The sequence below is a fragment of the Sarcophilus harrisii genome, chromosome 1, assembly GCF_902635505.1.
Source record: "Sarcophilus harrisii chromosome 1, mSarHar1.11, whole genome shotgun sequence".
Taxonomy (NCBI): domain Eukaryota; kingdom Metazoa; phylum Chordata; class Mammalia; order Dasyuromorphia; family Dasyuridae; genus Sarcophilus; species Sarcophilus harrisii.
Window position 1 is genome coordinate 660580049 of NC_045426.1, and position 233331 is coordinate 660813379.

At 36.4% G+C, this 233331-nt stretch overlaps 5 protein-coding genes and 1 long non-coding RNA gene across 18 annotated transcripts; 1 reads left to right on the forward strand and 5 right to left on the reverse strand.

The window, feature by feature from the left end:
- Positions 1-10044: 10044 nt before the first annotated feature.
- On the reverse strand, positions 10045-120332 carry EPS15L1 (epidermal growth factor receptor pathway substrate 15 like 1). 7 transcript variants are annotated; one of them, XM_031947957.1, is made up of 25 exons: positions 120215-120332; positions 104464-104505; positions 104205-104294; positions 103800-103847; positions 102212-102307; positions 101756-101818; positions 97185-97310; positions 94896-94955; positions 92882-93115; positions 90660-90817; positions 87865-88021; positions 87582-87667; positions 83080-83152; positions 75741-75902; positions 73478-73675; positions 69610-69780; positions 65076-65202; positions 64146-64196; positions 63169-63299; positions 56825-56885; positions 55548-55630; positions 41803-41935; positions 17401-17606; positions 15298-15358; positions 10994-11074 (listed from the first exon to the last, which is right to left on the reverse strand). In XM_031947957.1, exons 1-24 carry the CDS (start codon positions 120245-120247, stop codon positions 15305-15307), a joined length of 2643 nt encoding a protein of 880 aa, XP_031803817.1. In that variant the 5' UTR covers positions 120248-120332; the 3' UTR covers positions 10994-11074; positions 15298-15304. The 7 variants fall into 7 exon arrangements, with proteins under 7 accessions (XP_031803815.1, XP_031803816.1, XP_031803819.1 ...); XM_031947955.1 differs by lacking the exon at positions 15298-15358 and having other exon boundaries at positions 10045-11074; XM_031947956.1 differs by lacking the exon at positions 15298-15358 and having other exon boundaries at positions 10045-11074; positions 69616-69780; positions 120215-120331.
- A 17778-nt stretch (positions 120333-138110) lies between these two features.
- Positions 138111-156211, reverse strand: CALR3 (calreticulin 3). Of its 2 annotated transcripts, none has more exons than XM_031947970.1 (9): positions 156040-156199; positions 154113-154214; positions 152951-153154; positions 151125-151219; positions 149399-149602; positions 146079-146186; positions 145815-145958; positions 143211-143303; positions 138111-138719 (listed from the first exon to the last, which is right to left on the reverse strand). In XM_031947970.1, the coding sequence occupies exons 1-9, from the start codon at positions 156134-156136 to the stop codon at positions 138585-138587; spliced, it is 1182 nt and encodes a 393-aa protein (XP_031803830.1). In that variant the 5' UTR covers positions 156137-156199; the 3' UTR covers positions 138111-138584. The 2 variants fall into 2 exon arrangements, with proteins under 2 accessions (XP_031803830.1, XP_031803829.1); XM_031947969.1 differs by lacking the exon at positions 138111-138719 and adding an exon at positions 140584-140883 and having other exon boundaries at positions 156040-156211.
- Positions 156212-156343: 132 nt separating this feature from the next.
- Positions 156344-183404, forward strand: C1H19orf44 (chromosome 1 C19orf44 homolog). 4 transcript variants are annotated; one of them, XM_031947968.1, is made up of 9 exons: positions 156344-156486; positions 156708-156867; positions 160495-161224; positions 162288-162609; positions 164674-164750; positions 165683-166175; positions 167128-167220; positions 170875-171041; positions 182689-183404. In XM_031947968.1, coding segments are annotated over exons 2-9 (1905 nt in total). In that variant the 5' UTR covers positions 156344-156486; positions 156708-156865; the 3' UTR covers positions 182710-183404. The 4 variants fall into 4 exon arrangements, with proteins under 4 accessions (XP_031803828.1, XP_031803825.1, XP_031803826.1 ...); XM_031947965.1 differs by lacking the exon at positions 182689-183404 and adding an exon at positions 177256-177364; XM_031947966.1 differs by lacking the exons at positions 156708-156867; positions 182689-183404 and adding an exon at positions 177256-177364 and having other exon boundaries at positions 156345-156486.
- LOC116420781 lies at positions 162755-170879 on the reverse strand. The gene is made up of 3 exons (XR_004231231.1): positions 170440-170879; positions 167384-167442; positions 162755-162980 (listed from the first exon to the last, which is right to left on the reverse strand). It is a non-coding gene; the product is annotated as an uncharacterized LOC116420781 (long non-coding RNA).
- CHERP (calcium homeostasis endoplasmic reticulum protein) lies at positions 180040-210649 on the reverse strand. 3 transcript variants are annotated; one of them, XM_031947963.1, is made up of 17 exons: positions 210512-210649; positions 210038-210211; positions 205491-205687; positions 205156-205293; positions 204209-204360; positions 200441-200552; positions 199751-199840; positions 198693-198987; positions 195395-195576; positions 192606-193002; positions 190458-190696; positions 184840-184973; positions 183776-183862; positions 183005-183148; positions 182766-182882; positions 182324-182418; positions 180040-181757 (listed from the first exon to the last, which is right to left on the reverse strand). In XM_031947963.1, exons 1-17 carry the CDS (start codon positions 210534-210536, stop codon positions 181564-181566), a joined length of 2772 nt encoding a protein of 923 aa, XP_031803823.1. In that variant the 5' UTR covers positions 210537-210649; the 3' UTR covers positions 180040-181563. The 3 variants fall into 3 exon arrangements, with proteins under 3 accessions (XP_031803823.1, XP_031803822.1, XP_031803824.1); XM_031947962.1 differs by having other exon boundaries at positions 192606-193035; XM_031947964.1 differs by lacking the exons at positions 210038-210211; positions 210512-210649 and adding an exon at positions 209909-209936 and having other exon boundaries at positions 192606-193035.
- Positions 210650-214365: 3716 nt separating this feature from the next.
- SLC35E1 (solute carrier family 35 member E1) lies at positions 214366-228869 on the reverse strand. The gene is made up of 6 exons (XM_023496998.2): positions 228299-228869; positions 227212-227282; positions 224671-224808; positions 222516-222641; positions 219204-219449; positions 214366-218127 (listed from the first exon to the last, which is right to left on the reverse strand). The coding sequence occupies exons 1-6, from the start codon at positions 228732-228734 to the stop codon at positions 217897-217899; spliced, it is 1248 nt and encodes a 415-aa protein (XP_023352766.1). The 5' UTR covers positions 228735-228869; the 3' UTR covers positions 214366-217896.
- Positions 228870-233331: the final 4462 nt, after the last annotated feature.

The following is a 233331-nucleotide window of genomic DNA, read 5'->3' on the forward strand; positions in this document are numbered from 1 at the left end:
TTAAGAGACTGTCTAAAATTTTACATTCTCCATCCAAAATTCTGCATATTTCAGAGTTCTACCTTGTAAACAACAGTCAAGAATAAATGAAGAGAAAAAAATTAACTATGCTACTGTTTGTTGAACAAGATGGATTGGCCACATAAAATAAGTCTTCCCCCTTGGCCTTTCTCAGCCTCAGAGAAGCACAGAACCAGGAGGCTAAAATTTTTTTATTTTAAATAATTCACAGTTGCAAGCCAAAGGAAGGGCTAAGCACCCTTAAGTGGAGAGAGAGAGAAGGAGAGAGAGGTGTCCAAAGAAGCTTCTCTCTGCTCCAGGGATTGGCTGGTTTCATGGTATCTTTGAGAAACAACTCCCAAACATGGATGAAACATTTATAAAAATAAGAAAATTAATGAGAATGGGAGGAATATTATAGTCTTATCAATAAGTACTGATTTGTTTTGAGAAAGAAAGCTAAAAACAGACTAAGTTACTTCCTGTTAAGGAATATTGTAATTGCAGTAGATAAGTCAGCTACCTTTACTGACTCTGATCAACTACCTAATCAAGGTTAAGTAAAGGTTGTCCAGACCAGAAGGTACCATTAAGGGAAACCAAGCTTACTTGTCAGCCTTGATTGGGACCTCCCTCCACCTTCATTCTCCTCATCCTTCAGGGCCCAACTCCAATTCAAGCATCTCTACAATACTTTCTCTCCTTCACCTTCTTCTCCTCCACTGAACATACCTCAAAGAGATTCCTTATTCTCTGCTTATTAATCTATTCTGGTTTGCATTATATTTACACATGCACATCCCTAAACACCTCTATTTGGCCTGGTTGAGACCAGTAATGCTGTCTTATTCTGTTGGTGAATTCTCAGGACCCAGCACAAAGTAGATGCTTAAGAATTTGTTGAGTTGAACTTTTCTTTTTAATCACCCAAAGCACTGAGTCTTGCATATAGGACATGCTAAACAAATGACTATTTAATAAATAAAAAGAATATATCAGAAAAGGAATGGACAAATGGGGGATTCTTGAATGAGTAAATTGGCAAGTTCACCAAGACAGACCAGCACCTTTTCTGCAATTTAAAATCTTACAAGAGTGACATTGAGAGGTGTGGTGACTTGTCCAGGGTCATACAACAAATCTATGTCAGATTTAGGATTTGAACTAAGGTTTTCCTGTCTCCACGGTTGCCTTTTATCCATACTATTCTAAGCTGTCTCACTAGGAGAGGAAACCTACCTTAAAAAAAAAATTAAAATTTCCCTCAATAACTAAACTAACCATGCTCATCTGATTCGACAATTAATTAGACAGCAGTATAATCTAGGGGATGACCCATGATCCAGAAAACAAAACAGAGAAAAGAAATGATCCTCTTCTATTGGAGTTCTAGGAAGATTTAGAGTTTACAAAGTGCCTTCCTGACAGGAGCCAGACGAGGTAGATAGTTTATTATTATCCTCATTTTACAGATGAGGAAACTGGGGCTCACAGAAGGAAGTGACTTGCTTAGTTTCAAACAACAAGCCAGATCCAGGATTCAAACACCGGTCTTTTTAAATGTTGGGTTTTTTAAAACTCCAAATCCAATGTTTTTCTCACTCTATACCCTATTCTTCTCCAGTAATTTTTCTGGGAAAAGAGAAAATTCTCTCCCAACTTGGGCCAAACTGTATAATTCTAGAAATATATAAACAGTACCAGTGACGAGCAAGATATGAAAAATATCACAAAAGAAATAAGTAAATATAACTCTTTGGAGCCAAAAAAGATTTGGTGAACTTGTATTTTTTCCTAAGAGAATTAATAGGAGTTTTCTCTCTGGAGTTTAGAGCCCAAAGCCTCATGTATGAACAGAACATCGGTGGCTCAGGATAGATTTCAATAGTCAGGGCAGATGGCCCTTGAAGGGATAGACCTTCATTTACCTTCATTTATTCAACAATATGAAACAGTGGATCCATTCCTAAGGCTCTGAATGGTGAAGACAGAATGCAACCATTGTACTTTAAAAGAAATCATGAAAGTTAGATGAAAGGTGTGCTGAAGAGGAAAGCTGAGTGACCCTGGACAAAGAATCAATAACTATCAGTTCCCCGCCCCTCTCCCCCCGCCCCCATTTGATCAGTGTTTGACTTCAGTAAGGTACATGGCAAGGAAGACAGAGACAGACGTCAAGGCATCCACAACTTCACACCTAAAGACTTCCAGAGCCTTCATAATAGGGCAGGAGGAGCTGCCAAGGCAGATCCAATCCAAATTAACCCAGTTCCTGTAGTGAAATGCCAAGAGTCCAGCCTGAAAGTTGGGAGGTTTGGGTTCCCAGACGAGGTCTATACTAAATATCTGTGGCAAGGCTCTTTGAAAAATCCTTTTCCCTCTTGAGGCCTCAGTTTATTTGTCTGCAAAATGAGGGCTGAAGGATTTAAGGTCCCTTTTCAGCTCTAGATGTCACAATCTACAAAAATATTAATCTTTTGTATTGTATTATTGCTTTTAATGAGTCACATCATGGCTTTACTTCAATAAGAATTTATTTGACCATATGACAATTTGTGAAATGATTTGACTAGTCTTTTGCATGAAAGGCTAGAAGGTGTCTCAGATACTACCACAGGATGATGATTGACAATTTTAACTAGTAGGCTGTATTTACCACCATATGACATAAGTATATGCATAATAACAATAAGTAATTTACTTTCAGTTTACAAAGTACTCATTACATCAACAATCTGAGGTAGTGCCTAGAGTTATCACTGGACCTATTTTCCAGGTAAAAAAACTGAAGGACAAGGAAGTTAGCTGATGATCACATCTTGCTAATCAATATCTCGTCTAACTCCAAATCTACAATTCTACTTGTCTCTATATTTACATGCCAAAATATAGGCTAAACTTTGTCCCCCAAATCTGATCTGCATCAAACCTGAATGTTGTTTATAAAGTAATGTTATTTGTCAATATATAACTTTAGATCTATATGTATTTTTTTTCCTTTCAAAGACATTACATTCTAGGATTGCCCTTTCTCCACATTTTCTTGGATGTGTATATGTCTATTTACATTCTTACATATAGACAATATACATAAAGGTTATGTCTACAGTTGTATATACCTATAGTTGTATGGTTGTCTACCTATGACTGTACATATAATGTGTAGTACATAAAAGTAAAAAGATCAGGGTAAAAGTTGATGCGAGGGGCCTGATTCATCTATGTTCCCTACATACTCCCTCAGTGTGTGTGCCTGTAGGATGAGGGGGTACAGGGAAGAGACCCAACAGCAAGCAAGCCATCATTATTCTCAAAGATTAGAAATTAAAATCCATGGTACCAGGGTACCCTCCTCACTGAACTGCATCCAGTGGGCCTGCATCCAGTCATTTTGAACAGAAAAACAGGGCTATACCCACCAATTCATGTTCAGCTGCTTCTTCGTGAATTTGGGAAGCAGTTTAGTGAGGGAGAAATGCAAAAGGCTTGAGGTCAGAGAGCCTGGGTTTGAATCTAAGTCCTGACATAAAATACTCTGAATCTCAATTTTCTCATTTACAAAATGGGAATGAAAATACTTACATTATTTATTTCACAGAGGTATTGTGAAAATCATATAATAATAATAATATGATAATAACAGTAACCACAACAATACTACTTGCTACTTTTGTATTTTATCTCATGTTATTATCTCATTTTTTAAAATTAGCAGGCAGTGTGGTATAACAACTAGTGCGCCCAACTGTTCACATCTGACACATTCTGGCTCGATGCCTCTGGGCAAATGCCTTGACTTCTCAGTGGGAGTATCTGGGAATGCTCAGAGGATTTCTGTTGCCCAGGAGTTCCTGGTCAGTGCTGGTAGAAGCCTGCCTCACTGGAAGTGCTCCATACCAATGCAATCACAAGTTCAGTCCCACCCTGACCCCATTTTTATTTCAATTATACAGAACTTTGTGGTTTGCCAAATGTTTTACATGCATAATCTCCTTTGATTTTCACAACAATCTGGTGAGACAGGTGCTACTACCATTTCAGAGATGAAGAATCTGAAGCCAGAAACTCAGGCTTAAGTCTATGGAACTACAAGCCCACATCTATCAATCATACCATGCTAGCACTCTACAGATATCAGCTATTATTTGAGAATTTGGATGCAATGTTGTTTAGAACATGAAAATTACTAGAGTCCTTCAGGGGGAGTTGGAAGGAAGAGTGTCTGTGCCCTTTTTTTTAATAGAGTTAGCTAACGTCACAGAAAGCCCCGCTGCAAATGGCCTTGGGATTATGAGCACCTCACAACACATCGTTATGAGCCTGGAAGTCAGCCAGCCTGGACCCCAGATCCTCACCCTGCTACCACCTCAATGGACAGTGTTAATCAATTAACAAGCATTTATTTAGTGCTTCTTGGGAAGCCTTGAGGATACCCAGAAAGGCAAAAATAGTCCATGGCCTCAGATCAATCACTAATTCTAATAGGAGAAACTACATGTATATGATTAGGTGCATAGATGCACATGAGAAATATACAGAAGAAAGGAAAGATAATCTTAGAGGGGGAAGCCTTAGCAGCTGGGGGATTGGGAAAGACCTCTTAGATAAAGTGGCATTTAAATATTGAAGAAAGCTATGGAAACTAAGAAACCCAGACAAGATGAGAGAGCTTGAAGAACAGTGTAAAAAACACAGAAACAGGAGAGAAACAGCAAACAGGCCAGTGTAGATATATCATGGAGTCCATGGAGAGGAACAAAGTGTAAGAGTATTGAAAAAGCAGGAAGGGGTCAGTCTGTGAGAGCTTAAAAGCCAAATATGGCTTTATATTTGAAAGTAGAGATAACAGGAAATCAGTGGAGTTCACTCAATGAAGCAGTAGGATGACATGGTCAGCAAAATCTCTTTGGCAGCTGAATGGATGGAGGAAGTCAGGAGGGACTTAAGGAAGGGCTATTGCTGAGGTCCAGGGAGAAGCGAGAAGGACCCCAACCCGGGAAAGTGGCCACATGGGTGGAGTGAAAGGGACATTGCACGCCTACATACCCACACACCCACATATAAATACACAGAGACATCTGAAATTGGGTGACTAGGAAAATGGTGTTACCCTCGACACCACAGGGAAGTTCAAAAGGCAGTTTGGGGGGAAAGATAATGAGTTCTGTAGTAGACATGTTGATCTTAAAATATCTCTTGGCCATCCAATCCAAAATATCCAATAGGCAGTTATGAAGTGGGACGAGAGCTTAGGAGAGAGAGTGGGAGCATATTTAGAGGATCATCTGAAAGACATGATAATTGAACTTTTGGTAGCTAATGAGATCACTGAGATTGTGGAGAACAAAAGAAAAAAGAGCCTAGGACAGAACTTTGGATGGATGGATAAAAAGCAAAGGAGACTGAGGATAGATTAAACAAATGGGAAGAAAACTGGAAGGAAATAATCTCTTGAAAATACAGAAGAAAATATCAAAAGCTACATGGAGAGGACAAAAAAGATAAGGATTAAGAAAAGGCCATTAAATATGTCAATTAAGAGATCATTATTAACTTTGCAGAGAGCAATGTCAGTTTAAATGATCAGATTTCCTAGGGTACAAAAGACTGCCATAGAAGTACAGTTTTATGTATAGGGAAATTAAGTGTGGAAAGCATGGAATGTCAAAACTCACTCAAACAAGGACATGATTTTAAAAATCCATTAAATCAATAAACAGGACTAATAGAAACCATATTCCTTAATTTCTTTTGGAAAAATGTGATAATGATCAAATTTCCATATTTACACAAATGTTTCCCTTTATGATATTTCCAACAGTACATCTTACAGTTTGTGCAACTTTGAGCCTTTTTTTTGTGGCAAAAATCCTGAAAGAGGTCATGGGGCTTAAAGGGATATGATCTGATAAGGTGACAGAAATATTTACTCTATTATCTGAGAGTCAGAGTCTTTGTTTCCCCAACATTTCCTGTACTGTTTTAAAAATAGTTTTCCATGGCTGTTCCAAGACTACAATGTTCTTTTAAAATTGGCTCTGATGGTGCTATTTGACCATCCAAATAGGGAGTTAAACATCATTGGTCAGAGCCTGAACAACACAGGGAGAAAAAAAGTCAGAGGACTGGACTTGAGTTCAAGTTCAGACCTGAACAGTGTTAAGATTGGCTGTGTGACCCTAGCCAAGTCACCTAACCTATCTATGTAGGGCAATCAGGATAACAAAGTTTCCACAGCTGTACAATGGCAACAATGATTGCTCCAACCTTCACAGGAAAGAGCTTTATAAGCCATAATGTTGTCTGGCAACAGAACTGCTTTTCTAAAATGAATAAGGAACAAGGGCATTTTGTCACACGTTTCCTAGGCCAGAGGCATTTCAGAAGAGTTGTCTTGTCTGGACTGATACTGATATCCCAAGTGATTATCACCAGAGAGGCTTTTGCTGATAGATTACACAGAGCTCTTTGATCCTGAAGCCAAAAAGATTACTGGGTGCCAATGACAGCTCATCTCTTAGGAACCAAGGAACACTGATTGATGACTTAAGGGCTGGAAGGAACCTTGGAAGTTTTTCTAATCCAAAACCCTTCATTTTTAGCAGATAAGGAAACTGAGGCCCAGAGGGTTTAAGTGACTGGTCCAAGATCAAACATGTTATAAGATAACTTCATACCTTCAACCTGGACTCAAGAACCCCATCCTACTTCATCCCCACCATCCCAGCCTTCACTTGAAAATTTTTTGGGATAACTAAATGTTAGGAAATTTTCCCTCCTCTTAAGCTATCTGCCTCCCTGCCACTTTGCTCCTATTTCTGTCCTCTGTAGTCAAGCACATTTACCCAAGACTAGGGGGGGTGATAGTCCCACTACCCTACTCAGATCTACATCATGTAGGGATGTTATATTTTAGGAAGGTCACTGCTGAACTGAAAGGCAGCCAGAGGAAGGCATTCAGGATAAGGAAAGACCTTGAGGTCATGTTGCATGAGGGTCAGTCATAAAAGCTGGAGAAGATTTGGAATGGGGGCAGAGAGGTTTCTGAAGGAAAGGGGAATGATAGCTACTCTCACATACTTGTGGAAATGCTATTAGACTATTTACTCTAGATCCTAGGGGGCATAAGTGGCAGCAGAGTCAGATTCAGGCTTCACATTAGGAATGATCTTCCTAATAATGACAGCCTTCTGAGAGTGGGATGGACAGTCTTCAAAGCCAATGGGTTCTCTTACTTAAAAATTCTTTCTTTTAATCAGTGGCCAGATGACCACTTATCTTGTATGCTTTAGAGAGGGATTTTTGTTGGGGTCTGGGTTGCATTGGATGGCTTTCCCCATACCTCCCAGCTCTAAGGTAATGAAATCTATGAAACCTAATCCTTCTTCCCATCAAAACTCCATTCAAACACTTGAAAACTCCATTAAAATGTAAACTTATTGCAAGGTGGGATTGCTTGATTTTTCGTGCCCATATTTCCAGCACTAAGCACAATGCTTAGCATATCATAGGTAATTTGTATTGGCTAATTGCCTGATTCAAAATAAGAAATCATAGAAAGAAAGTTCTCGTGATACTGTGAAGTCAAATGCAATGTGAGTGAGAGAACTTGGGGTCTTGGAGCATCTAGAGCTTAAAAGCCCTTCCCTCTGGAGCACTCCCAACAAACAATTGTTTTCTTAGTTTACTTTTTTAGTAATTTAGCCAGGCAATCTGAAAACAATCTTACCTCTCACATGTTATTTTATATATGGCACTCCCAAAACCACAATAACATTTTCCGCTACTTAACAAGTAAAGGATTCTACTATTACCAGAGGGTTGTGAATGAGATGGGAGTTGGTGAAGAACCCATCACTTTCCATTCTTTTGGCTTAGAAAGCTGCCCCTTCATTCCTCACACAGCAGTCCCTCTCAGTTTGGGGAAGAGCTGGACACCATTAGGGCCAGAGAGCCCTGCTGTGGACCAGACTGCCCTGGTGATTAGCAGCCACCTCATGAGGCTCCAACAAGTGTCATAGAAGAAAAGGGGACCCTGTCAAGGACAAACACAGTGACAAATTGGAGGTAAAGGACGTGCTTCACCTAATTACCACCTGGGTGATCCTAAGCCAGCCCCTTATCTCTTTTTGGGCCTCAAACTTCTCATCTACAAATAGAGGGGCTGACTGACCCCTAAGATTCCTATAGCTCTGGATCTGGAAATTTCAATCTTGGGCAATAAGTTTCAAGAACAGATCTTTATATGGCAAGAAAAAATAAGAAATATTAAGAGGATATTGCAATCAGCCTAAGACTATAAGATCAGAGGGCCTGAATTAGAGAATAGAAGAATGGAAGAGGAATGAAAATTCACTTAATTTTCTGATACCTGATTTTGATTTTACTCTATTGATACACAATGACTTCAATGGGACATACAACAAAAGTACATGTCTTAGACAAAACATTTAACCTGAATTCCTGACTGAAGGAAGACTCATAGACTGTCATGAAATTTGGAAACCATCTGGTGGGACAAATAGATGGCACAGTGCATAGAACTCTGGCCCTGGAGTCAGGAGGACCTGAGTTCACATCTAGCCCCAGATACTTAATATTTACTAGTTGTGTGACCCTGAGCAAGTCCTTAAACCCCAATTGCCTTGGGAAAAAAAAAAAAAAAAAAAAAAAGGAAAGGAAACCATCTGGTGACTTTCTCCAGAATGCATTTCACTGAGATGATGCAAGTGCTCAGGTCCAAAAGCCTTCCCTGAGCATGGGCCATGCTCTGTAATGGCTTTTTATTGCTCAAATAAGTCAAACATAAGAAATGAGGCCACTAGACTTAAAATGACAGGCTTTCTGCTCCCATTGGGGACCATATTTTATTCCACTGATCTGATGGGAAATCAATGTATTTTCAGCTCAGGGAGAAAGAATTGCCAGAATATAACTGATCCTAGTTATCAATGACAGCCTCCTGGAGTCTGTTATGTAAATCTACACTTATGGCACATTTCCAGTTGTGCACATTGTTGTACTAACACAAGACTGGGAAACAAAACTGCCTATCCTGAAAAAAGTGGTTCTTACATAAAACATTACAACTATCTGAATTCTTTCCTACCTGTGATAATGCATTCAATATAACACAGTTGAAATAGGACTATCTCATGAAAGGATACACCAGCACTACACTCACTATGAAAGAAAGACAAAGAACACGACACAGTGAGACCCCGGCCCAAACACACTCTAAGTGCTAATGAGCTTTCAGGCAACTTACTGGAAAATTAATTTTTTATAACTTTTATCAACTGATATTAAACATTATCCTCAAAGAATTCCAACGGGCAACTGAAGTTGTAAGAGTTCTTTAGCTTTCCAGGAAACAGTTTCTGTTTCCACAAGAAACAGGAGTGATACCTGGTTATAATATTATTGGTTCCAGTTGTGGGGTCCACAAAACTTCCTGTCTGCCTCTTCCACACATTTAAATGTTTAACCAGTGCCTTATTATGCTACTCCAAGTAAAATGCTCAATAATCTGAGGTAGTCTCAGATTATTCAAAACACGGGAAATTTTTGAAATGGTCTTGTAGCAGAATCATAGAAACACTGATTATCTTTTGCTAATAACTAACCTGAAATGTTCAGCCTATGTAATAATAGGAAAATACAGAGACATAGTACTCAGAAATACACATGAGGTCACAGTCTACCCTGCTAGAATTAAAACAAAAAACAGACAAACAAACAAAAAAAAAACATTATTCAGCAGCCTAAATGACTATGTGGGAGATTTTTGTATGTGTCTGGGGTACGACTTAAGAAGGTTGTTTCTTCTGGAGTATTTTACCCATCCTATCCAACATGGCAGTACAGATAAGTCCCTGAAATTGGCTTCATTTAGAAATACAAGGCATATCTAAAATTTCTTGCTTTAGAAAGGCAGGTTATAATGAGAAAAGTTTCTAATCTACTGCATCCGAATCAAACTAAAATACCACATAGAAATATTAATTTTTATGAAATGTTTAAATAATAAAAACAATTCTCATGTTTTTGTATTCAAAATATTTTATATTAATCATTCAAACTTAATTTTTTATACAACTAATGCATACATAATCAGTTTTCTATCTCCTAAGTCACATCTCACTGATATAAAAGGAATACAGGCATACCCCACATCACATTATTTCAATCAATGATGTTTTGCAATAATGTCCTTGCTAGATGGTGGTTGAACCCCACTATCACATCATAAAACCCTGCCCTAACATCATTTGAATGCCCACTAATGACATCGTTTCAAATTAATTATCCCTCATAATGCCTTGTTTAAATATTGTCTTGTATTTTAGTGGAACCACTGAATGAGGCTAGGTAGGAAAAGGGGCAGAATGCCTGTGGCCAGGAAAGGCTCTGCCCTCCAAATGCTATTTTGCTCTGGAATATTTTATATTGATTGTATCCTATGAGTACAGAGGCGTTAAGGAAAAGACAACAATTCCCTTTCAGATTAACCTCTTCCGCTGAGGACTAGGATGGCCTTGTTCATAGCACTGGCCTCAGCAACAGCAATGGATTTCCCAGGATGGAGGTCAGATTCACGAGTGCAGCAGCGAATGTTACATCATCCGGGTCACAGAGAAGCTTTCGGGAGGGACCTTGCAGTCATGGGTGACATTTCTCACACGCAGGAACCTTAATGGAGAAGGGATGGTACGGTATTTGCAGTGCATTTGACACTCAACAAAGCCACACTGAGTCCAGATTTCTAGTACCAGCCATTCCACAGAGGCTCTGACTTAAAAGTGGCTGAGATTAGATGACCACAGAAAACAGGGATTTGTGGACTCTGGCTAAAAAGCCCCTGTTTTTGTTTTGGTGGATTGTGTACAGTTTTTGCCTTGGTTGTATGGTTGCTGAAGACCTGCCTCTAAGAGTCTGTCATGTCAGCCTTACTGAGTGCAATTGCCAATTCAAGGTCTTCCTGTTCTTGTCTTCTCAACCGAGCTAGCCTCTCCTGCTCTGCTCTCTCACTCTCGCGCTTGGCCCACGCCAGCTGCTGCTCCTCATTTCCAAACTAAAAAATAAAAATGGAACTTTGGTTAATAACTCTAGAGACATTTCTTGATGCTCCCACAAAACATATACGCAAGATGGTGAAAGTCAAATGCTAGGAGGCAAAGAAGGAAGGTGGGGAAGAAGCATTTGCAGGGCAGAGAAAACAGCATATATTAGCAAATGCTAGCAGGAAGCATGGGTGACACAAAGTATAATCATTTTCAATAAGGAGTATTCCAGGACAGGCTGACCGAAGTTTTATGTGAGGATTGAAACCAGAAACCCACAGGCCTTTCATTTCTCTTCTACATGATATGGCACTGAATTTTCCCTCCAAACCAGCAACTCTTCAAGCTGATATTCTTTGGGGCCTCAACTCATGCCAACAAATAGCTTTAGAAAAGGAATCCCCCTAAATACGATCACTGCTGCCAATAGTTTCCCCACTGAGCTGCTCCTCCCCCAAGTTAGAAGCTCCATTTGATGTGGAGTACTGAAATAGAGAAGGATGTGTGCACATGGATATATTGCAAGGAGGCCTCTTGGCTACACTTAGGAATGCTGGTCCATATTACTTATTGTTCTGGAGGCTCTTTTCACAGAAATAGTAGGCCATTTGGCTGGAGTGTGGCTCCATTCATAAAATGCACATATGAGCTTCCATATTAAAGATTTCTATATGAATGCTTTCAGGTATGATGCTATCACCATTTCTTCCTAATTTACTGTTAAGTTTCATGGATTATTATCATTAGAAAGCCAATAAGCTGGAGAACAGTCCCACTGAAATATAACATGCATTTTTTTAAAGGCTTGAATTCTTTCCTCCCTCCCCTCCAAGCACTTGGGGTTAAGTGACTTGCCCAGGGTCTCACAGCTAGGAAGTATTAAGTGTCTGAGACCAGATTTGAACTCAGGTCCTTCTGATTTCAGGGCTGGTGCTCTATCTACTGCCCCTGGAATTCTTTAAAATAAAAGTTAAAAACAATCTCTGAGGTTTTATCTGAAACAAATTTAAAATCTGGCTTTTCTTGTGTTATGGTATTGACTGATTGATCAGTTTCTTTCCAAAGTAAAAATGTTATAGGGTCAAGTAATAACACATAATCCAGGGCAACTCCACTATTAAAAAAAAAAAAATACCCCATGTAACAATGCAAATACTGTCAGACCTGTGATGTGATGTTTAGTTTTGTGGAAGTGTTTTTCCCCCCATTCTTTTTTATTTTTTTAAACTCTTTGTTACAGGGGAAAATTCATTGGATAAGGGTGGGACAGGTATCAATTCAGAAATTAAAGTGATATAAAAATGAATTATATTAATATATTTTTAAATAAAGTAAAATACACACACTCACCATGAATACAAATATCATGGTTATATTTGTAGAATGCCAGAACCAGAAAAGCCTTAAGAGATCATCTAGTTCAATCCTCTTACAGAAAGACATACTGAGGTAAATTGCTCAAGGAAACATAGCAATTTTGCAACAAAGTGAGGACAGAAAGCTTATGCTTCCATTTGTTCTAATAGTCCCTATTATCATTTAACTGGAAGTGATAGTAATATCTCTAATTTGACTATGTCATTTTATAAAATAGCATGTAGCTAAGGAAATGGGGTTTACATTAATTCCCTGAATATTTTCATCACTGAAAGGAGGGGCTTGGAGAATGAGTCCACTTCACAGAAATAGAGTCTAATCCAAGAGGGTAAAAGAGAAGGGGGAATAGAAATTTTCAAATCCTATCTTTCTTAGGCCAAATCAATAGAAGATGTCCCCAAAGTCTTAGTGTCATTTTAAATTTTAACAATTTTTGAGGGATAGATAATCTGCATGAACATTTTCAAATTAACAGTAGTAGTTAGCCTCAATCCTCCACACCACACAATCCATTTAAAGCAGCAAATTATTAAAGAAAAGGCTCATTACCTCAAATTCCCTGCATAAGGAACCAACAGTAATTTTCTTGTAGCTTTCTGCATATTTCTGTGCTCACATAGCACCTACCACAATGCTTTCAAATTTAGGTACTTGATTATCTGTATGATGAATTTAATCTACTTACTCTTTGGAGGTCTTGCTAATTCCTCCCAACTTAGCAAATGTTGTATGGTCAACAAGAAAAGATAAGTATCACAGAAATGATTGGACTATGCTGTCAGTCATCTTTGCTAAGAGGTAGAGCTAATTTTGACAGGGACCCATTGAGGTTCAGATTTGGAAGGGATACAGTAGGCATTTGTTAAGTTTAATGATTTCATTCAACCTAGCTGATAAACAGTAATTTTACAGATGAGCAAAGTGAGGGGCAGAGAAGATTTGTTTAAGGGTACACCACAGGTTAGGGGCAAGGCCAGGACAAAAACTCTTGGTATTCTCATTTCCAGCCCCATGCCCTTACCACCAGACCATACTATCTATATTCCTGGCTTTGCTTTCATAGTTGATAATATGACATCACATTTTAGGAGCAATCATTTTTAATTCAAACACATCTATCACCATCATCACAACTGCAAATTGTTTAAGTGAATGATCAGCCTAAGATCAAAGGTGATTCTTATCCCCTGTCTCCAAATGAAGATTTCCAGTTTGTGATGTACACCTATTCAAGAGAGATTTACTATATTTTGGAAGACTAAAGAAAGGTTTCTCATTTCTTTCAATGGCTTAGAACAGGTAACCATTAACCCTGTGATCCACACACTACACAGCATCTCATGCGTTTACCAGATTTGAACCTTACATTTATGAAGACTTTGATATATCTAGTTAAAAGACTGAGTCAGAAACAAGAAAATAGATATCTAGCTCCTTGCATGCAGAATTCAAGCTGCTATGGAGTTATTTAAAATATATTATTAGGCTTTCTTTTATTACAAGGCACCAATTCTGGGAACCCATCTACCAAAAAATAATATACTTAGTTAAAACTAAAATTTCCTTACTACCAGAGTTAAGCAACATCTTTAAAAAAAAAATGCAACCACAAACCATTAGAACTATAAAGGAGCTGAGAGATCATCTTGATGAACTCCTTCATTTTACAAATAAGGAAACTGAGGCCCAGAAAAGGACCTGGATTTGCCCACAGTCCTATGGCTAGGTGGCAGGAAGAACTAAGAACTCTTAGTCTCCTAACTCTCAATCCTGGGTTTACTCATTTCCACAGTATCATATTGTCTCTTTCATCAGAATCACCACTGTATTAAAATAATTAATAGCTTACTAGCTTCCTTACTATGAGAGAGTATGTGAAAATATTTTTTCCCAACGATACCAGTCATTCAGAGAAAAAAATGCTATCCAATTGTCAATAATGAAAGATACAACATAGCCAATCTGACATTTCCTCTCCTCCAAAAGCAGACTTCTGGGAAAAGGCCAGTGTTACCAAACCACAGATCTTCCTTTCTAACATCTATTTTTTTTAATCTTTTTTTTTTTTTTTTAAGAAATACCAAAGATAGATGATATTTTACTTACTAAAAATCAAAGTAAATAACACCAGCAACTATTCCTAGAATAAACACTTTACTGGAATTGATCAGATCACTTATACATTCAGAGTATTTAAAAGCAGCTGAACTAAGGCAAATGTTTTCATTGGGGGCAGGGGTGGGGAGGTGAAGCCAAATGGGGCATCATGAATGGAAAAACAAAAGTCTAGATTCATCAAACGTAAGTATTTACCATCCTTCTTTCAGGCAAAAGTGAAATTCTTAACATTTTATCCTAAGAACATCAATTCCAAGCAAAGCCACATTTTCAATGTGCAGGATATGGCTACTGTTATCTTAGCCATCATTTCTTGTGCTTGAAATAACAAAAGAATTTAATGTTTAAAAAACATTCAATAAATCCATTAGAAGGTAATAGAAAAAAAATAAAAAGAGAATAAGCCATAAAGGGCTGAAAATATGAGTTACTACAGCTATTTAGTTTCCACCATTTTATAAAGGGACACAGGTTTGAAGAGTAAGGCTTTGAAGAATCATTCTTCACACAGGCTACAGTCTACTCAGGAGATTAAATGTTCCAACCTGAACTACTGAAAAGAAAGGAGTCCTCAGATCCTCTTGAATTGTAAGTCTCTTCAAAGTATGAAGAAATTTGCTATCATTTAGAAAAAAATACTCCATTTTGAAAAGCAAACATTCTGGAATCTTTTAAGATTACAGTGCAACTGAATGAGAAAAAAAAAAAAAAAAAAAAACAAATCAAAACCAAACCACACCAGTAGATCAAATCATCTCTCCCAATGTCCGTGGGCCGAGTCTGCTAGTTGATGATTTCCTCTGGAAAAAAAATGAGTGTTTAAAGATGGAAAGGCAACCATTAGCAGTAAACAATGTGGTATGTAAATCCCACTGAGCAGAAATTAGGCTCCCTTTCTTAAAATAAAGGTAATTAGTTATTGAGATTGCTTCATCTATTCTGGATAAGCCAAAAAAGTCACTAGTCAAAATGGACAAATATTGAACCAATGAGAACTGGGACATTTTGGGGATTCTCAGGCTTCCCAAAAATGAACAACCATCAAATGAAGGATCTATAGCTAAGCCTTTTATAGAAATCAGTCATTTTTCTAAAATTGCCATAGAACTCAACTTACCCTCTCTACTATACAAGAATGTTCTTGGGTACTGAATATAAAGTAATCTACAGATTACTTTAATTTCTACAAGAAATTAAGTGCTAGTCAAGAAACTATAGATAAAGCAAGTTTTGTTTCTTTCTGACTTTTATTAACAATGTCACCATTTTGCATACATTCACAAGAGTTGAAGTGAGCACCAACCAGACAGAATTTAACTAACTCAAGTTATAAAATATTTACAGAATGCCAAATGTTCTGATAATTTCATTAGCTTAAGTACCTCAAATACACTAAGAAAAAGATATGTATGTATGTAAGGTGCACTTCACCTAAACATATCTGGTTTTTAAAAAGTGAACTGTTTATTATATACTAATATGCCAATAAAACATGTCTAAAAAATTGATAGTCCATGAGTCAAACATCTCTACATCACAAATGTCACAACTAATGTTTTACAATTCATAAATATAGATTGTTGAAGGATGCCTCTGATACCTCATCATGACATAGAAATAATCCTGGGCTCTGGACCATGAACTCCAGCTGGCTGTAGGAGGCTGGATAGACTAAGCACAACCCTGTACATGTCTCTTGAGGACCAGCCTACTTATGTTGAGAGAGTTACAATCCTGAAGTTGCCTAAAAAAAAATTACCATTTTTGGCCCCAAGAAGTAGTTAGACACTTTGATTTACATTGGAGAAGGTAGCACCTGCAAGGATGAAATGATGGGTCCTTGAAATACTAAAAGATAAGGGTTTTTTTGTTTGTTTTTGATGGACTAAATGATGGCAACATATGATCAAATCTATTTTAATATGTGGACAAAAAAAGGCCTGAAGCTACATAAAGAAGAAATTTTGATGTACAAGAACTGGCAGTGAAAAGTCAGTTGACTAAATATACAAAGTCTTAAAATCCTAAATATTTTCTCTGTCCATGCTTAAAACCAAGTCAGATTTTTAAAACTCTGACATTTATTTCTGAAAAGGCACTTATTTATGCTAAAAGACCCTTAGAGATTCCTTGATGAAATAAAATATGGATGTTCTGATAATAATTTCCTAAGAGGATCTTAGAATGTTTTTCTTAAATAACTTCTGTTTTTGACGTACACATAACTGGGATACTTTATGAACACTGTACATTTTTTGCTAATCAGACTTCACAGTTCAGGTCTTTATAATTTATACTGGTTGTGCACAACATACTGTGAAAGGACTGTCAGATTTTTTTTTTTTAACAAACAATTGAAATTTCTCTTTACTATAGAAATTTCCAGGGGACCACAAAACCCCAATATATATTTATTCAATTGCACTTAGCACAGTGCCTGGCACATGGCAGCCCCTTAATAAATGTTTATTGATTTGAATTGAAAATATGAAAACTTCTGAAGGGTTTTACATCTTGGCTCTCAAAACTCAAATACAAAATGGCCTTTCATGCAACAAAACAATACAAAGATGCTCTAACAAAGAACATTAAAAGACCTGTTTTCCCACCCTACTGGATAGTAGACATGTTCCTTTAAAGTAGTGTCAAATTCACAGCGATTTTTTATTAGCAATTTTTTTTACAGAAATAGAAATACAGGATAATGATGAGAACAGCATGAAGTACCAAGAGACACAAGCCAGTGACAGCAGGTTTGCAGTTTAAAAAACTAAAAACCCAAAAGATTGCTGCAAGCGAGGAGCAGAAAGTGGTTGGCTCAGAGACAATGAACGTAACTTACAGAGCTGAAGTCTGCAAAACCCAAGGAAGAGTCTTTAGGAGTTTGAGTTGAAGAGGAGGGAGCAAATGGATCGTTTCCACTAAATGGGTCCCCAAAACCCTTTTTATTTTGAAACGGGTCACTGCTGTCAGCCCCAAATGGCTGGAATGGATCAGGGGGTTTGGAAAAATCTGCAGACCCGAGCTGGCTTACAGGTGTACTTTTACCTGGAAAGTTTAGGAGAAAAAAAGGAGAAAAAATATATAGGTTACTTACCATGGAAAAAGCAAAGCCCTGAGTTGGAGAGCCCTGGATTCCTTTCCCCTGTGAAGCCATTTCCCCCTTTTTGAAATAATTGTAGAAGTCATCTGATATGATTTAACTTATATAATCACCAAAGGAATTCAGTATCATTGTCTTCCCTCAGGAACTTTTGAAATAAAAAGTCATACAACCCCATTTTCATTGTGAATAATAAAAGCAAAATAAATTTAGGATGACTTCTGTTAATGCTTTTGATGAGAAAATTAAAAATTAGAGGGAATCACTTAAAAAATTATATAACCAGAAAAATTTATTCATTTTTAGTGCTGCAAGATTAGTAAAGACATTGTAATTTGAGCAGCAAGAATTCTGATCAAGGAGAAAAAGATTCTAAGAGCAATGAATTTATTCAAAACAAAGTTTAGGTTCTATATTATATAGGTAGACTGGGTTAATTACATGCAAATGTTAATTTTATAATATCTGTGGTAACTCTTCAGAAAAGTCCAATGAGCCCCACTCAATTTGAAATGTTCTTGTTTTCCTTTTACCAGTCTGCCTTCTTGATTGCCTAATTCAATGAGTAAGAGAATTTGTCCTTGGAGGTGGAGCAATCCAAGGGCTTTTAATAAGCAGGGCACAACAGGGGTTCTTTTTTGTTTTTCTTTAAGTTATCTCTTCATTGTACTGAAGAATGTAAGCTCCCTGATGGAGCTCTTTTTCATTTTTTTTTTATTTTTTGTATTTTTAGTGACAAATATAAGTACCCTGCATAATAAGTTCTTAATAAATACTTGTTCAATTGGAGGGAAAAAACCTAAAACATTTTTCTTCTTGATGTCTAAGTGAACAGTGTAGGAGGCAGTTATGTCAGATGGACTGGATGTCAAAAAAGATTGCTTGGTTCTCCCATTAATTAATGTGGTTTAAGGAAAACACTTTTTTTCCTCCCCTAGGTCTGTTTTCTTATACATAAAAAAAGACTAGGCATTCTCCAGGGTCTCCATACGTTCCATTCCCAAGTTTATTCTGTTTCTGATGTACTCTGGTCTAAGGTCCCTCCTAAGTCTGACCCTCAGTTATATGTGTGTTTAAGGCTCCTTTTTCAGCATTAACATTTTTAGGATCCAATGGCCTTAGAGATCATGTGGTCCCATTTGATTTTATAAATAAAGCTAAGCCTAGAGACATTGAATAACCTGCCTAATGTTAGAGGAATAAAAAAGAGCCAAGAATAAAATTGTCATCTTGGGACTCCAAAGGCAATGCTATTTCCCCCTGAGCCAAGATACTTGACAACATGGTCATTCAACTTCCTTGTCTATCCCAGGACAAGTGAGACAAAGGAGTCAAGTTATAAAGTGCTAGACTTAGAAGTCATGAGATAGATTTGGCATCACAGATGCTGGAGATTCCCCCTTGGCTCAATCCCATTTGACCTAGGTGATCTAGGACAAGACATTTAACTTCTCTAAGGCCTTTGTCCATCTTTAAAATGAAAGGCTGGAAGAGACCTGTTGAAGTCTACTAGCAGAACTAAACCTGAAACTCTTATCCACTCTGTGGCTAAGGGCAAGTCACAACCTTAGCTTCCTCATCTTTTAAATGGGACAGTATACAGTATAAGCAGCCCAGTGTAATGGGTTATTAACATCTATTAACATCTTTCAATGACTATTGGATCAGGAAAATCTGGATTAAAGTCCTGTTTCTGGCACCTACTAGCAGTGTAATTATTGGAAGTTACTTAATTCTCTAAGGCTATTTTATAAATGAGCTGCTGGTGTGCACTGGTAGAAACAGTTTTCATACTGGGAGTTGGCCACAGTAATGAAATCACAAGTATAGACCAAACTCCACTATCTTCCAAAACTCGACTACCTTTGTCATAGGATTGTGATCAAATGAAATAACATAGGTGCATTTGAAAAAACCTTGAAGTTGTATATAAATATCAGTTATTATTAAATGGCTCAATACAATAACAATAACATCAGCCTACTAGTAATGGAAGTAAAGAAGCAGGCCAGAGCTAAGGATGGGTAAGCACAAACTCATCTCCATCACTGGCAAATGTATAGTGGCTTTCTAGTGAAAGAGGGTCAGTATCATCATCTTCATACCCAAAAGCATTGCAGCTGGTATCCAAGAATGGTCAGCAAATTACCAGATTTGTAAAATGTAAAGTTTTATGTAAATTTTCTGCTTATGTAAATTTTACGTAAAATTTCAGCTTCATCTTATTTAAGTGAACAGAATCACCAGCTCAAAACTTAAGGAACCCCAGAAGCTACATAATCCAAACCAAATGTTTTTACCAAAACATGAATCCTCATTTGCACATAATTTAATATCTAATAACAAAAGTGTTGTACAGCATTGGACAAGGCAAAATATGCTTGTGATTTATTCTCTTGTTCCCAAGGCTAATTGTTGTTTTGAAGATATTATTAGTCAGTTGTTTCTGAGTTCATCATTATGACTGGTGGTTTTTAGTCACATGTTATATATGACCCCAAACTTCCAAAGAGTTTATTATACTTGTTTATTTTTCTCAATGCTCTGGTTAAAGAAGAGTGACTTCCCTTCAGATCTCCAACCATCAGAATTCTTCTTTAAGAAGTCAACTCAGGGGCCACATCTTCCATGAAGGCTTTCCAGATACTCCCATTAAAAGTGATTCCTCCCTCTCCAAATCTTTCATCCCTCTCTATTAACATATTCCATGAAATTATCCATTTCTACCTTGTATCACAATTTTTTGTATATATGTCTTGGTCCTTACTGGACTGCAAGCCCTCAGAAGTTAAGAATGATTATTTTTCATCTTTGTAATTCCCAATGAGAATCAGTGACTTCTCCAAGGAAGTGATACATCCCACACAATTGCTAAAGCAATCTTAACTATGTTTTGTTATGATAGAAACTATAAGGTTGAGGAAGAAATGGATCCATGTGAAATCTATGGGAAACACACTCAAGAATAGGCCATCTGTTCCTCAAAGTTTGGGTTTCTCTCCCAATAATTGTCTTCTCTGGTACCCACACTTTGTTTGGGAGAGAAAGGGGAGAGGGATTCCAATTCCTTTATGCTTTTCATTTCATTATGGTACATTTTATTAAAAGACTTCTCATCTCAATAATAGGTGAGGAACAAGAAGACTGATGGGCCTGACTCCAAAATCTTAAGAAAGTGCATTTTTCTTCACTGTTTATAATCACATTTATAGAAACACAATCAAGAAATGAGTGTGTGCACAGCAATGGTTCATAATGGGGTGTACATTTTCTGTATTAAATATATAGCTACTAGGATCCAGAGACAAAGTTTTTTCTAATTTTGATTCCTCTTTGTTTCCCTTGTCTTTTTTCTCTCTCCGGGCTCTCCAGTGCTTCTCCAACTTTTTCTGAAAATGTATTTTTTCTTATCTCCTGCACTGCATCATTCTTTTTTTCCTTCTCCCCATTTCCAATTTAATGTCTTCTCTGAGCAGAGCAGAATGATCTTGGTTGGGGTTGGGACTTCCTAACTGACCTCGAGGATTTGCCTGTCCTTTCCAATAAACACTCCCCCCCAAATTCCTATTCTAAGAGAAGGAGCCAAAATGCAACAGGGTTCAAGGCTTCCCAGGCTGTGAATTACAGTTCCTACCTGCCTATTCAACTTTACACTTGTCATCACCATAGACCTGAGTAGAACAGAGGAGCTCTTGACGAACATAGCAAAGAGAGGTCTTGCAAAGAAGCTAGGGAGCAACAAAGTTATGGTGTAAACTAGTGAGTAGAAAGTGGTAGCAGGTATCTAATTTTACAAGCATTAAAATAAAAGCTGAAATATTTTTATACCCAATAAAATTCTAATTTCCTCAGAATGTCCCTGAACCAATGATATGACACCCTTATTTTAGATAAATATGTCACAAATTTGTCAAGCTAGAGAAGAAACTTTTGACAACAGTTCTGCTTTAGCACATTGATGCTGTTGCCGCTGTTGATCCCAACATCTACAATAGGTTAAACAGCTTAACTGCTATGTTCTAGAAGAAAGAGCACTGGATGGAGAATTAGAAAACTCAGTTTGAACCCAAAACTCTTGAACCCAAGCTACTGAATTCCTAAACATTCTCTTATGTGAGGGGGAAATAACACTTATACAGGACTATTGTGACAAAAATACTTAATAAATGTGAACCACATTATTAATTCATTTTTCAGAATGCAAAAAATTTAATAGCATAGCAGAGAGACAAGATTAGCTGTGTAACTGGCTATCCCTTCAGGCTTATAAAATTTCAGGCTGTGGGCACCAAGAAGCATTCTTGTTCTCTGCTGGCCCACTGGACAGTTAGTTAGCTGTTAGGACCCAGAACATGCTGGGATACAGAACTGAGGAGTGCGGCATGCAGTTTTCAATGCTGTATAAAAGGCTATAGTAAAGTATAGTTTGGGCTACTTCTAAGACAAATCTTCTCAAGTTGGCCTTTGCCCTATATAATAAATGCTGCTTTTAAAAAAAATTGCTATGCCCATGAGTCAAAACTGACTCGTGTCTTTCCTAATACTTAAACTTTTTAGGCTAAAATGATGTACAAAGAGAATATTTTAAAAGAAGGAAGAAACATACTGGCATTAAAGGCTATTTAGCTGTAGAACTGCACAAGTAAATCTAATGTGAACTAATGTGTAGTCCAATTTCAGGGCTGATAGTATTTTTATTATAATAAACACTGGCTCTGTCAAGAAGTCGCATAAACTAGACATCAATATATCTAAAATTTAGATGTTTTCATATGTAGACTGAATCGTTCTTGATGTGAAAAAAACAAAACTGCTGTCATAATTCTCAAATATCTGTAGCACTGGGCTTACTGTCCTCCTGGAAAGAAGAGGTATCTATTGCATTCCGAGACACATTCCAAGGTTTAAGGACAGGCTAATCAACTTCCCCTATGGATCAAGAGGACTACTTGGGTCTGTAATAGCTTTTAGAAGAGTTTCTGAAGAGGAGATAATGGGAGAAAATGAGAAGGAAATCCTCTCTAGTTTAGCCATCGACTATGGCCACCCCCTCTTCCCCACTCTGATACTTCCTGTTACCCAAAATGAAATTTTAAAATTCAACCTCAGACAAAAAAAATTAAATTAAATTAAAAAGGCCTGATAGCTAAACTAAAAAAACTAAAAAACTCAGAAATGTTTGCTGAAGTTTTATTGTTGAGAAGTAGAACTTCATGGAGGGTTTGGTTGTAGTTCAGTACTCCAAGCTGAGAGCCATGGGCAGAGAGCCCTTAAATTCATGCTTTGTACACACAAACAGGTCTCTTTAAATACCTGGACAAGGAGGGAATAAATGATGATAAAAACCAGCAAATGACATTTATATAGCGCTGTACAATTTACAAAGTGTTTTCTATCCCTTATGTTTCTCCTCTTCACAACAGCCCTAGAAGAAGCTGTATGGTGGGCCTTTGGGTAAGTAGTTATACCCTCTTCTGAATGCCCAGAACCCTGAGGCTCTCAGATGTGACAAGTCTTTCCCAAAGTAACATAACTACTGTCAAAATCAGAATCAAAAATTAGGATTGCAAGCCCAATATCAAAGCCTCTATATACTGCCTCCTGTGAGCTGGCAAAGGCTTCTTTAGGATTCAGAAAAGAGCTAACAGAGGTCCTGGCCATAGGACCCCGACATCCCTATAAAAGCCACTTTTTAAAGTGCTAAAAGCACTTTCCAAAATTATGTTCTTGATCAAATTTCAGCTGAGATTTTTGAATATCTGTCATTACAAAGATGATGGATGCTGAAATGTACCCCACTCAGAAGCATTTCAAACTGAGGTTTCTAACAACCAGGCAGATTATCAGAGAGATGAAACGAGCTGCTCACTTCAAAAACTGCCTTCTCTTAGTTTTTCTCTATTGTTGAAACCGCTGTTGTTTGGAAATCATGACTTTGTTAATGTGAAACCAGGGCACACCAACTGTTTACCTCTTGTTTTCAAAGTAAAAACTGTTTTTCTCGTTTGTCTGTTTTTAATGTTTTGCATGAAGACTATGATGGACTTAACCAGTGTAAAAAGTGTTAGAGATGTTTCTGGTTCTGTATTAGAGTGCGCTTATTATAAAACAACAAATTTTCTGCAAAAGGAAGTACATATCTATTAATGCCATGGACCTTCTCATCCAAGTCTCCTACTTCACTCTGCACACATGCTGATTATTTTTAGCTACTACATTTTTAAAAATTCTCAATCTAGTTCCTATTTTTATGTAAACACTCCTGCTAACTTGTTAGTAATTTTCATATTTCTAGAAACTCATATTTCAATAGCAATATGTATATAATAAGACAATTTTGCGATCTTCACTTTACTTAGCGAATTTTCTAATTTTATGACTAGTTTTAACTTTAACATCCAACTTTAGATAGAATCACAGAATTGTAGAACTGGGAAGATATTATAATATTATAATACTTAGAGGGTATTCTAGTCCAAAACCTAAGTGATGCAAAAAATCTCTACAGTATCTCTATGTATTTATCTAGTCTCTGCCTGAACACCCCCAGAGATAGGAAACTTAAGTGTTTTTCCAGGTATTCCATTCCATTATTAAACAGCTCTAATTATTTATCAGTTCTTCATATTGAACCCAAATCTCTGTACCCTCAAATCAATGATCTCAGTTTAGGTCAAACACAATTAAGTCCCACTTTCATGGGAACTGGGACATGGGAAAGATAGCTTTCATGTCCCCCATTTAGATCTAAATCTACTCTAGGCTAAAGAGACCTATTTCTACAAGTGATACTCATGTGTGACTGTTTTGTGAACTTGTCTTGAATGAGCTCTAAAATGTAGTACCAGATGAAGTTTTATTAGGATAAATGGAAATATCTATCCCCTTCTGCATTTGAAACCAGCAACAACAACAACAACAACAACAAAAAAAAGAGCCTTCTAAATTGCTGGAGAATTAAGGAATACTTTTCTGATTCTGATGGTAACACCCATGATTATATGATTATTTTCTGAATGTCCATGCTACAGTTTTCATTAACAGTATAAAAAGTATAGAAGATTTAAGAGAAGACAAGTTAGTTTGAAACCACAGCAGTTTCAGCAGTTACCCAAGCGGTGCACCGAAACCACACACAGGACTTACTTTAGCAAAAACAATGTGAACAAAATGGTTTACCGCAGGTTAAATGCTGTTAAAAGCTCAGACTCCACCCCAGGTAAAAATCTTAATTTTTTACTTCTTGATTTTCTTAAGTAGTGATCACTTTCTGGCACTCAAAAGGTTAATATCATTAAGAGTGTAAATGCACTTTCCAAATGAACACTTTGGGACTCGTGTTTTAACACAAATTAAATATGGCTTTCCCAGAATGCTTTTCAGGAAATCCTATACCTATCATGATACAATTTCTGCTTATTCTGTGAGAAATTGGCAAGGCCAATAGCCTGAGCCATAGATTCTGTTCTATTGTAACCACTACTTGACATGGAAAGAAATAACTTTTGGTGAATTCCAAGTTTTACAAATGGGGTTAATAAATACCATTGAAGCAAAGATCAAAAAGATAGGAACTAAAAAGATTTACATGCATCTCTAAGTAATTACATTAATGTTGAATAAATGCATGTGTATGTATAGAAACACACATGTATACATACACACACAAATGTGTTTACACACACATGCATATTCCAATGAGAAACTCCTGTGACCAACACTACTTACTAAATTTACCTCGTAGCAATTTTTTTTAAAATGAAAGATCAAAGCAAAAGAATGAAAAACAAGTGGAATTTCTGGTTTGTGGCTGGGCCAGCTGCTTCCCCCAAGTCATTTATCCTATACAACACAGGATGCCCAAACTCTCATTCAACTGTCAGGACTTCTGAAAATCAAGCCAATGAGAGGTGATATTGGGTGGTACTTAAACGATACTGGGAGGAAGTTGTTAGAAACGGGCAAAGGATTCCTTCACAGGGAGGATTAGTTTACATTGCTTACATACAGACGTACAGTGTCAAGAATAGCAAACTTGAAGTCAAAGATCTAGACTCAAATTCCAGGTCTACCATTCACTAGCTATATGTCCTTGACTATTTTTCCTCTCTTGGCCTTAGATTTCCAATCAGTAAAATTGTAATAATAGTACTTCTACTATGTACCTCAAACAGAATTAAGTTAGGATCAAATAAGATCATAAATGGAAATCATTAAATAGAAATATAAATTATAATATAAAAACATTATTTTATATTATATAATAGAAAGTATTATATTAAATTATATATAAATATAAAATATATAAATTATTATATTAAATTAAATTACAATTATTGTTATATTACATAATATTAAAATAATATTATATAATATAAATATAAATATTGTTACTCTTCTTCCTTTAAAAAATTCAGTGTAGAAAAAAAGGAGTAAATAAGTGTGTGCCAATCACCAGACGTTCAGCACAACAGCTTTATAATTTAAATGATCACTCTTGGTAACATATTTTTAGATTCCCAAATGTTTATATATGAGTGCATAAACCAAGAATCAATCATTTTTAATGTGAGCAAAGCAAATAACTGATAAGAAAAATTAAATCATTTGCAACAGATTGAACACATGGCAGGCACCTTGCATAAAAATATGGCCAACAGAGATCAAAGCTGCACCTAAAACATGACTTGATCAGATAAAATTTGAGGTTCAAAGTGATCAGAGTGTTGAGATTTTTCCACTAAAAATATTTACTAAATGTCAAGAAAAAAATCAATTTAATGTATTTAAAAGGAACAAGAAGAAGTTGATTCAGAATCCTTGAGAAAAGATGACCAAGCCTTTTGTCCCTTCATTCCACCAAAATTTCTGGACGATATCACTGGCACTTAATATAAAAAAATTTTAAATTCCCATACAAACAGGTTACATACAGTAATCAAAAACGATGACAGAAGTCATATGGTACAGAAAGGGAGAAGGAAGGAGGGTGATCACACTACCAGTAAACAACTTAATGCATTCACACAACAAAATCACAGTATGATGTACTCAAGTCTTAGACCCAAGTTGTTTTGTCTTTCTTTTGTTTTTCAAAATCTCAAAGTTTGTCAATATCTCACGTTCAATACTTTGGGATTTGCCCAATTTCTGCAGACATCTCATACTGTTCACTCTTCTCCCTCATAAGCCAATGAATCCAAAGAATGAATTCTACAGTAGTTACCATGTGGTCATAAAAGCACTGAGTTGAGAATCTTGCCATTTTCTATAGTAAAAGCTAACTGTACAGAAATGCTATGTGTACAAAATGCCAAAGTTTCACAAATTCATTTAAAAGATAATATAAACTCTGTCTGAGGAGGGGGGAAAATTCAGTTTGACTCTTTTGGTAGATGTCCCACCAGGAAGTTCTAAAGGCTCTCACTAAGAAGCAGCTGAGAGGACTTAATGGGTTCTCTTTCCCTTGCTGAGAAACTTCATCTGAACATTTATTCTGTGCTGACACTGGCTTAAGAATCAAGGCACTGGGGGAACACAAAGCCTCAAACAAAAACCAGTCTCTATTCTCAAGTTCTAAAAGTAGCAAAGTGCTTTGAAAACCACTGTAAATAGGTATAAGATGCTTTCCCCAGCCTTAAATAGGATGTGATAAATAGGAGTTACAGATGTGAATGATACCTTAAAAAATTGTTTTACATTATACTATATGCTATGTTTTTAATAAGAGTGAACATTCAGGATGAAAAAAGAGATAGTGTAAATAGGAAAGGACCACCTTGTTGGCAGTTCAGTGACTTGCTCAAGCTCAAACAAGGAGTTAAGTAAGATGGGACTGGAACTCATGTCTTCTGATACCAAGGCGAATGACCTTTTGACCATAACATGTTGCTTGCCAATACCTTGCCTTGATGGAAGGAAAAAGGAATCCAAGAAACAGAATTTTAGGAGTAGAACTGAGAAGTCTAATTTAGTCCAACCAATTCCTCATCAAGAATACTCTCCCCAGACTAACAAGGGATATACCAGTTCTTCCTGCAGAATTCCAATGACAGAGAACTTCTATCTTATAGGAGGACATGGTGCATTTCACTCATTCTTTAGAATTAGATTACTTAATTTCCAATTGGTCTTTAGTCTGTCTTTCTCTAGCCCTTAATGAATGTAATTTTTATTTAATTTTTATTGCATCATCTGAAAAGGAAGCATTTACTATTTCTGCCATTCTTCATTTGTTTGTGAGGTTTTTAAGTCCTAATACATGGTCAAATTTTGCCTAAGTGCCACATACTGTTGAGAAAAAAGCATATTATTTTCTATTCCTACTCAATTTTCTCCAGAGGTCTATTATATCTAAGTTTTCTAAGATTCTATTAACTACCCTAGTTTCTTTCTTGTTTATTTTGTGGTTAGATTTATCTAATTCTGAGAGGGGATGTATAGTTTTGCTGTCTATTTCTTCTTTTAAGTGACTTGACTTCTCTAAGAATTTGGATGCTGTACCACTTGATGCATATACATTAAGTAACAATATCACTTCATTGTCTACGGTATCCTTTAACAAGATATAGTTTCCTTCCTTATCTCTCCTAATTAGATCTGTTTTTGCTTTTGCTTTATCTTAGATCAAAATTGCTACCCCTTCTTTTTTTGCTTCGCCTGAAGCATAATAAAATCTGCTCCAGCCTTTTACCATTACACTGTATGTATCTCTCTGTTTCAAATGTATTTTTTGTAAACAACATATTGTAGGATTCTGGTTTTTAATCCACTCAGCTATCCACTTCCACTTTATGGGACAGTTCATTCCATTCACATTCACAGCTGTAATTACTATCTATATTTCCCTCCATCTTATTTTCTCTCCTGTATATACTTTTGTTCTCTCTCTCTGAGGTGGTATATTTCACTGCTGGAAAGTTCATTTACAGTGTGGGAAAGGTCTTCCTCATATTCAGCTTAAATCTGCCTTCTTGTCACTCCTTGATTCTATTCTCTAATTGCTTTTCCACAGGAAAATTCAAGGAAATCAAAAAGGAGTTTCTTCTCACAATCACACTATCTTTTGATGGCCAGAATGTAGGAAGGATCCTCTTCCATCATCCCACCCAAGGCAAAGAGAATTCTTGCTGACTCACAGACCACAGGAATAGCAACTTACATTTATTGAAAAACTCTCTTCTCTCTGGACTCAGTTTCCTTATCTGTAAACATGAGAACTGGAAAAGATGATTGCTAACTATAACTGTATAATGCTTTAAAGTTCAAATGTTCTCCTTACAAGAGCCCTGTAAAGTTAAAAAGAACAAGTAGTGTTATTTCTATTTTAAATTATAAGGAAACTGAATCTCAGAGAAGTAAATAGACTTGCTCACGATCAATCATTTATTATTAAATTCTACACACAGAATCATACTGACATGGATATAGGGCTCAGAGTAGCTCAGAGAGCATCTATCTAAATCAGTCTTTTCATTTTACAGATGAGAAAAGTGAGACCAAGGCAGATTCAATGACTTATCCAATCAAGTAAGTCAGACAGTGGGGGAGGAGTAGAAAAATATGAATCCCTGTGCTCTGACACCCCAGCAAAAGATCTTTCCACCATACCATGCTACTTACTCAATAGAAAAGCCTATCAGTCTCTATTGCTGTAGAGGAACTCTACAATACTGAGGAACTCACATTCTACTGGTTAGGGTGAAAATAGGAATAGCATCTTCACAGATAAATAAATAGAGGGTATTTAAAAAATTTCTTTGTCACTGGTGTGGAGCAAGTCAGTAATTGACAGAATGGGGCCTCTGGCCCAAGAACCTACTAATCACGGAGACTAACAGGACTCCCTTGACTCTCAGAGCCTAAGCTCTTCATGTTTGGGCAGAAGCTAGAGCTCACTAGTGATGACTATGTTATCAAACTCCTACTCAATCAGTTCTTTCTGGTGGGTGTACACCAAAGTAGGCAAATGTTTCTATTTTTAATTCACAATTATCTATGCAGAGAAGGATCCTCTATCAATGTTTTTTGGTTGTTGGGTGTTTTTTTTTTTTCCCCAGAGGAAACCCAAGAAGGAATTATACTCCTTCCACAATTCAAAACAAGGACTAATGTAGGACCCCAGACAGTTGTCAGTCATGTATAATTAACTGGAGACACTAAAATGATGAAAGAGCACTTTGTCCTACTTCTAGAAAACACTTTTCTTGAAGACAGCTGAAAATTTCAGGTCTTGGATTCTAAGGATTTTCTGAGAATAATAATTTCTAAATAAACATCTATTTAGGTCAGGGGTTGTTAATCTTTTTTTATAATTGGCCCCTTTTGGCAATCCAGTGAATTTCATGGACCCCATCTCAGAATAATCTTTTTAAATGCATAAAATATGTAGGTATGAAAAGGAAATCAATTGTGTTGAAATAGTTGTCAAAATATTTTTCAAGATCAGTACCTAAGGCTAATTAAGAACCTCTCATTTAAATGTATTTTTTATGAGCTTCCCTCAAACATGCATTTCTATTATAAAGATTAAATTTCTAATACTCATTCATGACTCAACAAAAAAAAATTTCCTAACTATTCTACTAAGTGTCATGGGAAATAGAGGTTAACTATTTCTACTTCTATTTCCACAACTTAGAATCTTTTTTTTTTTTTAAATCATTGTGGGAACGAATTAAAATGCCTAACCTGAGGGTGTAAAGGCATTAACCACATAGTAAAACTTGAGAAGCCAATTTCTAAGCAGTTGTGCAATAAACAAGAGGGCCAAAAAAGAACAATTTTTAAAAAAAGAATTAAATCTTTGCTGACTATTCTGGTTTCAAGTTGATTTTAACTAACATTGATAACTATTATCATTAATCAATTATGTGATCTGTAACAAGTTTGCAATTACTGACATTACTGTTGGCTTTGGAAATATGATTTACTTAAGTAAGGATACAAAACCATACCCTAAAGAAAGCATCTAAATTCAACAAAATGCCCTGAATTTAATTAAGCACTACAAAGACATAAGTCAGGACGTATTTCCTATTAGAAAAACTGTATTTTGTAGGTCACCATTTATACTAAATAAGGATGCCAAGTCATTGGTAGTATATTTTATGTGAATAATGCAAACAGATATTTCACAGTAGAATTCTTGTATAAGAATTTATAAAAATATCATTCTAGGGAGTTGTTAGGGTTAAAAGGTCATTAGAAGAAATATATTGATAATAAAATTGCAGTGGAGGTTAAAGGTTATTTAATGGTTAGTGGTCGAGGCTCTTCCACTAATGTCACTGGCTTGCTGTAGTACCCAAACCACAGGAGAGAGAGAGATGCACCAGGCTTTGTGTGAAGGAAGTGGGGAAGGGTGGGGCCAATGCAGCCAGATACCCATATCACAGCACTAAAGGACTGAATTCTGCCTGTAACCCAATCACTGACACCCACACAGCCATTTCCTGAACTTAAAAAAAAATCTGTTTCTCTCTTTGCAAATCAACAACTTTTACCTAGAAACTATTCAGCGGTGAACTCTGACTGATTTCAATCTGTAGTTCGTTGCAGAAAATATATCATTGTTTACCTGAGAGAATTGTACGTGTACTAAGTTTAACTGCCAGGTTTCAGGAGGCTTGCTAGGTATTCATTTTCAATGAGTCTGGCAGAAACAAATAATGAAAAATGAATGCCTGCTTGCTTAAAATTTACTGAGAACAATCTTGAAAAGAATGCAAATCACAACGACAAAATGTCCACCTGGGCACCAAAAGAAAACCAGCCACTGAAGCCATGAAGTAAAACAGTTAATTTGTTGCAAGAAATTCTGTAAAGTTTGGTACTGAGATCAGGCTTCAAGATCTAGAAATGTTTAAGGGTAGCATCTTCAGCTGCAGAAAAAGACATATAACCTCTAATACTGTAGTTCTTAGGAATTAAGTCAAAGGAACCTGCTAAATCACTCCCACAAAATTTGAAAACCACAATAATCTGCAGCAACGTGTAGTTAACTGGATCCTGAGCTGGGCAATAAGATGTCCTTAAGTTAAGTATCCTGGCTACCACCTAAGTAGCTGACTAACCATGGTCAAAGAATTTAACATTGTGGATCTCAGGTACCCCATCTGTCAAAGAAAAAGGTTCAATCAGCTGATGTCCAATATCCCTTTCCTTTTGAATAATGTGATTCTATAAAGGAAGTACAAAATGTAAACTGTATGAAGGCCAGGGACATAAGCTTGATTTTGGTCCATGCAAACTGGTATAACCCATGCATTTTTTTTTTTCAGAGATAATACTGAAGAGAGGACATTGGACTTGACATCAGTTCTGCTACTTCGAGACTGTGGGACACCCACCTTGTTACAGGAAGTCACTCAACCTCTCTACCAGAGCTCCATCATCCTCATCTGTGAGATGGGAATAATAAATCCTATTCCCTGCCTCAGAGTTGTTGTGAAGATCAAATAAGATAAGATATATACATCATAAATCACACAGCTCCCTATTTTTGTAAGGTACTGTCATTTAGCATCTAGCACCAGTCTTTTATACAAAGTACACATTTACTGTATATTGTGAAGCCTATTCTGCAAAGAAAAAAAAAATTTACCAATCCCAAGTGCCTTCCTGAATGTTTTCAAATCAAAGATTTTACACTAAATCATATTTGATATGCTCAGAAGCAGTATGGACTCTGCGAAGAAGAATGGTCTGGAGCCAAAAGGCCTGCACTTAGGTCCTGCTCCTGAAGACCCTTCAATGTATGGTTGTCAGCATGTCACCTATCTGAGCCTCAATAAAATGGGGATGCCGTTACCACTGCAGGTGCTCTCCCCAGTAGTAAATGATTCGTTTATATGACAGAGAAGAGAAAAATCAGACTCACCAAAGGCAAAGGAGCAGAACTTGGTTCTCCCTGCCCACAGAACTGCTAAGGAAAGTATAGTGAAGAAGACTATGTGTGACCATATTCTTCATATGGTCATATTCTTCATATGACTGCACAAAAGTAGTCTCAGCTTCCCCCAAATGCTTTCTCTAGCAATCTTTTTAAAGCTAAGTTAGTATTAAAGAAGCAAAATGTAAAAATCTAACTGAATCAAACAAACAGAAACACTAATTAAAAGGATGTGTGTGGTCTAGATGTTGTGTACAGGTGGGCTATTTTATGCCTCCTCCCAACATAAGCGCCCGATGGCGCTTCCTACCGATGAGTAGGAACTGTGTCAACACGCTCTTAGCACACAGCTACCGCTGCTATCTGCCAACCACAGTGTAATCAATAATACCTACTCATATCTGTACAGCATTTTACAGCTCACAATGGGTTGCATGTGATCATCTCACTTGAACCTCACAGCAGTCTAGTAAGGAGTACAAATGTTATCTTTGTCATTTTACAACAAAACTGAGACTCAGATAGGTCAAATGAATAATCCCAGGTCACAAAGATGGCAGAATAAGAACATGAGCCCAAGTCTCTGAATCCAAGACTATTACTATTTTCACTAACCCCTCAAAAATTTCTCTCAGAAATCAAGCTAAAGTCAGAGAAAAAGAGGCTGTAGAGCATTTTCATCAGATTTTTCTTAAACAAACTATTTCATTAGATCCTTTAAAAACTCAGTATCACTCTGTTTCCTCTACACAAAGGCTGATCCCTCTTTCATCAAATCAAGCTAAGATAACAAAGAAAATACCTTGAATTTTCTCCCCAGAACCTAGTAGGTAGTTTATGAATAAATAAGGTTATTAAGAAATATGGGACATATATATGAGTGTATTTGATATAAACTTCTCCACCCTAGCTCCTCTGGTTATGAATAATAACAGTGAAAGGACCCTCTCCCCTGCCCCTTCTCAGTTCTTGGCATTATGTCATTCATACTTGTCAGTGATGCCAGAGAATGGTCACACATGGCACTACTCAAATTGTATGAATTTTTAAAAATTTGAAATATGCTTTGTCAGCTTTTCTTTGATAGAAGTAAAATGAAAACAATGTTTCAACATTATCCATTGGTGGGTTTTTACATGGTCCATTTCCTTGCTTAACTGCTTAACACATTTTGACTGTAGACCATAAGCAAAGACCATGACATCAAAGGAAATTACCACCATCTCAAAGTTTGCTATTTGGAGTTCTCCAACATTCATTTCTCTCTCTTGTAAGATACTAAGTATCCACATATTTCAAGTAACTATCCATTTACTGTCCACTGCACAGGGAGAAGGAAGGATAAGTATACCCATGAAAACTTATAACTGTTACAAATACTGAAATTTCTTAAATTAAAAGATACATGTTTAATGGAATCTGATACATAAGCCTACAAGATTCCTCAGCAGCAATTTGTCAAATCTGAAATTGTTGTTAAATATATATATTTACAGATAGCTGAATTTGATTACCCTGCTTATTTAAGCAAAATGTCTGCATTTCAATCGCCTTAACAAAGTAGAGCCTGGGCAAGGCACCTGAGTATTGTAGACCAAGTTTTAAAACTGTATATATGGATTACAGTCCACAGGAGGCACTGAACTTTCATAAGAATATATTAGATCTGACATCACAACCAATTACTATGCACTAAGGAGAATAGGATGTTCTAGTATTAAGAATATTTGCATTTATAAAAACCCATAAGCAAAGTGTCCCTCATGAAATCCCACCCTGGAATCTGCCTACTTCTAGTCTGAGTTCTTGACTACTGAGAAACATATAAGACAAAAGACGTTGTGGATTCCACATCTACCTTTTATGAACAGAACATTTCAGCCACTACATCTATTATAAAAGGAAAATCAAAGGGAAATAAATCTACACGTTTTCCTACTGTGTCAATAATAAAACACTATTATGCTAGATTTACAAAGCCTGTTGTCTAAGTAGCTCACAGCACTCTACAGGATCACAGTAAGAAATACCTTTAGAAGTAATATAGTCTGGCCAAAGAAAAACTAGAGATCAGATTTATTGATCACAAAATAGAAAATTTTGATTATATCAAATTGAAAAGTTTTTGTACAAACAAAACTAATGCAGACAACATTAGAAGGGAAGCAATAAGGTGGGAAAACATTTTTATAGTCAAAGGTTCTGATAAAGACCTCATTTCCAAAATATATAGAGAACTGACTTTAATCTATAAGAAATCAAGTCATTCTCCAATTGATAAATGGTCAAAGGATATGAACAGACAATTCTCAGATGAAGAAATTGAAACTATTTCTAGCCATATGAAAAGATGCTCCAAGTCATTATTAATCAGAGAAATGCAAATTAAGACAACTCTGAGATACCACTACACACTTGTCAGATTGGCTAGAATGACAGGGAAAGATAATGTGGAATGTTGGAGGGGATATGGGAAAACTGGGACACTGATACATTGTTGATGGAATTGTGAATATATCCAGTCATTCTGGAGAGCGATTTGGAACTATGCTCAAAAAGTTATCAAACTGTGCATACCCTTTGACCCAGCAGCGTTACTACTGGGTTTATATCCCAAAGAGATCTTAAAGGAGGGAAAGGGACCTGTAAAGTGCAAGAATGTTTGTGGCAGCCTTCTTTATAGTAGCCAGAAACTGGAAACTGAGTGGATGTCCATCAATTGGAGAATGGCTGAATAAATTGTGGTATATGAATATTATGGAATATTATTGTTCTGTAAGAAATGACCAGCAGGATGATTTCAGAAAGGCCTGGAGAGACTTACATGAACTGATGCTGAGTGAAATGAGCAGGACCAGAAGATCATTATATGCTTCAACAACAATACTATATGAGCATCAATTCTGATGGACGTGGCCCTCTTCAACAATGAGATGAACCAAATCAGTTCCAATAGAGCAGTAATGAACTGAACCAGTTACACCCAGAGAAAGAACTCTGGGAGATGACTATGGACCATTACATAGAATTCCCAATCCCTCTGTTTTTGTCCGCCTTCATTTTTGATTTCCTTCACAGGCTAATTGTACACTATTTCAAAATCCGACTCTTGTTATGCAGCAAAATAACTGTTTGGACATGCATACATATATTGATTTTAGCTTATACTTTTAACATATTTAACATGTATTGGTCAACCTGCCATCTGGGGGAAGGGGTAGGGAGAAGGAGGGTAAAAGTTAGAACAAAAGGATTTGCAACTGTCAGTGCTGAAAAATTACCAATGCATATATCTTGTAAATAAAAAGCTATAATAAAAAAGAAAAAAAAGAATTTAAAAGATTGATAAAATACCATCAGAAAAAAAAAAAAAAGAAGTAATATAGTCTGGGAGACCAATACGTTATTGGTAGAATTGTGATACATTGTTGGTGGAATTGTGAACTGATCTAACCATTCTGGAGAGCAATTTGGAGCTATATCCAAAGGGCTATCAAACTGTATATACCCTTTGATCCAGCAGTGTCTCTACTGGATCTCTATCTCAAAGAGATCATATGTTTCTAGCAGCCCTTTTTGCAAACTTTTGGAAACTGAAAAAAAAAAAAATGATGGATGCCCATCAGCTGGAGAATGGCTGAATAAGTTATGGTACATGAAGGTAATAAAATGTTATTGTTCTATAAGAAATGATCAGCAGGATGATTTTAGAAAGGTCTGGAGAGACTTACATGAATTGATGCTAAGAGAAGTGAGCAGAAGTAAGAGAACATTGTACACAGCAATAAGATTATGGGATGATCAACTGTAATGGATTTAACTCTTTGCAAAATGAGGTGATTTAAGGCAATTCCAATAGACTTTCTCTTTTTTTTTTCCCTCTCTTGATTTAATTTTTCTTGCACAGTATGATAAATATGGAAATATATTTAGAAGAATTGCACATGTTTAACCTACACTGGATTAGTTGCCATTCTAGGGAAGGGGAGGAAGAAGGAAAAATTTGGAACACAAAGTTTTACAAGGGTGAATATTTTAAACTACCTTTGCATGCATTTTGAAAATTAAAAGGCTATTATTATTTTTTTTAAAGTAATGTAGTTCAACTGAGCATAGAGGAAAAAAAACAATTTACATTTACAGAAAAGGAAATTGAGGACTAAAAAGGTTAAAGTCTTTTTTATTTATGTTAGATAACATCCTTGTGAAGTAAGCAGGAATGGGGATATTCCTTATATGGTGATATCATACAGAAAAAATTAGTGAGAAGAAAGAAGAGAATCGAAGCTTCCTGAATCCCGGGCTTAAATTAATTTCAATTAACTTAAACTGCCTCTCTTCATGAAATGAGTAAAAAGTTATAAAATGAGATCAATGTGGAAAGGCCAAAATAATTTATCTGGTATAAGAAAGAGAATTTAATAATAAAGGTGCAGGCCACTTCTAAGTATTATCACAATCAATTCAATTCAAACATTTATTAACACTCTAGTATATATAATTAACTGTGCTAGGTACTAAAGATACATAGATAAAAGTCAATAGAATTTCTGTTCTCAAGAAATTTGCAATCTCGAAAAAGAGCGAGAAAAACATACTAATGATTAAGATACAAGTTGTAATAATATAAATGAATAGAAGATGTCCAAACACAATGAGAGATTCAAGAAAGGTTCAATGACACAAAATTGAGGAACTGGAACCTGTGGGGAAGAACAGAAAAGTTTTAATGGAACAGACCAGATAACTCTGGAACTGTATTGAAAGAAGGGAAGAGGTAGAAATCTGAGGGGAAGATTGTTTCAGATTGAGCGACAGTATTTGTAAAGGCCTGAGAGGCTGAAAAAACCCATACAAGCCTGGAGAATGCCTCCTACATTAGCTAGAATATAATGAGTGAGAAAGGGAATAGTGTGTAATAAGGCAGGCAGGAGTCACCTTGTGAAGCATACTGAAGACCAGGCCAAGGAGTTTTTTGGTATGATATATAATAGGGAACTACTGGATGTTTTGAATTGGGAAATATCATGGACCAAGGGATTGGAAAGGGAGAAAACAGGTAAAAAAAAAAAAAAAAAAGATTAGTTAGAAGGCTATTATAATCATCTAAAAGACATAAAGTTGGAATTAAAGCTGAATGCAATAAGATAAAGTGGAAAAGAGGAAAAAGGCTTACAGGATAGTAAGGATACAGAATTAGCTTGACATTAAGGAAAAGTCAGTGATAAATGAGCTATTGAGGTTGGGTGACTAACTAGAATGGTAGTGCAATTAACAGAAATAGGGAATTATAATGGTTATCTCTATTCAGTCATTCCCCACTCATTTCATTATAACTGATTTTGAGCAACATTAAGGCTACTAATACAAAACAATGTATGCAGATCCATGGAACAGTGTTAGAAATAAATAAATGCCAAATGATATTACAGTGGGCCTTACTTGAAATAACAATGGTTGGGGCAATGTTATACTTATTTATATATTTCTTATCAGATCTACTTTACTCTAAACTCCTTGCTTTTGATGGCAAATTATCCACTGGGAAGCATTGATACATGATACAGACAAGACTGGAACTGGGGTATGGGAGAATGGAGCATGACCCTCTAGGGAAGCACTTTCTAACTGTGTGACCCTGGGCAAGTCACAACTCCAATTACCTCAGGAAAAAAAAAAAGAAAGAAAAAAAGAAATAGCAGCAGCAGCACGACGCCCTAGAAACAGAATTGAGAAGGGAGCCAAGTATGTAGAGGAGCAGGTGATGAGAATGTAGCTAAAAAACCCACCCAGCAGAGATGATGTTGAAATCATGGGGAGTTCTGTGAAAACTCTAGAGATAAAAATTTCAAGGACCTGAAGTATGCTCAGTTCACTGTCTAGACTACTCCACTTCCCCACTAGCTGCCCTGTCTACTTGCGATGACACTGTTCTGAAGCCTTTTCTCCTGAGTTCCTGGCCAGGACTGCCATTTCTTGAGGAAGATCAGTCAATGCTACAAACTTCACTCCCTTGAGAAAAAGGATCATTTTGTTTTCTTGTATTTGTATCCCAACCCCTAGCGCAGGACCTGGAATGAGATAAGCACTTACAAAATGTGCTTGTGCACTCTCACTCTCTCTGTCTCTCCTCTTTCTCTTTCATTTTTAGATTCTTTGCATCTAATACAGTCTAATACATCTAAGCCAAATGCTTAGTAGGTATTTAAAATGTTCAATAAGTATTAATGCCAGGTGGCATACTGAATAGAATGCCAGGCCTGGAGTCAAGAAGAACTATTCTTCTGAGTTCAAATCCAACCTCAGCTGCTTACTAGCTATGTGACCCTGGGAAAGTCTCTTACCCATGTTTGCCTCAGTTTCCTCACCTGTAAAATGAGCTGGAGAAAGAAGTGGCAAACCAACTCCAGTATCTTTGCCAAGAAAACCCTAAATGGGTTTTCTGAACCCATTTCCGAACTGAAAACTGAACAATATTAATTGCATTGAATATACATCTATAACATCCCTCACAAATTCAAACTATCTGAACATAGTGCTAAACCCAGAATTAAGGAAATAGCTGTCAAAAAACCTAAACAAAGTCAGAGCTGTAGATTTTCAATGATTTCTTCAATCACATGTAACTCTTACCAAACTTATTATACTGATAAGTTCCATAAGGATCTGGAATATATCATACCTTTTCTTTATTATTTCACAATATGAAAGCCCAGTGTCTCACACAAAAGCAGCATTTAATATTTATTGAGCAAATGGTAGCACGATAAGGTGGCAAGAGTTGTTATTGAGACATGATCCATAAACTTGAGTCCTAATACTGACAACTAACTGAACAAATTATTTAACCATTTTTATGTTTTTTTTTTTTAATCTAAAAAGCGGGGATAATGAAATTTACATTACCTACCTCAAAGTATTGTTGCAAGGACAGTGTTTTGTAAGCTGAAATTTAGCTGAATTGAACTATCTTCCAATAGCAAATTAAGGGCAGCAAAGCAGAAAAATGAGGGGGGGACTACCAGAAATGTGGACAATCACAGCATTGAACAGAAACAGCTGAAAAGCTTTATGATGTTATGAATCTGACTCCTAACAATTACCAAGAACCATCAATAAAAAATGAAATTATACTTATTATCTTGCCTTTAAGAAGGAAAAATATTTATGTAGTTCAGAAAAATTTCTACCCCAAATGGTTAAAAATAGAAGTAGAATTATGAGAGAAGCAAGTATGGCAAGCTAGCCTAGGCATTTCCTTAAATGGAGGTTCTAAGTAAAAACTCATTAAAGGGATAGAAGAAGGTGCAGCACAGGGACAGAGGCATTTTCATGGTGAGAAGGCATGTGGGAGGGGAGAGGGAAAGAGAAGCCCAGAGTTTCAGGAACAGAGCTGGGAGAGAGAGAATAAGTATGGATGACTTGAGTGTAAGAGAGATGTGGAAAACCAAGAGATAAGTGATGTGAAGAGGTCAAAGAAACTTCCGGATACTAATAGCCAATTATCGCCTATATTCTTGGGGAAGTTTGGGTATCATCTTGCATGGAAAAAAGCTGGAGATAGAGAGCTCCCATTCGTACCTGAACAAGACTTCCCTCCCTCTTCAACAAACCAAACTTTTACTCAAAGACCACAAAGAAGAGGGACCCACAATCTCCCAAGGAGGCCCATTACACTTTTGAATAGCTCAAATCATTATAAAGTTTTTCTTTACACCAGAAGCATACAAGGGTGTGCTTCTTTAACTCGCACCTGTTTCTCCTAGTTTGGCCCTTTGGAGATAAGCAGAACATGGTGCTATCCCCCTCATTAAATACGGAATCAGAGGAAACCTGAAGGTGTGCTCCTCTCAATACTTGCGTGGCACTGGAGGAGACTCATGTTGCAGTTAATTGCCTCATACTCCACATGATCTTGGAAACCTTGAAGTGCTATATGAATAACAGCTTTTATTATTTCATACTACAGGCCTACAGATATTCTAAGACACTGATCATATTCCTTTTCCAAGGATCTCCTTTAAAGGCAAAATTTTTAACTAATCTTTAGATGGCAGAGTCTTAAAATTCTTCACTATTTATTTTAGTCACCCTCCAACTTCCAAAAAAGAGGCCAGAACAGAACAACACATTACTTGTAGGGTATCTGCTTAGAGCAAAACACAGCAGGACATAAGATCCCTTAAAATACAGACTAAGATCCCCTTAGTGGATCTGGTAACATTAACCTAAAAACAAATTCAAATACCCAGGCCAATTCCAGACAAACAGCTGTTTTTCCCAGCTCACACCCAAGTTTAGAAAACAAGCCATGTGACCAAACTCTCTCTGTTAACATACTTTCACAGCTACTGGGGCAAAGGAAGAACAAACTACTGGAGGTTTCTACTCTTTCTTCCCTATGCTACCTCAGCTAGCATGACAACAGTATTCCCCACTGTAGCAAACAAGATGTCTTGCTATAAATGAAAAGAGTGATTATCCTGTCACGTGGCCAATGGATGACAGAGAAAAGCACTGTTGATGAAGAGGGGGAAGGAATTAGGGATCACCTACATGGTATTGTTATACCAATGATAATTAAAAGAGACTACAGCAGAAGAAAATGACTTGCTGTTGTTGGAGAGCGGGGTGAGAGAGGAAAAATAGGGAATTGGATTCTACTCTATTGAGTGTGATTTTAAGAAGCAAATTGTGAGACCTATGCCATCATAAAGTAGATCATGTTTTTAAACTGCTTTGTCTAGTGTGAGGCAGGTAAAAGACAGTCTCTAAACAATCAACTAGCTGACAATTCTACTAGGAAAAGTTTCCCCTTTCTGCTTCTGAGACAAATTTCACAGAGAATTCCGGGCATTCTGGGTTAGGAGGGACATTCAAGGCTAGCTGGGAAAACCTCTATCTCAATATGAATCTTTTCTATAGAACCCAAACAAGTAGCCATCCAGGCTTCTTTTGAAAACTGCCAGGAAAAGTGAACTTTTAGTAACAGAATTAATATGCTATATTTCAAAGGCATTATAAATTCAGAATTCTAGAGGAAACCCAATCCCATATGGCTGAAATAAAATTAAAACAACTGCAAATCCAAATAAAATAACCTCAGTTTGAACTTGCTCTTGGACTTCTCTGAGGTTGGAATTAGAGAAGTTGAGTGAATAAGAAGAGACTTAGTTTACTTTCCCTTTATTCCTGAAGTATGGAGAAGAATGGGGAAAACTGATGACAGAAAAAGGCATCATACTTACCACTGGGTGGCTTGGGTCGGGGAGGAACATTTTTCTTCGGTGGCAGAGCAGGAGTGTCCTGTTTACTTTTAAAAGGGTCCTCTGAGAATCCCACCCCTCCAAAAGAGGAGGTGAAAGGGTCAGAAGGGGTGGACTGCAGAAATGGAAATGAAAGGGAGATAGAGAAAAGCAATTCAAATAAAGATTATGAAGATCAATCATACACGTAATCAGTTCTTTACTGATCCCCTCTTAAGGGAGACCCAGGCCATTGGACTGAGTCTGTTTGTTGTTTCCACATGGCTGTCATTCAAGGTTCCTGAAGGGGAGTAAGTCCTAGAAGCCTTTCCATATCTGTAAACTATGCTGAGCACATGGTAAGGTCATAATAAATGTTGAATATTTGCTGTTGAATAATGAAAGGCTGAAGAGGCCTGTCCAAACGCTATTGAAACTGCTTGCTCTACTAGCAATATCTATATTGCCAACTTCAATGGTCATTTCTTGATTATTCTTTTCCCAGGCCATCCAGTTCCTGACCGTAGTCACCAAGTACTACTCTGGCCTTCCTCTTATCTGGTTAACCATTTTTCTCAATCAGCAGCAGGACTGGGGAGCTCTTTTCTCTCACAAACAAGTGGGCACCACAGGGATTGTGTTGGATTCAACAAAACAAGGAAGTATTTTCCCTGTCTTCAAGGAGATTATACTTTGAGAATTCCTGAATGAATTAGAATCACAACTTTGTTGTGTGACAGGTCGCGTTCAACACAGCTGTTAAGGAAACCTTTACTAATGCAGACGTCAGACCCCCAGATCTCTGCTCAAAAATTTTCAATGGCTCCTAACAGCCTTGGGGATAAAATACAAACCCCTTGGCCTGTCATTCAAGGTTCTTCGGTACTTGACTAATTCTGGTCTGCTTTTCTAGCCCCACTTTACACAACTATCATGCTTGCTTGTTGGAATCTTCCAAGTCTGCCCTCAGTGAATGGGTTAGAGCAGTGGCAGTGAAAGAAAGACAAAGGAGCACTATAGAATTACAATCGAAAAGAACTAGGTTTGCTGCAGGGATTGTTCAGTTAATATTCCACAGTGTTAAAATCATTAAGTATATATTTTTATCAGGTTTCTTGATATTTAAATGTCAACTTTTTTCCTGCAGTATATTGCTAAGCTTTTCAAATGATATTTTAATATAACAAAATTTAGAATAAAACAGTTTAAAGTCACTTCCAGGTTGACATGAGAATATTCTATTCTGTCCCTTTCCAGAACTTTTCTATGATGTGGATAAGGGCACTAAAATTCTAGTTCTTTTGCTGTTTGATGTAAATGTTCTTTTTAAAAATAAATGATAAGGGCAGCTAGTGAATAGAATAATGAGCCTGAAGTCAGGAGGACCTAAGTTCAAATCTATTTGACACTAGCTACCTGAGCAATTCACTTAACCCCAACTGTCTCTCACCCACCTCTCCCCAGCAAAAGAAGAAGGTCCTTTATACAGACTATGAACCAAAATCTTCCCAACCTCTAGAATCTCTTGCTATCACAAGTTGCCTATCTCCTTATTGCAAGTTTTTCTTCTTTCAAAGTTGTCTTTATTTTTCATTTAATTATTCAACAGACATTCATAAGTATTTCTGCTAAATATGCTAAGGAAATATATTAGGAATTACTTGCCAAGAAATAATTCTTAATCTAAAAGAATTTATAATCTATTAAAAGAATGTACTATAGCTATTTATCTGTGTGTTTACAAGACAGAACATATTAATTGACAAAAGAGATTTAAGAGTAAATTGTTCTCAAAGTTGAAAGGGAAGTTTTAATGTGAGGAAGTAGATGAGAAATCATGGAAGACTTCATGGAAGAGGTAGCATATGAGGATTTCATATCTAAACTGGGCCTCAGAGGAAAAACAGGGTTTGATACCATTTAAACTTGATATCACCTAAATAAAAATGCTGTGTACTAGAGTGGGAGTAGGGAGAAGTTGGTTGAAATGGGATACATAATATCCACAGTCTAGCAGATATCCTAGGAATGTCTTTAGATAAAATATGGTCCCGATTACAAAGACAACAAGGAATCCAAGACCATATCCAGCAAAAGGAGATGCATGTGCCCTAGGTATAGGTAATGGGGGAACACACCATACACCTATAAGGGGAGTATACACAGAAATGAGGAGATATTTTCTTTTTATTTAGCTTTTCACAATCTCCCTAATTTGAAGTGATCTTTTCCTCTCAAATTTTCCTAAAGCAATTTATTTGGCTTTCTTTCATTTTCCTACAATATTTTTACTCATATTACACTGACTTCTGCTCATGTCATAGTCTCACAATGGCACCTATTCTCAAGGAGCTTTCCTTTTATAACCTATTTTTATCATACCCAGTATAGAGCATAATGATGTGAACAGAGACAGTTCTGATAAAGTTCAATAGAAAAAGCTATTTTCATCATAGTTATTGTTTTAATTATTTTATATAGATGTAGATATCCTATCAGTATCTAATACAGTATTCTATTCAAAGTAGGTGCTCAACAGAGATCAATCAAGCTATTTGATTGACTCTTCAATCTCAAAGAACTCAAACTACAGACTTCTGGACCTGCCATAAGGTTAAGTGATCTCTTATTCAGGGCCAAAAGGATCACTGCATTACAATTTCTAATTTAATTTAAGCCTAAAGTAAAGCTTCTAATTTTTAGAAGTTCAGGAAAACCACTTTGGCTTTTAAAAATGCTCTTTAAAAATAAAGAATAGACAACTATTTTATTCATTTAAATTTTTCAAAAATGATACTTAATCAGAATAAATAGTTTTGGCTTATCTTAAAGTGCTCCACGAGTCAAGAATTAAAATTGAAAAGTACAACCAGGCCAAGTAATTCAATTGATTCTTTCTTACATCATTCAACAAAGTTAATAAGCATTTAATGTGCAAGGCATGTTTCCACTTTGTTTTAACAAGTTCATGTGACAAAAAATAGTGGGGAAATTGGAAAGCAGTTTGACAAAAACTGGGTTTAGATTAGCATCTTACACCACATGCCTCGAGAACTTCCAAATGAATTCTTGATTTAAATCTAAAAGATCACATTATCAAAAAAATTTAGGAAAACTGGAGACAGCTTTCACAACTATGGATAACAAAAAATTCTTTTTTATAAATATCTTTTGTTTTCATATCATTTTAAATTCTGAATAAACTTTCTTATATCCTGCCCATTGAGCTATCCTATGTAACAACAACAAATTTGAGAAGGAAAAAATGTAATTCAGCAAAACTAAGCAAAAGTGAAAGAATCTCACCAAACAAGGGTTATGGGAGATCCAAAAAGATATAACACAATTTCAATTACATGAACTGAATAAGTTTTACAATTATAAAATCAACATAAATAATATAAGAAAGGTAACTCAATTAGGAAAACACCTTTGTATCAAATATCTTTCGCAAGGGCATCGTATATAGAGAATTAATACAAATATAAAATATCAAGAGCAAGTGATCAAATTAATATGGACTAGTTTTCAAAAGAAGAAATGCAAATTTCACAACTCTAAGAAACTGCTCTAAAACACCAATAAGGGAAATAAGTAGAAACTAAAATTACTCTGAGGTTCCAAGTCACAACTAGCATACTGGCAAAGATGACAAAAACAGAAATAGCATAGGGATATATCAATACGTTATTGAGGAAATTCTGAAATTCTGTAATTTAGAATTATATTGGGGCAGTTAGGTGGCACAGTGGATAGAGCACCAGCCCTGAAATCAGGAGGACCCGAGTTCAAATTTGATCTCAGACACTTAACACTTCCTAACTGTGTGACCCTGGGCAAGTCATTTAACCCCAACTGCTTCAGGAAAAAACAAACAAAATTAGAATTATATTAAAAATTTTCTAGTAACCACACTCTTTAACACAGAGCTATCTCTACTACACATATATATTAAAGTGGTGAAAGACAAAAATATTCCATACATTTCAAAATGTTCATAGCAACTCCTGTTATAGTATTAGCAAATCAATCAATTAACATGTTTTCATCAAGCAATAGGTTCACTCTGACACTACTGATCACCATCTACTCCCTAATACTCACCTCTTGGAATAGCCAGATCTGCTTTCAGCCTAGACCCATAATCAATATTAAGAGAAAGAAGGCTTACCTCTACCAGCAACAATTGCTAGCCCACTACTACCAACAATTAGATAGGCAGCAAATCCTAAATGAGTGGTATCAAATTCAGAGAATCCCTGTAGTTGCAAGGGACATTATCTATATAATAATGTGTGTGTGTGTGTGTGTGTATGTATGTGTATATATATATATATATATATATATATACACACACACACACAACATATATGATATATATATATATATATATATATGTTGTTGTTGTTGTTGTTAAATTTATCCCAATTACATTTTAATCTGGTTCAGAGCCACATTGGGGTTTTTTGAATTTGACACTTTAGTCCTAAACCATTTGTCTTATTTTCCTACCCAATTCTCACAGCCATTATCTGGGGAAACAAGTCCACTGAATAAAAAGCCAGCCAACTTTCTTAAATGCCACACACACACACACACACACACACGGAAGGCAAGCCAGCCTACTGAAGCAACAAGGTAATCTGAGGGAAAGAGCATTTGTCTCAAGAAAGTCAGACCACCAGCACCACCACCTTAACCACTATCTTCCCCACTCAGATCCTGATGGAGACAGCCCAGGATCCTGAAATCAACAGTCTTGGGAGGAACAGTGCTTCCAGCCCAGTGCTGGTAAAGAAAAGCTATCCCTTAAAAGAATCGGTCTGGGAACTGCTTCTTCAAGTGCATTCTTAGTTAAGAGTTCCTAAAGATCCAAAAAAAGAAAACTGTCACCAAAGTCCCTGGCATTTTCTAATGGTTCATCAGAAATTAATATCATTTTATCAGCAAAGTGAAATTAAAGAGGCATTAACATATGCTTTGCCACCACATCCTAAGGACTATAGGATTTTTCCATCTGACTTGTAGCTAAACCTTCCATATGCAGTCTCTTCCCTTAGAATGTAAGCTGAAAAGGCAGGCTCTTATTTTTCTATTTATACTACCAAGACTTAACAGAGTTCTTTGCATAAAGTGCTTAATAAATGCTGCATTCATTCATTCATTCTCTATATTTTCTTGATATTGCTCTCTCCTGGTTCTTCTCTTGTGTGTTTGACCACTTCTTTGACTTCTTTTTTAGATATTCATCCATGTCATTCCCACTAACCATGGATGTCCTTCAATAATTCTTCTCCCTCCCATTACTGTGATTTCAATTATCTTCTCTATCCAGATGATTCTCAGATCTAATTATCAAGCCCTAAACTCTCTCCAGATTTTCAAACTTCAATTGCTATTAAACATCTCTCACTGGATATTCCATAGATATCTTAAACTCAGTATGTTTTAAACTTCATTCATTATCTTTCCCTCAAAATCCTTACCTCTTCCTAACTTCCATATTACCACTGAGTGCATTATCATCTTTCCAGTAACTCAGACTCATAAGCTAAGGGTCAACCTCAACTCCAAACTGTCATTCCCCATATCCGATCTGCCAACAAGTCTTATTATTTCTCCCTTTGCTGTACTTCCTGTATTTACTCCCTTCTCTCTTCTAACACTGCCATCAGTCTGATACAGGCCCTCTCATACTTGGACTACAATAGCCAGCTAATTAGTCCTGCTTCAAATGGCTACCACTCAGTTGTCCGCCTGATCTTCCTAAAGCACAGGTCTGATCCTGTCATCCCTCCATTAAATAAACTCCAGTGGCTCCTTAAAAGGTTCAAATATAAAATCTTCCTTGTGACTTTTAAAGTTCTTCATAACCTAGCTCTTACCTACCTTTCCACTCTTCTACCTTTAGCAGGCACTGTCTTTTGCTTTTCTTTGTGATAGTCCCTGGCACATAGTAGACACAATCTTTACTGATTTACTTTACTCCCCTCCAGTATTCCACAGTCCAATGACACTGGCCTCTTTGCATACAATATTCTATCTCTCAAATCCAAGTGGCTGTCCTTTAAATCTAATATGTTTCCCCTCCACATCTGCACCCAGATTCCTCTAAATTCCTTCACATCTCAGCCAAAAAGCCTTCTTCTGCAAGGCTAAGTCCTCATAAACTCAGTACCTTCTCTCTTGTTGATTATCTCCAGTTGATCCTGTATATATCTTACTTTTACATAGTTGTTTATATGTTGTCTCCTTCATTAGACTAGAATTAGACTGGAACTATGTTTTTGCCTTTCTCTGTATCCTGGACACTTAACACAGTGTCTAGTACAGAATAGTTGGTTAATAAGTGTTTGTTGTCTTGACTTGGACTTGGTAGAGAATCAGTAGAGAAAGAATGTGACATCTGAACAGAGCAGAATATTTCAAACTCAGAAACAAGGGACTAATAAACCATAAAAACTAACTTAGAAAATCATATAACATTGTCTACATTCTACTATATTGTTATTTATTATGTTAAATATTTAGCAATGACATTTTTATTTGGTTTGCAGCCACTTGAGAATGCTGAGGCAGCACACCACAGAGGTTTGACACCTATGTTCTAAATGGAGCTTTTCCTGATCTCCCTGCACTCCACAAACAAGCCATTGATGCATTCCCTTTCCAAGCAGCTGTATATATTTTGTGAATATTTTACATAAATTTAAATGCGTCCATTTTGTCTTCCCCAATAGATTGCAGGCCCACAGATTAATTTTTTTCTGGGCCTTCCCAGGGCTGACCTTAATAATTAGCATAAAATTGGTGCTTAATATATCTTGACTGTTAGCTCCCTATTGGCCATTTTTATTATGTCCTATCCAATTTACCATCATTCTTATTGGCAGAGAAAACAAGAAAAAAAGTAGTGTACCTCAACTTTCTTTTTATCCTCAGTTGACTTCAATCCATCTGTAATGAGCAAAGATCCTATCCCTTCTGATCCATTTTTTTCCTAACATAAATTTTATTTATTTTTGTAAATGTCAATGTTACATATTTTATTTTTAATCAAGTACTTCTTTGAAACCTCATTAATCCATGAGTGACAGAAATAAGATATTAGGCATGAAATGAGAATATAAAATACATGATAAGTAGAAAGGCAATCAGTGCTTCACTCTAGCAAGATGACCATCAACTGACGAGCCTTCAAAACAAAAATGCTCCAAGTCATTATTAATCAGAAAAATGCAAATTAAGACAACTCTGAGATACCACTTCACACCTGTCAGACTGGCTAGAATAACAGCGAAAAATAATGAGGAATGTTGGAGGGGATATGGGAAAACTGGACACTAATACATTGCTGGTGGAATTGTGACTATATCCAGCCATTCTGGAGAGCAATTTGGAACTATGCTCAAAAAGTTATCAAACTGTGCATACCCTTTGATCCAGCAGTGTTACTACTGGGCTTAGATCTTAAAGAAGGGAAAGGGACCTATATGAACAAGGATGTTTGTGGCAGCCCTCTTGGTAGTGGCCAGAAACTGGAAACTGAGTGGATGCCCCTCAATTGGAGAATGGCTGAATAAATTGTGGTATATGAATATTATGGAATATTATTGTTCTGTAAGAAATGACCAGCAGGATGATTTCAGAAAGGCCTGGAGAGACTTACATGTACTGATGCTGAGTGAAATGAGCAGGACCAGATCATTATATACTTTAACAACAATACTATATGATGATCAATTCTGATGGACGTGGCCCTCTTCAACAATGAGATGAAACAAATCAGCTCCAATAGAACAGTAATGAATTGAACCAGTTATACCCAGCAAAAGAACTCAGGGAAATGAGTGTGAACCACTATATAGAATTCCCAATCCTTCTATTTTTGTCCACTTGCATTTTTTATTTCCTTCACAGTTTAATTGTACATTATTTCAAAGTCTGATTCTTCTTGTGCAGCAAAATAAGTGTATGGACATGTATACATATATTGTATTTAACATATACTTTAACATATTTAACATGTATTGGTCTACCTGTCATCTGGGGGAAGGGGTGGGGGGAAGGAGAGAAAAATTGGAACAAAAGGTTTTGCAACTGTCAATGCTGGAAAATTACCCATGCATATATCTTGTAAATAAAAAGCTATTAAAAATATAAAAAAAAAAATACTCTTCAAAACATCTCTTTTCCTCCTTTTAAAAACATATGATTCAAGTGACTTTTATTTCAGCTTGTAAACAATGAGTCAAAATGGACAATGAGGTAACCTATATATAGATTACATAGGATTAATTAAAAAACAACAGATAAAAACACAGTATTAAAGACAAATGGGGGTCAGCTAAGTGGTGCAGTGGGATAGAGCACCAGCCCTGAAGTCAGGAGGACCTGAGTTCAAATCTGATCTCAGACATTTAACACTTCCTAGCTGTGCGACTCTGGGCAAGTCACTTAACTCCAATTGCCTCAAGGGTAGGGGGGAAGACAAATAGAAATCAGTGTCCATTTTGGTCTCTAATATGGTTATAGCTGTCACCATAAAGCATCACAAACTAGGTAAAGCCAGGTTGGTGGTGGCTGTCAATAATTGCTTAAAAAAAAAAAAAGGAGTTCAAGAGATAGCCCAAAACAATTATTTTACAGCTGCTAAGTCTGAAATATGCTAAGCAACAGATATAGGACATATCTCAGCTCTTTTTTTCTGGTACAATATTAAATTCTGCAGCCCCATTTAAAGCCCAAACATTCATAGATCAATATCTTCCTACAATTCAACAATTATGACACAGCTAATACAACCACCACATCTTCAAAGAGATTGTTGATAGATGTATAAGAGAGAACTGGATGATCTCCACAAGGTGCTGTCTAAAACAAATAAATCTCATTAAGATATCTAGAAAATTAAAGTCAGTGCATTTGCACATGTACATACTTTCCCAGTTTTTATAAACAAAGGGGAAATACATACATATTTTTTATTTTAATTAATATTTTCCCCAGTTTCATTTGAAACAATTTTTACTTGTTTTTAAAACTTCTGAGTTCCAGATATTTTCCCTTAATCCTACTCCAACCCCCATCAAGAAACCACATTACACACATATATTTTTATGATTACTTTAAGACTTAATGAGATTTCCCATGTCCTTTATAATTCATCTTACAGTGAATGTTACAAAGTCTACTAACACGTAGGGGTCTTTATTCACAAAACTAAATACAACTAGCAGTAAGTAACTTAGGGATAACATTGGTACAAAATAAACTTGAGCCACAATAAGAAAAAGGAAAAAGACTGGCAATTAAAATATCACCTGTTTAAAGAAGAACTGAAGCTACTAACATGTCAGGCAAATCAAGCACCAAGATCATTCCTTGATCTCTTTCCCTACATTGCACTCAAAAATAGAACACAACTTGATTATTCTGGGATATGCAGGTGTCCATTGTTCTTTTGGTCTCAGCTGTCAATTATAAAAAGAATCAATCAAATTCTTCTGGTAAAGACATAAATTCAGTTATGAAAATGCTATCTTGATATTTAGCCATTTATATCTTTGTAGGATTTGGGAAGATAGGAATGCACCTTTCTCATGTTTTACTGTCATTCAAATAGTGCTTGAAGGATCCCATCTGAAGTACAAGGGAGGACAAGAAACAATCTCTCCTCAGGCCCACAGCCCTGCCCTTGACTCTAGTCCATGTAAATGGCCATTTCTTCTGTAGGACATTCCAGCACCGTTTTTCTTTCATAGACACTTCTGGTAATTGAGTATGGATTGCCTAACATATATTTTAAAATCCTTTCCATGGTTCTTTGTTTTCTCTATCAATCCCAATTCCCTCTGGGCTTCAGCACTATTGCCATTCCCCATAGGCCCTACTTTTTAAATTTTCCTTGTCTTTGTTTCCACCTTTTATTCATCTTAAAATCTAAAGTGGATTGGTAAATTGCAAGGAGAACTTCCATCAATCTCTCTGGGAAACTCTTTTTTTCTTCACATTAGAATAATTTTTCTTTGTACCTTTATAACTTCCCATCTCTCTTGGACTAATTTCCCCTGTAGCAGTCTTTAAGATCTTCTAAACTTTTTTGAAATAGGCTCTCTCAAGATCTAGAGTACATGTCATATGACTCCCAGCTTCCCTTTTCAAGAAGTAACAATTACAATAACATTAATGATATCAGTAACAACATTTATACTTTAATAGATAGCATCTAATAAATTCTTGTTGACTGCTGATTCACTGACAGAATACAAATCAAGTGAATGACATGGAAGGCAAAAATGTTAATGTTTGAGAAGGCTATACTTTGAGAAAAATAACATTCTGAACAGGGGACGCCATAGGGCCATTATATTCTGCCCTCATCAGAGCACATCTGGAGTAATGTTCCAGACACAACATTTTAAAGAGAGACACTAGAGGATATACATAAGAGGAAACCATGAGAGTATATTCTGAAAATGTACCTGAGACATTTAGTCTGACAAAGAAGACTTAGAGAAAGCATGATGTCTGTCTTCAAGCATCTTAAAAGCTATTAAGACTTGTTCTGCTTGGCTCAAGAAAGCTGTATTAATAGTGACAGAAGACTGGGGAGGGCAATACCATTTTACTCAGCTCTGATATGATCCTGTTTGGAGGACCATCTTCAGTTTGAGACACATTTTCAGAAGGACAATGATAAACTGAATAACACCCAGAAGAGACTCTGTAATCATGCAATAGAAGGACTGAGGAAATATTTGAAGGTGTATTCCATAGTAGAGTGATTAGACTTACTCTGTTTGGCCCCACTGAGCTGATCTGGAAGCAATGGGTAATAGTTGCAAAAAAAGCAAATTTAGGCTTACAGTGAAGAAAAGCTATGGGTTACCTTGGGAGGATTCTATTAGGATTCCACCTCACTGGAGATATTCAAGGTAAATACCCACTTGCTAGGGATATCAGAAAAGAAATTATTCAGTGAAGGATTTTAACTAGATGGTTTGTGAGGTCTCTTTTCAGCATCTAGATTCTGTTTTTCTATGTTTTCATCTTTGAATTGCCCAGGATTAAGCCTTTAACATAACAAGTGTTTAAAAACAGGTAAATGAACTGAATAAAGAAAATAAAGAGCAAAAGCACATAGCTGCAACATGAAAGTTGAAGCTTTGACTATCATGCAATTAGGAGTTAATGGAATAGTGGAAACAAAACATCAACATGTTGGAAATTAAATTTTCCATTAAACTGTCCAACTTTTCCCAGTTGAACACAATCCCACATTTGAACAGGAAGTGTGACTTTTTAAAAAAAAATTACAAATGCACATTTGTTCTCTAATCACTATTGTGGAAAACAGACAGAGAGAGAAAAGAAAAGTTTGAAATGGGACTGAACAGAACTTCAAAAAATGAAAATAACTCACTTTTAAAAATTCATTTCTTATACCTAGAATAGTTAACTTGTTACAATAAAAAAGGATACTAGGGGGCAGCTAGATGGCATAAGGGATAAAGTACCAGTCCTTTATCCATAAGGGATAAAGTCAGGAAGACCTGAGTTCAAATTTGGCCTCAGACACTTAACACTTTCTAACTCTGTGACCCTGGGCAAGTCACTTAACCCCAATTGCCTCAGCAAAAAAAAAAAAAAAAAAAAAAAAAAAAAAAAGGATACTGGAATGGAAATCAAGAGAATCAGAAGAAGGAATCTTAGTAGTTACCAAAGTCTGACTTTCAATCCCTTAAAAGAACTCTTTCTGTAAAATCTTATACTTTAACTTTTGAAATAAAGGATTTTTCCCTCAAAGAGATGCTAACTTCAGTTGTGCCACTTAGATAAGTCACTCAAATGCTTTGGGTCCTAATTTCCTCATTTCATTGAAAAATGAAGAGGTCAAACTACATGCTTACTAAGGTTTCTTTAAGCTCTAAATCCCTATGATTCTACTTCTATAGTCATAGTGGAGAATCTCCATACAGAGCAAGTGCACTTTGAAAATAACATTTTTTAAAAGGCTGCTTCTTTTGAAATTGCTGCCACCAAGTGGCAGAAATTCTTAAAATCAAATCCTGCAAAGGAAAAGGTATAATTTATGCAGAAAGAACTTCCTAATTTAAATTCCTACTCAATGTTTCTCTGTATTAGTGACCAGTTTAGTAAGTTAGAATCTGACTACATACCAGGCATAATCAATGCACTCATTTGTTATATTTAATTGCATATATATTAGAAAGGAAATCTTTTGAAGTAGAATTCATCACAGGGGAAGAGATAAAGAGGTTTTAAAAACAACAGCAGTAAAAACTTTTAAAATGCCAAGAATAAATTTCTAGTTTGCTCTTCTCTCCTCAGAGCATATAGATTCTAGAATCAAATGCAGAGTTAGAAAGGTGCTCAGTACCCTCTAACTCCTTGCTTAAATCAGGAAATCTGGGCTACCAATGTTCTCAACTGCAACCTGCTTTTTATCAGTGGAGATCTCCCTCTAGGAAAAGGCACATCAAAGTTTAAAGGGGGAAAAATGTTATTTCCTTGTTCTGTTTATTGGATTTTGCTAAACTTGGAGTCATAGAATAATTTCAATTTCAGAATAAAAGATTTTTCTTTTTTCACATATGGAAAAGACCTAAAGCATATCCTTTTGTTTCTCTTCCAATCTGTTTAAAAGGCTTTACTTTTCTTCTTTAGTGATGACTTTCTACCAGACAATCTATTGCAGGTGTTTGCTTATCTAAAAAACTGTAGGCTTTCCTGGAAATAATCAGCCACAATCACACCTCTGCTTATAGCCACAAGAGACAGAATACACATACCAGCTTTTGTTCCAATAGCTATCATAACTTAGTATAGGCACAAACGAGTTCAAAGTTTTTCATGTAGGCTTCTGCACAATGGAGAGGGGCTAAGAACAGAATAGTTACCATGACAATCGTCAGTAATGTTGACTGTCTCCAAACATCAGCACCAGCATTATCCAAGTTTATTAGTAAATCTGGGATTTTTATAGAACTAATGAATAATTTATTCAAATAGGTTCCAATAGAAACTGAATATGTGAAGCCCAATTCTTAGTTTTCTCCATAAAAAGGAGATCATGATCTAAATAATAGCCCTGTGAACACCAGGAATGGTACTTAAGGCCCCTTCCATACCAAAGCACATGGCTCTGCATACTGCCTATACCAAAAGCTTGTCTGTTGTAGTGTAGAATTTGCAGAGGCTAGGCTGTGTTAATAAGAGTGGCTGTGGAATTTCCACATACAAGTTCATTAGTAGGAACAATAACAACTCAACTTACAACTTGTAAGTAACAAAGGTATTTCCTCACAAGTATTAATATTTCTACTTTAGAAAAGGAAAAACAAACTTTTAAAGGAAGAAACTGACCAGTCTGTGATGACATGGCTTTGTGACTAGCAGAACCAGCATTTCCATGCCCTTTGCAAACTTGTCTTTCTAAAACCAACAACTACTTCATCTATTAATAAAAGGCTAGAGAACCTTTCCATCCAAGGTGGTTCAAGTATACTATGATTTTGCTTAGAGGAAAAAATACAGATTAAATGATTTCCAGTGGTCCTGTCTAGTCTAGTTTCTCTCAACATTTATTAAACTTCAATGACAAGATTTTTACTTTTAGAAAAATATAAAATTAAAAATTACGTAATTGTATCCCACATATTAAAATCAATGAAAGAACACTACCATTTTAGAGAAGAAAAGATGCTTCATTGAGCTGAGCTTACCTTTGACATCTGGCTGAAGTCCGCAAAACCCTCACTACTACTGAAGGCACCACTTCCAAAGGGGTCTAAGGTTCCAAAGGGATCTGTAAGTTGTACCAAGAAAACAATTTTGTTTATCTGTAAAATTTCTTCTGAGAAAAACTGAAAACCACAAGCTTTCTACCCTAAATATTCCACAAAGATAATTATAATCTAGTTATATTTATGTGCTCCTTAATGACAAATTAAAAAAGCATTTCCTGAAGAACAGTCTGAAAATTTCTACTTCAGTTAATCCATGACAGGTACCCCTTAAATATGGCTTTCAGCTATATCACAAGATTCTAGATGACTCTGAAAAAATATCTACATTTCAAACAAACCATAACTGTATTTAATTTTTTTTAATTGTATATTTTCTGCAAAAACTTAACTGATCACACTGAAAAATATAAACCATATTGGGAAAAAGGCAAAAGAGAAGAGAAACAGTTAAAGGGTAAACTTTTATCCATAAGATATGGCCTGAAAATTATTTAATGCCTTTTAGGCCTTTTTACTTGGTAGTAACTGGTCATGAATAATATGTCATAGTGATGTTCATACACATTATCTCTCTTTATGAACAAACTGAGCCTACCTCCCGGGCAGCTAAGCTGCCAAAAGTAAAGAGGAGTATTTAAAGAATCCTATTGGGGGCAGCTAGTTGGTGCAGTGGATAAATGCCCCAGCCCTGAAGTCAGGAAGACCCGAGTTCAAATATGGCCTCAGTCATTTAATACTTCCTAGCTATGTGACCCTGGGCAAGTCACTTAGCCCCAATTGCCTCAGGGGGGAAAAAATACTAGTCCAAGCCCTTGACCATTAACAATACAAATATCTCATTCAATCAAACACTGGACTTTCTGAAGAAAGGGAACTGAGGTAGCTAGGAGAAAAAGTCTTGGCAGGTCCAACAATATGCCTGAAGCAACAAGAAGGAAAAAAAAAATCTTATTACTATATTCTCAATAGCATATTTTCTTTTTGAAACCTGCTGCTTCTAACTGATAGGTATAATCAGATAGATGATGCTAACTATAAACTAATTCTCTAGCAAGGATCTTAAAAAAAATTGGTTAGAGGTTGCCGTCAACTTTCATAATCTTTATAAATATAAAAGACTGATAAAAAGATGCTACTGACAAAATAAAAGAAATACTTTTTAAAAAAATCTCTCCAATTGATGCATTGGTTAGCATTATAGCCCACTTACATAATTTTTTTAAAGGAATAAGAAAAGAAATTTTCCCTCTTACCTGTTCCTTTTGAAGAGATACTGGAGGATGAAAAAGGATCACTGACTTCAAAGGGATCAGGCTAAATGATACAAAAGGAAAAATGAAATGCAATTAGTGACTTTACATGCATGGAATAAAAACTTCCACTTGATAATTATGCAAAAATCACAAAACACACTTATCTGCTGGACATTTATTAAGTGCCTACTATATACAAAACACGTTCAAGATAAAAAGCTTAGATAAGACATTATCAATGTCTTCATGTCCTCTTGGAACAAAGTCTAGTATAAATGGGCAAACAACAAGAACTACATCTCCCAATTCTGGGCATTTTCACTGATTCTCCCCTGTTCCCGGAATATTCTTCTTCTTTTCCATCTCTTAGCTTCCTCCCTAGCAAATTCTAGCTAAAATTCTTCTTCTGCACAAATCCTTAGATCCCTAGTATTGCTAGTGTTTTCCTTCCATCTAGACCGTGATTGCATATGTTGTTTGCATGTGAACCCCTTAAAGCAAAAACTCTTTTTGGGGGGCTTTCTTCATATCTCCAGAGCTCAGCACAGAGCCTAGAATATATAGTAGATGCTTACCAAATGCCTGTTAATTGAATGAAACACAGAAAACTAGGATAAAATATACAAGATGCCCCAAAATATTTTGAGACAACCTTTATGAAAAATATATTAGATGATAAATGGTCAAAGGATATGAACACACAATTTTCAGATGATGAAATTAAAACTATTACTACTCACATGAAAGAGTGTTCCAAATCACTATTGATCAGAGAAATGCAAATTAAGACGACTCTGAGATACCACTATACACCTGTCAGATTGGCCAGAATGACAGGGAAAGATAATGCAGAATGTTGGAGGGTATGTGGGAAAACAGAGACACTGATACATTGTTGGTGGAATTGTGAATACATCCAGCCATTCTGGAGAGCAATTTGGAACTATGCCCAAAAAGTTATCAAACTGTGCATACCCTTCCTTTGATCCAGCAGTGTCTCTACTGGGCTTATACCCCAAAGAGATACTTAAAAAGGGAAAGGGACCTGTATGTGCCAAAATGTTTGTGGCAGCCCTGTTTGTAGTGGCCAGAAGCTGGAAAATGAATGGATGCCCATCAATTGGAGAATGGTTGAGTAAATTGTGGTATATGAATGTTATGGAATATTATTGTTCTGTAAGAAATGACCAACAGGACGAATACAGAGAGGATTGGCGAGACTTACATGAACTGATGCTGAGCGAAATGAGCAGAACCAGAAAATCATTATATACCTCAACAACGATACTGTATGAGGATGTATTCTGATGGAAGTGGATTTCTTCAACAAAGACAAGATCCAACTGAGTTTCAATTGATCAAGGATGGACAGAAGCAGCTACATCCAAAGAAAGAACACTAGGAAATGAATGTAAACTGCTTGCATTTTTGTTCTTCTTCCCGGGTTATTTATACCTTCTAAATCCAATTCTCCTTGAACAACAAGAAAACAGTTCGGTTCTGCACACATATATTATACCCAAGATCCACTGCAATCTATTTAACATGTATAGGACTGCTTGCCATCTTTGGGGAGAGGGCGGAGGGAGGGAGGGGAAAAATCAGAACAGAAGTGAGTGCAAGGGATAATGTTGTAAAAAACTACCCTGGCATAGGTTCTGTCAATAAAAAGTTATTTAAAAAAAAAAGAAAAGAAAAATATATTAGAAATCTGCAGAATCACATTATATGAGCACCATTACCTACAAGGGCTCAGAGAAGGCTTAATGTAGGTGGTGGCATTTAAGCTGTCTGATAAAAGATATATAGGAATTCAGCAGGCAAAGAAATAGATAGAAGACATTCTCAGATAATAGGAGAATGGCAAAAGTAAAGTCATAGGGACAAGAAAAGACAGCAAATACAAAATAGTTCAGTTTGTCTACACACACACACACACACACAAAAAAAAAAAAGACAACAGCACTTCCAAAACTCAAATTATACTACAAAGTAATAATGAAATCTATCTGGTACCAATTTTAAAAAGAAATTTTAAGATTAGTGGAACAGCTTAAATAAAAAAAGACTTGGAAACAAATGTATCTAAGAATACAAGTATCTTGAAGAAGAAAGCCTTAAGAACAGTTAGGAAAATGAGAAAGCAGTTTGGCAGAAATTAGGTTTAGACCACTAGCTTACATATAATCACAATAAGCTCAAAGTGTAAGCCATGGCTTAAATGTTCAGTTTTGTTACCCAAAATCAAGAGAGAACCAGATCAGGGACATAGCTATGAATGGGGGGAAGAGTTTCTTAACCAAATAATGAATGGAAAGAAATAATTCCCAAAGATGATCAACTATTCAAATGCATTTGTGATTTCATCAATTCAAACTTCCCAACAATACAAATCACAATCTATTCATGCCCATCATTCCTATCCAACTGTTGTACATGTTTTCCAAAAAACTAGCATCAAGGGATCTACCCCCTGGGTCCAAGAGGCCTTCCTTCTTTTCTTCTCACACTTACGCACACCAGTAGATCATTCAACCTTTCTCTTCTGTTATTCCTTATTCTTTCCATATGGACCAGCCCCACTTTTCTTCTAATGATATAACTAACTGCTGCCTCCTACTTCTTCAGAACTCCTCATTTATTGTATGCTACAATTTACTCACATCCACCTTCACCTCTTTACTGCCCTGAATATGAAACTTCATTTGTCAAAGGTAGCTATATTTTATATCTTGTTGTCATTAGCAGCACCTATAAAATATTAGTATTGCAAAGGTTGTTCCTTTTATGAAAAAAGCTTGAGGTTAGTAAAGGAGTCCTGCAATTTCCCTAAAGCAATCCAACCTGCTCTCCTTTTTCTACTCAACTCAGCTCAACTCATTGTTCATCATAGACATACACACAGAGCTCAATATGGTATCTATTCAAATGCGTGCTGAAATCCAAGCAACAGACATTCATTCGTTTGCTTTTTCCTCAATGGAAAAAAAGATGGAATAAAACTGTAAATCCTTTGATCCAGCAGTGTCATTACTGAGTCTATATCCCAAAGAGATCATAAGAGGAAAAAGGACTCACATGTGTAAAAATGTTTGTAGCAGCCCTTCTTGTGGTGTCAAGGAAGTAGAAATTGAGTGGATGCCCATCAGATGGGGAGTAGCTGAATAAGTTATGGTATATAAATGTAATGGAATATATTGTTTTATAAGAAATGATGAGCAGACTGATTTCAGAAAAACCTGGAAAGATGTACTAATGCTGACTGAACTGAGCAGAACCAGGAGAACATTATACATGGTAACAGCAAGATTATGTGATGATCAAGTAAGAGAGACTTAGTTTTTCTCAGCAATGCAGTGATTTAAGGCAATTTTACAGATTTGGGATGGAAAATACCATCTGCATCCAAAGAGAGAACTGTGGAGATGAATGTGGATCAAAACATAGATTTTCACTTTTTTGTTTGTTATTGTTTGCTTTCTCATGAGGTTTTTCCTCTTTTGGTCTGATTTTTCTTGCATAAAATGTCAAATATGGAAACAGGCTTTAAAAAGTGTGTACATGTAGAATCTCTATCAGACTGCTTGCTGTCTTGGGGAATGAAGAAGTTAGGGAGGAAGGGAGGAAAATTTGGAACTCAAAATCTTACAAAAATGAATGTTGAAAACTATCTTTACAAGTATTTGGAAAAATAAAATACTATTGAGGAAAAAAAAAAAAGAGAGATGGAGATATGAAACTCCTTTGAGTGATTACAGTTCTCTTCCAGGGGGCACTTCAATGTTTTGGGGCTTTATGCAATCAACATAATAACATCTGCACATAGGAGTTAAAATAATTCACTATTGATGAAGCAGAAAAATAATCCAACTATCTTAGAAGACATTTCAAAAGACACTAAAGAAACTAAGAGGTCCACTCCCTTTGACTTCAGTCACCTCCCATATTTATTAGTGGATATATATATGTGTGTGTGTATATATTTTCTGAGTCTGTTTCCTTATCTGTGAAATAGGGCTAATATTATCCATAGGATTACTGTGAGATTCAAATATAAAAATGTAAAGTACTTTCAAATCTTAAAAGTCCTATATAAATGAAAATTATTAATATCAAGACAAGTTTAACTTAATACATAAAGATTAACCTAGCTTCAAAATAAGAAAAGACTGGAAGCAAGAGACATGAGAAGCAGAAAGACTTGTTAGGAAGCCACTTCAATAAACACGGTCAATGGTAACAAGGTCCTACATTAGGGTTGTGGTACTAGGAACAGAAAATATTACAGAATTAGAAACAAGAGGAATTAGTTATAACTTGGACATGAAAAGTGAGTTGGAAGCGATAGAGATACAGAAAATAAAACAATAAATGAAAGAAATTAAGGCAATAAAGTTTTTTGGGTTTTGGGTTTTTTTAACCAACTGAGGTTAAATGACTTGCCCAGGGTCACAAAGCTAGTACATGGTTAAGTGTCTGAGGCCAAATTTGAATTTGTGTCCTCCCAACTTCAAGACCAGTATTCTATCCACTGTGTCATCTAGCTAACCCTGACAATAAAATATTTTAAAAGTACCCAAGAGAAAACAAACAAACAAAAAAGTTCAAACGGGACCAAAAAAAAAAAAAAAATACAATGGCAATTTTGTGATTACCTTGTTAAATTTAGCATGTACTTTAAAAAAAAATACTTTAAACAAGTCAAACTGCACATAATAGAAGTTCATGGCTTTATATGCAAATCTCTTTTTGTTTTTGTTCTCTATATTAAAATGTTCATGTTTGTGATTATGTTTGAAATGAAAATTTTGTTCTTTAAAGTGAGGGGAGGAACACTGGAAAGGTCATGGTACTTACTGCTAGAAAGCAGTCAAAAGAAGGAACAGATTTAGAAGTTATAGAAAACTGAGTGATAGGTTCAACATAGGACATGTTGAGTTTGAGGTTATGGTGGGAGATCCAAATGGAGAGGTCTTGTAAACAGGAGGAGATATGAGTCTAGACCTAAAAAAAATAAATTTTTGAGTCACCTGTATTACAGTAGTAACTAAAAGTGAGGAATGAATTGAGAAGTGAGCAGTACAAAGATGAAAAGAGGTCAAAAACAGAATCATAGGGCACATTCTCTATAGGGTGTCAATAGGTCAAGAAACTATTGGAAACAGAGGAGTGGTAAAAGATAAAAGGATAACTTAGGAAAATGTGCTTTCTCTCAGATCAAGAGGTGAGAGAGAACCCAGATGCAGAAGCATCAAAAAGAATGAGGACTGAATTTTTTTGGTCAGGAGATAATTTGGGGACTGAGGAAAGGATTGCAAAAAGACTCCAAAACATGACAATTCTTTACAAAAGTTAAGCAGTACTGGTCCTTTAGAAGAAAAGTAAGAAAATATACCTTTTTCCCTTAATAAGAGAGGTAGGGGACCATAGATATGGAATACCACATATACTGTAGAAAATAACTGTGGCCATTGCTCTCATCCATTCATTCTGCCCGGGAAGAAGATGCTTGGGATAGGTATCGCTCTACTCACCCATGGGCTTGGGGCCTATCAGTTACCCTCCATTTCAATTAGCCTGCCTGTTTATCAGGGGGTGGAACCACTTCATAGGCTACAGCTTTCTGGAGCTACAGGTAGAATTGAGTGACTGGCTAGATACCAAAGATGTCTAGCTTTGAAAAGACCTCAACATCAGAGGTGCTAGTCCTCTCCACAGACCATATTTATAAAAATGATAACAGGAGCTAATGAGATCTTCAAGGGAAAAAAAAAAATCACTTTTCTGAAAAATTATATCAGGTTGGGACAGCTAGTTGGTGTAGTGGATAGAGGGCATTAACATGTTCCTCATATTAACCATATTAAAGCATTTCCTAAAAAATACTCTCACTTGAAAAAAAAATTAAATCAATGACTCTCATTCCACAATGATTAAGAAACTAACAATAAAGGATTTCTGTAAGATGGCAAAAAGCAATCAAGGTATATATCCAATATAACCTTATTCTAAGCACACTATTTCAGTGTCATAATATGCTACAGCCCAACAAATACCCTCCTCACATTACTGAAGACTTTGTTATCTGGCCCATTATCATCTATCCAGCAGACAATCAGATCTAGGGACTTTACACTCCTATTTCTAAAAGAGTTCATGTTTAATACTCTTCCTAAGATATTAACCATTCTCTATTCTTTAGTCATGTCTCCATGGCAAAGCAATTCAAGATATTAGATTATTCTTGTGTATTTATACATACACACACACACATACACACACACACACACACACACACACACACACACACACACATACATAATCTATCTTTAAAAATCACTTACTTTTGAAGATGAAGAGGGGTTTTTTGTGAATGGATCTGAGGTAAATGGATCACTCTTGACTTGTTTCTTGAAGTAGTCATCGGAGCTACGAAATGGATCACTTTCTTTGAAAGGATCCCCTCCAAATGGATCTAAAATTTAATAACAGAAAATTAATAAACACCATTTCACAAATGCTAGATACAACAGCAACTCATAGGCAAACTACTCTACCTGAATGTTCAAAAACATATATTTAAAGTTCCAACCAAAAGGAAACTTGCAAATTTAGGTATGATCAATAAGGATACTAAAGGATAGACATACTAATTAGCAATGCTATGGAGAAAAGAAGAGAGCAGAGAGCTGTGCTGCAAACATTCTGAGGCATAGTGGAAAAAGCCCTGGCACTGGCATCAGAAGACCTGGGTCATCACATACTAATTCTAAGACTGTGAGCAAATCCTTTGCTTCAATTTGTCCACCTATAAAATGGAAGTAACAATATCCGCCCTGACCACCTCACAGGATTAGTGTGAAGATTCAATGAAGGTTGTTATAGAAAGGGCTTTACAAACCAGAAAGCACCATAAAAATATCGGCTTTGATGATCAACATTTACAGAGGCACCTATGAACAAGTGTGACATAGATCCCTTGCTAAGAGTTCAAGGGTGACATTCTGTGGCATTGAACCAGGCTGTCATGGACAAGTATTTAATATCACCTGGCTATCAGGAGCTTCCTTTGCAGTTTTGCTCCTCACCTTTTTGTGAAATGGACAAGAAGGGGTATAAAACTGCAAAAAGGAGATAAGATGACAATTTCAGCTTCCTTTAGAAACTAAATAAGACTTATGTTGGACATCCTGCTAGGGGAACTAGGAAGGAGGTATTTATTTTTTCAGTTTTCAATTTAAGCAAAGGAAAGATGTACTCTGTAAACTATATTACTCTAGGATAATTTCATGAAAATGTTCCTTATAAAAAAGTCTTTTACCTGCTGAAGTCATTTGTTGTTCTGCAAAAGGATCATTCTGGAAGGGGTCACCTAAATTTAAAAAGGGGGATTTAAAAAGATTTTAAAATTTTAAAAGACTAAAAAAAATCTTAGTTAAAATTTTTAAAATAAGATTTTAAAACCCTCAAATTTAAGGCTTCTGACAACATTATTTACTTGCATATTTCCCTTGGCTACTTCCCCCATTTGTGGAAGAAAAATGCTTTTCCTTTTGTCCCAAATGTTTTTCTCTCTACAAACACACTTTATTCTTTTGTCTTGAAATAGTAATTCTCACTAAAAGCACAATTTTTTTTTTCAAATATAAATACTATGTCTTAAAAAGGTACATGCAAGCTGTTTGCCATAAGCTGGAGTAGGACAAACCAGAGAGCCATCAGGACTCATTCCTGAGGTCAGCTCCTGGTGTAGTTCTGTCTTCCTGTGGCTTAAAAGGCTAGGCTGTCAGATCCATTCCTAAATAGGAACAGTTAGCTAAAGCTCAATTTAGCAGATGCCTCATCCTTCCCCTAAATGAGGTGCTCATCTACAACCTGAAACTTTAAAGGAAAAGAAATTTAAACACCATCTTGAATGTACTTGTAAATCACCTTCCTTTTTCTACCCTTCACTGTTTTTCTCACATAAAGCAATCTTTGGCTCTATACTAAAGAAAGGAAAAAATGTCAGAAAAGCAATAATCCAATAGCAAAAACTTTGCTAGATTGCTGTGTAACTAACTCTGAGTGAATTACTGTTTTTTTAACAAGGATATGAATCCAAAGACTAATGAGGTTTGTGAAGCATGTCTCTATACCAAGAATGTTCATTAATTTCCACTTTAATTTGACCATTTTAGAGTAAAATTATTATGTAAATATGGCATTATAGGTACATAATCTTTTGATCAATATATTAGCCCCTACTTACTGCCTTTGAAGGGATCAGCTCCTTTAAACGGATCAGATTTGAAAGGATCCTCTGCCTGGAAAGGGTCTGTATGCAATTCTTGTGTACTGTTGCTAAATAATAAGGCTTTATTCTTGAATGGATCATCCTACAATTATATGGAGAAACAGTATAAGGCTTTTATCATTTAAAATTATAAACCAGTCAAAATGTAATTTCCAAAAAGTATTTTCATGTTCCCTTCTAAATACTAAAATCCTAAAATAAACTGCTACTGAAATAAGGGTCAAAGAAATGCCTTCCTTGGTGTAAATTTAAGAGATAAACTGTAAGGTTTTATTCAAGTAACTGATAGTTTTTTCTCTTTTTTCACATATAAAGAATTTAGGTTTTTCCACTATGATTTTTAGAAAGGAATGCTATCTTCATTTTAAATTATTCAATTTACAGAGCATTTTTCCAAAATTTCCAGTACCATTCCATTAAAGTACAATGACTAAACTACATTACAATACTAAGGGGAGAAAAACCTATATTTTTATATTATAGCTATCAGAATTTATCATAATATATATATTAGGTACCAGCACAAACTAAGAGGGATATCTAAATTCTTAAATGTACACTTTTTTATTTTCTAAGTCCTATGAAAGGCTAATTTCTAACGTAAATGGTAATAAAGTATGCACATCATTTAGAAATAATGATCACATTTTAGTTATTGAAGACATACTGTTTCTGCCAACAAGAAGAATTATTTAGCTTCCACTGGGTTGGAACACCAATTCCAAAATACTACCCAAATTGGCCAGACCTTAGGATTATTAACAATTACAAAGCTAGGCCATAAAAACATAAAAAGCAGATAAGAGAAAACTTTGTCAGTCAAGAATATCTATGACAAAGTTAATAATACAATGAAATCAATTCCATCTAGCAATATGGTTTTCAGTGGTGCTTGGTTAAAATGCAGCTTTTCAGATCTCCTAATAACAAAAGACCCTACCCAAATTAATAGTCTCCATTGTCCTCAATCTGGGGTTTAACCAAAAGCTATACCCTCTGCCGAATACAGAACATTTTTTTCTTACCTGAGAAAGGTTATCAGGAGTCTTCAACAATATGGCCTACCAAGGTAGGCCTCAGAGTCAGATTCTTGGGCTATTTGCCCAATATACCCAGTCAAGAACCCAAGATGCTTAAATAGTACAAGGATTCTGAATGAGTATAACACTGCTAAGGACCAAATAATAAAAACATTCAGCTAACATCCAGTGAAATTCTTGGATACAGGGGGAGAAAAAACAAAACAGCCTTAATTTTATGGGAGTGGAGTAGGCAGGTTAGGGAAATAAATCTTTTGCACCATACCATGTTTGAAAGGGTTTTACTTGTTTTCAAAGAATGATGAAGAAGAATGAGAAAGCTCAGTAACACTAAGAATGAAAACTTTTTTTATGGCAGTCATTTTCATTTTCATTTTACATTTACATTGGGTTATTTTAGGTACTCCGCATTCCATCAACTACAGATATGGGCTTATGATTCCCTGATTACCAAGCCCTAGTTTGATGCACAGATCACAAAGTGATAGAATTCTGAAATGGATTTCTAATGTCTCTCAAAGAACTGTAATTCATGTAAATCAGCATTCTTGGGTTCCTTTGATAGAAAAATTCTAAGGAAAATATTGGCACAAGTAATGTGGCTTAGTGTTTAGGTAGTTAGCAAGCTATTAAAATAACATTTTTTTAAATGTATAGATGCCTCAAGGTGATCTATCCAATGTCTACTTATCAACGAAAAATATGAGTTGCCATATGAGGCCACCTATGTGCAAGGGAAAAGGACTGATGATGACTTGACTCACCATTATGGGAAAAGTAAACTCTCCTGAACTAAAAAATTCACTGATCATAGATATAAGTTATGCATTTCTAAAGTAACCTGACAACTCTGAAATGTCATCAAAAGCATTATCAACTAAATTTCTTTTTCTCTAGAAGAGTGCTAAATCTATGCCTAAGATGTGATAGAGAAGCAGGTCCTTGAAAGGAGGGTAAGATTTTCAGTGAAGCTCAAGTCTGCAATGATGTTTCTTCTTTCAGTTAGAAGTGGGCAAAATGAATGGTGCAAAGAAGATGAGAATAGTATGTTTGGGATCAGATCACGTGAAAGCTTCAGGATGTCCTCAGCAGGGGCATCCGACATCTCTGCATATTGTAATCTCTCCACATTCCATGAGTCACTATGGGACCAGCCCTTCCAGTGATGAGACTCTCTGCACTTGTTTAGGTCATTGCTCAGACAAGAAGCTTTGTCAAGTGCCAGGCTCATGGATGAAAATTCCCCAGCTTGGCAGAGTTTGTGTACTGCTGGCACAGCCAACAAAGACCCAAGGTCTCCAGTGGGACCCAATGTCACAATAAGACATGGGAGCAGAATTTCAGTGGAGGGTGTAATCAGATAAGAGAAAAGAAATGATGTTTTAAGAAACCTCTGTCACTTGGAGTTGGTAGCATTACTTGAATTTAAGAAATAACAGGATAAATAGCAACTTTCAGGTAGTGTAAATTAAATTCTGCTTAGACAATGCTAGATGTGATTCTTCAGTTATTCATGCCCTTAAAACCAAAATCTGAAGGAAAATTAAAAAATGCCTCTCCTCTAATTGATTATAATCATCATTTTGTAGAAAACAAAAATCCCTTTTCAAACTATGTTTATTAAAAAACAGAAACAAACAAATAAAGTTTTTAAAGTTGTATTTGTACAATAATTATTGATTTTTTTGTTGTTTTTTTCAAAAACTGGCAGTCAGATTTTACTTAACATTTATGACATAAACATTCCCAAGATTAATTAAATTTCATGTAAACTTAGCTATACTTTAAAGATGAACAAAAATAATGAGAAAAGTAAAATCTCTGGGGAGGAAGGCTGACCATATTACAAAATACACTAATTGCCATGTCATCTCCAATTTTTTTCCCCAAGGAACCCAATCTCATAAAATACTGCAGAAGTGATACTTTAAAATGAACTGTATTAGGGACTAAAACCTAATTACCACAGTTCAAAGACCTAACATAAAGAATACTAGGCAAAATAATAGATGCCATTTTTAAAATAAAATTGGGGGGAAATACACAGGACAAGTAATGAACAGTAGAAAATTTGAACTTCTGGCTCATGTAATTTATAAAGATGACTATTAATATTTTATTTTTTAAAGTAATGTTTATAGATTCTAACATAAAGATTTCTTTGAGGAAATACTGACCTTTAAAAACGTGTGGAGCAACTAAAAGATACTTTGGATCACATGTTGAAAGTTCCATAAGAAGAAAGCTAACTGGTAAATAAAATGAAGAGGAAGTACAGAAGGAATGTCAGAGCATCAAGCAGTAGCTGGAGAGAAGAGGTAAATTAGGAAAACTAAAAAGCACTGTGCAAGAGAACCAGAGAAAAATAATTCTCCCTAGCTGCTAAGTACAGCCAAACTGCATGGCTATACAGCAAAGAAAAATGTCAAGAATTAAATGGATTTAAAGATGTCAGGCATGTTTAGGAAAGAGTGCCTGCATTATTAGAAGGAAAAAAGGAATCACTTAATAAATGAGGCCAGAAATGGATAGAAGTTAGACCCCAAAAGAATGTCAGTAGTAACATTAAGTAAAAGCATGTGGCATAAAAAGTACAAGTAAGATAGAGATGAGAGCCACCAAAACTTTCAGACCAATTGCTTTCATTCTGTTCACCTCAATAGCATAAAAGTCACTAGATTAAAAAGAAAATTGTTTCCTCCCAGGAATGATATTTGGAAGCTTTGGAATAAATGGGCAAAGTTGTTAACTAAGGATGCTGTCTGTATATAAATAAGCATCCTTGGAACCAAATAGCAAACACAAGGAACTAAACACCAACATAGTTAATATTGGGATATCTGCTCTGCAGTCATGAGTTTTAAAATAAAGTGCTAAGTTCTTAAACATTACAAACATTTCAGGTGAATGGAATAATAATATCCACCCAATCCTCTACGTATGTTCTTTCAGATGAGTGAGTAGACAGGAGAATAGTATCACTTCACTCTCTCTTCTTATAATTAAAAGCTGATTGCCATATTCCTCAAATCTTATCTTAAACTTTCATTTTAAAGATGCTACTTCTGAAGAAAATATCTGTCACAGAAAACATGGCAGCAGTAAGAAGGAAGGCTCAGCAGAGAAAATATCCACGCTTTGGCTAAGTTAAACAGACAAATTACTGAAGGATCCCAGACATTTAGTGAGAGTCACTATACAAATACTTTCATTGCAAGTGACATTCCTTCAAAACAATTTTTAACATATCATTCTCACTCATAAGTACAGAGTTAAGTACTTAAACTGAATATAATGATGAAAACTAGGTTACAGGAGCTGTGAAAGTTAAGACCACAGCCAAAAACCTTCACTTTACAAAAACAAAATGAGACATGATTTACAAATTGATAAACTTGCTTGCTGTTAACATTGGAAAAAGTAAATCTTAATTATTACTTTTATTCAACCTTTACCATAGCTCCAAAACCGCCTTTTTCTTTCTGTGTGGCTCCTTCGTTGAGATCAGCTAAGTTTGTCATGCCATCACCAGGAATTCCATTCAGGGCTTCATTATACTGTTCAATACTTGTACTGGCTTCTTGGTGACACTCTTGCAGTTGAGAAAGTTTACTTCTTGCCTATGTGAGAAAAAAATGGTCATTATTATACAGGCCCTAGCAAAGTAGGTAAACTGAGAGAGAGAGAGAGAGAGAGAGGCTGCAGCATTTCTTACTCAGATCCAAGTCCCACAACAATATGGAAAATTGAGACAAGAAGCACGGGATCTTAGTAGGATCTCAAAAGTCATTCAGTTGAACCCCAACCTGAAGTATGAATCTCGTCTACATCCTTTACAAGGATCATGAAGTCTCTGTTTGAAAAGTCAAAGTACCAAAGGACACTGTCCAAATTTTTAGACAGCTCTGGCTATTAGTTTTTCTTAAGAAAATGATAAGATACAGAGTTGGAATGGACCTACAAGAATACTATTCCAATGCCTCATTTTGTAAGTGATGACACTTTAGTACTAAAACTAAGGTCACACTCTAGCCAAGTCATATTAGAATTCAGGTCTTTGATTCCAAATCCAGCATTCTTTTCATGACACCATTTTGCTATCAAGACTACTGACGTGTTCCGTCCCTATGGCTCCCCTCTGATATCATTCTCCTCTACAACTCCTAGTCAATTAAGCTGGTTCCCTTTTCCATGTAACAACCTTTCAAAAATTTGAAAATGATCATGCCCATCCTTCATTCTTTTTCCACTAAGCTAAAAATCCCTAGATCCTTTAAATGAGCTTTGAAAAGAGAAAAAAAAACTATATATATATTCTAAAATGATTCACAAGTAATCAACTTTCTCTTCATAAAATACATCTGTCTGAATATCATGAGCAAATGCATGCTGGCAAAATATGTATTCTGAAATTGATATGTTATTACATAATATGTGATTATATATCTAGCCCCCAATTTAGATTTAATTCATAGAAAAGCTAGTTACAGAAACATAAATAATTTTTAAAACTTGTGACTAGTAAGTAATACTTTCAGAATCTATGATTTCATCTGTCTGGGTATTCATTCAATTGATATAGATCATAACTTCTCTTTAGTAAGCAGCTGCATGAGTAGGTATGGTCAAATGTAAAAATCACCTGGTGGCCAGCCCTTTGGCTGTGCTTGGTGTGGCTGTTTCTTAGACAAAAGATATACAAATCTACACTAGGCTAGTTCTCAAAGTTTTTCCAGGACCAACAGGTCCCAGTAGGACCAGTCAGAGTCACTGCCATGCCATGATGATAACCAGGTTTTGTCACTTAAAATCACTTGGGGAAAATGGAATTGGGACTACTTGAGTTCAACTGTACTCTAAAAAAATTAATTTTAATTAAGTAAAAACTGAGCCAAGTAAGTAATCATCTCACCATTGTTGAGTTTGATTACACCTTTTATTTGGAATGAAAAGGCCAGTAATGCTTTTACAAGTCTTTTCATAGAGAACAAAATGTTAACAGCTTCTTCCATATGAAGTAGGAGTCTTATTGAGGAAAGAATTGTTGGGTTCATCCAATTTAGGCCAACATACTTATGAAAAATCCTTAAAATGTAGACTTTGAGGACAGAAAGGAACCCTAAACCAGGATGTGTTGTCCAGCTTTTTACCTGATTCAAAAATCATTCCCTCTACAATGTATATGACAAGTGGCTAAATCTTTGCCTAAATACTTCTCTAAATTCTCCCTCTACTTCTACCAGCCCATTCAAATGTAGGACAATTCTAATTATTAGAAAGTTCTTCCTTACATTGAGGAAAAAATAGGTTTCCTTGTAACTACTACTACTGATTCTAGCTCAGGCCACTGAGAAAAAGAAATTGTGACAGGCTAAATCTATGAAAAGAGGCAAAAAGACTTAAATAAATTTAAGCATCACACATCACTAAGTGTCAGGTCTGTCCTTAACTATCTAAGGGAAACTAACAATCTTCTAAAAGTTCACATTACAGTCAGAAATTTAAAAATGAGACCAAAATGAACTAAAAGTACCATCTTTCTTATGTTATATCTCCTTTTATGAATAGCTAAGAGTAGCTCTTCTAAATTTGAAAGTTCATTCAAAATAATTCATTTCTTAAAGACTCCTTCAAGTTGATGTGCCTATTCTCTCATTTTAAAGGTGAAGACATGGGAATAGACTTTTTCTATAAATATCTAGAAAGTAGAATCAGGATTAAGGGGTTGAAATTATAGAGAGGAAAATAAAACATAAAGATCAATGTGAGTAGACATTTCCTAATGATTAGAGATAGCTAAAAATAGAATAGGCTGCCTAAGTACTGAGCTCCCCAAAAAAGGATAGTGTGGCGGATGTTTGGAAAACAACAATATGGCAGAGATATCTAGAAGGAATTTCATAACATATCAAGATAAGACAGGACTAGATAATTTCTCAGATCTCTTGAGAATCAATACATATTTATTCACCACTTAGAATATACTAGGCACTAGGAATACAAAGAAAAAATAAATAAATAAAGGTCTCAGCCCTCAAAGAGCTTACATTCCATATAACACACATACAAAAAATAAATACAAATAAATGGAGTAGGAGCAGGAGCCTAACACTTCCATCACGTCTGTTGGAATTGGCCTGAATCCCAAACCCATGTACAAAACTTATCAGCCCTTTTTGTAGTGGCAAGGAACTGAAAACTGAGTGAATGCCCATCAGTTGGGGAATAGCTGGATAAGTTATGGTATATGAATGTTATGGAATATTATTGTTTTATAACAAATGATCAGCAAACTGACTTCAGAAAGGCCTAAAGAGACTTACATGAACTGATGCTAAGTAAAGTGAGTAGAATCAAAAGAACATTGTGCACAGAAACAAGATTATGGGATGATCAACTGTGATGGACTTGGTTCTTTTCAACACTGAAATGATTCAGGCCAATTCCTTGTGATGGAGAGAGCCATCTGTATCCAGAGAGAGGACTATGAGGACTGAATCTAGATCACAACATAGTATATTCATCTTTTTATTGTTGTTGTTGTTATTGTTTCTTGTTTTTTTCTTTCTCATTTTTTTCCCCTTTTGATCTGATTTTTCTTGTGTAGGATGATAAATGTAGAAATATATATATAGAATTGCACGTATTTAACCTATAATGGATTACTTGCTACTTGGGGGAAAAGGGAGAGAGAAGTAGAAAAATTTAAAACATAAGATTTTGCTAGGGTAAATGTTTAAAACTATCTTTGCATGTGTTTTGAAAAATAAAAAGATATTAGTTTTAAAAAGAAAAATATAAAAATCACTTTGGCAGCTAAATGGAAAATGGCCAGAAAGAAGATAAGAGTCAAGGTAAGGAAATCAATTAAGAGACTGCTGCAACTGTCCACCTAAGTAGAAACTGATGGAATTACCAACTGAGAAAACAGAAGGAAAAATGAAAAGAAGGCTCAAGACAGAGCCAAAAATGTCAATTATTAACACCTAAGGTCACATAGATTATAAGTGATAGCTGACATTTATAAAATATTTTAAATGTTTCACATACTTTACCTCACTTAACCCCAACATCCTATAAAGTGGACACTAAGTAAGGGAACTAAAACTCCAAGAGATTAACAAAAGTTCTCTAGTTAATAAGGAAGGCTTACAACTCAAATTTAACCCTAAGTCTCTTAAATATAAATCCAGGGCCATTTCAACCACATTTCAATGACACAAATTCAAAAATCAGATGTCAGCAGTAACTACTTTTTTCTAACATAAAATACCACCTTGCAATTATATAGAGTGAAGTATAATTATGTGAATGTACCTGATTAATTTCTTCTTGTGTTGACTTCAAAGATTTAATTATTGTTTCAAGTTGAACTTTCCCTGCTTGGATGCTCTGCTCTAGTTGGGTTTCTTCTTGTTGCAATCGGTTCAATTCAGTTTTGGCCCTATTCAGGTCATCCTCCTGTGACTTTAAATCTGATTCCTGAGACTGAATCTGAGTTTTCAATGATGAAATCTGAAAAAATTATAATATGCTTCTAAGAGCTGAATGAAATCATTTTAAAGCATAATTTTTATATTATTTAAACAAGAGTTGAAACCTAGAAGGAAAATTTGCAGATTTTAAACAATAAAATAAACACACATTTCTAAGTCTTTGACTTTAAAATGAATTTTAATATAAAATATATTCATCATAGTTTATTATTGTCCTCTTCTGTCCTCTGTTCATTTATCTCTGCATCTGTGTATATTTTTTTCTCTTTACCTAGTTGTGTTCCTTGTGCACACTATTCTTTTTTTGTTTTCTTTTTTAGTTAAATTTTTTTTTAAGGCTAAATCTTCTTATTGTATTAAGACTGAAAACAGAGTGCTACTCATAGGCTCTATCCCACTACTGATCAGCATAGATCTTTGACTTGTTTTTGTTGCTGACCTGAGCTGATTCCCTTAGGAAATATGTTAGCCCCCAACTCTTGAGGTGTCACGATATTGATGCTGAACTTTGTGTGGACAGTTAATCAATTTAACTCTATTGCAGCTAAGAACTCCTGAGCTCAAAAGATCCACCAGTCTCAAATTCATCTAACAGGAATGACTTCAATTCGGTTTGACAGGCATTTATTAAACTCCTGCATGCAGAGTTTACTGGCATGCATCACCACACCTAGGGTTTTGCTTCCTTCAAGATATTAGGCTTTCCAAATTACTTTATATTCTTAAAGGTACCATTTGTAATTGTAACATAACCATCCCTGAAATAATAATAAATTCACCATTTACATTTATATGATAGTTGTAAGGCTTAGAAAGTTCACCACATTCATTTATTTATATGTATACCTACATATAGACAGACATCTCATTTTATCTTCATTCTACCCTTGGTCGGGTAGATAATACTGATGGTATCATTCCTATATTACAAATCAGGAAGCAAAAGTTCAATGAAGTTAAGTGAATTGTCCCCAGTCACATAACTGGTAAAAAGCACAAAGAATCTAAACAATACAAAGAGAGATCCTTATACTTTTTTCTGTTATCATGGACCTCTTTTCAGGATAATGTTTTTAAATGCATGAAACAAAATACATAGGATTATAAAAGGAAATCAATTACATTGAAAGTTATCAAAATACATTTTAAGTCTAGGGATTCCCATGTTAAGATTCACTGATTTACATGATATATTCCCAATATTAGGACAGAATTATAGATAGTGGTTCAAAAAGTATGGTTATTTTTTGTAATATATTCCTCATTTCTTACTTAAATTTTCTCTCTCTAGTATCCAGCACACAGTTCTGAATGCAGGAGTTTAATAAATGCCTATCAAATTGAATTGAATGCCAGAGTTAAAGCTTGAGTAGCAGGTTAGACTATACTTTAGAACAAACAACAAAAGGTTACCATTTAAAGAAAGTTTTTTTTTTTTGGGGGGGGGGGAATGTTGGTAGATAATTTTTTTTAATTTGCTAATTCTGTATGATCCTCAAATCTGATTCAGGTAAAACCTGAATTGAGATTTTGTTCTTTTAGGAAGAAAATTACAGTAAAAGCAATAAAGATGTACAGTGATGATAAATACGAATAAAATATCTTTATATGAATGAAAATAACTAACAAAAATTTAATGTTTTTATAAAGTTTTTGTATATTGCAATAAAAGATACTATCAAAAACATATGTATCAGAAAAAAAGATATAGGCTGATCATGTTGCAAGTATGAGAAACAAAAAATTAAAACTGCAAGTTCTGAACTGGTATTCCTAAGATTAAAACAAAGTTCTCCAGTATTCTGGAAAGATTTTCTATGAAGGATTTTTGGGAAAATATGGAAAAAGATAAGATAATGCTGACTGGTCTGTGATCTGTACTGTGTAGATAATACCTACACTAACAGAATGAAAGAAGGACCTGAAGACTCAAATACTTTGACATCAATAATTTTTGATGTTTAACTTTTTCCTTCTCCTTGTTTTGAGGATACAGTCTGTAACTGAGAGTAGAATGGCTTAACTAGTGCAATACAAGCTTATAATAGGGAGACATAAAATTTCAAAAACAAGCCAACACTCACCATCTGTGTTTCTTCCTGGCATTTTTGCCTTACATCATTTAGCATATCTTTAAGTTTAGCTTTTTGCTGGTCCATTTCATCAAGGCGATCTTGAGCATCTTGTTTCTGAGCTTCTAATTCTTGTAAATTACTTGTTTCTCTGTCTAAGTCATTCTGCAATTCCTAAAGAAAATATCATAATCTGTTACAGAGTGAACAAGTTTGAAATGGCTTCTTTATTCATCTACACAGAAATATCTTGCTAATGTTTCCATGACCAGGGCACAATTTCCAACATGAAAACTTGTAGAGTAAAGTCTGATATTCAAAGCAAAAGCAGAAATCCTATAGCAAAGGATCTAACAGAAGTAGAAATGGATGGGGCTAGCCTCCAAAAATTAACCTAATAATCTAAAGGAAAATAATAGATGCAGTAGTATATTTGTAAAATTTATAAATTCCTTAAATTGTCAACTGAATGATTTACATATATTTAACCCACAAGGTCCATTATACAGACATTTTTACTTTTTGTTATTTTTCTTTATCCCTGAGCCACAGAGAAAATAAAAAATCTAGAATATCATTTCTCATTCACTGACCTACTTCCAAAGCTCTAAATATTTCAAAACAAAGATCAGTTGAAAGGCTGTTCAATAGTTTATCAGCTAGTATTTGAAGAAAGTTTCTTCCTGAAATCTTTTTCACATTCTTATTCCATCAGCTAGCAATATGTTAAACAATTTACAAAAATTAAAGCTATACAAACGTTAAATGTTATTATGTTGATGACATCATCTTTCATTCTTCTCTCATTTGAACATTCAATAACCACCTATTAAGCACTTACTACAGCTAAACACCGGGGATACAAAAAAAAAAAAAAAAAAAAAAAAAAAAAAAAAACCCAACAACAAAAAGCATGTGCTCACATCATAACAGAGATAAGAGAACATATAAATAATCAGGTACACACAAAATGAGAGCAAGCAGACAGAAGTTCATCTCAGAGGACAGCACTAGCATTAAGAGGATTTAGGAGGCAGAGCCAAAATGGTAGAATAGCAGGAGATAGTACAATGAGTTTCTCCACAAAAGCTCCTCTAAATAGAGCTTTAAAATGCACAATATCAAATCCTGATGGAGAAATTCAGAAAAACTCACAGTAAGTCTGGTTCAGTCAAGATTGGCATAAAGAGACAGGAGAGATCTGCTGACACAAGAGAGTCAGGCCTAGAACAGGGAATAAACTACATTTATTTAGAGTAAGGTGCAGTCTATATAGGAAAAAAAGTGATTTAAGCCAGATTGTGGAGGATCTAAATATCTGTCAAGTAATTTATTAAGGGCCAGACCCCATCTTAAGTATATAAAAAGAAAAGTAAGACAGTCTCTTACTGTCCTCCCACTCTCCATCCCAGGAGCTTAGACATATGAAGAGGATGCAATACAATAAATGAATAAATAAGATCTACACAAAATGATTTTACTGATTATGATGGGAGTAATATGCAGCATACTAGGGAGAAGTCATGTCTAAAGATTTGGGAACTCAGAACAGGTTTCTCTCAGAAGGCAGCATATGAAGCAAGCCTGAAAGAGGTGAAGAGATTAGTAAGATTTTTTGATAAAGAAGAGTGACATGGTCAGGTAGGAAAGTGGGGTTTTTAGACTGTTTACTAGCCTGAAAATTCATTCAACATACCTTAAGTAGAAAATGAAAAGTATGATTATTTCAGTAGATATTTAAAAAGCCTCTGACAAAGTACAAAACTTCTTTGTACTTAAAAACTTGAAAAATCCTAAAACTAAAAGCACAATTTCTTAAGCTGATTAAAAAAAAATTACCCATTTAAAAACCAAACACATTATATATGATGGAGAAATATAAAGAGCTTTTCCTACAAATAAAAATAATTAACAAAGCTGCCCCCTTTCCCTCCCATCATTTGACATGGTTCTAGAAATGCTACCAATAAAATACAAGCATGAAGATAACTAAAGAGGAGACAAAATTACCCCCTTTTGGTTGATGACATGATAGTTTATGTAGAAAATTCAAGGGAATCAGTAAAATGATTATAATTTAGAAAGTAGCAGAATTAAGCCCACAAAAATCTACAACATTTGTATATAATAATAAAATAATCCAGGGAATAATAAGAAAAGTCCCATTTAAAATAACTACATCAAGAAAATGATTGGCATTCTGAAATCAAAGCTGAATTGGAAGAATGTATTTAAAACAATCAAAATCAACAATCAACAATATCAAGTTAAAGTATACCTTCAAAACTTATAAAAATGAATCATAACAGATTTGAAAAATACTTTTACAGAGTCCTGTTATCAAAATGTTGTACCTGTTATGTTATGTTAAAGTCTGTTGTTGTTGTTATTTGTTAAATGTTATCACATTAGAGATGTGATGCTGTAATATACAAATGAATTGGATTTCAATGAGGCAGGACTGTGCAGATCACCAGCTTCACTTTCCCTCACTTGGATCCAGTGGCCAGACATAGGTGAAGATAACTGGAGATGGCCCTGGACCTTTTTAAGCAAAGGTCTTCAATGGCTCTCAGTTTGATTGAGACAGCACCCATTCAGTGATTAAGGATAGGTAGCAGTCAAAGCAAAGAATCTCCTCTTTCATCTAGTGTACCCCCCTCAAAAAAAAAAAAAGAAAAAATGAATGAATGAATTGGGAGGGGAAGACACTCAGGGTTTCTGGTCAAAGCAGAAATGACAGCTATTTACATTCAATCTGAGTTAGTCAGGACCCAAATAATATACCTAGGAGCTATAGAAGTATGAACCCTTCCTAATCAAAAAGGAAGAGAATTGATTACTGAATGATAAACAGGTAAAAAAAACCTTTGGAAATACTTGTGGGAAATGGGTACATGATTTGGTCATAAAGAGTAAGCACATTATGAGAGCAAAGAATAGTTGACTATAATATCAGATCGTTGGAAATGGGAGAAATTTATGGCCAAAGAACTAAACATTGTGAAATGCAAAATGGATAACTTTATTACATTAAATTAAAAAGGCTTTGCAGAAAGAAAACCAATGCAGCCAAGATTAGAAGGGAAGCAGAAAGTTGGGGAACAATTTTTACAGCCAGTATTTCTGATAAAGGCCTCATTTCTAAAATATGTAGAGAACTGACTTAAATTTATAAGGATACAAGCTATTCCGCAATTGATAAATGGTCAAAGAATATGAACAATTTTCAGATGAAGAAATTAAAGTCATCTTTAGTCGCATTAAAGAAAGTTCTAAATTACTACTGATTAGAGAAATGTAAATTAAAACAAGTTTGAATTATTCATGATTAGGCCAAGCTAATATAATAAAAATAATAACTCTGCCTAAATTGGTCTACTTGTTCAGTGTCATACCAATCAAACTGCCAAAATATTATTTTATTGAATTAGAAAAAATAATAACAAAATTCACCTGGAAGAACAAAAGGTCAAGAATGAAAAAAATTAATAAAATGCAAAGGATGGTAGCTTAGCAGTACCAAACCTAAAACTACATTATAAAGTAAGAGTCATCAAAACAATTTGGTACTGGCTAAGAAACAGAGTGGTGGATCAGTGGAATAGATTAGCCACATATGACATAATAATCAAGGCCTTTAGCAATCCAGTATTTGAAAACCCCCAAACTCCAGCTTCTGGAATAAGAACTCACTATTTGATAAAAATTTCTGGGGAAACTGGAAAATAATGTCAGAAACTCAGCATAAAAACTCACACTCCAAACCAAAATAACATAAAAACATTAATCAAAATGGATGCATGATTTGGGCATAAAGGATATACCATAAACAAATTAGGAGAACAAGGGATAACTGACTTATCAGATCTTTGGAAAAGGGAAGAATTTATGACCAAAGAAGAACTAGAGAACATTATGAAAGGCAAAATAGGCAACTGTGATTACATTAAATTAAAATTTTTTTGCATAAACAAAATCAATAAAAACAAGATTAAAAGGGAAATACAAAGTTGGGAAAAAATCTGATAAAGGTCTCATTTTTAAAATATATAAAAAACTGTGCCATATTTATAAGAGTACAAGTCATTCCCCAAATGATAAATGGTCAAAATGAACAGAAAATTCTCAGATGATGAAATTAAAGCCATCTATAAATTATATGAAAAAAATGCTCTATATCACTGATGATTAGAGAAATGCAAATTAAAACAATTCTGAGGTACCACCTCACCCCCCTCAGATTAACTAAAATGACAGGAAAAGATAATGATAAATGTTGGAGGGAAAATAGGAAAACTGAGACTAATGCATTGTTGGTGGAGTTATGAAATGATCCAACCATTCTGGAGCGCAATCTGGCACTGTGCCCAAAAGTCTATAAAACTGTGCATATCCTTTGATCCAGCAGCATCACTAACTGGGTCTGTATTCCAAGGAAATTATAAAGAAGGGAAAAGTATTTGGAATTAAAAATCTTATTAAAAAAAAGGTGAAAATATCTTTACTAAAAATGTTATTAACAGCTGATGTTGAGTGAAATAAGCAGGACCATGAAAACATTGTACACAACAGTAAAATTGTGCAATGATCAACTATGACAGAACTGGGTCTTCAGCAGTTCAGTGATCCAAGGCAATCCCAATAAACTTTGGATGGAAAATACCATCCACATCCAGAGAAAGAACTATGGAGACGGAATGTTTAAAACAACACATGCAATGTTCACTTTTTTCTTTCTTCTTTTTTTTTCCCTCATGGTTTTTTTCTTTTGTTCTGATTTTTTTCTCTTCCAATATAATTCATTTGGAAATGTGTAAAAAATTTACTCTGCATGTATAGTGCCCCCCCGAAAAAAAATTTGCTGTTTCACATGTAACTAGGGAAAATAAAAACATTTTTTAAAAAATTAAAAATAAACATAAGGAACATTAAAAAATAAAAAAGAAATACTTGTGGAACCAGATAATATTAGATGCTGAGAACTAGGTTAGGGAGGAATATGAAAAACAACAATGAGAAAAATGACTAGAAAGGAACTTCACAATAAGAAATACTGGAAGACTAAATAAACATTAGATAATTATTGTAGGGACTTTAAAAAAATACCTAACTTAAGAAATAACATAATGAATGTTTTAAAAATATAAATTTAGAAGCCATGATGATTAAATTAAGGTTGGAAGAAGGAAGGTAATTCAAAGATTTGAAGGTCTGTTATATAAAAGAGGAATTCAACTTCTTAAAAAGAAAGAACTTAAAGGTTAAGGTCTTACATTGGGAATAAACCAAAATGGATCTGTGAATTGATGATAGAACATTAACTATGCAAGAGAGTTTAATGGAAAACGCTAGCAAACAGCATCATTCTCCCCAACATTCCTGCTGATTCTCAAAGCTGCTCCTTGACTATACAGTGATACTTTTCCCCATTTCCATCCCTTTGGGAAGAAACCCAGAGTTCCCACTCTGAATCAACAAATCCCTATTTCCCAACAGTCAAAAACCTCAAGTAGCCCATCCACATCCCAGCAAGCATGACAAAGTGAATAGAGAAGTAGCCCAAGGCAGCACAAGTTCCATCTCTTACACATAATGGCTTTCTGCTCTAAGCCAGTGATGTCAAGAAGAAATAGAAGTGTGCATACCTTTAGATGCAACAATACCACTACTAGGTCTGTATCCCAAAGAGATCTTAAAAAAAGGTAAGGGATCTATATGTGCAAAAATATTTACATCAGCACTTTTTGTGGTGGCAAAGAACTGGAAATTTAGAGAATATCCATAAACTAGGGAATGGCTGAACTAGCTGTGGTAAATAATTATAACAGAATACTTTTGTGGAATAAAAAATGATGAATAGGCAGATTTCAAAAAACCTGGAAAGACTTTCAATATAAGCAGAACCAGAAGAACACTGTATATAGTAATAGCAACATTGTGTGATGATCACTTAATTATTATTGGCTTCACTCTTCTTCAGCAACACAATGATCCAAGATAATTCCAAAAGATTCATGACAGAAAATGCTACCCACATCCAGAAGAAAAAACTATAGTCTGAATGTAGGTTGAAGCATACTATTTTCACTTTTGTTTTTGTTTTTCATGGTTTTCTATTTTGTTCTATTTCTTCTTTCACAACATGATTAAGGTAGAAATATGTTTATTGAGTGATGCTGGTAGAAGAAACTGAAAGTGACAATGAGGAACAAGTATTCCAACACAGTATATCACACTAACTCCCAATCAATCAATCAATAAGTATTTATTTAGTACCTACTATGTGCTAGGCCCTGCACCAGATGATGAGTACACAAAGTGCAACAGTCCCTGCTGTAAAAGACCTTTCATCCTAATGGTAGAAGACATGTGGAAGACACATACATATTTGTAAGTGGAAAACAGTCACTCAGTTAATAATTATTTATTAAGTGCCCAGTAGGTAGTAGGCACTGTGCCAAGTGCTAGGGACAAAAAGAGGGAACACAAGACAGAGCCTGTCTTCAAGGAGCTCAGAGACCACAATCTTGTGGGAGAAGGCACTACCAGTCTTGCCCCCCTTGCCCTTCCCCTCGCAGGAACAGACAGCAAAAAATGAAAAGGTAAATGGAGACAGAGATCTCAGGGGGAAGAATGGGATAAGTGGGGGATATGAAAGGGCTTGATGTTTTCTGTGTAGATGAGATCATCCAAGTAGGTGGGAAAGGCAGCATCAAGAATAAGAAGGACAAAAAAATTAGCCAAGCAGCTGAGGCAGGATGCACAGAAGAACTGGGAAGACTAGTCCTGACACTTATAACTTAGAAGATCCCTTAGCTAACATCAGTTTCTTTAGCTGTCACATGACAGGTAAGACTAGAGCACCTCTAAAATCCCTTGCCACTCAAAGGCTAGAAAAATCCCAGAATGGGCCCTTTGAGAAGTGCCATCTGCAGAGCCACCACCACACTCACACACAGGGCCATAGTCCATGAGGGCAAGGAGCAGAAAGGGAGCAGCTGGGCAGGCTCAGCAGGAGGTGGCACAAAGTCCCAAAAAACTGCTGTGGGGCCTAGGGGCAGACAAAATCACCAGGCCACCGGCATGAAGCTCAGTCAGAATGACACTACTAGAAACACGCGTGGGCAGAAGGAGGGCCCTATGAGGGAATCGCACCAGCAGAATGACTCTGGAGGCAAAGCCCCATCTGGGAACAAACATGTGTGTGGGTATACACCCCCTGGAGAGTAAAACAGCTGCATTATGGGATAAACAAGTCTTGCCACTAATTAATCCAAATTAATTGTTTTGTTGGATCAAACTCAGTGAAAGGCTCTCTCCAGTTCAGCAGTGGCACAGGTGCTCTTACCTGCACTTCACTAGTTTTCTGCCTGATGGCTTCTTCCTTTTCTCGAATGTCTTGTTCCAAGGAATACTTCTCTCTGAGTGAAAAACACACACCCAGACTCAGTAAAGCAACACATACTTATTGAGGTATCCTGAGACTCTTCCTCGTCCTCTTGGTTTACCCATATCCTGTCCATCCTACAAAATCCAACCTAGATTCTACCTCTTCCATGAAGTTTTCCCACAATCATGACCCACACCAAAAGTACTAGCTACTACACCTTTCACTCATTCCTTGATACTTATTGTCTGTACTGAAAAATTCCTTTGTAAAATATCACTGGTCAGAACTAGGTCAGAAAGGTCTTGGGTGGGACAATACAGATGGTCAGGAAGACCCAAGTTCAAATCCAACCTCAGACATTTACTAGATGGGTAACCCTGGCCAAGTCACTTAATTTCTCCATGCTCCAGTTTCCCCAAATGGAGATCACAGTACCACCCATCTCACAGGTATTTCTGTGAAAATAAAATGAGTTAAGTATGTAAAGCACTTAAAGTGCAATAAAAGTTTTAATTATTATTATCATCATATCATTAATAATAATAATATATTGACAAGCACCAGAGGGATGCAGTTGAGGGAAAGGCAATGAGGTCAAAAGAAGTATAAAAACTGAACAAAGAAAATAAAGTGTAACAATTATTTGGAGAGCCGTGGAATAGTGAAGAATACCAGAGATTAAATTTAGAGAGGAAAAATTCAAAATAGGAAAGATGAAGGAAAAAAGACAGGAGGAGAGAGACTCAAAAACGATGAAAGAAGAAAGATTTAAAAAGAAAGAAGGGAGAAAATTTTAAGCTTAAAGAGAGGGAAATTAAACAATGAAAAGTACTCAAAGAGATGAAGACAGTAAGACAGGATAAGTAAGAAAAGATTAGAGAAGGGAAAAGAAACAGAGTATTATCATTAGGTTAACAGATGGTCAAAAGGTGATGAATGTAAGAATGAAAACATCCACAATCCAGGGAGCAAGAAAAAGACTAAGGATATCACATCCAGGAAAAGTGGACAGAAGCAAGAATTTTGCAGCGAACTGCAATGAGTAAATGGTGTCTGTATTTTTGGCACAGCAAAGTGATGTTATCTGCGTTCAAAGGGCAGCCTGGTCTCCCCCTAAACAAAAAGGCAAAGGAGATGGAAGAATGCTTCTCTCTCTCTAGGGTATCATGAAAGATGAAACCTTCCTTTAAAAAAAAAAAAAAAAAAAGAATGACAGAAAGGGAAAGAAAAAGGGAGGAAGGGAAGGAAGAAAGGAAGGAAGGAAGGAAAGAGGAAGGGAGGGAGGAAAAACAAAAAAGGGCTTACATTTGAATTTTTTTTTTAATTTAAAAAGATTGGGTGAGAAAATGTTAACACATACAAGAAAAAAAAGAACAAAGACCTTTGAGTAGTTGGAGCTAAGAAAAAAAGTTAAGATTTTTCCTGAAAAGGAAGAAGCCAGATATGTATAGAAGATTCAGCTGCTTATCATTCAAGAAATGATGATTTGGCTCCATAGAGGTTGACGATGACAGAGTCCCTTTAAAGATCACTGGGAAAAAGAGGAGGATCAAAAGAGAAAAAAGATTTCTTCTTAGGTCAGGTGAGATAACTGACTAGGGAGATCACAGAAAGAGATGCCCAATTCTTTGCATTTACTTCCAAAGAGAATGATTAGACTACAGGAGGGAAGAAGGTGGGGGGGGGGGGTTTGAGGGGAGGACAGTTAATATTAAAGACATCAGAGGAAAACAGTAAGAGAGAAGCTAGCTACCATTAATGAGTTCAAGTCACTTGGGCCAAAAGAAATCATATACCCAAATACTGCAAGAACTAAAAGAAAATTTACTGAGCTCTTCTCAACATGTGAAAGATCATTTAGAATAGAAGGGTACCATAAGATTGGATAAAGGTAAATATTCCCAATTTCCAAAAAAAAGGAAGAAAAAAATTTAGTCTTCCAACTAGAGAAGTTAAATTAAGTCTAACTTCAATTTTTGGCAAAATTCTAGTATATATTATTAAATGATTATTGAACATTTGGAAAAGAAACAAATCATAAAAAACCAGAATGCCTTCATCAAGAGTAAGTCATATCCCAGACTAATTTATTTTCCTTTTTTTGACAGGTTGATTGAACTGGTAAATCAAGAGAGTATTAAAAAATAGTTCCTATAAATTTAGCAAAACACTTAATAAAAAGTATGTAAAGCACTTTGCCAACTTTAAAACACTATATAAATGCCATTATTATTGTTGTTGTTATCACCTGATACCTTTTAGAAAAAAAGCTTAAAAAGCAATCCTCATACAATGAGAAGATTGGAAACTGTCTGAATGTGAGAGATACAAAAGAATTTTTGGCACGATGCAGTGAAAAGAATGTGAGAGCTGGAGCCAGGCTCTAGTTTTCCTTAGATCTGACACATACCACCTGTGTGACTTTGGAAAAGTCATTTCAATTCTCTGAGTCTTGGAGTCATTATTTGTAAAATAACAAGACAATATGACATTCCAAGATGTCCCTTTCACCTCCACATCCACCATCTCTCCACTGGTGCACCTTAGGGACCTGCACCTGATCCTAGACTATTAAGCAATTTTATCACTTCAGATTCAGATAAAGGGCAATGATCACAGATGCATCAAATAAAGGAGACAACCCAAACTGGGAGAGAGAGCTAACACACTTGATGACAGAGTCAGAATCCAAAAAAATCTTGACTGGCTAAAACACTTTGCCAAATAAGATAAAATTTAACAAGAATAAAGGTAAAATCTTATACTTGAGTTTAAAAAATCAATTTCAAAAGTGCAAGATTGAGGAGACATGGATAGACAACAGGTTGTCTAAGAAAATTTTTACAAAACTATGTGTAAAAATGGAAATTGGGTGTCTACAGTATGTCCCAATAAGTCACTCAACAATTATTTATAAAGGTCCTACTACATTCCCATTCTAATCTATATTTAAAGATATAGAAGATGGAAACAGTGTGAATGGAAGCCAAAAGTACTTAAAGTGATGGTCCTACTAAGCTCTGCCCTAGTTAGACAACTTGTAGACTATTATATTAATTCTAAGAGTAACATTTTAGGAAGGACATTGATAAGCTGGAGGTTGTACAACTTCACGTTAATGGTATTTAACAGAAATGGAACATTTGGAAAGAAGAACATTTAAAAGTTGTATTTGAGGAGTCATTATGTGAAAATAAAATCACTTGTTCTGTTTAACCCTAGAAGGTAAAGAGAAGAAGGGCCAACAGTGAGAAGGTGCAAAGCCCAATTGCTTTCACCCCAACCTTCTACCCCCCAAAAAAGAGTGCATCATTTTTCAAATAAGGATTAGAAGATTAATCAATTTTAAGATCCCCTACACCTTTGAAATAACATGATTTCTATGAGAGGCTTCATCCACAACCATACACCTTGTACAGACTCCTAAGCAAATGTAACATGCCTCAGACAGAATCTGGCATACCAAAGTAAGGGCTATCAAATGTTCTCAAGTAAAAGATGTCACTGAAAAAATCCATTAAATGAGTCAATAATTAAACAGAACTCATGCCTATTTTTTCCCCAGCATCCTTCTCATCACAAGTTTGCAACACCAGGGTCATCCTCAACTCCTCACTATCCTTCCCCCATCATGTCCAATCAATAACTAAAAGTTGTTTCTCTCTACACCATCATTCATATATATCCCTTTCTCTTGACTCATCAGCCAAGCTTAGCTCCTCACCACTTCTTTACCAGACAATTGTCACGGTCTCATCATTGATCTCCCGGCTTCAACTTTCTCCCTACTCCAATCTGTTCTTCACAGACCAATCAGAGTGACTTTCCTTAAGTTCTGGTCTAAACACAACACTTCCCTACTCAAAACTCCAGCGGCTCTCTATTACCACTAAGTAAAGTATAAACTCTCTTGTCTGGAATCTAAAGCTCTTCATCTAATCCCAATCTCTTCATTATTCTAGAATCCAGAAATAGAGACCAGTATACTGGCTATTCTGTACACACAATGCTCCAGAGCTCCCACCTCAATACTTTTGCACTAGCCATCCCCTGTGTTTCTAATACATTCTCTCTTATTTATATCCTGATGTCAAGACTTAGCTCAAGCACCACCATTAAGAGGAAGCCTTTTCTGACTTTCTCCTATCCCAGTCCCTATTGCTTTTATAGATGATTAATCATGTGTACTTGTCTATGGTAATAGAATGCAAGCTCCCTGAAAACCCAGGGCTTTCACTTTTGTCTTTGAATCTCTACTGGCATACAGCAGTAGGTCATAGGTCAAAGATGGCACATGGTTATAAATACTTATTTAGTGACTCATTAGGACATAGCAGAAACATCAACTTTCCATTTTTACATATAGTTTTTCCTTGATCTTTCCAAGGAATTACTATGTATTTTGTATACCTTTTAGAGACATTTTAGGGAGAAAATGCTAAAAGCAATTTATGAGATACCTTTGCAGCTGGGCAATCTCCTGACTGATATCATCAAGTTCTTTTACTCCTGTGAATTCCCCTGATCCAAGAATACTTGAACTATCCTAGAAAAAAAAATCCAAACATGCAATAAGGTAATCATTTCTTAATGTCAATGAATGTTATGATTAACTGATGCCCAGAGGAGCACCCATACTAGCACAAGTTTTAACAGAGTAAAGCAGAAGAAAGGAAATATGTCCAGTGGATTTATCCCCATTCCCACGTGGCTGAGGTGCTCTCTGGTCTCCCTTACACTCACCTGAAGAGGAGTATTTCTTTCTGAGGGAGGAATCATGTCAGAGGACAAAACCTGAGGAGGATCGATTCCTTTATGAACCTTTTGCTGAATGAAATACATGGCTAATGCAAACTGCTCCTTGCTTAACTTTCCCGTCTGCCTTGTATCCGCAAGGGCCCTGTCACAAATGTGGAAACACCAAGTACTTATTAAATAGATCAATCCAACATGACTAATAAGTATAAAATAAAAATTCAATCTTCCAATGTTTTGGAAAAAACCCAGCTCCTCCACAAAGATTACCATGACAGCAAAAAGAATGAAATGAGCGATTTTCTTTTTTTCCCATCCCAATTTCTACTTATCTTGCCTGAGAAGCTATGACTAAGGTTCTATTAAGTGAAAATGTCTAATTATGTCACTACTGTGGGAAAGAAATCAAAAATCCACCATCCTTGTGATTGTGTACCCGATGTTAAAAGACCTCAGGTTAATTAGAAGATTCTTTGTTTAAGCAGATAGTGTTACATAGAAGGAGGGGACATTTATTTCTCTAGCTCTAGTGGCTGGTGCTTAGAGATTACAGGCTACACATAAAGGAAGCAGCAATCTCACGTGTTCTGGATACTGCCCTGTCTATATCATTTGCACAGTGCCAAGATACCTGCCAATATTTAACAAATATTCATTTATTAGACTTTTAAAAAGTAATTTCCGTCCCTAACAGCCACTCTAATCATAGAATATCATTCATGTAGCATAGAACTAATAAATTTTATCAATTTATACAACACATTTAAAGGTATCTGTGCATTTAGAAATCCCTCTGAATATCTCATTTTTAAATGAAAAATAAACAATGTCACCTAGCTTCCTTTAAATCTGACCCATCTGACTATGGAGGGAAGTTTTCTTGCCCTGCACCCCTACTTTCACCCAGTCTATACTGAACAGAACCACATGAGTAAGTTATCAACAAGCTGAGTCACAGATCTTTGTGAAGTGGTAACTCCTACATTGTAAGAGAGAGGACCTGAAGTGGTTACTGTATGTAAATTCACTGTTTTATACAATCATGAAGGGAATGAAAGCATCGCACAAACCACTCAGCAATGCTAATTAGCACTTCTCCACTAGGGAGGCCAGTCACTCCTGGCTTCAGCCTCTCGTTCCCTAGTCTGAAACATTAAGAAACTGAACTAGATATTCTCTGGATTCCTGACAGTAAATAAGGCAGCACAGTTAGAGCAAAAGGAAGATTGTACTGAAAAGTCAAAAATCCTGTATATAATCTGAACTGTGTCACTACTAGCCCTGTAACTGTGGAAAAGTCACTTAAAAACCCTTATCTGGTTCCTTATCTGAAAAAATCAAGATATTAGTGTCAGCACTAGCTATCCCTCATCAGAGTGTTGGGAGGAAATGATTCTATAAACCATAAAATATTACAAAACTGAATTTATGATTAACCATTTCCAAACTGGAAAAGATCAATTATCCATTTTCTTTTTAAGATTCTCAAATGGAAAAACTTCTACATCTCAGCAACCTATTTGGATAATTAGGCACTCAAAGTTTTTTTATATGAGGAATTGAAAAAAACAAAACAAAAAAAAAAAACAAAAAAAAAAAAACAAGAGGACTCTATTGCAGCACTGCAAGGTGTACAGAGTAGACTGCTCTGAGCCAGTGGGAAGTTCACTGGAGGGCAGCAAGTATACGAGACTCTACATAACAAGATAATTAGACAGTGGTATAGCACTGGTTAGCAAGGAGTGAGAGGTGAATGATTACCCATTCCTGTTAGAATTAAATATTTTGAATGAAATCTATTAGAGATTTTCCCATAGGATGATCAGTATGACTGTTTAAAGCAAATGTTAACTAAAATATATTTAATATAGCCTCCAGAGTCATTTTCAGGAATTAATATTTTACTGCCAAAATGTAAGCTCCTTGAAAGCAGGCATTAGCTCACTTTTCAAATTTTTCTATCTTTGGCACCTGACATAGAGTTTGAGACAAATCAAGTGCTCAATAGATGCCTCCTGATGAACTGATAGTCTATCCAATGATACTACTACAGTTCAAAAATCACATTTGGGATTCCACTTGAGGAAATATGTACTGAAGTAGTAAACTTTTTTTAAAGAACCCATTTTATTAGGGTGAATAGGGGTTAAATTAGACAAATGGAACAGATAACTGAACTGGAATATCAATTAAGATAAAAACAAAAATCAAGAAAAATTTATGACTATAAAGTAACAGCTCATGCATAACCAGATCTGAAGCAAATTCCAAAGGTAGAATTACTTTGAGGAAAGCAAATACTTGTGTTTAAGTTCTGCTCTATTTGCTTTAAAAAAAAAAAAAATATATATATATATATATATATATATATATATATATATATATAATGTCACTACCATATAATCACAACCTCAGAATTTTCTCACTTGGATTCAAATTTACCTCAGAATAGAATTACAACCTAAACCCAAATTTTCAGATGTTTGTGGTTGTTGAGTTTGAGTTAAGAGTAATTTCAAAAGTAAAGGTGTACTCTCAAATAGTTCATTAGCTTCTATAAAATTTTATGCAGAAAACTAAGAATAGTTTGTCCCCTTACACTAAAATTTCATATAGCAGCTGTAAAAAATATTATTAAATTATTCTTGGTTTTCTCTAAGGTAATTGACTACTGCCTCTTTTTCCCTTTTTTCCCCCCACCTAACCTCTCTCAGTAATTACATCCAACTCCAAAATAGGTTTCAATCAAAAAAGCAATTTCTGAAGATATTTTCAATTCTTACCATATGTGTGCCAAAAGACTCTGAGTCAGGCCTGAGTGAATAAATATTTCTTTCACTTCCTGGCCACTCACATAACCATCCATGTCCAAATCAGTTTTCAGGAAAATCTCATCAAATCTCACTTTATCCGACATTGGTACCACCCAATTCACTGTTGGCTTAAAAAAAAAAAAAAAGTTTAAAGTGAGTCATCTTTAAGAGGATCACTGAATCCACACTTTTGATTATCAAAAGATAAAAAAAAGATACACTGGCTAAAACCAACAATCCATTCATTTTGGAATTTCGTCTCACACAGTGGCACCAATGACAAAATTGCTCTCTTCAATGCTGATTGATTTCACCAGGGTACCTTTATATTTAATCCATTAAGGATTTATGATAAAACTTCATTAAATATTCTAGTTTGCAGAATTTCTTGAAGTAACTGGTTCTAAACAATGACAACCTAAGGTAGATAGTACCTTCCTTTTACGAGTCTTTAAAATATATGGCTCTCTTTTTATTCCAAGGTTTTTGTTTTGGTCTGGTGACCAAATTTTTGTCTTTATTCTAATTATACTTTCAATGATTAGTTATAACTTTTTAAGTAGAATGAACTCCCAAGTCAGTTACTTGGAATTTTCAATATCTTAACACTATCACCATCACCATCCTCTCACCAAATAAAATGCTGAATTTTGTAATCAATAAAACTACTATTTGTTGTGGGGAGCCGGCACTAATCTACAGGTGATACAGGTGATAATGTGTGCACTGGGGATCCACAATTTTTTTTTTCATGGAGAAGTGAAGCCAGGTTGCTAAATGATTATTATAAAAACTAACATTCTATAGTGTTTATACATGCCAGGCATTGTGCTAATCACTTTATCATCATTTGATCCTCACATCCCTGGGAAAGAGGTGCTATTATCAACCTCATTTTACAGATAAGGATGAGGCAAAACAGAGATTTGGTAAGTGTCTGAGGCCAGATTTTAGTTAAGGTTTTTCTGGCTCCAAGCCACAAGTATGTATCTGAAAATTGGAGATGTGACAGGCCCACTGTACTGTGTACTCTAATCCCATTTTAATTATGATGCTCAGTTCTAGGCTGTAGAAGGAACTCTAACAAACTGGAGAAGAACCAGAAGAAAATAACCAAGATAGTAGGTGAGGGGACAATGACATAGTCATATCTGTACTCAAAGAAGATCAATCTGTCAGCTGAGTGGAAGATGGATAGAGTTAGGGAGCGACAACAGGAGACCAGGAAGCAGGCAAGTACAAAAGTCTAGGTGTAAGATGTATCAGGGTGGTGGTGGGGTCAGAGGAGAGAAGGAGATATACCAAAGACGGCATGAAAGTAGAAAGGGCTGGTTTTGACAAATGACTGGATGTGGCAAGTGAAAGGGACACCTAGATTCTAAGTCTGGATCACTAGGAGGATAGCAGTACCTCTGGTAATCAGCAGAGAAGTTGGGGGAAAGGAATAAGTATGGAAGGAAAAAAAATGAGTTTTAGTTTTGAAAATGGTGAGTTTACACAGAATATCCAGTTTGGGATGTCTTAGAGGCATTTAGAGATAGGAGATAAAGTCAGCAGAGGGGTTGGGGATTGACAAAGAGATCCCTAGAAGTAACTACAGTTTTCCAAACAACAGACTGCACACACACTGAAGGGGCCTGTGGCAGAGATCTCTTTCGATTGTATGACAAGGCAGAGTTTTATATACATACGCACATATAAACATGCACCTGTATATGTTGTGTACATATGTATATTTATGATAATACATATAATCTGAACACAAAAACTAAATTTAACAGGTTTATATATGTATATATGCATATACATACTCTTAACTGATATATTATCTGTATGCGTGTGTACATATGTATGTTTATTTACGTGTGTATATATATACATTTTTGTGTATAGATATATGCACACATATACATAAATTTTACACAGGAAATAAGCATAGTTGCATGAGTTTCCCTTTCTATTTTTAGGAGGTCTATTCTAACATGTGATGTCTGTTCTCTTGGCAATTATAGATAGTGTTTAAATACACCAAAATTGTATGTTTCAGTTAACAAAACAAAACACCTTTTCTACCATCCAATTATGACAACCCACACATTAAGATATTGTTCTTGGCAGAATAATAAGTATGGGAAAAAATACAGAGAGGAAGTATTTTCCCATGGAGATCACCTAGAAATGAAAAAACCTACCTGGGTTTGTTTTACACCATGTTTGGGAGATAAGCTTCCTGTGCTATTCAGACTGTTCACACTACCATGGGAGGGAGTTGAACGGAGGCTATCTTTGGGTGGTGGACTTGCAGGAAGAACAGGGACAGCACCAGGAAAAACAGGTTTTTTTCTTTTGGAAGGTGGTATAAGTGATGGGGGAAGTACAGATGGAACTGGTTCTTTCTCAAGGGCTCGATATACTAGGTGCATCGCCTGCAAGTAACAAATGATAACAGACCTATAAAAGTCAATCAACAAAGAGAAAGACAAAAGAAAACATAAGGAACAGCAATGATAGCAGTTCCCACATTAATGGTTCTTTGACAGACTCAATTTAAGGAAGCTTCTAAAACTAAAATTTAACGATCATTTTCCTGTAAACAAAAATGTTTAAAGGATGATTTTTTCCACATTTGCTAATTCTCCAGTGCTGGAATTTTGACATTAAAGTAAAATAACTACTCTTATGCTATAGGAAACATTCAATGTCCTGAAAGTATTTCCATAAATCAGTTTCTAATTTCCAAATTACTGAAATTATAAACTTTTAAGATTGCTCAGTAAAAACAATTAAATTTTGGATCTTGACAATGGTTTGGTTAGATTTTTTTTTTAATTTAATGTAATTAATTAATTTAATGTAATCTGGGATTACATTCATGCAGGGAAATTCCCTGCATGTGGTAAAAAAAAATTTACCACAGACTTGGATCAGCAACTCATCCATAACTTACAAATAGCTGATGGGGCACTGACACCTAGAATCACACAGCTAATATGTGTCACAGTCAGGACTTCCACCCATCAAAACTGATTCTCTATTATGCCAAATTGTTTTTATATTATGTACTATGATCACAAACTAAATAAATAAATGGAACCTGCCAAAAAGGGCATATTTCGTGTAAGTTGGTTTTTTTAAGATCAAATTCAAGATTATTTTTCTTACAAGTTTTTTTAACCTTCAATGTACTAATCAGTTGCTTGGCCAGCATGAATAACCAACCTCCTATATCACAAGGATATTGAAGGTTATCTTGAAAAAGTCTTGATATGTGCACACAGTCCAAACTTTGATAATAAAGTAACTGCACCCAAGGGGGCCAACTCCATTGACATCCCTCCCATTGAACTCAGTGTACTTAACCATGGACTCTCAAAGGCTGTCTGTTAATAAACAACAAATCCTCACAGGTTCTGCCAAATAAAAATGGATCAGAGAATATCCTGGTGACAGATCAGATTTAGAACCTGTCATCTGAGGAACAACTTAGTTTAAATCTATAATGTTACATATAGATTGGCCATGAGGGATAAATTAGAAGGGCCTATAATTCTCAACTGTAATCCATACCAAAGGAGAGAATATCCAAATTGACAGCCATAGTTAGTATAATAAGCAAGTTATTAAATCAGAATTTTTTTAAAAGGCAATTTATAGATCATTTCTGTGACAGTTCTTCAAAACCTAATAGATATTTTACATTTTAACAATCATATCTTCTAATCATCTAACTTAGTGACTACATATTCCTCTCATTGCCACCAAAAGCATATAGCTTCTTTAGTATGTAGATTTTAAAATAATGAATTAATTCTATAAAAGCCTCTCATTGCTGTAAACAAAACCTTAGTGATAAGTCAAAGAGGGCACTATGAACATAGGAAGAAAAATGAGAAATTGGGAGAAGTGGGATGTACTCAGGATGACAAAGATGTCAGTGGAATCAGGGCAAGGGCAATAAGACACATGATAGATAGATAGGAAAGGCAGCAGTGGGAAGAAATTAAGGGGCCAGATATATCAGAAGGCAGCCAAATAAAGGAAAGTAGGATCACTACACAGGCCTGTTGCTGCCCCTAAAAGAAGAAAAAGAAAAAAGACAGAAAAAAAAGGGATAAATCTAGACATTAAAATCAAGAAACCCCTAAGTTTCACATGTCTTTCCTCTGCACATATATTTAAAAAATAACAAAGAAGAAAGCCGCCTACCACAGCAAATTCATCTTTGTCCAAATGTCCATCTTTGTCAATATCACTGAGATCCCAGACCTACAATTAGGAAGTTAGAAAAACCAATAAGAAAGAAAGATTAGATACTGAAGATCGTTATTTTCATTTAGTCACTTAGATACATACCTGAAGAGTTTGAGGGCAGAAGAATGCCCAGAAACTCTAGTGGCCACTAAGTTCAATTTTTCCAGGTCAATCCAAATAAAAGGAGTGAACTGTAGTTGTCAAACCTTAGTAAAACTTAAGAGGACTCATATTTGGAAACAGAAATGTATAGTGAAGTAAGAAATACAGATCTAATTAGAACACATTTTCAAAATAGTTTACAAGTACCTTTTACATAAATATACAGAACACAAATATATAAGGAAATACCTTTTAAAATTCATTATCTGTCTCTAGCATTTTGCGCCTTTTCTCCCTAACACCTGGTCACGATTATAACTGTACCCAAGAAACACACACTTTTTAACAATACCGATATCTTAGCACAAAAGCTTATCTTAACTTTTTTTTTTTGGTTTATAATGTTAAACTAAACTCAATATCAATATAATTCCTAAACAGAGAAGCAAGAAGACTTCAATAGGTTCATATTGTAGTAGAAGACTACAACTCAAGTGAGGATCCAGGGGATTCATCTGAAAGGGTTTCTTCTGCCTGCCCCCAGGATCGACGGATTCACTAATATGTTATGTGTTAAAATTCTTTCCTCTATGAATTTGACACTGTGCTTCATTCAACTTAAATCAAACTAAAATGAGACTGTTCACTTCTATTTCTAGGAATTTTCCATGAGCTGTCATGAATTTCCCCAAGTTGCTCAACTAGGGGAGGTGGGGGGAGGGGAAGAGAAGAAGAGGACAGGATGGGAAAGAGAGATCAGCAAACTGCTTTTAAGAATTACAAAATCTTTGATAATATAAGTCCACATCAGCAATGCAAACACTATTAAACACCGGGGATATGTTGGTTGGTTTTACATGACTTTTTATTTTTTATTTCTTCTTTTTGTAACAAAAAAGACTTACTGGGTATATTAAGAAATGACTGTAATGTGGAAACAAGTTATCAATAAAAGTCAAAATAAACATTTTTAAAACAAATATATATGATGATGGTGGTAATGGTTGTTCAGTCATTCTTCTTCAATACTACATGGACTATAGAATGCCAATGCTGTCCATGGAATTTTCTTGGCAAACATAGTTGAGTGGTTTGCCATTTCTTTCTCCAATGGATTAAGGCAAACAAAAGTTAAATGACTTGCCCAGAGTCACAAAGCTAGTAAATGTCTAAGGTCAAATTTGAATTCAGGTTGTCCTGACTCCAGGCTCAGCATTCTTTCCACTGGCCTCCTAACTGCCTCCTGTATATGTGTGTGTGTATGTATATATAGATGGCACTTGCCATCACAAATATATATATATATATATATATATATATGCATATATATGAAAATATATACATAAAATGCCTCATCACTAAGGATGTGTCAACATAGTATCATATTAAAATGTAATTTATAACAACAACACACCTAAAAAAGAGATCTAGCCCAACTCCTTTATTTTAAGATATGATTTATAAAGTAAAAAAAATTTCATAAAGTAGTATCACTGCCTTATAAGCATACTTTATAATAACAATAATTATTACAATTGTGGCTAAGATTTACATAGCACTTTAAAGGTCTGAAAAATTATTTACATACTTATTAGATTTTCATAAAAACTCTGTAAGGTGGGTGTTATTATTATCCCTGTTTTTCAGATGAAAAAAAAGGTCAAGTGACCTTTATCTGAGTCATATAACTAGTGAGTGCTTGAGGCAAATTGTTAATTCAAGTCTTTTTTTATATAAATAAAATAGACAGAAAGACACACACAGTTTGCAACACTTTCATGGGAACGTCTTACCATGACCAAAAATCAGCCTTTCCTTACTTGCATAGGCCTATTTCCAAACAACTAATACACAATCCACCTCAAAGCTTTCCCAATTGTAAACATGCAAGAGCTTTTGCTCCACTGACAGAACCTTTAAGGAACCCAGAATCAGTTCCATGACATAATGAGATGTTCAGAATAAGGTGTTAGTGTAGGGGTCCTTAATGGGGGCCCATAAGCTTTTTTCTTCCATATTTCAAAATAACTGGTTTCCTTTCCAAGGAAGGGTCCCTCCACAGACTTCCCCAGACTGATACAAATGAGGTGAAAAACCCTTGCTTTGATTGCATAATCTAATAATGCTACAAAACACACTTACCCTGCCCAGGATATCAAGAGGTAGCTTGGAGTTCATCAGAACTGGTTTTACTTTGTCTCCAGAAAGCAATCCATTTATAGGTAATAGGCTTTCAAAAATTCCATCAAATTTTGCTTTCTCTTCCACCTAGTTGGTAAGAAATAGCCTGAATAAGTAAAAAAGTGTGCCTGTGTGAGTGTCAAAAATAAGATCTTACAAGAAACTAACAGCTAACCATTTCTCTTGCTGAGATCACAAGATATCCTCAATACAGTTTCAGACTTCAAATGCAGGTTTTTTCCTTGAATGAAAGAATTTTCTGGAGGTCTGGCTACAGATTAGGGAGGTCACTGGCAATGAGATGGAAAAATATAGAATGTTGCTCTTACCTGATTCACCATATGACATATAAAGAAGCAACTTATGTTGCAGTAGTTGTAACTACAAAAATGACTATCTCATCAGGATTAATAGGAACACATGTGAAAGGATTTTGGCTCTACGCTACATTAACATGAACATTTTTACCATAAAATATGGTAAAATACTGCAAAAAAAAAAAAAAGGTAACTAGCACCAGTCCTGAAATCAAGAGGACCTGAGTTCAAATCTGATCCCAGATAGTTAACACTTCCTAGCTATGTGACCCTGGCCAAGTCACTTAACCCCAATTGCCTCAAAAAAAAAAGGGGGGGGGGGGAGGGAGTAACTATAAAATAGGTAGTAATCTAAATCATTCAAATGATTAAACCACTTCTAACTTTCAGTTAACACAGAGCAGAGACAGAATATAATAAACTTGTCTCACAACTCATTCACTCACTCATTGAGAAACCTCTTTTCCTATATCAGGATATAGCTATCTGAGAAAAGCTGTGAAGACTCAGGAAAAGAAACATCTGATCACAATAGCACTAGCAAGACCCCCAAAACTAGTCAGCTTAGACAAACAGGGACCAGACAGCCTCAGTTACAGCAAATATTTATACAGAATGAGATTTTTTGAAATACTGTATGTTACTGACAAATGACAGGTCATAAATTCTTGATTGTGGAATTCAAGATTTCATGATATCTAAGTCAAATATAATGGTAATTTCCTACTCTCCCTCTCTACTCCAACTATTCCTTTTTCAAGAAAGCTAGTTAGTGGGAAAAAGGCAAAAGCAATAAAGACTGAATTTCTACTGTATTAAAAATAGTAGTTTAGGGGCAGCTAGTGTAGCGAATAGAGCATCAGCCTTGAAGTCAGAAAGACCTGAGTTCAAATCTGGCCTCAGACATTTAACACTTCTTGGCTGTGTGATCCTAGGCAAGTCACTCAATCCCAATTGCTTCCGCAAAAAAAAAAGTAAAAGAATCAAAAATTAAATTAAATTACAAAATAGTAGTTTAAAGACCACCATTAAAATAGCACTCGAATTTTTTTTAAATAGGAAAACAAAAAATCCATAAGAATATTTTTCTGTACCCTCCCATGCACCTTTCTCAATCCCCTTCAAAAAGGTAAGCCAAAATTTATTTAATGCATGGGTTGTTTTTTTTGGAGGGGGTTTGCCTTTTTAATGAAGCATGAGAGAAGTCGGCTAGGGTAGTTTTCTGCTAGTTTAATGACATAATACATAATTTTGTTTACAAAAGTTTTAATATTATCTTTCTAGTCATATCTTTTGTATCAAAATGGAACTGTAAACCAAAAACTTAAGAAAAACCAGATAAATGTTAGAGAGATTATAACTAAAAACTAAAATTTAAAAAAAAAAAAAAGATCTTCAGCATTATTATTTTTGAGAGCTAAACTTGCATGCAAATAAATGGTATTAAACATAATGGCATGGCTGTGTATGACAGTTAAAGGAAACTAACTGGTCATGTAGTGAGAATGATTGTTCACAGAGAAGCAGTTTTCAAATGAGGCATCCCAATAGGAGGCCTAAAATACACTAACAAGCTAGGTGGATTCACAAGTGAATGTGGACAGTAATGAGAAAAAATGGCAGGAGGCAATACTAACCAACATCAATGAAATCAGAAATATTTCAAAATATCTAAGTCACGACTAATCAAAGAATACAGAAAAAAAAAATTCTCAAAAGAATAGCAAACTATTAACAACCACATGAAAGTTCCAAATCCAAATTTGGAGAATTTGTAAAAAATGCAAATGAAAACTACTCTAAAATTTTACCTCATAGTTAAATCAGCAAAGATGACAAAAGAGGGAAGGAATAAATGTGTATATGGATGTATATAGGTTCCCCTATAGCAATATAGGCACAATAATGCACTATTGGCAGAGCTATGAATTGCCAAAATAATTCTGAAAAACAATGTACAATTATTCAAAGAGATTAAAATATCCATGTCCTTTGACTGGTCAGCGATTACCAAAGAAGTCAAAAATAAAAAGTAAGGATCCATATACTCCAAAATATTTATAGCAGCCTTTTTGTAGCAGCAAATAAAAACTGGGAGGAAAAATGATGTCTACTCATTGGGAAAGGACTAAAAAAAAATTGTGACACATAAAAAATAAAATAACACTGTGCTGTAAGAAACAATGAATGTGAAAAAACTACAGAGAAGCAGGGGAAGAATTCTAGGCACTGATGTAAAGTGAAGTTAAGGAGAACCAAGAAAACAATAAACAATGACTAAGACGACGTAAATGAAAAGAACAACACCACACTTGAAACTGCATGCTCCAAAATTACACAGCCCAAGTTTGGTCTAAAAGAGAAAAGATATGAAAGACTCCTAATATTAATAACTACTAATATTTATATGGGAGCAGCTAGGTGGCACAATACACAGAGTGCTGGGCCAGGAGTCAGGAAGACTTCTTTTCCCGAGTTCAAATCTGGCCTCAAACATTGAATAGCTAATTTGATTCACTTTGTTTTACCCAGTTTGTTCAAATATAAAATGATCTAGAGAAGGAAATGGCAAAGCACTCCAGTATCTTTGCCAAGAAAACCCCAAATGTGGTCACAAAGAGTCAAATGTGACTAAAAAAACAAAACCAAAAACAGAAACAAAAAAAGGCTTGCAAGGTGCTTTTAATCTCCAACATATTTGATCCTCAGAACAACCTTGTAAAGTACTTATTTTTATTCCCATTTTACAGACAAAGAAACTGGGACTGAGAGGTTAAGGGATAGAGTCACTGAGTGAACTTAGCTCTAAACCTAGAAGTCTATCCATAATCTAAGAAAGCCTCCTACCTACTTGATACCTCACCTCCCTTTTTTCCTTGCAAAAAGGGGATAGGGAGGACCTCTTTTTATTCTTTGTAATAAGGGATAGTTCTCTAGAAAAGGAAGGAAAAAGAGATACATTGGGAAAGATAGATTATAGACAAAAGATAACTTTTTTAAAAAATTTTAAAACAAAGTAACAAAGTTATAACATTCACAAGTTTTCAGTTAACTTTTGCGACCTGATAAACTGGCACAAGTTATAGGCATTCAGTAACCAAGAAGAAGCATTAAATGAAAACATAAACCTTAAAACTTTGGAATTTTGTAAACCCAGCTTACATAACTCAGTTGCCTTAGTCTGTTACTCCAAAAATGTCACTCACTACTATCCTTCTTAAAAACTGAATTTCTAATATTAGACTGAGAATTCCTTAAAAGCAGGGACTATCTTTGTTTCTTCAGTATTTAACACACTACATGGCATATGTACAATAGGCATTTAATAAATATTCCCTTACATAAATCAACTAACTCGAATAGAACTCTGTACAAAGTATGTCTCAGTGAAAACTGCCTGTGATAGGCAAAAATGTTTGTAGCAGCTGTTTTTGTAGTGGCAAGAAACTGGAAACTGATTGGATGCCCATCAGTTGGGGAATGACTGAATAAATTATGATATATGAAGGTAATGGAACATTACTGTTCTATAAGAAATGATGAGCAGGCCGATTTTCAGAAAATCCTAGAATAACTTCCATGAACTTGAGGCTAAGTGAAGTGAGCAGAACCAAGAGAACAGTACACACATCAACAAGATCATGAGAAGATCAACTGTGATAGACTTGGCTCTTTTCAACAATGAGATGATTCAAGGCAATTCCAAAAATTGTGATGGAGAGAGCCATTGGCATCCAGAAAGAAAGCTATGGAGAATGAATGTGGATCAAAGCATAGTATTTTCACCTTTTGTTGTTGTTTGCTTGGTTTTTTGTTCCCTTTCTTGTGTTTTTTTCCCCATTTGATCTGAGTTTTTTTTTTTTTTTTTTAATGCAGCATGATGAATATGGAAATACTTTTAGAAGAATTATTCATGTTTAACCTATACTGAATTGCTTGCTGTCTTGAGAAGGGAAAGAGGGGTAGGAGAGGGAGAAAAATTTGGAACACAAGGTTTTGCTAGAATGAATGTTGAAAACTATCTTTGCATGTATTTGGAAAAATAAAATACTATTAAAATTACCAAAAAAAAAAAAAAATATATATATATATATATATATATATATCTGTGTGGTATTATCATTTCCAGGATAGGTTGTGAGCAACCTTAAAAACATTCAATATGACATTCCCACAGAAGACAACTGAAGCTCAATGGTTCCATGCTCAACTTACCCTAACAGCCCAATGGGACTCTGCTGCAGGAGGTGTAACCAATAAAGGACTGCTAGTATCATGCTAAAAAAAGGAAAAAGGTTTACTGTCAGTAGCCACTCAATATTGTTAATGTTATTAGTATTATCATCAATAAGGAATAACATGACTATACATGTATAATCTACATCAGACAGCTTACTGTTTTGGGGAGAGAGAAAATTTTCTAACTCAGAATTTTACAAAAAATTAATGTTGAAAGTCATTTTTACATGTAATTGGAAAAAAATAAAATACTATTTAAATTTTTAAAAATAAGGAGAAAGATTTACTGTTTTTACTCAAAAGATTAGCAAATGCAAAGCTGATGCAAGAAGGGAAAAATGAGATCCTAGGTTGGTGCTTATAAGGATAAGAAAAATAATTTATAAAACATAAAAGTGAAATTCATTTAACAATTTTAACAATACCACTTACAAATTTCGGAGGCGGGAGACTCAAGTTTAGGCTACTCAAGTTAACTTCATGGCCATTTTGTGCACATGCTATTAGTCTCAGGGCAACATAGAAACCCTACAAATCCAAAAACACGGTAAACAAACAATTGATGTCAGATTTTTTTTAAATGAGCAAGTAAGTGGTCTTCAAGTACTGGTTTCCAGCAGAATTAATTTAATTTTAACAATGCAGACAAGTGTGCAAAATTACCTGGGACTTCTTAAATTAGCTCATGCCAACTGACTGCTTTTTTACATGTAGTATTTGCTAAACTGTATTTTTCCTGTTCATTATATATCATTTTAAAAATATATTTTGAAGTCATCTGCTCCTAAAACTTATGAAATCTATTGAAATAAATACAAAATTTCATATGCAGTATAAATTATTAATCAGTTTAAACTTTCATATTATAGGTTAAATATAAAAATTATTCATTTCCTGAAGTGTTTCACAGTTACAAAGTACTATATAAAACTTAGACCTTCACTAATTTTCTAAGGAGTCAGCTCTATGAGATACTACTTAACATCAGTTTAAGATCAAAGCCAGGACTCACACTTTTATCACCTGATTGCAAGTTCAGTGCAATCTCACTCCTATAACATGATGCCATTAAAAAAAATTTTTTTTACCTGAAATAGTGGTGACTTCATGTGTATAAAGAGTTCATTATTCTTTCACAAGGTGATCATATTAGATCCTATATTTCTCTCAGATGCTATTCTAATGACTTAATATAAACTTCAGCTGTCAAATGGATGACACAGATTGTCTTACTGTATTATAAACACCTGCGTTTCAGTCATAACACTTAACTAATCTAAACAGAAATACAGAAAGTGGGAAGTGGAGGAAATTTAAAGATATCCATTTCTTTTCAAGGGCAACAGCCTATTGTGAAAAGAAGCCTGAGCTCTAAAGACCTGTGATCCAGTCAGACACTCACAGATCTGCCAAACCACTTCCTCTTCTAAGGCCCACTTTGTTCACTTATAAAAGCATGATTTCCCATACAGTTTTGTTGTAAGGAAGGAAAGCAAACTTTGAAATTCTACATGAGCACTTACAAAAGAAACTATGGCCCAGACAAGGGAAAGGATTTGTCCCAAAACAAAGACACTATGACAATGACTTTTAAATAAAGCTTGAATAGAGAATTTCAGACTCTTATACCATATTAATTTGCAATAATGGCTTAACAAGTTATTTTAATTTTGATTAAAAAACAAGTATCTCTAACTGATCTGAGATTTTCAACCATTTTTGAGACTAAATATATTTGTAAGTTTTAAATTCCTTATACTAATGTTTTATTCTGGTTAAAGTTACTAAATAGTCCATCCTTAAATGATATAGAAAGCAGATTCCCAAGGAAAATTAATTACACATATTAAAAAGTCTCAAAAGATACTTTTCAATTTTAACAATTTAATAACTTTTTCTTATAAATGCAATTACTGCAACAGAGAGCAATAAATGTGGTAGAAAGTACACTATTAATTTAATCACAGTCCACTTGCCATCTTTCTCCCCCTTTGCCTTATGTGTATGTATGTATATATACCTGTTTGTCCAAGAAGCCCTTACCCTCTGGATCTGCCAGATCCCAAATCTGCAAAGAGAGAAAAGCAGGCATTAAAATGACCATCCCAATGAATCTGCTGTCATCCCAGTAGCTTCAAACAGAAATCTTCAACCTCTTCAGGCAGCAACATCCAATATCCTCACCCTTGTCTCCTATGCCCTCTAATCCCCTAAGACGAAAAAGGGAGTATAAGTAAAGTCATCATGACATTCAGCTAAGACAGAAGTAGCAGACCCAGCCCAGAAGGGCAACAGCAGCACAACTCCTAGGAAGAAAATGAGAAGACCATAATGAAAGCAATTTAGCACTAAGTAAATGGGCAATTCTCTGGGAAGAGATGCAAATGCAGCTTTGAAAGACATAGACCATCTAGTTTTCACTTACTTTTCCAAGAATAATGTCTGAGAGACCTGACTTTTTGAGAAAAAGTGCAGCTTCACTAGCCCCAACTCTCCCTGTATATGTTGGATCTACCTGCAATAAACGGAAGAGAAAGACTTGATGAGATAATTCTTAAAAAGAGGAGAGATAGTAAAGCAATATACCAACTTCTCCATTCACTGACAACCAAAGTAATAAATGAGAGTAATAAAGGCACTAAATTTAAATTTAGCCCAACTTAAAAAAAAAAAAATAAACCTACCTGTTTGTAATAAGACTCATATAATGGATTTCCAGTCGTAAACTGCAAATAAAACCACAGACACTGTTAAGTCCAAAAGGATCAAACTAGTGAGAAGAAAAAAATCCTGAAATTACTGAAATCTGCATCAGTAAATATCAAAATGTCCTCTATATAATAAATCATTTGCTCAACACTTACTATGTACCTGGCACTATGATAGACATTGAAGACATAGATACAAAGAATAAAACAATTCAAATGGGGAGGCAAGTACATATATAAGTAAATACAAAATAAATACAAAGTAGGAAGGGAGGGCACTAGCAACCGTAAGAATTTATTAAGTGCCTTCTATATACTAGGAACTATCCCAGGCACTAAGGATATAAGTACAAGAATAAAACAATTCCTACTTATAAGGAGTTCATATTCTAATGAAAAAATAAGTACATTATAAAAAATATATGCAGCATAAATATGCAAACATAACAAAATTAAATACAAGATAGTTTGAGAGGGAGAGAAAAGTCCCAAGCAGGTATAGCTAGGGGTTTCAGGTCAACAGTTCAAATCCAGCCTCTGACATTTAACATTAACTGTGTGACCCTGGGCAAGTCAAGAAAAGAGACACGGAGAGACAAAAACAGAGAGTCGAGGGAGAAAAAGATGGGGGGGGGGGAGAGAAAAGGAAGGAGAGAAAAAAGGAAAGAGAAACAAAGAATGGGGGAAAGAGAGAAGGAAAGAGAAGGAAAGGGAAGGAGAAAGAGAGAAGGGAAGGAGAGGAAGAGAGGGAGAAGAAGAGGGAGAAAAAAGAGGGAGAAGAGGAGGGAAGAGAGAAGGCAGAGAGGAAGAGGATAGAGAGGGAGTGGGAGAGGGAGAGGGACAAACAAAGAAAGAGAAGCTCCAGGCAGAAAGTGGTGCTTGAGCTGTACCTTAAAGGAAGAAAAGCAGCTATTTCAAGACCAGAGGTAAGGAAGGAAGTACATTCCAGGAATGGGAATGTCAGTGCAAAAGCATAAAGATAAAGAGATGGAGGGTCATATGTTAGAAGTAGAGAGAAGGCCAGTTTGGTGGGACAGAGATTATGGAGATTATGAGCAGAGAAAGTGGAAAAACAAGGAGAGACTGTGCAGGGCTTTAAGTAAATAAAGGAGTTGCTATAGGAGACAAGAGTTAGATTGACACTAGGTTTTATTAAGAGAGCCAGGAGAGTTGACAGTAGTGGAATGATGTGGCCATATTTGTTTTAAGGGAAACCAATTAGGTAGAAGTCTAAGGGATAACCTGGAGTGGTGAGAACTAAGGAATAATTTTGAGACTATTGAAAAAAATCTATTCAAAAGATGAAGGCCTGAATGGAATGAATGCAAACAATAGACTAAGTGAATGGACAGAAAGAAGGCAAGAGATGATGTGAAGCCAGAAACAAATGTTTAATAATTGACTGGATATATGGAAACCTACAAGGATATATGGAGTGAAGGAGAGTGGGGAAACCCAGGATAATGCCAAGATTATGAGAGACAGGAAAAATAGTGGTGTGGGAAGATTGGAAAAGGGGAGGGCTTAGAGGAAGAATTCAATTCTAAAAATGATTTTAAGATATCTTTAGGATATCTCATTTGAAATGTCTAAAAGGAAAGGAGAGATACTGAGGTATGATAAGTCGATCTAGCTTCATGTAGAAAATGGTACTTGGGCTGTACCTTGAACCAAAAGAGGGAGTATTTACACGAAGATATATCCTAACCAGAGCTGATTCATAAAAACATTAGTTCCTTATGACCAGACTATGCCACAAAACCCTGTTGAATATCATTTTATCAAATATCCCAGGAATAAATCAGGTATTTGGTAAGGATCTGAGTTAACTGCTCCCAAAAAAACATCATTTTACCTAATATTGTGTTTCACTGAAACCATTAACAACATTGGAGGGAAAGATTTGTTTATAATTTAATCAATTTGTGGCAAATCTTAAACTAATATTAATTAAATTAATTAAACTAATATTATTTAATAATTTGTCATTCTCAAAGTAGTAATATCAATCACAATAGCTAGAATTTACACATTGCTTTAATATGTGCAAAGGGCTATACATGTTATTTCATTTGATAATTACAACCATCCAAGGAGCTAGAAGTTATCATTAACCCCATTTTATAGATGAGGATAATGAGGCTGGGAGAGATTAAGTGATCTGACAAGGTGATCACTACAGATATCATCGCAAAAAGAACAGTAAGATTCTGATTCTAAACTATCTTAACAATGAGATAAAACTTTTGAAAAACTGCTGTCTCTGCCATGTTCTTTATCATTCAACCACAAGGTGGCCCCACATCAATCATTAAACACTTCAGAGCTGGGCTGGGGGGGAGGGGAGAAATCAGATAGGGAGAGGAGGAGAAGGTGGTTGGCAGAACTTTCTGAATGAAATAGCTGAAATCCGTGGCTTTCATCAAATGTGAACTAAAATGCAGAGTCTTCTAGGGAAAGCCTTTCCGAGTTTTCTTTAATTTTATCGCCTTCCTACTGAGATTATCCCCAATTTATTCTGTTTATATCTTATTTGTATATAGTGTTTACATGCTATCTCCCCCATTAATCTAGGGATTCTTTGTAAGCAGATCGGGTATTTGGAGTTTCTTTGTAGCCCCAGTGTTTAGCACAGTGCTTGGCATATAGGAAATGCTTAATAAAGGCTTGTTGACTGATACATCATAGGATAGAGTGATCTGCAATGGTAACTGGCAATTCATCCATGCATTCTCATCTTGTGCTTCCCAAGATTCCCAAGGAATCTGTCATAGAGGGAGCCCAAACAAACTGGGGATTTTCTCTTAGATCTCAGGATATGATATGAACACCAAGGTTATCCAATAGTTATCCTTTGTTATTACATAACCAAATCATGGATTGGTCACGTATTTTTCTGATGACATACTTTCCAACACTGGTATCAAATTCAAATAAAAAAAGATCCCTGCATACTGACTTAGAAAAGCACAAATTAATACTATCTATGTTGTACAGTATTATTATTTATTTTGTTAAATATTTCCCAAGGACATTCTAGTGCACATCTGTGAATTTTTAGGCCTCTGCCTTTCACCACTTCTAATTCCTCTTTTGTTGGTAACACTCCTCAGGTTCCTCTCCCTTTGTTCTTTCAGTGATAGTCAGTTTCAAAAATTAAAGAATTCCAAGGCTAACAGCCACAAATCACCAGAAAGCTATTGTACTTAAGAGAATTCTTTGTTTCTGAGAGAAAGCCTAAAGTGATGAAAAAATTTGGTATGTTCCCAAAGGCAGTGCCATCCAGTCTCCACTTCCTCTTCAAGGCTGGACCAATACTATTTTTAGCGCCTGTTCAGGATACCATACTGGCCATACATCCAACTGTAGCACATCCTCTGGACAACAGGCTCTCTTCATCCATATGGCATTTCTTTTGTGGATTAATAGTTGTGCTGAATTTTTATTATTTCTTGTTTTTATAAGTTGTTTATTATAATTATGAATTATTATGATTTTAAAATAATCTAAAATGACAATCAAATCAAATAAGCCTGAAAGGAAAGAATGCTTTTCACAATGATTGACTCCTCTTGCAGAGCCTAAGAACTAACTATCCATACTCCCTTCATTTAAGAATAATCGATAGTGAGTTGAGGTTATACACTATCACAGGAAATACAAACATGCTGGGGTAATGTGTAATCCTTTGAACCAACAATACCACTATCAGGTCTGTATCCCAAAGAGATCAAAGAAAAAAGAAAAGGACCGGCACGTACAAAAATATTTATAGCAGCTTTTGGTGATGCAAAATGAAGTGACTAGAACCAGGAGAAGACCATTATATATAGGAATAGCAATACTCTAACAATGATCCATTGTGAAAAACTTGGTTATAGAACTCTATTCAATACAGTGATCCAAGATAATTCCAATGGACTCAAGAAGAAAAAATGCTATCTATATCCAGAGAGAATTGATTTAACTCAAAGCACCAATTGAAGCATACTTTTTTCATTTATTTTTCGTGACTTTTTTTTTTTTTGCAACATAGCCAATATAATGTCCACATACATACTATCATATTCTTTGCATTCTTGATGAGAGAGGGAAAAGCTGGAGAAAGAGAATTGCAAACTCAACATTTTAAAAAATGAATGTTAAATATAAATTTTTAAGAGTTGAATTATGCTATATAAATCTGAATCTTCTCACAAAATGACAAAATCGTTCACTATTTGGCCTTACCCTTTCTAATTGTATGTTTATAGTGCAAAGTACACTGACTTTTTGTTAGGATTCTTACAAGGTACTAAGTAAGTGGAATTGAGGAGACAGTGGTTAAATATAGTTTAGCATTGATTTAATCCTACAACAAATAATGGTTTCCTAGTGATATAATGATTGGTGTATACTCAGTGTGGGAAATATAAGGAGGAGCTGTCAGGGCCAGAAAGGACAAGTGCACTAGAAGCTCTAGGAGGCTGAGACAGATTCATTCCATCTTCTACCTTTGTTGTGGCTGGAGGCTGAAGCACAAACCTTTGGATTCGGAGACGTTTGGAGGGAGCTAGAGGGCTAAAGCTGACAGAGGCAAAGAACTAGCGGCAGGAGCTCTCAGAACCAAGGAGAGAGATAGGCCTCTATTAAAGCTAACCGGACCCCAGGAAAAGAGACAAGACTTTGAAGGAGACAATAAAGGATTTGGACTTTAACTCCTGGCTGCATTTGGGGTGATTACACTAAACTGAAACGAAAGCTGCCTCCAGAAGCCCCCCAAGAAACCTGCTCCTGGAGAACATTACATTTTAGAGAAGAATATTACAACTTTTAATATAGTATCTTGATTTAAATCCTGGTTCTGCAATTTAACTCCCAGTCTAATTGTGAGCAAGTCACTTCACTTTTTTTGGTCAGTTTCTTCATATGTAAAGAAAAGAGATGGACTAAATGATCTTCCACTCAAAATGCTCAGTATCTTATTTCCACTTCAGCTTACCACAAACTTTGCCCTCCATTGGGGCTGACCTCTTCAATGAACCATGCCTACACAGACTTCCTGCAGCTCCTCCTACTATTCCATTGCCTGTGATGCTCTCCCAGCCTGAAATGCAAATTTGGGGGCGTGCAGAGCAGAGAATAAAGGCCCAAATCTGGAGGTGAAAGATCCAGATCAGTGTGGCTCTGACACTCAATCAACAAGTGACTAATCCAGAGCAAATCACCTAACTTATGTATACCTCAGTTCAATTCACAAAATAGAAGTGCCGATCAAAGGAAAAAGTGTGTATTAAGTAAATGTGATCCCTTTACTCCTTCTCTTTCTATTATCTAAGACTCAACATTTTTAAAAAATGCTTCTTAAATTCATCCTTTAAACTTCATTTTACTCCCAATATCTTAATTTAAGTCATTAATAATAGTATTGTCAGATGAAAGAATGATTTTGATATGCCATTTCCCATGAATGTAAACTGTTTGCATTTTTGTTTTTCTTCCCGGGTTATTTCTACCTTCTGAATCCAATTCTCCCTGTGCAACAAGAAAACTGTTTGGATCTGCACACATACATTGTATCTAGGATATACTAGGACATATTCAACATATATAGGACTGCTTGCCATCTAGGGGAGGGGGTGGAGGGTAGGAGGGAAAAATCGGAACAGAAGTGAGTGCAAGGGATAATGTTGTAAAAAAAATTACCCTGGCATGGATTGTCATTAAAAAGTTACTAGAAAAAAAAAAAAAAAAGAAAGAAAAAGAAAATTAAGATATGTCATTTCCCAGTTTAAGAATTTAAAATTCTTTAATATTCACTCAATCAATAAATTTCAAACTCTAAGATCTTTCAAGGTCTTCTATAATCCGACCGTATCCTACCTAATTACTCAACCTTATTTCTCACTATTCCTAATCCATTCACTGTCCAGTGAAAGTACAGATCATTCTCATTTTCTGACATTTGGGATGTTATTTTACCTCCCCTCTGTTTGTCCAAATTCAATCCATAATCTCCTTCAAAGCAAACCTTTAAGTCCTTCCATAATTTAAAAAAAAAAAAATACTACCACTTATATAGCACTTAGTGCATACAAACATTTAATCCTCACAATCTTGGGAGGGATGTATTTTTATTTATTCCCATTTTACCAATGAGGAAACAAGCAGATCAAAGTGAAATGACTTGTCCAAGCTTACACAGCTAGTAAAAGTCTGACACTGGATTTGAACTCAAGTTTTCTTAATTCCAGGTCTAAGCTCTAACCTCTGTACCACTTAGCCTACAGTGATCATATGATAATGCTAAAGATACACAGAAAGGCCAAAAATAAACAAATAAATCCCAATCTCCTCTACTGATCTATTCCAAACTACATACCAATTCCTACAGATTGTTTTTTCCTGGAAACTTATATAGCACTTGTCTGCACCACACATTTTAGTTATTATCTATCTTCTCTCATTTTTCCTTTAATTAATGTGTCAGTCATTATTCTGCAGAAAGATCATAAAGTGTTTGAGGGCATTCAGTCAATAAGCATTTATGAAGTATCTACTATGTGCTAGTGACACAAAAATGAGTGACAAAAATGCACGCCTTAAAGTAGCTGACAATGTAATGAGAAAAACAACAAGCAAACATATGGACAAACAAGTTATATAGATGATAAATGGAAATAATCAACAGAAAGTAGGTGTCAGAGGTAAGAGAGATTAGGAAAGAGCAGGGTCTATATTTTATACTTTTAAAAAATATTTTCAACAGCAGCATTTGGTTAAGGCATAAATATACAGCATTGTTCCAAGAAGATTAATTGATGGTCTTATTCATGATTTCAAAAGTCTACTTTATATAGAAAGTTTATATGCCAAGAAAATACATTTCAACATAAAATTTTAGAAATATTTAGGTTTTCAATTCCAATTGTTTAGTGATGAAGACAGCCATCTACACCCAGAGAGAGAACTGTGGGAACTGAGTGTGATTCACAACATAGCATTTTCACTCTTTTTGTTGTTGTTTGCTTGCATTTTATTTTGCTTCTTTTTTTTCCCCTAGTTTGATTTGATTTTTCTTGTGCGGCAAGATAATTGTTTAAATATGTATGCATATATTGAATTTAACATATATTTCTACCATGTTTAACATATATTAGACAACCTGCCATCTAGGGGAATGCGTAGGGGAAGGAAAAATTGGAACACAAAGTTTTACAAGAACTAATGATGAAAAATTGTCCACACATGTTTTGAAAAATAAAAAGCTTTAATAAAGAAAAAAAAGAAATATTTAGGTTTTAACATATTATTTGAAATGCTTTTTAAATATCTAAGTAAAAAGAAAAACTAGATAGCCCTGCAGTATGTTAAATGTCCACTATAGAAAATTTAAGGTCAAACATGGTCATCAATTTCGCATGGGATGAAATACTTGGCAAAAGTGGTGATCTGTAAAGTAAAGGATATGTCCTCACACTACTGAAATCACAGATGCCTAAAGTTCCATCCAGGTAAGCTATTATCTCACACTTCTCTTTCCTTTTCCTTGTAAAAGTAATCTATAGTTAATGTTTCCACTATTCTTTCTCCTCTAACTCTAAAACACCTTTTCTGACATCATTATTCAAATGAAACCTCTCTCCAAAATTATCAATGATGATGCAGTCAGGAAATCCAATGGCATTTTATTAAGCCTTCGTGATTTCTCTTCAGCATTTATTTGACATTTTAATCACTTTCTCCTTCCTCTTCTCTAGTTTTTTGTGACACTGCTCTCTCCTGGTTCCCATTTTATCTGTCTGACTACTCCATCTCCTTTGTGAGATATTAATCTAGGTCATGTCCACTATCTATGGGCATCCCCCAAGGCTCTATACAGAGTGTCCCAAAAATCTTAGTGTAGTTTTAAGCTTTAACTTCAAAAACATAGGAGCAGCTAGGTGGCACAGTGGGTAGAGCACCAGCCCTGAAGTCAGGAGAATCTGAGTTCAAATCTGGTCTCAGACACAACACTGTATGATCCTGGGCAAGTCACTTAACCCAAATTGCCTCAGGGGGAAAAAAAACTATGAATGCTACAAACTTACAAAAAATTTTTTAATAAGTTTCTTTTACATAAATAATAATTTTAATAATGATTTATACATTATAAAATATAATTTTAAATTTTAACAAAATATGGCACTTTGTCATCCTGTTATACACCAACTTTTTAACAGTTTTGGCAGGACACTTTCTCAAACAGGATCAGCAGAGGTCTTCTTGCTTGGCCATCTCAATCATTTGATCTGTCTCCATTAAACATATTCTTATGAAATCATGTCAAAACTGTAATTCTGCATCAATATCTCATCTTCTGGATGATCATAAGGCTAGGATTACAAATGTTACCTTTTCAGTCATTTAGTAGCAGCTGAGGAAAGTTTTTTTTTTTTTTTTTTTTTTTTTTACCAAGTCTAAAAATCAATTGGAACAACTGATATACTGCACCAGACAGTGACAATGTTGAATTTTAATTAGAAGAGTTTTGAAATTTTGATTAAAGCTTTAAAATGTTATTTTTTGTAAATAGAAGCATTAGTACTTCTAAAAGTTAGCTTAAATTTGCACCAAGAATTTTGGAATACTCTGCTCATCTCACTAATAGTGATCAAATCAGTTCTAGGCACAATTCCTCCCAACACTTCAGTCGCACATTTACTTTTTGGTTACCCCTTACACTGGCTATCCTAGAAACATCCCAAACTGCCATATCCAAAACAAAACTTATTATCTCTCACCCCTAAAATAAAAATCCCCCAATTCTAGGACATTGGGAGACTCCCAGGTATTCAGGTTCACAAGTTATTCACACATATTCCCACATTCAATCCCTTGTCAAATTGGTCCTTTGTATTTGACCTAAAATCAACAAGCATTTATTTAATGCTTAATGATCCTATGAATCCTTCCTTGCCCAGAGAGCCCTCTCCATTCCCCTAACAAAAATGACAGATCAGCTGCTGTACAATTAGTCAGCAGGTTAGTTACAGTGTTAGACATTAAGAAACATAACAGTATTTTGCTTGTTAAAGACCTTAAATTCTAAGGAGAATTTCATAAGAAAAATGAGAGAAGACAATTTGTATATACAGATAAAGGAAAAAGATACAAAATAAATGCACAGATATTTGCCTGGAAAGGCACTAACACTAGAGGAAATCAGAAGAGCCTTCTTGAAGAAAGAGTATTAGAATTAAGTATTGAAGGGACATAGAGGATTTAAAAGGCAGAAGTAAGAGGAAGAGAAAATTCTAGGCTTGGCGGCTGTGCTTGGTAAAGACACAGAATCAGGAGATGAAATGATCATGTATAGGGGACATCAACAAGGTGAGTCTGAATTCTCAGATGAAGAAATTGAAACTATTTCTAGTCATATGAAAAGATGCTCCAAGTCATTAATAATCAGAGAAATGCAAATTAAGACAACTCTAAGATACCACTACACACCTGTCAGATTCTAAATGAAGGAAAAAAAATAAAGATGATTGTTGAGGGGATGGGGAAAACTGGGACATTGATTCATTGTTTGGAGTTGTGAACTAATCCAACCATTTTGGAGAGGTTTGAACTATGTCAAAAAAGTTATCAAACGTATACCCTTTGATCCAGAGGTTATACTGGGATTATATCCCAAAAGAGATTATAAAGAAGGGAAAGGGACCTTTTGGACAATGTTTGTAGCCCTTTGTAGTGGCTAGAAACTGGAAACTGAATGGATGTCCATCAGTGGGAGAATGGTGAATAAATTGTGGTATATGAAAATTTGGAATATTACTGTTCTTGTAAGAAATGACCAACAGGATGATTTCAGAAAGGCTAGAGACTATACCTAACTGATGCTGAGGAAATGAGCAGGACCCAGGAGATCATTATATATTTCAACAACAATACAGATGATGACCAGTCCGATGGATCAGGCCATCCTCAGAAACTAGATCAACCAAATATTTCTAATGGAGCAGAATGAATTAATAGCTATACCTAAAAAGAACCTTGGGAGATGACTAAAAACCAACATTGAATTCATCCCTTATATTTATGCCACCTGCATCTTTGATTTCTTTCCAAGTAATTGTACAATAATTCAGAGTCTGATTTTTTTGTACAGCAAAATAATGTTGTTAATTATTATTGTGCTAAGTTATATTTTAAATATTTAAATCTACTGTCATCCTGCCATTTAGGGAGGGGGGGGGGGGGAGGTGAAAATTAAAAAGAGGGTTTGGAAAAGTGTAAAGTTACCATGTAATATCCTGTAAATTAAAGGCTTTAAAAAAAAAAAAAAAAAAAACCACAAGGTGAGTCTGGCTAGAGCTTGGAAAATATGAGAAGGAACAATGTGTGACCAGCCTGAAAAAACAGGTTGGAGTCAGACTGAAAAGGGTTCTTTTATATGGCAAATAGAAAGGTTTGTTTTTTATCCTACAGGCAATAGAGAGACAGTAAAGCTTCTTGATCAAAGAGTATCATGATCAGGCCTATAATTCAGGAATATAATTTTGGCAGCTGTTAGAAGATGGTTTAGATAGGGGAGATAAGGAGTTCAATAGAAGGCTAATTCAAAGAGTGCAAAAAAAAAAAAAAAAAAACCAGCTTTTAACTTGTCCACTTATTTAGCTTCTTAGCTATGAATACAAAGGCCATTAGACTGGTTTCATTTTTTTCCCTCCCTCTCCAAAGGATTGATGCATTTTCAGGAGGCAAAACAGGAATGATGCACATTCTACAAACAAGAAAACTGAAGCTTGGGGTGATTAAATGATGTGTTTGGGGTCCCACAATCACTAAGTGTTGGAGCCTAGAAACAATGACAGCTTTCCTAACACCAACTACAATGCTTTTCCCACTATATCACCCTGTTTCTTAACAAAAATTCTCTCAAATCTCTGTTTCTATATGATGGTAAATACTAGGAATTATTGTCTCACAATTCCCAGTTTTCAAACTATATTCTTATCCCTTCATTCGAAATCCACACTCATGTTTCTCTCACTCATGCCCTTCCCTCCATTCCCACCCACATCAGTTTCAGGCAGATCCTTCTCACCTTTGAGGTAACTATTACAGAAACCTTACTGATCTCCCAGCCTTAGTCTAATACCTCCTCACTCAACTTATATTCTACACAGCTGCCAAAGTGATCTTCCTAAAACACAATACTGACTATGCTGTCCCACCACATTTCACTAAGTTCTAGTGGCTTCCTATTACCCCAAGATCATATATAAACTCCAGTTTGTCATTTAAAGCTCTTCACCTTTGACATCATCTCCCTTTTCCTGCTTTACTACACAAGACCTCCTTCCCCAGTCTCACTAGCAGCCCTCTATGCTTAGAACATACTCCCCCCCACCCCCATCTTATCTCTGCTTCTGGGAATCACTGGTTCCTCTCAAGATTCAACTTTCTCTAGGTAGTCTTTCCTGGTCCTCCAAAAGGCAGAACCAGTTTTTTTGATTTGTACATAATCACACACCTGCATGTTGTCAACTAATTAGACAACTCCAGAGGGTAGATACCTTTTTCTTCTGTCTTTGCCCCCAAATACCCATCATAGTGCCTGGAAAATAAGCACTTATTTTTTAATTAAGTTAAGAGGACAAGTTTATTGAAGGTGATATAGCAATCCCAGTCAGTGATTAATATTAATTCTCCCTTCCTTTATGATACTATAAGAATAAGTAACCTTAATATAAAATTTAAAACCAGCCCATTAAAAATGACCTTACATTATCCAGTCCATTAGATTTTAAGGTCTTTAAAAATCAGATACTGTCACTGTCACAACAAAGCATCAATCACTATACTGTGCACACTTAAAGAGTAACTAAATACAACTGATTTAGGATCTAAACATAGAATAGAGATAGCACTAAGACTGAAGGAATTCACTCCAATAAAGAACTTGATAGAGTTTCCCCATATTGACAAAAACATTACAAACCCTTAGGTCCCTACAAGGTTAAGATATCCTGACAATATGAACTGGGATAGATGTTTTCATAGTAATAATGACAAAGAGACAGATGTCTGTCTGTGAGAACAGCAAGATGACATAATTAGAGGCATCTTAATCTGTAAACTGATCCTGAGATCAATAGTACCATCTCATCCAGAGTCAGAAGCTTCACTTCCCTTTATCTTGTTAGCTGACTAACATAAAGGATGAAATGTAAGAAAGCAGTTTTAAAGTTTAATCTAGGTGATATACAGAAAAGATGCCATATGGATCAAAAGCCAAAGTATTATTTATCAGTAAGTCAGATACATAATTATAGGATCCTTTTGGATAAAAAATGGTCATGAGACTCAGGTTTCAAGAAATCTAAGAGGTTTCTCACCTCATAAATGAAATATTTGTTAGCAACTAAAGTGAAATAATCTACTTTTCCCCCCCTTTTTCCATTAGGTCTATAACTTTCTGATCTTTCTTGAGTGTGAACTGAAGTTAACATCAAGCATATTACAATAACACCTTTTTTCTAAAGATCTCAAAGTGTTATACCACATTCACTAGTCTTTCATGTCCTGTGAAACAGGAGAGGAACATTAAGTAAGGCTATTAAGTGATATGCCTTAAGTCACACTAAGGCATCTGATTCTAAGATAAAGATCTTCCTTTATTCCCAGGCCAAGCCAGTACTCTAGCAAAAAAAACAGCACTTCATTCCAAGAAGCATTCCTTGGAGAAATCAACAGAGTTAAAGATTATTTTTAAAAAATGAAAAGTGGCATGAAAATACTGTAATAAATAAAATACTATGATTCAAGAAATATGTATAAAACAAAAGCTGTTAAATTTAACTATCAAAAAAAATAAGAGCCAAAAAAAAAAAAATCACAATTTTGCCTACATCTGGATAACAAAGTACCTTAAAGTCTTCATGATCATCCACTTTATACCGACAGTGCTGCATGGAATAAGTACTTTATTGCTTGTTGATACACATTTATTTTCAGCATAAGATAAAGTTACAGGTAGAAGAAAATCGAAGATTCAATGGAAAGAGACTTTGACAAGAACTAAAGCATGGGATTGTATAAGAGGAAAAGAGCAGTTATGGGGGGAAGGAAAAAGACAAGGAAATATTATGAAGTTAATTCTTATCTCTTTCACAACTCAATTTTCCCTCTCACTTTAAACTGACTTACTCAATGTTTTCCCACCTCTGCCTTTACTAATATCTATTCTGTATCTCTGTCAGCCTGCAAGTTTAATCTGGCCTTCAGGGTCTTGGTCAAGTCTCACCTTCTACTCAGAATACCACCTTAATTAATACCTAACAATGTTTGCCATATAGTAAACACTTAGTACTTAGTTATTACTGATGTGCATACTTAATCGTCCATCTATAAAGGAAGCTTAAGATTTCCCTTTAACATAAAAAAATTTCTGAACAATCTTGAGTTATCTAAAAATAAAAATGTTGCTCTTAAAAGCAGGGATTTCCCAATCTATGAAAGAGTTCACAACCATTTGCTAAAGATATTACAGAGGATATTAATGCAACAAGCAGGGGATTGGACCATATGACTTTTCAGGCCTCTAATGATTATTATTTCATTATTCCGCATTTTAGGTGTTTTGTCTTACAACCCCATATCACAATAGGTATGAGCATCTACAGAAACAATAAAGAAAAATTGGCCATATGAATTAGAATTAAAAAGATCATGGAGGTAAAACTGTCAGATGCCAGAGGCTTGGGCATGGAACTACAAACTATTGTTTGTTATTCACCAGTTTTCTATTTACCCCCAATCACCTCCTCAGAACTTGTATTTGATAAATAAGTAGGCTAAAATCAAACGCTCAAATCTGAGACAGTGTTAAAATTGTCTATCTAGTCTTAAATCTCCTATGCCTAACAGAAAAGATCATCAAGCTTTGATTACTAAGCAAATTAGAGGGTTTACCCACATACTTAAAAAACACAGCACAGAAAACTGAGTTTAGCATATGATAATTAATCTCCTCTGAACTGTTCTAACACTTATTTCTTAGTGCTCTCTACTTTGTATTACTATTTTAATTATTTCTTATTCGTTCTACTAAACTGTAACCTCCTTGAGGGAGGCAGGGGTCTTTGCCTATTTATTTTCAATACTCTCTCCTACAATGCGTATAACTAATTTGAATGATACTAATTCAGTGATGAATCTTCCAAATCTGTTCTTCTAAAACTTAATAATCATGCTGTCTGGACTTTAACCACTTTTATATACTATGACTTATTGTGCACTTATGTCTGTTTAATGTCATCTATTTCCTGGATATATATAGTTATCAATGGTATTTGAGATTATACCTTCTAGTGAGCAGGACTTGTTTATATGTATGGTTCTCTCTGTCCGGTGCCTAGTACCACCTCAAGAGTAATTAAAGCACTTTAAATATAATCTAATATTAGAGGGAGAAAATGCCCTAAAGATCTTTTACTACAATCTTTAAATCTATGAAGTGTGAACATTTAGGCCATTTGGGATGACTTTAGAGCTGGCAAAACATAGATCTCTTAATTCTCAGTTCACTATTCTTTCCATTACTTCTTCTGTATATATTAAAATGGTTCAAAACTATGCAAATAACAACCAACCAATCATGACATAAGGTCAAAGACCTTTATGTTTAAAAAAAAAAAAAAAAAAAACAGACATTATGTCCAAAGAAGTCATTTTAGACAGGATTATCATTTGTTTAAATCGCAGAAGTAAGCTTCGTCCCGTGTTGTAAACTTCAGCACTTGAGTTTGAGGACGGAACTCCTTCCAACAATGCAGACTGCAAGCCCTCCACAACTCGGGCAAGGTCCCCAGATTCATCACCGGGAGCCACGCTGATGCCGAGCCTCCGCAAAGTCAGCCCTCCCGGCTCGGAGGCCAGACTTGAAGCCTTTCCAGCCCTCTGGGGCCTGCGAGAGAGTGCGCTCCACAGGCTCAGCCTTCAAGTCACCTCCATGTCACAATGAGGCACGAAAACAGGGCTCGGACAGCGTATGAACCAACAGCCGAGCTCGGGCAGGGGCTCCCCCAGCAGCCGGGGCCGGCTTCGGGCTGCTCGCGCTCGCGTCTGCACGGAAAGTCTGCCCGGGAGCGGTACCGGGCTATCCCGGACGGACTGGGCATGGCCCCGGTGACCGCGGGGAACAAGGTCTCCAGCCCCGGGGAGAATGAATGGTTCCATTCCCCGCCCCTGCCGCCGTTCTTATACACACACACGCACACACACGCACTCACATTCAGGTTGATACAACTACTGTCTCCCCCCCCACCCCCCAAGCACGGAGTCCTCAGCCCGCATTCCTCCTCAGGGGGGCCCGAATCCTCCTCCTCCTCCTCCTCCTCCTCCTCCTGCTGCTTCCTCTTCCTCTTCCTCCTCCCTCCTTCCCCCAGGATGACATGTCACGTTGGTCGGGCCTGAAAGCAATCTCCGAGCGCTCGGCCACCGCTCCGCTCGCCGGGCCCGCGCTCCCTGAGCCTGTCACCCGCAGGGGGGAGGGCCCCAGCCGGTCCCGAAAGGGTCACCGCAGACTGCCGGCCCGCGCCCCAGACACCTCCCCCGAGACGGCCCCGGCCCGCTCTGCGCTCCCCGCCCCGGCCCTGCCCGGCTCCGGACGGAGGCCAGGCCCTCCGCCTCGGCCGGCCCAGCCTGGCGCGAACCTCGCGCGTTCCGGGGCCCGCCCCTGCCGCCCCCCGCCCCGTACCTGCTGGGAGAGCGGAATGAGCGGAGCCGCCATCTTTGCCCCGCTCCGGCACCGACCGACCTACGGCGGGGAGGGGAGGGGCCAGCAGGAGCCGGGACTCCGTGCACGCGCGGCGTTACGCTACGCAGCGCGGCGCAGTCGGGGCCCCGCCCCGAGAGCGCAGGTGGGGCGGGAGGAGGGGGAGGGTCCGCGTCGGGGCCGCGGTCTAGCGACGCAGCCCTACAAGAAGGCGAAGGGGCGTGCCTGAGAGAACGAGGGGAGGGGCGCCTCCCCCCCTCCCCCCCCCACACGCCCATCCTGGTCCCCACTCCTCTCCCTCCGCTTATCCTCGATCCTCCCACAAGACTATGTAGATTCCCCAACTGGATGTGAACAAACGGGGAAGAAATTAAAACTGTCAACAGTGCTCTTTTAATTAGAGAAACGCGAATTACAGCAACTCTGAGGGACGCGGCCGGTTCCTCTCAGATCGGCTAAACGACAAGTGCTGAAGAAGAGGGCAAGTGGGAGCGCTGAGGCACTGGCGGTGGGGTGGGCTAAGAACTGGAAACGGGGCGAATGCCCATCAGCTGGGGAACAGCGAAACGAGCTGTGGTACAAGAGTGTCACGGGACGCGGTGATTTTCTGTAAGGAATGAGGAGGAGGCCGATTTCAGAAACGCCTCAAAAGAATTACGTGAACTGATGCTGAGGGGAGTGAGCAGATCCGGGAGAGCAGTACCCACAAATCACAGCCACATTGTGGTGAGCAGCTATGATGAACTCGGCTCTTCTCAGCAATGCAGAACTCCAAGACAGTTCCGAAAGACTCAATACGGAAAATGCCATCGACAGCCAGAGAAAGAACTATGGAGTCTGAATGCAGATTGAGGCGTGCTAATTTCACTTTTTTGGTTCTCTTTCTCGGGCTTTTTATTCTGATTCTTCTTTCACAACACGACTGGAAATATGATTATTATGATTTTATATATATGTTATAGAATATAGAATGTATTATATATTATATAATATATAATAATATGTTATATATAATATATATTATATATTATATAATATATAATGTATTATATAATATATTATATTGTTATATTTTATATAATATAGAATGTATTATATATTATATAATATATAATAATATGTTATATGTAATATATTATATAATATATAATGTATTATATAATATATAATATGTTGTATATAATATATTGTATTATTATATATTATATAATACATAGTGTATTATATAATAATATGTTATATATAATATATTAATCTATTAATCTACATATATATAGTCTCAGATTGCTTGCTGTTTTGGAGAGATGGAAGAAGAGAGAGGAGTAAAGGGAGAAAAATTTGAAACTCAAAATCTTATAAAAGTGAATGTTGAAAACTCTTTATATGTGATTTAGGAAAATAAAAAAATCAAGTGCAGAAACAAAAAGAGAATACTTGTAGAACTACAGCTCAAATTGTTTAAATAAAAAAAAAAAAAGATCACTTGTTTCTGTGCTACAGAGGATTTGGAAGCAGAAAAAATGGGCTCAGATCTGCACTCAGTAGCTATAACTTTGTGACTCTGAGCAAGTCACTGCCCAGTTACTGCACTTGCGACTTTGGACTGTTCATTAGGGCTCTTTATCTCTATCTGTAAAAATGAATGAGTTGGACCAGGTCAGGGGTTCTTAACCCTTTTGTGTGATCTGAATTTGTTTGGCAGTCACAGAATCGTGTGGATTCTATAATCAGGTTTTTATTTTTTTTTTATTTTTTTTTTTTTATTTAATAGCCTTTAATTTACAGGATATATACATGGGTAACTTTACAGCATTAACAATTGCCAAACCTCTTGTTCCAATTTTTCACCTCTTACCCCCCCACCCCCTCCCCTAAATGGCAGGATGACCAGTAGATGTTAAATATATTAAAATATAACTTAGATACACAATAAGTATACATGACCAAAACATTATTTTGCTGTACAAAAAGAATCAGACTCTGAAATATTGTACAATTAGCTTGTGAAGGAAATCAAAGATGCAGGTGTGCATAAATATAGGGACTGGGAATTCAATGTAATGGTTTTTAGTCATCTCCCAGAGTTCTTTTTCTGGGTATAGCTAGTTCAGTTCATTACTGCTCCATTAGAAATGATTTGGTTGATCTCGTTGCTGAGGATGGCCTGATCCATCAGAACTGGTCATCATCTAGTATTGTTGTTGAAGTATATAATGATCTCCTGGTCCTGCTCATTTCACTCAGCATCAGTTCGTGTAAGTCTCTCCAGGCCTTTCTGAAATCATCCTGTTGGTCATTTCTTACAGAACAGTAATATTCCATAATTTTCATATACCACAATTTATTCAGCCATTCTCCAACTGATGGACATCCATTCAGTTTCCAGTTTCTAGCCACTACAAAAAGGGCTGCCACAAACATTCGTGCACATACAGGACCCTTTCCCTTCTTTATAATCTCTTTGGGATATAATCCCAGTAGTAACACTGCTGGATCAAAGGGTATGCACAGTTTGATAACTTTTTGAGCATAGTTCCAAACTACTCTCCAAAATGGTTGGATTCGTTCACAACTCCACCAACAATGAATCAATGTCCCAGTTTTCCCACATCCCCTCCAACAATCATCATTATTTTTTCCTGTCATCTTAGCCAATCTGACAGGTGTGTAGTGGTATCTTAGAGTTGTCTTAATTTGCATTTCTCTGTCTATAATCAGGTTTTTAAATGCATAAAAAAATTTTATAGGATTAGAGAGGAAATCAATTATATCGAAGTAAAAGTATACACACACACACATATTTTTTAAATTCAGGTACCAATAGATTGAGAAATTATTTGACTATCTTTAATTCCAAAGCCTTCTCATGTACCTCCTATTTATTCTATCTATAATTTGCTTTGTAAATACTTGTTTGCATATAATTTGCACAGACTGGTTTGCATAAACTTCATTTATATTTGTCTCCCCCATTGCTTTGAAAACTCTGAGAGAATAGGGACTGTGTTTTGTCTTTTTTTTTTTTTTTTTTTTTTTTTTATATCCCCAGGCTTAACACACTGCCTGGTACATTCTGGCATTTAACAAATATTTATTACAGTGATTGAGGCCTAAACTCAGATTTCTCACTCTCAACATCCCCCATATCCAATTTATTGCCAAAGCTATTTTATCTTCCTAACATCTCTTCTGTAAGCCCCTTCCTCTCATCTAATCCAGTAACCACCTTAATGCTAATTCCTCATCATCTCATATCTGCACTACATTATGACAGCCTGTTGAATGGTCTCTCTGCCATGCTCTGGTCCATCCTCCACTCAACTGCCAAAGTGATCTTGCTGAAGTACAGATGTGATGACCCTGTCACCTCCCTACTTAAACTCCAGCACTTTCCTATCACCTCCAGGATCAAATATAAAAGCCTGTATTTGGGGTTCAAATCCTATTAACCTATCACCACCACCACCTTTCCAATTTTACAACTGATATCCTCTCTTATTTTTCAGTCCTGTGACTAAACAAATCCCTCCATGTGCTGACTCCAGGCATTTTCACAGACTGTCTCCTATGCCTGAAATGTTCTCTATCCTCCTCCCCACCTCCTGGCTTCCCTGGCCTCCGTTAAGTCTCAATCAAAATCTCACCTTCTACAGGAAGTCTTTCCTGATCTCCCCTTTTCTGTGTTATTTCCAATTTATACTGTATGTAGCTTATTTATGGGGCAGCTAGTGGTACAGTGGATAGAGTGCTGGACCTGAAGCCAGAAAAACTCCTCTTCCTGAGTTCAAATTCAGCCTCAGATACTCACTAGCTGTAAGAACTTGGGTAAGTCACTTAACCCTGTTTGTCTTGGTTTCCTCATCTGTAAAATGAGCTGGAAAAGAAAATGGAAACCACTCCGGCATTTTTGCCAAGAAAACAAGAAGAAGAAGAAAAGAGAACAAGAAGAAAAAGAAGAACAACAAGAATAAGTACAAGAAGTAGAAATAGTAGTGGTAGTTGCAGTAGAAGAAGTAAAAGGAGGTAGAGAAGAAATAATAGTAGTTGATGAGTTCTGGAGTAAATAGGTGAGGTTGGCAGAGAAGGCCTGAATCACTGATAAGATTATTCCCTGAAGATCATTATATACTTCAACAACAATACTATATGATGACCAGTTCTGATGGACCTGGCCATCCTCAGCAATGAGATCAACCAAATCATTTCCAATGGAGCAGTAATGAACTGAAACAGCTACGACCAGAGAAAGAACTCTGGGAGATGACTAAAAACCATTACATTGAATTCCCAATCCCTATATTTTTGCCCACCTGCATTTTGGATTTCCTTCACAAGCCAATTGTACAATATTTCAGAGTCTGATTCTTTTTGTACAGCAAAATAACGGTTTGGTCATGTATACTTATTGTGTATCTAATTTATATTTAAATATATTTAACATCTACTGGTCATCCTGCCATCTGGGGGGGGGGGTGGGTGGTAAGAGGTGAAAAATTGGAACAAGAGGTTTGGCAATTGTTAATGCTGTAAAGTTACCCATACATATAACCTGTAAATAAAAGGCTATTAAAAAAAAAAAAAGATTATTCCCTGAGGCAAGTGGGGAAAGACACTGATGGGAGTCAACTCCATTTTACAATCCCACTCCCTTGGAAGTCTTCAGTAAACCCCTTACTACCCAATAGAAAGCCTAATTAGGATGTCAAACTCAGAAGTTAAATCTCCTATACATTCAACAATGGCCTGTGCTATCTTTGCTGAATCCCTTTTAGGTTAGTTAGCCATAGTTCTGCTTTGTAGTGTCTGTCCTCTCATCCTCTCCCATATCTCATAGTGTCTTTCTCCTGGTTGTAACTCCTTTTTTTTAACCTAATAGCTTTTTATTTTTCAAAATACATGCAAAGATAATTCTCAACATTCACCTTTGCAAAATCTTGTGTAAGAGTAAATAACTCTTTTAGGATGCTAAACTCCCCTATGGATTTAGCCTGTCAATTAAGGGCATATTCCCACCTCATGGTATATTCCTATTTCTCCTGATTAATTTATAAGTTCTACTAGGGAACTTGTCTTTTCCATTGTAAATTGTTTAAAAAAAAAACTTTTTTGCTAACTATACGCTCTCCCAAATCTATTTCAGATTTACCACTCCTAGTGTACATATTCATTTTATTTGTAACTTTTTCTTATAAATAAAAATACGTTTTGGCAAAGAGAAAGGCCATTGTAAATTCATCACATGACCAAACCCCAACATTTGGTACCTACACCAATCTCATCATTTGGTACAAATTGTAGTCCTCAATCTGATCAGTAATAGTAGTAATAGTAGTGGTAATAGTAATAGTGGTAGTAGTAGTGGTAATAATCATAATAATTACTAGTACTTTAAGGTTTGCACAGCATTTTACACTTATTTCTTTTGATATTCCCAACAACTCTGGGAGGGATGGACATACTATTACTATTCCCATTTTACAGATAAGGCTGACAGAGGTTTAAGTAACTTGCTCAAGATTATACATCTGACAAAGTGTCTAAGGCCAAATTTGAACTCAGATCTTCCTGACTCCAGGACCACCTACCTTCCCTTCCTCTCTTTCTTACCTAGCTGTCCTTCGCAGCCTTCTCTCATCTACAAATTTGATGAGCTTTCCCTGAAGCCAAAATGTTAAGTGACACAGAAGCAAGAACAAATAACTATCCCCCATATGAAATAGTTTTTTTAAAAAAAGGAAACAAAATTCAGCAAATCTTATCAATACATAGGGAAAAGCTGACATTATATGTAATGTCCCATACTTATGTCACCCTTCCCCCCATCTCTTTAAAGGAATGGAGATCTTTGCATGACCTTTTCTTGATAAAGATTGGGTGTTCTTCTTGATCAGTACAAGATTTCTAGATGTTAATCAAGACCCCCTCTAGGTATTAAAGAAAAAAAAAAATCGACCCATTTTCTAGGAATTACAGATAAACTCACTAGACTATAATTTGCAATTCTTCTTTATTTTGATCTTTTTCATTTTACATGATTTTTCAAATATCACCAAAAGTGACTCAGCCATCAGTTCTTTCCATTCCGTCAGAACTCAAGAATGTGATTCATACAGCTCAGGTAACCTGAATTCTTCAAGAGCATCTAGGGGCTTACTTACCCTAATCTTACTTAACTTGGCCCTGTAGCACCAACTGTAGGTTGAACTGGCTTTAGCAAGTCTTTCATTTTAAGAAAGAAGGTAAGAACAACCTCAGGCATTTTAACCCTCCACTTATCCCCTGATTCTGCCAAGAATTTATGTGGTATTTTGGGAGTCCTTCTGATTAGAAAAGCCAAACCCTTTTTAGGGTTCCTTATCTATCCTGGGTGAAAAGTGGTGAAAAACAATATAAACTGTGATCCTACAGTCTTCCATTTCTTGTTCACACTTCAAAATTGCTGTCTATAAGTATCATTTGTGCCCACAAGAAAATCATCAGAAATGGAGAGTCATCATTTATTTTGATAAGTCTTGACAAGTTCTCTGTTATGTCCAGGTTACATGGCCCAGGAAGATGTATTGTTGCATCTCTGCTTCAGAGGCTGTATTGAGTGCACAATCATTTACAAACAAAAATTCATGCACCAACACTCCCTCCACTTTCGTTTTAGCTTGTAGCCTTTTCAAATCAAAGAATTCACCATCAATGAGATAGCTGACTTTGATTCCATGTTTATTCTCACTGAAGGTATTTAACAACATGGCTACAAACAAGCATCCCAACTCTACTACAGAGAGCACAACCCCATTGGATAGGCCATATTGTTCAAATGACAAAAGAACGCTTGCCAAAAAAGATTTTATGGAGAACTCACACAGGGCAAGTGCTCACAATGCGATCACAAAAAATGAAAAAAGAACACTCTCAAGGCCTCTCAACTTTAGAATTAATTGTATGACATAATATGGGAGACCCTGGCACAGGACCACGCAGTGTGGTGTGCCCTTATCAAAGAAGGTGCTGAGTTCTATGAGCAAAGCAGAATTAAATGAGCTCAGAAGAAACGGGAGATGCACAGTTAGAGCATGTACCGCGAATGTTCATAGGGAGTATTTGGGTCCAACCTGTGGCAGAGGTTTCTGAGCTTGTATTGGTCTGATCAGCCACTCAGACACAATGTAACTTGACTCTAACGTAGTGGTATAATTTTGGTCCTCTTCAAGAACAAAAAAAAACAAGAAAAAACAAAAAACAACAACCACCACCAAAAACCACCTTTTCTACAGATGTCTGTCCCTCAGTAAAGAATTCCCCTACTAATCCCACTTCTCTTTTCTTCCTCAGCCCCTTGCTTTCTGATCACTCATCTGACAAGTCCTCTGCCTCCACTCTATCAATGATAGACAAATGACTTCTTTTTCCTAAGAGTATACAGCTCTTTCCTCCTCATCAAGAGTCTCTAATCTGTCTTTTCTTTTTTTAATTCCTCCCTTCTCCAAAGATCTGATAGGTCAATTATCCCTTGTTCTAATTTGTTTGTGATATCATCCTTTATGCCCAAATCATGTATCATTTTTGACATTTTGGTATGGGGTGTGAGGTGTAAGTCTATGTTGAATTTCTGACATATTATTTTCCAGTTTTCCCAGCAATTTTTATCAAATAGTGAGTTCTTATTCCAGAAGCTGGAGTTTGGGGGTTTATCAAATACTGAATTTACTATAGTATATATAGGAATATACTATATTGTGTTATGTGTATCTAATCTGTTTCACTTCTCCATCACTCTGTTTCTTAGCCAGTACCAAGTGGTTTTGATGATTGCTGCTTTATAAAATAGTTTTAGGTTTGGTATTGCTAAGCCACCATCTTTTGTATTTTTTTTTCATTAATTCTCTTAATATTCTTGACCTTTTGTTCTTCTAGATGAATTTTGTTATTATTTTTTCTGTTCTATAAAATAATGTTTTGGCAATTTGATTGGTATGGCACTGAATAAATAGACCAATTTAGACAGACTTGTCATTTATATTTGATTAGCTCAGCCTAACCATGAACAATTGATTTTTTTCTAATTGTGTAAATCTGATTTTATTTGTGTGAGAAGTATTTTGTAATTATGTTCATATAGTTCTTTGGTTTGTTTTGGTAGGTAAACCCACAAGTATTTTATTTTGTCTAAATTAATTTTATTTATTTTTTAATTATAGCTTTTTATTTATAAAACATATGCATGGATAATTTTTCAACAATGACCCTTGCAAAAACTTCTGTTCCAACTGTTCCAACTTTTCCCCTCCTTCCCTCTACCCCCACCCCCCAGATGGCAGGTAGTGGAATACATGTTAAATATGTTAATATATTGTATTTAACATATACTTTAACATATTTAAAGTATATGTTAAATACAATATATGTACACATATTTATAGTTACCTTGCTGCACAAGAAAGATCGGATCTAGAAAGAAGGTAAAAAAAATCTGAGAAGGAAAACAAAAATGCAAGCAAACAATAACAGAAAGAATGGAAATGCTATGTTGTGATCCACAGTCATTTCCCATAGTTTTCTCTCTGGGTTCTATATTAATTTTAAACAGAATTCCTCTTTCTATTTACTGCTGCTAAGCATTGTCAGTAATATATGGAAATTTTGATGATTTGTGTGGATTTATTTTATATCATTGCTAAAGCTGTGAATTTTTGGATTTTTGATTTTTGAATGATTTTCTAGGATTCCCTAAGTATATCATCATATCATCTTCAAAGAGTGATAGTTTTGCTTCCTCATTGCCTATTCTAATTTCTCTAATTTCTTTTTCTTTTCTTATTGCTAAAGCCAGCATTTCTAATATAACATTGAATAAAGTGGTGATAATGGGTATCATTGTTTCACCCCTGATCTTTTTGGGAATACAAACAGCTTTTCTCCATTACAAATAATGCTTGCTGTAAATTTTAGATAGATACTGCTTATTATTTTAAATAAAACTTCTCTTATCCCTATGCTTTCTAGTGTTTTTAATAGGGCTGGTGCTGTATTTTGTCAAAAACTTTTTCTGCATCTATTAAGATTATCATATGATTTCAGTTGGTTTTGTTACTGGTAAGGATCAATTGTGTCTTTTCATTCTAATTGTATAGTTGTCCTTTTTTTTTCCCTTAATGTAACACTCTTCTATATTTCATCCTCTTGACAAAGGTCAATTCTCCTCTCCTCTAGATTTGATCTGCCCACCTGCCCCATACACAACCTTTTTTCCAGTCTTGCATCTATTTACTTTAGGAATCTTTCATTTTCCTAAAAACCTGGAATATGTTAAGGCATTCCTCTGTCTCTCAGAAGCTGAGTCTATTCATCTCCAAACTATCATCTGTCATCCTTCTTAGAGATCAGTCTATACTTAGAACAGTTAACAATCTACTAGTCTGTGGCAAAAATGTAAATATTGTAGATTTAATGCAAGTCATTTTCATGATTGTCCTAGTTCTTAATAATTGTTGATATTTTCAGCTTTGTTTCTTTGGACTTTGTGGGTATTTACACTTCAACCCTAAAAGGGTGAAAACTTTTAAAAAACAATTATCTTTTAATAATTTGGCAAATCCACTTAAATCCCTTTTTTTCTTAGTCATGCTCATCTTCAGACTTATACCAGGCCAGTCTATTTCACCAATTTTCTACGCCTACCAACACACTCTATCATTTTACTTAACCCTCAAATTATTACATTTTCCTTTTCTAATTTGTCTTGGCTATTCCTTGCCAACTGCCTTTTCCTTATCAAGTCTGCCTCTTCAGGCTATCCCTAATCTTCTAGACTCTTAACCCTCCTTAACCATTTTAAACCTCTTTGTCTTGATCCTGCTTTCAGCCAATAAGTAGAATCTAGCCCAATATCTGGATCTGAGATTGTTGTCCTTTCAATTTCCTCAACTTCACCCAAATTTTACCAAATTTCAGCTTATGTCTTCTACTGTTCCTCCTACAAAAGACCCAAGCAAGAGTATACGACATATTATAAATGTTGTTTTGTTGTTTCATTTGGGGCTGACTTTGTGACCCCATTTGAGGGTTTTTTTGGCAAAAATACTACAGTGGTTTCCATTTCCTTCTCTAGCTCATTTTACAGATGAAGAAAGTGAGGTTAAAAAAAAAAGGGAAGTGAATTGCCCAGGGTCACACAGCTAGCAAGCATCTGAGGCTACATTTGAACATGAGAAGATAGTCTTTTTCACTCAAGACCCAGCATTCTACCTACTTCACCATGTAGCTATACCAATATTACCAATATATAAAAAATTGCTAACTATAACAGTTATTGCCAGAGAAAAGTGACTTAAGATGGCTTTAAAAACATATATGATATGGTCATGTTAGGAAGAGAGATAACTAATAGACAACCTGCATAATCCACTCAAGTGTTATTTGTTATTCTTTGACTTTCATCTTTATATACTTTTAAGATGATTCTTAGATCTCTCATCAAATTTTCCATAAATTTCTTTTTGATCAAGTGACATAATAATTTGTCTTTAAAAGTTTTTTAAAAGAAAATATTTGTTTTAAAAAGCTAAAAAAAAAGCACTTTTAAAAAGTGCATAGTACCATGACTGACACATAATAGATGCTATATAAATATGTATTCTTTTTCTTCCCTTTTATCATTGTTTTATGAAGCAATAGTCAGTGGAAGACATCTTGTGGTAGATTTATGATATAGAGAGGGTTGTATAGGATGAGAAGGCACAGCAAGATAGAAGTTTGCACTGTTGGAGGGTGTACTAAGGAGGTCACAAATCCATCAAAGTATTAAACTGCCTCTTTAAGGGGAGGAAGGTTGTGTTAATAAAGTTTGTATAGTTTTAGCTTATTGAAGAAGAATCATGTATAGGAGGAAGAAATGTTGAATATTTTAAATATGATCAGGTGGGGAGGGATTAGATTTGTTTTGCTTAACCGCAGAGAAGGTAACCAGAACCAGCAAAGGATGGGGAGTTACTGAGAGGCAGATTTACTTTCACTACAAGAGAGAAACTTCTGGTTTGTTTGGATTTTTTTGAGGCAATTAGGGTTAAGTGCCTAGCTCAGGGCACACATTTAGGAAGTCCATCTAGTTGCCCCAAGAAAAAACTTCTGGACAATTAGAGCCATCTAATAATTATAAATTGGTTTGAATCTAAGATGAAATTTAATAGGGATGAAGTCAAAGTTTTATATTTTGGTTAAAAAAAGACCAAGCATAAAAACCTAAAGAGTGGACCCTGGCTGGGCTGGGGATTAGTTTGTATGAAAAAGACCTGAGCTTTTGTTTTTGATGGGCTTATTTGGTTGATGACAAGCATAAAATCCGTCATCACTATAAATACAAAAGCTGAAAAAATTAATATATTCTGGGACTGATTTAAGAGAGGCACTGTTTTAAGGAATAAGGCGTGGGTAGGTCTACTGATTTCTGCCCTGATCAGTCTACATCTGGAGCACTGTGTTCTGTTCTAAGAACCACATTTTAAGAAGGACATTGGTAAAAACGGATATTGTCCAAAGGAGGACAAGTCTGGTGAAGGGTCTTGAGTTCATGTGTAATGTAAGAATTAATTGAAGGGAATGTTTATCCTAGAGAAATTTCACAGGTCATTAGATTTGACAGTTAAGATTATTAATAACTTTGGAGAGAGCCGATTCAGTTGAATGATGAGGTCAGAAGCAGAGTAAGAGTGAGAGAAAATGAAGTGAAAGCCTCTACAGCAGACAGCCTTCTTCAGTTTAGCCACAAGAGAGGAAAGCTACAGGACTGTGGCTAGTGAACATATGAGGATACTCTCTTCTCTCAAAGATACCATTGTGAGGCACCTAGACGGGGCAGTAGATAAGAGTGCTGGCTTTCGAGTTAGGTGGACCTGAGTTCAAATATGACCTCAGACACTTCACACTTCCTAGCTGTGTGATTCTGGGCAAGTCACTTAGCCCCAATTGCATCCAAAGAAAAAAAGGCAGGGAAAACAAAATTTTGTCTCAGATTTGAAATCTTGTAACATTCTAGACTCCTCATTCTCTAATTCAATGAATTTTTGTTGTTACTTTTTTGTTTGCTTGGTTGGGGAAGGAAGGGTGCTCTGGGCAACAATAGTATTGCGTGACTTATCTGGGGACACAAGTAAATGTCTGAGGGTGAATTCGGGTCTTTCTGACTGCAGGGCTGGTGCTCCATCCACTATATTACCCAGTTGCCCATACATATCCAAATAGTTTGCCAAAGTCTGCCATTTCTACCTTAACAATATCTCTAGTTTAAGAAGATAGATAGAAGTTACTAAGAAGCAAGTTTAGGCTAGACGTGAAAAAAAAAATAATTAGAACCATACTGGAACAGAATGGAAGGAGCTGTCTTGGGAAGTAATCGCTTCCCTTTTGTTGTAGGTCTTTAAGACTCCTAGAACATTGCACATAGCAACAAGATTATGTGATGATCAACTATGATCGACTTGGCTTTTTTCAACAATGAGGTAATTTAGGGCAATTCCAATGGACTTGTGATGGAGAGAGCCATCTGCATCCAGAGGGAGGACTATGGGGACTCAACGTGGACCACAATATAGTATTTTCATTCTTTTTTGTTATTATTGTTGTTTGCTTGCTGGCTTTTTCTTTCTCACTTTTTTCCCCTTTTGATCTGATTTTTCTTGTGCAGCATGATAATGTGGAAATATGCTTAGAAGAATTGCATGTTTAAAAGAAAAGAACAAAGAAAGAAAGAAATGATTCCTAAGCCCTGTAATCTTGTAGGAGGGATTCTTCAGATATGGGGTGGACTAGATGGCCCCTGAGGTCCCTTCAAACCTTGAAATTCTCTTTTCAAATGAAATTCTAATGGTTCTCATTTTTTTTCAATTAGGATATCCCTCAATATATGAGAGGGATATCTCTCTCATAAAGATTTTCTTCAGATGAGAAAGTATAAACATATAGATTGATAGCTATTGATATTTTCCTGATTTCCTTAGTTGGACAATAATAATTTTTTAAAAGTATTATGTAATTTTAATACTTTGGGGAGATCTTTTAGAAGTCTTTTTATTTATTTTTAATTTTAATAAATTAAATATTTTTTAAAAAGAATATTTTCATGTGTGCAGTTCAGCATAAAAAGAGAATTCAATATGAAAGAATGAATTTCCATTTCAAACTGTTTACTTTTTTTCAAACTATATAATAAATCAAAGCTAACCTGCATTTTTTTTTTCCATCCTCCTTCCCCACTTCACCCTGGAGAAGGCTACAATTAAACACAAATGTGTGTGTGTGCGTGTGTGTGTGTGTGTGTGTGTGTGTATAAAACCATGCTGTGTATACTTCTTTCTATCAGTTCTTTCTTTGGAGATAGCATCTTCCTTCATAGGTCCTTTGTAGTTGGTTTAAGCATTTATGATGCTGAAGATGAATTAGTCATTCAAAGTTGTTCTTGCCTCAATTCTTTCAGATGACTTAGAGGATGATCCCTCAAAATTGTTTTATTTCCAACAAAGACGTTGCCTGATACCAATTCCCAAGGGATTTAAACCAAAAGAATCTAAAAGCTCCCTCAGTCGGCAAACATTAGATCTCCTTGCCAAGAAGAGATATATCAGTCAAGGACAATATTTGTTTAAGAATATAAACTTGATGGTAAAATGCTATGGATGGTAGAAAATAATATGCAGTATTGCTTCATAAAACAATGATAAAAGGGGAGGGAAAGACAAAAGGAAGGAAAGGTGAAATTAATACACATTTATATAACAGATATTGTATGTGAAGCACTGTGCTAAGCACTTTTTAATACAAATTATGTCATTTGATCAAAAAAAAGTATGGAAAATTTGGTGAGAGATCCAACTAAGCAGAATCATCTTAAAAGTATATAAAGATGAACCTAGAAAGACAACAGATAAAAGATGGAAAAGATATATAAAGATTTTTATATCAAATGTTTTTCTCCATCAATGAAAAAGGAGTCATAATATGTGGATTCTAATTTCCCAATCACTAATGTAGTATATGAAGAAATAGAAATGGCACACAAAAAAGAAAGATGGGGAAAGCAACCAGATTAGACCAACATGTGTGCAGATTAGTACTCATGTGACTGAGAAGTCATTTAACTTTGTTGGGTCTTAATTTCCTCATCGGAAAAATTAGGTGTAAATAGAGACCTCACTTCCAGCTTTAAATCTTTGAATTTATGAATAAATCATAGATCATAGATTTAAAGTTAGAAGGTTCTCTAGAGACCAGTTAGTCCAAAACCTTCATTTTAGAGATGAAGAAATTTAAATTAAGATAGATTAAATGATTTGCCCTTGTTCACATAAATAGTTACGGAAATGAAATTTGAATCTGAATCCAATTTCAAAATGGATGTTTTTTTCTGTGGATTCCTGATCCTTTATACATGTGTATGTATGTATGTATGTGTACATATGTGTGCACATACAGCAATATGCCATACTGGTGTATCATGTATATACATGAATATAGTCATATACAATGTGTGCACACATGTGAACATACATACAAGTATATATTATGTGTATATACATATATATGTGGGCATATATACAGGGGTAAAAGAGTGGTACATTTGCAGAGAGTATGGTGATTCAAAGGCCTATGCCTGTTAAGAAGAATGAGGAGAAAGCTTTTTCAGGCTTAGCTCTCTGAGAGAGGGCACATGCAATTCCAGGTTCTCTGGAGGGAGAGAAGACTTTAGGAAGGAAGAGACATGGGGAGGAACTGGTACTTCCTCACATCCTTTATTTTCACTTTCCTGCCTCAGAGCAGGGACTCTTTCAGTTCCGCTCCAAACAGGAAAGCTATTTACTCCATGTATTATATGTTATATTTTAAATCTGTCTCACTTCTCCCATATATGTTTGTTATCAGCCTGAATTAATGGATTATTTTCTATTCACTAGTTTGGATGCCCTTAGTATATTTAGCATTTTGTAGGAAGGGAATCAAACTTCTGGATACAGCTTAGGGGCCTCCTACCTCCATATAGAGAGTGAACAAGAAAGTCATTTTAACCTAAAAATTATTTCCCAGGAAAAGATAATGATGAATGTTGGAGGGGATGCGGGAAAACTGGGGCACTGATAAATTATTGGTAGAATTGTGAATATATCCAACCATTCTGGAGAGAAATTTGGAACTATGCTCAAAAAGTTATCAAACTGTGCATACCCTTTGACCCAGCAGTGTTACTACTGGGTTTATATCCCAAAGAGATCATAAAGGAGGGAAAGGGATCTGTATGTGCAAAAATGTTTGTGGCAGCCCTCTTTGTAATGGCCAGAAACTGGAAAATGAGTGGATGCCCATCAGTTAGAGAATGGCTGAATAAATTATAGTATATGAATGTGATGGAATATTATTGTTCTGTAAGAAATCACCAACAGGATGATTTCAGAGAAGCCTGGAGAGACTTATATGAATTGATGCTAAGTGAAATAATCAGAACCAGGAGGTCATTATATAAGGCAACAACAAAATTATATGATAATCAACTCTTCTGGATGTGGCTCTCTTCAACAATGAGATGATTCAAACGAGTTCTAATAGTTCAATAATGAAGAGAGTCAGCTATACCCAAAGAGAGAACTATGGGAAATGAGTGTGGACCACAACATAGCATTTCCACTCTTTCTATTATTATTTGCTTGCATTTTTGTTTTATTTTTCAGGTGTTTTTCTTTCTTTCTAGATCTGATTTTTCTTGTGCAGCAAGATAACTGTATAAATATGTATACATGTATTGTATTTAACATATACTTTTACATATTTAATATGTATTGGATTACCTGTCATCTAGGAGAGGGGATGTGGGGAAGGAGGAGAAAAGTTGGAACAGAAGGTTTTGTAAGGGTCAAGGTTGAAAAATTACCCATGAGTATGTTTTGTAAATAAAAAGCTATAATAATAAAAAATAAAAATAAAAATCATTTCCCTTCCTGAGGCAGAGAGATAGAATTCCAGTCTGATGTCCTCTCTCTGAAACATGGCATGGGTCTGCCTCATAACCCTAAATGCCTTCTCTGCTTCAGACAGAAATCAAAGTCTCTTTTGGAAAGCAAGATTTCAGATACATCTATTCATGCCTCCCTTTTAACTGCATTTAGACATGGCTTATACACATATTTATACAGTGAGTTCCAATGCAAACTTTAGCTTTAAACCTTTTTTAAGCTATTAAAACTCTTAAATTGTGTAAGCTATTAATAGCCTAAATAGCCTAAAGCTGCACTAAGATTTTTGGAATGTTTGTTCTCCCTCTTTTTTTTTTTTCCTCTCTCTCCCCCTAGGGAAAATTCGGGGCTCATATATACTGGTTCTGCTCCTAGGGGCTAACATAATTTTCTCTTTTCTATCTGGAATTCTATTAGAAATCTCCAAAGTACAGTTTAGGTGATAAGAATTTGTGCATGATTCTTCAAATGTAGGCAATAGGATCTAGGCTCCAATGCAAGCATTGAAGGTAGTAGTGCCTTAGGGACAACATTTCACCAGAAAATAAAATGTAGAAGATGCAAAGGATGTGATATAAAACCACAGAGAATACCTGGGAAGCAGCCAAACAGGCAATCCTTTGAAATCCTGGTAGATCACAGGTCCTCTTATACACAATACCATTCAGTTCTTCCAAGAGTCATAGTGTCAATGTGAGATTTGGATCCCTAGAAATTCTAGAAATTAATTACTAAATAAATTTCTGGCTTTTCAAGCACCTGAATGCTATAAAGCATTATACCTTGAAAGAGAGCTGTTAAACTCACTACCCTCCAGGTGCTTAAGGCTTACCACATTCCAGCAGCTTGAATCAGATCAAAATGTAATTGGGAAATATTTAACAAAATAAGTAGAAATACAATAAAATGTAAATACTACATTTTAAAACTAAATCAATATGCAGGCTGCAGGATCTTAGGTAGAGATTATGGTCCCCAGGCCATTTGAGATTGATATTACTGCTTTACATATATTATTTCATTTAATCTTGGCATCCACCTGTGGCCTTGGCCTATTTGGGAGGCAAGAGCTATCCTATTTGTACAGATAAAGACTCAAGCTCAGGGCCAATTAAATATCTGTAGCTTTGCTTTCTAGGTATAACAAGACTCAGAAACTATACTCAAACTTTGTCTCTTCCAATAAAGGATAAACTTAAGAGCAGCAATTATCATTTTGTCTTTGTATGTTCAGCACCCTGTCTAGTATCTGGCATGTGATAAGTGCTTGTTGATTGATAAGAGTTTCACTCATCTTTCTCTGATGCTTCATTGTGGTGTGGCGATCCCTTGGATTCTTAAAGAATATTAAGGATACACTTTCTACAAAACTCCTCTTAATTATGGGTACTTTTCCTGTTAACAATTCCCTAGTTATTCTGTGTATAGCTTTTTTTGTATATATTTGTTTGTAATTTGTCACAGGGATAAGGTTAGGGATTTCCCTAGTATAGGAAACTCCAGGTGAGAAAACACCCCTCTCTTAGTACCTTCTCTATCATTTATGGTCTTAAAGAATTACCTAGAACATTAAGAAGTTAAATGACTTTTGCCTAGTATCACAGAGAGTGTTAGTGGGAGAACTTGAATCCAGATCTCCTGACTCTCGGTTGAGCCATCTATTTATACCACATGGCCTCTTTATCATAATTGATAATATTTTTAAAAATTACACCCTAGGTTTTCAACCTAATATCTTAAATTTAGACTATTTCAAATGTCTTATGTCTTGTGAAATTTGTATTTTCTTCAGAAAAAAATTCTCATTTAGTTTTTAAGAAAAAAAGTAACTTCTAAAAATGTTATCACACTTTAAATTATTTTTATTCTCAGCAATGTAACAAATTGGTAAATAAATGACCAAAAGCTTAAAATATTTATTGCAAAGGAAAATGCATGCGTGAAAATAATTGCTCTTTCCAATAAAAACAAAATATGAATGATAGATATGCACAATTTTTTATGCCAACACTTTTGGCTACAGATTTTAGACTGAAAAGGTTCATATATATTATTCACAACTCAAGAAAACATTAACACATCCTTGTTTTATACAGCCTTACCAAATTCTAGCTTAAACCAAAAGTTTTCTTTTCCCTCCATTATTGATATGATGCATATTAAATTTTGATTGAAAAGTAACATACTGACAGACAGGAACTTGTCTGGGGGGGTAAATGATGATACCACCAAAAAGTAGCAGAACATTTTTCTAGGAAATTTTGACAGAGAACAAATTATTATGCAAGCATGTGAGCCTTTTAAATATAGAACTAAATAGAAGTCATATTAATATTATCAGTTATCAAAACTAAGAATAAAGATAACTAGAGCTCGTCTTTTACATGTTGAGTTTGGAAATGCTTTTCCTTAATGCTTTCTCTTAGCAATTGTTCTTCTTCCTCTCTTGCTTTTTTAATTTCTTCCTTAGCTTGTATCATGTCCATTTCCTTCTCTGGACCCTGTAAAAACAACAAAAGATTCAGTTAATTATCGTCTTAGAATTGAAGAAGTTGTCTGAGTTAACCAATCCAACTCTTGTATAAAGCATGAGTTTCCTTTACAATAGCTCTAAGAAATTATTTCCTGCTTAATCACAATCAGTGAAGGGAAAAACTGACTTTGAAGAAGGAAATTATAAGGAAATCCCTGATAGCCTAGATTAGCTCCTATAAATTTTATTCAATGGTCCTAGTTCTCCCCTTTGGGACCAAGCAAAACAAGTCTAATCTCGTTTTTGATAATCCTTCAGAATTTAAAGACAGGAATCATTATCCCTCGCACCCTATCCCCTTGCCTCCCATACACATATATGCACACATCTTTGCTAATCAATCAGGGTTGGCAACTAATAAATAGATATCAAGCATTTATAAATGTCCAACACTTTGTCAGGTGCTTTCAGGGGGAAAAGGAACTCATTTTCAGCTGAGATTTTAAAAATCACTTATATACCAGAAATAATTAGAAAAAATAAGCCAATTCTATATTTGGCTGCTAAATTATATGGTTTTACTAAAGAGATTAAACTGGACTAGTGTGGTTGAGGCAGGATTTGACTTGGAACCTCAAAGGAAGGGTAGGATTTGAATGAGTCTGAAGGACAGAGAAGCTTCGTGAATATGTAAGATGGGAGAGAAGAATAAAGGAATTAAGGTAAAAAGAGCCTGGCTTGTGTGAAAATTTGGAGTTTGAAAAGGATTGGCATGGCATATGAAATTTTTAGTGAGCATTGGAAAAGTGGTCATTAGTTTTTGCCAATGTATTCATTAACTTGAGATAATGTGCCATGCATATAACCTGTAAATTAAAGGCTATTAAAAAAAAAAAAAAAAAAGAACACATAACCTAAAAAAAAAAAAAAGAGAGAGAGATAATGTGGCCATAGTGTCCACATACACACCACAGATCTCATGACCTGTACTTATACAGGTCATGAGAACCAGGTAGTAGGCCTCTTCTTTCTTTTCTTTCTCTGCCTCTTTGTCTCACCCCACCAGTTCTCCTTTCTCTACTAGATTAATACGTCCAGTCCTAGCCTTTCCTTTGAGTTCAGATTACCTGTTCAGACTAGATGTCCCAAAGAAATCTTAAACTCAAATGTGTCTAAACCTGAACTCTTGATGTCTTCCCCAAACCCTGCCCTATCCCGACTTTACTGACTTCTGTCAAAGTCACTCTTATCCTTCCAGTACTTCAGGTTCTAAATCTTTGCACTGTTCGGGACCCATCCCTCTCCCTCACTCCACACATTCAACTCTGCCAAATCCTGCCATTTCTATCTTCCCATCTCCTCATGTATCTGACACCTTCCTCTCACTCACCCAGCTCTCTTGCTTCAAACCCCTTTACATTGATGATTTCAGTAAGCTCCTAAATCCCTGCCTCAGGCTTCTCTCCACTCCAGTCCACTGGACCCACTGTTGCCAAAGTAATCTTCCTTAAATGCAGATCTGATAACTGACTCCCTTCAACTTCTCCAATGGCTTCCTCTTGCCTCTCTCCTCTGTTTAGCTTGTTGAAGTACCATACAGTCGCAATCTGCCTCCCCAATCCCTGTGGGCCTTACTTTAACCACCCCCCCCCAAACCCAAACAAAGGGATCTCCTCTCTGCTCCTGGCCCACAAGTAGGGACTTTTGCTTCACTGAACACAGCACCTCTTTTTTTAAGTGGCAATCTCTTCTTCAAGAACCCCGTCCTACTTCCTCTCACCTACCCAGTGACTTCACAGATATGTTCACCTTTATTAACTTTACTTTTAGTCTGAATATATCACGTGTCCTGAAGATATCATGGTTTCTCCCACGGGAATGTAAATTCACTTCAAGTACGGATTATTTCATTTATCGTACTTATATCCCCAGCATCTAGCATAGTAACTGGAATGCAGAAGGAGCTTAGAAAATGTTTGATGTTTGACTTGTTTTCTTTCCTCCACTCTTTCTGAAGCCATGGAGGATTGATTAGGAAGCAGTCTCTGTCCCTTATGTAATGTTCTAAGATCTTCCTTGCTGTTCTCTTCTGAATTCTGCTTCTTTAAGAAATCCCCTTGGATTTTGTGGATCAAGAAAGGCTTCAGGTAGAAGGTGGGACTTGAACTGGGCTTTGAAAAGAAGTAGGTGTTCTAAGAGGGGAAAGGAAGTAAGGCATGTGTTGAGAAAGGAAAGTTAATTTTATTATCTCTTAAAGACAGTTAGGTGCAGAGCCCTGACCAGGAGTCAGGAAGACTTGAATTCAAATTTTGTTTTAGATGCAAACTAAATGACCTTCAGCAAGTCAGTTAATGGATCCCAGAAGCTTCTTCATCTATAAAATGGAAATAACATTACCTCCCAGGATTGTTAGGACAAAATAAAATAATATTTGTAAAGTGTTTTGCAAACCTTAAAGCACTAAATAAATGCTAGCTATTACAGAATAAAAGTAAACAATACACAATAATCCTGGAAGGGTAGGTTGGAGCCAAGTTGTGAAAGGCTTTAAAAGCCAAATAAGATTATTCACTTTATTCTAGAGGCCATATGTAGTTCCCGTCAATCAGTCAGTCAACTACTGTTTAGATCGTGTATTTTTAAGATCAGCACGAGACAGGAATTCAGGTTAGGGGAAAATCGTCAGTCTTTATTCTCAGTGAAGAAGGATCGGAGGTGGAAGAGAATCGGCGATAGCAATGTGTGCAGCTGAGTCAAGAAGCTAGCTCGACCAGCAGCCACACAACCAGCAGCTTGGAGTTTCGAACTCGGCCCAATCTCTCCCCACTTGTCTTCCTCACTCTCTCTCTGCCTCCACCCACCAAAATCGTCATTTCCTATACAACACATCAGGACTTGCACGGAAAGTGGGCAGGGACCATTCTTTATCCAATCATGTATATTAATAGAGTATAGCCCAATTACTATCTAGCCTCATGTACTTGGGACCTCAGTGCATCAGCTCAAACCTCAGCCCATTACAAACTACCATTTATTAAGTGCCTACTATGTACCAGACACTGTACTAAACACTGGATATACAAAGAAAGACAAAAAAAAAAAAACCAAAACCAAAAAACAGTGTTCACAAGGGGCTCCCAGGGAAACAATACGCAAATAACTATGTATAGATTAAATTTAGGATAGGAACTAAGGAAGTAAGAAATCACAGAGCAAAGACACTAAAATTAAAGAAGACTAGAGGACTTTGTAAAAGGTGGGACTTAAGTTGAGATTTGAAGGAAGCCAGGGAAGCTAAGGTGCTTGAGAGAGTTCCAGGCATGAGGGACAATCAGTGAAAATATGTGTGAGAAATAATGAGGCGGCCAGTATCACTGGATTGTAGAGTACAATTAGCTAATAATTATAATAGTAATAGCTAACAGTTATATAGCTCCTACTTTACAAAGTGCTTCACAATTATCTCCTTTAGCTTCACAAGGTACTATTATTATCCTCATTTTATAAATGAGGAAACTAAAGTAAACTGGAGTTAAGTGATTTGTCCAGAGTCACATAGTCAGCAAATATCTAAGGACTACTTTGAACTCAGATCTTCCTTACTCTTGGCCCGACAGTCTATTCACTGAACCATGTAGGTGGGAGTAAGATATGAGAAGACTGAAGAAGTTTACAAAGAGCTTTAAAAATCAAAAAGAGGATTTTATATTTGATCTTGAAGGCATAAGGAACCCCTAAAGGTTATTGGACAGGAAAGTGATATGTCACATCTACTTTTTAGGAAGATCAATTTGATAACTAAATGAGGAATGGCTTGGAGTGGGGGGAAACTCAAAGCAGGCAGATCAACCAGCAGGCCCTTGTGATGGTCCACTTATGATGAGCACCTGCAGCAGGTGGTGGCAGAGAGAAGGGGACATATACAAGAGCTGTTATAAAGGAAGAAATGACAACACTTGACACCTGATTGGATGTGGGATCAAAAGAGAGTGGGAAGTCAAATGATTAGGAGTATGGTAACATTCTCAACAGTAATAGAGAAGTTAGGAAAGGGGAAGGTTTGGTGAAAAGATGAGTCCAGTTTTGGACCTATTGAGTTTAAAATGCCTATGGATTATTTAGTTCAAGATATCTAATAGACAGTTGAAGATTATAGATTGTGAGAGAGATTTGGGCTGGACAAAAAGATTAAGGAATTATCTGCACAGATACATATATAAGTGAAACTCTGGGAACCAATGAAGTTACCAGGTAAAATAGTACAGATGACCAAGAGAGCTTGTGCTTAAGACTTGTACTTCAAGATTCTGTGGAATTTTAACCTTCCCTAATTTCTCACATTTTGAAAACCTCTTGGTCAGTGGTACTCACTATTCCACACTATATCGAAGCTTGCAACCCTCTGTAGAAACACAACTTTTCAGTATTTCTCATACACATAATCCCTTTCCTTCCTTCTATGATTTCCTATAGCATTTACTATCTGTTATATATTTGCAGAAATCTGAATTCTATTTACCTTTGTCCTTCCCCAGGTTTTCAGTCCAAACTCTGCAGCATAATTCTCATCATCAGTGATCAAAAAGTTATCAAAGATGGTTCCAGATCTTACCTAGTTGTGAAAAGTAAACCAATGCTTTAAAAAAACATTTCATAAGATCATTAAGGTTTAGAACTATAAGGATCCTTAGAGATCACAGAGATCAATCCTTTTATTTTCTTTTTCTTCTTATGCAAATTCTTAAATATATCTGTATTGTAACGAGTTGGATATTCCTTCAAAAGATACAGATCATAGCCCATCCTTACCTACCCATCCAAAGTACTCCAATTGGTTTATAAAAAATGAGACCAGCTCTTGTACTATTAAAAAAAAAAAAAAAGGAAACTAAATTCCAGAGATTAAGTGACTAATCCCAATTTTCATAGCTAGCAAGAATCAGAGAAATGTTTCTTATACTTATGAACATAAAGTAAAGGTAAGAACTTGTGATTTATGTTGATAATTCATATTAATTTTTAGATCCTTTAGTTTAGAAAAGGGAATACTGCATTTTTAAACATATAAAAATTTACTACAAAATTCCTACTCTGTTTTCCCCAGCACCATTTTTGTAATTACTGTTCAAGAAACCATGGTCAAACAAATTTATAGCTTTAGTAACTCTAGTGTGTTGTATTTAGAACATAATAATTTTATTTTTTTATTTATTTATTTATTTATTTATTTATTTTTTTTAATTTAATAGCCTTTTATTTACAGGATATATACATGGGTAACTTTACAGCATTAACAATTGCCAAACCTCTTGTTCCAATTTTTCACCTCTTACCCCCCCACCCCCTCCCCTAAATGTCAGGATGACCAGTAGATGTTAAAATATATTAAAATATAACTTAGATACACAATAAGTATACATGACCAAAACATTATTTTGCTGTACAAAAAGAATCAGACTCTGAATTATTGTACAATTGGCTTGTGAAGGAAATCAAAAATGCATGTGTGCATAAATATAGGGATTGGGAATTCAATGTAATGGTTTTTAGTCATCTCCCAGAGTTCTTTTTCTGGGTATAGCTAGTTCAGTTCATTACTGCTCCATTAGAAATGATTTGGTTGATCTTGTTGCTGAGGATGGCCTGATCCATCAGAACTGGTCATCATCTAGTATGAACATAATAATTTTAAAAAAAAGATTACTTGATCCTGACCTTAGCCTCAGAGTTCATACAGTTATATCACTTTATGCTTTTAAAAACATATCTGGGCTAAAACCAAGAAAAAAAGAAATCACACCTTCCATTTAACTTCTGTATATGAGAAATCTTTTATTAGATTTCTATGTATCCTGCTTCTTCCTGAAAATATAGAGTTTTTAATCTATGTAACAATCAGATCAGAAGCAAAGTCTCTATACATATAATAGTTTCATACCCACAGTTTTGCATCTCTATATAATATGTATATGCATTATATGTTTGATACATATATATGTATATATACAATAGAAGCTCACTTTCAAAAAATTATTTTATTTTTGTTGATACCTTTTGTTTTTATATATTGTTCTGAATATCTCCCCTCTTTTTACCCACTGAACCACTCCTTCTAACAAAGATTTGAAAAGGAAGGAAAAAAGCAATTAAGAAAGAAAAAAGTAGTTCAGCAAAACTAACCAACATATAGACAATATCTGATGGCATATGCAGCACTCTACAAATCCTTAGTCTGCCACCTATGCAATGAAATAAGGAGTTGTATTTTTTCAACTTTTATATGGGACTAAGTTTGGTTACTATAATTACATTAAGAGTTTGGTTTATGGAAACTCACTTAAAACAGGATGTATTTAATATGTGTAAATTATTTAGATCATGTGAAAATTGTAGTTGTTATTCACTTGCTCAGCTGTGAACAAATCTTTGTGACCCCATGGACCATAGCATGTTTCAGAACTTTCTCTCCTCTACCACCTCCTAAAATCTGTCCAAATTCATGTTCATTGTTTCTATGATACTAATTATCCATCTACAGGGAATATTCTTTCTATTTTTGAGATAATGCCTTGGCCAAAATTACTTGCAAATAATTAAAATCTAAAAGCAAATTTAATTTTGTATAGGAAATGTTTTACTTTATCTTTTCAATAGAGATAAATTATATTCCACCAACCCCTAATATTGATATAGCCTTTCAAGTCCAGGCCAAAAAGATAATAAAGTTCTTTATGTGACTTTATGGTCAACTCTTGTAAAGAATTCAAGAAAGATTGCTTTTACTGCATGCTTTTCAATAGTCAGTACTATTACAAGAGCTTTATAGGGTATATAGGATGAAAAGAACTTGAAAACATGTTTGAGAAGCTGAATTCATCTATGTAATATTCAACTAATTTAGCTAAAAACAATAAAAATTGAAGCCTTCTCAAGATAATAAAATAAGAGCCAGTTATTTCAACTTACACTGTGACACTTTTATCAGGTCTTTTTAAATATTTACTATCAACATTATGCTGTGATGACTTTAATAAACCTGCCAAATATACCTACCTAATATCAATTCAGGGAGAAAATATCAAACCTCTCAGTTTATAGTTAAAGTGAATTAAACTCAAATGACCTGCCAAAGTTCCAGTCCAATAACACCAATATTCTCATATTCTGAGAGTTCAAAATCTTGCAAGTATCCTGAGCTTTCAATCTTCTGATGGAGCCAAACATCTTTATAATCTGAATTATCCATATTCTGTGATTTCAATCCATGCTGCAATAAACCACAAAAAAGTCAAAAGATGACCTTATGATTACAGGACTTAGGTGCCAACCACCTCATAGTTATAGCCCCATAATGGTACAATGTAATTCTTGAAGAAACAAGAGATACTTTATATTTAGTTTGCTGGATCACTGATGGCTGCCATTCTCCATCCAACTCACTATTCCAGTCACTAGGCTTGTTAGCACTGGCATCCAAAAAATGTTTATCCCAGTCCTGTGAAAGAGAAATATTAGTTTACATTTCTATTCTACAACAAATTCCCAGATTCTCATAGTTTTTAAAGTTTAGGGGGGTAGAATCAAGATTCCATTCCTATCAATTTAGTCTTCCTGCTCTACTGACCTAATTCTCTCAATGGTTCTCCCTGCTCCCAAGCTTATTCCCTCTCCAACTGCTAAAACAAATCTTCCTAAGGCACAATCTAATATTGCTTGAAGGATAAATTACAAATTCCTTGAGTTGGAGTTTAAGGCTCTCCATGGTCTGGTTCCAATAATCTATCTTTTCAACTTTTCCATACATTATTCTCCTTTATACAGTCTATTCCAGTCAAACTGGACTGAGAGCTGTTTCTTGTTTTGAACTTTTCATCTTTTGCCTCAGTGCATTCACAAATTCACATTCACCTCTTCTCCCTCCTCTCCCCCCCTATCCTGCCATCCCATACTTGGAAAGCATTCCCTCCCTCCTCATCTCCATCTCTCAGAATCTTTATCATCTTTCAAGGCTAGTTTTAGATGCCTCTTTCTCTGTGAACAGCTTTCAAATGTAAGGCTATTAGTGTTCTCTCCATTCAAATGACTTACCTGTGTTGCTGATATATCTATTTAGTATACTGTAAGTTCCTTAAAGTCAGGGACTACTTCATCTCTGACTTTATATCTCCAGCACAGTGCCTTGTCTACAGTAAGTAATCAACAATTGATTGTTGAATTATTTGCTCACTCAAGCACTTTGAATTCCCTTAACTGCTGAGAAGTCCTAGTCAAATCCATGTGTATATTTTTTTCTCTAACTAAATTAGCAAATACTTTAAAAATATTTAATGAACAACCTAGAAAGCACCAGAGAGTGAGTGAGTGTCTACCACATGCCAGAAATTGTGCTTGGTGTTGGGAATAAAAAGACAAAAGTGAGTCAATCCCTGCTTACATGTCTATATATGTACATGCATAATGTAAGAGAGAAAGATTTGGTTCCATCCCTCCTTCCCCTAAGTTTAGTTGACGTGATGAAGTTTGGATGTGTTCACAAGATATTTATCCCATTATTCCATTACAACATACAAACACCTCTTTCTGACTGAATTAGAAGGAGCAATGCAATTGGCTGGACTAAACCGTTATTCGCCTTCTCCCCGTCCCATAATTAAGCCCATCAGTGTTTCAAGAGACTAGTGAGCATTGCTGGAGAGACCTCTGTGCCTGTACTGAACGGTCATAAAGAGTGAATAGGGATTTCTCTCAGAATTAAGAATGTGGAGAAAGTTTAGCTAGTAGGAGACTTAGTATCACAAAGTAGCTAAAATAAATGTGTGTGTACAAAAATTAGTGAAAAGAATATGGCTTCTGAGGCATTTTTAGACTCAGATATTTCATTGTATTATGGAGGTGACGTTCCTAATTGGTTTCCTCACCTCAAGTTTCTCTTATCTCAAACCTCACTTTCATGTATTTGCCAAATTGATATTCCTAATGCATGACTCTGACTATGTCACTTCCTTGCATAAGTTTCTGTGGATTTCTATAGGCCTTGATTTTAAATGCAATTCCTCAGTCTGGTATTTATAATCTTTCACATTCTGGCTTCCAACCTGTCTTTCTAGATTAATTTCACATTATTCTTGTTCACCCATTTCCAGCTAAACTAGCCTGTCTATAGTTCCCCCTGCACACAATATTCCATCTCCTATAACTTTAAGCTATCCGCTTCATTTGGAATGCTCTCCTTTATTTTTACCTCTTGGAAATCCTAGCTCCTCTTTTAAATTATAGCTTAGGTGCTATGTCCTATGTGAAGCCATGTATGATCCTCCTCATCATCCCTCCCTACCTCTAAGTTGTTTGTGTCCTCTTCCTATCACAAATTTTATATATTACTTGGAGTGAATATATACATATACCTTGACAGCAGGAACCAGCTTTTAATCCATCTCCATGCTCTTGTATAGGCAGTTCCCTACCTCTTGGAATCTTTAATTGTGTTCAAGGCTCAGCTCAAGTATCATTTTTTACACCGTCTTCCTTTCCTAAAATTTATTTTTGTATATATTTTTGATATTTTTATCTGTGTATGTTATCTCTCTCCTCTCCTGCCTTCCCCCAGTGGAATGTAAACTCCCTTTGGAATAGATCTGTTTTTGTCTCAGTATCCCTAGCACTTGGCACATAGTGGGCATTTAATAAATGCTTCTGGAATTGAATATGGAATTTCAAATACCAACAGAATACAAATTCTGGCAGAGCTTTTAAAATCTGAGAAACCTTCCTGTGATGATTTATGTGACTGTCAGTTGAAGACCAAAGAGAAGATGGTTATTATTAGAAAGTTGGCACTATGTGATATATTTTTTTGCCACTAATAAGTCTTGTCAATATCTGATAAAAAAATTAAAAATAAATAACATAGGGCTCATCAACCTTGTAAAATTCTCTCTATACAGAATTCCAAATCAGCTTTTTTATTTAGAAATGTTATCACTGACTAGCTCATATTATATAATTGCTTTTGTTTAGCTTGATTCTTGCTTAATACATAATATGCTCTAATATTTCTTTTAAAAATCCATAATTTTATAAGTGTGGATACTTCTACATATGCAGATTGCAATATCTCCATATTAGGTAGTTCCAAAATTGCTATAGAACAAAAAAAGAAATTCCAATTTGTGGTAGCCTAGCATTCTAGTAAGGAACCTCTCCAATCTTAGCTAGATTGGTTGTAATATCTGTGTTCAGAATTCTGCTCAAAGTTTTTCCAGCTCAGCAGAACCCATTAGAGATTTCACTCACTTAGCAAAGCCTTTAAAAACTTGAGATCACTTTGATTCCATGATAAGACACTGAAGGAAGACTAATAGAAGCAGAGTAAGTATAACTCAAAAATTACTTCACATTCAAGGTAAAAACAAACAAACAAACAACTAATAAATTCTACTTTTATATGTCAGAGATACAAAAAAATGTATACCACACTTACAGTAATAAGACAAAAAACAACAACAAAATCCAGCACCTAAACTAAATGTTACAAATCCTTTCCACAGTACAATGAATGCTCCAAAATATATGCCCAATATACAAGTGCTGCATGCTTTCGAAAAGAGAATTGGGCATTTTCAATTGAGTACCGATAAACTAACCAGCTATTATAAACTATATTTTATGTTTTCATAAATTCTACAACTTTTCAGAGAAAAATAAAACCTGAGATGGAACATCACTGAGCTTATCATTCTGAGATTTTTCCCAGTTCTTAGGCATCTTCATTGCAGATTTCTCCAGTTTTCTAAGTCTTAAATTCCAATCCTCTTCTATGTTGCCTGATTCAATTATGTCAGTATCAATTTTCACTTCATAAGTTAGATCTGGTCTTAAAGTCAGAGTGTATAAATGTGTAAAGCCATCAACCTGAAAATTTTAGAAATAAAAAGACAATGAAATACATTCATGCTTCTCTTCCTGCCAAAATATGTATTTAAAAATTCCTTCACAATTGTAAGATTAATTTTAGAACTGTAAGTTTACTTAGCTATAAGAACCTAATATAAAAATCCAGATTAACATAAAAGATAAGAGTAATTATTTTATAGTAGGGTCTTTAATTATGTAGATAAATTTCTTTTAAATAGCAAAATCCCATTCAGTACATTTATAATGATTCCCATTTACAAAATGTTTTTTGAAATGCTATGTAAACTGAAAGTTACCTGTATTTCTTAAATTATTGTTATATTTAGAAAGCAACTAAGCATAATTTGTCATATTTTGTGTGCTTTAAAAATATACTTTTTTAAAAAAAGAAATATACTTTTAAATATAATCTTTTTCTTCATTAAAAAATCACATAGTTTTAGCTCACTCGAGGAATATATTCTTACAGTTGAAAAAATTACTCAAGGCATAAAACATTATACAGATTCAATGATTTGAATTGATTCTCAAAAAATTAACAGTGTGCAATTAAAATAACATGTCATAAGTCTTTTAAAAATAGCAAAACCTCTAAATTATATAGCTCTGGAATGTAATAATTGGAAAAGACAATGTAAATCATTTAGACCAGTTCTCTCTTTTTATAAAAAAAGGAATCTGAGTCTCAGAAGATCTATTGCCCAAGATCATATAATTAGTGTCAGAGCCAGAAAAAGAGCCTAAGCCTTATTGCTCTACAAATTCATGCTTTTTTTTTTTTTTTTTTTTTTTTACTACACTGTACCATGTAGATCAAACTAAATAGTTTTTCCATTTCATGTCATTGTTGAAAAAGATTAGAGACATACGTACGTACTTTATAACAGGTTCAAAGTCATATAGTAATACTTTAATTATCTTGACTTCAGACTTCAGGAACCTCAATCTTCCACAACACTAATCAGACCAAACGTTACCAAAAAATTTTTTTAAAAAAGACTCTGGTCAGGACACAGTAACGGGAGAGGAAAGTAACTACAACTGTCGAGGAAAATAACTGAGAAGCAAGGATCTCAAAGAGAGGAAAAATAGTAATCTTCAGTTAATTTTTAAAAATCAAATATCTATGCTTTGGTTCTTTTTAAGGTGTTTTTTTTTTTTTTTTTTTTTTTTTTTTTTTTACTTTCACAGGCAGCTAATTAGGTATCAGAGGCAGGATTTGAACCCAAGTTTCTCCTAACTCCAAAGTAAATATTCCTTCCACTACATGATGCTGCTTTTTCTCTTTAGGTTCTAATGTTGGTTTTGCCACTGACTACTTTGTATAGTTCTTACTCAGCCTCAATTTCCTCGTGTATAAAATGAACTAGGGGATTTCTAAGATCCTTTCCAGTTCTAATGTTGGGACACTTGCATAGTATCATGTTTTAAAAGTTACACTGTCTTAGAAATGTTATGAAACAACTGTTAACAAAGAAACATTTTTCAAGATTACTAACTTTTGCATGAAGGCATTTACCTTACACCTGATTGGTTTCTTGTTTGAATGATATTGATCCTTGTAAAATAAAATAACATGAACTTTCTTGATATCAAATCCACAAATATCAGGTCCTACAAAAAAATTGATCTACTCTTAACTTCTTTAGATATTTTATCATTAGTAAACACATCAAACATTTCTCCTACAATATATGAAAGCAAATTGAAGTTTACACATTAAGCAATAACCATTCAAGTTATAAGCAATAAATGCATTGTCCCACTTAAATAGATACCAACCAATACATAATAAGCTGCCAAAGTCTATGTAACTTTACTTTTTCAAACTCTCATTTAAAATCCATTTCAATTATATTACATATAATTACCCATATTTGCCTTGGGAAAAAAAGAGAGGGAATGATTTAGTTTCCTGGGTACCAGCAGATTATATGCAACAAATGAAAAGGATTAGGTGTAAAAGGAAATGGATGGCTAGTGGTAGGCACACCATTAGCAACAATAAGGGATAGCTAATACTTTAAGAGTGACAGGGATCTCAGAGAATAAAAACCAGATACAAGAACTCAAAAAGTATAGCCGTGTGTAGCCATTTAATAAATGGGCAAATAAATAGCCTTCCTCATTTCAATAGCTCCATGAGAACACTAATATATTGGGTGATGACTGATAATCATAAAATGGTCCCAAGTCATCCAGAAAAAAGGCATTCTATTCAATAGATTCTGTTTGAAAAGATAGAGAAGTACACAAAACATATTTCCACATAGAATATTAAAGGTTTAAAAATTGGCACTTAAAAGACATGTTTTATTCATGCCAAAAAGGAAGTTTTACTAGTGTACTAAATTTCTGACAAATTCTACTAAAATATCTGATCGTTTCAGTTACACATTCAATTTTTTATTATAGTGATACAGTTAGGGAACTAATTGCATTGTGTATGAGCCCTATGAAATAATAATATAGCGCAAATAATAAGTACTGTATATTTTATTCACTGAAGATAATTCTACTAGTTACTTAATAGCTTATATGCATAATTTTTTATAGTTTACATATTTTTACATATATTATCTCATTTGGTACACAACATACACATGTGAAGTAGGAAGGACTAACATCATTACTTATAATAAAAATTTAATGAAATGAGTCTCAGAGAGGTTAACATTACACAGCTGAGGGATCTGGGATTTGAATTTACAACTCCTGATTCATCTATTGTTCTTTTTATTATACATGCTGCCTATCTTATTACAAAGTAAATTATCCCCTATTTTAAAGAATAAGTTTAATACCCAAGACCCGCATACAGGAAAAACTAATGTAAACACAAGTATCCATTACACTTTTTCCTCTGCCATGGTCTTGAATTCACACACATTTCAAAATTCCAGAGAAATATATTATAAATAATTAAGAATCATTATCATAATGATGATAATAGTATATGCTAATTTTAAATTTTTTTTAATTTAGAGAAGGGTACTATCACTACTCCAGAAGGAAATGTGACAAATTGTGGCTAAGAATTTTGAAAGATGATTTGAAGATATTATTTTTAGGATAATTCTTGAAAAGCTTAATTCATGACTAAATATCATTGTTTTCACATTGTCACTAGACAAATATTTCAATATATTTTGAAAAATAACTGCATTAGGGACAACTAGATGGCCCAGTAGATATAGCACCAACCCTGAAGTCAGGAGGACCTGAGTTTAAATGTGGCTTCAGACACTTAACACTTCCTAGTTGTATGACCCTGGACAAATCACTAAACCCAAATTGCCTCAGCAAAAAATAAACAAACAAAAAAAACTGCATTACTAAACTCACCAAACATAATGTAATACTGTGACTTCCCATTTAAGTTCTTCTGATCCAAGTCTGAAGGAAAGATCTTAATATAACCCCCACCACAATCCATCTTCTGTTCATGTTTTACTGTATACTGAATAACCAGAGTCTTTCCTTTATTACTAAATGGTTTAAATCGTGAGGAGATAGCATAAAATTTTGCATTTTCTGTGGTTTGCAGACCTTTAAGCAAAAACATTAGTGTAAGTTAAATATTTCAACTGCAACAGCAATATGTAATCTGTGATATATGTCAATTAAAATAAAGTTACCTTCTCCAGACTTTACAATAAAGAAAATTAAAAATGTTTTAAGTGACCATAATACATTGGATATCTTATATTCATACATATTACTAATAGGCAAGTTCACTTCCCACAAGGAATGGATTTTACATTTGTGGATGTTTTTAATAGTAAATGTTATCTAATGTCTGCTAATGCTATAAAAAGCACTTAAATAAACAGAAATTTTATTCTAAGTAACTGAGAAGATGGTTGTGACATCAATAGAAATGAGATTTGGAAGAGAAGTTTTCTCTCACTGAGAAAAGAAAGAAAACAAAACATGTATAATATATAATATATAAGGAAGCAAAACAAATTCCTACTTTAACAAGGTCCAAAAAAACCCCAACAAAACCCAACTCTGCATGGTACATGTGTAACCCACTGGGAGGGGAATAGGATGTTGCATCTGGAATCATAATGAAGAATCTATTACATGTTTATTATATAAAAAGTACTGTGCTGTACTAAAGATACAAATGGAAAAGCAAGACATTCCCTGCTCTCTGAATTCTAATTGGGGAGACATAAGGAAAGTTTCACTTTGAAATAAATAACCCTTTGTTAAAATTCATTGAGAATAATGCAGAATTGCACTGGACTACCAGTTGAAGAAAAGGAAAGAAGGAGAATATAAACTTCTTGGGGTCAGGAATTATTTTGTTTATATCTTTGTATTCTCAGTACAATTTCTTGTTATATAGATAATGCTAACATAAAGATTGTGAAACAAGGCAGGGGTCCCCTTATCTTTGACTTCCTAACTCATCCCTGTTAGCTCATTTTTGACAGGACCCAGTGACCAAACACTAAAAATAAGAGTTGGAATTTTAAATCAAAGGCTTACTACTAACCTTTATCTTTCTGTATATCACCATAAAATTTTCCTGATGATAGCCTAAAATGCCCAAAGTTGGAGTCATTAGTGGAAGGTATCCATCTATTCCTCCAACTTTCTGTTTAAGATAAAAAAAAAAAATAAAAGATTAAGGCAAGTCAAGAATAAACATCGTAAACCAGGCATTATGATTATAGCTAAGACCCTACTTTTCTAGTCAAAGGTAGAAAAAGTATTCTTTCTTCTCTCACCTTATTCCCCACTCCCAGAGTCAGAAGTCAGCCTAGAATGGAGCAAGAATTCTCAGGATTTAATGTTTATAATTCATCTACCTTTAAAGGTGATTTATGTGAAAATTTTCAAGAGGAAATCCTGAGTGAATTATCATACTTTTAACTGAAGTGCTATGTTATTTTGCATTAATAGAGAATTATGATATCTATAATACTGAAAACAACTTGTATATCTAATGTACTGGGAAAAGTCTCTTGCCTCACAATCTAAAAAACAAAAAAACAAAAAGGCAGTTCATTCTAGCTCTACGGAGCATGAAATTTTTCTTTATATCTAATTTAGCTGAAATCTGCCTTTCTGCAAATTCTACCCAATGCTCTAAAGATACAAGACTAATTAGTGCTATGGGAGAAACATTAATTTGGGAATTGAAGACCAGTATTGAAGACTGGTTCTTCCACTTAGTACTCCTGTAATTCTAAATCACACCACTTCTCTGGATCTCAGTTTCATTGCCTGTGAGAAAAAATGGGGGAGGGGGATTGAACTATATTACTTCTAAGGTTCCATATAACTTTAAATCTATTATCCTATAATTCTTCTTCCACATGACAGCCCTTCAAATATTGAAAAACAACTAAAATGAGCTTCCTTAGTTTTGTTTAAGCAAAACTTGGCCATGGTCTTTTTATTGCCTAGTCTCAGTCCCTTCAGCATTTTGATCACGATTTTTGACCATGTACTAACTAGTTAATGTCTTTCCTAAAATGTGACTACTGGAATTGAACTAGTTTTCCAGATGTGATCTGATCAGGGGAGACAACACTAAAACACCCACATCTCCCTTCCCCCCCCAAAAAAAAAACCCAACTGATATCTAAATAAAATTTACTCATTTGACTCTTTTTGTACCAATTGATTGCTATTTTATTTTTTTTATTTTTTGCAGAGGCGATTGGGGTTAAGTGACTTGCACAGGGTCACACAGTTACAAAATGTTAAGTGTCTGCGACCAGATTTGAACTCAGGTTTTCTGACTTCAGGGCTGGTGCTCTATCCACTGTGCCACTTAGCTGCCCCCAAATGACTCTTTTTAAATGACTGACTGGCTGTCAAGACTTATCTCAGTGCCCTAGGGAACTCTGTAAGGTACCACTGGTGAGCTTTTCCATACCAGGAGATCCCTACGGAGAGACAAAACCACGGGGGGGGGGGGGGGGGGGGCATAAATCGTTATTAGGGGTTTATTATCTTCATTTCACAGATGATGAAGCTGAGGCTTAAAGGGGGTAGATGTTTTGCCCAAGGTTAGCTTCTTGTGATTGTCTGGAGAGAGGCTTGAACCCAGGTCGTCTTGACTCGAGTCCATTGGTCAGTCAAGCGACAGTGAGCACTCCTCAGTCCCAGGAGCTTCCCCGGGGCAGGGGCTGTCATCTGCCTCTTCCGGTGCTTAGTCAGTGTTTACTAAGACTGCCTTATCATTAAGAAGGAAACAAGGAAGGAGGGCTCCCGAGCTCAAAGACGGGAGAGAGGTGCGATAACGTGGCCTGGGCCATTCGACAGGGATGTATGGGGCCTCTCCTGCTTCTAGGCAGGTCGTGGTGCCCCCCTCGGGCCCTCTCAAGGCCTTGGCCTGTTGTTGGACAGCGGCCTGCGAGGCCCAAAGGCGGCTTCTTTCCCACCGAGCCCGGGTCTCCATCCCCTTTCACCTCCATCGAGGAACTCTTCCTGGAAGTATACGGTGGCCAGCGCCGCCCGCACCAACCATAGAACCCATAGAGGTCCAGGTACCAAGACCTGGACCATGGCCGCTCGAAGGTAGTTCGTCTTTTCCCGCCCTCCGTCCAGCGGTGCCCTCTGATTGGCTCTCCAGAAACAGGAAAAGAAAAGAACTTCGATTCCCATCGTGCTTTGCTAAGCAGCTGGGCCCGGGCACTCCGGCCTCCCGCGGAGTGATGCATGCTGGGAAACGTAGTTTCTCGGCCATCGACCCTTTCCCCTTTCCATCCCCCACCCGCGGCGCGAGGCCGGAAGTCCAACCCGTTGCCCTGAGAGACGGTTAGTGAGTACTGGGCCCTCCGGCCCTGGGCCGGGGGAGTAGAGTACGGAGATTTAAGATTGGACTGGGCCTCGGAGGAGGCGAACCTAAGGAACAGGTCGGTGTGTAGCACGAGGAGGAAGGGATGGGAGGGGCCTAGGATGGGGGATGGTGGCGGGGGAAGGCTTGACGTTCGAACGTAGGGAGGTTGAGAAGCACCAGAAACCCCAGGCCTACGGGTGGGGAGGGAGATGTCGGGGTCGCGCGCTGGGGGCAGAGAAGGGCAGGAGCAGGGGAAGGCGGTCGCGTGCTCGGTTCTAGGCTGACTTCTGACCCTAGGTTCACCTGGACTCTGGGAGTTGGGGAATGGGATGAGAGAAGAAGAGAAGGTTGATCCGACAAGATCTAGCGGTCTTAGTGGACTGCAAGCTCGGAATGCCTTCACCGCATGACGTGGCGGCCCACAGCGCTAGCGTCTGAGGCCTCGTTGAGAAGGGATGTAAGCATCCAGGGCGAAATCGATTGAATGAATGATCGGGAGCTAACAGTGACCGCTGTTCCCTGAGATTGTGTCCCAGTAAATTTCAGGGTAGCAGGGTCTGGGAAGGCCATGTACAAGGGGCAGAACACCGGGAGCCGGGCAGCTAATGTGGTAGAACCTTTCGGATCTCTGAAGGTGCCGCAAGAACCTTGGTGCTATGAACGGCTGCCCTGCTGCTCTGGCGTGTGCAGAGCCCAGGACTTGGAGTTAGGAAAACCAGAATTCGAATGTGGCCCGAGGCACTTTGTTTGTGTGCCTCTGGGCCAGCACTCAACGTCTTTTGGCCTCAGTTTCCTTATCTAAAATGGGGATAATGGTGATACCTACTTCAAAAAGTGGTTGTGAGCATCAGGTGAGATAATGAATTATAAAGAGATTTGCAAACCTTAAAGGATCGAATTCTTTGGTCTTTTCTTGTATCCCCAGCTTTTAACTCTGTGCTTGACACGTGCTAGGGATTTGATAAATATTTATTGACTGATTTACCGTGGTTAGCCTGGAAAAGTCTAGACTCCAGAAGAATTTAATTGATAACTGTTTTCAAGTATTTGAAGGGTTTTCATGTGTACAATAAGTTTGAAGCCTTGGCCTTAATGGGCAGAATTTGGAAGAAATGAATGGAAGTTTGGGAGATTCAGATGTAAGATGGAGATTTTTTTTTTTTTTTTACGTTTTCAGCATTGACTTTTGTGAGATTTGGGGTTCTAGTTTTGTTTTTCTTCCTTCCCAAGATAGCAAGCATTCTGATATAGGTTACACATGTACAATCATAAATAAATATATTTACAGGTTAGTTATGTCGTGGAAGAGAAATCAGAAAAGGGGAATATTCCGAGAAAGAAAAAACAACCCCCAAAAAGTGAAAATAGTATGCTTCAATCTGCATTTAAACTCCATAGTTCTTTTGCTGGATGTAGTCAGCATTTTCAATAAGATGGAAGTTTTTATTAATGTTCTCAAAAGTATTGCATTCAGAGTCAAGAGCCTCACAAAAACATTTTTTCTAATTTCTTAGATGGAGCCAAGCAGCTTAATTTCCCTTTCACATAACAGTCGTCCTTCAGAAACTGGATTGAAGGCCTTTCACCATCTTGTTGCCCTTTTCCTGATAGTCTCCAACTTAATGTCCTTCTTAAACTGGCATTCGGAATAAACAAAACTCCAGATGAGATCTGAGGGCAGAGACACCTTACCATCGATATTTCCCCCCTACACACACACACACACCCTCCTCCCAGCTGCTGTAATCCAAGGATCTCGAATAGCCTTTTTGCTATTCACAGAAGACACTCCATCTCCAAATTCTGGGCATTTTCACTGAGGGTCCCCCACACCCGTAATCTCCTTTTCCATCTTAGTCTCTTGACTTCCTTCAAATCCCAGCTGGAATTCTGCCTTCCAATAATTGCCTTTCTCAAATCTCCCTCAATTCTAATGTCCCTGTTATTGATTTTCTACAATTTATCTTGTCTGTAGTTTGTATATGTTGGCATATTTTCCCCATCATAAGACTCCTTGAGGGCAGGGGCAGTCTTGTACTTTCTTTTTATCCCCAGTATTCAATAAAAGTTTATTATTGACTGACAGAAAACAGAAGAAGCACCATCTGTTTATTGAAATCTGCTTGTCTTAATGCACTCAGCTAAATTAGCTTTTTTGGCCACTATATCATTGTTCTGAATCATATTCATTGGATTTCACTAATACCCCCAGATCTTTCTCAGAATTTTCTGTAGTCGTGACTCTTTTAACTTGTACTTGTGAAGTTGATTTTTTACCCTTAATGTAAGACACTATATCTCTATTGAATTTCTTCTTAGATTCAGCCCAATACTCTTGCCTGTCGAGATCTTTTTGGATTTTTACATTGCCCTCCAGTGTAGTTAGCTGTCTTCTCAAATTTTTTTTTTTTTTTTTTTTTTTTGGTCATCTGCAACCTTGATAAGTTTAGCTAGGTCATTGACAAAAATTTTAAATGGCACAGGGCCAAGCACAGATTTCCTGAGGCTGGAATTCCACTCTTCTTCTACCTTAACGTAATTCAGTAATCTCAAAATTACTTCCAACTCTGAGGTTTGTGATTTTGTAACTACTATGATATACTCACAAACTTAAAGAAATCTGAGGAGAGGAATTTCTGAATTGCTATTTGCACTCATTCATTTACTATGCTTTGAATGAATTATTTTCTTTTCACTGTGGTCATCTCCCTATTGGTTTTAAATATCTGGAATGGAAGCTATGTTTTTGTTTTTTTTTTTTTTTTTAAATCTTTGTGAACCACTCAGTGCTGTATTCCCTGTTAGGTGAGGTACCTCTGCTAGGATCTTAAGTTGGAAGGGACTTTAAAGCTCTCCAGTCTGTGAGAAATGGATGGACATTCTGGTTTCCACATGAAGTTATGAAAATTAAATTAGAGAAATGAAACTTAGAAAACAGAAACCCACAAGGACATCAAGGAATAATCAAGGGTGCAAGTAATCTCCCAAAGAATGTAAACTCCTAGGGAGCAGGGACTGATTTTTGTAATCCAGGATGGTGGCTGAGATTTGAAAAGAATCTTTTGTTCTTTGCCCTTAGAAGCTTCTTTGGGGCAAGGATGTAGTGAGGGATGGAGATTCATGACATGTAACTTCAGTAACATTCATTTAATGGGGAATCAGGGGAGGGACTTGTGCTTCAGGATAGGAAATAAAATGCTGCCTTTGGAGTTTCAAAGGTATGTCTACTAGCCTAAGCACCCAATTCTTCCAAGAAAATAAACTAAATCTTTCCTGCAGTTATCAGTGAGTCATTGAAGTTCTAGGTAAGATATTTTGTTTCTTACAAATCCAACATTTATGGGGAAGAAACTGAGATTGAGTATAGGGATGAAAATATCCATGACAGTAGAGTGGGGTACAGAATTGAGATTCCAATACATAAATATGTGTTGATAATTTTGTGAATCTTTTAAATGGCTTTGTCTTTCAAAGATCTCTTAAATAAACACAAAGTATACTTCATATAATGAAAACCTCCCCAAATCAAAAACTCTTGACTTCAAATTTAGGCTTATTTACAAAAAAAAAAAAAAAAAAATCATCTGGTTGTAGTGACAAGAAACTGGAAATGGAGTGGATGTCCATCAGTTTTACCTTAAAAAAAAAAAATCTGGGCTGCTCTCTGAATGTGATAGGTTCTCATAAGCTTTTATTGCATAACAGCAGCTGACCTTTTTGTGTCACTTGAAACTTTGCCAAGCGCTTTATTCATAAGTGTTGGGGTTGGAGTGGTATCCTCATTTCATAGGTAAGGAAACTAAGGTCCAAATTGTTGTGACTTTCGCAAGGTCTTGTAACTAGTAAGTGGGAGAGCTAAGACTTGAACCTGGGGCTTTTTACTCTAACAGCATTATATTAGCCTGTGTCCACAGGCTACAGGCTACTCTGCAGATTGAAAACAGATACTTTGTAAGATTATAGAATTTTGGCCTTACAGGTAGATATTAGCGTTTAGGATTTATATTCATCTTTTTGAAATTATACTGATAATTAATGAGTAAAGGCCTTTTTCTGTCTTTCTCTCCACTCTCTAACTCTCTAGGATGTCAGCAGCAAGGAAAGCCAGCCTATTAAATGCCAACCACTTAGCTAATGACTTTTTTTATGATTCCAGTGACATTTCCATAGGAGATATGAGGATAAAAGAAACTCAGAATAGGGTCTTTAGAAGTGAAGGCCTTGATAAGACATCATTTAGCCAAAGCAGATTCTTAAAGAGGAAACAAAATGCTGATGAAAACCAGTTTTTCTTCAAGGGTAATACTGTAAAAGAGATGGGGAGCAGGACCTCTTTAAATAGATCAATGACTACTGCCTCCAAGATCAGGGCTAATGCAGCTTTGATGAAACTAGCACAAATAGAAACTAAAATTATGAGCCGAAAGCTGCAGGTTGATTTGTCTGACACTGACACAGATGGAAAGAGTGCTGATGATGCCCTTTCCCTGAAGAATGTAAGTGACATTCCCTGGCAACATGGGGATAAACTTCCCATTGCTGGTAGCAATGAAAGAGTGAATCGGTTTCTGAAGAAGAAAGGTCCAGCCATTGAAAAAATAGCCAGTACAGTACAGTCTGGAAATGTCAAGAATTCTCAATCACCAAAACAGAAAGAACCAGTTGGAAAGCTGGTATCTACGGATAGTGATGAAGAGGAAATGAAATTGTTGCTGGGAAACTTCGTGAAGCCTTTCGATGACAAAGACGCACCTAAGAATGCTGTTCTTAAGAACACTAAACTTAAGGAAGATGAATATAAGGCACTCTCTATGGTAAGCATTTATTCACTTTCCATTTTAAAATGAGATTTTATTTTTTGTCCTTTACCAAGTTGTGTTACTAAGAACTTCTTGCAAAAGAAGTTGCCTCTACGTTACTTTAAAAGAGAGTTTCATAGAAGGAATTGGATTTCTACATTTATATACCCGATACATGTGAAGCACTAAATTCCAATATCAATAAGACAATTTTTCCCACTACATACCTAACAAGCCCTTATTTCATTAGATTACAATTCTGATGTCTGATGTAAAACCTCCTGGTGATCTAGGGTTGAAAAAGAACTCTTCATCTGACATCTCCCCTTGCCACACTGGGTGCTCGTTTCTTATACTTGACATTCTTGTGTATTTTAGTCCTGGCAATTTCCTATAACTGAAATATACTCCATTATTTCCATTTTTGAGTATCTTGGTGTTCTTCAGGTCTTGGCTGAAGTCTTTCTTGATCCCTCCAACTATTAGTGCCTTCCTTTACATTATATTCTGTTTATACATACTTGTCTTCCATGATAGGATGTGAGCTCCATGAGGATAAGGATTGTTACATTTTTATCTTTGTATCTTTGACACTTTGTACTGTGCCTGGCATTAAATAAGTACTTGACACTTGTTAGTTGATTTCTTAATTTGTTCATTAACACTTACATCATTTTTCAAAAGGGAATGGCTAAAATAGGTGACTAAAGTGAAAGAAAAGCTGTAAATTCCTTGGGGGCAGGACCATCTTCTTTTGTCTTTGTATAACCAGTGCCTTGTATAGATAAATGTTTGTTGAATTGAAGTATAGAATTGTGGAATCTTGCATTAGGCCAACTTTGGAAGAAAATGTTAAGAAATCATAGGAAGGAAATCTACATTGTGAATACTTTGGCTCTTACACAATCTGAGCTGGATATGATGGATATGATGGATGAATATTCAGACTTATGACCCTTCAGATTTGTCTTTGAGATAGAGAAGTTGTTCCTCTTTAATTACTTAATAGTAATACAGTAGTATTTTTTGGTGAAATATCTTAAATTAATTACCATGAATTTTGTTCCCTTGAAATTAGGATGAGATTCTGAGTCCACCAGGTCCAGCTTCTCCACCTAGTGAAGAATTTTCTAGTCTCAAACTTTTTCGAACATTATGTTTGCCTGAAGAAAGCTGTCAAGAAACTGCCTCCCACAATAGCCCTTCAAGAACTCCTTCCCCACAGAGTGGCTTTTCAGATAACAAAACTTCAAGATCACCATCACTTTCAATAATGCATTACTTTTCAAGGCCAACATCCCCCAAAATGCAGCATATAAAACTAGCATTCTCACCTGGGGAGACTGAAATTGGATCATTGGATGAGTTGTTCTCTGAAGCATCCAGTGATAGCTTAAATGGTAATGTTTAGTCTAATATAAATTTATTTTAAGCTGAATTATTAGTACTCAAAACATAAGATCAGTATTTCTGTATCTTTATTCATTTAACAAAAATTTATGGTACATCTTATTTGTGCAAAGCCCTGGGGATACAAAGATAAAAAGAGAGCACTCCCTCAAGGAGCTTACATTCTTCTGGGGGGGAAACATGTAAAGTGATAAGTAAATTACAGCGTAAATCCTAGTGAGGAAACACTAGCAATGGGAAACTCCAGATGGGCCTCCTGGAGGAAAGTGGCATTTGGCCTGGTAGAACAGCATCCCTCAAAGTAAGCCTGGGGACCTTCTTTCAAGAGCTCTTGACTCACAATGAAAAAATCAGGTAAATGCTAGATCCAAGTAAAAACATAATTTTAATAGAGTTTACTAAGGAGAAATTCACCTGTATTTTAAATTTAGCAAAAAAAAAAAAAAAAAAATATATATATATATATATATCGCTCAGTAAGTAAGAATATATACTTCAGTATCAGGGCCAAAAGGACAGAAAGGAATGGGAAGAAAATATGTTTAAAAACATTTATTTTCTTGCTCTGCAACTTAAAAATTTTTTTCCCACAGTAATAGCCAAGTCAAATATGGGCATCTTTTCCTTCCATATCCCTGTACCGGGTCAGGCATTTGTACCAAGTATACCATGGGAGAAATATGTACCAGGCTTCTTTTTCTCTTGTTCCACTAAGTTGCATATGGGCAAGTTGGGGTGGGGGAAGAAGACACAAATTAGAAGCTAGATAATAGTGAGTGGCAGCTTAAGACAAAATAGAAACCATATCACAAGGCAATGATGTACAATTCCTGTTTAGGAAAGATATACTCCAAATACATGCTTAGTTGTCATAAACTTTTGGTAACACTGGTAGAAATTATTATATAAGTAGAATAGGAATCAAAACCCAGGTTTTTTGCCCTTTTCCAGATGGAAAGGCCATGTAAGCCTGAGTGCATGCTTGTACCTGTGATCACATCGTGACTTCCTCTTTATCAGCTGAATTTATAAGCAGATACTTTGCTGATAACACAACTTATGACTGTTGGCCTCTCCCTCTATAGGCCAACTGTAAAAGGCTTTGTTTTTCATAAAATAGACATTTCTTGAGATGGAATGTGTAGCACTGTGCTTTGCTCAAAGAATGTGCATTTTTAAATGTTAATTATTATTGTTAACTAAAATAGCATTTATGTAGTGCTTTAAGGTTTACTGTTTTACATATGAGCTGTCATTAGATCCTAACAAGAACTCTGTTAGATAAATCCATTATTATTCTGTTTCTCGAGTAATATAGCTAATAAGTGTCTGGGACAGGATTTGAACTTAGATAATTTTGATCGAGTCCGATATTCTATACATTGTGTCAGTTAGCTACCTCAAATGAAAATGGGTTTTTTTAAATGATTTTTTAACTGTCAATAAAAAGTTATTATAATAAAAAATATTTAAAAACTGATTTTTAAAAAATCTCTGGTATTGCTATGCATGGCTAATTGTCATATAAACTATATAAATAGTAATGCTCTGAGAATTCTGAGGACAGAGATAGCTTTAGGATAAAATAAGGTGTTTGGGAAAAACCTTATCAATAAGGTTTGTATACTAAAGAACAAATAGGATCTGGATAGTTGTAGAGAAGCCAAGAGGCAATGTCATCTTATGTCATTCAGGGAGGGCTTTAGCCCTTTGTTTTTTCTTCCATGGAACGTTAACTCTTTTTCTCCATTTTCAAAAACTGGGCCCTGGAAATGTGAAGACTGATTTTCTAAGTCTGGGAGAGTCATTAGGAATCCAAGGAATAGAAGAGACTTGACTTCCTTTTTTCTGCTCTATAATTTTGCTTTTGTCATATTTACAAAAATGATACTTAAATAATTGTTTACATTAAAAATTATATATATATAAACTATATATAAATATATATGTTTACATATAAAAATTATATAAAATATATATTACATTTAAAAATATATATACATAAATTATATATATATGTTTCACTTTGTAACCAATTCATCTTTCAATGACAGATTTTAAAATAAATATTTTATCCCTTGATGATTTGGCTCCAGTTGATGTCAGTGAGAAAAAAGAACTCAAACAAAAAGTAAGTATAGAAGTTGATTTTTAAGATTTAAGAGTCCTGTGGAAGAGTTGTTAATTGTAGTGGCTTGCATTTAGGTAATAGGATTAAGACAGCCTTGTTTATTAGCAAATGCTGAATACTTGTTATAACTGAATTGTTCTATAAATGTTTCATGCTAAAGACATGCAAAAACTTATTGAAAGTATACTAATTGTAATAATATAGTTTCATAGACATTTTAATATGTAATTAGTAATTTAATAAGTAATTAGTAAGACTTACTGTAAATAGTTACTGTTTTAAATAGGAATAATGGAATGGATCGCAGAATTTTTGGTTATAGGGAATTTCTGGGTGTGAAAGGTGCAGGTCAGCCCCTTCTCTTCAGCTTATAAATCTTAAAGAGTTGTCTAGGCCAGGAGTGTCAGACTCAGAAACGGGGGCCACTAATTGGTATAGGAGTGTGACTGTATATGGACTTGGAAAAACATATATTAATATTATCTATGTTCTATTGTATTCTTATTTTGTTAAATATTCCCAAATATATTTGAATCTGGCTTGAGCTGCCATGGGTGCACTTCAGTGGATGTTTGATACCTCTGATCCAGAGAATGGAGATTGGTTTGGCCAGTAATATCGATCCTAGGTAGACTTTGCTGGCTCTAGCCACTAGAGCTTGCTGCCTCTCATATCACTGTACAGAGTGAATGTGGGAGGCAGCATGACGTAGTTGAAAAAGCAGGTTGCTTAGAGTTAGTGGGTTTGGATTTGAATGATAAGGCTTACTTAATACCAGTGTGATTCTGGAGAGATTACTTACTTTTTCTGGGTTTTAGTGTTCTCTTCTCAGAATGAGACACTTGGATTAGATGTTTTTTGTTCCAGCTCTAAATCTATAATCTGAATCTTACAGAAATAGTTCCCATCAACAAATAACTTTTTTATTGTAGGAAGAAGATCATAGAATAAAACCATCAAGCAAGGAATTAAAAAGAGATGTATCAGTTGTAAAAAGTATACAAAGAAGAAATGTCAAAGAGATGAGTCCAGAGACAAGTATGAACATTACTTCTCTTGATCTTGAAGAGGAAAGTTGCATTGCAAGTGAAATATCTGAGGATGTGAATGAGAATTCTGTCACCTCTTCTAGAGAGGAAAGTATTTCCAGGAGATCACCATCTCCTAAACTGCAGGAAAATACTATAAACTCAGTATATTCTGAAGATTTTGAAAAATCAACAGTATCTGGGCAGGCAACCTACTCCCAAGAGTCATCAAACAAGACACCGTCTTTGTCTGAGAGCCCTTCATATTCTCAAAGAGATCTTAGTACAGAATCTGGAGAGCCTGGTCCAAAATGGAGTGAGAATGTAAGGAGACTCTTAGTGAAAGAAGTGGCTGTTCAGACTTATGATCCTGCATTCACCTACAGCTGGAAAAAAGGTAAGCATGAATTCAACCTGTGAAAATTTCTACAAGTGCTATTCTAAGGCAAGTGAAGGAAGGTAAGACTATTAGGTGAATTAATTCTGGTTTCAGTTTGCTGACCATTAAGTATCATCCATAAGAACAGTACTCTTAGTGGAATTAGGACTGGAATTGGAACTTAAGATCTGGAGTTAGTGTTGTGGTCCTTGACAGAAATAGCTGTGTGACTTTGGTTGTCTCTTAACTCGCCTTTGGGCCTTTGTTTACTTATTTTTCAACCAAAAAGAACTGGGCCAGATGAACTTAGGCACTTAAAAATGAACTTCAAAGACATTTTGAAATTGAGTTATGTCAGTCCTTCTCCATCTTTTGTGTTTTATAAGTGAGAAAACATGTGAATGTCTTGTTTAGTAAACACAGGATTTTAGAGTTGAGCCAGGAGGGATCTTTAGATGTCCATCTGGCCTACTTCCCTCATTTTACCCAGGAGGAAAATAAGACTGCGACATGGCAGGGTCATACAACTAGTTAATTTTCAAACTCAGGTCTTCTTGACTTCACCTCCATCAGTCTGAGGACAAGTCTTTGCCATATGAGGACAGGAAAATGTTTCCTATGCTTGGAAAAGTCTAATCAACAGACTGATTGTCTAGGTCTAATCTTTTTGATCCAAACCACTCTTTAAAGACTGTCTGCTAAAGCCATCCAAGCATTGTAGTTTGTATCAGTAGAGAGAGTCATCACAAAAGACAGGACCTTGGAATATCTAAGTATTTTACTAGCAGTGATTTTGGTGATTTATAGAAAATAAAGAAAACATTAATATTCTTTTAATTTTACGCACTTGCAGAGAGGTTACCCAAGTAATGAGAAGTTTATGTTATATTACTGTGGATAAACATTTAGTTATTTTCAACCCTTAATGTATACAGGTCAGAACTCTAACCTTTTGTCCTTCAAACTATAGAGACCATGGCGACCATTGGCCCAAGTCTGGGCAGAGCTTATGTGGACCCTGAACCTATTGCCACTCATGTGATTAGTGCAGATGCAATAGAAGGTAAAGGCCTTCAATTTATTATATCTTATGTCATTTTAATTATTATAAACTTAACATTCAAAACAAATACTAATAAAATAATTAAAGTAAATATGGGATTAATTCTCCAACTAAACCTCTAAAATCAAACTATTTATATTTTTAAAATTATATAAAAACCTACCTTCTAATAAGGGATCTCAATACGTCTGGTTCCATGCTGTCTTCTTCATCTTTCTGTATCTTTTTAAAAAGCAGATGCTTGTAGTTATTTTTTATATGGTTTTTATTTTACTTAGAACATTCTGAATCACTTTTTTAAAAAAATGTCAATGGTATTCACTCAAATATATAGAGATAATATTCAATATTAATTTTTGTAAGACTTTATATTCCAAATGTTTTTCCTTCCCTTCTTTACCTCCCCCTATCTAAGACAGTAAGTAATCTGATATAGGCTAAATATGTATAAATATGGAATAAACATTTCCACAATTACCATGCTGCACAAGAAAAATCAGCTCAAAAAGGGAAAAAAATGAGAAAGAAAAAAAGAAGCAAGCAAACAACAAAAAAGGTAAAAATACTATGTTGTGAACCACATTCAGTCCCAATAGTCCTCTCTCTGGATACAAATGGTTCTCTCCATTACAATCTATTGGAATTGGCCTGAATCACCTCATTGTTAGAAAGAGCCACATCCATCAGTTGATCATCACATAATCTAGTTGTTGCCGTGTACAATGTTGTCTTGGTTTTTACTCATTTCATTTAGCATCAGGTTCATGTAAGTCTCTCCAGATCTTTCTGAAATCATCCTGCTGATCGTTTCTTATAGAACAATAATATTCCATAACTTTCATATACCTTAATTTTTTCAGTGATTCTCCACTTGAAGGGCAGCCACTCTCTTTGCCACTACAAAAAGGGCTACTACATTTTTGCACACATGGATCCTTTTCCCTCTTTTAAGATCTCTTTGGGATATAAACCTATTAAAGACACTGCTGGAACAAAGGGGATGCACAGTTTGATAGCCCTTTGGCCATAGTTCCAAATTGCTCTTCAGAAATGATTGGATCAGTTCACAACTCCACCAACAATGCACTGGGTGTCCCAATTTTCCCACTCCCCCTCCAATATTTATCATTATCTTTTCCTGTCATCTTAGCCAATCTGAGTATGAAGTGGTACCTCAGAGTTGTCTTAATTTGCATTTCTCTAATCAATAGTGATGTAAAGCATTTTTTCATTTTAATTTCTTCATCTGAAAATTGTTTATTCACATCCTTTGACCGTTTATCAACTGGAGAATGACTTGTATTGGATCACTTTGTGTGTCTTGTTATATTTTCTTTTTTTGTTTTTAATAGCTTTTTATTTACAAGTTATATGCATGGGTAATATTTTCTTTAAAGTATAATTATATATACATGAAATAAATAGTATATTTATAACTTGCTAGTGCCATAGTATCATTTTATATTACAAACAATAAGAGATTCAACCTTTTCCTAGTTAGACATACAAATTGTTTTCAGTATTATTAAGAGGGCTGTTTTTGTGTCATTGTTGTTTTTAACAGATAAACCCTTCTTCCTCTCATACCTCACCCCCTTCTTTAAAGTCACTTGGGGTTAAGTGACCTGGCTAGGATCACATTGTATCTGAGGCTGAATTTGAACTGAGGCCCTCCTAAACTCCAGAACTGGTGTTCTTTATCCACTATGTGATCTAGCTGTCTCTCTCCTCCCCCCCTTTTAATGATATCTTTAGTGAAAAGATTAATTATTGGCATTACATAATCAAAGGGTTTGTAAAAGAATTGAGTGATTTTTATTGTATGTTGCCAGACATACAATAGTTTGTATTGTACCAGTTTGTACCAGTTCATGGTTCCATGCCTGTTCCTCTGAACCCTCTCTTTCTATCCCAACTTACATGTTTGACGCATTTTGCTACTAGTGATATATTTATAAACTTCACTGATGTTCTCTTCTGCCTCACAAAGACATAGAAGTGGCCTTGGATTCTTAATTATTAGGCCAAAGAAATGCAAAATCTGGCTGGCCTTCTAGAGGTGAAAGGCTTTGAGTGTTGGCCCAGCACAGTGAACCTGCCTTTGATTCTAAGAGACACCACAGCTTATAGAGAAGCTCATCCCCTGAAGGTTGACCATTAGGTGATAAATTTATGGCCACAGCCACTCATAAACCTTTAAAAGCACAAAAGGTGTGGGATCTGCATTTGTAAAATTCCCATAAAGGTGACATCAGTTATGAAGAGTTGAAGTATGAGCAGTTCATAAAAAGTAGCATTGACTCTTTGCTGTTGAACCTAGGCTGTTTAAAAGGACTTTTACCCATGGTTTTCCCAATAGTTTGTCAATTGCAAGAAAATGCTAAATAAATACTAATTTAGTTATTGTTATGAAAATTTCAATTTGAAAAAAAAAAAAAAGAAAAAAAAAGAAAATTTCAATTTGGAATTCACAAAATCTGAGTTAAAAGGAACCTTATGGCTGTCTAGTTAGACCTCTCACTGAAAAAGAATTCCATCTGCAAAATGGCCCACAAGTTTTTTCTCCTTTGTTTAAAAGATCCATTTAGGGGAAACCCATCGCTTCTTGAAATCAGCCATGGTTGTTCTAAGCAGTTTTGATTGTTAGGAAATTTGTCAACTTTTAGCCACGGTTCCAAGTTCTCAGATAACAAAAAGAACACGTTTCATCCCTCTTCCATATGACAACTTTTCATACACTTCAAGACAGCTATCATATCTTCCCTAAAATGTCTCTTTTCCTGATATCCCTAAATTCCTTTTTTTGAATCTCACTGGGCACAAAGCCAAGGTCTTTCACAATTCTAAATGACTTTCTTTGGAAACTCTCCAACTTTTCAAAGTCATTCCTAAAATGAGCCATCCAGAATTCAAACACAACATTCCAGATGTGGTCTGAAAATGGGGATGATCCCAGCCCTATTTGTCTTGGTATTTATACCTCTCTTTAAGAGTTAGCCTAAAACGATGTTAATTTATTTGGCTATCATAGCACACACTGCTGACTCATATTGACATTGCAGAGTTCAAGTTTTATGGTGCAGCAGCATCAGTGTTCTATAGTATGAAAGAGTAGAATCGGCCTTGGCATCCTGCCATTATAAACGTGGATATACTGAGAGATGAATGGTTCCAAAAAGTGCCTGACGGTGGTGGCTGAGATACAAGTTCATACCATACCTGTATGTGAACGTGGTGGGGCTAGGACTCTGTAGAAATCAGGCTAGGTTTTTAGCCTAATCTTCCTTCTTCCCCCCTTCCAGGAAGGGAGATGTTTTTATATTCTTGATACAAGAGGATATCACTTTGAAAAACCATTCGCTATTGAGTTGTTAAAAGGAACTGGTTCTTTAGACACTGGGTTCTCCAAAGATAGGGGAAATAGCTGTTGGCAGACTGTAAGATTCAGGATTTGATGTCTGATGTTTCTTTTCCCTTCTTTCCTGTTTCATGGTTGGAAATGCCTTTGAGTATCATGTCTAAAAAGCAAGCAAAGAAATTACCTCTCTAAGACACTAACAAGGTGACTTACCTCTAAATAATGGAAAGATGACAGCAGTGCTATTTTTAACTTCATATCAGCATAAAATCTTTTTTTTAAAAAAATGTTTACAGCTCTGACAGCCTATAGTCCTGCAGCCTTTGCTCTGAATGACATGTTAAAACAGCAGCTGACATTGACAAAGCAGTTTATGGAAACCAGCCGGTATCTGCATTATTCTCTCCTTAAGTCCCTGGAAGATGACACATTCCATTATCATACACTGGAAGAAGTTAAAGAGGTAAGTGTAACACAAACCTACTATTTGGGGATGGGAGTGGCAAAGAAGTTCTGTTCTAGTGTGATTGCAGCTTTAAGTCACTGCTTTGGTTACTTTGGCCCTGGGGCTTGGGATACCCCTTTGAAGTGCTGGTGAGTTGTGGGGAAGGCTTTTTTTTTTTTTTTTTTTTTTTTTTTTTTTGCCCTTGACAATTTTGTATTCCTACTTTGTAGAAACGATTAGTTAGGATCAATAAATGAGCACACATCTTGAGGGCTTGGGGCATTTGAAGTGTCTCTGGATCACAGGGAAAGGAACAACCAAACAAGCCTGTCAGTATTTCAAACAATGAGGCATGAATTAAGGGAGTGTGGTTGAAGACTGCCATCATTCATCACCCACATGTTATCCTTGCAAACTGAAAGAATTTTAGGTGGGAAAAGAACCAATTGTATTCAGCAAACATTAAGCATTTTCTGTCCCAGCTTGGTATAGAGGTGAGGCCCTAAGGGAATATCTGAATCTAGGTAAAACTGGCTTTTTCTTTGTGAGACTTAATGGTCTGTTGACATACTAATGTCTGTAATATTCATTAGATATTTAACTATGTTAGAAATTCACCAAAGCGTTTATGATATAAAATACTGGCAAGGAATTAGATGGCACTAAATTATGCACAGTTGAATGCCGGGCTAAAGAATTTGAATCTGATTCATCCTAAGGGATATCTATCGCAATCCTCCTTGCTGCTAATAATTTTCCTCTAGAAATTGTTTTACTAGAGGATATAATAAAGAATTCCTGTTAATTAATATAATCTAGATTGTTTATCAAATCATTAACCAATATTGATTAATGCAATGTGATGTGACGTAAAGAACTAGACACCTCAAATGAGAAATCCAGAATATTAATATTAGGCTCAAAAATATAATCACATTTCATTTGGATATTGAGGAATTTTCCAACAAATTCCTCACATTATGTAAATGAGCATTTAGCAAATTTGAGAGAGTTCATAGATCTAGGTCACAAGTTAAATGTATCATACAGTACATCTAGTATTAGGCTGAAAGAATCCAGAGGTTTTTTGAGCCAGCTCAAACTAGCTTTTAAAAGCCCATTGTTAAATGTCCAGTGTTAACATTTAGTTGGAAATCAGAATATATTACATGTCAGGACATGATTGTTTTGCTGCACTTAAGAAACTGATAGAGAAAATGTTTAAAATGCAGATTAAATTTTAAAAAAATAGCTCTGTGCTTAAAAAAAAAATTGAACTTGAGTTGGAAATAAGTAGGAAGCCACTGAAGTAGCAGAAAGACATGACCAGATGACCAACAGCTCCTATTTAAAGAATATCTCATATACCTTAAAAGGGCTTTCATCACAATAACTTTATGTGAACATTGGTACAGGTAAATATTAGTATTTCCATTTTGAGATTGAGGCAACAGAAGTTCAGTTAGATGACTTGGCCATAGTCACATAAAGAAATGATAAAGCCTGGATTCAAACTCAGATGCACAGGGCTGGTGGAGACAGAACATTTCTACTATGCCAGGTAATTGGTAATAAAGGTGTTTTACCATTATTATAGACTCCAGGGAACCTCTAGCCATGAGCAGAAGGGACAGAAAGGAGGAAATGAAAGAAAAGGAATTGATGGGGTCAGAGAAGTTCCTCATTTCCACCAACTAGTAGTCATAGGAGATATATCAACTGGATAAAAGTAGAATCTGTGCTACATATTGGAGAGTTTTTGCGGTATTTAGTCAGTGATTTCATGGCTCTCCTCTCTGGCACACTGGCCCCAGAGCACAGACTGACCAATACTTAGTCATTTTATGACAGTCACAGAATTTGAAAGTTGGTAGAAACTTCAGTGGCAATTTAAGTCAAATCACATGCAGAAAGAAACTATAATACAACGTACCTGATTAATGGTCATCTGGCCTCTGCTTGAAGACTTTTGAAGAGGAACTCACATCCTCTTGAAATGGTACATTCAACTTTTGAACATTATCTATCAAACTTGAGGTAAACACTTTGCCTTCTTTAAAAGCACTAGGCATAAATATTAGCTGTTATTGCAAGGCATTAAGTTTGCCTTTTTGCAACTTCTATCCATTGCTTTTGTCTGTTCTCCAGAGCCAAAAAGAATAAGTCCACACCTTCCTTCAAAGACCAGATATCATAACAGTCACATACCAAGTAATTTCTCTTCCAGACTAAATACATCCAGCTCCTCCAATCAAATGTCATCTACTCCTTGATCATTTCTTCACCAGCCTTCATGGTTGATTTAGATTAGAATCCAAATCCTGGGGACTTAACCTTTCGTACCTAGAACTGCTGCCCTGATGCCCCACTATCCTGACTAATGATGATAGTCTACTTTAGCCACTATATCTAGTCCCTGAGCTCCAGCCATATTTCATTTCACTTTCTAGCCATTTCTTCTCTAGCAGAACTTACCTTGCCTCTCCACCTCCTTTTCTTTCAATTCTGGAGGCATAATCAAGTCTTTGCCATCTGGAGATGTCAGTTTATTGCAATATGGTTCTGGTCCAATAACTTTGCAATGCAAAGCATCCCTTTTGGCTATCATTCCTATATATGGATATACTTCCTCCATTAGAGATCTTTTTGAGGCCAAGACTATCTTAGCTTTTGTATTGATTCCCCAGATCTTGACACATAAGTATTTAATAAATGCTTTCTCACTTAACATGATAAAGCTTCATTATCTTGATTACTTTCCTCTGGATACTTTTCCCTCTTATCAATGTCTTTTTTAAACTATGTACCCCCCAGAATTAAACAAAGTAATCCACATGAAGTCTAATGAGGGAAGAATACAATGGGACTACCATTTCCTTATTCCTGGAAATGCAATCCAAGACAATATTATCTTTTATGGCTGTGACATCATGCTACTGCTTCATATTAAACTTGTAGTCCACTAAAACCTCCAGATCTTTCTCAGAGCAATTATTGTCAAACCACGTTTCTCCAATTTATATTTATGAAGTTAATTATTTCTATCCGACTATGGGATTTTACACTTCACATCTACTGAATTTTCTTTTTTTAGATTTAACCAAATACTAAGATCCTTTTAGATCCTGACCATCATCCACAGGAGGCATTGTAGATTATGTGAATCAAATTACTATCATCATTTCCCCTTAGACCTTAGAGAGAATTCCCAAGTCCTGGGAATAATAATGCCCTCTACCATCCTGGCCCTCATAGCCATCACTGTGGGGAGAACAACTTCAGTAGAAAATAATCCTATCATCCTTGACCATCACTTGACAAATTGCCATCAATCAATACGTAAGCTACAAAGTGCTAATAATAACATCCTCCATACCACTAGCCCTTGCTGTTAGCCATCATTCAGGGAGCCAAGCTTTGTGAAGATGTGATCTGGCAGCTTTTTCCACAGGTGTTGCAGCCCTTGCCTCCTCAACAGTCATAGCTCCTGAAGACCTGGAAAAGAAATTTCTCAACACCAAAGTCCTTGGCAGTGGCAAATGGTTCAAGATCAAAAATGAATGTGCTTTTTATTGTCAGTAGAAATGATATCTCTTTTATCATTGCACCCTAAGAACTATGGGATCTTTCCATTTGATTTGCAGCCAAAACCAGTATTTGATGCTCCTTTCTCCCTTTAGAATATGTACTCCTTAAAAGCAGAGACTATCTTACCTTTATATTTGTATTCCCAGGGTTTATTTAGTACAGTGCTTTGCACACAACAAATCTTTTTCATTCAGTGTATTAACAGTTTCTTCTGGCTTTGTGTCATCTGCAATATGTTGTCCATGCTATCTCAACCTTGATTCAAGCATGGATCCCTGGGGTATTCTTCTGGAAAACTGCTATCCTGCTGGCATGGAACCATTAATAGCTCTACTCTTTGATTCCAGCTCCCCAACTAATTCTGAATCCCTCCAATTATATTATTGTATAAATCTATTTTTCTCCAATTTTTGTCAAAAGAATACCTTAGGATAATAAACTTTGCTAAAACCTAGAATGGTGGTTCTCAAAGTGTAATCCAGGAACCCCCTAGGACTCTCCCCCAAGACGTTTTTATATGTCTTTGAATCAGAACTGTTTTTTAAATAATACTAAGATATTTTAATTTCTAATTCAGCATATGTTAATAGATATAATCCACATAAACAAAAGTTCTTTGGGGGCCTCAATAATTTTTAAAAGTATAAAAGTAAAAAAGCCTGAGAATCACTAATCTATAATATTTTTCATCTACTCATTTAGTAATTCAAAAAAACAAACAAAAAAAAGACGTTGAGTTTTACATGACTTATTCTAAATACATGCTGATATTTTGTAATCACTACTTCCCTTTCTAGATGTTTACCCACCTCTCTTTAATGATCCATTGGAGAATTTTCCCAAGAATTAGTCATACTTGCAGATTCTGATTTTTTCTCTTCAAAATCAGGATCACAACGGTCCTCCAGTCTTATGTGACTTCTCTCATTTTACATGAACTTTCAGGTATTACTATTCGTCCCTCAGCTTTCACAGCTGCCAGTTTGTTCACCAAGATTTTAGTTTTTCTCTGCCAGCTGATATGAATCTCATCAAAGTTAATCAAATGCTCTTCATGCCTTCTGACTTATCTTGGGTATCAGCACTCTCTTTAGTAATTTTGTTCAGTTGTTTCCAATCGCAAAATGTCATTATTCTTGGTTGAGAAAATAGAAGAATGGAGCTGCTGTTGGCAGTCATCATCATTCCATCCATCCATCCATCCATAGCAAAGATTTTGGGCGTTCTCTGAGCCTTTCTCCCCAATATAGCTAAAACTTCATTTGTGGTCCTTGCCTCCTTTGCCAGCATTAGCATTCCTGATGCTATATTTACAGTCTGGTGGTATGCTCTTCTATTTATTGTTACCTGGCTTTTTGTATATTTCTTTTTAAAATCTAAGCTGGTTGGAGAGTTCCCTGTGCATCCACATCATCCTCTTCTGAAAAATCATATTTTTCTTCTTCATGGATAGTTTCCTTTTGTAATTGACTTTTGAGCTTCTCCCATTCTTTCTGAGCTGACTTTCCCTTAGTTAATGGGATCCTCTCTATTATTCTTCTGAAACCTTTTAAATCTGTTTTGCCCAAGTCTAGGCTATCTGGTGGACTATACCTAGATTTCCTCTTCTCATTTATCAGAAACTGTAGGAGGAAAGGTCATTTCCTACCAAGATTCGCATCATTTCTACTCTTACCAGTTCCTCCCTTTTAGTGGGAATAGAATCCAGAATATTATTTTTTCCTTGTTGGTTCTTCCACATTTTGAAGGATTTACTAAGTAAAATAAGCCATGTTATTATAGTGTTTTTGACAAAAAGATTCATATGTAAGTAAATGAACATTTTGCATACTCTTCTGTTCCCCATTACTAGTATCACTACTGTAAAACATGCCTCATGGATTAAATGAGATATTATTTTAGGGGCAGCTAGGTGGCACAGTGGATAGAGCACCAGGCCTGAAGTCAGGAGGACCTGAGTTCAAATCTGTGGCCTTAGACATCTAACATTTCCTAGCTGTGTGACCCTGGGCAAGTCACTTAACCCCAATTGCCTCAGCAAAAAACAAACAAAAAAAAAAACCAAGATAATATCTCTAAAGAATTTAGTACAATGTCTAGTACATAATAGGCATTAAATAAATACTTATCACCACTAACCTCAAGTGTTGTTTCTCAAAATCACAAAATTTGAGAGTTGCAAATAACTCCAGTAGTCATCTAGGCATAATGAATAGAGCAGTGGATTTGGAGTCAGCAAGACTTGAAAATTCAAACCCTGCCCAGATATTTTATTAGCTATGTGACCCTGATTAAGTCACTTAATCATTCTTAGTTTTATTTGTAAAATGGGAATAATAAGAACTGTCTCGAGAATCAATGATATAAATAATAAAGCAGTTTACAAACCTTAAATAAAGTACTATAAATTAATTGTTGTGGTGATAATAATGAGGAGCCAGTCCCTGGCTATCAGTTGCTATTATTTTCCCAAAGTTTTTCTATCACTTCTGATCTAGAAAGCTGGCTTGGCCAGCTGTGTTTCCAATGTTGATGCAGAAAAAACTTTTTACTTTTTACTATATAAACAATTTAAGGTTAAACATCCATCATTTTAAATAGATGTCTAGGTGAGAAAACTAACAGATTTCTGGTTATCTTGCAGTATATTAGGAAGCACAAGTCACCACCATTAACAATTGAGAAAGCTTTGGACGAAGTTCTGAAGGAAATGTCGGATCATTAAATGGATTAGAGATTTGCTTCCAACATAGGTAAGGTTTGGATATCAAAGACTTAAGTTACTAAACCCATCTAGTCTACCATACTGTTGAGATCACATCCAGAGCACCATAAGAATTAGAACTGAATGGAAGCTGTCAGAGTTCCTAAAGCTTTAAGCTCTAACAAAAAAGTTAAGTGACTTCTTCAAGGTCACATGGGTACCAGACACAATTCAAATTCAGGTCCTTTCATCCCAAATCCAGTGCTACTTCCACTGCATTGTTCGTTTCATTTTCTACCTTAAATCTATAAATATAATTACATTTTATATAATCTCTCCCATGTGCCTGGATCACCATAGATCCAAGTCCAGTCCTGTGAGAAAACCCTTCATTTGGCCCATTAAAAAGTTTCTCAGTTACTTCTGTTCTAGCTTCTCTTAAAAGGGTTTTTCCTGACTCTGTGGTCAGCCTTTTCATAGGATTTAGAACCAAAAGAGACCTTGGAGATGATTATTTAACAAGCATTTATTAAGCACCTAATATATACCAGGCTTCAGGATACAAAAGCCAAAAAGTTCAGTTTTGCCTATGAGGAATTTACACTCTTCTGGGGGAAAATTAAAATGTACAATAGATTGAAAAAAAACAAACAAACCCAAAAGCCATTATAATTGTGCATAGGGTTTGGGTCTTGATAGCAGAAGGCATCAGGAAAGTAGGCTTGAGGTGAATATTGGCTTGAGCCAGGAAATTCCAAGAGATGGAGGTGAAGAGGGAGAGGATTCTAGGCAATTGGGACATTATCCAAGGCATGGCAGGTGAGAGAAGGTGGTGATCTTATTTATCCCCTACCCCAGGTCATACAGGTAATATAACTAACTAGAGAATTCTCTAGTGTGTGTTAAGCCCCTGTCTTTTCCTTCCTCCCTGAGCTTCATACACAGCACTGATATGGTTCTCCTCCCATGCCCTCAGTTCTTCTTTATCCCTTTACCTTTCTTAAGTGTAGTTGAAATCTCAAGGTTCTTTTCACTCTTTTTATCTATTCCATCCATCCCCACACCTTCAAAAACCATTTCAAATAACTGTTAAGACATCACATCAGCAGCAAATCAAACTGTTTCCTCCAAAACCATCTTTTCCTCCAATTTCTTTTTAGCATTGAAACTTGAATCATCTTTGACTATTTCCATTTCTTCAGTCTCCCATCTTGGTTAACTGCTTAGGTCTTTGGGTTCTATGTCTGAAATATCTTTCCTATTTTCCAATCCAAACGTTGCAGCAATTACTGTAGCATTCCAACAGTCTCCCAAAGTCTTTTTGCTCCCGTCTTTTAAAAAAAAATGTCCCCACATTCTGCAAAACCAAGTTTCCAACCCATAACCATGTTCTGATGATCCTGCTGCCCCTAGACCTTCAAGTAAATCCCTGTGACCTACAGAAGAAACTCTTTAGCCTTCAGCTTGCTGCCTCCATACTCTTTGCAGCCTTATGTCATAGTCCCCATCTCCTGGCCAAACTGAAGCTATGACTGGGTATGCTTATCTTGCCCTTTCTTTTCTCCAGGTCCCTGATCAAATTGTCCTCAATCCCTCCAATGCACTGTCCAGCATCTCCCTCTCCATTTAAATCTTTAACATTCTTTACACTTTTACATCCTTTATACAGGGTCTATGGCCTAAAAGAAGTATTCACTGATCATCTTTCCTTTCCTTTTGAAAATAGTTTCCTTTGGATTAAATTTTGCCTCAACATCAATTAAGCACCTACTTTTACTCTCATAGCATTGTTAATACCGGTGCTTATAATCAAATTTTCACATGGCTAACAACTTGTACATACTTAATGTTTAATAAACATTTGCCAAATAAAATGTGACAATGCAGTCATACTATAGGGCAGCACCCCTTCCTCCCTCCCCCCCCCCGCCCCCATTTCTACCTGTATCATTGCTAAGAACAGTATTAACTCCTATGTTTCCATTCTGTTGCTATATTTGAGTAAGATGAGGCTTGTCCTGTGGTATCTTTGTAATTAATTTGTAAATGTAGAATAAAATAGCCCCCATTTTAAATTTTATTTTACCAAGTTTTTTCTTTGGTTGAGTAATTTTCATAAATCCTCTAAAACAGATTGTTCTTGGCTTGTAAAAATCAGAAGGGTAAGATAGGTCATACATTTGTATTTGCACTTTTTTTTGTTCTGTCAAAAGTCTCCCAAAGAGAATACTATTGCCATAGTGACATGGAAACTCTCCTGTCATTTGGATGTTTAGAGTATCTGTGAATTTCCAGCTGTCACTAAAGCTTCAGTTCCTATTTCCTTGCCTTGTTTGAAAGTAAGGTCCATGAAGACAAGAATTGCTTCATTTATGTCCTTGTATCCCCTACATCTGGCAAAATAGGTGCTTAATAAATGCTTGTTAATTGGTCGACTTGGAGATATCCCTGGCCAGTTCAACTCACTTATCAAGATTTATGGATCAGAAGCACTGATGAAATTATTTAAAACACTTTGTGGCATTTGTCATCAAATCAATGCATTCTTGATTAAATAATTTAGTCACTCTAATCATAGGTAGTGAGCTGTGCTTAAAATGGTATCAACTCCTACACTTCTTAAAACAGCAAGCAAAACTCCCTTTTTTCCTAAACTAAGACATTAAACATATTTCTTTATAAAAAGTCTTTATTTGAAGGCAAAACAGTAAAATCCACAAGAAATTTGTAACATCACACGTTGACATTTTATTCTGAATCAGACACAGTTGTATAGTTTCACAGCTACAGGAAATCTAGAACAGAATCAAATATTTCATCACCTTGGGTCAAAGAGTTTGGGAGAGATTTCTGCATCTTTTAAAACAAAAGTTCCAAAGTTGTTAACTGTACAACAGATGGCACTACACCAACGTGCCCACAGCACTCAGCTCTGTATGTTGTTGTTGTCACATACTTATTAGGGTGTTTAGATAATGTCCAGAAAAAGAAAACTGCTCTTGGGGTTTCCAGTAATTCCTCACAATGATAATTTATACTTTTATTCCTCTTCCAACTCCCCTTGCTATTTTGGTTTCAATATAAAAATGATGAATACACAGAGCTGTAAAATGTTTAACTTTGCTTAGATGCCCAAGACAGAGTGTGAGTGGGCTGTGAGCACACAGGTGCTGGTGTTCAGGTCCTCCTATAAATAAAAACATTAAGTACATATAGCTTTTTCAAAGGTCAGCATCTCTAAAACAGGAAGATGCTTTAGCCCTATGTCCTCATATCAGTTTGCTCCCTCCTCCATTTCAAATGGCTAACATTTGAGAAAAATATAAACTTAATCCTAAGTGTCAGTGTATTCTAGAGGAATTAGGCTTTGAATGATCTCTATTAGGGAAAGTCTTAGATAAATATACATTTGACTAAAACTAAATTAAATGGCATTTAAAAAAAAAAAAAAGAATGCAGGTCATCTTCAAAACAAAAAGTTCTTACTTTAAATATTGTGTAGTAAAGTCTAGCCTTAGTTTTTATTACTACACAACCAATAATTTTAAGGTAGGGTAAAGCACATCCTGGCTTTTGATCTATTTCCTTATTGGCTAAATGGCAATCACTTAATGTCTTTTCCTCAAGATACTAGTCTTGGCTTATGTAAGATGCTCAAATTTGATTTAAAGAAGGTGCAAGACATCCACTTCTTCAGATTTCAAGGATTCCTATTCAGGGAGTGGAGGATCCTGGATTTCACACTTCACTGGAAAGGACAAAAGTTCATGTGTAAATGGTGAAGATAGTTGTAAGGGCTTCCATATCCTTTTTCTTTTGAAATTTTTTGATATTAAGCATTCAAATCACAGATGAGCATAAGGATGCAGTTTCCATTATATTCAGGTGCGGGGCCTTGTCAGTATTACATGTCATGATCTTCCCATTTCATTTCCTGTCACTCTCTCAGAGAAGTAAACCTTGATAAAACCAAGTTGTTACTATGATCCTGACTTCCATACCAAGTATCAATTTAGGATTAAAATTTCTAACAGGACAGAAAAGGCTACGCAGCAGGTAGACAACAAAGAAGTGATTTTACTTATAGCAAAACTTTTCCAAAAAAGATTAACAAAATTCAAAAAAGACAGTTTTCAACAACAACAACAAAAAAAAAGTTTTAACTTTTGAATCTTCCATGTTAAATTTTAGCCATGTAGCCTAGGCAACATGAGAGCCCTGCTCTCTTAATGGAGAAACTCAACCAATTTACTTACATTCATCCCTGGCTTTCATACGTGCAATGAACGAATAACTTTTGTTTCTGCGGTAGTTTTCATATGGATCATCCAAAGCAACTCCCACTCCCTTGTATTGATCCCATTTATCTCTGATATCCCCCCCTTTTATCGGGTCCTGAATGCCTTGTTCCTTCACTCCCAGGCCACCTGATCCACTCCATCCTTGGGGGGAAAAAAGATGAAATGGACATTTATCAATCTAGAAACGAATTTAATGAAATAATGCATTTTAATGTAACCTCTAACAAAAATATTGAAAAGTCTTTGGAAGGTACAAATCAATTGGCTGGAAAGCTAAATATCAGTATTAAATCCAGTAATGATTATACTAAAAGTCAATTTTTTTAAAAAGCACCCAACACTTTCAGAAATGCCTAAGAAACATTGCCAACTTTAGAAACAAAAGAATGTTATATAATGATAGTTCATGTTAAAATTATAAAGTGTTAAGATACCTGTGGCATAATGGGAAAAAAGAATACTAGATAGTGGTTCTTCTAATGACTGGGCTATATATTACTTTCTGTACTATCTGCTCCTCCTTTTATCCTGTTTCCTTATGTGCAAAATGGTGATTAACAACTTGTACTCCCTGCCCTCACCGGTTTGTTGTGAGAAAATGGCCTTGAAAACCTCAAAGCACTACTTAAAATCATGAGTATACAAACCCCAATAAAAGCTTGCTAATAAAAGTGGTGATAAGAACAGGTTCATCAGAATAATCTTACCCATTTTCACCAACATTTGGTGTCCTTTATTTTCTTCTCCAAGTCTTGAATCAGGTATAGGTGGTGCTGAATTAGAGCCCAAACCAGCTGAGGAACTAAAATTAAGACAGGTTTGTTGTACTATAAAGTGTTTTCAGTGGATCAGAAAACTGAACACAATGCAACAGCAAAAACTAGGAAAATTCAAATATACGAAGGCCTAAAATTTGGATAAATATAATGGATTAATTATAATCATAATTAATTATAAAATTATAATCAGAATACTTAGGTATAATTATAACAGGCTTATGCATAGAACTATGTATGCCAAGGTGAATATGAGACTTCTAATTAGGACTTATTATTAATATTAATATTCACAGAAAAACACCAGAAGATTATGATGAATTACTTATAAACAGTCTGCTAGCGGTCACTTAAAAGTGAAGAGGAATCTTACGGGGGAGTAGGACTCCGAGATCGGGATCGACGCCTTCTTCCTGGGGAGTAAGATTTTGACCTGGACCTGGACCTTGACCGTGACCTGCTGCGTGAAGAACGGGACCGGCTTCTGCTCCTGTATCATAAAAGTGTCTAAATTCAGTTACCTTCTCCTCCAGAAAAAGTGAGCATAAACATCCAGCCTTGACAATCACTAAGGGGCTCTACTTCATGAAGAAAGGCCCAATTGTGACCTACCTAGACCGGGAGCGTGAATATGAACGAGAACAGGAGCGAGACCGTGACCTTGAGTATGAACCAGATGATTTGGAAGATCTTGAATTGGATCGTGACGAAGAACGACCTCTACTCTTAGACCTGCTACGAGATCTAGAAGGTCCACTGCAAAGAGAATTTATAGTGAGCAAAATATTTCGATAGCTCTACTATATCTCTGGAGCCACACCCACAAAATACAAATGTTTAATTAAACCTGCCCTAAATTAAACATTTTTTTTTTGCTTAAAAACTAGCCACATCTCACCTCTGAAGAAAAAAAGGCAGGACACTTTTTCATCTAGTCTTACTGAAGAACTTGAATAAACAAATCTGGCTAGGCCCCCTAGTGATATTAAAATAAACACCCTGTTTTTAAACCTAAATTGTTTTTTTTCCTTCCTGATGTATTAAAAGTCCTTAGTAAACAATTTCCCAAAAAAACAATATGGATGCTGTGGCTTTAGCATCTAGAAGCAACCCTACTTCCTGATTTTAGGATTCTGTAGATTCCTAATGCAAATGTTGATTTTCCTTCTGAATATTAACAAGTAGTCACAATTCAGCATGATTTCTTATTGTTGAAGGCAGATTAAGACAAACAAAGCATACATTCTATTGTATTAGCAAGAGGAAATTGGTAATGACTTTGGTCTTACTTTAAATGTGTCAGTGGGCCCAAGGAGTACCATTTGTCTGAACATACAATTCAAGGTATCAGAAATTTTTTTAAAAATTATTTTAAGTTCTCACCTGTTTCTCTTTTCCTGCCCTTTTCTCCTCCTGGCTCTCATTTTTGCTCTGAAGAACTCATACAGCCCATTCTGTTCCCAGCCTTCACTGTAAAACATGTATATTTTCCTGAAAAACTAATTCTGAGCATCTCTTGTTCAGATGCCATATTTAAAAAAAAAAACAAAAAAAAAACCAACTTATAGAGTATGCAAAATCTGGATCAGAGGTCCCCAATATCCTAGGCCATACCATATTATCATTCCTAGCAGCCCCAAAGAAACTCTTACATAGAAAAAACTTCTACCATATTGTAGTTTGTTGGAGAACTAGATGCTCTTAGCTTCAAATAATTTAGCAAATGGCTGAAGTATCAAGTACTTTCTAATTTTTACCGTTCAAAAGACTATTCATCTTTTTCATTTTAATCCAGCAAGTTAAATCCAGTTCAACCAATTATGAAGTAGTTGTATGGACTCTAGATACAATCAGATAAAATCAGACTTAAGCAGAATGTGTTAAGTGCTCAGGATGGGTCAGAAAAGCAAGAGAGAGTCAGAAGGAAGGGATTAACTTTTCTCTGACTCAGTCAGAAAAAAATTCCTATAGGATACATGACACGAGAGCTTCAATGAAAAATTGGGTTTTGAAGCATATTGGACAGTAAATGCAAACAAAGGTAGGATAAAGCAGAAAGGTCGAATAATAAATAAAACATTGAGTGAATATTAGACTAAAAAGACTAAGGAGAACCACTGGAATTTCAGCTTAGTTTGACAGAATTGGGGAATAGTCTAAAGGGTTAAATGCTTTTTTATACCTAGAGCTCAGGCCTGGCTGAATTAAATTTCTCTCTTCTGTAAAAATATCTCAGCTCTCCCCTGATTTCTCTACTACTCTGTGCAGTAAGAAGGCTTGCTATTAATCACTATCACTATTATTTCCATCACTTTTATTTCTAAATAACCCAACCAAGCTACAGAAATAAGCTGATTTCCCGAAGGTCAGATGAATGATTGGTGGTAGTGCTAAGACCAGAATCTCCTCTGTCTGGGCCACAGTGACTACACCATACCAACCCTTACCTGTTTCTAGGTCTATCATGGGATGGAGGACTATAAAATGCCTCCACTGCTGCCAAGAGCCTCTCGCTGGGAGGCATGGGGGGTGGAAGACGTATATCTTTTGGATCCAAAGGCTTATACTCATGATCTTCTAGCTGCAGGAGATAAAAACACACATTTGATACACCACACAATTCATTTGCCAAGTCAATTCAAATAAACATTTATTAAGCATTCCCTTGTGTAGGGCACTCTGCTACACTCTTAAGAATGGTGGAACAAGACAGTCCTACCCTCATGGGGCTTACAGCTTAACAAGAGACTACAACATGCACACAAATAACATGTGAATTAGAACATGATAACTGCATACGTATGAGAGGACAAAAGCCGTAATACAAGAGACAAGGAGAGAGATTAATTCCAAGTTGCAAAGGGGAAGAGGAAGAGGAAATCAAGATCACGAATGTCAGCTTGAAGCAACCTCGGAAGCCACCTAGGCCAAGCTAAACAGAACATGAAGGACCAATCAAACTGTCTTTGCCTGGAATCCTTGACTGAAGAAGAACTTGCTACCTCTCCAGGCAGCCTACTCCATCTTGCTATGACACTACCTGTTAGAAAGTTTTCCCTTTAAATAAAATTAAATTTTACTTCTTTCTTATCCATCCTTTGGGGCCAAGCAGAACATATTTAATCTAGATAAAAGTCCTTCATATAAATAGTTGACAGTTATCATGGTCCCCTCCCCTGCCCTCCATATCAAGTTCCATGTGATCCTCATATGGCATGAATCTGAGGGCTTTCATCATCCTAGCTGTACTTCCAGGAACACTGTGAAGCTTTCAATGTGGTTCCCAGACTTGAAAACAAGCCTCAAGAAGGGGCTGATTCAAAGCAGAATTCACCTCTTGTTGCTATATCAGGTTTGTCCATTCATTCTGAACTGGGAGTTCAGGAAAATCATGTAATTTTTCATACCATCAGAGACATAGCAATATTGTGAAAGTGATTTTTTAAAATCTGTAAGATATTAAATTTCATACAGAATTTCTTTTTTTTTTAACTTCTGTCTGTTAGTAACATTTAGATCATGTCATCCAGTGTATTAGCTACTTCCTCTCAATTTTGCAAATTTAATAAGCAGGCTATGTGTAAAACAGCATAAGATCTAGTACAGATTTCTGACACCTTTGGAAATTTTTCAAGCTGCTATCACACCTTTAATGATCCACTTTGTAACTAGTCCCATGCTCTTCCATCTTTTCAACACGAACGGAATGATACTTTGTCAAATGCTTTACTAAAATCTAGATAAGAATTTTCTGCAATATTCCCTTAGTTTATCAATAGAGTAACCCAATCAACTAGATCCTATTCTGGATGGCTCTGTAGAATCACTTTTGTGGTTATTCACTAATTACTGCTTTCATAACAAATTATAGAATTTTGCCAAGAACCTCAAGTCAAAATTCACTGGCTTGTACCCTTTCTGTTCCCTTAAAAGAAGGGGGGAAAAAAAGGAGGCCATCTGTCCTTCAGCCTTTCAGTATATCCCCAATTCTTCCCATTATATCCATTATCTGGAACACTGGCTCATAGGATGTAGTTCATCTAGGCCAGGTGATCTGAACTCATCCTGGGAAACTACAGGTTCTAATTTTCTTAGCTTAGATATTAACTCCTCCCTAGCTATGTTTATTCTGTCATTTTCCATACACAGATTATCTCCTTAGCAGAGGAAAAAAAAAAAAAAAAGCAGAAAATAAACTCTGCTTTGTTTTCATTATTCTAAGCAAAAGTTTTGTCCTGCTGATCAAAAGAAAAATTTTAAAAGCCTTATTCGTTACCCATGGCTTTACTTGGGTAAAGGAAACCTTTGAGGTTTAACATTCCTGGCACTAACCTTGAAACTGTTAATCACTTCTCAGGTTACCCTGTTATTCACCTTTACTTTCCTCTTCTGCACATTTTTACAAAATCTCACTAAATTGATTGGTGAGTTCCCTATGCATGGATACTAATGTCTTTAGATGACTTTCCCCTTCCATACTAGAACTGTTTCTCTTTGTACCTTCAGACTTTGTTCTGGCTTTCCCATATCTACTAGGTCAAATTCCTTTGGGCAATTTTAGTCCATAGGATCCTAACTATCCTTTTTCTGAATTCTTTGAAATATGCTGTGCTCCAAATCCATATTGTTATCCAAGTCCCAGTTTGTTTGTTGGTTAGAATCAGATAAAAAACCATTTTCTCTTTTTTGGTTCTCTTTGTTGGTTCCTCTAACTTTTGACAGAATTCTTTGACATGGTGGTAGTTAAGATAGCTACTGAAGATAGGAAAGGATTTCTGTGAGTGAAACTGGGGACAAGGGCTAATAATGTAAAGACAGAAAATGCTCAAATATAGTTTGTGAAGGGGAATATCAGGAGATAAAGCTGAAACGAGTTAAAATTTAAGGGTCTTGAATGCCAGAGTATGCAACAGCATTTTGTCTCAAAGGCAATGGGAAACAACTACTGAGTTTTAGAGTAGGGGAGAGATGTAGCCAGACTAGCCTATATGGTAGAGAGATTATGCTAGTAGCCTATGAAGGCTGGACTGGGGAGAGACTAGACTGGAAAACCAATCAAAGAGAGTAACATACAGGAGGAGTTCAGATGGTAAGATGACAAGTTAATTTGGTAACATTGGGAATAGAAAGGAAGAGGCTGAGGAACAAGCTATTACAGAGAGAGAATCAACAGGACTTGGCAACTAATTTATATATAGGGTAAAGGAGAAGGAAGAGTCAGATTTTTCCAACAAGTATTTTTTATTAAGTACCTACTATGTGCTCTGCTAGCTGTGTGGCTTCTTTTTGATACCAGAAACACTGTTAGTAAACACCATCTTTGAATACAAAAGGATAGCAATGTTCCATATTCACAGCTTTTTCGTCCACTGCAAGTATTTATCATCTTTCTCACCCAACTAAATACCTTTCATCTTACAGCTCAGTAGCACTTAGAATCTCTTACAATGATGCCTTCCCAGGAATGGCCTGAGTATAACTATAGAACAACACTGGTGTGGGCATGTCTAACAACTTGTTAGATAGGCAGGAGTGCCATGCAGGGTACCGAAGACAGTCTGGCCTGGTGGTGAGAGCAGCAACCAACAGTCCTCACTCCCTTAACTGCAATCTGTGCAGAGGTTTACAATATAATGGGGAAGAGTTGAAACTTAAGGAATTCTCTCATACTTTTGCAATTAAGATGGCTTTCAGAGCCTTTACCTGGATGGTCCTTCTGACAATATTAGGGCTGAAAATAAAATACAGGAGTGATGAAAAATAATGAACTAAACAGAAATGAAGGTAGCTCTTTTATCTTTTTCCCTTTTGGTTTTATCTTTTTATTATTGTTAGATTCCTATTTCAGGCCCCCACTCACACTCACCTGGACTAGTAGTTTCCTCATTGGTCTGATGAATATTTCCTAAGGCTCCAAATTAATTTTTCTTTTATACTAATCACCTCCTCTATTCTGCTTTTCAATGATTTCTTACTGCCTGCTGACTAAGCAAAGTTGAAAAGTCTTCCTGGAGACTGCACTCCCTTTCCAGCTTTTTCTCATAATCTTTCTTATCATGTATTCTACAGTTGCACCAACTGGACAAGTGCACATATCCTTTATTGTTCTCATGTGTCACTATATTCCCTCTGCTGGCCTTCCTTCATCTCTAGTTATTAAACTTTTATGCATCTAGAATCACAGAGCTGGAGTTGGGAGGGAGCATGTTACCAAAGCTCACATTGTAGAGATGAAGAACCTGAGGGCCATTTCAGGGCACTTCCTCCACAAAGCCTAACCTCATCCTTTGGTTGGACATAACCCCTCCTTTTTCTGACCTGACAGAGATGACAGTCTCTCGTCTACCACCTGATGTACTTCTTTAGAAAGGTAATGAAGCATAGAGGAAAGGACAGTGACGTTGGGAATGAAAAGGGACCTGGGCTGGACTCTGATCTCAGGTGCATGAATTTTAGCCAAGTCATTTCACTCGTCTGGACCTCAGTGTCCTCATGTGTAAAATGTGGACAATTATTCTTGGAATACCCACCTCACAAAGTGAGTGTAAGCACTGTGATTTGCAGTATCCTTAAAGTGCTATATAACTGTTATCTTAATCTGTTTTTTTGTTATAATGAATATTTGTATATGTGTTGTACTTCCATTACAACAAAACTCCAGAGAGCAAAGATGGCACCAGATTCAATTCACAGGATGAAAGAATCTCAGTTGGAAAGAAATGGAGGCCAAATGGTCCAGCCTGTACCTGAAAAGGAATCTTTTCTTGAAGACCTGAAATTATAGGGAACCCATTGTTCCCAAAAGGAGCCACATGATCTTTGGACTGTTCAGGTTGTTTAGTTTGTCCTATGACAACTAAATTTGCCTTTTGTAACTTCTACCCATTGCTCTTGGTTTTGGCCTCTGGGGTCTTCTACTTGACCCCCCCCTTCAAACACTGCAGACAGTTCTCACCCACACAGGTTGCCTCTCTGCCAGATTAACCATTCCCAGTTCCTCAATTTCTAGTGTATGCTCTCCAGTTTTTCAATAACCCTCCTAAATAGGGCATCCAAAATTAAATTAAATTCAACAAACATTTATTAAGTGCATATGTTATGCAGAGAACTGTACTAAGTGTTGGTAGAGATACCAAGTTTAAAGAAGACAGTTTCTGCCCTAGTGGAGCTTACAATCTAGCAGAAGAAGAAGAGTACATAATATATCACATGCATTAGAGTGAAAAACAAAATGCTATAAAAATAAGTAAGACTGTGGTGTTAATGGAAGATGGGGGGAAGGTAGCATGAGAAGGAATTGAACAGTTGAAAGGGAGAAGGGCATTCCAGGTGTAGGAACAAGATAAGCAAAAGACTAGAGGTCAGAGATTCAAAGATTTAGAGTTGGAAGATCCTTTAGCACACATTTAGTTCAGCACTCTCTTTATGGAGGAAGAAACTGAAGTCCAGAAAAGTTAATTGACTTGGCTAGGGCTATACAGGTAATAAAAAACAGAGCCAAGGTTTGATCACAGGTTCTCTCAACTCCAAACAGTACCTTTTCGAACCATACCAAGTTACCATCACTGTGACTGACAGTTGTACTTAGTTTTCTATCTCCCTCAGCTGGGCACTAAGCACAGGGCCCTAGCCCCTTAAATGTATGCATTTAACAAATGTTTGTGGCAGTGAATTTTCCAAAAAAGTAAAAGCAGTTTAAAGGCAATAGTGGGTTATGCAACTGAGGAAGGGATGAACAGTCACTGAAGGCAAATGCTTTCACAGACCAATCCAGCTTTGGCAGCAGCTCCTGGCTGAGAAGTCTCTCATCACACTTTAAAAAGATACCTGAGTCAAGTCCACCCGGTAAACTACAATGGGAAAAGTAAAGGATGAATTCAAAATAGCTATTAATGAAGTTGACATTCATAGGAGCAAAATTAGGAAGCAACTGCTAAAAGAGGAAGTGGCACATGGACATACGTAAAAGAGAGAAACCTCAGGGCAGAGATAGATCAGCAACACTGCCCAGAAATGGACCAGAGCAATGAGAATTTCATTGCATTTCTGAGTTCTGCCACTTTACCTTCACAAGAGGAGCCATCAGTCCAGCAGGTAGGTCAAAGTATGGGACGTTGGGGACCAAGCTGGGGTCATCATGATTCATGTGAGGAGGCCCCTGCCTTCGCATGTGAGGAGGTTGGCCATTGAAGCCATGAGGGGGAGGCCCAAAGTCTGGGTGCTGGGGTCCACCCCAGGGGGGATGTTCGTTGATCCCAGGATGAGGCAATCGGTGGCCAGGATGGTGATGAGGAGGTCCCATCTCTACACACAAAGGATGAAACATAAGAACTTACAGGCTATTAGAGACCATATAATAAATAGTACATTATTCAACAAAAAGCTCTCCAAAAAAGCAATAACTTGCTAAAAAGGCGCCATCCTCATTTCTGGATGGATTCCAGATATGTTCATATACTTCAGCTCTAAACTCAATCCCTGTATACAGCTCCAGCCACTTTCTATATCTCAGGCTGGCTGGGGAAGGTGGGTATGTCACACTGAATGAAAGAAAGAAAAGATAAACTGTGTCCTCTAGAGAGAGTACTCATCATCTGACTGTGTTAGGGAGGGTCATTAAGATGCTTAGCATGCAAAAGGATCATTAGATGAACATTGTTATAAGGAACATTTAATTCTTCAGAAACACTACTATAAATGAATGCTGAATTGGATGAATTTACAGAGGATTTCTGTCCTATTTTTGTCAAAGTCTAGTTATGAAGAAATCACAGGTTAGAACCAACAGGGCTGGGACTGATTAGAATGACCTGATGATAATAGGCTGAGCTGGATCTGTGTCTTTCCTGGAAGAGGGAGCTCCCAATGAAGGACAGTACCTGCTGCTATACAACTTAAGAATCTCAGGGAGTTGCCTGGAGCCTTGAGAGTATAAGTGACTTCACCAGAGTCAGTACAGCCAGGATTTGAACCTAGATCTGGCTCTGATACAAGTTAGCTGAGTGATGAAATAGACTGAGTGCTTGATGTGAAGTCAGAAGATTCACTTTCAAATCCTGCCTTAGATACAGGTTAGTCCTCTTCTGATTTCCCATTCTTTATCTACCTCCCAGGGTTGGGGTAAGAACTAAATGGAACAACATCCATAAAGCCATGTCAGGGTGTAGTTATGCTACCCTGGCACCATAACAGGGGCTCCATTTACAGAATAATCCTTTAAGAGCTGTAGGATGCTTGATGTATATTCTCTATTTGCTCTGGGCACATAAGATTAGTCACCTCCCTGGAACTCATTTCAAGGAAGAACACTGGAGAACTTCCCAGAGCTCTCTTGGTTTGAATAGCTGGAAAGCTACCATCTAACTGGGTCACTTCACTTTGAAGAAAAGATAACTTGCCAAAGGTCACCCAGCTAGGACCTGCATTTGGTGCCCTGGTGGGAAATCCCATGTACTTCAAACACCTCTTTCTGCCTCTTACTCATGTAACTTCAAGTGTAGTAAGGGGACCTAGCACAAGCTTAGCTAATGATAAGAAAATGCCCTTGTAGAGGATTTATGAGAATAATATGGATGAAATTTGCAGAGAGGCAGTTATAATAGGGACCTGAACACAGGTAGGAGGAAGAGGAGGGATACCCAATCAGATTTTGTGAAGTACTGGAAAATTTATGTATGAAAGGTCTTGCTTAACTACTTTAAGGGCTCTGATTTCACAGAGATGGGTACTCTCTCTGCTGAAAAAATACCTAACCACTTCAAACCCTATGCGGATGATCTTATGTTAGTAATATGGCTAAAAAAAAAAAAAAAATTCCACTTAGGTAGTCTTGGTTCTCCTGATAAGCTTCTCCCTAGAGTTACCATACTGTCAACTGGATCTGCACCTGAAGGGATAGTCCCTTCCCAACACTGCTCTGTGGGCATAAGAATTAATAGCCGATGAGCTTGGACTTTTTAATTTCTGTGTTTTGAAAATAGTAGATCTGGGGGCAGCTAGGTGGCACAGTGGATAGAGCATCAGCCCTAAAGTCAGGAGAACCCAAGTTCAAATCTGGTCTCAGACACTTAACACCCTCTAGCTGTGTGATCCTGGACAAGTCACTTAACCCCAACTGCCTCAGCAAAAAAAAAAAAAAAAAAACATATCTGCTTTCTCCATCATCCCCAACTGAAAGAACAAATAATAAGAGTATTATCAATGGGTCACTCACCAGCAGGAAAATCTCCTTGAGGGTAATCAAAACGATGAGGGTATGGGGGTCTCTCAAATGGATGTCGAGGGGGGAAATCTTCCTGCATGAATCGTGGTGGGAAGCGGTTGAAGTTGTGGGGGTGAGGAGGCTGGTTGAACTGTGGATGTTGCTGATGGGGAGGGAATGGTCCCCGGAAATGGGGTGGTCGCTGCATCCGAAAGGGTGGTTCCCTTTGACCACCACCCCAAGGAGGCTGCTCATGCTGGTTATTCCAAGGGGCATCAAATTGATTATTCCAGTTAGGGTCTGGTTGGTTGTTCCATGGAGGGTCTCGCTGATTGTTCCACCCTGGATCTCTCTGTTCATTCCACATTCCTTCATGGTTGTTGTTCCACGGAGGACAGTGAGGAGGTCCCTGGTGGTGAGGGTAAGGAGGCTGGTCAGGAGGCTATAAAAATAAAGAATGTAATAACATAATCTACTTTTAAGCCAATTAAGAGAGAATAAAGGCACATATGTTTTTACACATAAGTTTTGGAATTCACAATTCTTAGTCCATTTATATATTTTTGATAGGCCTACTAAGTTGGGCTCACCATAGCCTCAACAGTTTGTTGCCTCAACATGGTGTGAAGGTGTCTAATTTTACATAGCTGGAATAGTTGCAAATATAAACACAGTGATAATATTTCTATCTGCCACTGATACTCACTTAAGTTAGGTGAGTTAGATGAGGCTCATTACCACACATAGCCACAGGGCAAATTATCAGTCAAAACAACTCACAAAAAATGACTAACTAATATCTCTAAACTAAAGAAAAGTTTTTGAATTTAATCAATGGAATCACAAAGTCACCCATTCTTGGAGGATTAAAACTTAAGTAACAGAATGGTACTAGGGCAGCCAGGTGGCGCCATAATGCACCGGGCTGGGCCTGGAGTGGAGATTTGAGTTCAGACTGGGCAAAAATCATTTAACCGAATATGCATGCTCCAGTTTCCTCATATATAAAATGAGCCAGAAAAGGAAATGGCAAACTACTTTGGTATCTTTGCCAAGAAAACCCCCAATGGGGTCACAAAGAATCAGGTATGACTGAACAGTACTAGAATGGTAAATCAGAAGTCACAGAATATACTTTATTTTTTTTTTTGGGGGGGGGGAGGGGGGGTAAGGAGGGAGGCCCCCAACACAGGCTAATATGGAAATATGCTTTGAATGATTTTATGTGTAAAAGGGATCGTACATTGCTTGCCCTCTTGATGGATGGAAGGGCTATAGGGAGAAAAAGAATATGGTTCCCCTGACTCAAGGAGTCAGTGTTCCATATATCCCAAGGAAAAGAATTTAGAACTCAAAATTTTAAAATGAATGTTTTAATTTTTTTTTCCTAAAGGGGGTAAAATTTCAGAACTTGGAAGGTTCTTAGAACATAGAATGTCAGAGCTAGGAAAGCCCTTAGAACCCAGGGTGTCAGAGCTGGGAAACCTTAGAACCCAGGATGTCAAAGCTGTAAGAGCCCTTAGAACCCAGGAGGTCAGGGCTGGGAGAGCCCTTAGAACACACAAGGTGTCAGAGCTGGGAGGGTCTTTAGAATCCAGAATATCGGGGCTTTACAACCTGGGATGGCAGAAGTGGTACATAACCTTGGCTAGACCCTGTTGTTCCCCTTTGTACTTAGAATTCTTATCAGTAAGCGTTCCAAACCTTTCCTTCTCCTAAAATATCTCTAAACTCCAAACTTTCCAGAGAGTCTCCTGCTTGACAGATGAGACTGAGGACACCCTACAAAATTATTATTGCCTTCTACTCTTTGGTCACAAAGAGGATTGGAATGAACCCGAGAGATCAGAATCTGAATCCAATTACTCAGACTGCAAATTCTATTTTGCCACAAGGTTCTCCTTATTCTTGTGCTAAACCCATTTACTTGTAACCTTCAACCTTTTACCTCATCTATGTTAGGATATTAGTGCAGTAGATACCCACTTTTCCTCTCTCCTGGATCATTCACAAAATGCTTAAGCAACTTAAATTGTAAACATCTTCTGTTAACTCTGGTATTTAATCTCTCTTTAGTCCCACCTTTCCTCTCTACCTGATGTGGTCATTTAATTACTATTAATGTCCTATTAACTTGTACTATTAACAAATGTCCTATTAATTTGTACTCACCTCCCAGGAGGCTCTGTGCCTCACCAATATTCTTGCACTTTATTTTGTACTAAGGTTAGCTTTGTATGCATTCCATCCTCCTATATTAGGCTATAAGGACTATGTCATAAGAGAACATTTTCTCTTCCAGCACTTAACCAAAATATCCTTCACATAGTACATTTTCATGTATTTCAGCTTAATTCTCTGAGAATATTAGAGCTTGAAAGATTCTTAGAGATTATTTTACAGATGAGAAAACTGAGGTTGAGAGAAGAGCACTGCCAATGGGCAGCTTTTCAGAAATGTCTCCTCTCTGGAGAACACCCAAGTTGGGGTTGCTGTGAAAATAGGTTAGATCCAACATATCTTATCTATCTTATCTATCCCCCTGACGCAATCGGGATTAAGTGACTTGCCCAGGGTCACACAGCTAGGAAGTGTTCCATGTCTGAGGCCAAATTTGAACTCAGGTCCTCCTGACTTCAGGGCTGGTGCTCTATCCACAGTGCTATCTAGCTGCTCCTGATTCAACATATTTTATAATTTCCTGTGATGTTCATGAACTTCCCCAAATGTTCCAATACCCAGGAAATGTTTTAATGAAACAACAACATGACACTTATAACTCTTCTTCCCTGATACAGTACCTGTTGTTGGCCCCAGGGAGCAACAGGATGAGGTTGGTCAAACCAAGGAGGTTTATTGGGAGGAATGGGCTCATGGGGCCCAGGTCCTCTTGGACCAGGGGCCGCAGCAGGGTCTTGTACGCCTCCCCCTGAAGCGTCATATTCAGAAGAACCTGGCATTGGGATGGGAGGTTTGTTGTCATCTACAGGAGAAATAAAAAAATCAGTTACATAAGGCTGCCATGTATCTGGAAACAAAGCAGAAACAGTGACTACATGTAAAGGCATCAGCAGGTATGACCAGAGGCCATACCTGACATCATGCCTGAAAACCTAATGCAGTATGCTTCTAACACAATTCTCTTATTACCATAGAAATTATGTGAATAAAAGCTCAAAGATGGTCTTTAAAACACTGGAGAAACACAATTTCTGGAATACCTAAGTATTCCACTTCTTAAAAAGTAACAAAATCACATGATTCTGTACTCATCTCCTTTTTTCCACTTTTATAGCTTGAAACATCTTTCATTTCATGACTGAAGGGTATCATGTGAAGAGAGGAGAGTTGGTCTATTTGGCATCAGCAGGCAGAAGTAAAGAACAAGAAGGACAAGACAGAGGGATATAGACTTTAGCATTTTATAAAGAAAAAGACCAATTCCCCTCCTGCTGCAGATAGAATTGATACAATAAAGCCATTCAGAGTGGGCCTGGGAGTAGTCTGTACAGAACTGCTCCAGTCCACAGTACAAGTTTCTTTTTAATACCAACCTAAATACACAACCTAAATCACAATGATGACGTTAATGATCATTTCTAGAGCACTTTAAAATCTGCCAATCACTTAGTATACAGTCTCCCACTGGAGTACCAAAAAAAGTCTTTTGAGATATTATGATCACATTTTACAAAGGAGGAAACCTGGAGCTTTCACCATTTAGGACTAGATGAGAAATCTGAGATGATGTAGTCAAAGCCTGATAGATTTGAAGCTGATAAAGTCTCTACTCAAGTGGTAGGAAAGGCCAAATGCTAGGTCTGGAGGCCGGGAAGATTTGGATTGATTCCTGTATTATACACTTGGAAATCAGTTCACTTAACAATACAATACAGCTTCAAAATACAATAGTTTTCTTAATCAAATGAGGGGCTGAAGTTACTTCTAACTCCATTATTCATCAACCGCCTACTGGGCATTTCAACCTCAACAGGTCCAAAACAAAACTCATTCTCTTTTCCCCAACACTTAGACTCTATTGAATTTCCTGATCACTGTCCAGAGTGCTGACGATTACGCTCCTGGTCAAACACACTCAAACTCTTCACCATCATTCCACATATGCAATCTGCTGCCACTACTGATCATTTCCACTTTTACAACATCTTTTCCTCCTCTTTACTCACACTGCCACCAACTCAGGATACCTTGGACTATTGAAAAAGGCTTTCAGTGTTCTTGCCTACCTTAAGCCTCTCTCCAAATATAGTCTTGTCCTTCATTTGGTCACCAAAATGATCTTCCTCAAGCTGAAGGTCTGACTATGTCACTTGCTAATGGAACATCACTTCCAGGATCAAAAATAAAACTCTGATGTTTGAAGCCCTTAGTCACTTGCCCCCATGCCTTTCCAGGCTTCTAAAAATTTTACAATCCACTGGCTTTCTTCACACAAACATCCCATTTTGGGGCTCCAATAATTTTCTTTCTTTTTGGGGGGGTATGAGGCAATTGGGGTTAAGTGATTTGCCCAGGATCACACAGCTACTGTTAAATTCTGAGGCTGGATTTGAACAAGTCCTTCTAACTCCAAGGCTGGTACTCTATCCATTGTGTCATCTCACTGTCCTCTGCTCCAAGCCTTTTCAAGGGCTGGCTTCCATGTCCAGAATGTCTCTCTAGAACACTGTTTCTCGGCTTCCCTAGCTTTCTTCAAGCTCCTATAACCTCTACAAGAAGTCTTTGTTCAACACCCTAAATTCTAGTGCCCTCCCTGATTATCCATTCACATCTTCACATCACATTGTGAGTTTCTTTTTTGCTCACAACAAGCACTAATTAAATGTTTGCTGACTCATAGAGGGCTATATTTTAGGTCTAGAAGATCATAGTTCAAATCTTACTGCAAACACTAGTTAGGTAGCCTTGGGCAAGTAACAAAATCACTCAGTGCTCCAGTTTCATCCTCTGTAAATTGAAGAATTTATAGGGCTATGGCCCTAAAATCACATAAGATCCTCTGTTCTCATTTTATACAACAGGATAATGACACACAAAGAATTCAAGTCATCTGTTGTACGTTCAAGGAGCACATATATATCCACATCAAATTTAGTCTCCTCAAGACATACATGAAGTGATGCTAAATGAAATGAACAGAATCAGGAGATCATTATACACTTCAACAACAATACTACATGATGATCAATTCTGATGGATGTGGCTCTCTTCAACAATGAGAGGATCCAAATCAGTTCCAATTGATCTGTAATGAACAGAACCAGCTACACCCAGAGATAGAACACTGGGAAATGAATATGGACCACAACATAACAGTTCTACTCTTTCTGTTATTGTTTGCTTGCATTTTTATTTTTTTCTTCTCAGGTTATTTTTATCTTCTTTCTAAATCTGATCTTTCTTGTGCAACAAAATAACTGTATAAATATGTATGCATATATTGTATTTAACATATCTTTAACATATTTAACATGTATGGGACTACCTGCCATCTAGGGGAGGGGGTGGAGGGAAGGAGGGGAAAATTGAAACAGAAATTTTTGCAAGGGTCAATGTTGAAAAATTACTCATGCATATGTTTTGAATATAAAAAGCTATAATAAAAAAACATTTCAGTCTCCTCAAACTCTAAAATACAAGCTTCTGATTAATAATTTTTAAATGTCTATAAAACAATTTTTAATAGATTAGGTCTTTAGTTCTCTCTCTCCTGAACTGTAGCAGAAAGACAAATTTGCAGTGGATCTGTCAGAGGAAAAGAGAACGAGGCATGGCATCAAAAAGCCAAAATTTGAATGCTGTTTCTGCCACTTATGGACCCTGTGACTTGGGGACAAATGCCTCTCCACTCTATACCTGTTTTTTCAGTTCCAAAATAGGGATAATAATGTTCTTACTATCACTCTCTCCCTTACAGTTTCTTCCTCCACTTCAAGCAATCACTTCAAGAACTATGAAGCAAGACAACTATATGCTCTCTTTCAGAAATGAGATGCCTGTCTCTGGGAATGGGTAATGTACAGGTTGTCTTGGAATAACACCTGACCCGTGGCTCAGCCCAAATAGCTTTGTACCCACCTGGCTGTGTGGTTGGAGGGGCAGAGGGTGCAGGTGTGGGCGCTGGAGGTGGGGCAGGTGGGGGAGGTGTGGATTTCACTTCGCTTTCCATGGGTGGGATCTGGATCTGCTGTGGGGGTGGCTGCTGCTGCTGTTGCTGCTGTTGCTGCTGTTGCTGCTGCTGTTGCTGCTGCTGCTGCTGCTGAGCTAAGCTGTTAACAAATTCCTCATGCTGAGTCTTCAAGGTCTGTATCTGTTGTTGGAAGGCCATCTGAACTGGCTGTACCACAGCTGCATATTCAATGATCAGTGTTGCCTAAACCAATGAAAACCACAAGTCAAACATGAACCAAAAGACATTTTTACAGGTGTCCAAACAGCAGCCCCTGGGATCATTCTTTACTTTTTAATTATCTCATGAGCACCATTTCCTTTTTTATATCATTGTAAACTTCCCAATAATTCCTTTTTCCTAAAGGAAGACTTACATTTACTCCTATTCAGTGTCACTAAGATTCTTTATTCGATGTCAATTAGATTCTAAGTCTGCTAAAATGTACTCTCCCCCTCAAATAAGTTAAGCTGATCGAAACAACACACCAGTTGTTGTAAAATGACAGTCTATTACTAACTCCCATGTTCCCCACAGAGCACCCTAACTCTTGGGTGACCCACTTACTCTATATTCATTAGCAAGTCACAACTTATCTTGAAAAAATTCCCAGATGTATTCTAGTTTTAAAGCTTCTTTCTAGTTTTATAAACTCTCAAGTAGTTTGTTCCATATAGATCAACTTTGACATAAGCAAGAGAAAATACTTGTACTTGTGTACAAATGAGTTTTTTATAAAAATAAATGACATGCTCACAACACTTGAATACTGCACTGCCATTGATGGAAATCAATGCTAGTTCAGGTGTGTGTGTGTGAGAGAGAGAAAGAGAGAAAGAGAGAGAGAGAGAGAGAGATGTTTTCTGATCTCATTCACAAATGAATAACAATTGTGGAGATAGCAGCATCTAATCTACTTGGATCATGTTATTTAAAAAAAGCAAATGGAAGGGTTATTTACACTAACCTGGTACTGTCCGAGCCCAAGGGCTGGGCTCTGCAACTGTTGGATAATTGACTCATCAAAGTAACCATTCTTCTCCCACAACTGGAGGAGCTAGGTAGAGGGAGAGTAGGAAGAAACAACCAGGGGTGAAAATCATCCCTTTTTTTTGGTAATAGTTAATATTTTTATTTTTCCCAGTTACATATAAAACGATTTTTTACATTTGCTTTCAAAACTTTTGTGTTCCAGATTCTCTCCCTTCCTCCCCACATCTACCCTCACATGTGAAGTTGTGCAAAATAGTTTTATAAAAGTCATGTTGTGAAAGAAAACAGATTCCCCCCCCCCCCCAAAAAAAAAAGAAACTCCTCAAGAAAAAACAAAGCTAAAAAAAAGAGGACTATTCTTCAGTCTGTATTCAGACACAATTAATTCTTTCTCTGGATATGGATAGCATTTTTCGTTATGTCCTTCATAGTAGTCATGGATCATTGTATTGCTGAGATTAGCAAAATCATTCACAGCTAATCTTCCACAACATTGTTATTACTTTGTACACAAAATTTCACTTTGCTCGAGTTTCATGGAGGACTTTTCAGGTTTTTCTGAGAGCATCCTGCTTACCAAGAAATTATCCTTTGTATCACAACACTATTTCCAGGCTTTCTCAATCAAAGCCAAGAAAGAAGAGAAAGGCAGACAGTTACTCACCCGGGCAATTTTCTGCTGTTTATCTTCTTCCACAGCTAAGAAGCTGGTACAGTAAATGGGAACTACCACTTTCTGCAGGGCAGCCAATAAATCCCTTGCCTGCTTCCGCTGGCTAAAAAAAAAAAAAAAGAAAAAAGAGAGAGAGAGAGAGAGAGAGAGAGAGAGAAGTTTCCTGCATTAGGGCTTATGCCTTAATGTAACTACTGGAGATATGATACCTTCAAGAGAAATGGAGGAAGGGAACTATGGTTCCCGGAAAAGAGATGAGGCCCTTTATTGCCCTTGTCCTTAAAGCATGAAGCAGACTGCTCAGTCGGGATCCACCCTAACTCTATCCTCCTGACTACTCTTTCTTAAATCCCTTTTTTTTTTTTTTGCTTGATATAGAACAAGTCAGGTTATTCAGAAACAACTCATATAAACACAAAGGGCAACAATAAAGCTTGAAGAGGGTTAAAAGAAATGAAGTAAACATCTATCAATGAAAAATTCCTGAGAAAATAGAAAGTCTATTTGGTAGCAACTAGATTAGACACTGATCAGTGTCTTACCCCACATATGACATGTTCCAAAAAGGTATATGATCAAAGATAACGAACCTGAGAGAAAGAAAGTTCCTTTCACAACCATGGCTGTGATGAAAATGCTTAAACAAAAAGACAGTAGATAATATAAAAAAATTAAAAAATCAGATTTTTCAGTATGCAAAACTTAAAAGGTGTCCATGCAAACAAAATCAAAACAGCCTTGAATAAGAAGAGGGAAAAAAAATCTTTGCGTTAAATATTTCTGGTAAGATTCCAGAATCCAAGATTTAGAAGGAATTCTTATAATTATATGAGGATAAGAGTCATATGCCAAGAGATAAGAAAGATAAGAAGTTTTATTAAGTAAGATCAATGGGTGACCATTCCAAACTATTAAGAGAAATAAAACTTAAAACAATTCTGCAGTTCTACCTCATACCTGTCAAAGTGGCAAACACAGTTTTTTAAAATGGAAATAATAAATGTTGAAAAAGCAGAGAGCAGGTCCACTAATATGAAGTTGATGGAATTATAAATGAGTACAACCAGTTGATTATAAATTTGGAATTACCTGAATAAAATCAAACCCTCTAACCAAGCAATCCCACTCCAGGGCACATCCCCCAGGTAAGAAAAACTCTATACATAATGTTTGTAACACACTATAAGATAGCAAAAAAGTAGAAACAAAATGAGTTTGCTGGCTGAACAAAGAGAAGCACTGAGGCACACACATTACTTTCCATCATTTTTACAGGGCTTTACTATGTAGCAGTAACTGTTCACGTGTGTACTTCTAATGACACTGGGCCAACTTAGGCTGTTTGACTATGACTAGATGACTCCATAGCTGAGTTTGTTTCATTTAGCTCAGTTAGGTGAATGGTGGATCTTGTGCAATATAAACATATTTCAATGCTCTCTTTCAGTTTAAATTTCAGCTTAAATTCTGTAATTTGAAAGAACAGTTGTTACTTCAAGGAAATGTGCAAAAGGTCTACTTAAAGGGTGCTCTTCAAGGACCTAATACAGAGCCATTGCTGGGAGATAGGAAAAGGTATAAAGTAGAGAAGAAAGCTAAGTGATTCAGGGATTATACAAGTTCTATTATACTGTTAGAAAGATAAAAACACAACCCAACTTAAAAATCGTTACTACAAAATAATTTAAAATTCAACTTCAAAAAACAAAGATTTTAAGTTGGGTTTGATCATTCACTCCTCTACACAGGTATGTTAAGGTTGAAAGGACAGAACATTAGGAAAAAATCAGCTGCTAACTATTCCCAAGAAAATAAATTTTCACAGGCAAGACAATGCAAAGACTGGAGTACTAATGAATGGAAAAAGGTAATCCTTTACTGATGAAATTCACGTTTTCATTCAAGATATACAGAAGCTATTTTAAGAATCCAAATTATCTTGTAAAATCTGATCACTTTCAGCATGTAAAACATCCACATTCCTGACTGCTATCCTCCTTCCCCCAAATAAAAAATTGAGGAAATTTTTATTTCCAGTGGATCTGAAAGTCTTATTTCTACTGAGAGAAAGATAAATTCTGATCAATATATTGACATGATGAGAATTTTCTCAAATTACAGAAATTCCCCAAAGGAAATGGAATCCTGCAATATATGTTTTTGCGTAATGCTATATCACAAAAGTTAAAATATTTATCCAAGATATTGAGATAACAAGAATGCTGTGGAATGAGAACTTGCATGACTTAAATACCATTAAAATATTATGGAATAACAAGACTAGAAATAATAGACTATTTATTATATACACTTAATAGATCCATTGTGATGTGTTTTCCTAATGAAGCATATACTAAAATCTTGTGAACTCAATTTAATTTCTGCAAAACAAGTGACTGTAGCAGAAGGATATATTTTATATGAAAAGCTTAAAAAAAGTTTATTGCTAATAAATTCAATTATTTTGTGATACACATCACTATATATGTATACAATGAGACATTATTGAACTAAATTATAATGAACTATAATGAACATTATTGAACTAAAATTATTGAACATAATTTTAAAATTATGAAGAATTCAGAAGGATAACTCTTAAGAAGTAATATAAGATAAAGAAAGAACAAGCAAAGGAATCTAAGTAATGATTTCAAAAATATACACTGAAAATCATGTATGGAGAACTATTAAAGAAACCTATCTCCTTTTCTGAAGAGATGTTGGAACTTTGAATGTAAAATGTGGTTTCTATTGTCAGATACAGTTGCTTTGTTGTCTTCCCTAACTCCACCGCCCTCTTTATTTTTTGGCAACAAAGGATTGTTAATGAGAACTACTAAGGAGAAACAACAATGACATGAAAACAAAAGTAATGATAAAACCATTAAAATGTTAAACATACAACTATACAAGAAAAACTAGATAGAAATAAAGGATTCCCTTATCTTTTCCAGATACAAGTACAAATAGATAGGTAACACACTGTAAGACTGAATCAGGGTCCAGAAAAATGATAGACTGGAATGATATTAAAGAGTGAGAAAGGGATTCCAGGGCATAAAAACTACTTAAAGCTGAAGGAATTTTTAGATGGTGAGGTCTATCCATGTAGTGGTTTTTTCTAATAGTGAGCTATAGTAGACTGAACAAGGAAAGAAAAAATGGATGCTGGAGATGATTCAGGAATAGGAATTATCACTGTGAAAAGTCAAGAGAATAAAAGATCTTAGCACTCTATTAAAGGCAACATCTAAGGAATGGTTTGGAAAAGTATACTTATTCACATGCACATAATTCATTATAATAGGGATCCAGAGGGTGGACAATCTTTGCTAAGACATATGCATCCCATTGATCTGATCTTTCTACATTAAAGATTTAATAACAACCTCTTTTGAGACACCAGACCCCTACTACTTTGAGATATACAGATGGAAACAGATCCAAATAACAAATTAGTCTGAACATAGGCTAGGCCAGCAAAAGGAGATATCTTCAAAAGGATAATATAGCTATATCTGAATTTGTATGTATATATACATATCTAAATATAAGAATAAGGTAATTATAGATTATGTTCAAGATTTATAAAAGTTAGATTTGGGGATTTGAGAAGGGCAGAGAACAATAAACGGAATGATACACAATGGTACACAACAGAAAACCAGAGAACTTTACAGGTAAATGTACATCTGTGTAAAAGAGCTAAGTACCCCAGAAGACAATCTAGAAAATATATTTAAGGAAAGCACTTACCAGTGATGCAAAACATCATTGATCAGGTAAATCAAATGCAATCGCAGCTCAAAATGTGCTCCATCAGCAGTGATCCGATTTCGAAGGTGGCCAGCCATCAGCTCACAGTGTGGAGGAGTCTTGGCATTACTAAACATCCAATTCTTTCCCGCCTAGAAATGCCAATTTAATAACTGTCAATTGAATTAGACATTTAAACATTCTTAAAACTTCACTTAGAATCATCATGGCAACAGTGAGGATTAGGTCACTTTCCTGCACCACATTTTACAAACACTTTCCTCAAAAGTGCTTAGGAGAAGTAAGTCATGGCAGTAACCTTCTAAATGATGTACACATTTGAAAAGCACAGAAGCGTTTCTGAGGCCAACAACCTGCTCAATGCTATATGTAGGCCATGCTCAGATGTCAGTCTAAGCCCAGGCATATCCCCTATCCAGGCATATGCCAGTCAGCTGGAACTGACAAGGGATAAAATAGGTTGAGAGAGTGAAGTGTTTTTGCCAAGTGTCATCAATCTCATCCAAACCTTCATTATAAATTTTCATCTGATGCTCTTCCTTTTACACTGATGATGTCTCAGAATTAGGGATGACACCAGAACTCAACCACACCAAATCATATTCAGGCAAAAATTCCTGGCAAGGTCTCTTTGAACCTTTCCCAACAGCACAGAATCTATCCTTATAAAGCAGCCTACTCCACTTTCGTTTTTTTCTCAAAACAGAGCAAAGGAATAAATGGTCACTTTGTCATCAGAATGACCAACCAATGAAACACCTGTGACTTAACAGAAGAACCTCCTACAAGAATACAAATCCAATAAATGACTGAAGGAATGAACAACTCCTTTCTAGCCAAAAGAAATGTAAGTGATCCAAAGCTTGGTCTCAAAGTGACAATACCCATCAGTCCAGGCACACTTCCTGGAGGAGTCTCTTACTTACAGAGATTGCATCTTTGGTGCACGTATCAATTATTGGTTGTAGCAGGTTATCAAATTCATTCATGTCCAGCTGGGTTTCCTCCAGTAGTTTCTGCATCTGCTGCTCCACTGCATGGGCTATTGCAGATGTAACTTGCTCCTAAAGGCCACCAGACCAAAGACATTTTCATTCATTTGATACAAGGATTTCTTTAAAGCTGGACTATTATCAAAGGTGGCAAACAGAAAGAGTCACCTATATCTGGTGAACTGGTGAATCTCACTGGAAGAGGAGGAGGGAAAGTTGTGGGGAGGGTGAGGAGCCAGCAATATTTTAGCAAAGAAACATAACTTTACCTGTCTCATGGCTAGAAGATGCTGTTCCTGCTGCTGTAGGTTCCACTGGCTCTGCTGAATGAGTTCTTCCATAGAAGGGGCTCCCTGAGAGGGATTGATGGTTGGAGCTGGTGGTAAGGAGGGCTGTGGCAAAGGCTGTGGCAAGGGCTGTATCTGGGCAGCAGGTTCAAGTTCTGGGGTCTGCTGTTTGCATATCACTGCCAGGGTATAAAAGATAAAACAAAAAAATTCCATTATCAAATATTCAGTCTTTCCATTCTTCTCTTCAGTTTTGCTCTGAAATTTATTCTGTTTCTATACCAAAAGGATTCCTTCAAAGATTGTGGAAAAAGAAAGTTATTTGAACTATCAAAGAGACATGAATAGATTAAAAAAATTTCCACCCCTAATTGTTCTCTACTTTAGATTTTCTCTTCCTGCAAATGAATCTTTTCCTGTCAACTTTGGTCTCTTTTTCTCTCCCCCTACTCCATCCCCAGCCTTCAACCATGCCAATGTAATGTCACAGATGGAAGAAACTAGGAATCAAGACTTATGTTCAGAGGTTAAAGCTGGAAAGTGATCTTACAAGTGATCTCACCCAACTAATTCTTTTCATAGATAGAAAATTGAGGCCCTAGTCCTATCTTTTATAGGTTAGCCTCACGGCATCCACTCCCATCCCACTCCACATCTTCCCATTAGCCTAGAAAATATTAAATTTCCTAATTAGGCATCTTCTTGTCAGTAGCTGCATTCCAGGAAAGCCCAGTGCCGCTGCCCTTTGTCCCAGATTGGGAAAAAAAATAATGTTGATTATAGCTAAATAAAGGAAACAAAGGGAGCCAAAAAAAAAAGAAAAATTGAGGCCCACAGAGGAGAAAGGCCTTTTTCAAGGTTCCATAAATGTAGAATTTCACAGTATTTAGAACTGAATATCTACTCTAATTCTCTCATTTTGCCTAAGAAGAAACTTAGATCTAGGAAAGGTAATGGACAACTCACTATACTTCAACAAAGCAATCCATTTCAAATCCTTTCTTGAAGTAGATCAAAAACACAGAAAACATGTAACCCTGTATATCAAAATTCCTTTGCATAGGCATCAGTTCTGATATATACATATGATATATTTTTGAGATAACGGAGACTTCCATTCATAAACTACAGTCATCACCTCCAATTGGTCCTAAGAGCTGGAATAATTTAAATAGAACTTACTATCAGATCAGAGAAACTACTAAAGTATAAAGGTTACAAGGTTAAGAAAAATCTGTAGTACTATCAATTCCTTCCCCTTTTTCGAATCAATAAAAAAGGTAAAACCATACACTACTAGGCTCTAAATAAGCACTTCCTGAATGAATTAACAAACCTCCTTCCTTCTTCCTGTCCACATGGGGATCCTTCCATGTGGGTGCTCTATTTAAAAGAATGTAAATTTTGATTGCTTTTGATACTTTCCAAGATATCTTGGGGCTTAATAGTTTTTTCTTCTCTCTCCCCTACTTATTTTTTATCCTTGTTATTTTCGTTTGATTTTTTAAAAATGGGACAATCAACCCTTTCACTCAAAGTTTCATTTATACTTCTTAAAATATAGCTCTGAAAAACCAGGCTTTGATAAAAGCCCACTGGGATTCAAGTGAAGCTACCTAATCATACCTTAACACCAAATCACAATAGTTCTGGCTAATAATAGGTCTCAGTCCAAGCCTCACTTCCTCACCATTTAGGTTTTGATGGCTCAGACTGAGTGTGTAAGTAGCAATTGTTTCTGTTCTAGTCAGAAATTTTTAGGACTTTCCCCTTCTAGATTTATTCTTTTGAGAATAAATGATAATCTTTTAATCACTGAAAGGGTGTTGCTCTAGACAAAGAGACCAAGGAAAGACTTTAGCTAAAAAAAGGCCAGTGTCTCCTACTTTAACTGGGGCCATCACAAATCATAGTAATCTATGTCTTGCCACTAGACCCAAATAACTTTGGAGTAGAGTGAGAATGATGACTCTGCACAGCCCTCATTCACTTAATCCAGTTTACTTGCAATTCAAGACATCACCTTGCTGATATCAGTGGTCCTCTTCGAAATGGATGACAAACAACAGTAAAGAACAGGCCTTTCTTGTCAAGGTAAATCCCTCTAGTAGTAGCCTTGACCCAAATTGTCCTCACCTATGGCAGATACCTTGATTAGGGTTCTGATCCTTTCTTCTCATTCTTAATTGTGACATGTTTTCATGGCAGTATACAAACATATCCATGTCTCCTCTATCAGCAAAAACCTTCACTGATGCTGCCATCTGTTAGACCTCTCCTCCCACTCAACCTACTTTTTAGAAAAAGACAACTAAGTTTGCCAGTCCTTGAATCTGATCTCACTGTAATCAACTGAGACCATGTTAGAGGCGAGCTATGGTCTCCTAAATGCTAATATTAATAGCCCTTTCTCAGTCTTCATCCTTCTTAACCTCTTCAAAGCTTTTTGAACCTAAGGACCATCTTGAGGGAGGACATGGTATAGCAGAATGAGTACTGGTTTGGTAAGTCTAGACTCACCATTTACTCCCAGTGACTCTAGACCTATCATTCTCCTCCCTTTCTTTCCACCTGTAAGATTAAGTTTTAAATCTGGCATCTCAAGCCCCTTCTTTCCATATGTTAATTAAATCCTAAAAAACTTTAGGTTTTTTGTTACAATGTTCTTTATCAGTTCTCTTCCCACCTATGTGAATGATCTTTCTCAGTTTCTTTTGCTTGGATCAAAAATCTACTGATTTAAGTATATATGCCATATACAGCTTTGCTGATTCTACTCTCATTTCTTTCTTTCTTTTTTAGGTTTTCTTCAGCTCTAATTCAATTACAATTTCTATTTCAATGATTCCCAGTTCCATATATTTCATCCTCACTACACTTTTCTTCAGCTATAGTCTACTGCAACATATTTACAGCTTTCTCTCTAATATCCAGCTTAAAATATCTGCCAGAGAATTATCTTCAATTTTCAATTCACTTCTCAGTCAGAACTTCCTTTATGTCTTGTAAGGATGCTTCAATCCTCTCAGCTACTAGTCAAAATCTAGGATTCATCCCTGACTTCATTCTCCTTCATTCATAACCATTAAGTTCCCATGTTTAATCAGTACTATTTTCACATCTTTAAAATTCTTCCCTTTTATCTCTATCAATCAAGCTCAGTCCTTACTACCTCTTACCTGAATTATAACTTCCTAATTAATCCCCTTAAAACCAGTTTTCCTCCCTTTCTAATCCTCCAAACCAAAGCTTCTTAAACTGTGGGTTGTAATCTTATATGGGGTCATAGAAGTGAATGAGGAGTATCACAAAATTATGATTTATTTTCAGTAAATGTCTGACTTGTAGTCCTATTTTATATATCTACAAACCAGGGATCACATAAAAATTTCTCTAGTGAAAAGAAATTGCAAATAGAAAAAGCTGAAGTCCTGCTCTATACAGATTCCCCAAATCCCCTGAATGCAGAGTTCTTCTAGGATAAAATACAAACTTTTCAGCTTGAAATTTAATGCCATTAACATTCTGGATCCAGCTTATTTTCCCAAACATGCTTCATATTATTTACCTTCTTACACTAAATATTACAAACTGACTTATTTGTTGTTCTTCAAATTCAATGTTTAATATCAGAACACTCCCAGGACCATGTATAAATTTGTTTGCCATATAAAGTTCTTTATAATTTGGCCTCTTCCTAACCATCCAATCTTTTTATACATTACTCCTATCCTTGCAATCTATGCTCCAGTAAGCCTGGTCTACCTGACATTTCCTCAAACATAACATTCATCACCAATCTAGATACCTTTGCACTGATTTTTCCCCATGCCTGGAAAGTTCTCCTACCTCACCTCTTCCTTTTTTTCTCTAGCTTCCTTTTAAAGCTTAGCTCAAATCTCACTTTCTACAGGAAGCCCTTCCCAGTTCCTCCCCAGTGGCTAGTCTCTTCTCCATTACTTTCTATATCCTCTAAACATATTTTTGAATGTACTTTGTCATTTATGTTTTGTCTCCCTGATTAGGATTTGAGTTTCTTGAAGACAGTGATTGTTATCTTTTCTTGTATCCCCTTCATTTAGCAGTGTTGGACATATAGAAAAGTACTTAATAAATGCTTATTAAGCCTTTCAAAAAGTTGTTCCTCAGGCTAAAATGAACTCCCACCTTTTCATAAAATTCCTACTTTCCTTTGAAGCTGAGTTCAGAGGTTCAAGGACACCTCCTTTAGGAAATCTTTCTTAATCTCCACTGGTCAATTTTTGCTTCCTCCTTAATATGTTCATTTATATGTGTCAAGGTTGCATGGCCCAGGAGAATGCAAGCTTCTTGAATGGAAGATCATTTTTTTCTTTCTAACCTCAGAGGAGTATTTAAAATAAAATATATCAAGTACTAACAAAGCACTAGCATATTGTGGATGCTTAATGAATACTCGCTGAAATGAATGGAGGAGGCTGTTACAATCCACTCGCGTCAGAGCCCGTTCCAAAACCCCACTGGTTCCAAGAATGTCTGGACCCACTCACGCTGCTGCTGCTCCAGGGCCAACTTGCACTTGTAGTAGTTGTAGAACTCGCCTCCGAAGAGGAAGGAGAATTTGGGGTTGTCTTTCTGTTTCTCCATCGTCATCTTCTCGAACTCTGGCCCGTTGCGGGCCACGAACTGGGCCAGCTTGTCGATGACATTTCGCAGCTCCTGGTCTGGGGCCCAGACAGAAAAGAATAGGTCAGAGAAAACGTGGGGGGAGGAACATATGCGGGCGGAAACTCCCCCCCGAGTCGGAACCTTCCACCCTCCACCCTCCTTCTCTGGAGGTGGGGAAAATGACGCGGGTCCAGAGGGGAAACTGAGGCGCCAAGAGGGGGCGGGGCTCACACGGGAAACGGGTACGCTGGGGGCGGGGCTGCGGGAAGAGACGGGATCCTGGAGATTGTGCGCTCGATAGGGGATGGGAATGGGAAGTCATGGCCGGGACCCCCAGGGCCTGGGCCCCGACTCACCGTCAGGCGGCAGCGGCAGCTCCATGGCTCCGGAGCCGGAGAACGTCCTCGGGAAGATCACGATTCCTCCCCGCGCCAGAGACAGAAGCCGGCCGGAAGTGTCGCACCTCACTTTTGCGACGCACCAAGCCACTTCCGGCAACGATCTACGACCTTCGACTACTTCCGATTATGAATTACGACCATCACCATGGAGAACCGGAACTGAGATCTGGAGAGGGCGGGGCTTCCGGTCTTTGGGGATCTGGGCAGATGGCGGGAAATGACTAGTCCGTTGCTGTTCAATGCCTTTCCCCCTTTAAATCCCCAGGTCCAGAGACCTGGGTTCGAGGGCTATCTGCCTCTACCGTGCTTCTCTACTTTGGATTACTGCCTTCTCTTGGGCCCTGCAGCCCACCCTCTTTCTCAGCTGGAGCCGCCGCTCAACGCTAGTGGTTTATGAGTCGCCTCTTGTGTGCGAGGACTCCGAGAAAGTCTGTTGGCCGAAGAACACGTGCACAAACGCTACACAAAGAAGTTGGGGGTCCGAGGAGGACATGTCTGGCGTGGGGCACCGCCGCTTGCACAAGGCTGTGGGCTGGCGCTGAGGAAGTGCAGCCTGACGCGGACCGGGGATCCACGACTATGCCCCTGGGAGCGAGAGGGAGTATTGGGGACAGAAGTCCCATGGTAGCGAGTGAGGAAAGGCATTGGGGGTTTTGTGCAGACGCGTTCTGTAGCCCCGGCCTGGGATCAGGGAACCCCGATTGCCCCATTTCATTATGACCTCGTGCGAAACCACAAAATAATCCTTACATGTCCTCATTCTTGGGAGTCTCGAGGAACATGCATAATGTTATGGTGTACTAAGTTCTTATGTATTCACACACACACACACACACACCCTTCCTTCTCTGAAGTTCAGCCCTGCATTTCCACACCAAAAGCCTAATGGTTAGACTTAAGTACTTGGATGTTCAATAGGTATCTCAAACTCTAACTCCAAAACAAAACTTAAACCTTTATTAATCTCCTTCCTAATCCCACCCCATCCCTTCCAATTTCAAAGGGAAGTAGAAGGAATACTTGCTCCTAGTGATCTCATTACCAGTATATACAATCAGTTACCAAGTATCCTTGATTCTAACTACCAAGCAACTCAGGATACTGTAGACTGCCATCACCTCTTAGACTAAATATTGTAATAGTTTTCTAATCTTTTTGCTTCTACTTCCCCTCCAACCCCCATGTCCCCGTAATCATTCTCTATGCACTGCCAAATAGATCTAACAAAAGCAAACACCTGCTGAAAAATCCTCAGTGTTTGCCCGTTGTCCTTTGGATACAAGACAAACTCCTCTGCCTGGCACTGAAGGTTCCAACAATTTAATTCACAACTACTTTTTATAGATTTCACAGTGGTCACCTTTGGGCATAAATTATGCCCAACAAACTGGCCACTTAGCTATTTCTTAACTTTTAAAAAATCATCTCACAGTACAGCTTCCTCCATCCCCCAACCTGTTTTTTGGAATCCCTAACTGCTTCAAGGTTCCTCACAAATCTCCCACTTCCATGCAAACTTCCCAAATCTTTCCACTGAGGTGCTCTCCTGCTTCAAACTTTTATTACTTTTACAGATCTATGTACACATCTACCCTAGTAGAAATAAACTGCCTGAAATTTCATTTTTTGCCTTTGTATATCAAGCACCTAAAAGTGATCTGCATTGTAGATACTTACATTTGTTATTAAAGTGTTTAATAATCACAAATTTATAGACAAGTATGAGGTATTAAGATCACAATCAAGTTAATAGCAGAGAAAGGACTTAAACCTAGTCTTCAGGTTATAGGCCAGTACTTCTATGGGACCATAATGCATTTGAAAAATATTCACCAGGACTAATGATTATCTTAGTGGAACCCCAAGCCCCACTTCTTCAACATAGGCCTTAAACTTTATAACCTTGGTCAGACAAGCTTTCTCACTTGGAAGAATGAGCATCCTTGGCTGACACTCAAATGACAAATATCCTTGCATTTCCTGGTAGTGTTTAGGAAAACTGCTAACAAACAAAAAACCAAAAAAACCTTTCCAATAAAATTCTCCAAACTCATACCTTTGGATGCTATTCACGTTATTTTTCTATGCTTGGTTCCAAGTCTACATAATTTTCAACTTATTTTTCCTAAACCCTTTTTCATACAAACTGTTAAATGACTGATTTATGTTATAAAATACAAAAACCAGTCAATTCTTTCAAATTAGGCTAACACTTGTTTACATGTATACCATGCTTTTGATAGCTACAAAGAATGTTTTTGACAATTACCCTATGAAGCTGACAAGAAGAAATTAAACCTCAAATGACCTGAGACCCAGACCTATATCAGTGTTGGAATCAGGACTCAAAATCACACATCAAAGCTAAAAGGGCCTTTGATCATTCAATTCACACTATTGACAGAATTCACAAAAAAAATATTCATCTGTTAACTACTGCATGCTGAGGCAACCCATTCCATTTTTGAACAGTTTTAATTGTATAAAAATGCTCTGAGGCAATACATATTTCTCCCTACTAATTATGTCTTCAGGAAATGAGATCATCAAATCCCTTCAAACACTATTAGACATTTATGCCACTCCCACATCTACCCCAGTCATAAAACTGACCTACAAGGGACCTACCTCACATTGTCTAGCCTGGTCCTCACTGATAAGGAAACCCAAGACCAACCCCCAAAGTGGAGTTTGCCTATGCCAAACATTGACCTCCTATGCCATGCTGCATCCAAGGTGAGTGCTCATTCTACTATACTACAAGGGGCTTCCTTAAGGGGCTGGGAAAAATTTTCAAAAAGGGAGGCTGTGGTTTAGTGAACACTCAATGTGGCCTCAGGAACAAGATTCAAATGCCATTTTCTTCAGCTAAGCAACAACTTCCCAGAGCCTGTTTCATGTACAAAATGGGGAAGAGGGGGGAGTGGGGCAAGAATCCTTACAAAGCTAGAAAAACAGGATGAAAGATTTTCAAATGTAAATTTTTACTGAAAAAATATAAAGCAAGGTAGACCAGGTGAAAGAGTAATCTCCCTACTAGAGCCCCCTAGAGACAAATGATTGTTATTTTACAGAGCAGTAAGGATTCCTCAAATAAAAAAAATTATACATTCACAACAAAACCCAATCTTAATGTTTCTAATAAACCAGATTCAAATTCAGGCAAATATGAGCTTTTGGTGTAGATGAATTAACTTTTAGCTTCATTCAATTGTGTCAATACCTACACAATGAAATCCTAATAATGGCAACAAAAACACTTTTACCATGAAAAAAATAAAACATTGTATTGAGGAATCCAAAGAGCTAGTTAAAATTGAGATTGGTTATTTCCCTTTAATGAGATTATGTTCATATGTAGAAGAGAGGAAAAGTGCCTAGACTATTTTAGCAAATGGTTGTGAATATCAAACAAAATAATATGACAGTGCTTTGTTTATATAATGTATGTATATAAGGATGTCTTATATATTTAAGGTATCCTTATTATGGAAAATGAGCTCCCAGGGTTATCAGAAGCCCTAATAATCAACACCTCTATTTCCCCACTTAGGAAATGAATGTATCCCACAAAACCTTTAAACATTACCTGAGGCTAAAAGCTACTTGGTGCTGAACTGGTTTTAGTTGTTTCAAATCCTTCCCAAAACATAATCCCTAATACTCTGTGGAGTATTATATCCCTAATTCTACTGTGGAGTCCTACAAGAAAAACCATTTACTTTGTCCAATCTGTCTGGTCTTCCTGAGTGCAGACACATCTTGCAACAAAAATTATTTTAAATAAAGCTCCCAGGAGAAGCTCATCCTGGAGGTTGAACGAATGCACAGTGTTCTTTATTCCCTGCGGAGGCTTCTTTATTTTGTGGTAAATGCCACTGGTGAACACATACAACATGGAAAAATTGACTTTCACACACAATCTAGAAGCATTTTGGTCTGGAAAACAGGTTCAACATAATTTAAACAAGCCTGTAAATTTTCAAGTTATTTATAAATAATTTTGTCTCTATGAAGATTATAATTGTCCTATGTCTTGTTATTTTCCAGGGCAAACAAATATTTCCTTTTATGACTGTTTCAAGATACATAACAAAATGAGAATAGGTTAGAAAAGCTGAGAGGTTTAACTACCTACAGTAATAGGAATTTCCTCTTCCTCATGTAAAATTACAAAGAAAGTAAATTATCTATCAGAGAACTTCAACACAACTAGTGCTCCACATAAAAGGTGTGTACTTTGAGCAACACTATAATCTTAAGGATTCATTTTCTTTCCTTTGATAGTAAGGAACATTTTTGTTGGATTGTTCCCCTAAAGTTTTTTCATTCCAGTGTATGTACCTGCCACAAGTTGATGGTATAGGAGTTAGAGACCACTCATTAATTTACACGTAGTATTTAATAGCTGTTCCACCCATATAAGATCCTGCTTTTTAAAAATTAAATAAAAACTACAATAATATCAGAAACTTCCTTTTACCAGAATTTTTTTTTTTGGAGTTAAGAGTTCTGTGTTCAGGAAATCAAAGTCAAAAACTTTACTGTTTTAACTAAAATGAGCAAAATGTCTCAATATTTCTCAAATGCTGCTAAAAAGAAAAAAAATATATCTATGTTTAGGCTCTAATCTCTGGCATGAAGAAACCTGGTGAGTCTTTTCTGGATCTCTCTCATGTCACACCTTGTGATTTTAGGTACTAATTGAACTGGGGTTTAGAAGCAAGCGCGGAAACATAAAATAAAAAGATACTCTAATATCTGCAGCATATAAAAGTCCAGCCCAGTAGGGGGATTGTAAGCAGTGCTGGTACCTTACAAAGCTGATCATTTATTTATTTTGACTGATTTTATTCGCATCACCATATTTACTATAAAAAAGTAGCAACCTAAAAAACAGATTCAAATATTAAATACAATACTGGCTCATTTTCAAGCCCTCCCCCCAAAAAATACACAAACAATTGAATTATTTCATTAGTCTATCAGAAGAAAAAAAAATTTCTTCATGTTTGCCTATTGTGTCAATGAGCAAACAGTCGCCAGTATGTCTTCCTCTAAAGAGAACTCATTTTGTCCCATGTATGAGCAGAGAAGGTAGTGGAACTCAGTATGTAGCAAAAAAGAGGATTAAAAGATGAAAAGTTCAAATGCTGCCCTGGTCTCTATGAAATACTTCAATATCTAGAGGAAGGCAGGCCATCAGTACATTGGATAAATCCTTTATGAAAGGACAAAGACAAAAATGGCACAAAACAGGAAGGTTTACATGGGTAAGAGATGTCAAATTCAAAGAGAAATGGGGCCACATCTATACAGAAGGATCCCTGTGGGACATATACTGATAATAGTTTAAAAAACTCTTATTTTGTTAAATATTTTCTAATTACATTTTAATCTGGATTAGGTGCACTCAGGAGTGTTATGGGCTGTATGATTGCATGTCTGACACTTCTAATCTACAGTACCATATGTCAATAAGATCAATGAGGATGCATTAACATATCCAAATACTATTTCACATGAAAGCCAGCACTTAAGATCCCAAAATTTGTGCTAATTAAGAGCTCACCAAGAGCAGTACTCCCTTTAGGAGGGTAGTGGCATGGGATTGAACTACACTTACCACATGGACTAATCATGTTCTATCAGGTTTTTCAAAATGCAATAATAATTAGGAAGTTGCAAAGAGCAGGACAGAAGATACTTATACTTTCAGTAGAGCCAAAATCCATGGAATGGTCAATTGCTTTAAATTGGGGTTCAACTATTATTTTCATTACCCAGGATCTAAAGTCTAACCTTATTAACCTAGTCAATATGTTTTGTTCATTTAAGTATTTTTTTTCTAAATCAAAGCTCAACTATCAACCTTTCATCCTACAGGGGAGACATGATTCTGATTATGTAATTAAAAGCATATTCAACACCGATTGACCATTTCTATTAGGAAATAGCTTGATTTCTTTCTATTTTTCCCTGATTACAGTATAGATACAAAACTGCAAAGTGAATCTTTCCTACTGTATACAGAAATGTATTCGGCAAATATCATAGTTTTGAAACACTTAAAAGCAAAGGGCTTTAGATTCAAGGAGTCAGAGGACCCAGGATACGCACATATACACATTTACAAAACCATCTATAGAAAGTGCAAAATCCTTCTCATAAAAACAAAGCTTCATTTGGCAGCATCTATTTGCCAAATCTTTGCTCAATTCAACATCAGAGAATGACAGAGTTCTAGTCCTGGGGAAAGAGCTGTTTTAAAGCACCAATTTATATTTCCTCATGTGCCTTTTGTTAATCAGGGAATATCTGCAATGATATTCCCCTTGCCGCATCAAGGAGAGAAAAATATTCTGCTACCTCCTGCAGTGGAAGAGAAGATGAAATTCCTTCTATAGATATGAGCCAGTACAATTTCACAATATCAGGTCAAAGAACCAGGCCTTACAGGCAATGAAAACAAATAATGCATGCTCAGAATGCAAACAGGATGGAAAGCCCATTCTACTGATTTGCAGTTGTGTTTTTTTACATTTGTTGAGGATCACAAATAGATTGTCACAATGCCTCAGGAAACTACTTGTCCTTTTCTTATATTTGAAGACTATTTAAAGTACTATTCATAGTCATTAAGAAAATTTTTCTAGCACAGACCCTTCTTTGATTAAAATTTCTTTTCTTTTCTTTTCTGGACAATCTATAGAAACCATTAAAATGGGGTCACAAATTCCTAACAAACAAACCCTTTCCCATCCATGTAGCAGTTATGATCCAGGCATGTTCAAGTAGTGCAATGCAAACTTTGGTTTCTAGAGAGTCAGGCACAATCTTTGCCAATGATACCACAAATAGCTGAATGCCAACCATTGAAGAGTAGACCTAGAAATTTAAATTTTTCAAAAAGGATCTCAAGTAACTTCATTCAGAAAACAAAGGTGACAACTTAGAAACACAGGGGTTCAGAAAATTAAGGACAGAAAAGTAATACTGGCCACAATTTTCCTTTTAACACAATCCTTCGGTGTCAAACTCCAAGACAACACAACCAGCAAAGACCTCCCTCTCAGGGAGTTGGAAAGTTTACCTTTCATCAGAACCCCAAAGTCTTGTACTGCAGGTACACACCCTGCTCCCATATCCCTATGGAAGGTGCTCCATGCATAAGAATGTGTTTAGCGAAAGATACCACTTGTATCACTGACACTCATGCACCTTCCCAGCTGCAGGAGAAGTACATTCTACGATTGTGAATTCCCTGGTGTGTCAGAAGTTTCTGATACTGCTTAGGGGGAAAATAATTTCTTAAACAGTCTCTCCCTGTCTTCTACATTCTATACATCATAATGATTTAAACTGTATGTGTTGGGATAGTTTTGCCTATTGTACTGAAAGTGATCTGTGAAGACGCTGCTTCGACCATAGTGATAGTCCCCATGCTGAGGGAAGAGTATTCCATTTTGAGATTTCTCTGGTGTGTTCCGATGGTGATCAGGGCTTCCAAGGTCTCCAGTTACCACAGGCAGAAGATGCTTCTTGGCCTCTTGATTTGCATCATACTTGGTCTGAACAGTAAAAAGTTAGATGAAACATTCAGCATTTTTCACATAATGCCTTCTTAATGCCAAATCCAAAAGCTTAGTTATTCAAAGATTCAAGCAAATTAGTCTTTTTAGAGAGGCAGACAAAAAAATGATAATAAGCCAAAGACTAACTCCTGTTTTAAAAAAAAAAAGATATTGGTCTATCTTTCTTCTCCTGGCTATTAAAATTCCCAATTATTAGTCAAACAAGAAGAAAGGATTTGGCAGAATTTAAGATTAAAAAAGGAGGGGGGGAAGAAGACTATGCCATTGTCAGGTTTAATTAAGGAAATAAGTATGTTTAGCCCAAGAAGGGATTTAGTAACACAATCACTGTTTTTAAATATTTCAAGGATTCCTTTCTGAGATGGAGCTAAAAATAGAGCCCCAGAATTAGGAAGACTTAGGTTCAAGTCCAGTGTATAAAATTCATCCTAGCTATAAGACCTCAGGCAAGTTCTTTAACTTTTAAGTGCCCCAGGCAAGTCTCTAAGATACCAGGTATTGGTAGAGGAAGTTTCCTCAATAAGCTTTCTTTATACCAATAAATTTTTTGGACTAGAATTCCTTTCACCCTTCCAAAAAGAATTTATTGTGAATGGCTCCAGGGACCAAACTACAACAAAAAGTTTAAATGTAGAGAGGCAGACTTGGGGTCCAATATAAGGAAGTGTTCAAACAGAAGTTGGACAATGATTTATTTATAAAGAGCAAGTCATGCTTTGGGTGAAGATTAAAATGCAAAGGCTCTGAAGGTTTTTTAAATTCTAAAAATTCTTGAGTTCTATAATAATGAAGGTAGAAACAAACTGGCCAATTTTTTTTTCCAAAGGAGAGAGAGAAGCACACATATCCATCTCAGACAACTTAAATATAGATGAATAGCTAGCTGCTTAAAAGGATGAATTCTCAATTTTTGGTCCTTGAACCCTCCAACCAAGGGGTCTGTTCAGGAAGTGTTTGCCAACCCCAAATGCTTAAAGCACTAAAACACAATTACTGAACACTAACATTAGTGGGAGACTAACCTGAACTGGATTCACAACACAGACACTTACCTTATTATATAAGAAGACCCCTAAGATAGCTGTCATCATGCCCAGAACATTAGTGCTGGTGACTGGGTTGCGTAGCATTATGAGGGATACTGTGATAACCATGATCCTTTTTGTAGCATTTGCGACAGAATAACTCAATGGACTGATCAAATTAAGAATACTAAAAGCAATGACATTCTGTGCAAAGTTACAAAATCCGCTGATTATTAGCAGCATTAAAGTCCAGGGCCACTGGGAAATCGAATTCTACAGAGAGAGAAATAAAAAAATCCACAACATTGTGTTACTTCAAAATTCCAAGACTGGAGCAGTGGAAAACAAAACTGTTACAGTGTTAGAGGAAGTGCTATAACATCTGGAAGCACTGACAACTTATGTGTATAGAAGTCATTAGAATAATACATATCTTTCAAATACCTCATTCTACCTTGAGAACTATCTTGTGATTTGGTTGTACAAACACTATTTTATCCCATTTTACAAATGATAAAATTGAGGTTTAGCAAAAAATTTAACTTGTGAAAGGTTAGTGGTAGGCAATACACTTGAACCCAAGTCTTCTGATAACAAGTCTAGTGTTCTTATCCCTATATAGACGTTTAATTGTGTGAACACAGGGAGATTGGGTCCTAGCATCCCCATTTGAAGGATGGATGTCCTATGAGATAGATTTTCAACATCTATTCCAAATGAGGTTGGATCCAATGTCCTCCTTACTCAAGTTATGGAGAGGCTATGACTGGATGGATGACACCCAGAAGAATAACTATAACTTTTTCTGCAAAACTGATGAGTGATCCACATCCTCAAGGATAGACAGCTTTGGGGGATCCTCTTCCTATTGTCTTCATATACAGAATCTTAACAATGGAAGGGACTTCAGAGGCAATATCTACCAAGAATCCTTTCATTATATGACATTATATGTCATTATATGACACTGAAAAGTTATCATCCAGGCTCCTCAAAAGGCAGCTTATTTCACTAATGTAGAACTCAAATCGATAGAAAAATTTCCCTTTTGTTTCTATTTTTAAAACTATGACTTCAAACTTTTATTGGATTTATAACAAAGACCTACAAATGTGAGAAATGAAGGACACAAGCCACCCAGCTCAAGACACAGCTTCAAAAAATTTTCAAACAAGGAGAAACAAAAATAGAAACAAAGATGATTAGACATTAAAAGGATGACTAAAGGATCAATCTAGGTTGTGGGCATAGTCAATAGTTGAAGCTTCTGGGACCTTTTGATCTTTCTACATCTCATCCTAACCCCATGCTTCCATCCTCAGTTTCCTGCTCTCACCTTTTATGTTTTTGGTCTAGACTTGGGATTATATTAGGGTATAGAAAGAAGCCTGGCTACTCCTTTTGATAAGACGAAGAGCTATGTCTTGTCTTTCTTTAGCTTAAAAATTTAAAGGATCATTTAGCAAGTTATTCAAAGCTTAATTATCTTTGCTTTCTTAACTTTCACATCCTTCAAATAATTGAAAAGGACTATAAAATCTCCTTCAGTAGGCTCTTCTCCAGGCTGCACATCTCACATTTCATCATTTATCATTTTCTTCTATTTGTCAGCACTCCTTGTCAAAATCTCTTCTAAAATGAGGTACCCCAAAATTCAATAGTAATATTTATATAATGCCTTAAGATTTTCAAAGCACTTTACATGAATTTTCTTACTTGATCATTAAAACAAGCCTGTACTACATTCTACATTTTTAGAGATGAGAAAATTTTCTACTTTCCTCCAATCTGTCATATAAGCATCATAGTATATTTGGATAGAAAACTTGGATCAAACACTGGATCCCACTAACTCTCTGGGAAACACTGGGCAAATTATTTTATTATCTGTGAAATGCGATAAAAATTGCCTTCCACATCCCTTTAAGTTCTGACATTTTATGACTCTATAACAAGTAAACTATATATAAATGTACCTAATAAAAAATATATTTGAATTATAGGTATGCCTGGTTAGAAAAAGAGCATTAGGAGGGAAAAAAGGAGGAAAACAGAGAATCACAGTTAGAAGAGGAAATTGAGAAAGCTGACCAAAAAAAGACAAGCAAAATAAAAAGAAACCTAGTAGTTGAGTAGTTCAAGACAGGACTTTAAAAAAGACACTCAGTCTACTTTAATTCAGAAAGTCTCTGGCAACTATGCCCAAAAGGCTATAAAACTGTGTATACCTTTGATCCTGTAATACCACTAGAAGGGCTGTATCTCAAAGAGTTTTTTTTTAAAGGGGAGGTGAGAGGGAAAAGAAAGGACCTATTTGTACAAAAATATTTTGGTGGTGGCAAATTGGAAATTCAAGATGTCTATCATCTGAGGAAATGGCTGAACAAGTTGTGGTATGATTGTAATGAAATACTACAGGCTATAAGAAATAATGAGTATCATGATTTCAAAAAACCTGGAAAGATTTACATGAATAGATATAAAGTGAGGTGAGCAGAGCTGGAAGAACATTGTATACATTGACAGCAATGTTGTATAATGGTCAACTATGAATGACTTAGCTGTTCTCAGCAAAACAATGATCTAAGATAATTTCAAAGACTCACTATGAAAAATGCTATCTACCCCCAAGGGAAAAAAACTGATGGACTCTAAACAGAGATGGAAGCATACTATTTTTATTTTTTTGGTTTTCTTTAATCTGTTTTCTTTCATAGAATTACTAAAATGGAAATGTTTTGCTTGATTGCATATCTATAATCCATATCAAATTGCTTACCATTTCAGGGATGGAGTGGAGAAAGAAGAAGAGAATTTTTAAAAATAAAATGTTAAAAATTGTTTGTATATGTAATCGGAAAAATATTGTTTATAAGGTCAAATTTTTTTTTTTCCAGTCAGCTGTGCCTGAAAATGGTGAGAGAACTTCAACTTTTCATTTCTTCTCTCATTGGAAAAGTAAATTGAGATGCTGCTGCTGCTGCTAATGTTAACAAAAGAAAATAAAAGATCACAACACGAAGAAATTGAAATGTAGATTTCTTAGGAAGAGGGCAGACTTCCAGAAAGACTTGCCAATACTATGTTGACGGTAGTAGCTGCAGAACCACTCTCTTCTTGACTTCTTTTACTTTGTGATAAAGTGTTAGCAGTAGGCATGATCTAACACACAGCATGAGGAAGAATAGAAACTGATTTTCTTCTTAAGACATCACAAAAGTTCTGTATTAAAAGGGCTACTTATTGGATGACAGGAACTTTAGAAAGTTCAACAAAAAAAGTACCAACTCCAAAAACAAAGAATAAAGAAAACAGGATTCTTCACTTTGGCCAACTTACCAGGTCATTCTCTACTAGGAAAGAAGAAAGGTCAACCAAAACCCATGTTGGGATCATGAAAAAGACAGCATGACATCCAAGTATGTTCAATAACCGAAGATGATGGATCCTTGAATCTCTCAGCACCTGAAAATTCAAAACTTTTAAAGTAACCAACCAATTTTTCCCAAAGCTGAAAATTTTAAATTCACAGAATGATATCACTGCATGAGGGAGTGGGGAGGAGGAAAGAAGAGCTCTCAAAACTATTTTAATGTCTCTGAACAGGACATGTATACTCAAGTAACCCAAATTCTACTAGCAGATTGCAAGAAATGGCAACCCATCGAATATCACCAGCAACTGCAGCTACCTCCTTCCTACTCTAGGAGTAAGTTTTCCTTTACATCTGTTTCATTATGATTTCCACTTCTGCTGCCAGTTCTGCCAGAAGAATGAATCCAATTCTTTATAGTCCTTCAAACACTTAAAGAGCAGCTACCGTGTACCCCAAAGTTTTGTTCTTCTCCATATTAAACATGACCAGCTAATTTTAGTATGACATAATCAACCAATCTGGTTGTTGTAAAACTTGCAATTATTGTTTTTCAAATGAGGTCCTTAGACCTGAACAACAACCCCCAAAGGGTCTCATTTAACACTAGTTATATCTCTCATTATGAATCTTTAAGTGTTTTAATGAAGCCCAGATTGAATTTTTAGCCTTATACACCAAACAACCATTTATTAAGCATTTAAAATACTGGGTTGTGCTGGGATACAGTTTAGATAAAACAACTTACCTCCCTTCATGAAGTTTACAGTCTAAAAAGACTTACCACATTTCTACATATTTATATGGTATTTTAAAGCTTATATAAAAACTTCACATACATGGACAAACAATTCTGTAAGCTAAGTACCTTGGGTAATAACTTTATTTTAGAGATAAGAAAAATAAGTCTTAGAGAGTTAGAGATTTTCCTACAGTCACAAAACTGGCAACTATCTGAGGCAGAGTTGAAAACAAGGCCATCCTGATTGCATTTGTAACACTCTATGAACAATCCCGTGCTACTTCTTTAATAAAACTATGTATATATACCTATATATATATAAAGTATTACCTAATGTCAAAAATGGGCATCTTAATGTTTTCTGAATGAATAATTCCATATCCAAATATGACACTTTAGAAAATAAGCAGCATAGGTGTTCTTAACAGAGGGTAAGTGAACTTGGTTATTTGTTTTGCTTAATTTTTTTATATTCTGATAATTTTATGATGATATAATTGGTTTCCTACGTATTTTATGTCACATATTTAAAAACATGATTCTGAGAAAGTGTCCAGAGCCTTTTGACCTACTGCCAAAGAGGTCCATTCATCCTTGACAAAAAAAAAAGTGTAAGAATCCTTGCTTCATAGTATTTTAGAGATCACAACACACCTAATTCATTAAAAAAAAAAAAATTCAAAAAGCAGATAGCACAAATATTATTACTATTTGTTTTCAAAGATGACAATAGCAAACTTCATACATTAGTAGCCTTGCTCAGGTTCACACAACCACTTAAGTGTTAAGAGCTATTATTTAGCCCAGTTATCTGCTGTCAAGTCCAGTATTCTTCCAATTTAAAAAGCTTATCTCTTTGCATTAAACCACATGAATAGATAATAACTTTTGGCAAAAGACCTACTTTGAAAACTATAAACTTCGTAGGAGGAGAGGTCATGTTACTTTGTTGTCTCTCCAGTATTCAGTACCTGGATAATCAAGTATTACATGGTAATGCTTAATGTTTGCTGAATGTAAAGATTTCTCATTTTGAATATTCTCAACAATATTAACAGAAATTTATATTAAAAGAACAGTTTATAATTTAGAATTCTTCCCATATACAATTTCATATTATCTTGACAAGAGTTATAGATTGAAGTCATGCAACAATTATCATCTTTTTCTAAGTTAGAAAACTGAGGTTTAGAGGTACACTAACTCACCCACAAAGATAGAATGAAGCAAATCTTACCATCACCATCTTTTAAACTCTCCTGCCTTTCTACCACATCCAGCTATGTGATAAAAAACAAAATAACAAAAGACACCCCATATCACTAAGATATTTCCCATTCTTGGGAATTCAATCACACTGACAGTGACTGAATGAATACCTTTTTGGAGAATATGTTCTGAAGGGAAAAGCAGAGGGTCGCTGCCAGAGCACTGATGAGCCCCCACATATCAAAGGACAACTCAGTGACTGTGGCCAACAAGACACCGCTGATGATGGGGATCAATGATAAATATACCTGGAAGAGGAAGAATGGAGAAGGAACTTCAGTGTATATGCTGTCATGGTGGCTGTGCTGCTATAAACATAAAAACTAACTACCACTGACCTGTGACTAAAAAACAGAGTGTATACTATAAAAGAAATTCTTCAACTCTGTCCAACCCTCTTCCCCACTTCATTTTCAGCTAAAGTAATGAAGGGCAAGATAGAGCCAGAGAAAAATGAAAATTAGTCAATTCTGTTAAATCCAGTGCTCCAGCCAATCTTTCTTGTGCAACAAGATAACTGTATAAATATGTATATATATATATTGTATTTAACATATACTTTGACATATTTAACATGAATGGGACTACCTGCTATCTAGGGGAGGAGGTAGAGGGAAGAAGGGGAAAAGTTGAAATAGAAGTTTTTGCAAGGATCAATGTTGAAAAATTACCCATGCATATGATTTGTATATAAAAAGCTATAATGAAAAAAAAATTTTTTTTTAAAAGAAATTAAGTCTTACATACTTTAGCAACTAATCTAGATTTTGCATTCTATTCTTGTCATACAATAATTTCAAAAACAATTCAGAAATGCCTATCTATAATGATAATACTAACATTTATTAAGTACCTAGCATGTGCCAGACACCTTATGAATATTATCTCAATTGATCCTAACAAAAACCCTATGAACTAGGTGATATTTTAAATCTCCATTTTACATATTTGGGGAAACTGAGGCAGAGGGTAGTTAAGTTGCCCAGGTAACAAGCTAATAAGTTTATCAAATTGGATTTGAACATGAGTTCTTCCTGATTACAGGCCTACTGCTCTAATCATTGTACAGTTAGGTACCCCAAAAGTGCTCTTCTCTAGTAAGTAAAGCAGTTTACTGAAGCAACCGCATGTAGAATCCCCTTAAAATTCCACAGAAATAGGGCTTTTCTGCAAAACTGAGTTTTGGAACATTTCCTAGGAGTACAGATTTCTGGTGGGTAAGGCTGCTGATGCTTTATATAGTAGACATTTAGCCTTCTTTACTTAGATGGATCTTCTAAACCAAGGACTTTTAGAAAAGAGGATAAAGAACCCTGAGGTCCTTGGGTAGACTCTGTAGACTCTCCCAGAAGGGCTGTTCCACTCTTTCATTTCTGTGCAAGGAAGTTTAAACAAGGCCTTAGGCAATGTCAGATTATAATGTACAATGAAGAACACTAAACCACAGGGACCCAAGGCTCAATTCTATCATTAACTAGTTTTGTGAATCTGGACAAGTCTATTTCCTTTTTGTAAATTAAATCAATTAAACCAAATTTCCTGTATGTCTAACTGGAATGAGGCATACCAGAGGAGACAGTGGGCTTATTCTATAACGGCAGGTCTTTCTCCAGAAGACAGATGACCTTTGAGGATCCTAGTCTTTCCTAATCTAAGAATGTGTAATTCTGTGACCTCTAAGGTCCTTCGCAATACCTTCACAATCTGTTAATCTGTGCTATACTGAGTGAGGTGGTTTAGTGATTTAAACAATCAGTCCATCAAGCAAGCAATATTTATAAAGCAACTACTACATATGCCACGCACAGTGGATAGGAGAAAAGAAAAAAAAAAGATAGCCCTGAAAGAGGGGTATAAAATTCTTATATACAGACAGCAGTTTAAATGAGTAAAGATTTGTATGGAATCAGCCAAAGATGACCTAATTTTCTGTGAAATGGGCTAAGATCTAGAACACTGCATGATTGTGAGCTGTATAAAACACATAAGTTACAAGCCACTGGTTTTTAAAACCATTTTACAATCTGTCAATCCTATCACCATAAATTCTCAGCTTTCAGCTACAGATGTCACAGGCTCTAAAGAACATAAAGTCTGGGTCTACATGGGGCAGTACTTCAGTCTTTTAAATATTACTTATGCAGGCTAGAAAAGTTTTATTTGTACAGCTAGGTCTCTTGGCAGTATTGGTTATCTTCATGAGGACTACAGATTCAAAAGATAATAACCCAAATTCTGTTTCAACTTCTAAAGAGTTCCTGGATTTAACCCAAAGGAGAAACCTTGGTTTCCAGTAGATTAAGAAACCATTCCTGGTTCCTTGAAATGACCTGTTTGTTTCTTTTGCCTATGTAACCAATTAGAAACTGCCTTGATTGTAGGAAGGGGAAGAGGGTGTGTGGGCAGGTTCTTTGCCAAGTACAGGAAGTGCAGTAGAAACTGAAGACTGAGCTGGAAAGGCACTGGGAGACTATCTTGTCTGTCAAATGAGCCTCCTTTGACAGGAAGAAACAGATTCAAGTGTGGAGGGGAGGTATCAAAAAATCATATCAAAAGTTAGTGGGGGATCTCCCCTGCCAATGGCTCTAGTCTAGTGCTGTTGGGCTGTCCCACGCTGCCAAGTCTGAGTGCCCAGTAACTGCCCATTTTACCTTGGTGCTCTGCTTCTCCTTCATGATGATCCGTGACAGCAGCACCACCCAGATTGGCATGGTTGCCTTCACTACAATGGAAGGAGTTTGGAGGATGGGGGATGAGGTGAGCTTAGGTGTTTCAACAGATACACATTTATGCGTTGGAGGGACCCTTAGACTGGTGCCCCTTTCCACATACCCTTTGGGGTCTCCTCCCAACCATTGCCCCTCAAGCAGAATTCTCTACCCACTATTCAACCACCAGGCCCCGTCTTCTCTGACCTATAGTTCCCTAACTGAAGTCCCAGTCCGTTTCTCCTATTCTCAGTCCATCACAATTGCCTGCAATCTGGGTTCCCTATTCTCCTAATTCTTAGCGCCCCCCCCCCCTTTTATCTCTATCTGATAAATTCCTCAATTCTCCCAGACATCTGTTCTGTGGATTAGTCACTCTCCCTAACTTGCTCCAAAGAAGAACCCATTCCAGAGCCCCTGCTGCCTCTAGACGTGAAGTCCGAGTCCCCCAAGTGAGTTTCCCATCCTCAGTCTCCCCCTCTCCAGCCCCCATGAATAAAGAGGCTCTCTTCAATTCAATTAAATCATCTGGGAAAGTTGCCGGTTGGCCTACAAACAAAACTGTCCCTGCGCTCCCCTTCTGCTCCCACTGCCCACCTTCATTTCCCCAGGCTCCGTTGGCCTCCGGCTGGCTTCCCTCCCTTTTCTCTGCTTCCTCACCAGTAAGCTCTCCTCTGGCTCTCTGCGGGTTTCCTCTCCAAGCCCCCCAGTTTCTGGGGCACCCCTTTAGGCTTCGGGAGATTCCCTCAACCCCCTCCCCTTAGCTTTCCAGTCTCCAGGTTGCCGAGGGCCTCCCGCAACTCCAAGTCTCCCGATTGGCTCAGATCCTTCCCCAGCCTTTGGGCCACCCAGCAGCTCCCAATGCCCCGGGCACTCACGGGGCCTCGAGGATAGCTCCCCGGGCCCCGGGCCTTGCTCGGCTTGTCCTCCGATTCTGGGCCCCTCCCCCTAGCTCTCCTACATTCCCGGGGCTTCCTCGGTCGTGGGCCCCCCCGGGTTCCGGCTCCCCTTGGGCCCGCTAGGGCCTCACCCGTGTGCGCGTAGGACACGGGCACCTTCCAGATGCTGAAATGAGCCGACACGGAGGCGAAGTACTTGCCGAAGGCGAGCGGGAGGACGTAGCGCGGATAGAAGCGGGGCGGCAGCGGGTCGGCGCCCGCAGCCGCACCAGAGCCGGAGCCGGGCCCCGGGCCGCGAGCGGGCGGGATGCGCCAGGCCCGCAGCAGCGGGGGGAGCCCCGCGCACAGCGCCAGGATGTGGCACAGGGACACGGTCACGGGGAAGGGGAAGCCGCTTAGGATGATCTTGTTCACCACGTTCCCGCCCGCGCTCAGCGCGTACCAGAGCAGGCATAGAGCCGCCACCCGAGCGCCCTCCCGCGCCCCGGCGCCCCGCGCGCCGCTAACCGACCCAGTGCCGGCGGCCGAGGCCGCCGCCGAAGCCGCCGCCGCCGCAGTTGCCGCCATCCTGCAGCTCCGGGCCCGGCTCGGGACCCCGCGCGCCGGCCCGGGCGGGGCGGGGCCGGCCCGGGGACGCGCGTCGGGCCCTTTCTGCCCCGCCCCCTCCCGTCGTCGCCGTAGCCCGATAGGTCGGAGTAGATCCCTACGTCATCGCCACCAGCACCGGCCGGCTGACGTAGAGGAGACGACGTGGGCTGTTCCGGGAGGGGAGCAGTGGTCCACGTCACTTCCGTCCGCGTCGGACGCGAACTTTGGAAGGGGCCAAGCTGCCTTTTTTTTTTTTTTCCCTGCCGCTGAGAGGGGTTCCCTTTCCCCAGTTCTCGGAAGCGTGCATTCGGATTTCCTCGGGACTACTGTGGCCTGAGTAGGGAACGCAGTACGCGGGAGACCAGTCGATAGCGAAGGACTAACCCTTGCCGAGGGTCTGAAGTAGCAGCAGCTCTGACGCGGCACCCACGTGACCTTTGGACTGGCCCTTTAACTGTTGATAATAATACCTATTTTTACTATGGAGCCTCCTATGTACTAGGCACTGTGCTAAGCGCTATACAATCTTATTTGCTCTTTCCAACAACCCTGCAAGGTAGGTACTGTTATTATCCCCATTTTATAGTTGAGGGAACTAAGGCAAGTCGGTGAAGTGACTTGTACAGCGTCAGAGTTAGTGTCTGAAACCGGATTTGAACTCGGATCTTCATGAATCCAGGCCCATCTTTCGTAGTTTCTGGCCTGCAGGGAACTTGGCCAGATCACTTTGGTCATAAGATTCTTGGCGAATCCAGGGGGAATTTGCAGAGATCTAGTTCAGTCTTACTTTTACGAATGGAAACGGTGACTCTTCCCAAGACAGGCTAAATTTAGTCCCCGGAGGTCTCTCCGGGAACAGCTGAACTTTGTACTCAGAGTGGTCCTGAGTCCAATTCCACCGTCCTGGCTAATCTAATAGCTTTTCCCTAATCGAAAAGAATAAAGGTGTAGTGGGCAGAGATCTGACCTCTGTGACCGAACGTAACCTTTTTTTTGGGAAGAGCCTATTCTGTTTGGCACTGGAGAGCAAAAACGAAAGGGAAACGGGCCCTACCTGCGAATTAATAAGGAGAGGCAGGAGCTCCTGGTGTTTGTACGCCTGATGAGGAAAGCAAACTACTCTGTCTATTTAAATAGGACTGAAAGTAGATGGAAAATAGATAATTTGGAGGGGAAAGTAGTGGGAAGAAGGGAAGGAATCAGGAAGAGAGAGACTGATGACTGCAACTGTGCCTCACTTAAACTCAAGTCAGGAACTACAGTCAAGACGTCACCCTGGCATGCCTTTGGTCTCTTGGAAAAGCAAGGATCTACAACTGTAGTAGGGAGCTAGAGGAATGCATAAATAGGGAAGTGACATAGTCAGACGGACCTGTGCTTCAGGAAAAGCACTTTGGTATGAGGATAATGCAGAATTAGGCTGCTGCAATGGTGCAGGCAAGAAGTGATGAAGGCCTTAAGTGAGGCGGCAGCTGTAAGGGCAAAGAACCAGAACACTTCTAAGAACTGCTGTGAATATAGGACAAGATTTTACTTCTCATGCAGGGAACTGTGACATTGAAATTGCCACCTGGAATGGAGATCAGGGAAGCTGGGTTTGAATCTTGGTTTTGTTCTTTCTCTCACTCTGAAATTGTATTCTCCTAACTATATTATGGATTGTGAGAGACAAGTTAGACTCCATTAAAGGTTTAGGTCTACCAAGTTCAGGGCACTAAATTTCTAAGGGCCTTTCTGATTCCTTATAGTGTTGGACAGATGACTTTGTTCTTTGTAAAATGAGGCTTATGTTTGTACCACCTGTATTGTTCAACACTACTGTGAAGAAACTTTGCTACCTAGGCAGTAAGCTTACTGAAGGGAGATTCTCTATACCTTACCTTCCACCCATCTTATTACAGAAACAAATAGGCACCTTGCCCTTTTTTTTTTTTTTTTGGCAAAGTATTACTAAGGCAGATGCAATGAAGAAACCCACCCTCTGCCACATTGGCAGAGCCCCATTCAAATGCAGTTCTCCTGATTCATCTTACTAATCCCAGACCTTCCACCACTTTACATTATTTTCCCTCAAATCTCCTAAAGGAAGAGCATATTTTTAATTGTTAGCATGTGGGCAAGATGTTTGGAATGTGGACTCTTAAAAGGTTATCAAAAGGACTTTCTTTTAGAGATGCAATTTCTTTCTTATGGATTATAACACAAAAATGTGACAGGATGTTGTTCTTCATGCCAGAAAAGCAGTTAGCTGGCTATAACTTACTTTTTACCATTGACTTAGTCATCTGAAATGAAGCCTGTAAAATGAGTTTGAAACAATTTATGTCTAAATTCCTTCCATTTTCAATATTCAGTGTTCTGAGGTCTCTTCTACATCAAGTGTTTTCTATAAATTAAAACCTTTGGAGCCAGGAAGACCCAAATTAGAATTTTGAATGATCCTGGAATGATCCTAACTTTTCAGATTCACTTCTTTACAGCACCCAAAAATCGAGAATCAAATGATATGAAATGTTGTGAATTCCAAAGTGTTTATAAATGTGAGCTATTAAATTTCCTATTTAGGTTTTCTTTTTCTTCCAAATTGACCCTTGTTTGCTTTCTAGTTTCTTGAAAGTAGAATTCTAAAAATAACAGGTAGAACCAAAGAGCAAGTCTAGGGAGCTTTTAAACTGTTAAACTAGGAAACTTTTAAACTTTCAGACTGACTACAGTTTGAAGGTTCTCAGGTCAGTGAACTGTATTGGATTCTAGCATCCTAGAATCAGCCTTGAGTTACAGAATTAAAGAATTTGGATAGATCTAATAAGCTAATTACTGATAAGAGCAAGACTTAGAGGGCTTTCACTGTTTACAAAGGCAAATTGGCAAAAGCCAGATCTTGTGGTTCCAAGCCCTTTCAATTTTCCCTATGCTATAATGTGCTTTCCTCATTTCATAAACAAGGAAACCAAGACCCACTGTGATTAAGGGACCAAGGTAGAGTCACAAAGTAAATTAGGAACACAAAATAGGTCTGAACATCAATCCAGAGGAAGACTTGCTATTGGGAGACATTATCATCTCAGGAAATCCAAAGATTTTAGATACACAACTGATTTAATGTAAACAGCTGGATTGATGTTCAGGTTCCAATTCATCGATCCACTTGGTCAAGTCATTACTTTTCTAGGCCTTGGGTTCATATGTAAGATGAAGTTGTGCTAGATCATCTCCAGAGTTTCTTCCAGGCTTGATAGAATTCTAATTAGGGAGTAATTAAAGAATTCTCTTAAGGTTCTTTAAAAGTTTTAGAAGTATTCACATTGTTTCAAAAATCCAGCACCAAAAAAAAAAAAAAAATTCCATGTACACAGTTATATAGTGTCTAAAAGTAAAAAGCAAGCTTAAGTAGAAAATAAAAATAAAACGGCTAAGAAGTATATTTTAAAATATCAATGTAGTTATAATTGGTATATATCCATTATAAAGAAGAAAATAGAGGCTTCAAAAACCTTGTCCAAAGTTGCAAAACAAGTTAGCAGCAGAGTGAGAATTGATTTCCAAGTTTCCTGACTGACAGCTCAGGTCTCTTTAAAAGACAAGAATCTGGCAAAGCTTGCTAGTAGTGCTAGCTATTTTACTAGACAGAATTAAACCTCACGTTACCGAAAAGATTACTGAGACACACGCTTCCTGCACATTCAGTTTGGTTTCGTAGCCTGATTAGTGGAGGGTTGAAATGAGATTTCTGCCAAAATCTAGCTGCCACCATTTACAGCTAGATAAAGACTCTTTAATTGTTTATACATACTTTTCCTTATGAATAGCCTCCAATTCATAGATTTAGAAATAGAGGCTTAAGAGATTTATCTGTGATCACTTGGCTAGTTAGTGTTACAACTCCCTGCCCTTATTAACCCTCCCAAAAAATTTCTCTATTTGTCCAAATAAGAGGTGAGCAAAAGCAAGATACTGATGCATTGTAGGCAAACAGCCAGTTGGCAGTAAGGCTGGAAGCCTTTTCCTAGGGAAAGCATCAATGTTTTATGTTGTTTTTGTATCTCCCTTAACCATACTGGGTGCCATCTACATAACAGAGAAATATTTTTCAGAAATAATGATTTTAAAAGAACTTTTTTCTTCCTTTTTATCTCTGCCAGTTTTATTAACTGCTTGTAGTAATCACTGCCGTGTATAACTTCTCATTTCCTTCCAGACTCAACACCTTCCCTCTCACAAGTTTTCCAGACCCCTCAGTTGCTCATATCCTTCCCTCCACTGTATTTATTTATTCTGTATGTATTTAATTTATGCAGCCCTGGAGAACAGAGAATGTTTCACTTTTGGTCTTTGTAGCCCTAGCACCTAGCATTACGTGATATTTATGTCCCTAATAAATGTATTGATTACTCCCATCTCCACTTTCTTCTAATCTCAAGATGGGGGAGGAGTTGTAGGAGAATCTGTTAAATTGTTGGGAGTAAATGAATAAATAATACTTGAAGCGAATTAGGCTGAGCATTAGTAACTGAATCAACCCAAATATTTGGAGGAGGGGGCAGGGAGGGGAGAGAACCAGCTTATGATTAAACTG

Excerpts from the sequence above, each read along its gene's own strand:
- EPS15L1 (XM_031947955.1), bottom strand. The coding sequence starts at position 120,247 with ATGGCGGCTCCGCTCATTCCGCTCTCCCAGCAG. Across the intron at positions 69,781-73,477 it reads CACAAGAAGAAATTAATCAG|GCAAGAAGTAAACTTTCTCA; the intron begins GTACATTCACAT and ends TTTCTCACATAG. Across the intron at positions 64,197-65,075 it reads AGCTGATCCCTTCAAAGGCA|GTGACCCCTTCCAGAATGAT; the intron begins GTAAGTAGGGGC and ends TTTTAAATTTAG.
- CALR3 (XM_031947969.1), bottom strand. The coding sequence starts at position 156,136 with ATGGTCCAGGTCTTGGTACCTGGACCTCTATGGGTTCTATGGTTGGTG. Across the intron at positions 149,603-151,124 it reads AGAAACCAATCAGGTGTAAG|GTTGATGGCTTTACACATTT; the intron begins GTAAATGCCTTC and ends TAAAATTTTCAG. Across the intron at positions 143,304-145,814 it reads TTGGACTGGAACTTTGGCAG|GTAAGATCTGGAACCATCTT; the intron begins GTCATTTGAGTT and ends TTTCACAACTAG.
- C1H19orf44 (XM_031947965.1), top strand. Across the intron at positions 162,610-164,673 it reads ATCCAGTGATAGCTTAAATG|ATTTTAAAATAAATATTTTA; the intron begins GTAATGTTTAGT and ends TTTCAATGACAG. Across the intron at positions 164,751-165,682 it reads AAAAAGAACTCAAACAAAAA|GAAGAAGATCATAGAATAAA; the intron begins GTAAGTATAGAA and ends TTTTTATTGTAG.
- CHERP (XM_031947962.1), bottom strand. The coding sequence starts at position 210,536 with ATGGAGCTGCCGCTGCCGCCTGACG. Across the intron at positions 205,688-210,037 it reads GGCCCTGGAGCAGCAGCAGC|TGATATGCAAACAGCAGACC; the intron begins GTGAGTGGGTCC and ends ATACCCTGGCAG. Across the intron at positions 198,988-199,750 it reads TTGGGCTCGGACAGTACCAG|GCAACACTGATCATTGAATA; the intron begins GTTAGTGTAAAT and ends TCATTGGTTTAG.
- SLC35E1 (XM_023496998.2), bottom strand. The coding sequence starts at position 228,734 with ATGGCGGCAACTGCGGCGGCGGCGGCTTCGGCGGCGGCCTCGGCCGCC. Across the intron at positions 219,450-222,515 it reads TCCTAGTAGAGAATGACCTG|AATTCGATTTCCCAGTGGCC; the intron begins GTAAGTTGGCCA and ends CTCTCTCTGTAG. Across the intron at positions 218,128-219,203 it reads GGGTCTTCTTATATAATAAG|ACCAAGTATGATGCAAATCA; the intron begins GTAAGTGTCTGT and ends TTTACTGTTCAG.